Source organism: Gouania willdenowi, chromosome 17 (genome assembly GCF_900634775.1).
Source record: "Gouania willdenowi chromosome 17, fGouWil2.1, whole genome shotgun sequence".
NCBI classification, from domain to species: domain Eukaryota; kingdom Metazoa; phylum Chordata; class Actinopteri; order Blenniiformes; family Gobiesocidae; genus Gouania; species Gouania willdenowi.
In genome coordinates, this window is record NC_041060.1 from 29,881,041 (window position 1) to 30,169,398 (window position 288,358).

Below are 288,358 nucleotides of genomic sequence, written 5' to 3' on the forward strand. Positions count from 1 at the left end.
GTTTCGTATGTTGCTGATAGTGGTAAACGTAACAATGACAGAGCCTCTTAGAAGAGACCTTGGTAAATGCTATCAGTACAATGGTATCTGGCCTGCTTTGGGCAGTTTGACCAGAACTGACCAGGAGAGATTCTGCAATGGTAAATGGTAAATGGACTTGATTTTATATAGTGCTTTATCCCCACACTGAAGCAGTCTCAAAGCACTATACATATCAGCTCATTCACCCAATCACTCTCACATTCACACACCAGTGGGACAGGACTGCCATGCAAGGCGCTAGTCGACCACTGGGAGCAACTTAGGGTTCAGTGTCTTGCCCAAGGACACTTCGACACATAGTCAGGTACTGGGATTGAACCCGCAACCTCTCGATCAGAAGACGACCCACTACCACCTGAGCCAAGGTTGCAATCACATATCAATCCCTCTTTTGTTTAAAAAAAAAAAAAAACTATTATCTTTAACACAAATATATATGAATTACAGAATCACCAGGGAGACACCTAACACCCACACTTACTAACAATCATTTCAAGTATCTATAGTTCTACAATCCTTTACAGCCAATCACGTTCTCTCCAACACGTATGTCAGTAAAACTGTAGAAAACTGAAAAGACGAGGAAGACAAAACTACATCTGGACACTAAGCAAAGGGCTAAAAAGACTTCCTGTAATCGTGATTTGCCCAATCAAGTTAAATTAAACTAGCACTGTGAAACAGTACATTACATTACAGCAGCCCTTCTCAAATAGTGGGGGGCGAAGTGTGATGCCTTGGAGGAGGGCGCGAGTAACCCTGGGGAACATGCTTTTATTTTGCTATACTACAGTAAAGTGTAATTGCACATCCACTACTGTAGGGAGCAGTTGCGCTCTCGTGTGTGTGAGTATTAGAGACCGTAGAGCAGGGGTTCCCAAACTTTTCAGCCCGCAAACCCAATATATATTCTGTTTGCCCTCGAAACAAGGGTAACGCGTGCACTCCAGAGACATTGAACTCACCTCCCTGCGGGGTGACGGCCAGAGCGAGACTGGTTGACGTAAAAAAACAAAAACAAAACAAAAAACTTTTTATAATGATCCGCACATAATTAGTAATGCCTCGATGAAGCCTGTTCCTTTTGCGACGTCCGTGTGTGTGTGTGTGTCTGTGTGCGAGCATGTGACTGGTCATGTATCTGTGTGTGATTGCGTGAGAGTTGAAGAGAGACACACACACACAGGGAGGGAGCGAGAGAGAGAAAGGAGCAGCTCTGTGTGCGTGCAAGTACGTGCGTGTGTGCGTAATAAGTCCGTGTGAATGTCGTCCTTTTATGCCTCTGTCCATCTAAGTCTTTTAAGGCTCTTATTAAATAATTGTCGGCTCTAGTCCGCAGAAAAATATTGCACTAAAAAATGATCAGATCCGTGACTAAAAATCGTGATATGATCCGAACCATACCAAAACCTTGATAGATCAGTTCTAAGAACCTGTGGGACTTCAGCTTCCTGACTGATAAACAGTGGCTGGGTACCCATTCATCCATCCATTTTCAGGCAGTTCCTGTTTTTCTGACGGTGCTCACACTGGACTCTAGGCAGGGGTAAACCCTGGACAGGGCGCCAGTCCCTCGCAGGGTTACATGGACACAAACATTCACTCCTACTGGCCTTCTTGCATGCTAACCACTAAGCCACTGTGCGCCGGCTGGGCACCAAACCAAACAAAGTGGTTGTTAAAAAACACCACAGGAAGGCAGTGGTCATAGATGTGGCAACACCAGTTGAATGCAGCATTAGAGTATGTGTTGAAACAGCAGATGTGTAGACGTTATGTCGTCCTCATGGTAATCAGAGCACTCTGGGTGGTGACTCGCAAACTCGGAGAGTGGGTCCTACAGATTCGGACAGAACTAATCACACTCGATGATCCACAACTGAACTATTGTTGCTATAGAAAGATGCATTAAGCAACACTTTGTCATAAATCTTTAAGTGGAGTAACATCTACATTGGTTGCAGGATCAGGATTCTTTGCAAAGCATTGCTCAAAGCACCAAATGGCTTCCAATGTATTTCCTTTTTGTCATTTAAGCAATATGACACGAGAGGGAGTGCTGCTGTGCTGAAATATCAGCACTGGTGTGATTTGATCATAGAACATGGTGCTATGTTTAGCATTCAGCCATCAGAGCCCTTTGACTTTTCCAAGCCACATGAACGGACAAATCGGACAACAAGATTTGAAATGTTTTGTCAGGCAAGCTATTTGTCATAAAACTTTGAGGAGCACCAGAGGGGTATTCCAGAAAGGAGGTTCAACAAACTCTGTCTATCCATAAACTCTGAGTCAACATATCCTATAATGGGAAACTCTGGTATGAAGTGGGTCAATCAATTCTGAATATGTAAACCTTGGGTTAGTAACACGCCAAAAATTAACAATCAAACACACAAACAACCGTCTTACACCATCATAAACTCACACTACCGTGCAGGGAACAGCACTGTACAGTAGTCTTTTCCCCGCTTACGCCCGCCCTTTCCCCAGCCAATCAACACTCAGAACACATGTACACAAAGACACACATTGGCAGAGAAAGCTGCAGTAACCATGATGCCTTCTCGGCCATGGGAAATCTAAACATCAGTTAACCACTAAATATACACAAGTGGAACATAACCAGAACATAGAACCAAGTCCGTTACAGCATTGCAGACCAGACCGGGCGGCCCGGCAAAATCAGCAAATAAATATTCAGTGAATGTGAACGCTGAACAACAAAACTCAACACAACGCCATCAATATCCCATCCCACTACTAGCAGAAATCACTTTAGAAATGATACCACAACAATATAGAATTGTTTTTGTGTTTATTAAAAAATAATGTTAATGTAATAGAGATAAAAAAATAAATAAATAAAAAAAAGTTAAAAATGAAGCCCGAGCCCGGCTTCACATTCTTGGACTGAGCTCAAGCTCAGTCCAAGAATCTAAACTCTACTTTGCATCCCCAATGTTGTAAAGAAAACTACCATTTGCAAAAAAAAACTAAAGCAGCACAACATTTGTAACAATGTGAGCACATGTCTGTGGTGTGTGATGTTACAAATGTGTGGTCAGAGAAGAGTGTCAAGGTAAATTAAAATAATCCTTGAGAAGTGGTGTTCAGAGGGGTGGAGCCAGGTAGGAACCCAGGGTTGCTTAGACAAAACCTGCCAGCAAGCAGGTTCAGTTCACAGAGAATGTTACCATGGTGACATACTCATAGTACCTTGCTTTCAGGAATGGCATACTCATAGTTTCCCTCATTTGAGCCCAAACATATTCAGAGTCTGAACATAACCCGCTTTCTGGAATACCCCTCTGGTGAACACATTAATTTGCTGTATGGGGACGAAGCTGTTTTTGTTTTGAGAGGCTTTAAGCTCGGTGATGCAGATCAGCTCCAATACACTTAAGTTAGAAATGGCTTCCAGTCGTTCTTTGTTGAGAAAAAAAAATATTGTTTATGAACGTTTATGCTGACAAGACTGTTGATGTATTTGTCACTGCTGTGTTTGCATTGCAATAATGGGATATTGCATGATGTGCGAATCAGGGACAGGATAGTGGTTGGACTGGCTGACACACGACACTCTGAACGCAAGCAAATGAAAAAGATAACAAACCTGGGAGAAGTAGAGGGCTGCTGTGATTCTATGTCTGCAGCCATAACAGGGCTACTAAAGAAATTCACAAAGCAACAAAAATGTAGGCACAAAGACAATGCTCTACCATAGATAAATACAAAAATTAAGTTAAAAAAAGATCATTTAACATCTAAAAGTTTAAGAAATGAATAAGTACAAGAATGCCAAAAAGCAAAAGCCTCATCTTACAGTCAACTTATAGACAAAAGGGCAACAATAAATCCCAATGGAAACGAATGAAAAACCTGACGAATAAAACAAATAGATTACAAATAATTACAAAGGACAAAAAAAAAAACTCTCTATGCAGGGGGAAAATATAAATAACTGTTATGGCCAATGAATTTAACTCTATTTTCTTCAGTCAGTAATGGTAGTGTTGTGTTCAAGACCGCACTATCCGAGACCAAGACTTGCCCGAGACCAGAATGCACCGAGACCAAGACAAGACCAAGACTTTCGGGAGCCGAGACCGAGTCAAGACCAAGACCGAGACAAGCCGAGACCAAGACCAAAAACATTTTTTTTTCAATTTAAAAAAATATATAAATAAATAAAATTATGGCAAGGTTCAACAGTTAAATAACATTCTCTCTTTAATTTTAGTTTATTTTAAATACATTTGACGGACAAAAAAGGTGCCTGCAAAAAATTTACTAAAATATTAAAACTACTACTGCTACTGATAAATTCACAATTATTCTACATATTTGAAAACAAGATTTTTATGTCAGCTGAATGTACAGCAAGTGTTTAAAATTATTTCTGCCAAGAAATAAGGATTCTTGATTCTGATTTTTTCAGTTGTGCAGGTCAACAGGTCACAGATTTCACAAGATAATTTTTTAGTTTGAAAAAGCCTTTACACAGGCCATTTTTATTAATTCACTTAGTTGATATAGTTTAATTTGGTTGCTGTACTGTAACTAGGATATTCAATTAACCAAGATGGCGGTGGCCCGGACTGCAGCCAACATTATGTAATAAAGCCTTAAAAGACATGGATATAATGAAAAGAGTGGATGGAGAGATGCATAAACATGTAGACTTTCACACGGACTTATTAAACACACACGGACTTATTAAACACACACGGACCTCAGTAAACACGGTAAACGGAACAGGCTTCACCGCTCGGCTGGCACTAGGACCCAGAAGCAGACTAAGTGCGTCCCCTATCCAGCCTTCACAGGCTGTAATATCATCAGTTTATCATTTTACCAGTTGTTAGAGCTACTGTCTTTACCAGGGAGATAATATTTATTACTGGTGATTGTTTTCTGGAGTTTTACTGGGATTTTTACCGGTGATTAGTTCATATCTCCCTTGCGCTCCGCGGTCCAAACTGACACCGTAGTCACACACGTATGAGTGTGTGACACACGTCACTCAGTCACATTAAGGAAGGTTGTGGTCATTATACGGGGTGGATTAAATAATGAATAAAGGATTGTTTTATCCTGTCCTTCTCCGTGTTATTATCACATTATAAAAAAGTTTAAAAATAGCAAGAATTAGTGCTGGTCTCGAACGGTCTTGACGGAAAATCCCGAGTCCGGGCAGCCCGAGTCCGAGACAAGACCGAGTCAAAATGCTTCAGAGTCCGAGACAAGACCAAGACCTTTAAAATTTGGTCTCGAGACCAAGACCGGTCTTGACCACCACAACACTAAGTAATGGTATTAACTAGGGATGTAACAATTAATAGTAAGGCAGTTAAAAATCGATTCATTGGTATCACGATTTACATCGATGCTGTGAAAATTGAATCGCAGTACTTTTTTTAAAAAGCAGAGGGCGCTATCCAGAAGTATTGGCGGCGAGCGGAATCTGCTAATACTTTCTTTCTTTCTTCTACTCTTAAACATGTTCATAAATGATTCCTTACCCCTTTGGCACTGAATGAATATCTGTAATATTAAGTGAATATCTGTAAAAGTCACGTTTTTCTATTAGCTCTGTCTGCTAGCATAGCATCTCTTCTTCACTGCTATAATATCTGCATGCCAACAAACCTCTGGGTTACCAGCGCCCTCTGCTGGTCCAAACAAATATCTGACACAAATACAGTGCAATGACTGTTTTTTTTTTTTTAGTCCAATTGTTAAGGCACAAAATATATTTTCAGTTGCACTTTTAAAAAGAAAAAGAACTATTATGCAGTTTTGTATTCTTTACTATAGAACCAGAATTTAAATGAATAGGCTTCTTCTTCATTTGTATTATTCCTTTATTTATTTCATTCAAGATTTATTTTTTAGTTAAATTGCATTGTTTTGAATAGTTTATCAAGGGATTATTTTGACAATAAAAAATAAAAGGAAAATAGTACTGTATTTCCCCCCCCAAAAAAAGGAATATTTTTCAGTCATTTATGTACAGTCTAATTTTGTAAAATAAATCGTGAGAGAATCGTATCGTGAACCCAGTATTGTGAATCGAATAGTATCGGGAGTTGAATGAATCGTTACATAATTAACATAATCCAGGAAACAAAAACTAAGGAATAAATGGTAAATTGCTAAATTCCGACCTGTACTTTTCCATCAGGTTGGAAAAAGACAGTTATTGTACCAGTAGTGAAAGAAGGAAGTCAGGATTCTATGTGCAATTATCGCCCAATATCAGTTTTACCTCTAGTGTCTAAAGTTATTGAAAAAGTGGTTGCATCACAACTGACCTAACAACTAGAAGCCAGAAGCTCCTCCACCCTCAGCAGTATGGATTTAGATCAGGTTATTCCACTAAAATAGCAAATTGATGTTTTGTGGAAAAATGCCAAAAAGTCTTTAGATAAGTGCAATGTGGTATGGGCTACTTTCCTGAGCTAGTCAACCATAACCGACTTTTGTCTAAATTGCAACATTTTAATACCTCTTATGATATTTCTCTTCGCCCTTCTCTCTCTTTTCTGTTTCCAGTGTCTGTCAGAGTTGGCGGTTCCTGATCTGTGGTTCACGGCTCAACTAGTCTGGGATTCTCTGATGTTCTTTCTCACTATCCTGTTCTGTTCTCCTTTTTGTGTCCACTTTTATATTTTGATGAGCACCATGAGATTACTATTGTAGTTTGCACTAGATAAATAAAGTTTAATTGAAAAAAAAATGCATTAATGAAGCCACAAGCAGTAGACACATTTTTGAGGCTTTCATGTCTCCTCTGCGAACTGGAGGAATCGGACCACTGAAATATACTTTTGACTGTAAATTACTCACAATTTCCAACAAACAAGCTAAATTATTCTTCAACACCTCAGACTGCTCCTTCCTGACATCATTTATTCCAAAATGAATCACAACAGTCTACACATTTGGGAATTCTTCCTCCACAATGTGCAAAATGTTGTCGGGCGGTCTGATACCATGTCATCAGGTAAGCAAAGAACTTTCACACCTCTGTGGAAAATCTTCTGAGCATTTTTCATAGTTGCATCACCAATGATCAGCATATGAGGATCCCTCTTTGTCTTGTGTAGTTTCTGTTTTCCTGAAGCTCTCTCAGTCATTTTCATACTGTAAGGTTGTGTGTTCCCATTATAGCAGAAGTCTTGTTCATTCTCATTTACCAGTGAGGAAAATCTCATTTCCAGCTTTACATGAACCTGGGCTTGCAGTCCGATGCATCTTCTTTCTTTCACCGACAACCTGTAGTCGAAGTCTGTAGAGAAAAGTGAGTTGACATCAAAGCTGCTCTTTGTTGTTGAGACAGTGAAGACCAGCCACTACTGATGTGCACACACTGTGGTCTCCCTGTTAATCTTTCCGCAGATGGGATGTTCTCCTTGGTACAGATTCAAGAGTGTTGCAGGCCGGTCCCACACCAATTGGCCTCTCATCATGAACACAATCTTCCTTGGGTCCATTAGCTCCTTCTGAACCTAGTGGTAAATAGCTCACTTCATCCTTCTCACTGCTTCCAAACAGCTGCACAGTTGTTTCCAATCCACAATGTCCAGTTTCCTCTTTTGCTTCTAGTCTTTGCACTATTGTCTCCAGTTCAGTAAACCTCCGGAGAATGTTGCAATTTTTCATCTTGAAGCCATACAAATATCCTCAGTCAGCCAATCCGTTCCTCAAAAGTCAAAAATTCTCAGAGTTAGCCAGTTCGGGTCATGGCACCAATTTTGTAAGGTTTTCTCTCCCGTCTACTTTCTTCTTTTAATTGAACTACTCAGAGGACAAAAGTAGTATAATTTCAATGAGCATTTTTCATAAGCAAATTTTAGTAGACTAAGCCCACACGCAGGTGGTCAGAGGAAGGCGTCTGTGTTCCTCCATGTCTGTGTCTCTCTGCATCTCCATCCGTGTCTCTATACCTCTCTTTGTCTGCGTTTATACGTAGTTCTCTTCTGCTTCTCAACAAGGGTGGTTGCATTTTCTCTGCTCACTCTCCCCCACCCATATCTGTCCTTGCTGCTCCTTTGTTTTGTCTGGTCTTGTGAATATAATAGGAGCCTCTCTTTGCATCTCTATCCAAATCTGGAATAATGGAATTAATCAGTTGGTCTCTTGAACACATATTTTTGACAAAAAGAATGGGCAGTGGTGAACCTGCCTGTTCGAGCGGTACGTTTGCAATTGAATATGTGCTCGACCCTTGGAATAAGTGGAGAGTTGTGTGTCTGTCAATTCTTTCCGTGGAAGACGTAAAATACATCTACATGATTGGAATTATGGTAGCACACATGCTGCTGATTGGAGCTGGCAGCTATCTGACCTATCGCAAAGTCCGTATTACGTCAGCAGCTATTTTAGGAAGGCTGCCAGTCATTTCTGAAGGATGACGCAGGGCTTTCAACACTCAGATTCATGTGATGAATGATCTCAAAAGCAAGTAGGAGGCTGCTTTGGATTGATTGACCGAATTGATTCAATCTTGGGGAGGTTGAAGGCTCGGCTTACAAGTTAAAAGGCCACCTTATTGGATTCACTGCTGAGGGACCGGGAGTCAAGGCAATCGAAATTAGCCTGATTAGCTACCCTGAATCGAAAATTATTCGCTTGTCATCTTTGGCTCCCAAAGCCAGCCGTCAAGGTTGTCAAGGCTGTCTCATCTACCAGCAGGATAACTCCCCCCTCCTCCTCTCCCCCACCGCCACCTGGATCTTTGTTTCTGAACCAGATCTACTCAAGGTCGTCACATGTTATCTGACTGTATCAGAAATGAAGCAAAGGGAGTATATTTCAAAGCATTCGTTGGCCTTCCTGTCGACCCTTCCTCCCCGCAAGCTACAGGAGAGGCGGGTGAAGCGCCCACAAGAGGCTGCACACGCACATGCTCCATAGAGCACAGTTTGGGATCTGCCTTTTTTCTTCTTCTTGCCTCATTTTTTTCCCACTTCTCTATTATTATAAGGGACACTGTCTTAGTGGCAACCCGCAGTTCTCTCCGCTCCTGTCCCCCCATGTTATATGATTGTGATTGTGTGTTATATTTGATTGTCTCTTCATGTTTTCTTGAACGGATGTAACTGAAACTAACTTGCCCCCCGGGGATAAATAAAGTATTCTGAATCTGAATATATCTTCATGACTGGGCCTCCTTTGGTACCAAGAGGTGTCACAAACATGATCATATATCACATGCAGACCAACTGTGCTCAGCTCCCTTCGTGAACTTGGGGTCATGAAAACAGTGAACCGTTGTGTGTGTTTAAACCAAAGCAACAGAGTTTCAGGGACTATCAGACATACTTTAAAAGGTGGTACTTTAGGAGAGGTGTTGTAAATTAGCACATGTGCTAACACACTCAATACATCTGGGTTACTAATGTAATTGTGATGTCCATACCAAATAAAGGGACTCAAATAAAAAAATACAGAAATAATATTTTTACCACCACTCAATTTGTTTTGCCTGTTTGAGAAATACAATAGACTAATACATTTACTTTGTGATAAGGCTGCAATGATTAGTCGACATAATTGATAACGTCGACTACAAAAATGTGTCAATGCAGATTTTGACGTGTCATTTAATTTAGTAAACTAATTATAAAATCAAGCCCTCGGCCGCTTCCTGCTTTATTTCTGCTGCAGTACCTTACATTGACTGCAAGGGGCAGTGTTACGCCACCAACTTTGTGCAAGTAAACAGCAAAGAAGAATGACGAAAGGAAAAAAAACAGCTTAGTTTAGTTAACGTGACCTAAAGTTTTTAAAGCTTTAGAACTTTTCACCGAAAACAAACTGGTAAAACGCTTTCAGTGTGAACTCTGAAGTTCAGCTCTCAATCAATAAAGCAGACAGAGATACATGAACGGAGGGACAAAAATAATGCAAACATTTTCTCTAATAATTTGTCATTGGAAATAATTAAACGTTTTACAGAGAGTTTGTCACTGCTTTAGTGACATCACTGTAATGCTGATATTTCCTTAATCTTTCATTTCTAAACACATGCTAATGTGTTTGTTAGCCAACAGGCTGTGATTCAAATAGGTATTAGGTCAGTGTATACGTCTGTATGCATGTATAGCTCTGCACTCATCGGTGAGTTAATGACGTACCTGCTTTTAAATATTATTTTCTGATGACACTGTTTATTCGGAACAGTAAAGCTCTTTAATTTATGATTAACTCTGTGATTTGGATAACATTAATTAGACATTTCTTAACTTCTAAGGATTATTTCAAACAAGATGTTATTATTTTATTTTATGGACTTAATTTAAGTAGAAGGAACATGATTGGTTTAAACCTCATTACCTCCACAACCTGCAGGTTAGCTCAGCCTTTCAAAGTTACTTATTTACACTCTTTGTTTACTAGTGCTACTTTGTTTAAGACATACTTGACATACTTGTTTAAGACAACTATACTTGAATTTATTCATGATTTTGTTGACAGATGGAAGTATTTAAGCAGGTGCACTAAAATAGCAGTCTATAATATGTGCTTTAAAACAGAAAAATAATTGTGACTAGTCAACTAATCAAAAAAATAATCAATAGCTTAGTTGACTACAAAAATAATTGTTAGTTGCAGTTCTACTTTGTGACAACATTTTGTGCTTTAGTGCGTCTCCAATGTATATTTACCTATTGCATTTGGCTGCAGTAGCATTGAATATTTGGCTTCTGATTATGTGGCAGTAATTTGGCCTGTTTTCCCTGTGCCAACATATCCTGTAAAAACAAGGAAAGGAAAAAAAATTGTATATTTTAGTATTGATGAACCATTTCTTGCCATTGTTGCCAAGTAAATGTTTATGTAAGAACTACTTTTACATTTTCTGTTCCTGTGAATTTAATTGTAAAGTTGTTGGTGCAGACGTTGTACGTTACTTTTATTGAGACTACTTAAAGAGTAACTAAACCCCAAAACCACTTTTTTCTGCTGAATACAAATGTATTTGGGTGGGAAGTTGTGCTGTTGATTGATCCTGGTCCAACTCTTAACGTTTTAGTCAAAGTATTTCAATTTGGCATATTTTGTTGTAAAATGTCAGAGTGACTGCCCTTTCAGGGTTGAAACAATGCATTTTTGCTATTGGCTGAGAACAAGATCATGTGATGTGTTGGAACCATCTTGCACCACAAACAAGCACCGTTAGCCCTGCCCCTTTTAGAAAAACTAGCACCTGTTGGCTCTACAATCTGTGGTGAGTAGGTTGGATTGAGAGAACAGTGAATAGAGATGTATATTGAGTAATGAGGAGCTAGTAACATAGCATAGATTGTTCATTGGAGATTTTATAGTATAGACTTAACTGCTCCAGAAGCCCCACCCATAATCAAGAATATTTTTTGGGATTTCCCTCCTCGTGACAGCTCAGGAGAGGTTTAGTTACTCTTTAAGTTTTTTTTTAATAGCGTTAAATAAATAAAAGTTGTGTTAAATAGGCCACTGAGCATTACACTCTGCATGGAATTAACACAAAGTTGTCATATATGCTGTGTTGAATGACAATGGGAGACAAAGTGACATAAATATACAAAAAAACATGCACATACACGTACAGGTTAAAGGCTTCTAAATCCAAGGCATGCGTCAATTGCGTACATGGTGTAGAACTGTTTTCTGTAGGTCACAAAGGGCCTCTCTCTATCTTTTCATCCTCCGGATACCAGCTTTAGGTCACTGACAAAAAATGTGTTTTATGACGGCACAGCAACAAATATTGCATATCTTTAGTAGAGTACTTACTGCCAAGGCACTTACAATGTCTTGTGAGTTTCTTTGAAGGTGGTACACACCAGAACCAAGTTCAAGAATACTTTATCACCTCCCTGTTGTACCACTTCTTCAAGGATGTCAAAAAGCACTCCTGTTGGCAACTGTGAAATATAGGTGAGACAAGATTAATATCACGTCCCAGACAACATAGTGATACACTGGTACAAGCACAATACAATCTAGAAAGCATTTGTACATAAATGAACCCAAAAACAAACCGTTGTCATCATATACACTGGTGTTGCTGTGAGATTCAGCCTCCTTTATCCCTGATAGAAATGTTCATGTCCATATGAGTGAGAGACATCAGTATATGATCACAAATCGTAATACAGCTGTATCCACTGTTTGAACTGAAACAAAGTTACAAACAGAAAACAAAACAGTAAACAGTAAATTGAACCTTTAAAGCTGCAGTATCTAAGTTATTTTTGGCATCATTTGGTCAAAAATCCATAATCATCTTTGAGCATATTGTAATCCAAAATGTTCTGAGTAGCCAGTGAATCACTTCTCCTTCTCTTGGCTCTGTAAATGAGCTTTAGAAATCCAGGAGCGTGATGCTTTACTTCAGCCAACCAGAGATCTTTCTACCAACAGAATGATCCCATGAGCTGTTTTAGGCGTTACTGTTGACTGATTGAGCTGCTCATCAAAATCAATGCGCATTCACGATCTGAAAGTAGGAAAAGTGCAATGGTGGGCATTCCAGCAGAAGTATATACCGTGGCTTTTGGCACAGTGATTACACGGCAAAGCAAGAGGAAATAGGATGACCGAGGAGTAGAAGCAACAGAATAAAAGCACAAACATGTTCGGGAAGAATGGACTCTGCGGAGATCCCTCTGACTCGGTATGTGCGGTGGACTGCACGCGTGGTCTTCCTCACATACCGAGTCAGAGAGAGAGAGAGAGATAACATCCAAATCGCTTGTAAAACTAAAATAATCATTATCCAAGGTGAAGAGAACAGAAGCAATTAATTTGCAGTGTGGGAGTGACGTCTGTCTGTCTGCTCTGATCAGCTGGGCTCGGCTGCGGCTGATTGTGTGTGAGGAGCGGCTGTAGCTGTGAGCTTCTTACTGTCCTCAGAGCAACGAGTGATACGTGCTTTCATGTCTCTAAAACATCAGAAAATTTTGTTTCTTTCTCAATGGAGAAAACAGTCAGATTTGTATCTAGTTGCTTTTAAGAAAAAAGAGGAGTCACCAGATTTAGTGACAAAGTCACTGCAAATAGCTCTACAGACATGCACGTTCACAAGGAGGTTGGTGGATTCAAAACAGGGAGGTGATGGAGGAGCATCAGACTTAGAACATGTTATAAGATTTAATCTAGAAAAGGTTTTTTTAAGAAAAAAAAAACAAAAAAAAAAACAAAAAGAAATGCCTTATTGGTTGAAAGAAAACTATAACAATTATCCACAGTTTGGACTTAATTACTGTACACAAAGTTAATTCAGTCAATTCCTGTCTTTACTATGCCTGAAGTGTTATTGTTAAAGTAACAGAATGTTTGCTTAGTGACTTTCGTCACTGATGCCAGTTAATTATTCCAGACCATGGATTTGGTTTCTTTCAGGCAGAACCAAACACCTTGGTCTCATAAAGCTCCCTGAACAGCATTAAGTGTCTTTTCAGTGCAACCTGAGCCGGACCACAAGAGGATGGAGCAGATCACTGTATCCTATTGTCTGACAAACATCCACTCACTCACATGTTAAACACAAGGCATAACTAAGCTAAAAACAAAAGTTAGAAACCTACATTACAGTAGTCCCTCGCTCTGTGTTTCGCTGATTTTTTTTACAGTGCATTTTGTTTTTTTACAACGTATGAACGCGCATTGTGTTATGCGTCCTGATTGGCTAATGCTACCATTCACCCACCAGCGACACATCCAACTCGGTGAGTTCCACTGCCTGCTGAAGCGACAAGCTGCTCTCCTTTTTTTTACAGCCTTAAAACATCTATAATAAATGTAAAAAATAAAGCTGACTACTTCACGGACTTCGCCTATTGCGGGTTATTTTTTTAACGTAACCCCCGCGGTAAACGAGGGACTACTGTACTCGGTTTGTGTTTTCTCTACAAATAGAAACAAAAAACCTAAAATCAAAGCCTAAAAAGGTTGACTGAGTATAAAAATGAATTGGGTAAAATTTAGCAACAGCAGCTGGTAAATCAGGCAGTAAATGTGAAACTGTCAAGGCTGGTGCATCGAATGAAAGCCTTGTCTCATTATGTGGTGGGGGTGTAACAGTTAAAGAAGCTGGCTTGTTATCAGTGAGTCACCGGTTCAAATCCAACCTATGCCGTCACTGTGGGATGTTGAGCAAGTTGTACATCGCTTTAGATAAAAGCATCTACTAAATGAAATTTAATCTTGTAATAATGCCCTGCTGTCAGTGTGTTTTTACATCCAGCTTGCCATAGAACAGGCATGTCCAGCCCGGGAGCCAATTGCAGCCCATTTTCAAATTTCCACAGTAGCGGAACAAATGAGAGTCGGTCTGGGGGCGGTGCAAATGACCGGGCCCTTTAAACCTAAATAATAAATAACATCATTTTACAACATACACATGCCCGCAATAGCGGGGCTTACAAGCTTCGGAACCACGGAGAGCGACTATGTAATTTTGAAGTCCATCAAACGGACATGAAGTATAACAAAACAAGAGAACAACAAAAACATTCAGCTACAAAGTCACTAATAATAAAACAACACAAATTCAAAGCAGTTCAGCACCACGGATAGCGGCCACATCATTTTGACACCCACTTTGACCATTTCAACTCAGAGCCTGTATCAGTTGCTATAATGTTTAGTAAAACTGGCACAGCAGCCCACATGTTCACAAACACAATTTCAATATGAAGTACTATAGGCCTACTCACCACCATATGAAGCCTTGCGCTCCGCAAACTCATCCACGATGCTCTGTATGTCCATGTTTTTTGCTCTCTCATTCTCTATGGACATCATGGCAAGTCCACTCAGTCTCTCCTGTCCCACTGTGCTCCTCAACTGGTTTTTAACGATTTTTAACTTGGAGAATGAGCAGGGCAACCTATAGACCCATTTCAATGTGGACAAACATGAGACACGGGACTGACGTGCGCGCATACTCTGTGCAGCAACAATGTTGTTTACATATGTGATGCTGGAAAAATTGAAAAATGGCAATGCATGAACCGCTGTTAAGGCTTGAAAATAGTTCTAAGTATGTAGAAAGCTTTTCACCTGAGGACGCGGCCACTTATTTAAGGAAATTCACTTTAAATACAGGTGAACGATTGCAGGACCCATAGCAGCATTCCTGAAAACGAGTGGTTATCCAATGTGGGCTCCTGGCCCTATGTTCAATGGCCTGACATGTATACATATCTGATAGAAAAACCATATTGTGTTATGAACGGGCAGGTAGGCGGGCTGCTGCACTCCTGTTACCGAAGGTTTCCGTGTATTTTCGCGTATTCTGATCAGTTTCAACGGATGAGTTTCCATCTCTACATTAAGTCTCCTCCTCACTGTCCCATGTCTGCATATCAGTCCATTTACAGCTTTTTATGGTCACTTTTTACTGGATCCAGACTAAGATAGAGCGCCGTCCGCTCCCGTGAATCATCCTCAACAGCGATTAAGTTGACATGATCGCTTCTGATTAAATGGAACGTGATTATTTGGCAACTTTATGCTGTTTATTTCTATCAAAAAACAGCTGATTTTGACTTTATCCTTAATGTTTCAGCGCTCGCTCTCTCTCTTTCTCTCTCTCTGTGTGTGTGTGTGTGTGTGTGTGTGTCAGATATGTCAGCTGTCAGCCTCTGTTTAATAGCACGCAACCATAAGTCTCATCTATTCTTCTGAAAAGGATGCCCACCAGCTGGTATGTTGTAAAATGTAAGTCCTGGATTTATGGAACTCCTATTTGTGTAATCAACAACGCAACACGATGGCATCGTGTTGTTTCTAGAAGAAAATAAAAGTGTTTCAATAGCGTGCTGATGTTAATAAAATGCAGTTCTCTGGTTATTTTGAACCGAGCCAGGGCGCATGCACCTAATTTAGTATGCACACGTCACACGAAATGGGTCTATATAATCCCTGTACAAATCTGCATGATGGGTGATGTTAAACACACTGCGCCCATACTCTTTGCGTCTCTGAGCACAACTCATGAGGGCCCGCCTTCTCCAGCTCCCCTGAGCCGCGGTAGAGGCCCAGCTCTCTGAGTCCGACCTCCTATCCGGGCCCGGCCGGGGGCGTGCCACCCTCCCAGCCCCTCCTGTAGCTCCGCCCCTGACCCACAGCCTCTGTCATTAAATCAAGAATATGCGACCACCTGGCACTGTTGACCACAGCAAATAGTACAAAAAGCTATTTCATATTTCACCAGATGATGGCAGTTGACCTGTTGCCACACTCTCACCATGTGACCCCGTGGTGAACTTTTTAACTGTGTCACGCGGCCTGTGAAATCACTGGATTGGGGTGCTTGTGCAAAGTGTGATGCCCAGTGTCACAGTTGGCACCAACGGCTCCCTCTTGTCAACTTTTACCGCAAGCTGGATAAAGGCAGGTTCCAAGAGTTTCAAACGATAGCTATGAAAAGGCTGAGCTTGTTTGGCTCGAAATACTTCTCGGTTATGAACATTAACAAGAATCGCATCAGGACAAGGTGGCTCTGACCTGCTTGACATCTTACGCATAAAAACAACTGTTTTTGAGCCAGACCTAGCCAATATATTGTAGTGGAGATGTCAATATCACCTTCACATTAATGCAGGCAAGTTATTTGTTAAGTCTTTTAGTGGTGAGTTATAGAAGGACTCATATGGCCCTCAATGTTTTGTACTCCTGAATAAGTTATTTGTTAGTGTTATTTTCCTGTTCACATTTTGGATTTAGAAGTATACAGTGAGCCTTTCATAGTGAATAATATGTAATGTTGCACATGAATCTAAATATATTTAATATTCCAAACAGACTTTTTCTTCATTTTATGTGGTTTTCAAATATCAAGGCACAGACAAAGAAGTTGCTTAGATTTATTTGTATTCTGTGTGAATAAATGAGAAGTGTGCCATTTGCAATAAAGCTTGCATAGAATATTTATTTGCATTTGTTGTTAATGGTTCAAAGAAGTTCAGGGTGAATGGTTGGTCCCCATACATTTTCACCTCACCAAATCTGGTCCTCAAAAAGTTTGGACACCCCTGCCATATAGTATGTGTGCATGTGCACCCTCCTTCAGATTTTTCTTTCTTTTACAGATCCAAAAGTTTTATTCTGTTAACAAACAGGCACATGTATGTATATGTAAAAGACTAAAATGTGGGTTTAAATTTAACTAAATCCAGTCTTTGGTAAGTGACTATGCCTAAAAAAAAGGCAAATCTTGTTAAAATGAAAACTGTGCTTCACCATATATATCTGTATTATATCTGTATGTATGTATTAATGATTGGCATTGGCAGTAGAAGAGAATGCTGCACTGTCAGAGCCATCTGTGGTGGACCAACGCAAATGAAGGATTAGAGTTAATGCAGCATATTACAACCTCAGCACTAAGGTGCCTATAATCCACTTAGTCACTCTTGTTAATAGATTCCTTTCTCCTCATTAAAACTATGTGAAGGATATTATATAGTAGATTTTTCAAATGATAAAAAGCACTGATATAATTGTATCTTACAATTTGTTTAAATCAATTGTTTTGTGTAATAAATTTAATTTCAATAAACTGTTTAAAGGCTTTTCAAGACAAAGTCAAGAAAAAAAGTTGTATCCTCCCTGCATTTGTCAGATTTTTTTTAAACTCAACCCTTTGGTAGCCATTTCTAGTGATACAGTTAAAATGTTAATGTTGCCAACAGCCTGATAAGTCATATAGTTGGATTGTGTCCTAATTATTTGAGTAAAAAAAATGTTGCTATAACAAAAGAAAAAGTATAATAAAACTTTACTTCAATCAATCATTAAAAAAAAAAAAACATTTACAAACAAAGAAAAAACTAATATTTGTCACCTACAACATTTTTACCTTGATTGAAATTATTCTGATTGTTTTTTTTTATTATTATTTGATAGATTTTTTTTTTGTCATTGAAGTATTTGGGCTATGTTATGGGTTGGTCATTTGTTACTTCAATCAAAGAAATATTTTCAATAAAGAAAAACTGGGAGGGGTTTGAGTGCTGAATGATCCTTGGAGCTACAGTATGTTGGCAGAGGCTTAAGGCCCCCAGTGGGGGTCCCAGAAGACCTAAGAGAGATTGAAAGCCACCAATATTGACAAAACAGCAAAGGAAGTGCATGTTGCCCCCAGAATAACGCTACCGGGGTCCCACCATGGATTGGGGCAGACAAGACACAACTCTACAATATTACACAGACATTGGGGGCTGTGCCTCTAGACTGGCAGACCGAGGTGGTGGTCCCTCTTATCAAGACGGGTAAAGTTTATTCAGAAGTACTAGAGAGTAGAGTCAACTGGATAGTTGAACCTCATATTCATGGGGGAGCAATGTGGTTTTTGTCCTTGTCGTGGCTCTGTGGATCAGCTTTACACCCTCAGCAAGGTCCTTGAGGAAATATAGGATATTGCTCAACCAGTACACAAATGTTTTGTCGACTTGGAGAAGGTATTAAATTGCGTCCCTCAGGGATTCCTGTAGGGGGTTCTGCTGAAATTTAGGGTATCGGACCACCTGAGACGAGACATCCAGCATGGTGTCAGTGCTTGGTCTGTATTGCCAGCAAGGGTTGGACTCTGCTAGGGCTGCCACTTGTCACCAATTTTATTCATAACTTTTATGGATGAACTCTAGAATTTTAGGCACAGCCCGAGTTTCATGGGGGTCCGGTTTGATGATCTCAGGGTCGGGTTAATAATGTGGTACTGTTGGCTCTATTTGGCAACCGAGTGTGAACTGTCCGGGATAAGAATCTGCACCTACAAATCAAGGTCCATAGATAGGGTAAGAAGCTCAGTCATCTGGGAGGAGCTCAGCTACTCTGAGCTGCTGGTCCTCAAAATTAAAATGAGTTGGCTTGGGCACCTGATTAGGAAGCCTACCGGGTGAGGTGTTCAGGACACGTGTCACCAATAGGAGACCTCAAGGAAGACCCAGATTATGCTGGAGGGAATATGCCTCTTAGCTGGCCTGGGGGTTATCTAGGTCTGGGATTAATTGCTCAGATTGTTGAACCTGCAACCCAACAATGGATGAAGCAGTAATTGATGGATGGGTATATGGAAGAACAAACTAAACCTCAGTGTACATTTAAAAGGCATCTAATGTTGTCTTTGAAGCAATGCTGTCATTTGAAAGGTTTGTGTGTATCAAAGGCTGAATATTTACTACTTGTTCATTGTAAATGAGTGACTTGTCCACAGAGATTCATAACTCAAATCTCATTGATGTTGACACTCTTGCATGTTTGAAAGCAAATATTAAGTTAATACCTCCAGAAATTAAATTTAACACTTCTTTCTTTGATTAAATATATTTTCTTTATTTTGAGGCAATATTTGTTAGGTATGAATAATAAAGGCACAAATATAACCATAATATGGCCCAAATACAAAAGAAGAGATGACTTCAATCGAAAAAAACATTTTTTCAATCAAACGCAAAAAAAAGATGGTCCCCGCTCTTTCTGCTGACCTGGCTGCATCTTCGGGCCTGGGGCGGCGCTTGGGTTTGCAGTAGAGGTTCTTGCACATACATTAGTCATGGACACACTGGCACGCCTTGGGCTGTGGGATAAAACTCGTACTGGGCTTAACCTTAGACACGATGATCCCAAATACCAGTTTTAGGTATAACCACTCAATCCTTCCCTCTGTCCACAGCCAACATCATTATACCGAAGCTTCACACTTGTCACCAGACTGGCTTCATTACACAACACAATAAGCACAACTACAACTTCACATCTCACTCTCACTTTAAAATAATCAGCTCTTCCCCACCCTTTCCATTTCCTCCCTTGGGTCTCTCCTCCCTGTTCCCTTCCCCCTCACCTAGGTGTAACACTGCCCTCTCTTTGTTTACGCTTCCTTAGGGAGGGCTGGTGATGGGCACAATTATGCAATAAAATAAATTATTTTTTTAATTGCAATACCAAAATATGCATTGCTGTCTTAAAAAGATTGCACTTCTTGTAGTGTTGACCATTGACAGCGTGTGCAGAGCAAGAGAGAAAAAAGGACAAAAAAAGATGGTCAAATGCAGTTTTTTGGATGTAAAAAAAAATGTTTTTTTGTCCAAAATAGTTTTGGTTTGAAGCATAGATAGACTTAAATCTATCTTAACAATTAGTCTGCTAGCATAAGAAGCAATGGCATCTTGTCATTTAAACACGTTTAAATGACATTTAAACACAGAAATGATGTCAACCTATCTCAACCAGCATTCTGTTTAACACAGAGGTGAAATTAAGACAGTGGGGATCAGTCCACAGCAGGTAAAGCAGAGAATGCTAACACAGAGAGGCATGTTCTATATTGATACCTGGGTTGATGTCAGAAGTTGAATGTGTTGCCACCTTGTTCCTTGTGTCTGCTGCTTAGATGCTCTGGCATGTGTGGTTTCAGCAAGGAATGAATCATGCTTTTCCGGCTGAGCCAGTGAATATGCAGCTGCTTGATTCCCTTGCTCAACGTACGGTAGGGAGAGAGGAAGGGACGGCGTATGCGTGTGTTAATCTACAGGATGAACGCAGATCCAAGCATAAAAACTAATCTTGTCAGTGTCCTTTCTACATAGGACAGCTACAAGGACTGATAAACAAAGGCATGGTTAAATTCCAGTTAAGTGTACATGGCTACCAATTAGTAGAAAAATGAAATTTCTTGTAGATTTCTTTGATAATGTTTCGGCTCTCAAGAAATAGGCTTCTTCATTGATACAAATAATTTTTGAATAAGTCTTAAAGGGGGGTATCACATAGTATCATTCTATAGCATACTCAAATTACTATGCTCCCCAATTTTTTTTTGGAAAATGCAGAAAATATTAAAAAAAACTTAAAAGAAATTTCCCTCTGTAGCACGGTTCATAACGCTTCGATTTCTTCTCTGTCTCTTTAAGAAACTCCAAGCTTGTCTCCTCATGAAAAACAATGTTCTGCTTTGTCCATGCTTGAAATAGACAGTGATGACGTAACCGCCAATTGTTGACAAATACATTTGTCGGTGACTAATTCTGTTATCGATTTTTGTCGACAATGTCGACTAATCATTGCACCCTTAATTTTAAAAAAAATCTATAATGTTAAAAAATAAACTGAAATGTTTTGTGTACCTCCAAGCACGTATTCCAGTTTAAGAACCACTAGAATATACAAAAATCTCGACAAACATTTTTAACCAGGGGAATATACTGTATATATACTGTAAAGATGAATAAATAAGCACTGCTTTGGAACTTAGACGACAGAAGATTATGGCCCATCGCTTACTCTCAGCTTGCCCTCCTCTTGTGCATCTGGTGGTTATGGACCAAAGTCCGAAGACATCTAACCCCACGTATGTGAATGGAGGACAGGTCTGGAGAAATCTGCCATGCATTGTTCTTGCATCCTTCCTCTCAGTCTCTAACAATGTACACACTCCAAAAGCTAGATTCCTGCAGCTCTGATGGCCCCTTCTGTCAGATGTTGACTCTGGTGTTTAATCTGGGCATGATGATGTCTGACCAATAACATGGAGACGTGATTTCCCTTTGGAAGAATGACTGGGTTCTTTTCACCATCTTTTCACCTCAATCTATCAAAGACAGACAAGATTATCATGTAAAATTGGACAAAGTCTTTGACGACTGCTACTGAGAGGGATTGGCCTATCCCGCTTCAATGCTTCAAGTTCTTTTCCAAAGTTCACTTCTTGAACAGCCAGGATGATCTTTTTTGTCAGAGAGAGCTCATCTAACGTGCGAGGTGTGCGGCACATATGCCATCCCTTACATTTTCTTATGCTATTAGATGATTTATAGGACCTTGCTATGTGGATTAGGAGTGCTATATGGCCCACACAAGAGATGCAAAGCTTGGGAATCTATTGGAAGTGGTCTGTGCCGAGACCTTACCAGTGAACAAATCTCCATATCTTTTTCTGGGTCGACTAAGTCGAATGACTTCTGTGGTTCTGGCTCGATAGAGAGTTTGGACAAAATGGCAGGTCCTGTAAACCAGGTTGTCTCTGACAAATGTGAGGAAAGAACTAACCTTGATGCATGGTCTGCGCTTCACCAAGACAAATTCCTCGTGTGTATTCAATACATTACTTGGTCAATAAAGTTGATTCTGATTCTGATTCTGATTATCTGTTGTGTAGGAAGATGAGATGAGTTATTATTAATGGGTTATATAACTAAGAATATTAATTATGATTATTAATATTACTTCAAATTTGCGGGGTGCCACTCCTTTTAACAGGAGAAATATGTCTAAGTTTTTAGACTAAACTCATCAATGTGAAACCAGGGAAAAGTGAATTCTACCAGACATCTACACCATCATCACAGCTTTAATGAATCAGAAGAATCAAATATTATGTTTAACCTTTTATTCAAAAGTCAACAATTAACACAGTCAAAATATCAATTGAAATGGGATAATTAAATCATGATAAAATGCATTTCTAGGCTAATAAAAGTGAGGATTATACGTAATAAAGTGAAATCACTAATCTAGGAGGATGCTAATCTACTAAATATTGAATAAAAATGCAGGATACATATTCAATAATAAGATCATAAAATCAAAGAATAAAATAAAGAGAGCTCATAACAAAGAGAGGAGGACAGACAAGGGGGAGACGAACAAACATGAATGAGATGTACTGTGTGTGCAGCATGTTGTTAATGCGTGTAAGTTTGTAGTTATGGAAATATGTATGTGATCTATTGTGGATGAAGTTGCTGGTGAAAGTTCATTCTTGTACCTTGGAGGTGAGGTCAGGCTGGACCTGGAGGTGCTGTTGAAGCAATGTAGCAGGACGTGCCACCGTTGGTTCTGTTTCGGTTCCACAGAATTTAGCCCCTTCAGCCGATCCGGGCGGTTAGGCCTTCGCAGCTGGCTTCGATAATGGCTCTTGGCTAACCCCAAGGGTCGCGGGCCGGGCTTCCTTACGGCTGTTACGCACGTCACTGGGTGCGGAATTCGTCCGAACCAAGCAGCTGTTGATTACAAAATCTAACTGTTTCAACTAAAAATAAAAATGAAATGAAAGACTGGAAACATGAGGGAAGACGGGTGAGCATGAACGCCCGCGTCCAAAACTATAGTTTCTAGTCGCGCGTCTTTTTTTAAAGGACGTTTGGCGACGCCTTTTGGAGGAGGCGTCTGGGTGGATCCTTCTGTGATCATGTCGGTGATTGGTCAATGTTTCTGCTTTCAGCTTGTGGGTGTGTCTTGGGTGTGTGTAAGTGTAAGACAGCGACAGACAACAAGGGATGATTCTAAACATAGAAGAATGCCTAATAATTAATTCCACATATTTCAAAACATCTTTTCAACATCATATCCTGAAATATCATGTATTACGAAAGAGTTTGATACCAAACACGACTAGGAAATAGCCTCGAATCACTTTAGGAACTAATTAATGCATTTTACCTGTAATTACTCATAACATAAATGTCAAAAATCATGTTATGCCTCCTCTTAACTATACGGTCGCAGTAAATACCTCAAACTAACTTTTGTGATGTTTTTCTGGTAATTTTAAGCACTTTTAAATGATAAACACTTTAAAATAGCATTCTGTTGGTTATTGTCTTGCATGAAACGAGTGTGATTGAACAGCAATATTTGTAATTCCAATTTCTGGAGAAATCATTCCACAACAATGTTTTCATTTGTAATTTTTCAGTCAAACACATGTTCGTTGTTCTCATTTCTAACTTTTCAAACATAATACAATTTCTTTGTTCTCCTTTCTTCACTAGGAGACCTCTCAGTGAAGGTCTGGTAAGCGTCTTCCTGTGATATCTCACCACAGGGGGTCAAAGGGCATTGGGACCGTTCTTTGAACTTATAGCATCCCACAGTATCTGTTTGATAAGGGGGAGAAGAGGGATGTTCTTCTTTTGATCATAAATGTCGCAGGGAGGTAATATAGGGAAAAACTGTCCTTGGATTCTCTGGTCCTTTTGTTTGGCCGGAAGGGGAGTCGTAAAAGAAGGGTTCATACTACGTACTTCAAATAGCTGGTTCAGTCTTAGCGGCTCCGGTATTGAGTTCACAGACCACATAGTGGGGTTAGTCCTGCATCTCAGAGTTACGGGGGCAGTTGTGTTTACACAGTTCGTGATAACACAAAAACAGGCTCCTTGGTTAATTCTTGCTAGCAAAAGGGGGAAGATTTACGCTTGAGGTGCTTTTGTTCCCTACATAATCCCCCTGTTGATAAGGTTTCAATGCTTTGAAGCTCTTATCAAATAGTTCTTTTGAGGAACAAAAGAGGGAACAAACCTTCAAGTTGAGGAAAACGGGAAACAGGTAAAGGTGTGTTGAGGTCCTCACACGACCTGACGAAAGTTCAGGAGTGACAAAAGTCCAACGTCCTTGTTGGAAATTGGAGGTGTTTCCCCCTGTAGGGTAGGGAAATCACTCTCACCTTGACGTTGAGATGAGCAGCATTGCCAGGAAGTCAATACTGGAGGCAACGCTGGGAGGTTGAAGCTAGAGCCCCTGGTGGTTGAGGCTAGAGCCCCGGCGGTTGAAGACTGGAGCCCCTGGAGGTTGAAGACTGGAGCCCCTGGAGGTTGAAGACTGGAGCCCCGGAGGTTTGAGGCTGGAGCCCCGGAGGTTGAGGCCTGGAGCCCCTGGAGGTTTGAGGCTGGAGCCCCGGGAGGTTGGTGCCCATGGACCATGGAGGTAGGAGTTGGGCGGCCATGGAGTCGATTCTAAGGTGCCGCTTGGCAGTGGGCACCCGTAGACCAGGAGGCAGACTAGGTGTGTGTACTATATGTTGCTATGTGTCCCTCAACGATGCTCGGTGCGAACATGTAATTTGGGATCAGCAGGATGGGGTAACATAAAAGTGTACACATAACACATAGACAGCGTGGTATCGGTCAGTTACTCCTGGTGCATATCAGTAAGACAAAGACAAAGCATGCAGGGTATAAAAGAATCACATCTAAACACACAAAAGAAGTCCCTAAGGGATCTTAAACTAAATGAGAGCAAAAGAAGGGCTTTCTTTTGCTCTGGCTAAATTTGGCCTGTGCCTATATAATGAGACGCGTTGTGGTCTCGGTAGCAGGGTGTTAGATATGCTAATGTTTGGGGCCTGATCAATGGGATGGCTGATTGGAAGTTTACGGATCAACCAGCACGGTTAAGTCCTGACCCTCGGGTGTGTCCTCGGTGGGACCAGATAGCGTAGTGGATTCTAGTTCCTAGGTCTGAGTTTATGTCGTCCTTGAGGTGGTAGATGTTATTGAACGTGACGACTGGTAGGTTAATTAGGAATGCTATCTCTCGGTTCGTAGGGTTTATTCAGCTCGCGGTTGATGGCTTGTCTGTTGATTTTAGTGTTCTGTATAGCTTAATTTGGTTTTCGGTGGACCCATTTGAGCTTTGATTCGGTTTTTGTGCTCGGAATCCTTATTTGGTACACCACTGGAGACAGTTTATCGGTGACCAGGTAGGGTCCTGTCCATTTAGGAAGAAATTTTATTTATTTATTTATTTTTTCAGTTTGGTTGCATGATGATTGGTTTTGCCGGCGGGCGGAGCAACGCTATAATACCAGACGCGGTCTCCCACCTGTAGTTCCTCTTGTGAGGCTTTTTGGTCGCAGTAGGTTTTACGGCCCTTCGCGCTCTCTTTGAGGTGTTTTTGAGCAAACGCGAACGTAGCTCGGAGGTGGTTCTCAAGATCGGTCGTGTATTGGTGGGTGGTGTAAGCGGTAGCGGTGTTAGCTTGGTTTTGGTTTTGACTCCTCTGTGTCTGGCGTAGGGCATGTCATGGGCATGTGCCAATATCACCCCCCTTTGGTTCTGTGGGACAACGAACGCATGCGTTTGGGAGTCCGCAGAAACATGGACCAAGGTGCCCTTGACTATCTGTAATGAGCGACGGGCAGCGAACAGATGGCTGGATGTGGAGGCAAAGTCCGAGGAGACTTTTAACGTTATTGGGTCATTGTCGGTGAAAGCGGGTTTTACCGGTGCGATGACCTGCAAAGACGATGGGGCGTCGGTCTCGGCAGCCGCACGAGAGCGCGTAATAGCATTCACTGACAACGGGTGGGGCTCAGCGAGCTGGGTGGGGTCAAAGGACCAGGGTGTTCCTGATAGCGCCCTTTCTTTGGCGAGAGCATCGTTGATGTGTCGGTTCTGAAACGCAAGACCATCGGTAGTGAGGGGGTTGTTGGTTAACGCGCACAGGGCGGTACTTCTGGTCGTTAGAGTACGGTCTACGGTTTTAGTAGCCGGACGCATTTGGGCCGGAGACCGGCTGGGGGTCTCCTTTAGAGCCTGAGGGTGGTTCAGTTGGTAGCACTGAACTCCGTCGGGTGAGTCATGCTGCAGCGGCAGTGGCTGCCTGACTTGGGCCCAGATTTTCTGATTTTGAAAGTCGATCAGGGGCTCAAATCGGTTGAGCAGATCGATACCTATGAGAAGAGGAACCTGGTTGTGGTCTGAGATGTAAAACGGATGCACCAGGGTCAGGTGCCCTATGGTGACTTGTAGGAGAGCCTTCTTTGTGATAACAGTGGCGTTGTCGCCATAAGGTTCAATGTCAATGTGGCAGTCTTGGAGTATCAACCTTAGGTTGGTCTCCTTGGCTAGGCTGCGCAGCTCATTGAACAGTTGGGCGGACATGAGGGATATGTCTGCTCCTGTGTCAAGTAAGGCTTCATTGGTAAGCACACCTTCAAAAGTGGCTGATATATAAAACTTTCGGGCGATTCCTCTTTCGTAGAGGTCGCACAAGAATTGGTGAATTGGTGGTTCACCCTTAATGGACTGATGTCCATTGGCAAAACGGTGGTTTGGTGCATGTGTTTGCACCAGCAAGACAGCACTAGGCGAATCATCGTCATCTTTGCATTTTGATTGTTTTTGCTTTCTATTGATTTTGTCATCTATCATTTGTTCGAACATTTTCTTGATGGATGCCATTTCTTTAGTGATTTGGTTAGATAACCTAATTTCTAAACTTTCTATTTCATTAGATTCATCGTCTGATCTTGATCTGTTTGGCTGCTGGTCGTATGACCTTTGATTATTTTTGTGATACCAAGGTTTTGAGTGTTTGTTTCTGAGTGGAGGTGTTCGGCGGTCGTTGTCGTGTCTTCTCCACTGGTCAGAACGGTTGTAATCATACCACGGTGGTCGCGGTCGGCGATCTTGGTGGTATGAGTTAGAGTGGGAATTTTGGTGCCGAAAGTTTTGTTTTGGCGCATAATCTCGATAATCGGTGTTATCTTGGTATCGTTTTGGCTTTATTTTATGGTACGGTTGCTGGTTGTACCGCGGAGGGGTCTGTGGTGCTTGCGGTGGAGGCATTTGAGGACTGTCGGGTGTCCTTTTTGTGCCTTCCAATTGCAGCGAGTGAGAGTTATTCTTTATCGGGAACATTTCGCGAGGTGTGGATTTTGCTGAATTTTGTTTGTACAAGAGGAAGCCTCTGATTGCAAGATCGCGAAGTTTCTTACTGGACATGGTATAGGGATCTGCCGCGACGCCGAGATGGGTGCTCGTGCTGTGGTGAAGGTTTCTGAGGAACAGTTGTTTGAACTGCTCTTCTTCCTCCATACCTGGGTCGTTGCGATTACCAAAGTATGCCTGTAGCAAGGTGTGGTAATATTGTTGGGGTGATTCGTTTTTCCCCTGTTTAATGGTGTGGGCATAGTCGAAACCTGTTTGATGAAGTGCGTCAGAAAATTCATCCACCATGAGGCGGCACAGTGTTGTGTAATCATTTCTGATCTGAGGTAGTTGACGTTCAATGAAATCATTGACAAGCCTGCTCGAGGTTGCTTTGATTAGGTAGATTTTATCTTCAACATTAGCCATTGGATAACTTTTTAGATAAAAATCAATGTCTCTCAAAAATGCTCTAGCATTTTGGGGTTCGTCGAACTTTGGTTCGAATCTCGGAATGTTTCTGGCGATTTTATCCAGGTCGCGGTTGGACGGTCGATTGCTATTCGGGGGCCTGGCGGGCGTCGGTCCGCCGTCAATAGGAGGGTCCGCGGAGGCATCCCGGGGCCTCCTTAAGCGACGCGGACGTACCGGTGGGTCGGTGGTGCGCAGGACTTGTCGAGTTGCGTCTTCACCGTCGGAGTCAGGATCGCCATCAGCCTCCGACATTGACAATGATGAGAGAGCGTGCCCGAGCTCACGTCTTGCGTCTAGGAGCTCTCTCCTGGTGAGGTTCAATTGTCGTTGAACCTTAGCAGTAGCTACTTTACCGTCAGCTACTTGTTGTAATAAGTCATTAACCCTCTCTCGTTCTGCGTCTAATTCTCTAGAGAGCAGTTTAGTTTTGGCTTTTGAGGCTTTGATCGCCCCTTCTGCCTCAAGGAGGAGTTTCTTCCCATCATTTGACTCGTGTAGTTGTGCGTCTAATTCCCGGGTGGTGGTGTCGAAATCATGTTCGAGAACGCGTATTTTATCACCGAGTAGCACTTTGGATTTTTCTAATTCTTTATTCTCAGTGATTAATTGATTAACCTGATCTTCCGCTTCTTCTAGGTAAGTCACACGCATTTGGAGCAGTCCATTTTCTTCACGTGTTTCGTCATACTGGACTGTGAGGTTCGCGCAGCGGGCTTCGCGTTCCTCGATGGCTTCGAGTTGAGCGTCTCGTTCGCGCTCGAGGGTTTTAACCCGATCCTGTTCGTATTTTAACTGGGCGGAGAATGCTGATATTACAAAGCCGAGCTGTTTAACCAGCTCCTTATCTTTCAGCTTTTTTGAAACGGCTGCAGTGACGCAATCGGCCACAAGGTCTCCTAATTCTTGAGGGGGAGATTCTCGGATTTTGGCATCAATTGTGGATTTTCCGTCCCCTAAAATTTCTGTGAGGAGGAATTCTAAGTTCTCGGCTGGATGGTCTTCTGAGGAGACAGACATGTTGATTTGTTGTGGATCAAAATCGTACGAAGAACTCTAAAGAATTTCAAAATTTCAAATAATTTTTCAAACAAAGTTTAAAAATTACAATGGTAGTAAATTGTTTTATCTTATTTCGTTTGTTCTTAGCAATTCACTGTTTGGTAAATAAAAACTGAGTGGTAAACTTGAAAAAGTTTGGTGTGGTTTGTTTAATTTAAACAATTGTTCTTAGTCATTCAAGATTTGTTCTTAATGACTTAAGACTTTTATTTAAATTAACTTTACTTTAATTCAATTTCGTTGAATTAATCAACAGGTATTTTAATCAATTAAAAAAAATGTTTTATTGAAATTAAATTCAAATCTTATTGAATTTATTTTAATCAATAAATGTTTTCCTCAATTAATTTAAACTTTAGTTTAAATTAGCTTTACCTTGATTCAGTTTCCTTAGATTAATCAGGCGATTAATCAATTGGAAAAAGAAAAAGAGAAAGAAAAAAAAAATTTTTTTTTTTTTTTAAATTAAATTCAAATCCTAATGAATTTATTGTAATCAATAAATGTTATTTTTAATTGATTAAATTCTGTTTTAATTTATCAGTTTTATTTCAGTTGTAATTTTCTTTAGGTTGATTATTAAGAATGGTTTGTGTTTAAATTCGGTTGTGTTGAATTTAATTACCTTAATTAAAACTGGTTTAACTTTTATTAAACTTATTTTTAATTAATAAATCCTTCTTAAATTAGTTGCTTTCATTTAATTAACTTCCTATTCAATTTAATTGTTTTTAATCAAATTGATTTAATTTTAATCACACTGGATTAATCATTTAGTAAAATGTGTATTTTACTTTAATCATTACTTTATTTATTTAAACTGTTTTAGTTTAATTATTTTTTCCAAATTGGTTTAAATCTTGTTAAACCTTGATTTTAGTGCGTCACTTGTATTTAAATGAGTTACCTTAGTTTTAATAAGATTACCCTTTTAATGGCTTAACTTCCGTTTAGTTATGGGCCTTGTGTGTGCGTGTGTGTGTGTACTGAGAGATGACGAAATCAGATCGAGCACATTTAAAACCACACGATTTCAGCAAAGTGACGGTAAAGACAGCTGTATCGATGCACAGCTGTCAAGCAAAACGTGTCTAAAGACACGCTGTAACTTAAATGTGTTTAAAGTCTCACTGGGCACGATAGGTTAGCTTGATGCTAACCGCTTAGTAGCAGGCTGCTGCTGCTAGGCTGAGGCTCTCGTTAGCCTGTTATTCGCGAGCTCGCCACGAGGGGCAGTCGCGTCTCAAAAAGGGACAGGAAGGCCTGTCTTTGTGTGTGAGCAGGGGCTTGACACACTTGCTTCCGGTTTCTGGAGCTTACACACATGTGTTCCAACCACAATGAGCTAACATGAGCTAATACAACGATAGCTTGTCCGTTTTAAGGAACGGAAGATTCAGACGACTTACTCTTTGTTTGCGTCGGTAGATACCAGAGTTTCAGAGCTCTTCGGGGTAGCAAAGTCCTAGTTTGCACTGTCTGCGTATCTTTTCCTTTTATACGGGGTTTTCCCGGTTCTGGCAACTTACTGTTTACCTCTGACGTCATAGTCACTGACGGCGCAGTGATTAATTTTAACTTTTTCGGCCCGGCGGCCTTTCATAACATTAGCGCTTTAAAACATGAAGACACGGCGGTCTTATTTATTCAGTTTCTAAGCATTAGCGCGGCGGCTTTGCTTAGAATACAACATTGGTCGGGGCTCGGCGGCTTCCGAACCAATCTGGCAACACGAGTGTTCAGTTTTTAGACCGGCTTTTGATTCCAATGATTATTCATTAACGCTGTGTTTATGGCTTCAGCTAGTCCCATCTGGGGTGCCAGAAATTATGTAGGAAGATGAGATGAGTTATTATTAATGGGTTATATAACTAAGAATATTAATTATGATTATTAATATTACTTCAAATTTGCGGGGTGCCACTCCTTTTAACAGGAGAAATATGTCTAAGTTTTTAGACTAAACTCATCAATGTGAAACCAGGGAAAAGTGAATTCTACCAGACATCTACACCATCATCACAGCTTTAATGAATCAGAAGAATCAAATATTATGTTTAACCTTTTATTCAAAAGTCAACAATTAACACAGTCAAAATATCAATTGAAATGGGATAATTAAATCATGATAAAATGCATTTCTAGGCTAATAAAAGTGAGGATTATACGTAATAAAGTGAAATCACTAATCTAGGAGGATGCTAATCTACTAAATATTGAATAAAAATGCAGGATACATATTCAATAATAAGATCATAAAATCAAAGAATAAAATAAAGAGAGCTCATAACAAAGAGAGGAGGACGGACAAGGGGGAGACGAACAAACATGAATGAGATGTACTGTGTGTGCAGCATGTTGTTAATGCGTGTAAGTTTGTAGTTATGGAAATATGTATGTGATCTATTGTGGATGAAGTTGCTGGTGAAAGTTCATTCTTGTACCTTGGAGGTGAGGTCAGGCTGGACCTGGAGGTGCTGTTGAAGCAATGTAGCAGGACGTGCCACCGTTGGTTCTGTTTCGGTTCCACAGAATTTAGCCCCTTCAGCCGATCCGGGCGGTTAGGCCTTCGCAGCTGGCTTCGATAATGGCTCTTGGCTAACCCCAAGGGTCGCGGGCCGGGCTTCCTTACGGCTGTTACGCACGTCACTGGGTGCGGAATTCGTCCGAACCAAGCAGCTGTTGATTACAAAATCTAACTGTTTCAACTAAAAATAAAAATGAAATGAAAGACTGGAAACATGAGGGAAGACGGGTGAGCATGAACGCCCGCGTCCAAAACTATAGTTTCTAGTCGCGCGTCTTTTTTTAAAGGACGTTTGGCGACGCCTTTTGGAGGAGGCGTCTGGGTGGATCCTTCTGTGATCATGTCGGTGATTGGTCAATGTTTCTGCTTTCAGCTTGTGGGTGTGTCTTGGGTGTGTGTAAGTGTAAGACAGCGACAGACAACAAGGGATGATTCTAAACATAGAAGAATGCCTAATAATTAATTCCACATATTTCAAAACATCTTTTCAACATCATATCCTGAAATATCATGTATTACGAAAGAGTTTGATACCAAACACGACTAGGAAATAGCCTCGAATCACTTTAGGAACTAATTAATGCATTTTACCTGTAATTACTCATAACATAAATGTCAAAAATCATGTTATGCCTCCTCTTAACTATACGGTCGCAGTAAATACCTCAAACTAACTTTTGTGATGTTTTTCTGGTAATTTTAAGCACTTTTAAATGATAAACACTTTAAAATAGCATTCTGTTGGTTATTGTCTTGCATGAAACGAGTGTGATTGAACAGCAATATTTGTAATTCCAATTTCTGGAGAAATCATTCCACAACAATGTTTTCATTTGTAATTTTTCAGTCAAACACATGTTCGTTGTTCTCATTTCTAACTTTTCAAACATAATACAATTTCTTTGTTCTCCTTTCTTCACTAGGAGACCTCTCAGTGAAGGTCTGGTAAGCGTCTTCCTGTGATATCTCACCACAGGGGGTCAAAGGGCATTGGGACCGTTCTTTGAACTTATAGCATCCCACAGTATCTGTTTGATAAGGGGGAGAAGAGGGATGTTCTTCTTTTGATCATAAATGTCGCAGGGAGGTAATATAGGGAAAAACTGTCCTTGGATTCTCTGGTCCTTTTGTTTGGCCGGAAGGGGAGTCGTAAAAGAAGGGTTCATACTACGTACTTCAAATAGCTGGTTCAGTCTTAGCGGCTCCGGTATTGAGTTCACAGACCACATAGTGGGGTTAGTCCTGCATCTCAGAGTTACGGGGGCAGTTGTGTTTACACAGTTCGTGATAACACAAAAACAGGCTCCTTGGTTAATTCTTGCTAGCAAAAGGGGGAAGATTTACGCTTGAGGTGCTTTTGTTCCCTACAGTTGTAAACACATAGTGCCAATGTTCTGATCTTGTTCTCTGGAGAATGTGCTGCACCCTATTGTGAACATAATAATAAAAAAAAATGTTTAGATTTGTAGTTTGTGTAACCAAAAACCACTTTACTGTTTGTGTAGAACTTGATAGAATCCAGGATCAAGTCAATATAATCCTGAATGAATTCTGCCATCTCAACCACCAGAACTGCACCACACAGTTTGTCTTGGAATAGTTGGATCATTCTGAGGTGTGAGCTTTGCTTTTCCCCTAATAAACCCAGCTCAAACTTCTCCATCCTCTTGTATTACCCACAGATATGCTACAGCAACAATAGCTTTGGTAGAGGCGTTGGAGAATACACAGAGCTCGGATTTAGCCGCCTTAGCCAGAGAGACATCTGTGTATGATCTGGTATATGAAGATTCCTCAGTTCTTGTAGAAAGTTGCGCTAAGCTTCCCACTTGCAACACTTGTCCTCAGCTAGCTGTGCATCCCACTCAGACATTTCTGTTGTTAATTCCTGGAGAAGGGCCCTCCCTTGGATCAACGCCGGACAAAGCAAACCCAAGGAGTCAAACACACTATTCACAGTAGAAAGAACACCACAGCGTGTGAATGACTTGGTTTCAGCAGACACAGAAAAGGTGAAGGTGTCACTCGTTAACTCCCAAAGACGCCCACAGCTGAGTTGAGTGGGGGCTGGTTCTCCACCCAGGTCTACATTGGTGATAGCTGCTGCGCAGTCTCCAGGGTCAAATGATCCCAAAACTGCTGGGCTGTTTGAGACAAACTTGTGGAGCCTAAGATTAAACTCAGCCAGCGAGCTCTGTGTTCTGTGCAGCAAATCGATAGCTTCATCATCTGTTGGTACAGAATAGAGTCCATCAACATAGAAATTTCTCTCTACAAAGTTGACAGTATCTGGTCCATACTCTGGTGCGCCCTCTCTAATGGCTCTCCTCAGACAGTAGACTGCTACAGCGGGAGATAAGCTGTTGCCAAAAATGTGCACTTTTGTGTTCATTCTGTGGTCAATTACCTCCCTTGTTACATCATGGTCATTGTACCACAGGAACCTTAAATAATTCCTCTGATCTTCTTGGGCAAGGAAGCAATGCAACGTTTGCTGTATATCCACCAAAACAGTAACCTTTTCTGTGCGGCGCACAACAGCACTCCAAGAAGGGAGTTGTTGAGGTCTGGGCTAGTGAGAAGCACATCATTGAGAGAGATGCCTAAATATTGAGCACTTGAGTTGAACACCACTCTGATCTGTCCTGTTTTTTTCTAGATGAAGTACCAACCTTGTTCTTGGTGCTACTTCTGCGTGGTTTTTTCAAATATTTTTCCCATGGAATCAACATATTGTTTTTCCATGCAGGGCCTTGCTTTCAGACTTTGTTGCAGTGATGCAAAGCATTTTACTGAATGTTGGGTAGTTTTGTTTATATCTGTCTGAATGGGAGTGGTGCTACCCAACTTTGTGCTTTGTTTCTGTAAACCTCTTTGTCCAACTTTAAGAAGATTTCATCTTCAAGTGAAGGTGCCAGCTTCAGGGCTTGAGACTGCGACCAAATTGGTTGCATATGCAAGTATTTTTTCAGTGTGCGAATTCTGCCCCTAGCCAAAAACAACCACATATTCTGACTGAGGGGAATAAAACACATCTGCTGGTACCATATTTTCCATGAAATGAGCATTTCTATACCCTGCAATTTGTTTTTCGCCTCTAGGGGGTGCAGTTACCCGGGAGGGATGCACATATTTGGACCTGGGCGGAGCAGACCTTTCCACTGACACCTCGTTTGGCCCAATCCGAGCACTTTTGGAACCACTATTGACGCAGGAGCCACTTTCACATTGCTCTCTCCCATAGACACAGTACAAGGAGGCGGTGCCCTTCCCTCATGTGGATGTGGTTCCAGTGCCTCTAACTGACACGCCCCCAGCATCTAAGAGCAGAGAGAAGTGCTTGTTCTTCCATAATTTTGAGACCTAGTTTTATATACTTAGCAATTTTTTTCATCTTTCAAATTTGGCTCCATGGTCAATGACATGTTTCTGTGGTGTGACAAACTCATAACACAAATGTGTTTCTGCTTTACATGGACTTTAATGGATGGGGCTTTTGGTGTATTGGAGAGCATTTAGTCACATCATTGACATTTCTTTCTGGGTTGATTGTACTGGAACCAGTTGAGAAAACATATATCTTCTGGACTGTGATGGGGTTCCTTACATTCTTTATGAATTATCTTTCATGCTTTGGCAGTAACCCGCCAGCTGTTGGTAGAACAAAGCATGGGTCATTCCTCTTCTTAGCTTCATTACTCACAAACCTGGTAAAAAACTCAAAAGGTGGAAACTGTCCTCCATCTTCGACCTTGTACTGTGTACCAGCTGACATCCATTTTTCTTGAAGTCCGAAGGGCATTTTTGAAACGACTGGCTCAATTCCTCGGGAAGTATATAAATAAGATAGAGCTTGAAGTTAACCATCTTCTTTGGCACCCTGAATTTCCATTAACAGGTCTACTAACTCTCTTAGCTTTGTGTGCTCTTTAGCTGAAATCCTTAGAAAGTCATCAAGCCTGTTCAAAAGAGCGTTTTCAATTATTTCTGGCGCTTCATAACATTCTTGCCTTGTCCAAAATTGCACATGAACATATAAAGTACAGACAAAATTGCATTAAACAAATATTAGATGTCAGAAATAGAGTCAAAGACACGCTAAATATGTGTATGCCTCTCCACTCAATCTGAAGTTACAGATGTGGAGACAAATGTGGTCTTTTATCTAAAAGGCAATGGTGCCCTCTACTGGGGACAACTAAACTTTCAACATAGCCACTGCAAATCAAGGCATGAGAAAACTATGGGCCAAACGTTTAGGATGCCTGCTCTCTCTCTCATTTCAATTCACTTTCATTCCAAACAGCTTTTTTGGCATGACAAACATGTTTACATCGCCAAAGCAAATGCGACATATCAAGTTAAGCAATAAATAAATAAATAAATACTTTATGAAAAAAAAAATAAAAAATCTAGGTCAGTCAGACATCAACAATCTCCGGAAAAAAAACTGATTTGGAATGTAAGCATTATAATGTTCAATCACTCTGTTTTGAAAATTAAAGCTTTTGATTAATCTAATCTTTCTGTGTCAGAAAATTAATTCTAAATATCATATTACATAAATAATGTCCATGTATATATATACATGGACATTATTTATGTAATATATGTGTAATATATATATATATAGCGGCTAAGATAAGCGGGCACATGGATCAATACATGAGCACAGCTCAGAAGGGAATCGGCAAAGATACCAGAGGTGCCAAACACCAGCTCCTGGTAGACAGAACAGTCGCTCGAGACTGCAGAACCCGACATACTAACCTGAGCACTGCCTGGATTGATTACAAGAAGGCCTATGACTCAATACCACATACTTGGATCATTGAATGCCTGGAGCTATACAACATCAACAGGACTCTAAGAACCTTCATTGCAAACTCGATGAGGCTGTGGAAAACCACCCTTGAAGCCAATGGCATGCCACTTGCACAAGTCTCCATCAAATGTGGCATATTCCAAGGAGACGCCCTGTCCCCACTGCTGTTCTGCATAGGTCTGAACCCCCTCAGCCAAATAATCAACAAGACTGGCTATGGATACCGACTCAGGAACAGGACCATCATCAGTCACCTCCTCTACATGGATGACATCAAGCTGTACGCTAAGAATGAGCGAGACATCGACTCACTGATCCATACCACCCGGATATACAGTGCAGACATTGGGATGTCATTCGGACTAGAGAAGTGTGGTCGGATGGTGACTAAGAGAGGGAAGGTAGTCCACACAGAATGGGTCTCACTCCCAGAAGGAACAATAGCAGACATTGAGGACAGTTACAAGTACCTCGGAATCCCACAAGCAAATGGCAACCTCGAAGAGGTGACAAGGAAAGTGGCTATGGCCAAATACCTCCAACGAGTAAGACGGGTCGTAAGAAGCCAGCTCAATGGCAAGAACAAGACCCAGGCAATAAACAGCTACGCCCTGCCAGTAATCAGATACCCTGCAGGAATAATAAGCTGGCCAAAGGATTAGATACAGACCACAGATGTTAAGACGCGAAAGCTCCTAACCATGCACGGAGGGTTCCACCCCAAATCCAGCACCATGAGACTGTACGCTAGCCGGAAGGAAGGAGGACGAGGACTAGTGAGTGTGAGAACCACTATCCAGGATGAAACATCCAAGATCCATAAGTACATCAAGGACAAGGCTCCAACAGATGACGTGCTCAGTGAATGTCTCAGACAATGGGGAACAGAAGATGAGGTGCTGGAGGTTCCGTCATGGGAGGACAAGCCCCTACACGGGATGTACCACCGAAACATAACTGAAGTGGCGGATATCAAGAAATCCTACCAATGGCTAGACAGAGCCGGACTAAAGGACAGCACAGAGGCACTCATCATGGCTGCACAGGAGCAGGCCTTGAGCACCAGAGCAATAGAGGCCCAGATCTACCACACCATACAAGACCCCAGGTGTAGGCTGTGCAAAGAGGCCAATGAGACAATCCAGCACATAACTGCAGGGTGTAAGATGCTGGCAGGGAAAGCTTCTTACATGGAGCTCCATGACCAAGTGACTGGTATAGTGTACAGGAACATCTGTGCAGAGTATGGGCTGGAAACACCAAGGTCAAAGTGGGAAACACCTCCAAAGGTGGTAGAGAATGACCGAGCCAAGATCCTGTGGGACTTCCAGATACAGACGGACAGAATGGTAATGGCGAACCAACCAGACATTGTGGTGGTGGACAAAGAGCAGAGGAAAGCCGTTGTGGTCGACATAGCAATATCAAGCGACTTCAACATCAGGAAAAAGGAACACGAGAAACTAGAGAAATACCAGGGGCTCAGAGAAGAGCTGGAGAAAACCTGGAGGGTGAAGGCATCAGTGGTGCCCATGGTCATTGGGGCACTCAGGGCAATGACCCCCAGACTGGAGGAGTGGCTCCAGCAGATCCCAGGAAATACATCAGACATCTCGGTCCAGAAAAGTGCAGTTCTAGGAACAGCAAAGATACTGCGCAGAACCCTCAAGCTCCAAAAGAGACCGCCCGCGGAGGGTGAGGAAGAGATTTTTTTTTATTTATTTATATATATATATATATATATATATTTATGTACACAATCACACACAAGCCATATTACACACACAAGTACAAAGTAACCTCTATTTCTAAATTTGTCATTTTGAGATTAAAAGTGTTCATTGTCTTTCTGTGTAAATGAGAGGCTTTGCTTACATTGTTAATAGAAGTCTTTATGTCCTCTGATGTCTCCTCCTGCTTGTGGGACACTTCAGTGGGCTGCTGTGGATGCTGGTGCTCCTGTCCTCATCCGTTCTTCTTCTCCACCTCCATCAGTAGATGCTGGTGCTCCTGTCTGACATTCCTGTAAAGTAAGCTCTATTTTTACTCGTGATAGCATTTTTAGAATAAACGTGTTTATTGTCTTTCTGTTGAAATTAGAGGCTTTGCTTACAATGCTTTGATTGATAGAAGTGTTTCTTCATCTCTGGTGTCTGATGTCTCTTCCTGAGGTTGTTTGTGGGACACTTCAGTGGGCTAGTGCCCCTCCATCTTTCTTCTCCTCCTCCATCAGCTGGTTCTCTCCAGTCCAAACTTTTACAAGCATTAGTAAAACATCTATTATTTTCAGACATGTTCAGAGTCTCTGTGTAAACGAGAGGTTTTGCTTACATTATTTTAGGTATTAGAAATATTTCTTCTCCTCTTCCATCAGTGGATGCTGTTGCTCCTCCATCTTTCTTCTCCTCCTCCATGGGTGGATGCTGCCTCCATCTTTCTGGTCTTCCATCAGTGAATGCAGGCGTACATGTCTGACTTTTTACAAGCATTATTTTAAAGTAACATGACTTTTTACAATAAACATGTGTCCAGTGTCTTTCTGTGTAAATGAGATGCTTACATTTTTTGGATAATTGAAGTGATTCTATCTCCTCACAAATGGCTTCAAACTCACAGATAAATACAGATGTAGTCAGTGCTTTAGCAGAGTAACAAACTGCTGCAATTTAAGTTTTTGTATTAAATTAACCATCTTTAAATGTTTGTTTTTACTGAAATAATATGACATACAGTATAATATCTCTTTAAGTGTCCCATATAGGATTTTTTGTTTTGTTTAGTTTTGACTGTGTTTTTAAAAAATTGCAAAGTGAAATTTTGTAAAATCTTATGTCATTGTTAAATTGTAAAAACATGTTAAATGAGTTAAAGATTATTAGGTAATGGCTAGTAAAATAGGAACATGATGATTTCCTTTGAAATGTAATGAATATGAAACAATTGCATAATTTAAGAAGTGTTGGAATAATGTAAAAAAGATAAATGTTGAAACTTAGAAGTTTACCACCTTTTTAAGTTACTGTTAGTTTTCCTTCATTATCTTACCCTAAAATTAAAGTAAAATTGAAAATATACTATTTTAGAAGTGTATATCAAACTGGTAGCCCTTTGGATGATTCAGCAGCTTTGACATAGCTCGCAGTTTCCGAAAAGGTTGGCGACACCTGGTGTAAAGGAACATTTAGTTTACTTATTACAGCATTTTTACAATAAACATGTTTGTGTTTATGAGTAAATTAGAGGCTTTGCTTACATTTTTTTAACTTAATGGAAGTCTTTCTTCTCTTCTTCCATCAGTGGATGCTGGTGCTTCTCCACCTTTCTCCTCCTCCTCCATTAGTGAATGTAGGCGTTCCTGTACGAGACTTTACAGGCATTATTTTAAAGTCAATTTTTACAATAAACATGTGTTCAGAGTGTTTTTGTGTAAATGAGAGGCTTTGCTTTCATTGACAGAGGCCTTTCTTCATCTCCATCCTCTGCTGATGTATCCTCCTGTCCTCCATCTTTTCTTCCCTTGTTCATCTCATATGCTGGGAATAAATCGTTTATCTCTACAGCTTAACAACCTAACTTTACCTTATATACATATGTGTTTTATGAGAGTGTCAGGAGAACCACGCCGTGTGTGGCACGTCATAAAGAAAATAAAAATAAAATGTTTACAATCTAATAAGGTCCCGGTGCCAGATGCTGCAGATGCAAAGGCCAGCTATGACTCATCACCTAAAATAACTATTTACAAAAGGGTCAAGACGCTACAATCAGAATCAGAATTCCTTTATTAATCCCAGGAGGAAATTGCTTATGTTACAGCCACTTAAGAAAAATCACAAATAAAAGAATAAATGTTTAACAAAGACGAAAGAAAGAATAAACCTTAAATAAGTGTATAATTAAGTAAGACTCTTAAAATTATGGATCAGATACACACATTAAGATTATTATTAATAAAATAATAATAATAATAATAATATACAAATATGATAGATTTTTACTAAAATAATACAAAATGTTCAAATATGATTTTGATATTTACAACAATCAAGCTGTGAGGTTACAGTGATGAATTATACAGTTTGATCACCACAGGCGTTCTGTGGAGCACCGTGGTTGGATAAGCCTGGTGCTGAAGGTGCTTCTGTGACTGACCAATACATCATGGAGTGGGTGGGACTCATTGACCAAGATGGCCTTCACCTTGGACAGGCTCCTCCTCTCTTTTACCACTGTCAGAGAGTCATTTTTTACTCCCACAACATCACTGGCCTTGAGGATGAGTCTGTTGGCGTCTGCGACCCTCAGTCTGCTCCCCCAGCAAACAACAGCGTAGAAAATCGCACTCACCACCACAGACTCAAAAAACAACCTCAGCATTTTTCTGCAGATGTTGAAGGACTTCAGCCATCTCAGAAAATAGAGGCGGCTTTGGCCCTTCCTGTAGAGGGAGTCATTGTTCCTCCCACAGTCCAGGATGGACTACAAAGAAAGTAGGTTATATACACAAGCCTTGGTAAAAATAACTAAAGGCTGAGCTCCAGCACCAGCTGGATCCTCTCTGTACCTCTGACCAGACACACTGAGACCAGGTGTTGACTCTTGGGAAGATTCCTCGCTGATGTCTGCAAACCTACCTTCATCCTAAAATGGAGCTGGAGGCCGAGAAATCTGAATCCTCTGGGTTCCTCGTAGAAGTACAGATCCACACCTTCACCGCCAGGTCATTGTAGACAAAGAACTCAGATGTCAAAAGCAAACATGTCAATCTCAGCTGCCTCTAAATTCACTACAGAAAGTTCGGCTCAGTCTGAGTCGGTCCACACTGGATCTAAACCCAGGGGTCGTCCACACTGGGTCCGAACCCAGGGGGTCGCACAGCCCGGGACCAAACCCGGAGGCTCGGCCCAGGCTGGAAGCAATCTCCAAGGTGAGGCCCACTCATGGACTAAACTTGAAATAAAGAAAAATATTAATAAACAGGGATATTTCAAGATCAAGGTTTCTGCTCGGGGGCCGCCTGCCTGGCTGGTCTCACAGGTCCAGGGCTGTTTTATAGTTCACAGTAATAAGAAAAATAATTATTGGATGTTGTATTTCCTCAGACCTACACACTAATTTATTTTAATAACTAATTTCATAAAACGACAATCAAACAGAGGGGTATTTCCAGTGTGTGATCTAAAACATGCCAAGTTTAATTAATTGTTACAATGATTTTTGAAACTTTGGATTGTACATGTATAATTTAAAAGGGGATAAATATTTCTACAGTAAATAATCAATGTAGGAAATAAAGTACAAACAGATTAAACATCACATAAATCAAGAAATATTAAACCACAAACAATGCAAACAGCATCCATGGTAAATACAGTACATTTCACCCAGTCAGCAACAATTATTTATTTATTTTTTTCTTTTAAGTCTGAATGAACGTGGCTGCTAAAATAAACAAACCAAAAAAATCACAACAGGTAATTCAGGTGCTCATGAGAAGTGTATTGAAGTCAAAATATCAATTTTCTCTCGAAAAAAAATTGACTGAAATAATGTAGAATAAAGTACAAATTTCCATCAGAGAGAGTTAAATACTAAATAAACCTCTGAAAAACAGCCTCAGCAGCCCAAATGCTCACTTTAAGTGTTACATCAGAGTAAAATTATCACGGAAGCAAATGTTAAACACATGATAAATGACAACTCAGCATTTCTTGATTTTCGTTACGTTAAAACCATTTTCTGTAGGCCTTTAATATAAATATAAACATCAGACAGGCCTAGAATCATGACGATTATAAATCATAACACACGTTTGATGCTAAAATGATTAAAGTAGGCCTATCAGATGAATAATGAAAACATGTCTTACCTTGGGCCTTGCACGCGCGGCCATGGTCAACTCCTGGTTTAAAGTCTTTCTCTGGTCATGCTGGGCTGGTCTGGTAGAGGTCAAGTGGTGACTTTTCTCTGTGTTTTGTAAATGTTTCGCTGCTCAAAGTTGCTCACAGCTCTTCTCTCTCGTCTCGCTGCTCACAATGAACGCTGGAGGCTCGCAGGTGACTTTAAAAGTTGCATCCATCTCGTTGCCATGACTCCAACACCAGTTTACGGACACACTTACAAAACTTGTCAAGATGCACAGTCTATTTTCATTTTTTATTTGTGAGTATTAATGTGGGGTTTTAAGTGAGGTGATTATATGTCAAGTTTTACTTGCTCGTGACCACTTTCCACGTCTTGTCCGGTGCATAAAATTAATCTTGGTGTCTCCATCTTGGTGTCCCAAGAAGATATTTTAATGACCCGTGTGATGGAGTCCAATTAAGAATCCAATGTTCAGAGGGGCAGAGAGAAGAGAGTGCAAGTAGGACAAAAAGGACCAAATAACTCCTATTTTAATGAAAAATGTCAGCAGAAAGACCCTCTAGTACATGGCTTTAACTACACTTGGCTGTGGGCCATATTGTCAGAAGGCTGTTGTTTGTGGGCCTGGGTACAGTTCCTCTCAAAAACAACCATCACATTTTCAATATGTTTATTGAACTCTTTAAATTCTATAAACAGCACCGGTTGTATTTTTGCACAAGTAACATACAAGCTTCAAGTTTAATTAAGTAATAATCACAGCACCTGCTGGTTAAAAAGTGCAAGAAATAAATAAACTGAAAAACATGACCAATTCCTGGTTTCATTAAATATCAGTAACAGCACCTTCTGGCTATTTGTGCAAGAAATTGAAAGTACAACAACATAACTAACTTCAGGTTTAACTTAATAAAAAAAAAAAAGCATAGTCACAAAGGCATACACCTGTTGGATTTCTGTTTCTTTAATTTATTTAAAGAGGGCACAGTCACAAAAACACCCTGCTCACTTTCTGTGCAAGAAATAATAAAAAACAACAGTAACAGCACCAGTTTGCTTTTTGTAGGGAGATACTAAAACCCGGAAACATTTCAAATTCTGTTCCGTACTACATGCACAGGCTGCAATATCACCAAGTTTATCATTGTACCAGTTGTTAGAGCTACTATCTTTACCAGGCAGAACATATTTGTTCTTGGATATTGTTTTACAGAGTTTTATTGGCCTTTCTTTACCAGCGATTATTTCCTACTGCTCAGAAACGCATGGAAACCAGTTGTATTTTTTAATATATATTTATTTTCTAATTATTATTATTCAAAAGGGTACCTCATTCAGATGTAGCCTACGTATATGTTCATAACAGGAACTATGCACAATAATAAAATAATATGTATAAATGTGTAAATATGCAGTAACCAATCACCGGTAAATAAAACCCTATTAAACCCAGAAAAACAGCTGACCACCAGTGGAATAGCCCTGCTCTAGTACAATAAACCTCCATTGAGGTTCAGAGAGGGATTTGACATTGGAGAAGTATAGGCAGCTCGTCTTTACTTTGTGTACATTTTTTAATGTGTACTGTAAAGGATACAGTGTATAAAGTCTGTTAGTTTCCAGTGTTTGGGTGTGTGTGTGTGTGTGTGTGTGTGTGTTTGGGCTGTCTCCTGTTTAACAAGTGAGTATTATCCCTCTGATTAGACACAATTTAGTGTCATTCTAATACTGGATCATTGTCTATGTGATACCTTTTTCCTGTGGGTCAGCCAGTATGTTGGTTTTGGTTTTGCACCCTTGAACATCTTTATTTTATACTTTGTAGATTTTGAGTTTGTTAATTAAAGGGGTTTAAATTTGAACTCATGCATCCTCTCTACATCTGGGTACACTGTTTCCATAATAGGGTCTATTTCAGCATGTATGCACCTTTTTTTCCACTAGATGTCAACATTGACCTTCTCAAGCTGTCGTATACTGCTTTCTCGATGGTGCTGCAAATCATAATATTCTGTGCTTAATTTTGTGTGGAGATCCCTCTAATTGAAATACATCTAAAACAGTTTATAATAATTGATTGTGGCTGATTCATTGCAAATAATGTTTTTACATTTCTAAGGATATAGTATACTTGTGCGTTGCTGTTAAGTCACATGCAATACTTGTGTTTGTAACATTCTAATAAATTATTGTTGCTTTTTAAAGAATAGATTTCTTTATATATAATTAATTAGCATTAAGGTGACACAAAAATTGATTCTACTGCTGTGTGATTGGATTGGTGCCAATGGCTGAGTGGCTAGTGTTTTATATGCAGATGAAATGCTGAGTGTGTAGTCCCTCTTTGGTTTGGTTTCCTCACCCTGAGCATGGTTGGGTTTGATGGATGGAACAAGCTCTCTCCAGATGTGCAGTTGTTAGGCCTGTAATTACACCATCATGCCGGATAGTGGAGTTACATCTCCAGTTGCTTGTGTCCCACAGGAGACAAACATTGCTCACATTGTTGCTGGGGCTTGTGTGCACATCTGGGCCTCCGGTCAGGTGCTCTGAATAAGGGCAAAGCTGCAGGGAACAGGCTTCTGCTTCTCCCTCCATGCCCACAGCATGGTGGTTGGGGGGTTGGGCACACTTGTGACCAGTGGGATGCATGCACATTTCTCCTGGCACAGCAGAACCGCATTTATCAACAGAATGGCTAGCTTGAGTTAACTCTGTGATCTAAATATTACACACATTTCTTTATGGAGCATCTGCTCGATGTGGAGTATATATCTGGAGAAAGCACTGATATTGATTTTGTGGATGGATAAAAACATGGCTATACAACTATATTTTTTCCTAGGCCACATTTTTACACCACACGTTTTGGTATCAAATTGATAACAAGTAAATAAAGAGCCATTGTCTGATGTCATCCAAAACTAATACTTTTTATTCATTTGGTGGATCCATCATCCAATTACTCAATCTAAATACATTTTCATGATGTTTTATTTTCATGACTGTCTTTTGGATCATTCATTTGCTAAAATTCAGGGCAGACTTTGGGCCCTGAATTTATTATTATTTATTATTATACTTTTTTATAATATATTTTAGTTTTGTATCAATAAAACAGTAATACCTACTTTTTACAGACATTGTCAGTTGTGGATTTCTTTCTTCAGTACGCAAAAATCACAAAATTATCATGGGAGGGGATTTCTCTCCTATTGTCAGTTTCTGTACATCTGTCTTTTATGTCACATCATGTTCCTTAAATGAAATGTTATCCCTGTATTTCACTGGCTTTTTGGTCATTTAACAGCTCGCTGTCATTTCATTTTGGCTTGAAAATTAAACCACTTTCTCTCTGCCACCCTTTGCTCCAGATCGCCAGTGTGTGTGTGTGTGTGCTGGAGGGATGAACAAAGACTGATATTGCAAGTGAACAGCTCTTTTACGAATAGTATACAGGTCTATCACAGACATCCACCCTTCTTGCAGCTGTTGGAATATAACAAATAGAAGACATTACCTGTTCTTTCAAGTCACCTTCTGTCATGAAGTGTCTCCCCATGTCATAATACACACACACTAGGCACAAGGGATTGGTTGTTTTGACCAAGCATCACCTCCCCACCCCCCACTGCAGAGCGTCCATGCTCTAGAGACCCAGTGTAAATCATGCCAGGACTCAGTGCTGTAATGATGTGCTGTCACCACTAACGAACAGCTTTTAGAGGCAATTAAGGATTTTTTTTTTGCATTTAATTACACTTTTATGAACTTAAGTAGGTATAGTAACATCTGTGCACATTCCTATTGTTATTTTTAGGGACATGCTTCTCACACACATGCACAAACAGGTCCCGTGGACATGCATTAATGGGAAGATGTCAGAATTGGGCTTGGGGTTTGGTGCCTTGCTCAAGGGCATCTCAGCAGTGCTTGAGAGGTGCCCAAGCACACAACCACAAACAGAAGAACTTCCGTATTTTTAGTCCCTCTGGTTCCCAACCCAACTCCCTGCGGACTGAGCTACTGCCACCCAAATTTTTGCTTTCAACATGTCTTTTCCTTTGATTGTGCCAGGTTTTCAGAAGCACTCGACTCTTTAGCCCATAGACAGTAACATCAATATCAATGGCTGAAGAAAGGCATTGATTATACACATTTTCTGACCAACTGTAAAAAGCTCAAGCTCTGAAAAATGGTGAACATTCTGGCAAAATTTTGGAAATTCAGTCATAATATAGTAACTAAATTGTTAATCAATTATCACGGATAGATATTCCGCAAGCCCGACCAAGTAAGTTAAAGGGCTGGCCTGTCAGCTGCTAGTTGAATAGCCTTGAATTTAAAAATCAAAACAGTTGTACCAACAATATCTGGGCACCTGAAACAATGATTTAAAAAAAAAATGGGACTGTTAGAAGTAGAAATGAAAATGATTACAAGGACACGTGTTTGCATGTGTGCTAATTTGGTTCTGATTGTGTGTACAGTTACTGTAACCTCAAGCAATGTATCTAAGAGTGATGAAGCCAAATGGAGCACACCTGTGGCCTCTCAGTTTATAGAGTCCCATTAGAGAGGCGCATGGCTCTAGGAGTATACAGAAAGAACGGTTCTTAACAGTAAATTCTCTTTTAGATTCACTAGTACAGTGCTCGTCGGAAGTATGTATTCATGTGGGGGCTTAAGTATTTTTGTATCTTTCTCTTGTGTTTTTGTGCATTTTTTGTATAATTATGGTTTTTGTTGCCATTGTAGTGTGATTCAGGAGTCATTTTGTGTATTTTTTGTGTAAATATTTAGTTTTGTGCATTTTTTGTGGAAATATTTAGTTTTGTGTATTTTTTGTATAAATATTAAGTTTTGTGTATTTTGAGCCATTTTCATATTTTTGTTGTATTTTTCTGTAATGTATGTTTTTTGAAGTCATCATTATGTGTATTTTCAGTTGTCTTTTTGTGCATGTTAGTTATAATTTTTGTTTTTTGTTGCCATTGTAGTGTGATTCTGAAGTCATTTGGTGTATTTTTTGTATAAATATTGTTTATTTTTTTCTTTTATTTTACTCATTTAGTATATTTTTACTATAAATACTGTGTGTGTGTGTGTGTGTGTGTGTGTGTGTGTGTGTGTGTGTGTGTGTGTGTGTGTGTGTGTGTGTGTGTGTGTGTGTGTGTGTGTGTGTGTGTCTCTCCATCCATCTCCTCCGTGCGTTATCTCTCGCACGCGTCTTGCACATAATTCGTAGCACGTTGTTAAGAGAGACACAGAAGTACCACGAAAAATAAACGTTTTGCAACACTAAAGTCGCTACTCTCTCTAAACGGCTCTGTGTGAATTCAGTATTTCCATCCTGGTGTAGTGCACGCACGTGCATCAGCCGTGTGTGTGTGTGTGTGTGTGTGTGTGTGTGTTTACATTGTAGCTGCTAGCATCTTTCTTAACACATAAAATATTATAAGAAAGACTCACCCTTGCGCAGAACAAACAATAATCATAGTGGAGCTGTGTTGTGAACCCATCCGCTCAAAAAAACCTTACATTCCTCTGTCTGTAGAAGTCTTTGTTATGTCTTTTAAAATTATGTTTGTACTATTATAATTACTTCAGCCACTGCTTGTTATAGAAAAACTTAACATTGACGCTAAAGTATTTTGCAAATATATCTCGAGTCACTGTCAATCTTTACTTCAAAACTACAGTACGCCAGTTAAGTCAACTATCCATCAGCATGCATGGCTATGCTGTACACCCCCTAGACCAAAAAAGAAGGTTGGTCACACCAGTGCCACCACTGGATAAATTTGTGTAGAGCCCTGATAATAATAAATATGATGATATGGCTATAATAGTATTAGCGAAAATAGTATTAGTATAGTAATGGTTATAGTAATAATAATAGTAATAATAGCAATAACAAAGTAATATAATAAGAATATAGCAACAATAATATGATAAAAAACAGATAAAATAGCAATGCTAATAATACAATGATAATAAATATGATAATATAGCAATACTGGTAATACAATGAGAATACCAGTAACTATAATATAAAATATTAATAATGAAAAAGGAGTTTAAAAATATAATGGTCATTATAATAATGGCAATAACATTAATATAGTAGTAGTACAATAATAATAATAATAATAATAATAATAATAATAATAATAATAATAATGGCAATAACAAAATAAAAAATAGAATCCAGTAACTGTAATACAATAATAAAAACAATAATAAACAAATTAACAAAGTAATAGCAATAATAATAATAATACAATGACAATACCAATAATTATAAGATAAAATAATAATAAAAAAGAATAATATAAAAATAGCAATAACAACAATACAGTAGTAGTACAATTAGCTAGGGATATAATATTAATAGTGAAAGTAGTAATGGTAATAATAGTTATGGTTATAATAATAGTAATGGTTATAATCTTCTAACTAAAAAGCAAGGGACGTCTGTGTGGATGTGTGTGTGTGTGGAGCAAATATCTCCCCGACGCGGTGCGAGTTGGACCTGAAACTTGGTCAATGGGTTCCAAATACCCAGAGTGTGTGTATCTGTTATTTTGGAGTAATTTGGTCATTTCAAAATGTTTATTTTAATTTTATTTCACTTCTGGAAGGCCCCAAAATGAAACCTATTCATCTTTTGACCTCAGGGTGTGAGGGGGCGCTAGCGCACCATCTATATCTATTTCATTGCACAGCTCCTCACCCGAGCAAGAGTCACGTGTGCGGCCAGAGCCAATCGCTGCGCACACAGGCAAGCAGACACACTGTTTTTATCCGCGCTGTTTCACTAGAATCGGTTTTGAACTCAACCCGTTCAATACTCCATCTGGAAAACTGCGGATTCTCTGTGGTGCCGTGCATGGAAGCTAAGCTCTGACCACTCGGTTTGAAGATAAAAAATTATTTTTGTTTTTTAAAAAAGGCAGCCGAATTGTAGATAATACTTTAATTTACTAACTCACTCATGTAGTTTGGAGCTTTGTTTTGTTTTGCGCAGTTTTGTTACTTTTCTGATTGGCGCTACACTATGGAGTTTGGTTATCAGCGTCTCAAACATTTCACGGAACACACACACGGTATTTATTTATTTAAATATACTAAATGAGTAAAATAAAACAAAAAAAAAATGCACAAAAAGACAACTGAAAGACTAAAAAATACACATGACTCCAAAAAACATACATTACAGAAAAATACAACAAAATATGAAAATGGCTCAAAATACACAAAACTAAATATTTATACTAAAAATACATAAAACTAAATATTTACGCACAAAATGACTCCAGAATCACACTACAATGGCAACAAAACAATAATTATACAAAAAAATGCACAAAAACTCAACAGAAAGATACAAAAATACACGACTCCAAAAAACATACATTTCAAAAAAAATTTCAAATACAAAAAAACAGCAAACATTTATGCACAAAAAGACAACAGAAAGATACACAAATACACATGACTCCTAAAAACATAACAAAAATACAGCAAAAAAAATAAAAATAAAAGTGATGATGAAGTTATACACATGTCCCATAGAAATAAACCAGGAAAATTGCACCAGCAAATATACCCCTTATGCTCCCACATGAATGCATACTTCCGACTATCTAAAAAGCAAGGAACATCTGTGTGTGTGTTCGTGCATGTGTGTGTGTGTGTGGAGCGAATATCTCCCCGACGCAGTAAGAGTTCGACCTGAAACTTGGTTAACGGGTTCCAAATACCCTGAGTGTGTGTATCTGTTATTTTGGAGTAATTTGGTAATTTCAAAATGTTTATTTTAATTTTATTTCACTTCTGGACGGCCCCGAAATGAAACCTATTCAACTTTTGACCTCAGGGTGTGAGGGGGCGCCAGCGCACCATCTATATCTATTTCACTGCACAGCTCCTCACCCGAGCAAGAGTCACGTGTGCGGCCAGAGCCAATCGCTGCGTACACAGCCAAGCAGACACGGACTGTAAGCACACGTGCGATAGAGAAGAAGATAGTTTAGGCCGAGACACGGGAGCTCTCTGAATAGATCATTTGAAACCGTCAGCCACTGGTGAGTCTTTTGCAGACAACTTTCCCAAACCGTTCAATACTCCATCTGGAAAACTGCAGATTCTCTGTGGTGCCGTGCATGGAAGCTAAGCTCTGACCACTCGGTTCAAAGGTAAAAATTTTTTTTTTTGTTTTTTAAAAAAAGACAGCCAAATTGTACATAATACTTTAATTTACTTACTCACTCATGTAGTTTGGAGCTTTGTTTTTTTTTGCGCAGTTTTATTACTTTTCTGATTGGCGCTACAATGTCTATGGAGTTTGCTTATCAACGTCTCAAACATTTCACCGGAACACACACACACAAGGTATTTATTTATTTATAAAAAATATAAAAAATTCACAAAAAGACAACTGAAAGATAAAAAAAATACACAACTCCAAAAAATATACATTCCAGAAAAATACAAAAAATTATGAAAATGACTCAAATAAAAATATACTAAATGAGTAAAATAAAACAAAAAACTAAACAATATTTATACAAAAAGTACACAAAATGACTCCAGAATCACTCCTAAAACGGTTATACAAAAAATGCACAAAAAGACAAAGATAAAAAAAAATACACATAATGAACTTAAATTACAGAAAAATACACCAAACAAAAAAATATAAGTGAGTAAAAAAAAAACAACAACACATTTATCATGTTCATGTCTCATAGAATTAAACTAGGGAAATCACACACACTATTTTACTTTGCACCCACAAATAAACCCCTTTATAACACAGAGTACAGAGTATGTACACCTCTTTGTACATCCAACCTTCAAACACATACTCATTTGGCCATAATTGACAACTCTACTTAAGCTCCCACTATATCAATACATACTTACGACGGGCACTTTACTAGCAACCAAAAACAATTCTGCAAAAAATGCACAAAAAGACAACTGAAAGATAAAAAAAAAATACACATTACTCCAAAAAAACATACATTATAGAGAAATACAACAAAAATATGAAAATGACTCAAAATACACAAAACTAAATATTTATACAAAAAATTCACAAAATAACAATAAATGAACAAAATTACATAATGACTCCAGAATCACACTACAATGGCAACAAAAAACTATAATTAAACAAAAAATGCACAAAAACACAACAGAAAGATACGCAAATGCACATAATGACTCCAAAAAACATACATTACAGAAAGATACACCAAACAAAAAAATATAAAAGTGAGTAAAAAAAAAACAACAAACAAATTTATCATGTTCATGTCCCATAAAATTAAACCAGGGAAATCACACACGCTGTTTTATTTTGCACCCGCAAATAAACCCTTTATAACACTACAGAGTACAGAGTATGTACACCTCTTTGTACATCCAACCTTCAAACACACACTCATTTGGCCATAATTAACTCTACTTAAGCTCCCACATGAATGCATACTTCCGACGGGCACTGTACTAGTGGTTATAATAATAATAGCAATAAAATATGATGAGAATCCAGTCGATAGACGGATCGGTGCGGCGTCAGCAGTGATGCGGTCGCTGTATCGGACTGTTGTGGTGAAGAGGGAGCTGAGCCGGGGGGCAAAGCTCTCAATTTACCGATCGATCTACATTCCTACCCTCACCTATGGTCATGAGATTTGGGTAATGACCGAAAGGACAAGATCGCGGATACAGGCGGCCGAAATGAGTTTCCTTCGCAGGGTGGCTGGGCGCACCCTTCGAGATAGGGTGAGAAGCTCAGTCACTCGGGAGGAGCTCGGAGTAGAGTCGCTGCTCCTTCACGTCGAAAGGAGCCAGCTGAGGTGGCTCGGGCATCTGTTTCGGATGCCTCCTGGTCGCCTCCCTCAGGAGGTGTTTTAGGCATGTCCTATTGGGAAGAGGCCTCGTGGAAGGCCCAGGGCACCCTGGAGGGACTATGTCTCTGAGCTGGCCTGGTGCCGCCTCGTGGTCCCCCCAGAACAGCTGGAGGAGGTGTGCGTGGATCGGGAGGTCTGGGCATCTCTGCTGAGACTGCTGCCTCCACGACCCGGCCCCGGATAAAAGCGGAAGAAGATACAGTAGATGGATGGATGGAGAATCCAGTAACTACAATACAATAATAAATATTAAATAAGGTAATAGCAATGATAATATTAAATGATAATACCAGTAACTATAAGATAAAATATTAAGAATATAAAAATAGCAATAACAATAATACAGTAGTAGTACAATTCTAAAATAATAATAGCAATAACAAAATACTATAATGAGAATCCAGTAACTATAATACAATAATAAAAATAAACAATATAAAATAATGAGCAATAACATAATGAGAATACCAGTAACTATAAGATAAAACAATAATAAGAAAGACTAATATGTAGTCATCATTCATCTCTCCTTCTTTGGATGGAGCATCTAGATGTATTACCTCGAGCACCATGTGATAAGCTTTAGCTTAGCTTTTTAAACTGCTGACATTAGAACTATGTCAGCAGTTTTTCTGAGGATTCTCCCTGTGTGCTATAAATGACTTGACTACTCCAGCGTGTGATGCTCTGCTATGGAGTAAAAGCCTCACATGCTTTTGTTTTGCTTACTTGGTGAAAATATGAGCGTTTATAGTGTTCACGGATAAACATGCATGTTTACTTACCAGAATAGTACGTCAAGAAACAATAATCATAGTGGAGCCGTGTTGTGGACCCATCCGCTCACAAAAACATTACATTCCTCTGAATGTTTGTCAGCACAGCCACTGCCCACAGTCATGAGACGAAGGAGGAAGTGAAGTCCGTCCAAAATAAGATACACACACTTGGGGTATTTGGAAGCCGTCGACTAAGTTTCAGGTCAAACTCTTACCGCGTCGGGGAGATATTTGCTCCACACACACACACGCACGCACACAGACCTTTCTGTCTCCATCAAAATGGATACCGGAAGTCGACTCAACTGTGATCAAGATGGATGCCGGAAGTCGTCTCTCAACATATGGTGCGCTAGCGCCCCCTCACACTCTGCGGTCAAAAGTTGCCGGCCAGAAGTGAAATAAAATTAAAATAAACATTTGAAAATGACCAAATTACTCCAAAATAACAGATACACACACTCGGGGCATTTGGAACCTGTTGACCGAGTTTCAGGTCAAACTCGCACGGCGTCGGGGAGATATTTGCTCCACACACACACACACACACACACACACACACACACACACACACACACACACACACACACACACACACACACACACACACACACACACACACACACGTTTCCGTCAGTTATAGTATAGATTATAGTATAGATAATGTCAAGTTAATTTTATGTTTTCAAATTACCACAACTCCTACGTCAGTAAAATATGCCTTAAACTGAAATTATGTCCATTATTACACAAGGGCCGTAACATTATAATCCCTGTCAGGTGAAGTAGACGTGTTAGGTAGAAAAGAGTGAGTATTGTAGTGGTCCCCTTGTAGCCAAAGGTTCTCAACACATCATCACTTTGTAAAAACAAGCAGCAATTACATTCAAAATGTATCATTTTATTTCATAAAAAAATGATGCTGTTCAGGTGCCACAGTGTTTGTGTGTGTGTGCGTGTGTGTTCTATCGATCTGTCATTTATTTTTAGGCAAGACGCTTTATTCACATTGTCGAGTATAAGTGTGGTGTGTGCGTGAGTGTTGGTGCTGGTCAGAGCACTATGGCACAATGGTGCACTATGGTAGCCTTGCTTCTGTCAGTCTGCCCCAGGCCAGCTGTGGCTACAATAGTGACGTGCAGTTAGGGTAGTGCCTACCCAAGGGTGAATTGATATTTTCATTATTTGTTTAATTACAATATAGTTATAATTAATTTTTCAATTTCCGATTTCCTACAATACCTATAAGTTTGAAAGTGTCCGCATTTTGTACTTTTCATAGCCCAAATTACTCAACACAGCTATTTCCTGGTCCGGCAGACACGCTGCACAAGTCTCAATCCTGCGTTGAGTAAGGGCAGGAGGAGGCAGGAGGAGGCCACACCCTCTCCTAAAGGCACATTGCGGCTCTGCCTTTGGCCCTCATAGCCTGTGTTTATATGTTTGCGCATGCGTAATCAGTTCCTATATATGAAAAACGGTTACATAAAAAGGAAGATCACTACGCTGCCTTTGAACGTAACTGTGCCATGCTAAACGCTATACGTACGTTCACAGTGCTTTAGTGAATTGATAAAGCGTGGCTGTTGCTACGTTCCCTAGCCAGTGGGCGGGATTTCACTACAGGCAGGATGACAGCGCGAGAGATGATAAAGACATGTTCACAACTTTATTTTTCGAGGAAAAACAACAGCTTTTAAAATTGGGAGACCAACACCTGAGCTACCAGACCTTCAGCAAAGGATAGGTCAGAAATTGTTGGTACTTTTCACAGTGAATGGAACAAAAGGAAGGATTGGCTTTGTGGATGCTCCTCACTGAGGCTGTTCTGAGTCATTTTCTCTGTTTCCAACACAAAACAACAGATGCGTTGCCGTGTCATGAGATACATCTTTTTGGGAGAGTATGTAGGCTATATTAAATAATTTTGTAAGTTTCTTTAATTGTATTTTGCGATCTTGATTTTGTTAGATTAACATTTGCCAGCCAAAACATATACAATTTTCATTGGTATCAAAATAACAGGAAGTTTGACCTTGCAATGGTACTTTAAATCACAATTTCAACAGCTTTCACACTATTACAGGTTAGATTGTGGCATTCTCCCTCAATACTTATATTATCAATAATTTACAATAAATATATTTTTTGACCTGATTTTATTCATTTGGGGTTTTTGGCCCTTTATGTTACACCTCATTCTCACTGTTTTTAATTGAATGTAAGAGACACAGGGAAGAAAATCAGTAAAGATAGAGTTGTTTTCCACAGCCTGTGGTGTTAAACTGTCGTGGTGAACCTGTGCGTAATAGTAAACAGCTTAAGTTGCAGGTGGAGGTCAAACCACAACCACTTTCCAAATTGCTGCAATGTATCTTTCTCTCTCAGTTATTTTTCAGCTGAACTAAATGTAAATTACAGTTAATAATTCATGACCAACACACTCAAAAAGAAGAAGAGCTCTATTTTGCTTGGGTTTTCTGCCTCTTCCTCCTTCCGTTTCCTCTCCTGCTTATTCCTGCAGTATACTTCCTGACTAGAGATTAAATAATTCCATTGGAATCCTCTTAGGATGGGTTCTCAGCACTTGGCAATTAAACAATTACATTTAATCAGCATGGGGCGACGCTTCAAGTCACCCTCATTTCAGACGTTGATTAAAAGCAATTCTGCAGTGGTTATTGCTGCAGACTTTGGAAGCTGTTGTTAGCTGAGGTTTACTTTGTGTGGAGAATAAGGTGATAGGTAGTGTGACAAGTTCAGCTGTAGTCGAGAGGCTTATCAGCTGTCTGATGTGTGAGGATATGATAACAGAAATCATGGCAGGGTGTATATTGTCTCTATGATCAGGGACAATGGTCAGAGATAGTTATCGATTACTCAAATCAATTTGACAGTAAAGACGACAATGGAAATCAGTGAGCTGTGTGTGCATGTGTGTCAGCCAATCAGCAAATCCAGTATCTAAATCCAAAGCCAACTAACATGAAAGCCTTTTTTCTTGTTGTTTAATCTAATTTGATTTTGGTGGTGCAGTGGTTAGTACTTTGGCCCTACTGTAAGAAGGCCCTATGCTTTATTCCTAGGCCTAGTGTAGTTTGCATGTTCTCCCAACACAAGCATGGGTGTTATCTGAGCCTCCAATCCTAGTTTTTCTTACATTTAGACTGATGTGTACCCATCAGTCACTGTGAATCATTTCATAATGTTGGATTTGTTTTTTTTTAATTTTAATGACTGATGATGAAAAACCTTTGTCTAGATTTATATGATATTGTTTGTTCTTCTCTATATTGTTTCCATGCTGCATATTATATGTCAGAAATATCAATCAAGTTATGATTGTCATTAAGATTTAGATGTAACTTTAGTCGTAACTAAAGGTTCTTTCAGGACATTTGTTTCTGCACATTGTGTACTTTAACTGTTTCGTCATAACATGCAATCACATGCGATGTGTGATATAATGCAAGTGAGAACGATCTATGTGGCATCAGCATTAAGCCTCAGCTCAAAGAATGTGGTTGGTTACAGCAGATGATATGTTTATGTAAACCTTTAAATCATCAGCAACGTTTCCTTCCTTTTTCTTTATTGTTGGGAGGAGACAGATGCTTTGCACAGCATGGTTATTTGTTTTTATTAGAGATGGGCGACTGCAGAGATGAAGCTGTTGTTCCATCTCAGCTGCAGATTTGTAAGAATTGATGATTTTTTTTTTCATGATGAAGTCAAATATAGATAAAAAGCTTTCAGTAGGATGACAGACAGTGCAGCAGTCTTCCTCCTATTGCAGCATTATAGCACTGCTCTAGCAATAGTCTCTAATGATTTTCCCCCTTAACTTCTTCTTCTCTAAATCTCAGGGAGAAAAGCTACAAAAAGTTATAATTACTTGATATATACATTGAGAATAAAAGGAGTTTGTTTACATAACCAAGCTCATAAATATCTAACTGAGAAGACATTGTTCTTCAGCTCCTTTTAAGCTGATCTCACAGGGATGCCATTTTAATGACAAGATGGTTTAAAGAGATGCTGCTCTGTCTTGTTCCATATTTAATTAACTTTAGTTTTTCTGACGCGGGAGAAAGCCAAAAAAAACAGAATAAAGAATGTCTCATAGAAACAAACTCACGTGCACATCACATACAATAGCAGAGAGGCAATAACAACTAGACATAATACTAAAAGGGAACACGAGATGAACCCTTGTCATGCTTTTGTCAGTTGTTTACTGCACAAAAAATGCAGAGTGGGGAGTTGGTGCGAGAGGGAAAAAATACGTTTTTGAAAAAATGGGTTGGGGTCGGAATTATTCAAAGAAATAAAAAAAAGTAGTAGAAGCAAAAGTTATATATTTTTTTTCTTTAAAAAAAACCCCCCCTGAAAATATGACATCTTTAAAAGTGGATAATACACCAATAATTAATAAAACTAGTACAGTGCCCGTCGGAAGTATGCATTTATGTGGGAGCATAGGGGGTATATTTTCAGGTGCAAAATGAGGGTTCAATTTTCCTGGTTTAATTCTATGGGACATGTGCATGATAAATGTGTTTGGTGTATTTTTCTGTAATGTATGTTTTTTGGAGTCAATATGTGTATCTGTGTATCTTTCTGTTGTGCATTCTTTTGTATAAATGTGTTTGCTGTTTTTTTTTATTTAATTTTTATTTTTTTTGTAATGTATGTTTTCAGGAGTAATTTTTGTATCTTTCTGTTGTATTTTTGTGCATTTTTTATATAAGTATTGTTTTTATTGCCACCGTAGTGTGATTCTGGAGTCATTTTGTGTATTTTTTGTGGAAATATTTAATTTTGTGTATTTTTTGTATAATTATTTAGTTTTGAGAATTTTCAGCCATTTTCATATTTTTGTTGTATTTTTCTGTAATGTCTGTTTTTTTGAGTCATCGTTATGTATATTTTTTTATCTTTCAGTTGTGTTTTTGTATATTTGTTTTTGGTTGCCATTGTAGTGTGATTCTGGAGTCATTTTGTGTACTTTTTGTATAAATATTGTTTAGTTTTTTGTTTTATTTTACTCATTTAGTATATTTTTTATTGTAAACCAATACCGTGTGTGTGTGTGTGTTCCGGTGAAATGTTTGAGACGCTGATAACGAAACTTCATAGCTATTGTAGCGCCAATCAGAAAAGTAACAAAACGGCGCAAAACAAAACGTAAAGCTCCAAACTACATGAGTGAATAAGTAAATTAAAATATTATCTACAATTCGACTATGTTTTTTAAAAACAAAAATCATTGTTTACCTTCGAACCGAGTGGTCAGAGCTTAGCTTCCATGCACGGCACCACGGGTTGAGTTCAATGCCGACTCTCGTGAAACAGCACATTAGAGAGCAATTACACGGACAGTTATATGGTTTAAACAATGGGAAACTTGTTGCCAAAAGACTCACCAGTGACTGACAGTTTCAAACAATCTAGAGCCCCGTGTTTGAGACGCTAACGATAGCATGGCTCAGGAGGAAGTGAAGTCTGGTATAAGGGAGGAGGAAGTGGACTCCGTGACCCGCGACTTAAAGGTAGTTTAGGATCACAGAGATAATTTTAAATAACCATGAAATATTAACTGCGACACAGTGATGTCATGAACCCAGAACCGGAAGTTGCGCGCTCATTATAGAGAAGGCCATAATCTTAAAATGAACGTTTTGCTACACCAAATCAAAAGTTTCAGGTCGAACTCATACCACGTCGGGGAGATATTTGCTACACACACACACGCACACACACAGGCCTTTTTTGATTTTATTGATAGATGTTGAGCACTTACAGCAGAGGTACTCAAACACCAATCTTAAAGGTCTGCAAATATATATTTTTTTAAATGACTCAAAGATTCATTTATTATATTTGCTCATTTTTATATTAATCATTAGAATTAAATTAAAATGAATACTATTAATATTTTACTATATTCCTCAACAAAATGCAAATTACAGTATATATATGACCACAGTGAAACCCTTTTCTACTTTGGCCAACTGAACCCAAAACATTCTCATCTGCGACACAACAGCTTTGAGGGGTTTTATTAAGGACCTTATTGTCCTGAATTAGTATGACAGGTGACTCAGAGGTGGCAGCCATCTGCTTCGACTGGTTGGGGTTAGTGGCCAGAACAGAACAGGATAGAGAGATAGAACATCACAGTGTCCCAGACTAGTTGAGCCGTGAACCACAGATCAGGAGCTGCCAGCTGCAGCATCAAAACACCTCAAGCAGAAAAGATAGAGAAGGGCGGGGAGAAGGCACAGACTGCAGAAAATATAGAAGATACAGTATTAGCAGGTCTGCCTGCATGGAAACACTTGGTGCTAGACTATAAACGAGTGGAATGAAAATAAGTACGGGGTGGATATCATTGTAAATGTTGTGTAAGCAGTGTGATGGTTATACGACAAGGGTCAGAGGTGGGGGATTAGCTACAACTCGGTACGACTGTGTCTAGACAGAACCAATTGCAACCCATTAGAGGACTATGTGTAGGTGGTGGATTGTGTTTGAATGTAATGTTTGTGTTCTACTATATGTTGTGAGATGTTTGTCCATATGAGGCTACCGTAGCAGGTATGCGCGTGATGTAATGAGCAAGATGGCTACTGATTAAAATAGTTACAAAGAACCCATGTCTGGCTCGTCTCATGACATGGTGTCAGAAGTAAGGACTTCACGATAACCGGAGAAGTTATAGCTAAGTTTGGTCACCCAGATCTGTTTGATTTTGCCCGTCTGTCGGAGTGGTCATTGTGGAAGCAGAGGTTTTCCCGCTTTCGAGTGGCATCAAAGCTGGATAAAGAGAGCGGCGAGGTCCAGGTGAATTCACTCCTATATTCTATGGGGAGAGATGCAGAGCCTATCTACGAGTCGTTTGTGCTTCCTGTTGCTACGGAGGCTATTCCACACCCCAAATTTGAAGTGGTGGTTGAAAAGTTTGATGAACACTTTATACCCAAACAGAATCCATGGCCGCTCCTGCTTTCACAAGCAGATGCAACGGGCTGGAGAGTCCGTGGAGGCAATCGTGCAGAGCCTGTATGAGCTTGCGCAACACTGTAAGTTTGGTAACAGCAAGTACAAACAGATTCAAGACCGTATTGTGTTTGGAATACTGGACAAAGACGTGTCACAGAGACTGCAGCTTGAGGCGGATCTAATACTGGAGAGGGCAATCCAGCTGGCGCGTCAGAGCGAGCAAAGGCAGGCAACAGAGCGTGGAAAGAGTGAAAACTGTTGTGAAGGAGGTGAGACACATACAGTACGAGGGTAACAACGCGAGACGGAGCTATTATAAACCACAACAGACACAGGGACAAAAACACAGTGATGCTAAACTAAACTGCCAACGATGTAATACAATGCATGATAAAAAAGAAGAGCTGTTTAGCCCGCAATAAAAGATACAGGAAGTGCAACAAAATGGGACATTTTGAAAGCTTATGTAAAACCAGAATGCTGAAGGAAGTCAGGACTAGGGTGCAGTAGATTCTGAGGATTATTAATTTTTCATTGGATGGCTTTTTCTTGGAGCTGTAACTGAGTCAAAGGTAAATGTCATTGAAGATCCAGACTCAGACACTGATTGGGATGTTAAGCTAAGAGTGAATGGCCTGCAAGTTAATTTAAAAATTGACACTGGGGCGGACACAACTGTAAAGACAGAAAAGACATTCAGTGGGTTAAGGCATAGGCCCAGACTCATCCTTTCCAAGCCGACAGTATATAGCCCTGGAGGGAAGGTTTAATGTGTGGGATAATTCCTGGTAACTACTGTGTATAAGGGCAAAAATACAGGCACTGGAGTACAGTCATTAAAGGACAATATAAGAATAATCTACTGGGCAGGTCTGTGGCAAAGCGACTGGTTTTAAGGGTCAACGAAATCAGCAGAAGCCTGAAAGAAGACGTGTGCCATACAGTGTAAACACACCACGCAGAGTCCCATTTCCACTTCTCCCAAGAGTTGTAAAAGAGCTAAAGCGCATGCTCAGCCTGGGAAATTTAAAGGAGGTCACCAAACCGACAGACTGGTGTGCACCCATGGTTCCTTCACCAAAATGTAACAAAGAAGAGGTCAGAGTGTGAGTGGATTTAAAATGGCTGAACAAAGGAGTAAAGCCTGAGCACTACATTTTTACCCACACTGGATGATATAACGTCTAAACTGGCAGGAGCCAAGGTCTTCTCCACTTTAGACGCTTCCATTGGGTTCTGGCAGATCTCGTTGGACCCCAGCTGCCAAAATGTAACCACTTTCATAACTCCCATGGGTAGATTTACCATTTGGGTATACTTCAGTGCCCAAGATTTTCTAGTGGCTAATGAGAATGCTGCTCACAGGCCTAGAAGGGCTCGTGAAGGACGACATCCTTGTCTATGGGTTGGATGAGGAGGAACACGACCGTCACCTGGAAGGGGTGCTAAGCAAGATTAAAGCTTCAGGCCTAAAACTCAACAGAGCAAAGTGTCACTTCAGACAGACTGAACTACAGTTCTTCGGGCACATGATCAAAGCAGAAGGTGTGAAACCTAATGTTAGTAAAAGCTATCACCAAACTACCCAGCCCTACAAATGTGGAGCAGCTTTGCCAGGTGCTAGGACTGATAACTATGTGGGAAAATTCCTTCCTGGCCTGTTCACCATATTACACTCAATCACAAGAATTCTCAGAAAAGAGACTGCATGGTTTTGGGGTGAGGCTCAGGAGCAGGCATTCAGCAAAGTAAAAGCTGCATTGATGGCCTGCGCTGCCCTGCTGCAGGATCATGAAGGAGACCTGCGTGTCGCCGCCTTCTGTTCTCGCACTCTAACAGATGCAGAACAAATATATTCTCAGATCGAGAAGGAGTGTTTGGCTTGTGTGTGGGCCTGTGAGAGTTTTGCCCGCTACATTCAGGGAATGGGCAGGGTCTTATCTGTAAGGTGTCAGAGGCTGCTAATGCGCCTAATGCAGTTCAATGTCATCACTGAGCACGTCCCAGGTAAACAGCTGGTGGTGGTGGATGCACTGTCGAGGCACCCCGTGGATGGAGACTACAAGTCAGACACTGATGGTCAGGTGGAGACATATGTGAACACTATGGTGCGAGCAAACCGATTAAGTCACCCAAGCTTGAGGAAATCCACAGAGCCTTACAAGCCGATGCCAAACATAAAAAAGTAATCAATTTCATCAGGAAAACGTTACGGTATCAGATGGTGTAGTACTGTACCAAGACCAAATTGTAATTCCCACAGCACTCAGATATTATGCATTGAACCAGCTGCACGAAGGTCACCAGGGACTAACCAAGTGTCGAGAGCATGCCAAGCTAACAATATTGGGGCCCAGATCACCAAGAAAGTGAGGTTGTGATTTCTGTGCAGAGCAGAAACCTACACAGAGACGTGAACTGCTGGTGATGACTACCCAGTGGCCCTTGGCAAAGGATTGCAGTTGTTCTGTGTGAGCTGGAGGGTAAGCGTTTCCTCATTGTAGTGGACTATTTTTATTTTTGCACTACAAGCAGACAGGTTATTGGAAAGCTCAAAAACATGTTTGTGAGAAGGGGAATCCCAATAGAAATGGTCAGCGAGAAGGCAACACAGTTCACATCAGAGTTCCAGGACTTAAAACAGAAGTATGGTTTTGCTCACAGAGCAATGGTGCCACTGAAAGAGCTGTCCAAACAGCTAAACACATCCTCAAACAGCCTTACCCCTGCCTCCTTGATGTGTTATTGTTCTACACCATTTGCAGCGACTGATGTGAGCCTGGCTCAACTGATGACAGGACGACAAATCCGCGCTACTGTCCCAGCACTTGAAAAATCACCATTACCACAGCCAGCCAATCGAGATCTTGTCTACCAGAAGGATGCAGCGGCTAAGGAAGCTTACAGATTATTTTACAACTGCAGACATTCAGCTTCTCCTCTTCCTGAGTTGCAAAGGATGGAAGACACCTGCTACAGTCATCGGTAGGTCTAAGGAGCCAAGATCCTGCATGGTGGAAATGGACAACGATACAGCGATTTGTCGCAACAGGCAAAACTTTCAGGCTGTCCCAGAGATGAACAATCCAGTGGAGCAACAACAGTGGGCTGCTCCTTTCCCACCACAGCAGGACTGTGGTTCCCCAGCTGTGATGGTGGTGAGTCCACAGGAGCTGTCACAGAGCCAGCCATCATCAAATCCCGCATCAAGGTCTCCACTCCAGCCTACTACTCCCTGGAGATTGACCTCAAGGAGGCATGAGGTTAGACTACCTCTCAGATTTAAAGACGGATAGAAATGTTAACTTTAGAGTTCTCTATTAGATCTGTGTTAGTGTTCGTCAAGTAGGGACCACAGATGGAAAGAGGACTGATTTGTTTCTCCTTCTCTTCTAAAAGGCAAAATAATTTCTTCTCAGGACTGAGAGTAGTCTGCCCCGATGATGTCCAGTGTTCAGTTTTGGAGAGAAAAAAGTGTTGTTGGATAATATTATTGAACAAAAAAAAAAAAATGTAAGGAAAACCAAAAGTTATGTTTAATGCTGCAGATGTAATCTAATATTGTTTATCCATGCTAAAGTTTATTTACAGTGAAATAGTTATAAATGGTTTACTTACCAATGGTTTGGTAAGTATAATATATATAGCTTACTTGGTGTTTGCTTATTCCTCATAATGTTTGTTTTCTTCTTAAGATGTGAGATGTTTGTCCATATGAGGCTACCTATGCGTGTGATGTAATGAGCAATATGGCAGACTGTTAGCAGTGTGTTCTGTGTGCTACTGAATGAAACAGAGTAACAAAGAACCCGTGTCTGGCTCACTCACACTACATTCATACTAGGCAATTTGGGTGAAGTGTCTTGCCCAAGGACACAATGACAGATACCACTGGAGTGAATTCTCAGAGGTCTCCCATCCAACTGCTAACCAGGCCCAGACCTGCTAAAGGGATCGGGCAATGACAGGCTGGTATGGCCACGCTTGTACCCATTTGTACTCTCGCTGCAGCATTCAGGATTAACTGGATACTTTTTAGTGAGTTGCTGGGACATTTTGACAGTAAAAAGTTGCAATAATCTAGTCTAGATGTGAGCAATGTAAGGATTAATCTTTCAGCATCACTATGGGCCAAGATATTCCTAATTTTAGAGATATTACGGAGGTGAAAGAAGGCTGTCCTTGAGATTTGCTTAAGGTTAATTATTTAAAGGATACATTGTTATCAAATATAACTCCTAGGTTTTTTACTGTGGTACTGGGTGATAGAGTAAATCCATCCAGAGACAATATTTGCTGCGATAGTTTGTCTCAGAGGTGTTTTGGACCAAATAAAATCACTGTGGGTTTTATCCTGGTTAAGGAGAAAGTTACAGCTCATCCAGGATGTGAAGCCAAGACAAGCCTGAAGTTTTAATAACTGATGAGTTTTATCTGATTTCATTGACAAATAGAGCGGTGTGTCATTAGCATAGCAATGGAAATATTATGTTCTCTGATATATGTTACCTAGCGGAAGCATATACAGTATAATGTAAAAAGTATTGGTCCTAAAACTGAACTTTGTGGAACTCCATGATTCATTCTGACGTGTGCTGAGGAGAGATTATTAACATGAACAAAGTGGGTTATCTGATAAATACGATTTAAACCAACCTAGTGCTATTTATTTAATCCCAAGAGGGTTCAACAGAGCTGTGACTTTTGAGCCTGGCTACAGTGCTAAATAGAAACCTTGTTTTCCACTTTTAAAGTTGAATAATTCAGTTCAAGCGTCGCAAAGAGCTTTTTTATAAGCTTACAGTAAATATGTGGATTGTTATTTTTGTCACCTTCATTTATTTAGTACTACAAAACTTGCTATGAAATCAATCTGTTACAAAAGTTTATTTACTAAATTTGATGGCAGAAAGCTTCACTTTTGACAAAGTTCCATGTTCAAACAGATAAGCAGATGTTCCTCAAAAGAAGTAATTTTTGTTTCTAATTGTAAGATGTTTGCATACTCAGTGAATCATTTTATCACAATTAGAGCTGCTGAGCAGCACATCAATCTCAATGTTGATGTCCAAAAAACACCTACAACCTTCACATGGGCAACAAAGGTGTGCCATGAAGCCTCACCAAAAAGTTTGAGAATAGAAAATGTTAACTTTGCCTCCAAATTAAGAAATGTGTGGTCGACAAAGAAGTGGAAGCTCCCATTATAATAACCCAATGACACTAGCCATCATAACAGTGAGATTTATCTACACCTTGTATATGATGATATAATTAATATCCACTACAAAGTCTTTAACTTTCTTTTTTTAACTGGCACTGTTTATGTTAAATAGTTTGATGGTTGGAAGTCAAGGAAGGTAATAGATTTTTCTGCACTCTGGTCATTTAAAAGTCATACCTGTTAGAGTTGAAAACTCTAACAGGTATGAACAGCATAACTGTCCATAACAGTTGGGTTATCTTTATTTCCAACCACTGTGTATCTCATCCAGTAGGCTGGGGGTACATTTCACATGTTTTCCCCTGAAAACCACCACGTCACACTCAATTTCATATTTTGCCTAGTGTTTGATTTTTCATAACCCTTAAAGAGTAACTAAACCCCTGCTTTCAGCTGACCTGCCAATAGGTGGGAAATTCAAAAAATGCCTTGATTATGGACGTTCCTGCTGTAGCAGTAAGACACACCCACACAGTTGTGTGTAGAGACAGACAATGATGCGTCTGTACACACACATAGCGAGTTCATAAAGTGAGATATGTAACTACAACCACACACACACACAATCACAACATAACACTCACACAGCCTTACAGACACCACTGAGAGGCTAACAGACCTGCTCTCCCACGACCTTGCCCACATAGCGATGAGAAAGACACACACGTAGAGACAGACGGGAATATACACAGTAAAAAACATCACTGCTGTTTCACATGGAACACAGTGAACTTCCTCATTGCATGTCAATCAATGCTCACTGAGGGCTGCGATTGGAGGAAACCCTGCTACCTCCTCTCAGCTTTTATAGGAGGGGTGGGGCCAACTGTGAAAGTTGATGATGCAGGGGAATCTAAAGAATCTGTTTCAGCCAATAGCAAAATTCAGTTGTAATAGCCGGCGTTCAACCCTTAGTGACCAGTAACTCTGACATTTTACAACTACTTTAAATACACAAAATTAAAATACATTTACTAAAATTGAAGAGTGGGACTAGGATTAATAAACAGCACGACTAAATACCCAAATGCATATGTATACAGCAGAAAAAAGTGGGTTTGGGGTTTAGTTACTCGTTAAATACTGTTGCCAGGTGATCTTCACATGTGTAAATGTTTTTACATAATTTACAATATATTGCATTTATCTGAGTGTCATGGGTCCCTGGTTGGCTTCAGCTTCTTTAACATATTTGAAGGTGTTGGTGTTTCCCTACTCTAAAACCCGCTTTTCCTACAGGCATGTTTTTGGGCCAAACCTATGTTAAATCAACCATGTGAATAATTTGCTGTGGCAAGCCCGAAAGGGAACAGCAAAATGTAAATCTCAATAGTATAGAGGGCAAACATCAAAGACAAGGCTGAAGCTATTCATGGACCCTTAACTAGAATATGTAACACCGTCACTATTGACGGAGATTTTAACCCGATGCAATATATATTCAATAAAATGTACTGGTCCTTAAAATACAGTACTTTTTATAGGTATATTATATTGGGTCCCCTAATTTGTCAAGTGATGTCATATTTTTACATACATTATTGTTATTCTGGGGTTTAAACCAACTTTGACCAGAATGATACTCAAGTGTCAGCAAAAACAGCGCTGAGAAGCTGCGTGATGGGCCGAGAGGATCTGAGAGCACGTGACAGCGCCAGACTGGAGACTACTCTGACCTCCTGGATGAGGACCAATAGTGGGTTTCTGCAGTGACAGGGACGAAAGGACAACACAGGTGGAGAATTCCATTCAAGTAACAGCACTTTTAGTTATATTATTTTGTAGTCCACATAAATTAAGAAATGTAATGTATTCACTCAAATAATTGAATGTTTGGGCAGTTAATGGCTAGGAGCCAAGAGAGAACATGTACCCCATTGCACTAACACCTCCGATTCAACGGCTTCAAATTGAATTTTTACGCAACCTTCATAGTTACGGTGCAGCAGGTAAGGAAATAGCATGGAAATGAGATTTTGAGCAATTTATTTGAAATCTTAGTAAATCAGCCGCAATGTGTACTGCGTTATTAATTGTTCTCTCCTATCATTGTACTTTTACCATACCGCTTGGGGAGCTTCAGGGGAGTTTGATCCCACAAGGTTTATATTTCACTACCATGTGTTTAATAAATCTTTGAAAACAGCTCCCTGCACACACATACCACCCCTTCAATCTAGTCAGTTTGTTCATTGTAAGAGGTAGAGATGAGATGACTAGAGGGGGAGACTCACCTTTATTTGTGCAAGAGAAGACTGTGGTATCATTAGAAGTGGCTACAGAAAGAATAGAGGGAATCTGTTTGTCTATGCGTACTTTCAGCTTTGTGTTTGCTTTACAAATGTTGTATGACCAGGGCAGGGACTGGTTATTCTAAATTAGTAAAATGGCACTTGTAACACTATATAAAATAATTCATTTAAACATTTTGAACATACGTAAGAATGCCAATGTTAGCAGATAACAATTTTTAACTAATTTTTTTTTAAAATATATTCTGGAGAGTTGCCAACTGGCCGACACATCCATGTTGCTTGCAGAGTTGTGAAGAGAAACGGTGTCTTAGTGGATGCGAAGTGCTTGTGTGAGAGATTGGGTTACCTCAGATGCTCCCTGGGGATGTTCAGGCCAAATGGAGCTGGATCCCATGCTTGGGCACACATATTGAATGCCATAAGAGGTCTCTGAGGTCTTCTACAGCAAGGAAGAACCTGCAGCCTAACAATGTGGACTTTTCACCAGACTAGATTTTGAACCATAGAAAAACAGATCACAAGGACACTGAAACACAAGGGATGAGCCCTGAATGCATACCATTGTTTTTCCCTCACATGAGCAATTGCTGTATATTCCTTTAACATGCGGTACAGGTTGAATAAGCTTTCATAATTCTTTGATAAAGTCCTAACACAGTCTGTCACTTTTTCTCCAGAGGAGTGTGGGTGTATGACAGTCTAATAAAAAACAAAATGCCATTTCACACACAGCCTAGACAAGAACTACGCCATTTCAGCTACTCCCAAACATCTGGCCTGACTAGCCGAGCTCTCAGTAGCATCGAGTGCCACTTTCAGTGGAGGTAATGTTCAGCTTGACGACACCACAGAGGATCTGTTGGGCTGAGTTATCACTGAACAAGCCATCTATTCTGCTGCTTTCTGATGGAGGAATACTTGGGGGCTGTGTAATTATATTGCTGTAAATGAGCCCCTGAGATCCCCCCACCAAAGCGCCCACAAAGTCTCACACTTGAGCGAGTGTCAAAAACACGATTGTGTGTGTAAGAATGATTGCATGCGTGCGTGTGTGCATGTAGATCTAGAGGTGTGTTTGTGTGTGTGTGCATTTTGCTGCTTAGCCTGGCGTTAAAAGGCAGGCCGCAGTGGTTTTGATACGCCTCACAAGTGAATTTAATTAAATCATAAATATGAGCTGGAGGCCGCCACCCAATTTAATGTAATGGATGTTGTGGGCCAGTCCATTCCTGGCAAAGCAAAGTTCTGGACTCGTTCGAATGCCCTTGAAGCTTATTAAAAGTGCCTGGCACAGGGAGATGCTAGCAAAGTTGTTTAATGGATGCCCAGCTTGCATTTGGTATGTTAATGCTGGACTGCACCATCTTATATTTGGACAAAGGGGTGCATCTTCATTGTGTCAGAGGTCTGTTCCATTCTTCATGTGTTCTTCATTACTGTAATGCAAAAAAAGCTTATAAATGACAGACAGCATGTTACGCCTCAGCAGAAAAAATTAATAACAGAAGTTTTGCAACATAGAAGCTTTACAAAACACTGGGTATGGAAGTCATTGTTACTAATAAGATTTAATGTCGTCATCCGAAGGGGTCACATCCACTTGATTCTGGTATGAAGCAGATAAAAATGCATATATACATATCATATTTGCCATCATATTTGCCATACTATGAATCAATTGGATTAAAGTCAGAGGTACTGCACAGACACAGGGCCTATATTTCTAAATAGAGTTTGCATAGTCTCCCCAATTAAAGCTGCAGTATGTAAATTGTGAGACTTGTATGGAATCCACCATGCACCCCCTCCCCTTTCTGTTTTGAATTCATCCTCGTGAATGGTCACAACTATGGAGGACTTAGTGACTTTTTTCCTAATAGCGACTAGTGGCAAATCTAGCCCAGATAACATTTATCTGGGCCTTATTCGGCCCACACCTGATACATTCATCCAACCAACATAAGGTATGGAATTACAAAGGCTCTCCGCTCCCGTTTGCCAGAACTGGGCCACAACCAAGCCATCACAATGCCAGATGTCAGCCAAGAACAGACCAAATTAAAACTGTAAGCAGTGATGACCGGCCCGTCAAGGCACGAGGCGACAAATTCAACCTTCATTCCATACGGCATGAGGTCTGGTTGCGAAGTGGGGCATCTGTCTTGGGCGAGGGTCTGTGTGGTGCTGTATTTTTTTTTTTTACACTTTAAAGGAAGATTATTATGTTTCATAAAATGCCCTTATGCTGTAGAACAGGCATTTTAAAAGTATCGGGTGTGCCTCCCTGGGGGGTGCCAGAGTTCTTCAGGGGAGGAACCGTGTGCGTGAAAAGGGGAAAGTGTCTGTGAGAGCCTGTATCCAAGATGCTGTGTCTATGGTGTATGGTGAAAATAATTTTTAACTAGTGTTATGGAAAGCTTCGAGCATACACTATATGTCTGATGAAATAAATTCAAAATAGACCAAACCAAATTTTGTGAATTTTATTCCAGAGCTCTGGCATGGAAAATGGGTACAGATGAAAAGGTCTTGTGGGGGGAGAATGAAAAAGTGGCAACACACAGTAACAGCAAGTATTTGTTATAGGCTGGAAAAGACAAAATGATCAGAAAGGCTGCTATTGGCTAATCACACTGAAGAGGGGAATGGAATAAGTTTTTCCAGCTCAGGACACACTTTGTTATGAGATTATATGTGTGCTGACACTAAGAGGGAATCTTTGTGGGAACAAGACATGTTTTGTGAACTTGTCTGAGAGAGAGATATAACACTAGGGAAACGCACCTTTCTATTGTCTTTGACATGATGCTTACATTCAAATGGCATCAAACGTTTGTCTTAGGGTGATAGTTGCATGTGTGTACATGTTTTATTTGTGTGGATTACAGAATGTATTTACAGAATATAATGCAGTTTGTGGAACTTTGTTCAGGTAACCTGAGAAGCAGCACTCAGACAGCCAGTGTTGGGGGGGAGGGGTGAAAAATCACAGACACATTTTTTTGTAAGAAAAAGTAGCATAACAGCAGTACCACTAGGAATATTGTGACCACACTTTGCTATATTAGGGTCAAGTACTTATTTTACAACATTCTAAAACCTCATATCAATTGACCAAACCAATGAGGAGATACAATGCCTTTTAGCCATACTTGAAAAGACTGGAGTTGATGACACACTAAATCATTTAGTAAAATATTCATAGAAATGCAACAGTTGGTCCGACCTCAACTGTTTGAACGTTGTTGGTAAGGGGACAACCAGGGCCATAAGCATGGTGTGTTTCCTGCATAAAGCAGTGATGTGTTCTGTGTATTTGTTCGTGACCAATTTTAATATTTCATATCTGTAACAATAGTGACGGATGTCTTTGTAGACCATACGTTGCAGTGTATGAAATGTCAGCCCGAGAATGCTAATTAAAGAGAGGTAGGTTGCAGCCTTCTTAGACCTTCCTATGATTTGTTTTGATTTATTTAAATTTCACCATGCTCATAAGTTGGTGGCGCTTTGTCTATGTCAGTTATTTTATTGATATGAGTTACTTGTAGTAAAGTGATAATTTGTGAGAAATTTCAAGTCGATAAGACCATGTACAGAAAAGACATTGCCACGACCACATCGTGTGAGATGGAAATACCTACTGACTTTTCATCAGACCTTAAGTAATATGCACAAGTTTCAGGCCTCTATGATAACTTTGCCAAATATTTGCCAACTGTGGGCCATATCTGTTTTGTGATATTCAGGAAAAATTCAGCATTTACCACATGGGCCACTTAAGGCTCTGTTGTACGGCCAAAAATGCCAAAAGTGCCAGATCATTGCCTGATGTGGCCCACAACCGTATGCTATCTGGATGGGACTTAATCTTGTGTTCGAGAGTTTTCTGATATTTTAGAGACTCTGACATGAAAGCACGTCACTCTATAGTTACTGTCTTCACAGCAAGTGGTACCGTGAGCTCCTCCCCCCCTCAAAGCTCACTTGTAGCCGCAGTGATCTCAGCGACTGGTCTGTTATCACTCTCCCTCTAACACCAGTATGTGGCGGACATCCACTTTGAGTCCATGCAGACCTCTGTGGAGTCTGTTCCACCCGAATATGTTTAGGCCTTTAGACTGTTGCTTTAAAACGTCGGCCATCCTTTTTCCACTTGTGTAACCGCTGTGCCTAACGCGGCGATAGGGACTTCTCCTGCTGGAAGGTCTGCCATTGCAATTTACTACAAGATAGAACAAAAACGTGCTTCGACTTTTGTCGGGCAGCCAATAGTAACGCCCCAAAATACCTGATGGACCATTCTGCTTGTAAAGACTTCTCTGATTGGCTAAAAAGTAGCACTCCTGGATTCCTAAAGCTCAAATACAGAGCCAAGAGAAGGAGCAGCAGTCCTGTGTCCTCTCAGAACACTTTAATTTACAATATGCTCAAAGGTTAGGATGGATTTTTGACCAAATGAAGCAAAAACAAAAAAAACACATACTGCAGTTTTAACACAGAATAATCTGGATAACACTAAACATGATTTGCATAGCAGAACACAGGCACTTGTAAGTTAAATTATCTTATAAATGCTACTTAGGGGGCAAGTGGAAAACTACTTTCAACTAAGAGGCATGTTAAATACATGTTTTTCTCCTGACCCTGAAACCCACAAGCAACATGTTAACCAGGATTTGAGATGGTTGCTCGCTCATCAATTATTTGTTAAGGCTGAATGTCTTCCATGTTACATCAGTGTCCTTTAAGGGGTTCATACTGTCCGTGAGTCAGATCCAGATGGAACCAGCTATGGCTTAAGTGTCCAGTCGCCGAGTCCAGGAAGGAGCTTCAATGCTTCCTAGGTTTAACTGACATCCAGCATTATAGTTACATTGCTTCTCCTCTCTATGTGCTAACATCTCCTCAAACCAGGTTTTTACTTGACATATGTGGCCGATGCAGCATTTGAAATGCTCAAGACGACCTTCACGGCCGCCCCATCCTCACCCAACCTGACCCATGGTTGAGATAGATCCATCCAAAGTGGGAAGAGGAGCCATTCTGTCCCAGGGGTAACCCTCAAACAACAAGTTCCATCCCTGTACATCTCTATCCAGCAAGCTCTCAGCCACAGAGAGAAATTACGACGCAGGCAACCAAGAGCTGCTTGCTGTCAATGTGGCCCTTGAGGAGTAGCACCATTGGTGAGAGGGCACTATTCACCCCTTTCTAGTCTGGACTGACCACCATAACCTTAAATATGTACATTCAACAAAGAGACTAAACCCTAGACAAGCCAGGTGAGCACTATGTTTCTCTTTGTTCAATATCACTTGCATTAGTGGTAGTTGTGAATCTTCCAGTGAACCCACTAGTATCAAAGTAAAGTCAAAGCCAGCTTTATTGTCAATTCTACTAGACATACAAGACGTGGAGAATTGAAATGACTTTTCTCTTGGCCCACAACATTTACCAACATGAAAATGTAGAATATACTGTATAAACTATAAATACAGGTATTTAAAATATGCACAACAGTCTGCAGATAAAATAGATAACTATGGTATATTGCAGTAGTGCAGAAGTTTGAATAAAATGACATAGTGACAGGGGCAGAGCAGTCTGATGCTGCATAATGAGGCTGGTGTAAAAGAAAGAAGTTAATAAAAACAGGCTTTCCACACAAACAAACGTTAATCTGGCGTTAGTATGAGGGGAGTTTAAGAGAGATTTCAACTGTGGCTCAGATAGAAAAATGTGTCTAATCCTCACACTGCAATAATCATATCAAATCAACCTGTTAAATTGTTTATCAATTAAGGCATTTCAAATTAAAAGTGTGATTTATCATTTTCACAGATTTCAATGACATTTGCAAGCATTAGGCAAACTCCATGTTCCGTGATTTCTAGACAGTCCCAAAAAAAAATGACATCATGGCACAGTCCGTCTCTTTTGCTTTAGACCACCTTCATTGACAGACCTATGTGCTTTTAGTCTATTTACATGCGGTGAGCGGGTCAGGAGTCTGGACCAAAGAATACGCGCAGGAGAGAGGCGCGTAAAAAAGCGCTTAAGTCCAGACCGGAGAAAACAGCCCATAGTGATCGACTGGTTTTCTAAAATAGTTCACTTTATCCCTCCGCCAAGGAGATAGTGGAGTCCCTCCTTGATAATGTCAGATATTGTCTCTGACCGTGAACCCCAATTAATCTAGAGTTCAGTTTAAGACACCTAAACTGTCTGCGTTGCCACACAATTCCTCCGGCTGGCCCAGGAAGCCTTTGGCCTCGGCTGCAGCTCCGCTGGCACCACCCGCGCAGCACACCAACGCCAGGAAAAAGAAGAGAGCAGCCTGACGAGCTACATTGCTACAACGACTCGGTCCGAAGGCTACGGTTTTTGATGGAGATTCCGGCTGTTGCCTCTTCCATAGACTGCTACACCTTATTTTAATTTGTGAAACAATACAATATGCAGATATATCCTCTCATATGTTGTGTGCTTTCGCATATTGTATGGTGGTGGGCCGTTATGGCCAAAAATGCCAGGGCCATTTTTTTGTCCCAGTCAAACCCTGGTTGCTAATGCTATGGCGTCAGCTAAGCGGGTCAGTGACATCCATGCGCTGTCAGTGCACCCATCGTGCGCCCAGTTCTTCACGAGCGATATGAGGATGGTGCAGATGGTTTTGGGCTCGTGTTCTCTTTTTGACCTCACGGCCTTTTCTGCCTCACAGCGTGAGCAGCGGCCTCATTTGTTATGTCCAGTGCGTGTGATGCGCGCCTACATGAATATGACAGGGAGCTTCAGGAGGAGTGATCAGCTCTTTGTCTCCTGGGCTCCGCCCCATAAAGGGAAGCCTGTTACTAAGCAACTTCTGTCACACTGGGTGGTGGAGGCAATCACTTTGGCTTATACAAGTCAGGGTCTGCAGCCGCCTGTGGGCTTGCGTCCACATTCGACTCGAGGTTTAGCCACATCCTGGGCCTTGTTCAGTGGAGTGTCTGTTCAGGACATTTGTGCTGCTGCGAGCTGGTCCTCACCCCTCACTTTTGTCCAGTTTTACAGACTCGATGTTTTCGCTCCGTGCGTGGCACGGGCGATTCTCCTGTCCTGATTGGAACAGTGCTTGTCCTGTGGGCTGGTGTAATGCGAGATAAGCTTGTCTACAATACCGAAGCTACCATATCCTATAGTGAGACATCGAAACAAATGTTATGAAAGCGAACTATAGGTTATTTACATAACCCCGGTTCTCTGAGTAATATGAGTAAGATGTCTCACCAGACAACCCTTCTTGCTGGGCAAGTAAGAAGAGGTTTGCTTATTTGAATGGTGTATCATCTGCCCACTCTACTTATAGTCGGTGGGACTACCTGCGACAGATGAATACATTTCACCAGGCAGTCAGGATTGGCGTAATGAGATTGGGCTTCTGAGGAGGCGTACATCCCATAATGAGACATTTCACTCATATTACCCAGAGAACCGGGGTTATGACGGACAAGTGCATTTTTTGGGTATTTTGTGTTTTTTTCTTTATATTTTTCTTTCACTGTGGACCGTATGAACTTTTGAATTTTTACTTTCTGTATTTAAATTAATTATACAAGAGGGTAGAACTAGGAAAGTTTTTAAACTTTTTAATCTCATAAATGTTCAATTAAGTGTCACAATATTCAGTACCTTAAAATGTACCAACATTAGATCGTATTCTGGTGTGATTTGAGACTTAGCTCAATGTTGGGATGGTATGATTTTTCTGTTGTTAATTACCCGGAAATAGAAACATGAAAATTCATATGGAGAATTTATAAAGTGTTTGGTATTCTAAATGTACACCTTAATGATAACAGTTATTATTAAGGTGTACATTTAAGAAAAATGTGCCTGTATTTTTAAGTATCTGATCCTACATCATAATAAGAAGGGATGGTATAAGAGGGAAAAGCGCTATAATAATTGATATTTGTAGTAGTAATAAAATCAAATGAGTGGTTGTAGGCATTGTGTCACTTAACAAAAAATTAAAAATAAATCTTGTCCTATCATAGTTTTGTACAGTATTTGCACAAGTGTGTATAGATAAGGAATGTTTTAACAAATATTGTGCTGCCTGTGTATCATTGCTGATGAATCACTGGCAGAGACGGACAGATGTTGCTGCACAGGCTTCGCCCCATCCGACGGCAGCAGAAGATAACTTTTCCTTTGTCCCCTGGAGTGCTGGAGGCTCCCTAAATAGACCTCGCACAGGGGTGTTGTAGAATGGGACCCCACAGGGTGATGGGTAATGGAGTCATTAATAACACAGACCTCCCTTAAGATGCTCAAATGTTCGTTAGTGAAAGCCACAAGGGAGTGAGGGGAAATATACGATGCAAGATGATACAATAAGAAAAAGCAGTGTAAGCTTTGATGGTGATTGTGCTGATGCTGTCTTAGGTCCTGTCTGATGGGTTAATTGTTTTCTCTCACACACAAACCTACACACACACACACAAGCTTAACAGAGAAAGGGACAAAGAGACCATTTCCTCATACAGTTTTTAATATTTCCATCACATGTGCACAGAAAAAATGAGGCCTGCCAAATACAGAACTCCATATTTGTACAATACCTTTTCATAACATCAATTAACAGTCCCTTTGTTGCAGGGGAGGGTTTCCTGTAAACGGTATATGAATGATCCTTGATCAAAACATTAATGTTTCATACAAAAGTGCATCTCAGGTTCAAAGAATGAAAAACATTTACAGAGCAGAATGAGTTTGAGTTTTGCTGCAACAGGCGCTTCCAGCTCGAGCAAATTGGTGATGGGACAAAACTGAGAGGAATCACTCAGGCACCCAAAGTACGACCTTCCTCCCAAGAAGAACCCTAAATGTTATCAGTCGTTATGACACAGAATTCAAACAAATAAGTGAACAAAAAACAGGAGAAAACATAAAATACTTACAGTTATCTCCTGGATTCCACGAGCAGTAAACATTAAGAACAAATGTACAGATTGGATCTGTGGGGTAGAATATTTCCCCTAATGCTCTGAAAGCCACATTGAAGCTTCACACCTCTGTTCACCAGCCAACGAGAGGAAGTAGCCTGTTCTAAATCTGTCACTGCGTTTGCATATATAAGCATCTCGTCCTCTGTCCTGTTTTCTCCTCCTCTCTGCTGCAGTTTATTTTTTATCGCTCATTTATTTTTAAGCAGTTTGGAAGCCATAATATCACCCTATGCTGGTGAAAGGACCCTTTTGTCTTGCTCAGTAATGATTGACCATGTCAGAATACAGAGGGACTTACAGTTTTTTTTAGCGACACCCTGTTTCTCCTTTACACAACGGCTTTGAGTCCAAAACAACATAACATCCTTTTTTTTAAAACCTTTCAATTTTTTGAACAAACATTATTAACTGTACATTTGCAAATACTGTATAAGATTGCAATATAACTGTAGTTAAGCAACACAGGAATAAGTCTATGTACAAACAAGTTGGCTTTATCTTTAAATTTCAAATAGCGTTTAGTAAACTAAGTTGCCTTTTTATTTTTCTCCTTCATTTTTTCTTTAATTCTTTGCTTTCATTTATTTTTTTTACTGAATTGAAAATTCAATGCAAAACAGTCCGTCTGGAAATTGGCAGTCAAACATTCTGGCCGTTATGCGATCGTCGTTCTCGGCCATGATGCTGGGTTTCCCACGTTAGCTGCTGTGCTGAGTCAACGTGTGGTTCTGCAAGGACAAATGGAGAAAACAGGTCTGTTAGAATCACATGTTTCAGCTTCACCTCTTTCCTTTCAGATATTATTCATTGACATCATCATCAGATTGACAAGCAGTTGTGTCTTGATTAGTATGACCTTTTGAACATCATAATAACGCTTTTATTATCCATATCCAATTAATTCCCAGAAGAGTCAAATCAGCACAAGGATCAATGATGTTTGGCTTTGGGACTGAGTGGTTCAGTCCTAATCAAACACAAAGGCCACTGACAGATAACAACCTGTTAACTTCAACATTTTCCTGCAAGCTGTATCCATGGCGAGTAATCCATAACAAGACATGAAAATCATCCTTGGGAGTGCTGTTTATGGAGGGCCTGCATGCATAAAATGAGCTGTGAATATACACTCATTTAAAAAAAGTGTGTAAAATATATATTTTTTAAAACAATAATTTTAATTTGTTAATTTAACATTTAAATTAAAAAAAAATGTTTTTAATGTAATGCCTATTTTTTAATTAGGCATTTTAATTGAGCACTATACTGTATTTATCCTTTAGATATAAATCTACCATTAAGATTTAAATATAAAATATGTCAGCTGGAAAATTGTCACATCAGCACCCTATGCCATTACAAATAAGATTGACATAAATAATATAATGTAATTTCTACAGTTCCTACAAATGTCTCTGCGAATGGTCATTCATTGAGCTATCACAGCTAACAGTTCCTGACAGACAAGACAAACATTTATACATCTACAATATTTTACATATTTTTAAGTATAATGTGTTGATTATGTAGTAAGTTGCGCTACATAAATACACTGAATTAAATCCTGAATACTCTACGGTGCATAATGCATTATGGGATAACAAGCTGAAAACATTGCACTGTTGTATCCACCAACTGTGCGCAGGCTCAAAAGGACAGAGTGTGGTTAGTAGTAGTGGGGCAGCTGTGTCAGGTTCTTTAAAGGGAGTGTGGACCGGGGTGTGTAACTGGTGTCCCTGGTGGGCTGAATCCAGGTCATCATATAAAGTGACTGCTAATCCCTTTAATGTAAACTACATGCCCCAATTGCTGTATTCTGTTTAAAATGCGGCCTTGAACATTCTAAACTGGCACAGATGGACACACCTGTCACAGAAACATCATCACACATGTAGACACAAAGCCTATGCCCTGCATAGAAAGCCAAATCAAGTCATCAAAAATGAAATGAATTAGAATTATGCTACAAGAGGGAGACAAAAGATTTACTGCAGCTTCTGCAAGGTTTGCTAAAGCAGTCACCTTCAGTGCTGTTGGTGCAGGATCCCTCAGGCGGCTCCCACCACCCGCATTCATTCCTTCCCTCTTTACCCTTTCAGTTGCCTGCACATAAAGCATTTCAACACCTTGACAGCTTTCGTTTCAGCTGGGGCGATTACTTTTCGACAGGTGGGGTAATAAGCTGTTTGACAGGGAGCAGGATTGTGACCCCTGTACAGGTTAGCGTGGCTCCCGTCCCTTTAAAGAGTCGGCTGCGGACATCCTCCTCTCTCTTTCTCTCCTGCTGAAATAAAGCTCCTATAAGTGAGTCTGGGAGGAGACTCCCAACGGGATGCCCTCTCCCTTTTCTCACCTCACCTCCCCTCCCAATCGGTGAAGACATCCTTAGTGTTGCTGAGGAGGGACAGGAGCGTGGCAACCTTATTAATGAATGCGGCCCATTACCCGTCAGCCTGGCTCCTCTGTGACTCCCAGAAGCCCCTGCAGTACGTGACTTCAAATGGCAGGATATTGACACGGGTAGAGCAAAGTGCTAGAGCTATATATGTGTTACTAAGTGTGTGTGTGTTGAAACACTAAGAAAATTTGTGCTAAACTGAGTGTGCATGCCTTTGTGTTTGCATGACAGTGTGTGTATGTGTGTGTGTCTGTGTGTGCACCCCAAAGGAATGTAGCTCCTTGGATATAATGTAGGGCTCGTAACAGCTATTAGAGGGGAAAATAACCCCTCTGGGGAACCCCTCCCCCTGCATGTCCCAGCTCTGGCTGACACACACTGCATTCTACCTTTTCCTTAAACATGCCAGCAGTTTTTTTTCACTCTGGACTTTTTCAAGGACTGTTATATAGCTTCAGTCGCTATGGTAGCCATACAGACTGAAAAGAAACAATGGCAAAGTGGAAGGGAAAAAACAAGCTAAAAGAAAAGGAAATTGATACTGTTATCTCTGCAGATATTGAACTGTGCAAAGCTGTTGCAAATTGTACTTGTATTAGAGATGGAGGAAGGGAAATACACACCCTCCAATCTGCACCTCTGTCAAGTTTTTTCAAGCAAAGGAGCATTTAGTGCTTTAAATGAGTGAAACATACTGTAAGTAATTCTAATTTACCTTTTTAAGTCATTGAGAACAAGTTCTCATTTGCAATGACAACCTGGAAGCAGTTAGGGTCAAGAGACTTGCTCAATGTTCCACTGTGAAGTGTATTAGACAAATGGTCCTCTGGTTACATGCATACACCCTTAATCATTAGGTCTGGCCATGACCCGCATCAAGGACACCATCGATGACACTGTGGACCCACATAACTATGTTTACTGGAGAAACCAATCCACAGCATGCCATTTCCTTTGTATACCATGTCACATTCACACACCTGGGGAGTAAGCAATCTTATGTCCACCTACTCTTTGTGGACATCAGCATTCAAATTACAAATTCAATACCACAGTCCCACAGACACTGCTTCACACACTCTCCACACTCGGACTGAGCTCACCCCTATGCAATTTGGTCCTGGACTTTCCATCAAACAGACAACAGTCTGTAAGGATCTATTGGAGCTCCTCCTCCCCCATCATCCTCTGCACTGGCTCAACTCAGGGCTGTGTGCTGAGCTCCCTCCATGTCACCCTGCTTACATATGACTGCTTACCCCAACACCCGGGCCTTTATATTGGGAAGTTTGTGGATGACACCACTGTGAACGGATAAATCACTAACAACAATGAGTCTGAATACAGTAAGAAGGTAGAACACCTGGATGGTTGGTGCAAAAAGAACAACTATCAACACAAAAAAGATCAGGTCGTGGACTTTAGGAGGGGCAGCCAGGCACCCTTCACCCCCTGCACTACAGAGGTGAAAGTGGTTTCCAGGTTGAAGTACTTGGGTGTACACCTAAGTGACAACCTCCCCTAGAGCACAAACACTCCCATTCTGGTGACGAGGGCTTGCTGGTGCCTCTACATCCTGAGGCTTGGTGGTCTTGGGGGGAACAGTCCAGACCTCCTTCTACAAATGTGTGGTGGCGCGCATCCTGGGCTCCTGCATCACTCAGTTGCGTGGAAGCTGCTCTGTGGCAGAGAAGAAGTCTCTGCCAAGTGCCAAATGCTGCACAGAAGACTGTGGGAGGCAACCTAGCGACCACCATGGACATCTACTGTATTCCTATAGATGCAGAAAGAGGGACTCCTGAATTATGACGGATGCCATCCACCCTGCAAACAAAGTGTTTACCCCCCTTCCCTCAGGAATCTGACTGAGAAGCATAAAAACTGAACACCAGAATGAACAGCAAAATGTGTGATTTTCTATTTTTCTATATTATTTATATATTTATAGATAGCTTAACAGGAGACTTGGGTTCTGTAAGTGTTTTTATGAGCACAAATGACAAATTAAATCCTTGAATAAACTAAATAAACACCCATGACTATAGGTGGCAGTCAATAGCACAATAAAGCTAAAATGCATCTGTAAAGTTCCTTATACATCAACAGATTCCACACGGTTTTCTGCTCCTCACTACCAATAATCTGAGCATTTCAAACCTAAACTCTAAACTAACTCTTGTGTGAGGCCTTCACAGAAGAGTTACACAAAAAGAATGCGACTAATAGTCACACTAAAAATACTTACATTTGATTAGATATACTGCATCAAGCCTTTTAGCTTTAATTCCCCATTTTATTCAAAAGCATCCTATCCTCCTCATAACTCCACTGTTCCCCTCATCATCCACTTCCTTCCCTTCTATCCAACCCCTAATCTCTTCCCCGATCCTTCCAACCACCCACAGGCTACATAGGCCTGCTGCAAGGCCCAGTTACCAGCAGCGTTCAGGTAAACCGCAGCAGTCAATTCTCCACTAAATTAAATTTTGCACTGATCAATAATTTGCGCCTGTTCCTCCCTCTTGACGACCAGCTGCTCTGCTGGCTCTGAGCAAGCCTCATTCTCCCCTTTCTGCTCTTACACTATCCCAGTGCTATTACTAAACCACCACTTTCATCTGATTACATCACCCTGCTGCAACACCCTCAGGGGTGGTGGGAGAGGAGGGAGAATGCCCAGCAGGGGTTCTGTGTATGCATGCAAACAGGTGCAACACGTCAAGGAAATATAGCATCATTGCAGAAATTAAGAAGCCAAGAAGAAATAGGGAATGATCTGTGATGAGAGAGCAAGCAGGCTGGGAAGTTGATTTATGAACTAATCGTTCTTTGTGTCCCTCCCTATCGCTCTGACCCCTATCGAATCGACAGCACCGGTTTCCAGTGAGGCAATGGAAGTACACCGCTTACATCAGACTTTTAGAGAAAGACTAGAGAACGAACTGGCACTCCTCTCTTTCATCTGATCTTTCTGTATTAAAGAGGATCCTTAGATTGTCAAACATCACAGAGAGACCATGTATGTACTAATCACAAGGCTACCAATCTTTGATTAGTTGGATGTTAATACTAACTGAGCACATACTATGCACATTTCATCTGCTTCTCTAACTAGTGTTATCAAGCATGTACCATTAAATCTAGCTTTACTGAGTGATTGCAGAGGTGAGTGAACAATTACTTTAAAAGCTTAACTACATTTCATTGGCAAATTAAGCTGTTTAGACAAGTTTAGGCACCTGAGAAGTGAAGTCATAATTTCCTCCAAAATAGTTATCATTTAACTCACTCACTGCCATTGACGAGTTAATTCGTCATTTGAAATCCTAACGTTTCACCGCCATTGGTGTGTTTTCTCGTCAATTGGTTTTTCCGGCTGCTGTTGCTAGGAGACAATGTGACAAAGCTCTGCTGTGAATATCAAACTTGGACCATGATGTAGTGACCAACTAGTGACATGTAGGTGGCAGCAGCGTTTGGATGAGAGATTAGTGGTGATGAAAGTGGCGCTACAGGAGTTTATGGTGAAGTTTCCAGCAGCTCATAGCAGTGCACACTCAACCAGACTATGTCTGGACCTAACTGGACTATTGTGGACTATTGAGAGTGTCGTGATCATGAGGATAAAAAATTAAAAAAAAGTGCCAAATGGGTCAACTTAGCGCGTCCGGGTCAAAGAGGAAGTGGCGTGTGTGGTGGAGAATGACGAGGGAGAGACTTGGAGGAAGGCCAAAATACAGTAAAAAAAAAACATTCAACCCAGATAGCAAAATAATAATAATTTTGCTATCTATCTAAGCCCGGTTTCAGTGTTGTTTCTGCAAACCAATGTTGAGGTGTCCCTAAAGCAAAAAAAAAAAAAAAAAAAAAATGGCTTCAAATTTAGTTAATTGTCTTACCTTGTGAAGTCAATACTTCTAATGGGTGTACGTTTCTACATGATTTAAACAGAAGACCATATACTGTATTAAATACCCTAGTGCTGTGTGTAAAATTTGCTTCTGCCCTTTCAAAATAAAAGCCTCAGATATAGGCTATATATGTGCACCAGTGACATGCGGTGAGGTTCATGACTGGTGAGGCACCGATTCCTCTGCAGTTGGATGTACAAATGTATGAACCCAACAGAAGCGTTAATGTGCAGCATTTCTTTTTCAATGTCATTTCACATTTTTTTATTTATAAATTGGGAGCTGTATGCCGCCAGGAAACTATTATTTTGCTGCGTTGTTGTCTTCTTCTTTTTCCTAGAAAACCAGACTTTGCATGTGCCAACCAACAATCACCAAATTGTTCACAAATTTTCAGTCCTATGCCAGATTCCCTCAGCTGCAAAAAACGGTCAATAGTCCTAAAGGTGATCCTACGGAAAACCTCTAAAATTTTAAATCTTTAAAATTCACAACAAACCACACATGCCACAGATTTGCCTAGTGTGTCATAATGTTTGACTATAAACGGCAATTTTTTACTAAACATGTTTAATGTAATAAAAAATGTATATAACATTTTGGAATGTAGATTATGTTTGGAAAATATAATATAGAATTGTATCTATGGGCAATTTAGAGACTCCAATCAACCCAACAATCATGGTTTTGGATACGCAAGCACGGGGAGAACATGCAAACTCCACACAGCCCAGGGCTTGAACTCTTACTGTGAGGCGGACGTGCTAACCACTGCCCCACCGAGCACGGGTCATAATACAGACAAACCAAAATACAGACGGACGGATTGTTTTACGATAATGGCCCCTATTTATGGCTGAGTGTGGGATGGCAGTCACCCCAGTGGTATCTGTCATTGTGTCCTGGGGCAAGACACTTCACCTATGAAAACTATGGCAGCCTCGCTTCCATCAGTCTACCCCATGGCAGCTGTGGCTACAAAAGTATCTTACGCCCACTAAGTGTGGAGTGAAAGAATAATCCCATAATTCTATAAAGCGACTTTGAGTGTCCAAAAAAGCGCTATATAAAATTGATGTATTATTATTATTATTATTATTATTATTGATCAAAAACACTAAATAGACTAAATATGTCAGACACATTCATTAGATAAATTAGACAGACAGACTCAGGAACATCAGCATGTGTAGTACTGTAGTGTAATATAACATGTATATACTGTATATAAAAAAAACAGTTGCCTGCTCAGTCTATGTGTGTGACAAAGCGACATCACAGGTGAAGCGCAGCTCCCTCGCCATTCTCCCATGGAGTTAAACAGGCAATGCGTAAATTTGGTGATTTTGACAATAAAAATGATGATATCACACAGAAAACAAATGTATAGAAAAGTCAACAAATTCATTTGAACAGTGTCATTATGCCTCCCCTGACTGCACATTACTTATATACACTTGTAATCAACAGTCACTTGCTAACTGTTAGCCCTTTTTATCACATGCACAGATAAGGTGGCTAGTCTCGGGGTCAGCAAACTCCACTTTGGAAGAGTTACTGTATTTTCTAAAAAGCAGATGACACAAGTCGTCCCTGCTTGAACACTCGTGAAACAGAGCAAAGGTTGATCAATAAGGAAGAAATCGTCGAGACGCCATGTCTAAACAGGAAGTCAATGTTTCCAGTATCTTAGCTTACAGAGCAAATGGCCTCACTATTAATTATTTACTTAGTAATGAAAAATATAGTGCAAGATCAAACTGCAAAAAACAAGTTTTATCGAATTAAATTTACTCCTCTGAATCCATGCACCATTCGTTCTTGGTTATTCCGTTTTAAAAACAAATCAAAATAACAAATAAACAGCGTGGTTATTTTGTTTTACTGACTTAAAATCAAAACGCAAATACAGAAAAGTTAAAAGACCAGACAAGCAGTGTTTTTCTGTTTTAAAATAATTAAATCTTCTGTTTTGTGATATTTGGATATTCATGGGAAAACTATGGACGACAGTTTCATGTTTTACGCTCACTACACAGAAAGGACTGACAGACAGGGGTGGAAACTTTTACTTTCGGACAAAAAAAGGAGCAACGCTGGTGAATTGAAACATTATTAATACATAAATAAATCAAAACAAAAAATGGATGTTACAAAAAACACACACGATAAGTGATTAAAAGAAGAAGAGGTGGTGTAATGAATCTACTGTTGCTCCTCGTTTCTGGTGATCAACTACCATGTGTGTTGACGGCTGCCGTTAGTGGCTAGCGGTATTATAACGTGCAAAATAAATATTTTTACTGTCCTCAATAAAAGCTGTGTAATTGTTTTTGCAAAAGTGTCAAATGGTAGAAGTTCTAACATCTACTGTTCCTCACAGACGATAGTCAGTCACCAGTTTATTTGGATACTGTTTGGACCGTCCTGTTTGCTCTGACAGAATGTGACGTGCCTAAGCTCTCGCTCTAATTTCCCTGAAAATATCTCACAAACAAAACAAGATTTCACTATTATTATAATACTTTATTTTTAAAACAGAAAAACTCTGCTTTTCTGTTTTTTGTGGTTTCTGTATTTTTGTTTTGGTTTTAAGTCAGTAAAACAAAATAACCACTCCCTTTATTTGTTATTTTGATTTGGTTTTAAAACAGAATAACCAAAGAACAAAAGGGACACGCAGGGGCGTAGCACCACATTTTGGGTCCTGGGTACAATCCATCATGTTGGGCCCCTACTGTAAGTTATGTACAGGAAACTATACTAGTATTCTTGCATAATTATATATGCTTTCTTTTTTCTTCACATTAACCCAGAAGTTTCAAACCTTTTTTGGGTCGTGACCCCATTTTATCACAAATGCCCGGCGACCCCAGAGACCTTTTTTTCTTCTAGAATTTGTTTTGAATCATGTTTATTAAAGTGTGTTACAAATACAGAGTAGCCAGGATTACTAAGTAAGTAAGTGTGCCACCTTAGACATTTTTATACTGCATTTTATTTGAACTAGATTTATACATGAGAAAGTTCAAGTATAGAATACAGTTATTTGATATTTATTGTGTGGAACATGTATTTGAAAAATAATACTTAATGAAATTTAAAAAAACAAAAAACAATTTTAATCCTTAATCTGACTTTTTTTTTTTTTTTTACAATTACTAGACATTATACGCAGCCCCATTTTAATTCCAGGCGACACAACATGGGGTGCTGACCCCAAGGTTGAAAAAAACTGCAATAACCTAATGACTCCATATTCATTGCTTGTAGTTTATAAATCTGTTTTCCCATATTTTAGTTGTTTATTGAAAATTGTGTTTGTGACATATTTTTGCTACAAACTAGGGGCGGCTGGTAATTTTTAATTGATTTATTTTTTTGCGGGGAGTGGGGTATAACTAACACACACACAAAGAAAACGTGTACAAAGGTTAATAAAAGGTAAAGGTAGAATGATTAGAATTATTGGGGACATACTGGCCACCAACTTGGTGGCAGCAAAATTTAGTTAGTCAAAATACTATATATATATATATATATATATATATACATAAAATTGTATTTCCAATTAGGATTTGACATGCAAAAGGAATGTTCCAGCATTTAAATACCAACAGTCACATAGGAAAGCCATGCTGCTGTGTATCTCTCGCTCCATGTCAAATCCACAGCAGCAGCAAATGTGGGTCGTACCATTTGCACTGTTTTAAAAGGGGGTGGTAATAATGGTTTTAGTGGAAAATTGTGCTTAACAGCTTATTTTCACACAGGGCCCTTTTTATTCCAATATAAATACTCTAAAATGTTTAACATGCATTTTCGTACACACACACATATACATATATATATATATATAAAAACAGACTTCTGAGGGGCCCCCCCTGCCTTGGGCCCTGGGTACTCAGTACCCTTTATCCCCCCCAGTCCGACGCAACTGGGTACACAAATTCTTCTCCAGTAATTCCCAACCTTCCTTTTGTGCCATGTACCCCTAGGCATTTTTGTCAATTCTATCTATCTATCTATCTATCTATCTATCTATCTATCTATCTATCTATCTATCTATCTATCTATCTATCTATCTATTGACAGGCTGTCCATTAAATTACTTTAAAAGTAGTGGAAATAACACATTAACATTGATTATTCAAACACTATATAAAAAAGTAATTAGTTAGCAAAAGTGGTGATCTGAACATTTTGATATGTTCACTGCTACAATCGGACAGAAAAAAAAAAAAAAAAAAAAAACTAAATTAAAAGTTTTTATTTAAAAGTTCCAGCAAAATGAAAAATCTATTCCAAGAGTGTAAAAGTTATGAAATCGCTAATTGCATAGCAGGAATGTTGTAAAATTTCAAAACATGTTGATACCTTATTTGTTAGAATCAAACAAATGCTGAAGGAGTGAAAATGTATCAAAAATGTCTGGAAGAAGGTGATGATAAAAAGTAAAAATACAGGATTACAATAAAGAGAATACCATGGGCATTCTCATTAATGATACAAGGGTTGGCATTCTCCACAGTCATCACTTATTAGACCATTGGGAGGGTTGACCCTAAACACTGTTGTGCCAAAAACCAGCCTGGTCTCCTTGGTAACAGTGGAAGTAAGGTGCCAGGGGAGTTGTGGTCGTACAGACTCAGCAGCAGAATGGGGTACAGCTGGATTTGAAACATATTTTTGTTTCCTAATGAAAAAATAAATCCACAATGTCTGAGAATCTCTATTTAGACGTCTAACGACCCTAACCAAATACTTATTAGGGGTAACCAGAGATGACGGACCACCCTTTCTGTGGATAGGTGCTTTGTAGCTCCAAATGATAGCCATTACCCTGTCTAAGTAGACAAGTGAGTGGTAGTGGAAACACACGATGCAGTGATCCCGCTGTTTGACTGAGGTAGCAAAACAACTGCTCAACTGCTGTGTTATTATGGGGCCTCATTAAGTGAGGAGAGAGTGTTAGAAGGAGGAGAGGATAGAGGCAGACGAAGTGATGGAAAGACAAAAAAACACAAGAGAGCGATACAAACTGGATTCAGAGGTGATAGCAACACACAGATGCCTTTCCAGCCAAAATGACTATGACTAAAGAACCCAATTAAGGGCTTTCTTAGGGGAGTCATCTTCGGAGGGGGATGGGTCTTCCTGGGACACAAGCCCTGGGCTACATCCTCTAATTAGACAGAGCGAGGGGGGAGGATCTCTGCCTGTCACTGGAAGGGAGGTGGAGTCCATGGGGTTCCACATGTCAGTCCCAGAAACAAAACACAATTACTCTGAAAGTTAACTACTTCAGTTGGTGACAAAGTTTGAATAAAAAATACCAAAAGGCACCCACTGTCCAAACCTATCTATAGTATTATAATGTGGCTTCACACAACACTAAATGTAATCATCAACTTCAGGTTGGAAAATATGTTGGTTGACCTTATCGCAGTTAATACTACTATTTTAAGTGAAAGGCAATCTTATTACAGCTTTTCTCAGATCAGAATTGGAATTCTAAACTACTTGTTCAATCTTAAAGGGGCAGTATTCACTTTCTAATGGTTTTACTACAGTGATATACATCCCTTTAGCCTCATACAGAGGGTCAAAGTTGAAAAAGTTCCATTTCCTCTCTCACTTGTTATTTTGTAAAAAGTCAGCTCCAAACGGGCAAGTTGGATTTTTCTTGCCACGTGATGTCACTAAAACAAAAACTGCGGTTGAATATAGAAGATACATCATACTTTATTGTCATATATGTAAAGTTACATACACGAAATGTGTTCTCTGCATTCAACCCCTCCCAGAGGAGCAGTGGGCATCCACGGTGTAGCGTCCAGGGGGCAGTTGCAATGAGTGAAATTTTTAGTAACCGTTATATCGCCTTGTATCTCCTTTGAGATGATCTGACCCATTTGTGACCCAATGCGATGCAGCGGTTGGACAAAACAGTGGATTATCACCTTGAATGGACTATTCCTGTTATCAGTAGTGGTGAGGATGACAAGAAAGTGACTTAGCAGCTCTGGTGAGTGTTTGAAACAGATGAAATAGCTGATTGACTGCTGATGTGATAAACATACCGTGGAGCAGCTTTTGCAGACTCACAATCTCAATAACCACTTAAATAACCATGTTTTTAACTGTAATGTGCATTTTTTTGGCTGAAAACAATAACAAGAATGTGTGGATAGCAAAAAAAAATCGCTAGTGATCAGCTGTTGTGTGGAGTCAGCGTCTATAGACACGCCCACTCACGCATATGCATGAAGGCCCCAGAACAGCCTGTTTTTAGAAGCCTCATTAAACTGACCTTTCAGAGGGATAAAACTCTGGAAAACAGGCAAGTTTGGGAAAATAAACCTTAAATACTATGTTTTGAGGGTTCTTAGAACAAATGGAGATGAGTGAAAAATAGCATAATACTGGACCTTTAACACATCAAAAAAGCAGTTTCTCATTTATTGGAACAATTTGCAAATGCTTTTTTACATGCATGCAAATGATTGTAAACAATTGTCTGCTATTTCCTACATTATCAAATCCTTGTTGGTCGGTGGTGGGATAATGGTTAAGGAAGCTGGCTTGTAATCAAAAGGTCAAAGGTTTGAATCCAACCTGGCCCATCACTGTGGGATGTCGAGTGTCACACCCCACAATATTTAGGCATCAGTTCATCGTTTAGGTCTTTAAATGTAAAATGGTTGAACATGTTGTCATAGTATGTCAAGCATATTTCTATACATTTCCATTAGACTTGTTTTCTGAATCTGTCTTGACTTGGTAAATATCCTCTATTGTAGGGAAATGTGTGAAGCATTAGATAAACTAATGATCGGCTGGTATATTGTAGCACAACAGTGTTACAATGTCTGACAATGAAAGAACAAGGACATGAACAGGGTCATCAGTCATAGTGAGGAACAGGAGTTGAGAGGTAAAACAGAAGAGCTATATATACACAATATATAGAACATATGCACATTCCCAACTGTATAAGAGTTACACAGTAGAGCACATTCTTAATCATGGGTTTACAATGGGCTAAACTGGTCCAAGGATGCAGTCAGATGTTGGGAGAACAACTGTGTAGCACACTACAGCACTGCATGTACAGATTTCCCCACGGAGATTGTCCTTATTATGTTCACAATTCTATTTTTTTCGCTACGACATGGTTCGTTAACAAATTATAGTACAAACAGTAAAAGAGTAAATGTGAATCTAATCCAGTCTTGTACAATCAATGTTCCACATAAACTAAGAAGTACATTACAATTTACAACCAAACTTTAGCCATCCCTCCTGAGTACAATGTTATATTGACAACATGACTAAGCATTTAGACTGTTTTATCTGTACCCAATGACACAAGGACGTGTCATTCTGATGACACTGACATGTTCATTGACACAGATATTTACTTTTGAGAGATGAATGAAGGATTTTAAGCAAGAAACTGGCTTTTGCAGGTGATCCATGGTGTTTTGCTATTGTACAAAATGCACTTACTGTTCTGCAAATGTTGAGGATGATTCAATAAATGTACCAAAGAAAGAAAGAAAAGCTAAACACTTCACCACCATTATTATTATTATTATTATTATTATTATTATTATTATTATTATTATTATTATTATATATTGTTTTTTTTTTTGCTTTCTTGTCTTTGTATCTTTGGCTGCTTTAATGGGCGAATTTCTCCACTAAGGGATGAAATAAAGTATAATCTAATTATTATTATTATTATTATTGAATGCAATAAAGCCTTTAAACATTTTATTTTTTGTGTGTGGTAATCTGATGTACAGACCGTGATCTTAGAGTGTTTCTGAACATCATGCACTTTGACAACCATCAGTTAAATGTAGCACTCTGTGTTTTTATACACCTGGCAAAGAACTCTTTTTCCCAAGCTGCAATCTGTGTTCAACCTGCTTTTTGAAATACAATCTTAATTTAGTTTTATGGTTTGCAGTCAAGGTTTAAAAGTGAATTTGAAAATAATAATATCAAACATTGCTTAAAAAATCTTGAAATGATGCTGATCATCAACATTTAGTATTTATTTACCACATTACAGTTATGTTGTGTTGAGTATATGTGGGTGTGTAGAGGAATGCAACGCTCCAATGCAGTTATTTGGACCTCCGGTTAATTTTGTTGACTCGATAACCTGAGGGACGATTGAAGATCAAATCAATATAGAGTGTTAATCCTGCTTTAAATTTATTAAAAAGAGATAGAAATGTCATTTATCAAAGCTGATGGAAAGACAATAAGGAAAAGTAAAGGATGCATTTAAGGCAGAAATCCAATGATGGATTGAAGCGCAGCATATACGTGCACAGTCTCTTTGTTTGGATTTAACTTTCCCAAGTGGCGCAAACAGAGAAGAAGAGATGGTTTAAAAAAGAGAAGCAGCTCAAAGGCTTCTGGGAGTTTTTGTCATGTCTCCCTTCAGACAGTGTTTGCATGCTCATATCAGACCCTGAGAGAGATGAGGACAAAGACTAATACAATGTGTACACAAACAAACAAGATACAGAAAATCTTTCCATGATCTGTCTGTCTTGCTGTCTAATTGTGAAACATCACTATCCATCTAACGCTGTTCATGTCCTCATTTACAGTCCACAGCACTGAGTGTACAATATAATTATAAATGAGCTTAAATCTTAATGATGGCGCCTTTATTTTTCCTGTGATTTCGTATTCTTTCATTTTGTATTGCAAACTTTTTGAAAGAGTGACAGTATGCTGAACACCTGGGGTGATGAAGAAGAAAACAAGTTGTCACATGAAAGAAATTGTATATAAATATACAAGTTTCAAAGGAGTGAGAAGTTGTCACAATCTGGAGATCAAGATATTCAGAAGAAAACTGACATTTGAGTGCCACTTAGAAACAGACGCTCAGCACTTTGCTTTTTGTGCAACACATTTGGGACTCAGGGCGGTTAGGGTAATTTTTGGGGGCATGTTTAAAAATTCATAGAAATAAAGAAGGAAGGAAAATTTCAGGGGAATTGAGTCTATGAGCTTCATACCAAAGAATAACAGCCTCAACATGTCATGATGAGGAGGGAAGGGTGTGGGGGGATATTTTTAAGAGCATTGAAAAATCAACATTAGCCATTTTAGTGGCAATGCCACAGAGAACCCTGGCAAGCAACAAGAAAAATATGTTACTTTAGGGCCACAGTTTGGATGAGGGAAAAAGAACTCCACCTATATTTTAGTCACTAACATGATCTATAATGTGTAAGACCATTTGTAGATCACAGGGAACTAGTTTAGTGAACAATTTGCATTAGCTATTAACAACGTGTCTTTTAGCAAAGTTTTTGCTATCCTGCTGTGTATTGCAATGCACATGACACGAGTTTAGAACACTGACGCACGCACGCATGCATACACACACACACACACACAGAAAACTTTATTTTCATCCACCTGTTTCCACTTCCTCCTGCCTTCCTGTTTTCGACTCGGACAGATATTACAACAGTGTTTACACTGACCTGGTGACCGCGTAGCCAATAAATATGCTTAATTAAAACAGCAAAATTGGTCACAGCTTGGCAATAATGGCCATCACACAGGGAGAGGGGATCTAATTTGTGTGGGGAAGTAGAATGTGCTGCAGATGTGCTTAAGTCACATCCCGCTATCATTAAGGATGCAGGGCTCTTTGAAGGAATCCTTTTAAAAGACACTCCAATTAAGGTGCATGTCCTGCGGGCGTCAGAGGAGAGGGACCCTCCACTCCTCGGTCCATCAACTTAACGCAATCTCATGTCACTTCCAAAGGAATGATAATGAAACTGGCGGGTGGAGAAAATAAGGGCAACCCAGATTAAGAGGAGCAAGGGAATCAAGACAGAAAAAGTCATCTTTAGTGGAGGAGTTGGGATTGTTGAGGAGCAGAATTTGCAAATGCTGAATTTGTAAATTTCCCTACATATGGGCTGCACTATCAGATTTTACACCCATCAGTTAATGAATCAGCAAATGAATCCTAAACTGAACAGCATTGTGAACAGTTCAATATGCAGAAATCACAGTCAAAATTTACATTGGAAACATTGAAAGGCCTGATTAACCAAAATCCCAAATCAAGGCTACATTTGGTGTGCACACTAATAGGTTGCATGTCCCTGTGTTTCTATGTTGCACGTGATTTTTTCACACAGCATTTCCACTGGATGCATGACGTTCCGGAAAAGCTTCGCTGCAGAATGTCTCTGAGCTCCACCATCCGTCAATGGCACTGGCTGCGTTTGTGATGCGCGCTGTTGCGACTCTGCCGGACAGCGGGAATCGCAATAACTTACGAGATCTCGCGTGATATAGCAAGTTGTAGACCTACAAAACCATAGACACAGTTTATTCTGTACTTCGAGAGGAGCAGAAGGAAATCAATTTGGTCCTGCCCTGTAGATTTTTCACTACAGTTTTGATTATTGGTTATTAACTGCAATATTTTGCCCTGCGATGGACTGGCGTCCTGTTCTAACGCCCATTGAGAGCTGGAGATAGGCATCAGTAGACACCCGTGACACTGAAAACAGGAACAAGCGGGTCAGAAAATGGAACTGCAGTTTTATATTTATTTACACAACAGAAAATAATAGCGATGCACCAAAATTCTGGCCACCGAAAATGCACTTTTGGGCCATTTTCGGTATTCGAAACTTTTCTCACAGAGAAAACCCTGGAAACAGGCCAACTTGTCTGCGACTGTATTTCAACACATCTGAGCACTTAAGAGTTTTCTGAACAAAGTTGATGGGCACGTAAATATGTTTTATGTTTCTGTGTCACACCAACCCAGTTACACGTCACCCTCGGTCAACATGGACCACATGGCAGTCTCACGCGTCACTGCGTATCAGCAGCAGAATCTGGTTTCAGAGTCTGTCAGCGCACGTTTAACAGAGATGCTCTTTATTACATCACAATGTTACTGTACATATGTTATAAATATCATTTCTTAAAAGGGATTAAAGCTCACAATCAATGATGCACGTTGCAATGAAAGCACACCCATTGTGTCTTGAATGCTTTGACACTTCAATGCACTTTGTTTTAATGAGAGAACATATTTAATTTGACTCTTTCAGCAACCCAGTCAGTTATAGACCAGTACAATATTATTTAATGTATGAGTGGGGTCAAGTTAAACATTTATTTTTACTTTTTTTATTGTGCATTCTTTGAAAGTCAGTGCTAAATAAATATTTTCATATTTTGAACTGATTTATTATTTGAAGCATAAATATGAATTTATACAATTGCAATGTTTTAATTTAAGTGAGCTTAGTACACACTCAGAGCCATAAATGCAATGGAAATAATCATTTGCATAATCAGTGTTTCGGTTTTGGCCAAGAATTTTTATTTCGGTCCATCCCTAAAAAGAAACAGATCGCCTCAAACACAGGGGTCACTAAAGGTTTAGGGGGAATTAAAACGTGTGCAAACATCACTCCACGGACTAATAAAGGGTACAAACCCCAGGGAATCAGGATTGCATGTGTTCAGTGCGTCAGAATGCACCCTCAGTATTTCCCTCTGATGAATATGTAAAGTAGGCAGATCTCATAAGGGGAGCAAAAAAATGGGAGGGGGAAATGCAAATAAATGAATGCAGTGGACGCAATGCAATTCATCAAACCAGGAACTGTTTGCGGCGACTGTTTTCAGCGCCAAAAATAGTACGACCCAAAGGTAGGTGCAAATTCAGTGATCAGCTGCAGTGAATGTTGATACAATACACAGTGCAGATGAAAAAAATGCTCCAGTTAACATGTTTCGACCGTCAAACTCTTGTGTCGCGTTGAGTGTCAGGCTAGAACCATCTGATCAACTGCGTGATTTACGCAGCGATAGAACAATGTTCACATATGTGAGTGTGGTGACACAGCGCTGCTCAGGAGCTCAGACCTACTGGACGACGCTCAGTAAATAATCTTCAAATGGTGCTGATTGAATGATTGTCCGACTCTGTTGCTGTATTAACTCAGATCAACGACATCAACAGATCAATAGGACGGTTTCTGTCCAAATCTGCCTGTTTTCCATGGACTGATCAGAGCAAAGTTACAGGACCTGGCGGAGCACCCACATTCAATTGCGGGGAAAAAATATCATTAGGTTTTCAAGTTCATTAAACAACATGTTTATTGGTTATTTTGTTATCTACATTATTAAGTGTTTGTGCAGCAGAAAGAGAAGTACACCAGCCTCCAATTGAACTTCTTCAAATGTAATTTTGTGCTTCTGTGCACTCACCTCTCCACGTTGAACAAGCAAAATGTTCATTTAAATAGGGCGGTCTCAACCACGTCTATACGTGCAGGTATTAGTGCCGCAATGTTAGTGAATTCCCAACAGCAGGTAAGCAAACAGCGCCACCAAAGGATTTAGGGAAGCACCTGGTTTACCACCCTTTATTTCAGATCTTAGTGAATCAGCCCCAGAGTATCTTATTTTTAGAATAAACTAGGGGGTAAGCCCCACTGGTAATAACAGGTGCAAAGGTGGTGTAGACATTCCTGTTTTTGTAAGCTGGAGTGGTAACAGAGTCGCTGAGGTGTGACGGCATGTGCAATATTACATTTGGGAGGTGTTCATGGATGAAAAGATTTAAGATATTCTTGCAACCTTAAAATATTTCATTATTTAGATTTTATTTGTCAAAAATAGTCTTATTTTCAATAAGCCTGGTAGTTTTGAGAGGGCAATGCAAACAAAAGAGTGTCATGTAAGGAAAACTAAAGGAAACAGCCGATGACATCAAAAAAAGATGACAAAAAATAATTAGATATCATTTTTGCAATCTCCTCTAATTTATGCAAGCAGCTGTTGTGTGTAAAGCTGACAGTCAACAGGTAGCGTGCAGTGATGTTTGCTCACAATGTTATGCACTCAAACCGTAAATCAGGCCCATAGTGTGCACCGCACCCTGTACAAGATGTATCTACGAGTTTAACAGTAGACTAGTTGTTTACTGATTGATACATGATCATGACTTTTACCATTTTACAGCATTTTATTGTACAGAGTACACCTGTAGCTTCTGAATATGGAGTTCATTGGATACTGTTACCACAATGGTAATAATATTCTTTATTTTGGTAAATGATCCATGTTGGAACATCACCCTCACACCCTTTTGCAAAATAATCGTTCACTTTATAGATTATAAAGGGAAAAGCTACTTTTATTAAATTACCCACAACTAGGTCGATATAATACAAGGACCCTGTTCCTTGTATTGCACCATGAATAAGAACTAATCTGATTTTCACAGAGATGTTAAGTACACAAGAAAGGGTTAAAACTGTTACAAAGGTGATTTATTATGGTGCGCTGCGACGTGGCCTTCATCTGAGCCAAGGGTTTTACTTCAGGTTGGAGTCACAGGCAGCAGCACAGACTGCTGTGGACTGTGGGCTTAATTTAGTGTAAAGTAAAACTCTGTGAGTGGGCCAATTGGTGGGTAGCAGCACTTCATGAAAAATATAGCAAATAGTTGCTTCATATTTTAATGAAGGGACGCACAGGGAGAAGACTGCATGATGGTGAGGGTCATCCTCTAGTGAGCCTAGGGACTATGTGCCGAACAACTTTTTACTTTGTCTGTTTAGGAAAGTGAAAATAAAGAGGAATGGAGGGCAAAGCAAGGAGAACAGTAGAGATTATTCTCCACTGGAATCTGAATTCTGGTACACACAAGCACAGGATTCAGTCAATCTGGCCAGTCTGAGGGGTTGGACGGGTGGGGGTCCTGGGAGGGCTGATTAGACGGATGCTCTCCCATCATCTATCTCGACAAGCTGCCGAAAATTGGCTAGCCCCTCGCAGGGTAGAGTTCATGCAGGGGAAGCAGTGGGGGAGGATGTGAAGCAGTGCGCTGGATACCTGTCACAGCCTTTGGTCTGTTTCAGGATCTCAGCAGCGAATTAATAAAATATCTTCCCTGCTTCCCTTTACCTGCCGTGGCAGCTCTCCCTCTCCCCACTCCTTCTCCCAGTGTGCTGGGGCCCTTTGACCCCTCATACTACTGTGAGAGATGAGGAGCCCAGGCTGCTGGCAAGCAGGCCAGAGTGTCAGGGAGGAAACAGGGAGAAACTCCAAACTGAAAAGCTAGAGACAGGAGGGAGCCATGGCTGCTGGAAGACAACTCCACTTCAGATGGACTGACAAACGACTGCTTCGTGTCAGCCAGACATTTTGAATGGCGATGCATTGGAAAACACAACAAACAGCAAATAAAAACAAGGGACCTCCAACCAGCATAAAGTTAGACTAAAATCATATTCAACACATTTGAGTTCTAGAATCACAAAGCTTTAAAAAAAAACACTAAGTGGAGATTTGAACACAAGTACATACTAATTTGTAAACATGAACAATGATGCCCATTTCAAGCAGGTTCAACATAAAATACATTTAAAGGTAGGGTTGGTGATTTTCAAAAGCTAGCATGATTTTGAATGTATTCCTCCCCAACGGCTCCACCTTTACCCCCTCCCTCCTCCCCTCTGTGCTCCATGTCACTTACATGCTTGCGCACAGCTGCTGCAGAAGCGGACGTCAGCTCATCGCTTATATTGTGTAGAAACTTTGTTCTCTCATTTAGCAGTAAATAAACAATAAACTTTACCATTACATATGTTTAAAAAAAACGTGACCAAAAACTCTGTTTTAACCAGTGACGTGCCGTCAGGGTAGGCAAGGTAGGCAGTGCCTACCCAAGAGTGAATTCATATTTTGATTATTTGTTTTAATTATAATATAATTATAAATTTTTATTATTTAAGTTTGAAAGTATCTGCATTTTGTACATTTCATAGCCCAAATTACTAAACGGCTCTATTTCCTGGAACGGCTGCCGTCTCACTCAGCTGTAAGGCAGGAGGAGGCCACGCCCCCTCCCAAAAGCACGTTGCTGCTCTGCCTCTCTTCCCATAGCGTGTTTTTACGTGTTTGCACATGTGCAGTTAGGTCCCCAAGATGACATCCATTTACATACGAAGGCACTGTAGAGCGCTACCTTTGGACGTAACTGCGCTATGCTAAATGCTATACGTAAGTTCACAGTACATTAGTGAATTGATCCCATGTGACCGCTGCTGCTACGTTCTCTCTCGCTCTAGCCAGTGGGTGGGATAACACTACAGTCAGGATGACAGCACTTGAGACGATAGAAAAACTTTTTTTTCAGGAAAAATGACAGCTTTTAAAAGATGGGAGACACCTGAGTTACCAGAGCTTCAGCAAAGGTAAGGTCAGAAAATGTTTCATACTTTTCACAGTGAATGGTACAAAACGTAGGATTAGCATTGTGGATCCCACTGAGGCTGTTCTGAGTTGTTGTTGTCATTTTCTCTGTATTTCTGTGTTTCCAACACAAACAATGGATGTGCTGTCGTGTCATGAGATATATCTTGTTGGGAGAGTATGGAGGCTATATTAAATAATTGTTTATGTTTCTTTAATGGTGTTTTACGATGTTGATTTTGTTAGATGGCTAAATACTTGTTCATGTGGATCTTGTTGGGTTTTTCCTTTCTTATTATTAATTGGTGGTCTCGATTTGCAATGTGCCTACCCAACCCTAGTGGTCACGGCACATCACTGGTTTTAACTCTGTTAGCGGTGGCGCACTTTCAGTGTGAGCTTGTGCATGAGAGGGATCAAGAACGAGCAGTGAGACAAGGAGACATGACTGGTTAAAAAAAAAAAATGGTTCGTTTTTTTTCCATTAGTCAAAGTTATTACAGATTTACAGCTGCTACAGATGACAGATTTTCAGAGCACATAATATCTTAATTTCTGTCAGGACATAAAGAAAATTTCAACCAAAAACTGTACTGTATAAAAGTGTATTTGGAGAAAATCGTCAACCCCAGCTTTAAGGAACCTTAACACTTCAATTTGTATTAAATGGTAAATGGACTTGATTTATATAGCACCTTATCCCTACACTGAAGTAGTCCCAAAGCGCTTTACATATCAGCTCATTCACCCATTCACACACCAATGGGACAGAGCTGCCATGCAAGGCATTCGTCGACCACTAGGAGCAACTTAAAGTTCAGTGTCTTGCCCAAGGACACTTTGACACATAGACCAGTATAGACTGGGGTTCGAACCCCCAACCTCTCGATCAGAAGACGACCCCTCTACCAACTGTTCATCTTAACAGGAAAATTACTGAGAACATTAATGATGTGAACAGTCTATGTACATAGCTCAAAGCTGATCAAATGACAGGGTGCTGAGGCATATGCAAAGTAGTTTATTGAAGGTCCAAACATGTTTGAACCAGAAACTAAAATGGAATATCTGTATATCAGAAATAAAAAGCTTTCAAACACTCACAGATAAATCATAGAACCACAGTGAAAAAGTCACTCAGTGAGGCAAACAGCATGACTCATGGCAGAGGGTGCTTGCGAGTCCACAAATTCTTGCACTACCTACAATCTTCTTCATTCCTGATTATATATTGTTTACAATCCGCCTTCTCAAAATGAATTTTGTAGTAAAGGTAAGACCATGAACTTTTATTGGATTTTGGTTTGAAATAAGGATGCAACGGTACACAGTAAAATATTGAACTTTTCCGTCTGCTCTGCATGGACCACAGGTTTTTGGATTGGAGTGTATGTGTGTGCGTGCACTCATGCCTGTCAAGGCCAGTAAAGCTTTCCCTAAAACCTTTTTTTGTGGTCGAAGATGTGGGGTTTCGTCATAATGAAAATGCTCGACCCACCTTATGTTGTGCCCTGCCGTACCAGTTGAAGAGACGTTGTAATTCCAATTTCTGTGGCCCAAGAACCAAGGTACGGCCTATACCCTGGGTTACCTGTACAGTTGCACCCCTACTTTGAAATAGGCTCAATCTATCTTTTATCTATAAAAGCAAAAATGGTCTGTGTGTGTGTGTGTGTGTGTGTGTGTGTGGAGCAAATATCTCCCCGACACGGTATGAGTTTGACCTGAAACTTAGTCAACGGGTTCCAAATACCCCAAGTGTGTGTACCTGTTATTTTGGAGTAATTTGGTGTAGCAAAACGTTCAAAACGTTAATTTTAACATTACGGCCCTCTCTTTAATGAGTGTGGTATTGAGCGTGCTATTTCTGGTTTGGGTTAAAAAACAATTCAATATTAAAAATGTTTTTGTACAGCTAAAAGTTATTTAAGTTAATATTTCATGGTTATTTAAAATTATCCCCGTGATCCCAAACTTCCTTTAAGTCGCATGTCACGGAGTCCACATCACTGTGTCGCAGTTTGTTTGTCAACTTCCTCTTCCGTCTCCATCTCTGTGCCTGCCATGCTTTCGTCGCATCTTAAAAACGAGAGCTCTTTCAATAGATCATTTGAAACCGTCAGCCACTGGTGAGTCTTTTACCGACAAGTTTCCCATTGTTTAAACCATATAACTGTCCGTATAATTGCTCACTAACACGCTGTTTCACTAGAGCTGGTATTGAACTCAACCCATTCAATAATCCATCTGGAAAACTGCAGATTTTCTGTGGTGCCGAATTGTAGATAATACTTTAATTTACTTACTCACTCATGTAGTTTGGAGCTTTACATTTTGCTTTGCACAGCTTTGTTTGGCGCTACAATGTCTATGGAGTTTTGTTGTCAGCGTCTCAAACATTTCACGGGAACACAGTATTTATTTCTAATAAAAATATACCAAATGAGTAAAATAAAAAAAAATAAAAAACTAAACAATATTTATACAAAAAGTACACAAAATGATTCCAGAATCCCACTACAATGGCAACCAAAAACAATTATACAAAAACTGCACAAAAACACAACCGAAAGACAAAAAATACACATGATGAAAACTCCAAAAGATAGACATTACAGAAAAATACAACAAAAATATCAAAATGGCTCAAAATACACAAAACTAAATATTTATACAAAAAAATACACAAAACTAAATATTTACACAAAAAATAGACAAAATGACTCCAGAATCACACTGCAATTGCAACAAAAACAATAATTATACAAAACATGCACAAAAAACAACAGAAAGATACACAAATACACATAATGACATACATTACAGAAAAATACACAAAAAACAAAAAAATATAAAAGTGAGTAAAAAAACAGAATTAAACTGGAAAAACTGCACCCACATTTTGCACCGGCAAATATACCCGTTTATAACACTACAGAGTACAGAGTATGTACACCTCTCCTTATGCTCCCACATGAATGCATACTTCCGACGGGCACTTTACTAGTTGGAATTAATTATGAATTAAAATAAAACATGTTTGTGTAAATAATGCTGAATTGAGATATAAAACCAATATAATCCATTGTCAGCTGTCAATCCAATGATGAATAAAACACTATTTTGGGTTTATTTGTATGTGTAAATCTGAGTTTAAAAGAGTCAGTGCCTCATACGCACACGCACACACACACACACACTACTAGCACCACAAATACATGCTTTCCACAAAGATGAAGCTTTAGAGAGAATTCTGTTCAATTAAAGTGAGAAGTTTCAAACAGAGATGCAGATATGAGAATTGTACCATGAATGGAGAAATTTACTAACAAAACAGAACTGTGTGAAAACAGCAGTCCAATAAAATCATATAAAAGGGGTGTCTTTCATTCTTCCAGGTTCTCCAAGGACTGTAGAAAAATATTGCTAGAAAATGGATTATCTCTCTAACGCTGCAAGTTCATAAGTCCAACGACTAACTTTGTTGAAGGGCAGATATGGCCTCCCTGAGGACAGAGCTCATATTCAGCCACGAGGCGTCCTCTGTGATCAGGAGGGGAGATGCAGGCGCATTGAGTCGGCTGTGTTTTTGCCTCTGTACTGTGTGTAATTACCTTCTCAAAAACCAGCATTCCCCTAATCCTATAATTCCAGATATTTTAGTGCTTGGCTAGTCTAATAGGCAAATCATATCTGCACATCACAAATGAGTTTTGGAAATGGGCTAATATAATTCCTTCTGAGTCTCGCCTCCCTGTCGGGATGACGAGGATAGCTGGAGAGCGGCGAGCTGTGTTTCATGTTTGATAAGCTGTCATGTGTGATTAGCAGTTGCAGTGGTTTTCAGGCCCTTTCGGCTCACCTGCAACTCTGTTTGGAAGAAGAACTTCTGTGGGCACTGGGAGCAGTCGTAGATCTTGTCCTCCTGTCCGTGGGCAGAGAAGATGTGCTGCTGAAGCTTATTGGCCTGGACAAACACTGGACAGGACACAGAGGATAAAATACTAGTTTAATATGCACGTAAAGTTGATGTTCAGTACAAAATGAAGCTCTTTAAGTGTAAATATTGACAGAAAAGACACAATACTGAAATTGAACCTTTGAGTCAAATAAGATGTGTTTTATATGTGTTATCACTGAAGTAATGTATCAGTTTGGATATTCATAGAGGTTTAGTGTCTTTCAGGATTTCTGTTTGCAATAAAGAAAATAATTAACCACTGTTTCATGTCTCCATGTTAAAGCTGATTTATGATTAACCTCTTTTTTCTAATAATTTTGTGAGAGAAATCAGTGTAAAATAAATAGTTAAGCTCCAATAGTTTAAGTCACTCATTGATCAGTCAATTCTAATTCAAGCTTCATCCTCAGAGCTCAATAAACACGATCGTCTTTAACGTTATTAAAGAAATGTTACATTTTGAAATGCACAAATTTTAAGTATATGCATAACACGTAATTAAAAATAACGAGCTTAAACATTATGGCCAATGAGAGGAATGAATCAAATACTGCAGATGCTTTCTCATCATTTTTTCATTACAGTACGTATGTGGGTACAATGTGCATCTCCAAGTTTATGGGTTAGAAGCAGCAAAATCTGAAGCTTGTTCTGATTAAAAGGTAGTAAAATATGCACCAGTTTATAAAATATGCTGGACAAGCTAGTCCAAACCAATGAGGACACATCGTACAACTTCTCGGATTCAGAACATCTGCGGATGATGTCATGGAGCAGATACCACAGCATCAGAGGTGTGGAGTTGTTTTACAGCTAAAGTGGGAACGGCAGTATATGTACTACAAAAACAAACATGAAAAGCTTCACGCTGATGAAAAGACACAGATCAAAATGACTGAGTAGATAATTACGAGGACATTTACAGTTTTTTTTTTTCCCGATTGCTAACAAGCATTGGTCGAAACTGAGGTTGCAGGTTCAAAACTCTAAACACAATCTGCATTTCCATCAGACATCTCAGCTCAACAGTTACTCTCATTCCCAAAAGCATTTCTCACCATACACGTCTTCAAATGAAGCTCATTCAATCACAACACTAGCAAGTAGTCTCACTTTAGAAACACAAACTGAACTACAAAATACTAACAACAAAGAACAATACATAAAATTAAATCTTATCTTTCAAGTTTGAATGATTTTTGTCAGGAAAATCAGTGTTTTATTATAAAATATGATCTTTGCATTTAGATGGTTCTAAATTATTGTATATGCTGTGATATACTGCAACAAGACGATTGAAGCAATTTACATCAACAAAATATGTACTTTTGCACAAGTACTTCAGTACCTTACAAAAAAATATAAACATTACTCTAAACAGAAAAATTCAAAATCTCGGAATTCCAGGGGCAGAATACAAATTAAATCCACATCACAACTTACGTCTTCTCTGGCGAGGCATTTTTATAACTGTAATCAATACGTATTCTAAACTTCCAGCTGACGTAAAGCCATAATTACTTTATTTTGTAAAATCAGGTTCAGTACAGTAATTGTGGGATGCATGTATTGCCTATTGTTTTGCTGGAAAATTCTCATAATTGATACAACTGTTGAATGCTGCAAGTTTGGCTGCAGCCTTAAAGGGCCCATGTTAAGCTAAATCAACTTTTCTATGCTTGAAACATCATAAAAGTGCTATTAGGGCTTCATACACATGCCCAAAGTGGTTTTTTCATTGATTCCCTCAATCTTTAGTTAGAGGGTGATTTGCTCCTTTCTTGCTGCAGAGCGATTTGTCTTCGATGACAAGTTTGACGGGGCACTGAGCTGGAGAAGCCGCGCCTCCAGGAAGCTCTCTGCCGTGACTGACATGTAAACAGACACGCCCAGGAAGCGCTATGTATGTTTTCTCTACAGTCTATGTATGTACCGGTGAACGCCCTGCCCCCACGCTCTGTCTTGTGTTTATAAAACAGCATGAGCTCAGCTACAGAGTAGGTGGGAGGCCGTCCTTTGGCCCTACGTCACCGTGCAGGGAGGAGGAAGTCAGTGTCCTGTCTATAAACACGCCCACTCATGAATATGCATAAGTAGGCCACAAAACAGCCTGTTTGTGTAGAAAGTTACTTTTCAGAGGCTAACACTCTGGAAAACAGACGAGTTTGGGAAAATAAACCTCAAATATTATGTTTTTGGGGTTCTTAGAACAAGATGGATGAAAAAATAGCATGACATGAGACCTTTAAAGCAGCCTCTATAAGAGAGAGTCCATGATTTAGCACATGGTTAATCACAGCTCTTGGTCTTCCTCTTCTTCCTCCTCTCCTTCTCCTGGTCACTCTTCTGTCTCTACCCTCACCCACTGCTCTCAGCTGTGTTTAGAATTGCATCATTGTTTTATTTATTATAATTGTCAATATTATTTCAATGTGGCTGAAGCAGACATTCCTCTGTTTTGATTGTGTTTTGAACATTTGAACAAAATGTGCTGTAAAAGTCTAGTGTTTTGCAGGTGGTGAACTAGTGACTGAGGAAAGAGTTATGCAGTGAATGCATTTTGTGTGAAAGCAAGGAAAAGTGATTCACACTTTACTCCACACATACTTGTGTTTTGCAGGTTGTGTTTTGAACATGTGACTTCAGTTTGGACAAATGCCTGTTAGCAATCGGAAAAAAAAAAAAAAAAAAAAAAAAAAAAAACTGTAATAGGTATTTAAACAATCGGTTGTAAATAAATAAAAAAAAATGTGAAAAAAATCAATTTAGATGACAACAGAGTAGCTGGAGTGGTCACACTTCTGGCACTCGAGCTAGTGAATATATAATGTTTTGGGAATAATGATGCTCTTTATTTAGAGGCACTGTGGGGACAATAAGCCACAAAATAAACAACCACAAAAATTGGCATGGCTTCAAGTGCAAAACATGGCCTCCATTAGTCTACATCGCTAATTATATTGACAGTATAAATATTCATGACGTTGGTCTACTTATTCATGCTGCATTCGCTATCACATAAACACACAACTCATTGGCACCTAAAACATATATCAAACATTTGTGTTTTAATTAAGCTATGGTCCATGCTGAAAAACTAAGGGGGATGCAGTTGTGTGCATCTGGAGTGCCTGTGGGGTGTGTGTGTGTGTGTGCACGCACACTCTCCAAGGAGCACTTCAAACATGCCGTTTGTTATCTCGGACCCCTGTGCTTTAAGGACGGCTGTCTAATCTCAAAGGTCTGGATGCTCTGAAAAAAGTTAGCATGCGGAGGCTTCATTTGAATTTCTTATGGCTCGAAATAACTTTCCTTCTAATGCATGCACCAAGGGCCACCAGGAGAGGGAGGGGATTAAGACAAACACTCACATACACACGTGCACACACTCATTCACACAAAAGGTGAAGATTGTGTTATTTTGGGTGTCGTTGAGGCCACTTTGTGGCAAAGTTTTGCAACCGTCCTACTTTGCTCTCACTGGGAGTGCGTTATTAATTATTGAGTTGTGAATAGACTGAGACACATTCAGTGAATGTCACTCTCCTGACCTGGGAAATAAAAAGTTTAGACGCGCACACACACACATAGACTATTAATGTTCGGCAGACAGCTGTTTGTGCAACAAGACTGCATGTTAACCAGAAATTAACAAACTCCTCTCTAATGAACAAACAGCTTCACGGTTCAGTTCAATCTAATGAGACTGCAGATATGAAGATAAACATCAGTACTGCTGCCTTTACAGCCACTTACAAAGGTTAAGGCCTTGGCTGTCGCTCCAAATATCACGACAAATTTGCTTTTGTGCAAACAAGCATTGGGGGACAGAAAGTGCTGATAAACAATGGTCTGTGTTTTGTCTGTATATAGTGTACCATGGCAGGTTACAGCAGCTGCAGGAAGCCTTCATTATGTCTTTGGCTGAAGGAGGAAAAGTCAATACAGCAGAAATAAAAATGGATTCAAGACTTGGGGGGCCTTCAAATACTGTACAATAGGGCCAAACACAACAGAGATGTTGAGTTCGCTGTTTCATGCTGCTTACATGCCTTTTTGGTCCAGTTCCAGCTCTAGATGCATTCAATCAGTTCTGCATTAATTCATTTACAGCTTTTTCAATCTGCAAGTGGTTTCTGACAGTTGATTTAAATCCTTTGCAGTCTGAGTTCATTTGGATGCAAGGTGTGATTCATTGCTCGGTAACCATTACGACATATTTGCATATTTATACCAAGTGTATTTAGTTATTCTAAAACTATCATTTCTGCTGGTTGTGGCTTTTTTTCTTTCTTTTTGCTGTTGTAATATTTCAGTTTTAAAAATTTCTAATTTCAATTTTAAGCTTATTTTTTGTTGATTATTTTTAACATTTTGAACTCTATTGCCATGATAACATATTTGTTAACACACCTAATTATCTGTTTTAATAATGTTAATAACTGCTTCGAGAGTTTACAACAAAGATGTCAACAAAGGTTCTAGGAATTCATTAATTAGTGAGGATGCAGAAAGAATCCTTACTATTTTTTTTTATTTATTGTTAATGTCAAACTATTGATAGGTTAATGCTTAGCTAATGCTAGGTTCATGTTATTTCTTGGCTAATGCTAAGTTAGTGCTAATGCTAGGTTAATGCTAATGCTCTGTTAGTGTTAATGCTCGGGAAGTTCTACAGCTAGGTTAATTCTAATGCTAGAGTAATGCTAATGCTAGAGTAATGCTAATGCTAGGCTAATGCTAGTGCAGGGTTAATGCTATTGCTAGACTACTGTTAATGTTGGGTTAATGCTAGATTGATGCTACTATTAGGCTAATGCTATTGTTAATGATAAGTTAGTGTTAATGTTAGGCTAATGCTAATGTTAAATTAGTACTAAGGCTAGGTAATGCTGGATCACTTCCTCGTACCCAATGACAGCTGTAAACCGGCACCAGCAGACCCCTGTGACCCTGAAAAAGGTCACAGGGTCAAAAAAGGATGAATGGATCTTTGGAAGTCCCTCATGCATCGTACTGCGACACGGGTCAGCAGCTGCATCCTCACTTGTATTTTCTTCAGGAAATGCAAATGTTCTAGTTAACATTAATTAACACATTGTATTACAGTTTTTAAATTTCAATATTTTTAAAGACCTCAGTAAAATGTGAATGTACTCCTTTATCAATTACAATCTTGTAAATTGTGCAGTTTTTTGAATGCATGTTTATTTTTCAAATACTATGATGTATTTGAAACTATTTGAATACTTCACATGATTTAATAACTTTTTTGTTTCTCTTTTGTAGGTTTTCATGTTAATATTTTTTATTATGTAAAGCCCGAGAATGAAAAAAAAATAGTTTGCTTTAGAGTTTCGAAATCCACTATTTTATTTAATAAATTATTCAAACACAAACTAATTTAGATTATTTACCAAACATTTCCGTTTTTCAAAGCTTTTAAAACTCAATCTAGAATCTCTTATTGGTAAAATGTTTGGGTCAAAATTGTATTCAAGAAATTACAATTTTTGCAAATATTTTGAGTGCAGAACTTGGAACACATTTTTGTGTTAAATTAGCATGCAATGTAAAACAAATGCTAAAACGGGGAGGGAAGGGCCATTGTATGGGCATTTAGCAGCAAGAGTCCTACATAAAACATGCCATTACAAAGCTAATTTTGCTAAGGAGCAGAAGATTCTCCTCCTCCAGGGTTAAAATGAGGACAGAGAGAAAGAGAATTACTCCAAAACTACATCCAAGCAGGATCAGTTGCATGACATTGTGCCTCTCCCTGCTGAGGGTGACGAAGGGAGAAAAAATTAGAACGAGAAATAACTTTGAGGAGTTTGTTGGTCGTGGACCCAAGGCAGAGTGAACGCAAAGCCGGGCTGGGCATCAGGGGTGTCAGGGCTGAGGGTCCAAGGTCTCTTCGCTGAGGGGGATATTAGGCCCTCTGATTAGATCTCATGGGCAGCCCATGGCAGACATCTCCTTTACGACAGGGCCCAGCTCATCTTTATTTTGGCAGGGTGGTGCTCTCTGCAGGCTGCACTGCACCAATACTAGGCTGTTTGTTTAGAAAGGGAAAATAAAGCCTGTTCTTCAGATTTTAGTTTTATTTCCCCTTTTACATATATTTATTAGCCTATATGTGTTTGCTTCTCCCTAATTTTCTAGCTCACAATGCAGATGCTCTAGCAGCATAATGTGGTGATTCGGTCGAGAGCTACAGTATGCACAAAACTACACCTGCAGTGTTTTAGCCTAGGTACACAAAAAGCTGAAAAGTAAAAAAAACAAACATCATAATTCAGAACATCTTTCAGAAAAGTTTAAGAACAACTTAGGCTAAATTCATTTTATGTAGGCTACTGCTTAACCAATCCCTCTAAAAGTAAAATATTAAACAGGTGATAGCTTACTTTTATTGTCATATACAGTACGTACTCCATACACAAAATGTGTCCAGGACATTTTTTTTCTCTTTTTTTTTTTGCACATGCTTTTTTTGTTTGCACATTCTGTCAAAGGTCAACACAACATGAAGTGCAATTTTTTGGCGACAACAATATATGTTTTATTATTGCAATTAAATAAATAAATGCATTTTATTGCAAAATTGTGACCACTACTAGCCCACCGTAAGGAAGGGTAAGAAAAACTTTATTAGCGGTAGTATAGACCCCTTAACGGCTCACGTCACGAGTGACTGTAAATGCTAGTAATGTTACAGCTACGTTGTGTGTTTAGGTGCCAGAATAGGGGGAAAAATGTTAGTGGACGTAAATTAAAGTTTTATAGGATTCCAGCGGACACTCATGCTCAGAAAAAACAAAGACAATTGTGGTTTTGCCTCCAGGCTAAGCCCCGCCCAACAAAATACGTCACAATGTTTACAAACAATCAAAGAGTCTGTATAAAAAGAGAGGGCAGTGTTACACCAGGTGAGGGGAAAGGGAACAGGGAAGAGGGAGTCAGGATGGGATGATGGAAGGGGTGCGGAGGAGTCGACTATTCTAAGGTGGGAGTGTAATGTGATGTTATACAGTTGTGCATATTGTGTTGTGTAATCAGTTAAGCTAATCTGGTAACAAGTGTGGAGAAATTGAAGCGGGTGATGCAGTACCCAGTTTAAGTAGTAAGGAGTGAGTGCTTGTACCTAAAACTGGTATTTTGGGATTTGCTCTGTCCCATCAGTGCCACATTACTGAGCAGGAATTGAACTAGTTTGATTGAAACTGCACAAAAACACCCATCTGGAAGGAAACCATGTCTTCTTCTTTGATATATGCCTGTTTCGTTGTATGTTGGACCGAGCCGACTCTTGGGAAAATCAAATCTTGGTGGGCAAAAGAGGGTAGTGTGAATGTGCCCTTAGACAGTGACTTAAATCCACCTCGGCCCCACTCGCATAATATTGTGTTATTGTTTTTGTTTTGTTTTCCTAGTTCTTAAAAATAAAAAAAACACAACACTGAAGCGTGTGAATGCCATGGTAATTTCATGGATGAAAGAAGTACAGTTTTCATTAACGTTTTTCCACGTGACAAACAAGGACACGAGGAAAGCTTGTGACAGCTTCACGCACAGTGATGACGGCAGTGGATGTTACAAGAAGGCAATGAGATTAATGAAAGTTTAATGCTTGAGTCAACATTTTTGGTATCAAAAACAAGTGATTGAGAATATTTGAAATGAAACTATGGTAAAAGAAAAAAAAATATAGCCTGTATGGCTCTCTAACCCTAACAATTCAGCCAGTAAAGGAAATAGCACATTCAAAGTATCATGTGAGACTTTATTTGAGATTTTAATAAATCTGTAGTAAGTCTGCTCACTACATAAAAATGTGTTTTCAATTGTCTATAATAGTTTTTGTTGTGTCAGGGCAAATTTAGGGTTAACCTTGTTCTTATTATAAGTAAGCATACATTCAATGAATAAGATACACAAATGAATATGATTTATTAATTTCGCCATCACAGTTATAAGACCTTTAATTGATAACCAGTCTACAGTTTGAGAGAGTTAAGAACTTCCTGCTCTAAATCAGCTGAAAAACATCTGCCATTGTAGCTTATTTTAACTCCTGCCTTGATAACAATACAAATAGGGGGCTATGGACAATACATAGGCCATAGAGGGCAATATGATGACATGAGATGACAAACAGTAACACCAGATTATGGTGTTAAAAGCCAGTAAAAATGAAGCTAACCTTTGTTAAAGCAAGACAATTCAATGTTTTGTTTCTTTTTCACCATGATGTTGCTTTTGGCTTGAGAAGATGAGGAGAATATGTTAACTTCTAGTGTGTGTGTTGGTTGAATGCTTGCAACAACTAAGAAACTAACTAAGACAAAACTAAAAAAAAAAATAAAACAATAATAAACTAAGGTGGTTGTCAACATTTGTGTAAATTGAAAGTGTTTTGTAAGTCTTCAAATGTGTACTCCATGCTGGGACATAAGTGGGGGAAAAGGATGCACACACAGACGCACTCACATAACTTTCATCAGGCATACTTTCTTCTGTTTTGTTTGTCTTAAGCACATATTCCCAATCACAATTTCCACACCAGCCCTTGCTGCAGCTCCTACGGGTGTAGGCAGACACTTCTAGCTGCAGGCTCCCCCACTTCTGAAACCTGTCAAATCTGTCCTGGGAGAGTCAGCCTCCCTCTCATCATCCAGGGGCTTATGGACCTCTCTCCATTTACTCTCCCTCCCTGACGCAGCTCTCTTTTCCTCCTCCACTTCCCTCCTTTTATCTCGCACACAAACTTGCCAGTTGCAACCTTCCCAGCTTCCTCTAAGTTTTGTCTCCTTTTCTCCTCTAGTTTGTCTCTGTGCGTCTGCCGCCTACAACTTACTTTTCTTTCGGTCTGCTGTTTTGTGGAACGATTTGTCCTCTTGCCATTCCCTCCTGTGTGAATTGAGAATCATCAGGTATTTGAAAGACTGACAGTTGCTCTATCATGCCTCCCACAGTGTTTTGCTTCACATGAGAGCAAATCAACTAAAACATGGACGTTGAGAGGGTGTGGGTTATAATGAAAAACAAAGATTAACTTTGTTTTTCGAAAAACTTGATTAACCATCCTCAATGCAGTTTCAACAGAGTTCAAACTCAGTATGAATCCCATTAAATCAAGTGAATTCACAGCAACGTTTTTAAATCAGGCAGTATAAACATAATAAGACCTATAATAAAAAATAGTTTAGTCTAGTGTAGTTACTAAAATTAAACTTTTTGGTCAGACGTGATCAATTAACACGTAATGTTTGTCATTAAATTCACAACAAACTATTTTAATGTTTACTATAAAGGAAAAAGAAGGCTTGATTATATGGTTCAACAGTCCTTTAAAACTTAATTTGTTCATGTATTTGATCAATTTCAAAGCTTTTTTGATGCCCTGTTAGATTAACAGATTAAGATTTGACGCTAGTGCTAATTAATGCAAATGGAAGTTTTTAGGGTGTAAAAGGGAACTATGAGGAAGCCCTTTTTAACTCCGCCCCTCAATTAAAACTAAGGATGCACAATATTGGATTTTTGACAGATATCAGATCTTTTACAAGTTATTTATTACTTCATTATTACTGACATTTAATATTTTATGTTATTTCTACGAGTTTTCAAAAAGAATAGTCACCATTTGTACTTTTTAGAACAAAGGTTAGATTTTTGAAACAATCTTTTTATTTATTTTTTGTTGGGATGTGAGGGAGGGATTAAGTTTTACATTCCTGCACCTTCCATACTTCACCATTGTTCACATGACGTTTTAAAGGTGTTTTACTCATTTACCAAAGCAGTTTAGGACGATACAGGCAAACAGGAGGCCCGCTGCTGACTCCACCTGTCTTCATGTAAAGCCATTAAAAGGCTTTTAGGCTAGAGAAATGTTGTGGTTTCCTTAAAATACGGCAAAATACTTTATTATCTTGTGTTGAGGGCGCCTAAAGATAATCACACATAATTTGAACAAATATCACAAACCAGGAACATGATATTTAAATATATGTATTCATATATTGTATTCATGCATTGTTATAGGCATGTCCTTAAAAATCAGGCAAGGTGTAGAGATTTTGCAGCACAGACTACTTGGAGGACAGCACGATGCACCACACGCTGCTACAAGAAATTTGAAAATCGTTCCATGGAGCTGCATACACATTATGGTGTAACCAGTGCTTAATATGTAAATCATCAGGTCCCTTAGTCTTGTTCCAGCACTAAGAAAGAGACAAAAATGTCATGGAAAACATTTTTCAAAGTGCATTTTGCTAACTCAATGGGCCAATAATATCAAGTGAACACAAACAACCAATCAGAAGCAGGACAATCACCCGTTACAGGGCATCTCACTCTCTGAGTGACAGCTGTCAAACTCTGCCGTGTTTCAGCAACAAGGACAGCACAAAATCACAGCTAGTTTAGCCACAAAGGTCACTAAACTTTCAGAACAAAAAAACCCACAAGTACAAAATATTTACAAACTAAATAAAATGCGTGCTTACCTTTTGTTTGTCAAAATGCCCAAAAATAACCACCATGGAGAACTTTGTATCTTGGTAACTTTTTCACATATTTAAAAGCTGAGGCCTGCCTTTTCTTTCATAAGCCAAGAGTCTTCCTCATGTCTACTAAATAGGTGCAGGACAGGTGCTGCTAGTTGCTAAGCTAACTGCTGCTCTCCTCCACAATTTCCACAAAAACAACCTTTACCTCTAGCTCAGCTTCACTTATTGGCTTAAAACAGCTTTTTTTAGCCATTTTCTGACAGAAAAATCAGCGCAAAATCACCCTCGTAGTGTGGGGGTGTGGCTTGACTTTGCTCTCTCTTCTTCATCATCACATCACATCCGCGCTGTGTGTCTACATTCAATTTCGTGTTTACGATGAAATTTCCAGTAATTTCAACTCAAAAAAAGACATAGCTGCCCAATTATACCACTTCAAAATTTAATTAAACAACTAAAAGTGAAAAAGGGGTTGGAATTATTATTATTATTATTATTATTATTATTATTATTATCATTAATGAGGTGCTGGATCCAATCAAATAAGTGCTCTGGCAAGATAACGATTCATTTTAACAATGACTCGATTTGAATCATATATCATTGTTGCTGATTCGATTCAAGTCAATGCTCAGTATGTCTTCAATAAAACCACATATTTGATTTAGCTGACTGTTCTGCTTGTTTTTTGAACATAAAATAATACAATATTAATCTAAAAAATGAAGTGCAACCAAGGTTCAGGTAAGAAGTGGTTGCCCCTGCCACCTTTTGTTATAACTTGATGGTAAAGCTAACGCTAACAAGCTAATGCTACATGCTCTACTGCTGCTGCAGGGAACACTGCCAGTCTGTGTTAAAGCCAAAGTGTTTCCACACACTGGACCCCAAAGTTGGATTGATCAATTTCTCGTTTGCTGGCTTCTCCATCATGATGTTTTGTTGTCTGCGGGCGCATGGCAATGACGTCAAAGACAGCCGACGGACTCGGCAGTAAAGTTTTTATTACTAAAAGCGATTTTAAGACACATGCTGAAATCGAATGCGTTAATTTTTTTGTATTGATACAATCAATTGATCATCTTTTAGATGAATTAGTGTCTTCCGAAAGGCCAACTTGCCGAGCACAGATCGATGTAGTTGGATCGTAGGAATATTTACTGATTCATGGATCTAATGGAATAATTATTACACCAATAATAAACAGGTTTTTAAACATCAGTGTTTTACCACACAGAAGACTCATAAAAGTGTGTGGTGCAGTATGCATATGTAGCTCACCTGTTGTGTCCATGAAAAAAACTGATATGAAAAGCTGATGTTCACAGATTCACAACAACATTTCTAAAATAATTTCGCTAAGCTGAATACATACAGTTACAAGATTTCTATTTTACAATGCAGAACACACTCTTACATTTGACAGGCAGGTAGGCTTATTAACTCAATGAGTGCCATTCACATCTATAGACGTGAATTGTGTTTTTTGGCTGGGGTTGCTAGGAGACAGTGTGACAAAGCTCTCCGGTGAATATCTAACTGTACAATGATGTAGTGACCAACTGGTGACATGTAGGTGGCAGCAGCGCACCTTTGGATGAGAGATCACCCATTATGGAAAGAACTCAGAGGGAGAGGAAAATAGTTTTACAAGACAGAAAATGGCGCTACGAGAGTTAATGCTGAAGTTCCCAGCAGCGCACACTCGACCAGAGCATGTGTGGAAATTAAGTGGACTATTGAGAGGTTCGCGATGGTGAGATAAAACGATTTTAAAAACGGGGCAAGTGCTGACACTCGGCATGTCTGGGAGGAGGAGGAAGATGAATGTGTGGAGAATGATGGGGGGAGAGACTTGGAGGGTGACCAAAATACAGTAAGAAATCCATTCAACTCTGACATAGATAGCAAAATAATAATACTAATGTTGCCATCAAAAGCCCGGTCTCAGTGTTGTTTTTGTAGTTTTATAGAAGGAAACCAATGTTGAGGTGTCCCTAAAGCAAAAAACAAAAATGCTTCAAAGTCACTAATAGGTTTTTTCAGTAAAAGCTGTTTTTTTCTGAGCTTTTTGTCATAAACTGGCGATTTGTGCAAAACTTGTTCTCTATTCAACTGCTGATTACAGAAGAACAAAACAAGCTAGAAACAAAATTATTTTTTCTGATGAGTCTAATCTTTCAGATGTCAGATTGTCATATAGTACAAAATATTCTGTGGGTCTTTAAAAATTAGTCAAAATGCTCTAAAACGGCTGGCACTGAATGAGTTAAAGGTACTAGTACAGTGTCCTTCACAGGGCTCTACACTAACTTTTCAATGAAGACAATAGAGTGTATTAAATTCTATACAGTTAAAATTATATAGAATAATGTTTGATTTCATTTATATTTATATAGATCATGTAAATGGAAACTTCAAAACAGTTTAAAATAAATAAAATAAATTGACATCAATAAATAAAACAGTATCTTGCATTTTCAAATTACACATCTCAAGTTTACATGAACTCAATGTTATACAAAAAATATTTTTTTTTAGTTAATGTATTTGAAAGGCTACAAAAAGTAACTTGAATTTGATAACACATGATCATGTGGTCAACACATGCTAATTGCTCATTTCTTGCCACATATAAAACATGCATATTTAACTGTCACATTGGTGGTTAAATGAATCTGTTCCCGCACAATTAAAATCTCTTTTCTTCCACAATTGTGTTTTTGGTAGTTTAATTATTTTAGCAGAGATTTAAAACTTAAGGTTAGTCACAGGTGCAGGAAAGTTGATGGTCTGTAGATGTTGCAGGAGGTGAAGTAGGAAGCTGCTGAGTCATTGCACAACGTGATTTATTTTAAGTTAAATTGTTATATTTTGATTTGATTTGTCAGTAATCATTAAAAGCCTCTGTAAAAAATTGCTTTATTTCAATTTTTTTTTAAGCTATAGGAAGCCATTAAAAAAGAGTCAAAGGGCCACATTAGGCCCCAGAGCTGCAGGTTGCAGACCCCTGCCCTGAGAGAACCACAGCAGAACATCTGTTCTGGCATCATAGTCCATCAGTTCTGGCCTCTCCATGCTGATTCTGATGAGCGTACGCTCTATCGCTGAGCTCGGCACTTTCTTCATTTTTTACTGCTGCCCTCAATGTGATCGTGCACTCAGTGAAGGGATCGTTATGCCTGGCTCCATTCAAGGGCCGCACGCACTCCAAAGGAGCACATTGGTGTTAACGTATTTACCATTGCATTACTCCTCACCCGCAGCGCGGAGCGAGAGAGAGAGAGAGAGAGAGAGAGATGCACTCTGTGGGACGTGACAAAGCTCTCAGTCGCTCCGTCCAAAATACGGTCACCCATACAGATGCGACCAGATAAAATTTTCACTCGCACACATTGAAAATTTACTCGCATATGCGACCATTTTGGTTGCAGTCTCAAGCCCTGCTTCAGAAGTATGCATTCATATAGTGGGGGCTTAAAGGTGCAATTCGCAACTCTCAGATCCCTCTCTCCCCCTCCCCCCCCGCTGCTCTCTTGCCCTGCCTCCAAACTTTCCTAAGTCCCTCCCTCAGAGGAGCTAACAAGCTAACATTAGTCTGACAGCAACACACAGTAATATAACATGCTCTGTTTAAAGCATATTACTGCAACGCTTCTCTCTATGTGCACAAACCTCAGCAGCAGCAACAACTCAGTGTCACTTACAGCAGCCACATGGAGTTCTAGTGTAACAATTACAAATCAAACATAATGTATATCAAGCAGCAGAAATTACCTCTCAAGTAGAAAAGTCACCAAATCCATCTTCTACTCCTCCAGACCATACACTGTAAAAAAGACAGCACTCGAGCTCCGGGAAAGGGGCGGGGCCTGTGAGCAACAGCTGTCAGACAGCGACTCATCACGGGCGATTGAAGTGACTGTAGTCTCATGACTCGCCGTTCTTATCGGGTAAGTCAGTTTGTATAAGCGTTGCCGACATCAACTTGTAAACAGAGCTGTGCACGAGAAAAACTGGGCTTGTGCATGCTCTCTCACACTCGTTTAACAGGCGTTCCCTATTGGGAGCAGGTAGAGGGTTGCACATGTGCATTTTTTCAAAAAGTAGAGGGCGTTTTGTTTCTAAACTTCAGGAAAATCTTCCTCTGCATCTTTAAGTTTCAGCTTTACACACAAAAAATGCAGCAGCCTGTGCATAAGAGCTCACAGTGCAGCCTGCCTGCAGACATGAATGAGAGACCATAGAAAGAAGACAATGTAAATGAGTGATTAATGCTTGAGTCAACATTCCAAGCACCAACATGCTCCGGGCCCCTGGTTGCGCAGCCGAGCCACGCCAAGTCACAAAGTCTTGGCGCGTAAGGACTGTTGGTCCCCCACATCGACACCGCACGCTACACAAAGAAAACACACCACAGAGCTGCCCTCGCTAAAAGCTCAGCAGCACACGCATCCCGCACTACACGGTACAGAGAGCACAGAGTTGTGCGCAACTCAGGAGCCAATGTGCACACGGTGGCTCCGGCTGTGAATCCCATGCTGCCATGTATGTCTTTGTGAGTTGGTCGAATTAGCTTTTTTTGTGGAACACCCTCGGCTCCCTTTCCAACTTTTCCATCATTATGATCAGGCAGATCCAACTGAATGAGGTGGGCACAATCCTGAGGGCAAATGTACCCCACCTCTTTTCCAGGGAGAACACACCTTCTGTCCACTTCTTGAATAATTGCACAACTTGGCCTCCAGGTGATCCATGTGGGTTGTGCTGCTCAAAATGGGGGCCTCTATTTTGATTGTTACTATTGCCCTTGTTTCTGCCTTCATTTAGCAAAATAATGACCTTTACTAATTAATGACCTTATCAAGTTCAACTTGATAAAATCAATCTAACCCACTATTGCATAGTGTTACCCTCAGGCATCATTATAAGATCTCACATTGGCCTGCCAAACCAGACACGTCTCAGTCTAATGAAATTATATGTTAAAGGTGGTGTGACATTCATTTAGGGGCAGGGAAACCCCCTTTTCAGGATGCAGCACCATATTCAACAGAACGCTACTAGTAGGTAAATTAAATATCACTATTTTACATTTACAATGAAATTTAACTGTAAATTAAAAAAAAAATACTTGCATGATGTTGTAGTTATACTGCAAAACTCTTTTTTTTCTCTCCGATACACCTAAAGGCAACACTGTGCAGTTAGCCTACTGTTGTTTAGGCAATATAATGCATTAGCATGTGTGTGTGTGTGTGTGGGGGGGGGGGGGGGGGGGGGGGGTGTGTGTGGGGGGGGGGGGGGGGTTTGTGTATTTAAATGATCATAGTCAATGTTTTTTTTTTTTTTTGTTTTACTTTTGAATCTACTTTAACTTAGAGTATATAGAAGTAGGAACATTTTATGTAAGGAAGCAGCGAGAATGTTAGGGACAGTTCCTCAGACAGTGAGAATAGTGAATGTTCTGACAGTGACAGTGAAGGAGTGGATCAGCAGGAAAGGATTCCTCTTTTATTTGAGAGGCTTCAGGGATTTTAGGGACACTTAGGAGCTCAGGGGTCAGTTAGGGGTCAGGTGTGTGTGTGTGTGTGTGCATGTGCCTACTTCTTCTCCTTCTTTGGAGAAAACCAGCCTCATACCTGCAAGTCTCAGAAAGAGAAAGAGCAAGGAGATGAAGATGAACAGGAAGGTGAAGTGTTTCTCCTCCCACAACACCAACATCGATTCCTACCCGGAATGGGAGGTTGGCATGACATGTTTTATCCACGACCAATTCATACTGAAGATTTGGCACACCAAATCAAATCAAACTTGATTTATAGAGCGCTTTTCATATATACAATACAATTAAAAGTGCTTTACATCTTTAAAACCTTACATACAATAAAAAATACCCCACGCAAAAACAATCCACATGTAACCCCAACAGCATCACACAAACCCACACACACAAACACACAGAATTAAGATGAGGACAATGGCACATGAAACCTGGCTGGTAAAGAGGATCTTGGAGGGAGGACAGCATCACAAGGGTCATCTGCACCAGGAGCTGATCATAGTCCAGGGCCACAGGATGCCAACACAGGGCCCCCAGCGCTGCAGAGACAGAAGTCCTTCACCAGCACTGAGAACCCACGAGGCAGCACCACCACGGCCACGATCCATCACAGCTCCCAGTGCAGAGGGCTCCCCCTGAGGAAACACTGGGAGAAGATAACAGCAATAATCAAGAAGAATGAAACAATTAAAACAATAGAAGCACTAGTTTAAATAAATAAAAAAAGCTAAAAACTAAAAAGAATTTTAAAAAAAAGAAATAATTATTCCTTAAATAATTAGCTAAAAGCTAAATTAAACAAGTGAGTCTTGAGCTTATTCTTAAAAATATGAACGTTCTCTGCAGCCCTGAGGTGCTCCGTCCCTAGACAGGGCCGTAAAACTTGAACGACGCCTCACCGTGAGTGCGTGTCCTGACTTTGTGGATTATTAAAAGGCCACGCCGGAGAACCTCAGGGCCCGGGAAGGTTCATATGGTAAAAGCAGTTCTGAAATATAAGAAGGCCCAAGACCATTAAGACATTTAAAAACCAATAAGAGAACCTTGGAATCAATCCTGAAACACACAGGGAGCCAAGGCAGCAATTTTAAAATCAGGGTAATGTGTTCCCGCCCTCTAGTCTTAGTCAGGACACACCTGCTCCTGAATTTTGTAATAATTGCCAACTTGAAATACTCTTTTTGGGAAGACCAGAAAGCAGGGCATTACAATAGTCAATTCGACTAGAAATAAAAAAACATGCATTAGCGTCTCTGTGTTGCCCTGAGAGAATTGTAATCTGAAAGAATAGGGCGGACTCTGGCTATGATCTTCAAGTGATAAAAACCTAATTTTGTTATATTTTCTATATGAGGGATAAAAGTGAGCTAAATAAGTGAGTAAAATAACACCCAGGTTTTTAACTTGTGTCGAGGGAATCAAAGATGCAGTTTGAAGTTTAGGTAAAAGTTTTTCTCTCTGGGCCTCAGGACCAAGAACTAAAACTTCAGTTTTGTCTTGATTGAGCTGGAGAAAGTTGTCTGCCATCCATGATTTGATATCTAAAATACAGTTAAAAAGAGTATCCATTGGACTGGTGTCATCAGGAGACACAGAGATGTACAGCTGTGTATTGTCAACGTAAGTGTGGAAATCCACTTCGTGCCTCCTGATGACATCACCAAGAGGGAGCATACTGTATATAGATTAAATAAAACAGGGCCTAAAATTGATCCCTGAGGCACACCACATGTTATTTTATGGAACTTTGAGGAAAAAATATCCAACCTTATCATAAAAGTCCTGTCTGTGAGATAAGATAAAAAACCATTTGTGAAAAAGACCAGAGAGGCCCACCTGGTGTTTGAATCTATTTAAAAGAATGGTGTGGTTTACGGTGACAAAAGTGTCTAAAGTCCAGTGGAACCAACACTGTCAGTCTTTTTGAGTACAGGTTATACCTGATGTCATTTAAAATGTTCAGGAGGGCAGTCTCTGTGCTGTGGTTCACTCTAAAACCAGACTGGTACTTTTCAAAAATATTAAAATCAGTTAAGAAGTCGTTCAATTGAATAAAAACATGTTTTTGTAATATTTTGCTTAAAAATGATAAGTTGGATATTGATCGATAGTTGTTCAGATCATTAAAATCTAAATTGCTCTTCCTCAGAAGGGGCCTCACCACTGCTGCTTTAAAGGCCGAAGGGAAGGTTCCCATCTGAAGAGAGAAATTCACAATGTTTAAAAGTTTATCCCTGAAAGATCCAGAAAATGTTTAAAAAACGAAGATGGGATTGGATCTAAAAGACGTGGTGGCTTTGACTGTGAAGAAAACTTTATCAAGCATCTCAGCTTCAACCAGGACAAAACTGTCCAGTGTTTCCTCAAGTAAAGAAAGACACTCAGGACTGTTAAAAACTATGTTACAATTAAATAAAATATTGCTTTTAGTGTCGATCTTTGCTCTGAAGTGGTATGCAAACTGCTCTCATAGAGACACAGAGGGAGTGATCCGTAAACTGTTAAAATCAGGGTTCAGTAAAAGGTCAATAGTTGAAAATAAAACTTTGGGGTTTATAATGAGTGGTAATTATTGTTTGTAAATAATAAGTTTCTTGCAATTTTTTTTTTTTTTTACAGAATTTTTATGTTTTTAACTGATCACAAGTCATTTGATGGTTGATTGTTGTTTTGTTTCTTCTCCACCTTTTCTCTGCCACCCTGCATCTTCTTTTAAGTTTATTCAATTCATAATTTCTCCATGGGAGTGTAGGTTTTGTGTATGTTTTTATTTTCAGTGGAGCAACTGCATCAATGCTGGACTGAAGTTTACTGTTAAAATCATCCACAATAAAATCACAGGGGGAAGGTAAAACAGGCAGTGGATAATTGTTTTAAACCCTCTTAAAATGTGTAGCCACTTTAAATATGATGCAGTCAAGTCAACAACAGAGGACACACACGTGGACAGGCCATGGGTGATGACCCGGTCCAGAGTGTGTCTCCGGCGTGCTGAGTAAAATTCATAAAACAAAGAAAATATAAAAAGTCCCTCACAAAATAATCTAAAAGGTTATCTACATGTAGATTAAATTAACCACTTAAATGCATCCTATCATGTTTGTTATAAATAATTGATAAAAACTCTGAAAAGTCATCAATAAAAGCAGTACACGGTCTTGGGGGTCTATATACAGTGATGCGTAAAATTGAAGGACTGTTAAAAATAAAAGCGTGAAATTCGAAAGAAGAACAAGAATCAAATAAAACAGGTTTGGTGGCAAGGTTGTTGGTGGTACTGGATGCTGTGCCACCTCCCCTCTTTTCATCATGTAAGAGAAGTTCAAATTTGGTAGTGAGGCCTCAGCGAGAATAAATGGTGCCTCCGTACCAAGCCAGGTTTGTGGTCTACAATCAAATTATTTATAATAACAGATTTGTTTAAAAAGTACATACATTAAAAAGTGCCATTGTCAGTAAAACAGGTGTGTCGAAAGGAGAGGGAGGTGATTTTTAATTAAAGAGCGGAGTCCGAAGATCATTAAATTTAGCAGTGTTTTTATCTGGTTTTAGTTTGTATTGGACTCTGCTTGTGATTAAAACCAGGATGTTGAGAACCTGTGTTTGCACTTGTTTGTTAACAGTGAGAGGAAAAGACTGTAGTGCCAGGGAGGGCCTGTAGGTGGATGTAGAAAGTCTATTGGTGTGGTGTGAGGGCGCAGAGAAAGGGGTGTTTGTAAACAATAGTCAACGTACAGCAGAGTGGATAGCGTGCTGGATGTTAGCAGTCAGGACTGAACTACCCAATAAGTTTGGGTGAACTCCGTCCGGACAGAAAAATTCACAGCGATTCCAGAACAGATTAAAATTGTTGATGAACAGAAGGTCATTTTGAAACCAGGTGTTTGGGGCCAGCAGCCAACTGAAACGCTCGATGCCAAGGGGAAAACACTGGCAGTGGACTGCTAAACCAGACGGACAGTCCGCATTTTTGAGCAGGTCAAAGAGGACATTAATTTTTATTAATCTTTAATTTTAATGTCTGTTCAGATTGGCATTGTGCAGTCTCGTTAGTTCCCACATGGACAATAAGTCACTGAAGAAGGAAGGGAGTTCAACAGGCCTGGGAGAACATCCACTATGTCCAAGACTTTGGCTCCAGGGTAGCAGCGAGTAATGGCATTGGAAAAGCGAATATGCCGGGTTACGCTGTCTCCCACTATTAGAGTGGTGCAGGGAAACAGAGGTCGTGGTGGAGCAGCGGAGAGACCAGGCACCATCGATAGACAACTCAGGTGAGGTGAAACAGCATCGGCAGCAGTATTTGGAGAGGACACCGCTAGATTGGAGTGTGATAGAGCAGCAGAAAGCCAGAACATTGCATCATTGAGGAGCCTCAGGAGGGAGCAGACTTCGGCACCGTTGACAGATGATGGCGTTTTCAGCGGAGAGGCTGGGGGAGCCGGATCAACAAACACTTACCGGCAGCCAGTGACGGCCTTTGCAGGGTGAGAGGATGAGGTCAGGGAGAGGAGGACAATCATCCGTCGGGGTGGAATATGATTCTCTGCTCTATTTACAACAAGAGACAACCTCAGTCCAAGTAGTGCCGTGTTTTGGAGTGGAACAGGCAGGGCCAGTTGTAGGATCCCAAACCAGCATGTCTGGAAGGGAAGCTCCAGCCTCCGACAAGAGTTGGGATTCTTCATTTGTTCCACAGCTGGGCAGCTGGTTGAACAGTGCCGTCAAAGGTAGTGTTTTTGTATTATGCCATTTAGACAAAAATGTTGATCTATAGAATGTTTAGTGTTAAATAGGGTCTGATGGCCATACTGGCCATAGGAACCTTTAGTTCTTGCTCTTCTTGGGTATTAAGGGTCCGAAGGCCATGAATGCTCATAGGAACCTATTGTTTTTGCTTTTATTAGGGTCCGAAGGCCTGAAGGTCATAGGAACCTATTGTTTTTGTATTTATTTACTATTGTTAATCCTTTCCTTTTCCTTCACTCTGAGAGTTTAACTGGTTTTCCCTTTCATACTGGGTTTTTTCAACTGCCGCTATTTTGCGCGCCACAATAAAAAAAACTGCTATGACTCTCATATACAACATTCAAACAGCCTCATAGCTGGAGATGACTCTCCAGGCCTAAAAAAGTGAAAATAGCCCATCATGCTTTGCGTTCTCAGATGGCGCACGCCATAATAGAAAACCGCTATAACTCTCATATACAAGTTCAAACAGTCTCATATTTGATACACATGGGTTGCAGACACCGGCAATGCAGTAGATGGCTAAAGACTGGTGTCAGTAAAAGCAGAAATCTTCCCTCTCCTCCAGCACTAATTTAGGAGTTGTCCCCTGCATCCCCAACAGAGGGAGGCCTTTCAGTTGATCACAGCCCATCTTCACCACAACCAAAGACCTGCGCCCATCTGTCTGTCTGCACTGCCAATGCTGTCCTCAGGGTGCACTCAGACTCCGCCCCCTCCCCTCCTCACCTTCTCCCAGCAACTCTCTTTCTTATGCGCCATGATCGATATGGACGCAGAGGGAGAGGAGGGACCTGTCTGTCAAAGCCGGCGGTGGAAAATCAAGGCTCAGATGAAGGAGGCATGCTCTGTATATTAAATGGTTGGACCCCTGTGAGGGATGGAGGGAGGTAGAGAGGTGTGGGAGGGGGAAATATCAATAGGCTTCTCCTAAAAGAAAGATCGGTCCAAAACAATAATGAGAGATGTGGAAAGAGACTAAATGATTTGGACCTTGCAACCAAGGCAGTGAAGAGATAAATAGTGCACATATGTGAATGTATCATTATAAACAAAAAAAACAAAACAAAATACAGGCTTAGAACTTTTTTGCACAGTAGTTGAATTTAGGAGGCAGGAAGCACAAGTAGCGTAAATGAGCTGAGGATCGAAAAAAAAGTATAAAGAGCTGAGGAGGGAGAAAGAAAGAGTGAAGAGCTGAAGTTAACGACTTTGCAGATTTCATTATAGAGATAGTTAACCCTGTTGACACTGAAGGAGGGCGCTATTCTCTCAGGAGGAGTCTGGTCCTTCCACCTCCACGCACAGAGACAGATGAGATCATTACAGCTATCAGCACCACTGCCATCCACAATTAGCACATCTCCCTTTCTTTTCTCCTCACCCCCTCAGCTCTAACCGTCTCCCACCCCCCCGTCCACCCCACTGACTCCTCTCACCTCATGACACTTATTTGGCCTTGCTTTGGAAGCAATTTGACTAAATAAAAACCCACATGCAACAAGCAGCTTTCAGCTTTAGCTGGCTAGAGGCTCAAAAATCCTCACCTCATTTAGAGTAGATTCTTGGTAATGCTTTGCTAAATAATTTCTGGGAAAAATGATGTACAAAAGGGATTTTTGTAACGTAAGCTAACACCAACCTATCTATCTATAAAAGCAAGAAAGGTCTGTGTGCATGTGCGTTTGTGGAGCAAATATCTCCCCGACGCGATATCTGTTCGACTTGAAACTTTGTCAACGGCTTCCAAATCCAAGTGTGTGCATGCGTCATTATGGAGTCATTTGGTGATTTCAAAACATTTATTTTAATTTTATTTCGCCCGGACGGCACATTCATGTTCACCAAGAAGTGAAACCTATTCAGCTTTTGAGCTCAGTGTGAGGGGGCGCTAGCGCACCATCTACTGTATATCTATTTCACTGCACAGCTCGACTCCGTTGCGTGCCAGAGCCAATCATAATGGTGAGCTAGACTCACGTGTGCGGCCAAAGCCAATTGCTCGCTGAAGACCAGGAGTAGCACCAGACCTGTGGCTCTTTCACAAGTTTTGGGCTCCTGTGGATTTCTCTTTTTAGGAAACATATTTTTTGACTGTTCCTTATTTGGTGATTACAATTCATGTTTGTTTGACCGTTCGCTGTTTAGACCGGACAGACAGGACATGGAAGTTATTGGCGGGCAATGGCAGTGGCTATGTTGATAGCTAACGGCAAAAAATGCACATCTATAATAAAAATATACTAAATGAGTAAATTACAACAAAAAACTGAACAATATTAAACAAAAAGTACACAAAACGACAACAGAAAAGCATAAAAATATACAAAAAGGCTGCAAAAACACACAAAATGACTGCAAAAATAACATTATAGAAAAATACACAAAACAACAACAAAAATATGACAATGACTCAAAAAACACAAAACTAAATATTTATACAAAAAATACACAAATTGACAACAGAAATGCACAAAACTACACCAAAAAAATACACAAAATTACCCCAGAATCACACTACAATGGCAACAAAAACAATATTTATACAAAAAATGCACAAAAACACAACAGACGATACAAAAACACATAATGACTCCAAAAAACATACATTACACCAAACAAAAAAAATATAAAAATTAATGCAAAAAACAGCAAACACATTTATCATGCGCATGTCCCTTGAATTAAACCAGGGAAAACGCAGACGCTGTTTTACTTTGCATCCGTAAATAAACCCCTTTATAACAGTAGAGTACAAAGTATGTACACCTCTTTGTACATCCAACCTTCAAACATACTCATTTGGCCATAATTGACAACTCTACTTAAGCTCCACTATATGAATACATACTTCTGATGGGCACTGTACAAGTGAATATAAAGAAAAACATTACAAGTCAACAAGTCATATAGGTCCATTAAGTATGTAGCTTTGTATTCACATTTTTCATTAATACATACATCCAAAATTGTAAAAAAAAAAAAGACAGTACACTTTGGACATCCAGTATTCCTTGTATTAAAAAAAAAAAATGAACTGTCTGAAGTTTCTTTATTTTTAAAGATATTTTGTCTCATGTTTGATGAATTTTATAGTTTCATTTCTACACATTTTTGTTTCTAAATAATGTTGTGGCTACAAGGATATGCTAAGAAAAATAAAGCACATATCCTGGATTAGTTTGTGAAGCTAAACTAACAAATAATACTAGCAAGGCTAAGAGAAAACAACATCAAACACAGAGCTTTTACTTTGTGTACCTTTCAAAATTGATTGGTATATTAGAGATAAGTTGAAATATATAAACCCTTTATTCAATTCTGGGTTATAGTAAGAGTAAGAGTTAGGGTTAGGTGTTGGCATTTGATGAATAGAAAAGAGGAAAACTTTTTCCCCAATGGGAGTCTGATAATTCTTCGGATTTGTTTAAATCCTGGCCAGTCCATTGTTTTACTCTTTGGGTGGATTTAAAACCTACTTTGGCTATTTGTCAGCTTTTCTGCTATCTTTTCGTAGCAAGACATTATCAGTTGTATTTATCAGCACTTGTGAGGAAGCATGTGCTAGGGTGCTGTCATTCCATTGATAAGTAAAGAGACATTGTCAGAATTTCATGCTCTGGAATTCATTTGCAAATTCATAGGTGATTGTTTCAGAAAAAGAAATCAAATAAACCATTATTGTCAAACTGACCTTGGATGAAAAGCTATGGTCACTGTCAGGACATTTTAGGCAACTCTGAGCCAATGGGAAATGGATTTGATTTATATAGTGGTTTTATGACCAAGTAGTTCCAAAGCGCTTCACAATATCAGCTTAATCCACCACCAATGGATAAATGTGCCATACAAGGCTCTAGTTGACCATTGGGAGCAATATAAGGTGTTTTGCCTAACACCTTGACATGTATAGAATTGGGAACCCACAACCTCTTGATCAGAAGACAACCCCTCTTCCACCTGAGCCACAGTTGCTACTGTATGTAGCTTAAAGGCACACCGTGGACTTTTTAACCTAAAGAGTTGACCCATATGAGTTATATTAAATTATTACTCAGGCCAATATACAGCGCTTGACAATATCAATGCTGAGAGTGAGACGGACCATTTTTCACCAGGTCATGTGACCAGGAGAATGCCTAGAGAAGCTTCACTTTACAGCAGTCACGTGACCACAGGCTCGGCTATATATAGTTCCCACGTGATGTCACAACATACGGGCATTTCCCGACCCGGCGCCATTGCTGTGGGCAGCTGAAACGAGTGAGCCTTTGTTTACAGCCAAATGAACACAATATGGTAGTTTTGTGTTGTGTTAATTATTATGCACTAATCGCCACAATAGTTCAAATAAATGTGGATTCTTTAGTAAGGGAAGTCACCAAGTCAGATCCGTAACTTCGGGATTAAGATTGGCTCTCAGGGCTGGGACCCCGGCTGCCGCGCCGACCCTCGGCAAAGGGGGCTGACGACTGCGGTGAGGCCAGGGAGTAAGGGGGAGGCGGCACTGACGCGGGCCGCTCCTCCAGCCCATACTCCAGCCCATAGACTGTAGCTGCGGCGCCCAGTCCTGAGAGCCAATCCTTACACCAAAGTTACAGGTAAACTACTGTCTGCATACACAATCAAAAGACAAGGGAGGCTGGCCCGACTGACTGTTTGTTGATTTTTGTGACAGTGCTGCGGTGCTTGTGGCCACTAGGGGCGCTTGTGGGAAAGTTACCGGTCTAGTGCCCCAAGTAGCCAAAAGTTACACAGTGTGCCTTTAACTAATTGCTTACACCAGTCACCTGTTTGCGAGACAGCAGGTGGTAGCGTTTAAACTAGATTTCAAATAGCTGTCAAAAATTCAGTTATTGAGATAAAAAACAAAAAAAAAACTGCACGTAGACAGCATAGAGATATTGGTAATTTGTTTCTAACAATAATTTATTGGCTCCATAAGTAAAAAAGTGTGTAAAAACAGAGTATTGTGGGAGGATATTTTACAGTATTTTACTTCAAAAGAAGAAGTAGAAGAAGAAGAAGAATTTTTCATGAAAGTCTGTGTGTGAACGTCTGTCTGTGGGGCCAAAAGTCATAAATAAAACAAAATGATAAGAATTCAAATCTACCCACGGTCGGTCCCATGATCCACTGTGATGAGCCCTTGGTGCTCTGTGCACAGATGCACAGACATGCCCTGTAGCTAAACTCTTGTAGCTGCTACAGACGGTCACTTCACTGCTAGTCTAGAAATCGGAGACTTGAGAGAATCCTTAAACAACTGCTAAACCTGTGTGTAGGTTTAGCTGCTAAACCTGTGTGTAGGTTTAGCTGCTAAACCTGTGTGTAGGTTTAGCTGCTAAACCTGTGTGTAGGTATAGCTGCTAAACCTGTGTGTAGGTTTAGCTGCTGTATTGGTTTGTGCACAGTGTATTCCTACATTACGATGACTAAGTGAAGTGAGCATTCTGTGCATTTGTGTATGTGTGCGTGTGTGTGTGTGTGTGTGTGTGTGTGTGTGAGAGCACCACTCATTAGTTATAGCTGCTAGTTAAGCACACACACCGTGCTGCTGAGGGGGAAAGTGCGTCAGACTTCTTTTTGTTTCTATGTTTCTTTTGTCATGAGCAAAGTGCATGAGAGAGATGTATTATTTTAATGTCAGTAAAGCAATGTTTTTCCTGTTTCCAGAGCCAATGAGGGTCACTAAAACTATGCAATGTGTGTATAGTCACATAATGTTGGACTATTACAGTTTAAATACAACACAAATATTTACAAGAATTCAAATTGTGATTTTCTCAACCTCTCATTTGAAAAATCAGTACTTGTTAATGCATAAAAATGAAATATATAACTTTTATAACATTGCTGTATTCAAATTATTAGTCAAACTGAATAAAAACACAGAGGCATTTACAGTTTCTATACTTTTTTTAAACTTCATTATTAGAATTATGAATAATAAAGGGTATTCTGGATATACAGTACATGTCTTCAAAAGGTATGAAATGTTGCTCTGTGTTTGTGTGCACATGCAGTGCATGTTTGTTTTATGTGCAAACTGTAGTTTATTAATCGTATTTCATTCTCCAGAGACGCCTTGTGAAGAGAGAAGGTTGAAACAAAAACTTTTGTTCATTCTCCATGTGCAACTTTTCAACTTTGAGACCCTGCTGCTCCAGAGGTCTCTGCGTGGCCCTGATGCCATTGAAAGACCAACTATTTAAAAGAAAGGTACCGTACAGACCTGTAAAGCAGACAGGACACTTGAAGGTTCCTCCCATGCCTTCGAAGCTGTGCTCAATCAGGTGGCATTGAAGTTTTGCAGGTGAGTCAAAGGACTGACTACAGAGCTTGCATTCATGGTTCAATCCTTCCTCTGCGGAGACAAATAACAACACACAGACCCATAAATGAGTGCAAACAGCAGCTACATATTTTCTCTGTTTTTTTCCCAAGAGTTTATTAAATCTAGGCTTTCCCACATTATTTTAAGGAAGTACTTCTGTCTGTAAAATATGTGAGGCAGGAAACTATATAATAAGTGATTTGCTCCCATAATGCATTGGATGACCAGCTGGGGTCCTAATCGAGAATAGGACGCTTTGCACCCCAAACAGAAAGAGACTAATTTCTCTTGATCAACATACATATTTTTTTTCCTATGTTTTGTAATTATCATTTTTTTCAAATAAAAAAAGAGAAGGGTCATGTATTTTGTGGATTTTAGATTAGATTAAATTAAAGACAAAAAGATTTGGAAATAACTCAAAGCATCATAATCTCTCTAGCATGTAGGCCAATGGAACACCTCATTGCATCAGAAGGATAAGAGTCTTTCTGGTCTATAGTGAAAAGTTCCACTCCTTCATACCAACATCAGGATCTCTTTGAGATATTGAAAACATCTGTGAAACACTTATTTGCAGCACAACAATCTGCTGACTCAGACTTGGCCTAAAAAAGAAACCCCATAAAATGCTCTAAAAACCACAACACATGGCCAGACGGGTGCTCTATTAAGCTCTTGGCAGACCTGCAACTGCCAAAGGGGTGGAGGGGTTTGGGGTGGATTCCTTTGAGATTCATCTAAGGTTTATCCCAAGGTCTCTATAGCCCGGTGCTCAACACACAGGCTTTGGGCACTGGGGCAACACATTTCTCCTAACCAGCTGTGCACAGTTTGAGTACAGGAGGAAATAGGACGAGGGTTAATTGAAGGTGCTTTAGGCAAATCTGGCAAAACAAGTCAGTGGAAACCCATAACATGGTAACCTTGAGTTGTTGTGGTTCTAACCACAACAGTGTGATTAATTTTTTTTTTTTTTTTCTTGATTTGGGTCACAAAAAGAATGTAATCAATTTAGGACAGCACAAAACAAGAAGTAGAAAAGCTACTTTACTGTGCACTAATTCTAGATATAAAAGGGATAAACTATAGTTGTCTCCTGATTGAGAGGTTGTTTCTTCAGAAAATTTTTAATTACCAAAAATTGAGCCTAATGTGCATCAAAATGTTTGACTGTAAACGGTGATGTAAACATATACTTGCAAATTCTTGCTAAATGCACTGAACAATAACATTTTTTGCTCCCTTTTTTCATGAGCTGAACTCAAAGATCTAAAACATCAGTCTGGTGTGACCACCATTTGCCTCATGCAGTGCAACACATCTCCTTCACATAGAGTTGATCAGGTTGTTGATTGTGTCCTGTGGAATGTTGTGCGAAGTTGTTGGATATTGACAGAAACTGGAACACGCTGTCGTGTACGCCGATCCAGAGCATCCCAAACATGCTCAATGGGTGAAATGTTTGGTGAGTATGGTGGCCATTCAAGAACTGGGATGTTTTCAGTTTCCAGGAATTGTGTACAGATCCTTGATGAGATGCTGAATAGCACAACAATGGGCCTCAGGATCTCATCATGGTATCTCTTGTCCATAACATACGCCTGCTCATACTATTACCCACTCGATCCACAACGTTAACATCAGCAAACCTGCAAGACGCCATCGAATGTGAGCATTTGCCCACTCAAGTCGGTTAGGACGACGAACTGCTGTCAGGTGGAGACCCCGATGAGAATGATGAGCATGCAGATGAGCTTCCCTGAGATGGTTCCTGACAATTTGTGCAAAAATTCTTTGATTATGAAAACTGATTGTTGCAGCAGCTGTATGGGTGGCTGGTCTCAGATGATCATGCTGGATGTGGATGTCCTGGGCTGGTGTGGTTACACGTGGTCTGCCTTTGGAGACGGCTTATAGCAGAGAAATGAACATTCTATTCAATGGCAACAGCTCTGGTGGACATTCCTGCAGTCAGCATGCCAACTACACGCCCCCAAAGAACTTGCGATATTGTGCTGTGTGATTAAACTGAACATTTTTAGAGTGGCCTTTTATTGTGGCCAGCCTAAGGCACAGCTGTGCAATAATCATACTGTCTAATCAGCATCTTGAGATGCCACACCTGTGAGGTGGGATGGATTATCTCTGCAAAGTGCTCACTAACACAGATTTAGACACATTTGTGAACAATATTTGAAAAAAATGTTTTAGATCTTTGAGTTCAGCTCATGAAAAATGGGAGCAAAAACAATTTTTTGTCCAGTGTATACTTTAAATGTTTATTAGAAATTACATTTTGGAGTCTTTTCAGATGATTTTTGGAAATATTTATCTCAAAAATAATTTTTTTTTTAACAGCATTTTGAATTTCACTTTTTCTCTCACGGAGCTGAGAAATGATTGTTAAAAAAAATACCAAAATCTCCATTCCTTCTACCCGTTCTTTTCTTGTTTTTGTTTTAATAACTGCATTTTTGACAGCTGCTGAATCTACGTGTGACATTGACTAGTTCATCTACAGATCACATTTCCAATTGCCAGGTAACTCAGGTAATTACTGACTCAGTGAAACTGATTTATTGATTTATTGACTAATCATTGCAGGCTGTGGAATTCCTATAAGATGATATTGTAAAGCACTTTAGATCTACTTGGTCATAAAAGCTCTATATAAATCAACTACATTTATCAATTGCTCAGAATTGCCTAAGATTGCCTAGACCCGGCAATTGGTGTACAGCAACTATAATTACATTTGAAATCTAATTACACTATCCTGCAGTGCATAAGGTGAATCAACGGATGTATACAGCACTAAAACTTTTTAAACTCTAAATCATACAGAATAACAATTATCAAGTTTTCAGATGCCGTATTGTGGAAATACTAATCTGCAAACTTTCAAACCCAATCAAAGCAGCCTGTTTAAAAAACAATGCAATGATGTGCTCAGAAGCCACAGATTTGATGCTTGGTAGCCATGTGTAACTGAGTGTGGCAACAGACATCAGTAAGCAAGGGGTCAGGGTGTCACGGATGCATGCGTGCATCGTATGAAAGCATTCCCCTCCACTTTGATCACCATTCACTTTGTATTATCTGTATTGCAGTGCACGCTGAGGTCAAGCATGCGGCTCATAGGTCGGCCCCTTATGCCGTATGTGCAGCCCTTGTTTGACCCCTGGTGCACAATGCTGTCCCTTTGGAGACAAGATTTGCTTCATTATGCAGATAACTGCACACGGTTGACCGACCGTGAATGCGTGCATATGTGTTTATGTCTGTGAGCAGGTGCACCAGGGGAAACAGCAAAGATATAAATTCAAATGCAGATGGTTCACATTTAAAAGAACAGGGCTGGTGTATTCAATTTACAAATAAAATAATCCAACAGTAGTTGGCATATACATATGTTACATTATATTAATAGAGAAAAAAAAGCTTTAGAATGTGATTTTTTTTCAAAATACTATATACTGAGCAATGATCCTCACAAAGGGGAAGAATACACGTAGACATCTCACAAAAAAAAAATCACAAGTTATTATTTATTGCACTGTGTTGTTGCAGTTAGCAGCACTTCTGTGTCAAAGCAACAAGACCCTGAGTTTGACTATAAGAGTGAACCTGAGCTCTTTCTTTGTGCAAATGATTCTACTCCAGATGAGAAAAAGTAAAAAAGTCTGTTAAGAGTTGGGTGTACTTCTCATGTTTTAGCTGTCTTATTAGTGTGGATAAGCAAAAGGTGACAAGATGAGAATGAACTAACAACATTATTAATGTTTTGATTATTTAAATCAAGCAAAAATTAGTCTTAGAACTCATTAAGCTTTTACTTTAAATTTAAAGGGTACCTGTAGCGTATATATTTATATATAAAAACACATTAAAAGGATTTTTTACAACGATTTTATACCTTGGGGCATAAACTATGGGGAGACGTCATTTTGGTCAGGATATACGATTGCTGATTGGCATGGCTTGTTGCTTAAAATAAATGGTGCATTGTGGGAGGTAGAGGCGTAACAGGTCTGTTAACATTGTGGAAAGTGTAGTTTTTCTCTTCGCTCTCGCGCATGTGTACCACCTTTCTCCGTATCATCTTTCTCAGCAACTACCTGCTTCTTGTATGCCTCTCTGTACCCACTTAGCATGCTGAATTAGCCTGACTGACAGAACAGTTGTCACCAGCAGAAACGAGCCATGGCTGAGTAGTTAGGTGTTCGAATTGCAAAAATATGGCTCGCAACTGTGATGAAAGCTGCGTGAAAGTAAATCAGTTAATTGATAGGATGATATGTCACGACGTCAGAGGATCAACACGTAAGTTCTCTTAACAGTTAAACATAATTTAGCCACAAGCAAATAAGAGGGAACAATATGGTGACTATCCCCTGTAAGCAGAAATGTAGTTTTACATTTACAAGCTGCATTAAAGGACTTTCTATGCAGGAATTCTGATGGGACCGCGTCTGGTTTCAGACGTAACTTTGGCTTCGTGACCAAAAGCTTAGCCCGCAGATCCCACTCATGGCAGCTCGGCCTGAAGCGGTCCATGCATACCACCGATATTTGTCCAAACGAAAACATTTTAAATGTGTATCCCGTACCGATGTTATGGAGCCAATGTCTGGCTAACTCTGACTTAGTGTTGTTATTTGGCTTAAAGACGCAAAAGAAATGTTTCTGTGGGGTTTTTCTCTCGTTGTTGTAGCAACCATTGGATGATAATAGGTTAACGTGTTGCCTAGCAACAGCTAAAAGGAACCACCGACGTGCGTCATATCCTGACCAAAATGGCTGCTCCTCATAGTTTTTGCCCCAAGGTATGAAATCATTCAAAAAAGTCATTTAACATGTTTTGCTTTTTTATAAAAAGGTGCACATTTTTTCTTATATACATTTCCACTACAGGTATCCTTTAAGTATAATGGATCATATCAAATCTCTTAAAAAACTGTGGAGAAAACTGTAAAGTTATCAGTAAAAGAGGGAATTAACTAAACTGTAGTCTGATTATGTATGTTCATAGACTTAATAGGTACATTCACACTGTGGACCTTTTGCCAAATTCAAATGTCTGTTTTTTCCATTTTGTTTAGTTCACTTTTTAAATTGATTGTAACTGTAATCAGACCTTATGTCAGGATCTGTTTGGTTTTAGTTGCCTTTAGCCCTTGTGGCATCATGAGAGCTCAAACACTAATTGGAATTTTGACTTACAGCCATGTCTGGCGAAAGTGTGCTTTGCTTTACACAAACTGACCACAGTCACACAAATAATAGTAAGCTACACCTGTAGCCAGGGCTTCACCAGGAACATCTAAGGGATGAATGGCAGCTTATCACAGCTTACAACAACCACCAAACACTCACTCATTCAAAAAAAATGTGCGTCTTTATCCAAACTACAATAACAACAACAAATAACTACATACATCCAACCCATGCTTCTGGGTTGGATGTACAATATATATTATAATATATGTTTACACAGATATACAAAACAGATATAAAACATTAGAATACAACCACAGTTATCAATCTCAATTCAAATTTGAACTGAGACTCTAACTATCTATAAGTATTCCCTCTTAAAGGCAATACGTGCATCAATTCAACCTGCAATGACACAAACAAAAATGCTATTTAATTAGCAAACATACAAGACCAAAAAGCTTTGCTCTGTTATTGCCAGTAAAGAGACGAGAAACTAACTATTAGGTATTTGAGTTGAAACTGATTTATTAGTGCCTATTCCAGCTTGTTTTCTTGGGCTGCGTTTATACGAGGCACTATAATGGGGGTGTAATAAGGTTGGCAGTCAGTTTCTTAGGGAGAGCTGAGGGAGGAAGTGTACTCACTTGCTCCTATAGCTGCCTTTCTGGACTGAGGTCACTTCCGTTTGCTCTCCCAGCTCTACTTCTTTGCTGTCCAATCAGCACGCTGCTGCACGAGCCCCCTCCCTTCCAAATACGCACTAAGCAGACTCTGGATATAGTTACAGGGCCACATGGGACTGTCAGCTCTCTCTCTTTCCTCACCTCTTAGTTTATCCTCCTATTCCCTGCTTCTCCTGAGTCTCCTGTGCTGCACCACCCTGTCCCCCTGCACTCCTAAGAAAATCCTTTAGATGAGAATGGCTCCAGGGTCTGCTCCCTCTAAGCATCCCTGACACCAACAAAGTAAGCCCATCTGCATATCCACAGGGCCTCGCGTCTCTGTGGCTCTTGGTTTATGTATTTCACAGCCCCTTAAAACACAAATGTCTAATACTTCCACCATGTGTAGGACAGGAGAGGGAGAAGGAAGGAAAATGGCTCAATAAGAATGCTCTTTATTTCCTTTTGCCGTTTACTTTTTTTTTCAAAACCAGGCATAATGTTCATGTGCGGTTGAAGGTTGTTTGGGATGCTGGTCTGGCTCACATAGTTTAATAAAGTCATTATGTAACTACAACACATCTGCAGCATATTAAACCCTGTTTATAGTGTTCAGAGAGGAGGAGCAGTGAGAATGACTGTTTCTGTTTCCTCTTCACACAGCAAAAGAAGTAAAGTAACTAACGTGATTAGATGTCTACATTTCTAGTAATAGCCAGTAATTACGTACAACGCCCAGCAAAGCTCAATTTGGGCAAATTCATACCGGCTAATCCCAGAGCGTTTTAACCACTTTAGGATTTGTTTGCTCGGAAAGTCCGCTCCGTTTGGGAATGTGTGAATACATAAACTAGAGCGGGTCAGGCAAGTGTTTGTTTTCCATTGAATTGACACCTCTGACAAAGAGTTGACTGACAGCTGCAGTAAAAATGATCCAAATAAACTTGATAAAAGCTTATATGCAGACAGAAAGCAATGAACAGGGGCAGACGTGTGGAAGTTTGAATAAACTTACCAGAATAACCAGGTTTTAGCATGTTTAGGGCAGACGATGCAGCTAAGTTTTCCCTGAGCAAGCAGTCTCAAAACCCACACCCAAACAGCGCTACCACCCCCAGCCACCACTGGCTGTTACAACATTGCAGTGTACTCTGCAAGTGACTCTGATGGATTTATTTTGCAAGTTTAGAGAATACTTGACTATTGGTTCTGACATCCAGTATTAAGGAATGCAGACTTAAGATCAAATTAAATCTCACACCCTGAAGAGACAAAAAGCCTCAATCTTTTTGTTGAGGGACTTTACTATCCACGTTTCTTTCCCACCAGTTGGATGTTAATAAACAGACAAGATTTGGGGTTCACTGCTGTATGTACTACCCACTATGGGACTGTGGATTGGAGCAGAGCAGACAACTCAAGGCGTGTAAACAGTAGGTGGGTTTACTTCTCTACTCTCTCCACGGGAATTATCCATTAACAGATAATGGGGGGGGAATCAGAGTGATTAAGGCCCAGGGAATTATAGTTGCATACAAATTGACTCCACCTCTGTGTGCTGTGCTCTCTTGAGGGCCCATTAAAGAGAATGTGGAGGATGGGATTGGTAGGGATGGGTGGTAGCAAACAGGGACAGACTCCCCCTGGACCAAAACTGATTGGAGAATCGGCGCCTTGAGGAAAAACATTACTTAAGTCTGTTTACTACATCCTCAGTTGGAGCACATAATAAATCAAGTGCAGAACTTTAAAGACTAACTAAACCCCAAAATTACTTTCTTTTTCCATGAAATAAATGTACATGGCTATGAAGTAGTCAAATTATTAAAATTCTACATATTTTGTAGATGTAATGACTGTCCTATATGAGTTGAAACATGGCTATTACACTCACATTTTGCTAATGGCTGCGAATGGTGGTTTGTGAAGTTTTGGTGTCTTCTTACGTCAATGTTTGCCACGGCCCTCCTATTAAGACTACCACCTGTGGACTCTGCAACCTGTGGTTGGATTGAGGGATTGTGTACAGAGTGGTATTTGATTTTTGAGTTGGTATTTAGCATAGCATAAATTGTCCTTTGAAGATTTTGTAGAATAAGCTGGCCGTGTGTTAACTTCTCCAGGAGCCCCACAAATATCAAGGCATTTGTGGGATTTTCCCCCTAGTGACACGTCAGCCAAAACCTGGGGTTTAGTTATTCTTTAAGATTTAATAAAGTGCAAACCCTGAGGTTAATCAAACCAAAATATAGAGACATGTGAAAGAGAGATCTCTCTTTTGGAAGAGAAATTTGTTTAAATTCTGACAAAGTTATTATGGTTACTGATTCTGTGAAGCTGCTGACAGACAGTTGAATTTAAAGTAACCCACAGTTTGTTTAGAATAAGCTAGTTCTAGTTCCATGTATGTGGCATTTTGTCACCAACACATTTCCTCATGTGTACAGTTGTTATGTTCATGGTCATGGTGTCAGAGCTCCGCAGAGAATGATGTTGTCTTACATACGAAAGGTAGAGTTACCCAGGCTGGTCTTGACCATTCTGATATGCACTATTGATAAGGTAACATAAGGATGCCCTTTCACATTCTATAAAGCAAGCTGTTTTATTGGCCGCATTACAATAATTTAGCATATTTCTAAGAAAGATCCACATAAATGCTGCAGCCTAACATAGGCCACACTCTATTGGCTGATGAGGGTGCCTTTCAGACAACTCGGCCAATCAGAATGTACAGGAGGGCGGGCTGCTGTACTCAAGTTAGGTTTCACAGAAATTTCTGTGTTTCAACTTATAAGTTTCCTTTACTACATGAAGTCTCCTCCTCACTGCTCCACAGTCCATTTACAGCTTTTTATGGTCACTTTTTACTGAAACCAGACTGATACACCGCTTTGTCCGCTCTTCTTACCGTGAACTACAGCGGAGCGATCACAGCGAGTCGGACTCTGAGACAGAATACGAACGCAATCGCTTCTAAACAAATCCAACGTGGTGATTTGGTAACTTCATGCTGTTATGCTACTATTACAAACTACTACTGTACTGTAGACAAGATCAGAATAGGCTGGATACAGCCTGGATGCATGTTCCGATCTCCGCTCCGTCTGTCCTTCCTCCTTACGGAAGCGTCTCCATCAGCCTCAGAGTCCAGAGCACAAATCAGTCCTGAACAAACCGACCGCGATGATTTAACAACTTTATGCTGGTTGTTGCTATGACAAGGCAGTATGCATCATGACAAAATGACTGGTGCGACTGCGAGCAAGAACGATTTAATGTTAATAATTTCATTGTTCCAACTGGACTAATGTGACGGAGCTCAATATTGTGGCGGCACGAAACTTATAAAACTGGAAAAAATCCACAATTTAGCCGCGTCATTGTTTAAGCCGCAGGGTTCAAAGCATGAGAAAAAAGTAGCGGCTTCTAGTCCGGGAATTACAATACATTAGTATGACATTATAATGTTTTTTTTGTAGACAAACGTGAGTAAGTGCAGAAAAGTGAAGTGAAAAAGCTCAGCGAGGCCTGATCCCTGATCCCTACGTCATCAACTTCCAGAGGAGAAAAAAAGATTCATGCTGAGAATGTTGGTTGATGGTCAAACCTTCAGACAGCAGAAGCAAAGGATTGAAGGGGGACATGAATCTATGAGAGAATCGGCTCTGAGGCGCGGAAGCTCGTTGCTAATCAGAACAGTTCTGGGCTCTTGCTCAGATCAGCCGCTCTGTGCCAACGTTAAAACTCAAGGACAAACCTTGGGCACCAGTAAGGCCCACTGTGTAATTGTGTCTATACATGTTAAAAGCTTCTCTTCAATTTCTTCACTAAAAATGTAATTGTTGTATATCTATTCATAAATTACATAAAAAAACCAAAAAACAATTGCAGTTCTTTTTTTTTACAAAACCATTTTCATCTCATACTTCAATTCTGCGATTATTCAGATTTCTGATTGCTGATTTATTAATAATCCTTAATGACAAATATGTATTGTATTTATTAAGTGCAATGAATCTAAAGGTGTTTCTAATCATTTGTTTGACTGCTGTCAGCCAAAACCAAACAAGATATTTCTCTTTGGGCGCTGGTAGTTATAAAAAACAGAAGAAGACAGTTTTTTTTGAATTTTTTTAACACAATCTCTGAATGTTCCATAACAGTCCTGTGTACATATTTTGTTTCCATTTTTCCTGATTCCTTCTTCAAGGCAAATCATTTTAGGGCCTGAATAATCAAGTTCTAAATAAAAGAACATACAATGTCTGTGCAGGCTGATAGGTTGAATGCACTGTGTTCACCTGTTGCACTTGATTTTCATAAGAATGTCAAAGCAGTCGATAACAGGTGCAAAAGTGGTGAACTCTACCCTTTGAAAATGATGAATTTGCTCATGCAGGCTAGTGTGGCAGACAGGGCGGCTGAGGAGAGTGACCTCAAGCACAATATGAAATTTAGGATTTGTTAGTGAAAGAGGCAAACAGATATTCTAGAATTACAGAAAATGTTGCACCCTGAAGATAATTCACATAATTGTATGAATTCAGAGTTTATAGATGTTTTATACAGGAGGTCTCAAGAAAACATTTCTACAGCTAAAAATATCAGCAGACCCCTGCGACACTGAAAAGAAGCAAGCAGGTCAAAAGATGGATGGATAATTATTTCTGTGCTGATTTAGACTGAGGTTGGTGATTATGTCATGTGCATTCAGCTGTATCCAATCCAATCCTCTTTATTTACTGTATATAGATAAACATTTCCAAAACGCTGCACATGAGATCATAAAAACAATAAAACCAAAACGATGCAAATGAGCTCCACGACTAAAGGAGTATAAAACAATAAATGGAAACACATTTGAAAAAAATAAGTAAATGGAAATAAAACTGATTTAATAAATAAATAAATAAATAATATTTTTTTTAGCCATATGGTTGTGCGCACCATAAACTACTTTGTGAAATACCTCCAATTAGGTGGGAAAAAATAAAGTTGCCTGGACATTTTGTGAGGGCAACACAAACACATCTGAATATAGGCAGGGGAAATGCAATACAGTATTAGAGGCTGTCTGTTTTCTGTGTGTTAACATTGCGTGTAGTAATGTTCATGTTTTTTACAGGGGCATAACTTTGGTAAATCTGGCCCAAAGACTATTGTGCAACAATACCTAACAGAGGGCTGAGGAAAAACATTTTGACGTACAGAGTAAAGAAGAAACAACGTGAGAATGCAAACCAGACTCTCTTTCAGCTCTCAAAAGAGTGAGTGGCCTGAAAGTGAAAAATTAATTACAGGCACATGCCTGGCTTTTTGACAATCCTCACAGAGGCAATGTCAGGCTGAGGTATGAGGCACTGAGGGGTTTTGTGGCTCACACAAAGGAGCAGAGAAGGAGAGCACTGAAAAGCAGCCCCCTCAACTGCAGGGCTCACGACATGGAACACTGTACAATTAGCCAGCCAATGCGTTCTGCCGACTTATGATTATCAGAGCTCGCCTTAATTGACTCCCTTTGCAGGCTGCAGAGGGACCCCCACACCCCTTTCCCCTTGCTCGTTGCAGGCCGCCGAGCGCCACGCCAGGATCTCCAAAGTCATTTAGAAAAGCGCTCATATTTTTGACACAGAAAAGAGGGAACATTTGGTGGGAGAAAATTCATCATCAGGTGTCTAGAGGTTTTCCTTAATAGAAAAGCTGAGTCCCACTGAGCGCACTCCATGTAGCGGCCAGCCACGCATGCTCAGGACCAGCAAGCCGCCACTCACAGCGGGCCACAAGACATTAACATAATTTTATATAACCCAGGCACACGCGCTGGAAATTTAATACATCTCAGCAAATACAAGACAGCCGTTTTGCATAATTTTTTCTTTATTCTCCACTTTGCTTTCTGTCCTCGACATGTCTCTCTCCTGTCTCGTCTTCAGAAAACCTCCCTCCCTCTCTCTCTCTCTCCCCTGCTGCCACTCTCCTCATTGCACCCCCCACCCCCCCCATTTCACTTCTGCACAACCAGCCCTCTTTCCTCACCCCATGGTGCTGCTCTCACTAGGAGAGGGGAAGTTCATTACCTCAGCTAAATCAGAATTAGTCCCTTCATTTTGACGGGGCGAACTTCATTAGAAAGGCCCTTCCTCAATCCAGCAGGGAGAACTGATGAATCTACATGGGGGCAATAATTTGCTTCACACAGCATATTTAGCAATTTCTTCCATACTGTCTCCCTTGCTTTCCGCCATCTTTCTGTCTTCATGTACTTACAGTAACAATTTGGTTTTACCTACAACAACAAATGCTTGGAGAAGAGAAAACCGGCATATAATAACCTAATAGAAATAGAAATGGCATTATGTTGTTTGGTATGTTCCATCTCCCCTAACAGGCTTCAGCGCGTGGAACAGCCACAGCTAAATTTGGTTAAAACACATGTTGGCCTAACAAACTATTTCTATAGGTTCAGATAGAACCAAGGTTCCATAGGTGGGCAAATTGTCACAGGGGGTACGTGGATAAAAAATTTAAAACAGCATCACAACATTGGAAACTAGAATATAAATAGATCAGCAGTTAGGAGCCTACAGGCCTTTGTAAGACTGGCCTCTAGTGGTGAGCTAATGCATTACATGGCCAGTCGCCCTGCTCTAGACTGATTGATTTACACCCGTGAGTGACTGGTGCTCATTACACCTTGCGTAGCGAACCGTTGAAAAGTCACAGTGGTCACATGTTTTGACACAACACCGCCAGCCCCGGCACACGGGACATGCTATAGAAGCTAAGTAAACGCAGGAACACTGCTGCTTCGCCTACCGTGAGTCTACGGTAACTGTTAAGCCCCGAGGCTTCCTCAGAGGTGGGCGTTTAGACTTTGTTTGGGCTGTTTTTATAGTAGCTTCGGCTTCTTTCACCGAATCTGTGACCGCTGTGGCTTCTCGGCGGTAAAGAAGAAGAGTGGTACGTCAACTGCGTAAACCCCTTCGTAGCTATTCAGAAGCCATTTACTCCCCCTTAAACATGACACTCTGGTGGATGAAGTACATGCAGACTGGAGAAGAATTACAAACGTGTTAAAGGGGGAGTAAATGTAAAAGATTTTTTCGGGTCACATATTTTAGCACAACATCCGGAAACATTTTGTAAATTCTGCCCCGTACTGCATGCTCAGGCTGTAATATCACCAAGTTTATCATTGTACCGGTTGTTAGATCTACTATCTTTACCAGGGAGGAAATAATTATTCCTGGTTATTGTTTTACACAGTTTATTAATAATAATAATAATAATAATAATAATAATAATAATAATAATAAAAATAATAATAATAAGCATCACCCCTGGCCTGCATCAACCTCACCCTTTTTACAATTTCATGATGATAAATATTTTGCATAACTGTTATTAGTTTAAATTAATAAAAATATCTGGAGGTTCCTTTTTCTAAAAAGAGAGCATTGTTTAAAAAAAAAAAAAAAAAAACAGAAAAGTTATAATTCTGAATAAGTTATTTCCTTGTGTATTTACAGATAATTATTTTTATTACATATTATTCCTCAACAGGATAGGTAAAATTCAGGACACATTTCATTGTAGGGCCGGCTACGTTGGATGTGACATTATATTATCATGTTTTTGAGTGTGTGGGAGTAGGGGTACATGGCTTCAGGTTAAAGGTCTGAAAGGGTACGTGACTGTAAAAAGTTTGGGAACCACTGAGATTGCACTATTATTAACCTGAAGACAAAACTTGTCTTGTGTTTTTAAATGATGGGACAAGGTAGCGTAACTTTACCAATACCCCTTTGCTTCAGAAATGATTGAAAATGTCTTTTTCTTTTAAAATAAATACAGTACATTGGTGTTGGGCATGGCTGGTCTCCAGCTACTCTTTATACAGACACAATCAGCACACTTGGATTACAACTGTTAACTTTAACATGCTTTTTAAATCATAATTCATTTTGATACATGTTTCCATCAATGTGTAGACATTGCCCAGCAGGTTTTGCAGATTTTATGTGTCAAATTGAGTCAAACTAAGGCCTGCCAATCATCTTTGTTAACACTGAATAAATTGATGTTTTGAGTTTGAGCCTCCTCTTCTCAAAAGTGTCTTCTGGTATTTAAAAAACAATCTATAAGTAGAGCTTTAGCTCCACTAAGATGTTAAGAAACATTACATTGTGTAATAGCAGATACATTATCCCTCATTGATTATTTATTAAGATAAGCCATCATAAATATATCTGAAATCTAAATTTCCTGCAAATCTGCATAGTTTAACCAAAGGTTTTTGTCTATTCTTTTATTTTTTCACACATTTTTGGAAGGGGGGGTTGTTGTTGTTGTTGTTGCTTTAATTACAATATATAGGTTAATAAAGATTGACAGCCAATGACTGCAAAGGTATGGCATATGGCATCAGGAGTGGAACAGATGTTTAACTTGGCAGCGTCACTCTGCAGAAAACGAAAAGCCACATCCTGCAGATTCTAGAACGGTTTGATTTGCGTTTCTCCCATCTTACTCCACCTCTTTCACTACTTCCTTAACAATCCCAACAGCAACAACACTGCTTCCCTGTAGCCGCCCTCCCTCATCACCTCCACACAGGGGTTCTCTGACTGGTAATCTCATCCCTCGAATGTGAAATCTCCGACAGTGATGCCCTGTGCCTTTACCCCCTGCCTCTGTGGCTGATGGGTAAATTGGAATGGCGCACCCTGCTGGTGGACATCTCTGAACCGACAGTGGTACACTCATGCTGAGCCCGCCTCCCACTCTTTCCACCTTCAGTCTAATATAGTGGTCATGCACACTCTCCAAGCTGCAATATCCATGCACAGACAGTCACCCGTCCATGAGGGAACTAACAAACACAAAAGATTTCTCACAAGCTCCCAGAAGCTTCTCACAGAGTAAGATAAACACACACACAGATTTGATGCTACTGTTCTCTGCATAATGCGGTGCCCCTGATCTGCATAAAGATGGAATATATGATAAATATACAAATAGTGGGAACTGAGTCAATATATGCTCAAATTTGAATTTGCATCATCTAGAATGGCTCAGCTTGGGTCCTTTTATGAAACTGCACCTGGCTTCAGTTGCTATGGTTTCTATTATGCGTACAATGTAGGACAGTGCACCACAAAACAGATAAACAGTACAAACCGCAGAGCAAATGTGCTCACTGTTCGATCTCCTCTGCATATAATGAGAGCTGCCAATTTGGTGTTCTACGAATACCAAACTGTAAAACATTCTTGAATTAAATCAAAGCATAGGTCATTTATTTGAGTTCAGGTTTTTCATTGTGTTGGATTAGTTATACAAGTATTGTCCTCTATCCTTCTGACAGTTTTTTCCTCAAAAAATGCATGAACATTCTGATGAGTCCATCTTCAAATCGTTGTGTCATCCTCGACAAAGGGACCTGCAGAGGCTAAAGATCACTGTGGCAGAAGCCACAGAGGCCATCCTGTCAGATCAAGTGCTTTAGGGGGCCAGGGGTGAGAGGAGGCCAGAGGGAGAGAACCGGAGTCATGACACACATTTCATTACATTTAAACCAACTGTGGGTTACACTTCTTTCCAGCACCGTCTCAAACAAAGAGCTAAGTGTAGATTTAAGATCATTTGTATCATGGAAATTACAATTGCAAGCTGAACAAAGGCAGACAGGTTGACTATTTATTCTGGGGCTTATCAAAATGTTTTTGAAGTACTTATGATTCAGTTTAGTCTAGCAGTTTAGCATTTGTTGCAAACAGAAAGAACCTATCATAAGTCATATTTTACACATTTACTGCATTTGCCATTTTTCGTCTTATCTAATTGATTAGAATCAAAGCTTGTGTGTGTGTGTGTGTGTGTGTGTGTGTGTGTGTGTTTTAGAAAACACAGCGAGTAGTGTTTAGTGTTTCTTTTGTATAATTGCATCATTATTTCTTTACAAAAAAGTCAATCATTCAAGCTCACGACATTAAAGTAATTTATTATCGTTTAAATATTCTTCTACAATTGGTTCATGAGACAAAAAGTTGTGAGAAGACCTTAGCAACAGCTGGTGTTTAAAAAAGATGTATGCCCCCATTTCAGCAGGGCAGAACACACAGCACACCTAGAGGCCAAGTTATGTAATTATTCAAGGTCTGTGCAAAAGTTGTTTTCTCCCTGAAGCAGAGGCAGGTCACTACTGCACTCAGGATTGCACCCACTTCATTCACTCCATTACTGTTTATCGTTGTGGTTCAGTAAGATAAACCTGTCCTATAGGAGAGGCGGAAAGGGAGTCGGCAGTGGTCCTCAGTAAGAGCAAATCCAGCCATCTCACAAGGACAACCTCGGTGCCCTGAAGCGGTACTGGTCAGAAAACCATTTGGTACCAGGCTGTGCACCTTTCTTCATTAGAGTGTTTTCTGCTAAGCATGAAAAGATATATTAATGTTGATGAGATGTGAATCAACTGTGGAGTGGGTAAGACCGTCAACAAAGTGCAACACTGAAAGAGAATTTCAACAGTCAAATCAATAGCTTCAATATCCTATTTGTTGCCCTGGAAATCATGTTAAATATTTTACAGGGCATGCTGATCACAATATACTGTAAGCCTATGAAATCCTTTTTTTTAAATTTTTTTTTTTACCAGATTTATGGCTGCAGCTGTTGTGCGTAAAGCTGGCCTGCCAAACATAAAAGTGTGTACTACATAGTAATTTTTTTTTTTACTGTATGTATTAATTTAAATGAGGTAATTTAAGAAATAACTTTGTAAATCTGTGAACATCAGCGAAGAAGTGAGGCTTTGCTTGGAAACTACATGCCAACGCAGACAACTACTGATCCATGGGTGGAATTACTGTGCCTCGCACTACTACCAACCCTCAGTGTGCAGATGCTTAATAACCTATGTCTATGCAGGTGAAATCCAGCATTGTGTCTGTGATCTGTGCCTTACCCTGCATGCAATGTAAAATTATTTATTTAATGGAGCAAAGTCGGTTTTGTAATTGCGTACACTTAAAGGGAATGGTGAATCATGCTGACTATATTGTGCCGCGACCGCACCTGATTTTTTGGGAAGTGCCTGCAACAGCCCTCGGAGCAAAATGCTAATTTGAGAAAGCAGTCACTGAAAGCAAAGAGCAGCACAAAGCTGCACAAAAAGGTGCTATATATGTTATTTCATAGATAGATGTTAGCATTTTCCCCCCAACCTTTAATTTATTTTTGGTATCTTTTGCATTACAACATACTGTAACTATTCCCTGATTTTTTTTTTTACATGTCTGTGGCCATCTGGATGGCTTTGTTTAAATCCTTCACCTTGTACAGGATGCAAATGGCTGGGACATACTTTTTCCAGACATTCCAAAAGTGTTCTTTTTTGTCCAGAACTCTAAGGGACTTGTGGAGAGACTACTTGTCCATTAAGACTGTCAGAGGATGCTTTCAGAAATGAGAGGCCATATCTCAGGAGAGGTTTGCAGAGAGCATGCTTAGACAGAGTCGAGGTTAGAAGAGATTGATCTGCATAAATGCAGCATAATGGACAGTTTTGCGCAGGGACAAGCTAATCCACCACGCATACACAATAAAGCTTCTCCACAATACAGTTACAATATTGAAAATGTAATTTACAGTCTAACCTACTTTCGCTTTACAAAGAACGGTTTTTCTTTTTTTTTTTTTAACGTATTATTAAAGAGGCTATAGGTTTACAAAACACAAATATTATGGCCTCACCAGGGGGGAGCCCCCACTCATTAAGATCCTCCTGTGTTGTGAGTTTTGTTTGTTCTACCAGCGTCTTTCTCCTATTATGGTGACAAACCTCAGCTATTTTGTTGCCATCTCCCTTCAAGCTGTCATATCATTTGAAAGATCACAAAACTCTTCAAAAGCGCTTGTGATACATCTTCACATTCACCAGACGTGGTTTGATTCCCCCGTTGACTTTGCTGGATTAACTTGAGGAAGAAACGTCTCATTTTTCTTAACTGGTTGCTGCGTCTGACATCAGAGTGTGTGAGATTGGAGCGTGCTGGTATTGTCCAGGGGAGGGAACCCTCGCTCTAACCGTCAGCGCTTCACCAAGTGGGACGGAGATGATTAAAACACACCATGGCTGTGACTGACAGACTCCCCACTGCTTCCAGAAGATGACATGTCTCCAAGTCACAGAGAAAAGCAACTCCTCTAATTTTAACTCTGACTATAACGCCGACCCCCTCTGTCAAAACGTGCAAAAACAGCCATGCTGAGATTCTTAACCACAGTAAAAGTGATAACAACTAAACAGAGGAATAAGTTTAAAAACAACAATAGGGAGGGAGGAGACAAAAGAGCTGAGATGGCGCCATTTCCCCCTGGTGCACACAAACAGCAGGAACCTGTGAGCTTGTGACAACACCTTCAAACAATTGTGTTACTTTCACAGAAATATCTGATGCTGATGCTCCAATGTGATGCTTCTGTCCCTGTGCACATTCGACTTGCCAAGTTCTTGGTTACCAAAAGAAAGGAGGGAAGAAAAACCTCTCCTCACTGACTGCGTTTGACATTTGTCATGACAGGAATACAGTGAGGGGAGGGAAGAATAAGAGGTGGGTAAGGGGAAAATGGAGGAGTGGCAGAGAGGTGATCGATGTGTGAAATTGCACGGTTGAAAGAAACAGTTCAGCATTCCCCCTGTTTGTTGCGATTCCTCGTAATAAGGAGAATAGGGGGTGGGGTTTTCCTGATACTGTCACGTTGAGAATTTAGGGTCGTGTACTAAATGATTCACAAAAAACAGAATCCTTTACACCGGCGTCAGCATTTCAGCTGGGCGCCCTTGTGGGGGAATTTTTTCTGTGTGTTTTTATTGAAGTCTGCATTGAGCGTACCCAAAAGCTCTGACAGGGGGCCCCCGAGGGCGCTTGTCTTCACCTCCAAATCATAAGATGGAGAGACGAAGCTCCCTCTGTGCTCTAAATTATACCCCTCAACACCCCCTCATGCTCACAGACTTGCAACCCTGCACTCCCAACTCAAAAAAATAAAACAGACAGAAGAAAAGCCTTCAGTAATGTAGTCCCGGTGGAGGCCGCAGCCATTGCCCAGCACAGCTCCACCAGCTGACAAGCTCAATGCGGCAGGTCCGTTCCCTGAGGTCTGTCCAAGTTGGTGCTACAGCCTGACAGTTAGTACTTGTTCTCTGAGGATACATCACTAACAGTGCAGGCCCCTTCACTGACCCAAAAAAGCTCTGAAATGGTGCCCCGAATACTGTTAGCATGTAGGTTGTACTTTAGGTTATGTGCCCCCTTAAGTCTCCTTACCTATTGCGTACTTTCCTCATGAACACCAGACCCATCTGGGGTTGTTGGCACCTTCAGAGGAGGTTGCATAGGACGGGCAATAAGGGGCATTAGGGAAAGGTGTGAGTGTTTCAAGGGGGTTAATGTAATTGGAGTGGAGGGCACAGCTGCAAAAACACGAATATCAAAGAATTTCTGTCTGCTTGATAGAATTGGCTTAGTATGAATGGCCCCTCTCTTGCCCAATAAACGGGCTATTTTCCACATGTCTCAAGGATAATGACAAGCAATTTAGAGATAGGAGCACACTACACGAGCTGCAGATCCACACAATTCTTTAGAACTCACTGTCTCTTTCTGGCAATCTTTGCTAAAGACCTCATCTAAGTACTTCTGCCTGAACTGCTGAAAGCAGCCCCATCCGCTCTAAAATGCCCAAACAAAATAAACGAACCACTGCTGGAAAGGTCAGAGGGCAGCTTCTCTGGGTGTCTGGCCTCTGCCCGGCCCTCTGATTGGTGGAAAGGGCAGCAAGTAAAAAGAAATCTTTTCAAAGTGAAATCTCCAGCTGATGGCTTAGAGCTCCAAACCCCACAGTTTGTTTCTCTAGCTGCTGTTAGAAGTTTTTTTTTTTTTTTTTGAGCCATTTGGAAGGATTAGAAAAAAGTCTGGGAGGGAAGAAAAAAACTTTCCTGGGCAGATTGTGGTGTACTGTAGGGTCTGAGTGATGCCTCCAGGACCCCTCAAAGAGTGATAAACCTTTGACCTTGATAGCCCCCCATGGTGACCCTTGACATCTGGCTTTGTGCCACAGACACAGTGAGACAGGTGGAGGCAGAAGAAGGACCACATCCCACCACCTTGGCTGAAGTTCTCTGTATCCAAAGTGCAGCAGTTGTGCTGACGGCTGGACTCAGAAAACATTGAAAGTTTCTGGAACACAGGCTTAATCAGTACACCTCTACAGATGTAGTCCCTATACCACAGTATGATTCAGAAATAGATGGAATGCTAAAAAATGTTTTAAAGCTGGACAGAGATTCACTGTTTCTCTGTTGTCATTCCAACCCATTTTTGAATGATTTATTGAAAATACTACCAAAAGTGTCTAAAAGATTGATGTTATAAATCTTTTTCTAATGTAAACATTTTTTTTAAATAATTCAATCATTAAACAATGACAATGTTTAATATGAAGAAGAGTATAACTTTGAATGAAGCCAGAGAGTTGAACATTTCAAATTACAACATATTATTGAGACATTTTTTGTATTGTAATTATGGAGAGTGTTGTCCTTTCCAAACTGGGTTTTGTGGTGACTTTGCACACAAACCCATGTAACTCAATTTCTTACTTCAAGGTCGCGACATTCTTTCTGATGATACTTCCTCTCCCTAGGCCCTTTCCATATGTTTTTAGCCCAATGATTCAGTGCCTTTCTTTAAGAGCAATTCACCTGCCTTTGGCATCCCAGCGGCAGAGCTCTCTTGGGGAAACCAGGTGGAGCATAAAAAAAGTTCCACATATGGTGAAATCAAGCTGTTCCAAGGCTGCTGAGTGTCTGCTGTGGGGATAGAATCTCCTAAAAGGCCCAGCTGGTACTTGGAAAAGGGCTTCTGCATTACTACACCTCAGTGTCTGTTTGGGCTCCCCTTTGGAAAGTGTTGGCCAGCGCACATGACCAGCCATTTTAGATTTTCCCCTCTACCCAACCTCATCCTGTGCTCCCTCCCGTCATCCAACTCGTTCTGTATCCAATTGAACATTTGGTCCTCCACTGCTGGTTAATCAAATTCCTCCATCTGGCCCCCCTATCCCCATGGAACATAAAAGGTGCCGCCTGAGTCTGGGTCCAAGTGAATATTGGAAGGGAGGAGGGGAAAAGAAGACAGGGACTGCCTACCTAACTTACACAGCTCAGTCAACTAGATCAGGTACGGAGCACAAGGCCAGGCTTGATCATTTAGGGCAAACAGCAACAGCTTGGGACTAAGTATCAGAGCCCTGCTGTTCATATAGAGCTTTGGGACGGTAGTGGGTTCATATGACAGGAGGAGGACTTATGAGCTAATATCTCATCACACACTGAATATTAGAATACAGAATAAAACTGATACTGAGTAGTACTGCCTGCAACAGAAGGCAAACGCAGCCATGACCAATGCACTCTTCCTGTCAATAGAGGGCAGTCGCTTGGAAGAACTGATGAGGAACAAAGAAAAAAAGAGAACAAGTCGAATGACAATGTTTGTTGTCTCCTCACGCTTCTTCCTTCGGCTAAAACCTGCTAAGTAGCTAAGCAACGCCTAAGCCTTCACTTTGATCTAAAAGAGCCATCTTAAGATAACACACAAAGCCAGCAGTGATCTTTAAATCCCCCAGAGAGAGATTAAGCTCACTCCACAAATATGGCACTTCTTATTCCTTAGATTGGACCTTTAACAACTCTAAAACAAAGTCAAAGAAATTTCCAAATGCTGTTCATCTTATGGAATGCTATATTTTTTTTCCCAGGACGAGCAAAGGGGTCAAGCAATGCTGACTTTGAGTAACATCATTTGGTAAATGTCTATAATTTCAGCAAACAATACAATCAAATTCACAACTTACTCAAAAACCATTTTAACTTTTTAAGTTAATTTGCTGCATAAATGTTTTTTTCTTGTACTTTCATTATCAGTGAAACAAGTGATTATTGGCATTTGAGTGGAACTAAGCTCCAATAAGTGACTACATTCTGCAAACATTCTCAAAGGAAACATATTATTTGTTTCTAGTTTTTAACTAAATGAAACGTGGAACTGGGTGTCATAAAAACAGTCCAGACACTAAACAAACTGTATCTTGTATTAAAGCAGTGATACAACACTTTTAAACTAGTTGGTTGGCTTATGTGTCATTAGTGTAATAATGCTTACTTTGAATTGGTTGAATTTACAGGAGTGTATTATTTATAGAAGACAAGTAAATATGTTTTTTAAACACAGACAGCCAAACAATACAATCAGGCAGTAGTTTCTGATATAATTTTTGGCCATTGTTATAACCAGAGTGAATCCTTAAAAATAAAAAGTGTTTTATCTCAGGTATTAGCAAGTGATAGCTAGTACATTAACCAAAGCTTAAGTCATTTTTGTAATTATTTACATAAGTCAGATATGCCTGCAAGTGTTACTCCCCTGTCTTTTGATAACGGTGTATAAAGCTGACGGCGACAGTTCTTTTAATAAGAGCGATACTGGGCAAGGACGTAAGGCAGAGACATAAATTTTCAGCGTGTTATCTATTGTGATGATTTTTATTCATGTCCAACCATTCTTTTTCCCCTGCCAGGTGGCAAAACACGTGTCAATAATTAAAACTGCTTTTACATAACAGGATACAGGAACACAATGCAATTTGCTCCCCATATTTCATTGGGCCTTTATGAAAGCACACGAGAGTGCGTAATTAATCAAACCACTGGAATATGTGAACGGCAATTTCCACTTAATGGCACTTACAGGGATTGGGTCCCTTAAGCACCACGTTCTGTCTACAAAATGAGCAGGCTTTATTTTCATCTTCAGGGTTCTGACAATAAAACCCAGTGTGGATGTTAAATAACAACCGTTTGACAAAATGTAATCTTAAAGCAACATCAACCGGATCATTTGTTCTCGTCCTTCTGGACTTAGAGTAGCCTCTCTGTTATGGACAGCAGTAATAATAATATAAACATTTTGATACACTTTCTAGATATTTGTGAAAAAAATAGATGGGCTGCTCGATTATAGAAAAATTAATAATCACAATTTTTTTTAGTCATAATTGAAATCACGATTATTCAAACAACTAATTGTCACCCAAAAAGTTATTTATTTTTTTGTACAAAAAAACATAAAATACATTTTGTAAACATAAATAAAATCCTTCAAACACTAAAATCTAGTATGTTCGCCTTTTTTAATAATAGCTTTTTCTCTGTTATTTTTGTAATCGTTGGATGTGATAATCAAAATCGTAATCAAATTTTGATTAATTGAGCAGCCCTTTGAGTTCTTTAAATCACCTTATAGCATTACTTTAGAGCATGCTTTCTTATATTGCTACTGTCTTGCTTGTTTTAAATGTCTTTTGACAACACACTTAAATGTGATCAGAGGTTCATAATCAGGCCTTCAGCAGAAGTGCCAGATAACAGATTCATCTTCATAGTTCTAAGCACTGATGCATTGTTTGACTTCCAGGAATAGATTTGGGGAACCAGCAACAGAAAGAGAATGATTCACTGCTTTAAGTGGCTTTCTGTGCAAATATGGTTCTGATCTAAATGGCACCCATGTCCGTAAAAGTGCCCTCTACTCCTCTGCCTTTCTTTCTCTGCGTCCGCCTCTCCAAAGACTCCTCTAAGTACAGCATCTTGTTACAGTAATTCAGCCAGGGTAGAGACAGTGGGGAGAGGAAAGGAATCGATTTGTCTCTCATTTGGTTCTTTCTCTGCTTGCTTTAAGGCCTCTTAGGGGATTTCTGGACAATTGGACAGGACAACGTTATGGGAAATTGTGTCATTCTGTTTAAGGTCAGCATTACACTGAGGCTTTTTTTTAACTGTATATTTATTGGCACACAAACAAATAATTCAGCCGCCACCATTTGCAAGACAGCAGACTTTGAAATGTGCCCCCTCTGTTCATAACGGCAGCGCCATTCCAAGCAATATGATCCACTGTAGCGATACTCTCTGAGAACTGCTGCTGAGTACCAAACTTTTAGTGAGGGGCCATAGACCTAGAGTCTATAAAAAGACAACACTGCTAAATAATTGAGAGGAAATGCCTTTACTCTATGATTACCACTCCTGCATCATGTTCAAGATCAGTGTTTTCCAACCTTTTTTGTCCCGTGTATCTCCTTTGCAGTTTTGTAAACTCATATGTACCCCTTCTTTGTATCCTATGTACCTCCTCAATAATTGCATGTGGTGTCTCGTTTATGTATCAGTGAGCTCTCTTAAACTCTGTGAGTCTCAAACATTGGTTCTTCATAAGGATTAATAAACAAACTCAAAATAATGTTTTTTTTTTTTTAATATATATTTAAAAAAATATATATATAAATATATCTCAATGTAACTTTTCTGTGATTACTTCAATAGCAAAAAAATAAATAAAAAAAAAGCTCTTTGTAAAATATTGCTAATTATTCTCTCCTATTGTCAGAAATGGGATTCAATGGCATACATTAACCCTGTTTTGATAAATTACACGCAAATACAGTATTCTATTGAGCAATAGTACTATTAGACTGTGGTACATTTTCCCTTAAATAGCCTAAAACCCCTGGTTGATAATCAATGCACTAGATCATATTCTCAGAATGAATAAAATTACAACAGGAAACAGGTTGGTTGACATACTATAAAGAGTTCATTGTTTTTGTTGGGTCATCCGTACACCAGCGAAGGAAACATAACTGATGTTATTTAATCAAGCTCTCAAAGCATCACTTTTTTCCTAAAAACTTTTTGTTGCAATATAATATTCATGATTGATGTTAATTATTCAAAAAGTGCCGAATAAGTAATTTTCTCGTTCATTGTAGAATTTAGTGCTGAAAAAAAAAAAGAATAATGCATTATATTTTTTGTAGAATAATCCTAAGAATATTTAAAAAAAAAAAACCAAGTGGTTCACAAAGGCATGGGGCTTGATTTTAGGAAATGTAAAGGTGAAGTAGTTGTTTTTATTTTGATTTGATGCTCCCATTTAGTCAACACTTTTAATTCAAGTCTTCCTGCCTTAAGGTGGCATCATAGGACAGAGGTGATAAGCACCATCCACTGGTTTGAATCTTGTTTTCACCTGTTTGTATCTCCTCAACCTTTCTGCTGTCTAATCATTCACTCTGTGTTTCACGTCCACACCAGCCTGCTACATTATGTATATCAGTGAACAACTTTCTGGTTGGACCTCCTGTCATTTACATCTGACTAGGGCATTCCTCAAAAAAGCGTCTATTAAAAATACAGCAAAGATACCTGCAGATGCAGGCATGCCTGATTTTTAAAACAGAAAGTGATCCAGTGTGTCATTAGCAGAGCGGCAGCTGCAATACAAACAAGACAAATCTATCTATTGTTTATTAGCTCCTCAGGCTTTGTACCAAGAGGGCAGAATGGGAGAGGGAGGCATAATTACCAACCCATCCAGCCAGTGCTAAGACAGGCATCGGCAAACTCCACTCCAGTGCTGTATATAACATTACCATAAAACCACAAAGAGCAAACATTTGTTCAATTGCCTATATGATCTTATTGGAAAGATACTGACAGTCCCTTTCAACCTCAGTTTTTCCACAGTTTGTCTTTTCGTCTTGTGACTACACTTGCTACAGACAGGCTATTCCAAAAATAAAGCATCAGGGGACATGAGTGATAGCTGAATCATCCAGGATATTAGTATCACATTGTCTGGAGAGCTTTAAGGTTCAGTTTCAAACTACAACTAAGGCAAGAAAATAATCCTAATTAATAGTTACATACTGTATATTTAGATGATTTACCTGTCACTTAAAAGTTTGCATATGGTGTTAAACTCACAGGAAGTAGTTTAGTTTATGGTGGTTTATTTGCTGAAAATGTTGACTTCAGCTTTAGGCTGTGATAAACCCTTTATCAGATAATTCATCATCATAGGTAAATTCAATAAATGTCTCACCTATTGCCTTTTAGTATGTTCATAAACTATATAGCATGTAATCGATCTGAGCCAAGGTTATGGTGCCACTGAACAAAGTCCTTGATAAATAACTAGAATTTGCCTTTTCAAGTATTTTCCTAAAGGTGGGCTAAAAACACAATACAGTAAATCTTTGACATGTGATTACCAACAATAACAAAAAAAACATTATTTCAAAATGATCATTTTTTCCCAAAAGTCTTAATATGAATCTCAATAAAGAAGCAAGGAAGCTACTTATATGTGTCACGAAATAACACATTTTACATTGGAAGGCCATGAAAGGTAGGAAGAAAGAAAGAAAGAAAGAAAGAAAGAAAGAAAGAAAGAAAGAAAGAAAGAAATCAGTGAATTTCTGCGTCCTCCCGTGAGACGTTCCTTGATGCCAAGCATTCATCATCCAGCCTCTAATATCAGTTATTCTGTGGCTCCTCTGCTTACAGCAGAATTAATTTCTGCTTTAATTACTCTCATCGGCGGAATGCTGATGAAGGAGAGGGATGAGGCATTCTGGGACTCAGGCCTCATTCCACCGCTTTAATTTGAATGAATTCCACCCGGAGACGCTGGCAAACAACTGGCAGCCGAGCCCCGGGAGCCACTCTGGGACCATGCACAAGAACTGCAGCAACTACAGCGCTGTGTGTCAGTGTGTTGAGCTGCCTGTGTGTGAGGAAGAAACACAGAAGGCGGGTAGAGGAGGAAACAGATTGATAGATTATGTGATTGTCAGTATCAGCAGCATGTGTGTATATAACATAAATGCACCTGACATGTGAGGTAAACATATATGGCAAACAAAGAGGGTCGTTATTTACAAAGGTAACTAGTATATTGTCTCTGTACAGACATGAAATATGAACATGACTCACTACAGACTGCTACGTACCACAGGAGATAATGTGGGAACAAAAAATTTTCATACTTTATTAGATGAATTCAGATTTGGCACATCACACTCATAAATAATAATCCCCATGCTAATGTAGCACACATGATGTAGTTTGAGTTTTGTTAATATTTCTTAACCTATGTAACGTACCAAACATTTTGTTCATTCCAAATGTTTCCATTGAATAGTCCAGATGAAAATACGTCTTAGAGGTTTTCTACCGCAGGAGATGAATGACAATTATAGAAATTTTGTCATGGTGAACGGGACGTGATGTCAAACAACAAAACATAACTAATGTCTTCTTGTTTGACACTCTGTGCTCCTTCAGCAGAGGAGGCTTTGGGTGGGGGAGGTGACTTCTATTGACCCCAAAACCGTTAGACAAGTGGGCGGCGGCCATCCTGCACTGTCCATTTTGGCAGCGTCTATGCTTGCCTCCCCTGCAGGTAGTTCTGGGCATTATGAGCAGCTGGGTCACAAACACAGAGCACATTAATATCTTCTTAATGATAATAATCATTACGGTATAAACAGCCTCCCCAATGTGGCGAGGTTTGCAGAAAATGCAAGAGTAGCATCATTGTGAGGTAAAACAGGAAAAATACCTCTCTGATGAAATGACTCTTAATGGGCAGCGACTTCACTCCACCAGGATAATGCAGACGCTAATGTAATAATGTGATAATGAGATACAGGCACAACATCAGGGAGGCCAAAAACTCAATGAAACCAGCATGAATTAATAAGTCAACTATGTTCTTGAAGATAGCGTTGACGCGGATAAAGAACGCAATAATAGATACGTGCTTGCATGGCATCACAGATTCACATGTATGTTTTAATTAGAACAGACTACTTCAGCAATAAAATGTCCTCATGCCTCACGGCTCTTCATAGAATAAGCCAACTCCACCACCGCTTGTTCTCCCATACACACGCCTCATTTAATATAACTGTCAGTATCCACCTATCACAGGCCATTATCTGTCTCATCCACGTTCATTATTGAAGCTAATGATCTGTTGTCCTCTCTGCTCCCTATTAAAGCAGGGCTACATTAAAAGTCTCTTACTAACTTAATTAGTAATTATAAATGTTAAAAGATTAATCAGTGAGCGAGTGGCTTAAGGTTTACGTCTCAATGCGGCATCGGAACAAATGGTGAGACAAAGAGACCACATTGTGTTAAGAATGAAAGCATGAAGATTTTTACCTCAATAAATTTCACTTTAGAACTTTGAAAGGAGAAAAATATTGCTAAAAGGTAAATGCTCTGAGCTGCCATTCTTACACAGTAATCTATGAACAGAAGTGCAGTGAATTTAATGCTGTTACAGGAAGCAGCATTTAATATGCTAACTCCCGATGCATGCACTCCTCCCATTATCTCTTTCTAACAAGATGGAAATAGACCCCATTCATTAAATCCTGGGTGTGCACTAACTCCTGACTAAATCTGCATTTCTCTGACAACTTCTCATTGATAACGCTGTGCACGCCTGTAACCACATAAGCACAGATATCAACATTAAACCTTAATAACTAATAAAGCTTTTATCTAGGGGGTTTGTGTGAGATTTCCTTAATGCTTGTGTGTGTGTGTGCGCGCATGTGTGCGCACGTGTGTGTGTGCGCGCGTGTGTGTACTTGTGTACGTGTGTGCACTGATGCTTAAGCCGCGGGGGGTCAGGAGGAGTAGCTTCTTTTTTGCCGTGCTCGGCTGTTGGAGGTTGCAGATGTAAATTGCAGGCCTTTGTGAGATTTACTGGCAAGAAGAGCCACAATCAAGGGCTAATAAAACATATCAACCAACATTAAGTGGATTAAATCTAAAATTGATTGATTTGTTTTTGTCAACCTAATATAGAATACTACAAAAACAAAATTACAATTTTTAGAATAGTTCAGTAAAAGTAATTATCTCTTAGGGTCAAAGACTATGGAGGAGGCGTGAAGTAACAAAACCGTAACCATTGACCAGTTTGTGCCTGTTTGGCCAGTGACCCAAGGCACCTGAAGCCTTTAACAGAGCTTTGGAATTAAACAGTGTTTCCTCTTTGATGAGTGGCTATTTTAAGGTGCTTTTAGACACCAATCATTTCAGAAAAGTGAACAAAAAACCTCCACAAAAACAACAAGGCTGTGCCAACTAAGAGCTTAGCAAATTATGTAATTATGTTAACCTTTAACACATCAAATGATGAACCAAACTAATAAGACATAAAAGGTTGAAAAGAAAACAATGAGCTTTGAAGCAGAGGATATTTTAACCTCTGAAATCTCTAAGAATTCTGCTGCCATGAAGAAATATTAAACACATCTACCATTGGCAAGCAATTCGTAACTTTGGTCAAGTCTCTATCAAACGGTTTGCCATCTGGACCCAAAGCAGTAGAGGCCCAGCAGTGTGCTGACACTAAAAACAAACATGCATAAACAGACACAACAAGCTGCCAAATTTCTTGGAGATAACCGTATCTTCTCTATGCATGTGGGCCTCCCTGTATATATGCATTTTAGTGGTACCAACGCTCATCACTTTGGCTGCATCTGAGTCCTAACCTCAGCGTTGCTCACTGGGTTTCTCTCAGTGAGTGTATATGTGGCCTCTCCTTTGGCCGCCTGTGTCCATTTGCTCTGCGGGTATGGCAGGCCTAAGCTGACAGATGGCCACCCCTCTCCATTCCGCTCCAGAGTAACACAGTAACTGGTTTTTCCTCCGTCGTTGACCTTGCCACAGCCAGCCAGCAATTCAGGTTGGCACTCGGCCTGTCGAACAGGAGGGTAATGAAGTCCAGCGCTGCTCACATGATTATTAAGGCTTTGACGCTGGGGTGCCTTTTAGAGCCTTATTTCCCTCCCATCCTCTCCTTTAGCCAAAGTTTGATGGAGATAGTCATTCGTTACATGATGCTTTGGATACCTTAATGCATCATAAAAAGGACAAAAACTTTTTTTGCAGCAGTCCTTTGAATAGTGTGTACAGCAATGTAAAGTTCCTCAAATTGATTAGAAGCCCATTCAAGAAACATATAAGCTCTATTCTTTTCTTATGGAGAAATATGCACTTAATTAGAGAACTACACTAAGTAAGACCCACTTCACAACGTAAGAAAAGATCTGACACACCACGATTGGAGCCGACAGCCTCTAAAAGAACTGTAAGTTGGCGGTACCTTGGCAATTTGCTCTCTACGGGAGTCTCTTTTACCTCAAGCATCTCCAAGCGCGCCTGAAATGTGGGACTCACCAGAGCCAGACAGGGATTTGAGAGGTGTAGGTTGCAGCTGTGACCTTTACTAAGACAGTACTGTCTGTTTACACTTCTCCCATAAGCCAGCTCACAAGCTAGACTGCTAAGCAATGCCCTAAAATGAGGGGTGCACATGCACCTTCGGCCTTAGTGACATCTCTGGGACTAGGGGGAGGTGGAACGATGCAGAGGTTAATTTTGACCATTCAGTATTTATGGGCTTTACTTTAGAACAAGGGTTGGCATTAACACTGCAAAGGGGAGTATATCAATAAAACATTCCAGAGGTACCGGAGGGGCCCACCTTTATTCAGGTCACCCAACCCTACTTCCATTGGATAATTTTAAATGTACATCGCTTAGTCTTTTCCTGGTCTGTAGATTAGATCTAAACTGTTTTGATTTAAACTTTGAAAATTCTAAAAAAAAAAAAGAAAAAACATAATGGGAATGTAATCGCAAAATGAAAAGTGAAACAGATTGGAGCTGATCATTGATCTTATTGGAGCTGATTATGAAAATGTTTGAGGTCGTATGGATTGTTGACCTTGTCATGGTGAATGGCTTACAGTTCAAGATAAGGAATAACAGGAACATCTAGGATTACTAGTGAGTGAAGATTTTGAAGAGTGGCCAAATAGCAAAAGTACATTTATACAAGTGTTATTTAGAAGAATGAAATATAGGGGTGGGACTATACAATGAGTTCACAAGAACTACAAAAAAATTACAGTTGGAAAAATAATCTTTTTTCTTTATCTGAGAATTGTGCTACCATTCAGACCCTCAACGATACATTTAGTGACGTTTTTATATTGTAATATCTTGTCATACGATATTTTGTCCCACCTTTAGTAAAATAAAACAAAAAATATTCAGAACCAAACAAGATGATAGTCCCCAACATCCCCCACCACATTGGTTGTCATTATAACTGACAACCTTTTCCTAAATGTTCTAAATCTAAGAACTTAGATGTATACATAAGAACATATTATCACATCAGAATATAAAATTACTATTTTAAACGGTTTCTAAGAAAAGCTGTCCTCTTTGAAGATATCTCGAACAGAGTAAAGAAAAACGGAACATGGGCAATAACTCTGGAAAAAATAATTGCTTCTCATTTTCAAACTCCATCAAGGTATTGATACCCTGAAGCCACACATCAAATGTATCCTATCTTAAACAGTTTCTGAGAAAAGCTGTCCCCTTTAACTCAGACGCACGGATGCAAGGACGGACGGAGCTCAAACCTATATCCCCCTTCCACACTTTGTGGCGGGGGATAATAATCAAATATGAAGCACCACAAAGCTTAGGAACCTAGATCTATTGAACTATCAACATATCATTTTTAACGGTGAAAATGTATATGTTGAGATCAGAGTGAATGACTGTTGGGATGCAAAGATTGATTAATGGATACATGGATAGAATATTGAATGTAGGAAGGGATGGGAGGATGGAAGAAAAGTGAGCTCTCTGACAGTAAAGTCAGACATCCAGGATGTTCTATATTTTCTTTTTTGTGTAGATGACTCCTGTATATTCACACCAGGCTGCTGAGTCTGTTGGTCTATGCAGAGAATCACACACAGCCACACATAATGTGGACCTTTTTGGTCTGCACTCCGTGCGTAAAGAAAGAGAGAGTGAGTGATGCAGGAATTAAAGGGTGAGACACGCAATGACAGATAAAATGTGCATTTGTAGCTCTGATCCATGGTCCTATTGATCTCCAAGGGCTTCTGCGTGTAACTTTTGATTTGATTTTTATTACAAAAAACATGTTTAAGAGAAGTGTGATACTTGAAAAGCGTCTGTAAATGAAGCTTTTAGCTGAAGACATAATATAGTTGGAATGTTTACTTAAATAACGTTTTTGGCTTTAAAATTAGTTTGCATAAATATTAACTACGGACAAAAAGTGGATTGAAAAAAAAAATGGGACCGGAAAGATACTTAAAATGTAAAAATAGGATCAGAATCAATAACTGTTAATCAAGACATCCCTAATGTAAATATTTGAGAGCAATAAAAAACTGCATATCTTTTATCTATTCAAATTCATCCAAGTCTGTGGAATGTTTGAATCATCATCACATTTTAGCTCTGTCATTTTAGTATTTTGGATGCTTGTAAATACTGTAGTACATTTTTTATTAAAAAAAAAATAAAAAATGCTTATATACAAATTATTACTGTAACAAGATTGAGCTATACTAAATAAAAAAAATTGCAATTTTCTCATAGGTTTATGTCAGTGACTGATCTGTTGCTGGGATGAGTTTGACCCGATCACCATGGTGACATCACTCAACCCATTACAATGCAGTGAGGTACAGCGAGTGCTCAGAGAGCTCAGAGTTTGTACAAACAGGACTGTATGAACTCAGAGCATCAAATATTTTCTCGCATGTTGGCCCAGACTGTGAGGTGTGGGGAAATGTCAGGAAAATCAATATATAAGGACCACATCAGCCGAGCTTGACTGGCCGAGCAACAGAGCATCCCCATGGTGATGTCAATTACCTCTGCTTTACAACAAAAACACAGGAAAGAGCAAAACAGGCACTGCAATGCTGTAAAACTTTTAATGCACTCTCCTGGTTACATAGAAGGATTTGGTGAGAAACTACTTCTTTTTTTTTTTACATCCACAAAGACGAGTAACAGCTCTGAATGATATACGTATTGATAATTTTTTTATTTTTTCATTTTTTTTGCAGCTCGCTCTGATTTTTATTCTCCTCATGGACCCCACATTAGTCAGAGAGAGGTATAATGTAACGAGCAGTAAGGTGCGCATAATTGCATATTAGCAGCAACACACTTGGCTGCACGGGAGGTGACTGTGCTAACGAACAGAGAGGTGTTATTAATCACCAATTAATAAAAGCAGGAAGACATCACACTCGGTGTATGGCACGCATGGCTTCCTTTGTTTCCTATGGTTGGGCCAAACATTTTCTCTTATTTATTTCTTAAGATTGATCCTGTTCATATGCCGTGATGTTTATTGAGTTTTGACTCTGATCTCCACCCCCCAGGAGCCGATGAGGAGCGTTTGGTCATGTTCGTTAATAGATTACATGTGTATGAGCACAAGGAGTGAAGGAAAGGCATCAGATGTGCTTAATCAAAGAGAATAATAGAAACGGAAAACAATGAATGAAAAAACTAATTTGGTTTATGCATCAGAAAAAAGTACTTAAGACCTGTACACACATACTAATGTAAAACATTGTTCTATTAAACACATCTGTGCACACAAAGAGACATTGAAATGTGTTAAAAGCATGCCACCCTACGAGGTTGGTAAACTATTATATTCTTGGCCATTTGAATACATACAGAATAATAAATATGGATGTTTAAGACAGGAGCAAAAAAATCAAGTTCAATTGTACAATTATACTGTTTGAACAAAGATACCAATCCACTGTTACATGGAAACAATCATAGGATGAAATGAAAATGAGTTTATATATTATAATGGGATACATTGTTGTTTTTTTTACCGGTAACATCTGGTAACATCCTTCAACAATATATGCCAGAATGCAATTTAAAACATTTCACTGTAAACACCCAAATCAAGACAACATGGCATGTATAACACTACAGGTCTTTGTTTCTATTTTAGCTTTAGTGAAAATATGGTAAAAATCTTGTGTAAATTTCTTGTTTCATGCAAATGTGTCACAACTAATGAAAGGAAACTGCTAATTAAGCAAAATAAAGGCTGTGATGGTTGTGATTTATCTACAATTAATACCTTTCAATTGAGTATATGTATCACTTGTATCACCTTCATCAGAAGCTGACGTGTTTTTCCATTTGCTTGATAATCGCGACGCAGCAGTAGGAAAAAAACAATGGAATATTGTCTTTTTTTTTTCTGCGGTCAAAGAAGCTGCGGTGACAAACACACTCCTGAAGCAGCATTTGTCAGACTCACAATAACTATAGATGCTTAAGTAACCATGTGTTTGACTTCAGCTTTTAGTTTTTTGGCCCAAACCAATAACAAAAGTGTTTGAATTCCACACCCCCAAATCAGTTTTCAAAGGCAAAGTTTACAGTTTTAAACCTCCAATATGGTTATTTGAAGCATGGAGTTCTATCTTTATAACTTCTACTGGCATGTTTGACAAAAAACCTACAATCCCTGTGTTCTCAGAAAATGATGACCTGTTTCTGGCTTTTTCATGATGTGTCATATTTGTTAACTAATCACATGATCACAAATTAGTTAAAAACTTGCATAAAACTTAACTAAAAAAAAATAATTAATTATAATATCTCAATTGTATTAAAACATTAAAAGTATACCTGCATGCAAGCCAGATCACCTGATGCTGTAATTGTGCATCCTTCACCCTGGAGGCAATACTGGGGGGCCGTAACATAAACAAACACTCATCAAGTTTCTCCAAGGGCCTGAGACAGGAGGATACGTATCAAGGATCATTTGTGGCCTTCAGCAAGTGACCAAATAGCATTGAGCTTCAAATACTTTGATATTATGCCTCCTGTTGGCTCTGCCACTCACCGCCAACTTGTGGGTTTTGCCATGTCTGAGCTCAGTTGATTGTGCGATAGTGCACAGAGTAAGAGAGTGGATACTAGACAAGAGCTGAAGGCGTCTAGTTTGCTCTCCTCTCCAACTCTGCACCGGCCCGCGGTGCCTGCTTCACACAGAGCGGCCAGCTGTACAGCAAATGTGTCTTTCCCTCTCCACCCACAGACCTTTCCACCCCTCCGGTGCCCTCATCCTTGCCTGGACCGATTGGGCCACTGGCTCCTCTCTGTGAGAGAAGGCTCCTGCCTGAGTTGGCCTGGAGCTCGATGCTGTCACCAACCCAAAAATTCTGTAAAGGTGACCCCAAAAACACTTCTGTGGTACGCAGTGAGTTTAGTTAGTTTGTTTATGGTTATCCGTCAGTGTGCTATCACCTCGGCATTAATGACTTGGAATGGAAATATGTTAAAATGCGAATAAAAGAAGATTCACCAAAATCTACATTTCTCCATCGAAACTAATTTAAAAGCCAATGCTTCAAAACATATCAGAGCGCTGAAAATCCACAGAGGGACATTTGAAACAGAGCGATAAATGTGCTGAGCACACCCCCACATGAGGCTCCAAATGTCATAGTTTATACTGGGGTCAAAGTAAAGCAATGGGGTGGCATGATGGCATGCTGGTAAAACCAAACAGGCTTTTGTGTCCATGAAAGACCTTCAAAGGTCCTCCGAAAAAAAGGCAACTTTGAGAAAAGACATTTTGATACACTCCATGAGAAGCAAATGTAGTGATTCAGACATGCCCTGATAGAAAAATAAAGGATAGGCAATAACTGCAACAGCTGAAAGCTGTATAAATCTGTGTGTCTCTGGAGAAACAAATCAGACACCCTCTTTCTGTAAATGTGCCATGCCAAAAAACTCCAAACTAAAGAGTGGCCAGCTGTCTTCTGGCCTGCTATTAAATTGCTCCTTGGATGGTGGCGATATCATTTTTTTTCACCATAGGAGTATCACACCAGGTCCCCAAACAGAGCGACCAGCTGTACAGCAAATGTGTACTGATCCATCTGGGCCCTAGCAGGCTGCAGCCTCCATCTCAAGACATGTGGGGCCATTCATGGTCTTGGCTGGAGTAGGTTGGTATTGCACCCTGCTGCCCCCATGACCACCTCATTCCCTTTCATTTCCCTCCATTATCATAGTAAATGTTGAGTAGCTGAGCCCCAGAGCTGCCCTTTATGCCTGAATCGGGGCTGTTGTCATCTAAGCATAATTTCCATGCATCAAATTGTGCTGGCAGATACACAGAAAATCAGACACAAGCACTGCGGCCTGATGAGGCAGGCTAAGGCAAAGAACCTTACTGTGAATATGGACTGATCTTGGTGACATGAGCTTGGGTTTTGTTGTTCCATACACTTAGCACTATGATTATGTTGTGACACATCACTATATATAGAGTTATCAGTCTGAGCCGACACCACAGAGAGGGGCATGAATGAAAACAACACCCCTATGAATCCAGCGTCTGCTCCATTACCTACGCTAATAACGCTGACAGCTGAGTGGAGATGACCCAAGCCCCAAGTTTCCCCTCTCCAGGGCAGATGGCCATTAACAGGAGAAAGTGTCTTTTTTTGCATAGAAAATGTATTTAAAGCTTCATCAAATTTATATTTATTGTCTGTCTTTGGCCAGAACAAGCTATGAAGTAAATACAGCCAAACCCTAAGTGTTTCCTATTTGCTGCATTCATTTTTGAGGAGCTTGGAAAATTTTGCAAAAAAACGAAATGAAATACAAAATTATGAACATATTTTCCTCTTTTGTAATTTTAACACGAGTACAGAAATGAACGTGTTACTGTATTTCAAATTTTAAAGCACAGATATTTTTGTGGGTCAGCACATTACAGCTTAAATCATTATGCAGCTAATGAAAAAAAAGTAACAATCATAAAATTGCATATGTTTTATTCTAATGCTCCAGGGATGTTTTCAGAGACATCCTAATACCTTGCTTTTTTTCTTAGAAAATAAAATGCAAAAAATTAGCAAATTTCAAAACATGCACTGCTTTATACAACTAATAGCAATCATTCACTCCACTTTTTTGTTTGCTTGTTTGGCAACTTCATCTTTTAATGAACTGCGTGTTCTCGATTTTTTTTTTAGAGATCACACAACAAATGCATGGAACAGAAACCCCCTTTGAGAAGCCAGATGAAACCCGTGATCATGTTGAATACAAAGCAACAGCACATCAGACAAGTAAGAGATCAGACAATAACCCAATCACCTATCCTCCTGTTATCTTAAGCTACCTGAATTCCACTATTGTGGGGAAAGTGTGCGCTTCTGTGGCTGAAAGACATAAAATTACCAGTAGGGGGGTTTGTTTTCTACACTCCCTGTGTTTCGTGCCTGCCTTCGTGTGGGAAAGGACTAATTCAAGTGTGGTACTGTATTAGGCACCCCCAGTAGACTAGTGGGTGAGCAGATCGCAAAGATGAATACAAAATACACACACCCTCGTCTCGTCTCCTTCTATTGCAAATACGCCGCAGCATCAAAATAAAAAATCACAAGCCTCTGATTGTTTATGCACAAACAGTGGGTCCCTGATAGAATTGTCTACCAATCCTGATAAAATTGCCCACCACGTTTAAATTCACCTGCGCCGAGAAGCACGTCCCAAACAGAGAGGCAGTCTGGTTCCAGATCAATGAGTCTCTCCCCCACTGAAGACAACAGATAATGCAGTGTAATGAAAGAGCCGCCAAACAAGCTGAATAAATGAATGAATAAAAGAACGTGAGAGCGGAATTCAGACACCTACTTACTCCAGGCAAAGAAATCTGTTTTCCAATTGTCTGTTCCCTACAAATTATTCTACCAGAATACAAATAACATTCAAAAGGGAAGATGTTTATGAAAAAGTGGAGGTTGGCCATAATTCACCACTTCCAGTTTTTGAACAAGGTTGAAAAATGTTAGGAAGTACAATACGAAAGTCATATATTTGTTTTTTTTTTGTTTTCTGTACCTGTAAATTGATATTTACTTATTAAACATTTACATTTTTGTTATTGTTGCAAGGGTACAATTATTATATGAAAAATCAATAATCTAATTGATACATTGTAATAATACAAATATAGTCTGCTTACTGTAGTAGTGATTTGTTTTAAAGCCTCAAAAGAAAAGTGATTTTTATGTACAGATTTATTTATAGTGGAAAATAAATCTGGCCATAACCCCCCAATCAAGAGATGGATGTATGGATGGATGGATGAATGTATGGATGGATGAATGGAAAAATCTATATAATTTGGCATCATTATTTACAACTACTCCAGATTTCCTTAAGAGGGCTCTAAATGAGCTTCACAAGCATGCACGCATACAGTGTATGCTTTACATGCATGAATAAAGTTAAGTGTGCACAACACTGGGGATGCAGCTGATGGTAGAAGAATTAAATTTTTCCACCTATTTGGTGATGTGATCCCGATTCTTGATTTCCTGAATAAGAAAGGGTCAAATATTTGATTACACATATTATTTTAATCTAAAGAACATGTTTAATGAAAATGCATGTTAAAACTGCATCCAAAATGGATTTAATGCCGCAAAAAAATAAAAAAATAAATAGTCTGTGTAACTTAGTTGAATATTTGTGAATGATATGTAAATTTTGGTGTATTAGGTTATGCTGGGTTAATAATATATTCATTAATTCAATATTCGTACCAAAAAAAAAAATTAAATCCCTTTTAGAACTGTGACAAGAGTTGAAGATGAACCAAAGTGAATGTAAGAAAAACAATATCCTACCCAGCATGTGGTTGGCAACGTGTACCTGGATGTCCCACTCACTGTAGAAGACCATCTGACATTTGATGCACTGGTATGTTTTCTTCTGTAGAACAAAATATTCTGGTCAACATTAATAGAGTAATGCATTTTTTGGTACGCTTTTAAAATGAAGGAGGGTACCTCTTCACTTTGTGAGGGACTTGTCCTGGCCATGGGGGACACCTGTGGGGTTTTCAGTTGTCCACTGTTGCTGTCACCAGTTTGCTCCCGATGCACCATCTGCACATGATTTAGCAATTCTGCTTCGGACTCAAACTTAACGTTGCAGCTGGAACACCTTGTTTTGGCAGCAGAAGATGAAGACGTAGATGAGGATGAAGATGATGAAGACACTGCTTTGCCCTTTCCTTCTGCAGGACTCAGACACTCACTCTGAACCCAGGCAGCTGAGGTTACGGCTGGAGTGCTGGCACCGCCTTGCTGCTGTAACCTTCCTCCATTCACTGTTGGGCTAGAGCTTTTAGAACCAGCGGCTGTTACACAAGACGCGCAAAGTCCGTAAGGCAGTCCATTAATATCTAGCTTCACCAGGTCTTGCTTTGACCGGAAATCTTTCAGACATGATGCACACTTGAAAAATCTTTGGGTGTGGTGTTGCAGCTGGTTTTGTGAGATGGCATTACTGCGGCCCATTGGTTGGTTAGCAGACATAGTGCCTGTCTTTTGCATGTGGAATGTACCATGAATCTTAAGCTCAAGCGTGGATGTGACCGTCTGCATGCATACCACACAGCGGAAACCTGTCAGAGAGTTACGCAGATCAGGGTGCATTTGGCAATGCTCGAGAAAGTCCTCCTCACTCTGGAGCGGCATCTTACAAATCCGGCAGCTGCCTGTATCCAGGCTCTTGCTATGTGTTACCTTGTGTTCCGTCAGAGTAAGCAGGGAAGGGAAGCGTTCCCCACAGATGGGACACATGTAATGTTTGACAGGCCCAAGGTGGGTCTGCATATGCTCCCTAAGCCCAGCTTCGGAGAAGAAGGTCCGAGAACAGACATTGCACTTGTGATTACCCTTAATCATATCAGCTTTTCTTTTCATCATGGCTCTCTCACCTGGGCGTATGTTGTGATCTCTCAACTGATGGTTAGTAAGTAGTGATTCCATGGTATAAGAGGCCCCGCAAATATCACACCCATACATGGGCTCTGCTGTGTCTACCTCTTCTTCACTTCCATCATGGCTGTTATGGGATTCCACCAGAGACCCTCCAGCGGCCCCTGGACCATGGCTGTTGTTAAGGAGGCCTTGTAAGTCAGTGTCTTCCTTAGGTTGAACATCTCCACTGCTTAATGTAGAGCCATTGGCACCACAGTTTTGTGTCTTTCCCTCAAATACACAGTGCTTCTCTCTCAAATGCTTTTCCAAGAGGACAATAGCATGAAATGCTTTGCTGCAATACCGACAGTTGTACTTCTTGCTGTGGGTGGTTATGTGGCATTGTAGCTCCACCTCGGTGCCAAAGGACTCCCCACAGAAAATACAGCGATGGGCACGGCCTTGATTTTCCAGATGGCTGTGTTTGACGTGGAGCTGCAGATCAGTCTCATGCCTGAAGTCCCAGTTGCAGGAGGTGCAGCGATATACCTTCTTCTCATTACTATGCTTTACGGCAAGGTGAAGCTGGGTGGAAACCTTCGAGTCAAAAACTTCTTGGCACAAAGTGCAGCGAAAGAACACAAATGTGTGCATATCAAGAAGGTGCTTCTGCAAGTCGTCCACTGAGGTAAATTGCTTGTCGCAACTCTCGCATATGTAATACGTAGAAGTAATGGTAAAGTGAATGGTCACATGTTTCAGCAAAGACTCCTGGTTAGGAAACTCTTTGTTGCACTGCGGACAGGTTAGCTGGGGCTGCAAACCATCAAGATGAGTTTTTAGGTGAGTCTGGAATAGGTCCAAACTTGTGTACTTGGCCCCACATTGGTTGCAGATGAACTCACTTGTGCGTGATGCTGAGCTGCCTTGCTTCAACATGGTTGCTTGTTCCACAGTTATTGGTGAGGAGGGACTGAGTGTGTGCAGTGTCTTCTTCCCATTGTTGATGTAGTTTAGTGCTAGCGGAATGTTCTTATGGTTTTCTTTAATATGCTTGTTGAGCTTGAGGACACTGTTGAATATTGGGGAATTGGTACAATATGAACAAGAGTACACTTCTACGATGGGCTCCTTGGGTGTTACAGCCAAGGGAGAATCAAAGCGCAGGCTTCCCCCATCACAGTGACTCTGACGAACGTGTTCCTCTAAGGTGGCCTCAGTTAAAAACCCCATAAAGCATTGAGGACAGAAAAAGGCATTGCTTTCCTTAGCCACAGGGCTGGGAAAGCCATGGGAGCAGCGAATGTGTTCCTGAAGGGTGTTTAAGTCACCTAATACCTCTGGGCAAAAGTTACACTGAAGAAGGGCATCAGGTAAGTTTGCTAACAGAGTAGCATGTTCTTCTGAATTGTGGACTTGCTTAAGATGCTCATTTAGATTAAGTAAAGAGGGAAGGACCTCTAAACAAAACTGACACGTGTGAGCCTGCTCTGGTTTGTCCAGGTGTATGGTACGTAAATGGATTTGAAGCACAGCTAAACTAGAGAACAGCTGCTTGTTGCAATAGATGCAACTGTATGAGACTTTGGGTTGCTTGGCAGAACGTCCTCCAATATCTGATGTGTTCTGAGCAGCCCTCTTTCTTCTTCCCCTTGTCTTGGGCACAGGAGGTGCAGTCTCCACCATTGTCGAGCTGTCAACAGAAAGGTTTGAGTCGGGAGTTGTGCTTGAAACTGAAGTGTAGCCAACAGTCAGCAAGGATGGGCTGTTGCTATGGTTACTAGACTCGGGTAGCTGGTGGATGTCCATGTGAGCATAGAGGTCCTCAACAGACATAAAATGTTCAGAGCAGATAGAGCAGGTATGGCCTTTTCTGTCCCTGCTGTGGACCTGGTCAATGTGGCTCAGCAGGGTGCCCTCGTCACAGAAAGGTTCGTGGCAGTAAATACACTGCAGGGTGGCGCCAAGGCCTCCATCCTCAGATGGTGAGCACTCTGGGTGACATTCTGCAATGTGCCTCTGAAGCTCTTCTGGGACATCAAAGCCTTCTTCACAACGGCTGCATTTGCGTGTTTCCTTCAGCTTCCACTCCTCAGCTCTAGAGAGACTGGAGGCACCGCCATCTTTACCCTTCTCATGTACTTGCATGTGGCCATGGAGGGAGCTCGAGGAGAGGAAGCCTCGGCGGCACACAGGGCACTTGTGGGGTTTGTTAGTGGCGTGAGTTTTCATGTGGATTTTGAGGTGATCGCTGCGGGAGAACGCTGAATCACACTCACCACAATGGTACTTCTTATCACCGGTGTGCAGTTTTACATGTCGATCTCGACTGCGCTTGTGCTTGAACAGCCGGCTGCAGAAAGTACAGCTGAATGGGAGTTTGTCTCCGTGGCTCTGCTCGTGACGCTTGAGAAAGCTCAGTCGAGTAAAGGACTTGTCACAGAACTGGCACGGGTAGGGTAAACCGGGACCACCTTCCTCTTCACCAAAATCATAGTCATCACAATGTCCAGGAGAAGCCTGGTCCTTACTCGATGGAGATGATGCTGGCCAGGAACATGAGGGGTCATCCTCAAGGTCTGCACTGTCTAGAAAAAGAGAGAAAAATAAGATAACATAAGTTGCAGAGGTGTTTTGTAAAACTTTATTAGCAACTCATTTGTCTTATACTTGAACAGTCAGGGTGGGCTGCAGTTCTGTTACTTGATAAAATTACAAGATTGTGTTACATGAATTTCTATTTTTTTTTTGTAACATAGAGCTTTCTATTAACCATTAAGAACAATACCTCTCCTGGTGATAAAAAGGTAAATTTGAATATGTAATTTAAAGTCTAATTTGTAAGAGCATAAGTAGAAAATCTTTTACTACAATTAACCTTGTATGTGGCCATGTAATGACTTCATCAACTGTTCCTAAAAAACACAATCTCTCTGACATTTAAAGCCAACACAAGACAATAGGCGTACTCAAGGGATGTAATCTCTCTATGAGGTAAATTACAACATTGCAATTATTCCTGAACAATTAGGTGAATATAGTCTATAACATATTGGTCCTTGAAAAAACCTTGAGTGTGAGAGAGCAAACAGATCATAGAATAAAACAAAGTAAATAGTCAACAAATAGCCATTGGGGAGTATTATAAAATTGTCGTTTTCTTGAAAAGTGAGCTTTTCCAGAGCATCTGTGCTAGATTATAGAACGTGAAATTATTTACACATATGTGTATGTCCTAGACCAGTGGTTGTCAAATGTTGTTATCTTGAGTCCCCCTTTTCTATTATTTTTGAATCCAAGTACCCCCTTTGTACAACTACAATATTGTCCTCAGAATACCAGTAATAGTGATAACATTTTTAAATATCATTTTGTAAATGTGGAATTAAACAGTATTTAGCACAGTGGTTCCCAACTCTTATTGGATCGTTGATTTTGATATAAAACATTTCAGGTGGCCCCAAAGGCATTTTTTCTAGAATTAGTTTTTGGTCATGTTTGTTTTACTGTGTTACGAATACAGAGCATCCAGCATTAGTGACAAGTTGTGCCAGCTCTATATTTGTAGTGTATTTTATTTTAAATAGATTTATATTTGAGAAAGTGAACTTATAGAATACAGTTAACATTGTGTGTTGTTTTAAATTTGAAGAATTTTATTTTTAATAAGTTGTTATTTTTTATCAATTACTAGACATTTCAGGTGACCTCATTTCAATTCCAGACAACCCCACATGGGGCCATGATCCCAAGGTTGAAAAACACTGATTTAATTCCTCCAGAATAGATTTATTTCTTTAGTTTTTATCATTTCCGGTCATCTCCCACCGAGTGTGGGACCAAGACTGACCTTTGTATTTTTATTTCATGTTCTGATCAATCCATCATCATTATTATACTCATCATTTTTAACTAAAAATAAACATTATAAAACGCATTTTTTTCATGCTCACGTGTTAATTTTCAAGTACCCCCTGTAGTGCCATTGCGTACCCCTATGGGTACGTGCCCCCATTTGAGAAACACTGTCCTCGACTGTGAGGCAGCTGATACTGGAGAGATTAGTGTGTCATGCTCAAAGTAATAATAATTGGGGAAACTAAAAAGAATTTGTCCCACCTGAGGTGACCAGTCAATTGTTGATACAGGGATCCTTTCTTCTAATAAAGTCAATATTGCAGTTACTCTGGTTGACTGTACAATGAAAGGAATATAACACAAGGAAACGTCACCTTCCACAGGTTCAAAAGGTTACAAACCCTGTCTTCCCACAGCTGAATCCTAAGTGTACAAACTTCCTTACTTCAACTAAACAATGTAATCCTAATTATTTTTGAAAAAGATAAAGTGCTGTAACTTGGAATGGGAAAAACAAGAGGAAACAGAAACGATTTATGAGAGGATGGAGGAAAAGCATGTGCTCTTTCCAGAATCTAACCTGTATTCTTCTCCCTCTCCTCCTTCAGCTGACAACTCTGAGCTTATTTCACTCTTCCTTTTTCTGTTGTTTTTGCTGGAAGATCTGCTCTTTGTCAGGATATCATGCCCTCTCTGAGCACTTAGCCCCACCAGGGCCTATCTTCAGGAAACAGATGGGGTCGGAGGCCATTCCCTTGGCCCTCCAAACTGCTGTAAGCGGCACATTGAGAGCCCACCTCCAAACCATGGCCCAGCAGGAAACCTCCCACCCCTGGCAAGGCGCCCACTCTGCGGAGCCGACCTTGCCTGATTTACCAGCTATATCTCTCATACATGTCTCAATGTTTTTTCTCCTTCTCTGTGGTTTGGGAGAGGAATGGGTGACTCAGTGCTTTGCCCTCCTCCACAGAGGGGGCGGATCTCCCCTATCTAGTACTGCCTCAAGATTATAGGAGAAGAAGACAGAGCAAGAAGGATGACCCCAACCAATGCCTTACAGTCAAACATATTGGCTTGGAGACAATTGCATAAAACAAACAAATAAATGGGCCCGTGTACAAGGCTAAATGAAATCCTATACTGTCTTAAAAAGAATACATTTGCCTTGAGATAACGTCTCAAGGCAAAGATAGCTGTCCTGACAATATCACTCATTTTTTGATGTATGTTAAGATGGTATATATTATTCATTCAATGCATTATGGAAAATACTTTATTTCACAACTGTAGGGGACATATATAGATCACAAGCTCAGCTATGATGTAAATTATCTTGACAGTTTTATTGGTTTGTTTAGGTTAAAATATAACTGAAAAAGATCTACAGCAATAACTAGATTATATTTGATTCATGCTTTTCATACAAACCAAAACAACCCAATGTATCATATGTAAAATAAATCAAATATGCATTTTTCAATCTGATTATTATAATTGTGATATAGGGCATTTGAATAATGGCTGAATCACAGCAAGAAAAAAAAAAAAAAAAAAACATGCCTGTGCCAGAACGGTGAAATATTTGTTTTTCTAGACCACCCCCAGTAATTCCAGAGGCTCTACACAAGCTTTAAACTATATCTTGTTTACATTGCTTTAACTCCAAAATTAAAAAAAGACAATGTTTAGTGAGCTCGTGAAAATAATGATATGAGCTGAGCATCCAGGTAGCTAAATGTCATTATCCTGCCTGTTTAAGAAGAACAGCTACACAGGCATCATCAAATTTCTTCACCATTGCAATTAATAAATGTAATAAATGTGCCATCATGCAGCTCTGCAGAACACATGGAACATTCAATATACATCTAACTGTGCGCTTTTGACACCCAAAGTCTGAAATATATTTCTAATGTCAATGCAACTTGTGTTATGATCAGTATTGCCACGGTTACCTTGAAAGAGTAATCTGAGTACCGATTACTCCTTTAAAAGTAACTCAGTTACTTTACTGATTACTTGATTCTAAGGGTGCAATGATTAGTTGATGTCGTCAAATATCAACAACAGAAATAGTTACTGACAAATGTAATTGTTGGTTACGTCATCACTTTGTCTTTTTCACATTGTGGAGCTCAGAGCATCATTTTTCATAAAAAGTGAGTTATCTTACGTTCTACCTTTCTCTGCTTAGAGTTGCATGTGCGTTATGGTAAATAGCGGGAGAAGACAGGTATAGACGACAGCAAAATGGCTGCAGGCTCAGACTCCAAGTGAGGAAATGCTACAACACGGTGCCACAGGGATGATCCGTCTCATACAAAATAAATAACTCTTGGAAAAATACAAAACTACTATAACCATGACTCCAACAAGTGCTATAATAGATAATAGAAAGGTTAAGCAGCTGTTTGTCCAACAGTGAAACCGTGAATAGCTCGTTAAATCCATCAAGACCATTGTTTTGTTGTTATGTGCTGGTCATGTTATTATCTTCCACAAGTCACACAAAATGGCGTATCACAAACACATACTTATTAACAAAATAACACAAAATTAACAATGAAACACTAATTCTTTATTACTACATAATAAAAATATGTTCATTAGTCAAAATGTTTCACTTTGGGTATGTGTAGCATGTGTACATTAGTTGTACAATCATCATAGTATTTATCGGCAGCAGACGAAAGAAATACATTAATTAAACAAACGTGAACACATAGTATGGACATTAAAACAAGTGTGTCAACAACTGCAGATGACAGAGCAATTTTCCTCTGGAGAGGTCAAGAGGAAAGCAAAAGAGAAGCTTGTTTTCTTCCTCCTTCACCCAGACAAGAAATGCCCAGGCCTCAGCAGCAGCCTGAGTAAATAAAAGGATGGGACTTACTTCCCTGTCTCTGCGGCCGGGGGCCTGTGCACGCCAGCACTCTCTGTGCCGCTGCCAAAGGGGATGCTGGGGCCTGAAAAACTACACCCTGCAGCTGAAGGGCTGTCTTTGTTGGTCTGCCAAGGCCTTCCTGAGCATCCTCCAGCCAACCGCATGTCACGTCCTGGGAGGAAGACCTCCATCTTAAGGCCTGTCTCTCTCTGAGAGTTTACTCCCTACTACAACCAATCACCTTTTACAAACCATCTACTACCAATACTTTTCTATAGGTACTGCTAGATGACACAAAATGCAGTGTACAGCACCTTTCTACAGGATATGAAGTGCCCAAATCATATTTAAAGAAGATTAAAATTCAGCTTTTAGCTATGAAACACAAGGTACTTCAAAAAGCCTTCATAGGGGAGATTGTTCCTTCAAATGTGCACTGATTGTTTTTCCTTTACCAAATAGGTAAATTACTACACTACTCTCGGTTACTTCTAAACCCTAAACTTTTTCAAAACCGATTTAAAGCAGTGTGCACGATAAATAATTTGTGTGTGCTGGACTGGTCACCTGCCTGGGGTGTCTTACACCCCAGATTAATCTTCGGATTTTTTTCTGAAAGAAAGAGAGCTTTACTTAAATGACGGAAAAGAAAGCAAAGCATCATGTCAAAAGTAGGACCTTATCACAGGAAAAAAATGTATGTATAGATAATGTGTACCAAGGCTATTATACTAAAAGGAACAAAAGAACAAAAACTAAGTAAAACTGTATTGTGTTTTCAAAACTAACTGAAACAAACTTAAATTATCTCTGCAGGTTTACGGCAGCTGTACGGAAACTTATGGTCAATCTGCCCGCGCCAGCTCGCGTAATGGCTCGGACATAAATTGGGAGAAAGCGGCAGAATACTATTTGGGACTTCTTTGAATATGACTGTCGTGCAATGGACTGGTGCCCGGTCCAGGGTGTACCCCCACCTAGCACCCGTTGACAGGTGGACATAGGCACAAGCAGACCACCTCAATCTTGAAAAGGAGCAAGTGAGATGGAAAATAGATAGATGCCTTTGTCAATGGTAGAAGCAGATTATTTTTACAAAGCACACAACACTAACCTCAGAAGCAGTATCACACACACACGTGGACTGTTGTGTTTGATTTGTCGGTAGCTGTTCTTTTCTTTTCTACATATCCTGACGATTTTGACAACTGCACCTGATGAATTCCCTGAATTTATGAAAAAGAACTAAAACCAACATTAAAACTAATAAAAAAATAAGCAATTATTAAAAAAAAAAAATAATAATAATTAATAAACAATAAAAACTACAGACTCCCTGTGTCTGCCTGGAATTCCTGTGGGCTCTCAGTCCCCTGATAGAGGCTGTACGTTCCCTGTACGATCGGAGTCAGATCTTAAATGGTAAATGGACGTGATTTATATAGCGCTTTATCACCACACTGAAGCAGTCTCAAAGCACTTTACATATCAGCTCATTCACCCAATCACTCTCACATTCACACACCAGTGGGACAGGACTGCCATGCAAGGTGCTAGTCGACCACTGGGAGCAACTTAGGGTTCAGTGTCTTGCCCAAGGACACTTCGACACATAGTCAGGTACTGGGATCGAACCCCCAACCTCTCGATCAGAAGACGACCCTCTACCACCTGAGCCCCGATCTTGGTCTACATCGTCAGCAGTAAGTCAACTTGTTTCCAGTGAGGGTTGGACTCCGCCAGGGCTGCACTTTGTCACCAATTGTGTTGTAAATTTCTATGGCTAGAATTTCTAGGCGCAGCCAGGGCGTTGAGGGGGTCCGATTTGGTGGCCTCGGGATTGGGTCACTGCTAAGTAAAAGACTGTTAATTAAATAAGGATTAAAATCAAGTGCACACATTACTGTCGTAAAAAATAAAAAAAGATTAATAATAATAAAAATAATAATAATATAATATACAAATATAATACAGATATATACAGTGTTGGGTAAGTTACTCTAAACACTACTTTGAGTTACTTTTGGTCCAGAACAATAATTATATCACACTGATAGTGTTCGAATAACATCGGTCTAAGTTTTGTTTCAAATACTTCTCCTGTTTCAGGAGCAGAAAGCTCTTTTTTGTTCCCCATAAGTTATATTTAACTATAATGATCATCTCTTTTTCCTCAAATAATTGCAAACAGCAAGAAAACAAAGCAAATATGCACTTAAATTAAATATGCATGTAAATTGAGTTACTTTAATTGTTACTAGTAATATATTACCACTTTTCACTTTTGCCATGAGTTACAGTACTGAGTTAGTTCAAAAAGGAATATATAACTGTAATATATTACAAAAATAACTAGTTACTCCCAACACTGGATATTTACAACAATCAAAGCTGTGAGGTTACAGTGATGAATTATACAGTGTGATCACCACAGGCAGGAATGATTTCCTGTGGCGTTCTGTGGAGCACCGTGATTGGATCAGCCTGGTGCTGAAGGTGCTTCTGTGACTGACCAGTACATCATGGAGTGGGTGGGACTCATTGACCAAGATGGCCTTCACCTTGGACAGGCTCCTCCTCTCTGTCACCACTGTCAGAGAGTCATTTTTTACTCCCACAACATCACTGGCCTTGAGGATGAGTCTGTTGGCGTCTGCGACCCTCAACCTGCTCCCCCAGCAAACAACTTGGTCCTCCTCAGATCCATAATCAGCTCCTGAAAAAGCTGGAGTGGGATGGGATCTTGCCCCAAGTGGATAACCTAATTAGGATGCCCACAGGACGTCTCCCTGGTGAGATGTCCAGAGTGTGTCCCTCTGGAGGGAGACCCCGAGGAAGTCCCGCGGCACGCTGGAGAGACTATGTTTCTCGGCTGACCTTGGAACGGCTTGCAATCCACCCGGGAAGAGCTGGAAAAAGTGGCTGGGGAGAGGGAACTCTGGGCCTCCCTGCTAAGGATGCTGCCCCCGCGACTCGACTATGGATAAGTGGCAGAAGATGATGGGTGGATGGAAAAACTAGCAAATCTGCTCTAGAAACTGATAAAAAATAACTACATTTGAAAATAAAAAGTCTAAACAAAATAAGAAAAATAATTGATAGAACAATCCAAATCTGTTATAACCTTAATGCATAGACAAAATTATTCTTTTGCATAATGGAGCATTTTCCTAAATGCCGAATACAGCTCTGTCATTGCCCGATCCCGTTAGATCTCGGAAGCTAAGCAGGTCTGGGCCTGGTTAGTAGTTGGATGGGAGACCACTGAGAATTCCAGGTGCCACAGTGGGGTGGCAGTCGCTGCAGTGGTATCTGTCATTGTGTCCTTGGGCAAGGCACTTCACCTACATTGCCTAGTATGAACGTAGTGTGTGAGTGAGTGTTGGTGGTGGTCGGAGGAGCCGATGGCGCACTATGGCAGACTCGCTTCCGTCAGTCTGCCCCAGGGCAGCTGTGGCTACAACAGTAGTTTGCCACCACTAAGTGTGGAGTGAAAGAATAATGCCTAAATTCTGTAAAGCGTCTTTGAGTGTCTATGATAAAGCGCTATATAAAATTGAAGAAAGAAAAAAAAAAAAAGTAACTATGATTAAACAATATACTTTAAAAAAAACATTTTAAAACTACTACTGCTACTATTTTATATTGCGCGTTTCTTAAAAACTCAAAGATGCTTTACACGAGCAAAGATATACGAACACCTGAACCACGGTGCGACCGTGGCTCAGGTGGTAGTGGGTTGTCTTCTGATCGAGAGGTCGGGGGTTCGATCCCAGTACCTGACTATGTGTCGAAGTGTCCTTGGGCAAGACACTGAACCCTAATTTGCTCCCAGTGGTCGACTAGCACCTTGCATGGCAGTCCTGTCCCACTGGTGTGTGAATGTGAGAGTGATTGGGTGAATGAGCTGATATGTAAAGTGCTTTGAGACAGCTTCAGTGTGGTGATAAAGCGCTATATAAAATCAAGTCCATTTACCATTTTACCATTTCTGTATGATTAAAAAAAAAAAAAAAAAAAAAAACACAATCTGTGCTCCCTTTGTTTTAACCTGCTCGTAGATCCTCCAAAAACATTTAGAAAACATCCATCCATCCATTTTCATACCCGCTTATTCCCGTTTAACAGGGTCGCGGGGGTCTGCCGGTGCCAATATCCGGCTCTCATAGGGCGCTGGGCGGGGATACACCCTGGACAGGGCGCCAGTCCATCACAGCATTTAGAAAACATGGTTTGTAAATAGCTCTCTGCTGGTGTTTGTACCAGTCTGTCTGATGGGCTGGAAATGGTTCACAATTCCTTATCACTGCTCCACAGTGGACCAAGTACACCTCTTCCACTTCTGAAGCCAAACTCTTATCCAAATCCAGGTTTTTATCTTATCAGAAGAAAAGTACATTTAACACTTATATAGGGGAGCTAGACTTTGTTCAAAAGCCATTCTATTGAAGTAAAGCGTGGCTACGCTTCCAGCTGCCAAGAACCTTATCTTCCTTGTGTGTTGTTACACAGATCTGTACGTAGGGGTTGTCATAAAAGATGTGTTTGTGTGAGTGTATTTGTGGCACATTGGGGGATTTATTGAACAAAAAAAGCTGACAACTTGTCTGATGTAACACTCTGACCCCACTTCATATTCAGAGAGCTTTTTCTGCAGTAACTGGGAAAGTAGTGAGGATGTCCCCTGAGACTATACATGTGTCAACGCTGTACTTCATCCTCTGATGGCAAATAGCATCATGCACATCCTTGTTTGTGACACAATCATTTAGGCTCTAATAGAAACTGTGGCAAACAAAGAAATGTATACATAAGCCCAGACTGTTGGTCTTGACAGAGCTGAGGATGAGGATCAGCTGAGACAATGCCTCTTAAACAGAGGAACAAGCCACTAAAAACAAACTTTGCTCTTAAGTCAAGTTGCAGTTAGTGACTATGCAACTAAACACACAACTAATAAACAAACAATAATCATGGAAATAGAAAAAAACATTGACCATATCTGGCCACAATTACTTCCCACTCTTCATGTCCTCTAACAGTCATGCAATAGTTGGGGCCCACTTCAGAATTCCAACATCAATGTGACTAACAGTAACAAAAGTAGATTGTGTGTTCTTATAGTTCAAGTGAGGCTTGTGGCTAACAAGAGCCTAATGTAATATTAATTGTATAGGTGGAATCTAAAATTATGCAGCTATATTTTCCCTGCACAAGTAACAGGCATCCATACAACAGGGCCAAAAAGCATCATAAGTACAAACATTTTTCTTTTCTTTTCTTTTTTGTGAGAACTCATCACTTCAAGTTCATTAAAATACATTTCCAATGAAAATGATCACTCTTCATTTGATGCAATTGCAATAGTGATCAGACAAAACATCAACATAGTAAGTTTTTTTATTTTTATTTTGACAACCTCGTTTAATACTATTCAACTATTTTGGCCCTTTAATCAATCAAAACTAGCAACATTGATATCGGCACAGGTCACAGCAGGCTTTAAGAACTATTAACTTGATGAGATTTCAATCAATTTGAAACTAATTCACCCCTAAGATTTATTTATTATATTTCAGGTTGAAACAAAAAAAACTTGTTTTTTAGGAGGAGTTTTTGCCTTTTGTTTGACAAATACATTTTGTGATCCCCTAATTTCTCATTCTATATTTTGAATGCTCAGACTACAACAAGTATCAAAAAAAGAAACGATGTCTTTGTGTGAAGCCATTCTACGTCTTATACTGTCTGTGTATGTACTGGTAAGGTTGTCTCCACTCCGTCTGCCTCCTTTTTCTCTTCTTTTTTTTTAGCAAACACAATATGTTTTTACACATCACTGAGAAATGTCAGGTCCCACTCCCCCTGCAACAGATCAATCATATCCACTATGCTACCGAATGAGATGGAGGAGCTGAGCAGGATGGCTAGTGGATCAGTGGCACACCGAGGATGCTGCCTTCAATTGGACATGGTAGGAAGATTTGCTGAACACCATTCCATCAACACCGTAGTTGCGAGTTACTCTGGCTTAACATTGTGTACAAGCACAACATGCCACATCAATGCCACATCGGAATAAGATTTGAGCCATTGGGATATTTCTCCCCTCACGGGGGCCAACACAAAGAACTGGAACATCAAGCACTGTCCTGACACTGTGGTCCAGGCGTCCATTATCCCGACCCTCATGGCTCTGTCGCTCAACTGTTGGGGGAGCAGCAAACTGTCAACTACTTTGTCCACATTACCCACGTCCCCCAGCTTAGACAAGAGCATTTGGTCACTGTCCCAGAAATCACAGCGCCCCAGTGGCATCTCAGGAAAGTTAGACAAATGGATAACCAGAGGAGGAAAAGTAGGGCGGCCACTCATTCTTTACTGAGCTTTGTTTCACAACAACAACTAAAGAGTGTCTTCATTTATTGGAAATTCATCTGATTCATTGCAAAAATGTGAATCAATATTAACAATAAGAATCAATATTAATGTCTCTTATAATGAAGCAGGATGTTTGTGCAGCCTCCCTGTGCTTCCTGTGAAAATCAGTATCATGTAACAATCAATAATAATATGTCATTTGATGACTAAAAGCACATCTGAGATGATGTGTTTAAGACATTTTCAAATTCCTCAAAGGGCTACACTAAAATTTTGAGAGAAAAAAACTAAATATATTAAATACAATAAACATTTTCTAATACAGATAATAATAGCATTAACATCATTTGCAGTAAATGTCAAAAAGAATGATGTTAATGCTATGTAATAGTGAATTTAATACTCCTATAAATGTAGTTCTTTGAAACAATAAAATTGAAAAGCTTTTGTCAATCAATGTATAAGTGCTGCCTTATTTTGGAAGGTATAATGATACTGCAGACACGCCTTAAAGCTGATATCCGGAGTTTCTCAGAGAATGTCTCGATGCCCCGCCCTAAACTGCTCTACTTCCTCCCCTGCCTCTGCCAATCCACCAGAAGCCACGCCTCTGTTTGTGCACGCGCATCATAGAACATAACAAGGCCTCATTGGGTCGCATTGATATAGGTCTATGGGTCATAGTTATTCTTTTGGCAATAGACATTTCTCAGGTAAGAGCCAAAATCATATTTACCTGTTTACTGTTGTGACGCGCGGCTTTGTTTCCGTGCACAGTTACTCATTCACTTTGACTGACAGTCTCCGGTACAGGAAGTCGAAGCCTATTGGCTGGGCGATCACGGCACTATTTTCTATTTGTATAGGGGTCTATAGGACGAAGGCGGGACTTACATACATTGATGTACTGTATATGACTGACCACCAGCAGTGGACCATAATAAAAAACTAGTTAGGTATTTTTTTCACATTTCAAAAGAATGATACATAAACAGAGATTTCTCAGAAACTCTGGATATCAGCTTAAATAATACATGTGTTTTTTAATAAACGCTTTGAAAAAGTTTGTTCACCACTATCTGAAAGTACTGGGGTCCAAAGACAGAAAAAAAAGAAGCTTTTTGTTTAGAGCACAAACATAAATATCATTGGAGCAGTATGTGTGTGGTGTAGCGAGGAGGGGTTGTTGACCACTTTGGGTGGACACTTTAGCCCAAACCGGAAGGAGGCTATTACTCAGGTCCTGGCAGATACAGAGAGACTCAAGGGAGAAAGTGGGGGGTGACAATCTGTCCCCCAGCATGTCCCCTTTACTGCCTGCCTCACTGCACTGCCTCAGAAGGGTTCCAGCCCTGAAAGCACTGGACAGGACTGGGCTAGGATGGGTGATTCTTTAAAATGTGTTTGTGCATGTTTTGGCCCCTTAACACTGTGATAGACCCAACAATAGTTGGTTAGCTAGCCAGTCAGCCACTGAGAGAGAAGATGTCCAACTGTGCTGCTACTGCAATATTTAACAGCACAAGATACTTTTGCATTTTCTATTTTACATACAAAACACACAAAAATGTGATTAAGTAAAAATAATTGTTGTGCATACAAAAATATGGTGAGTTACTGTGTGGTAGCTTCATTAAAATTGGGTTGGCTCTGCAAGTGTCTGTAAATACTATCCATTACAATATAAAACTGAATTGGAATAGAGAAGATAATTCTTTTTAATCACACTACCTCCTAGTGACTCATTAAAATTGGGCCACACTTCAGGTATGAATTGTTTCACTTTTTCGAATATCTTTAAAAGGGCAGTTGGTTGTCCAAGAGATGATGACAACAACATGCACACAAAAATACAAAATACTCAATAACTAAAACAGCTTTATTTTAGTTAGGGGGAATCAGATGTTTAAATGCATTTTTAATATTCCCACCTGTGACAAAAAAGTACAGTAAGTGTTGTTACAATATTTAACAGCCATTGAAGAAAAGGACTGTAAGGTTGACAACAATTTGAGGATGAAGCTGTACAAAACAAGTCATTTGTATTCATTTGAAATATGAATTTGTATTTATTTTAAATAAGCTGCAGCCTCTGTGTGGGCTGCTGCAAGTGACAATGTGTTGTTGCTGCTGCTGAGGTGTGTGCACAGTGTGAGAGACAAGCGCTACAGTAATATGCTTTTAACAGTGCATGTTATATTACTGTAATGTTGCTGTCGGATTAACGTTAGCTTGTTAGCTCCTCTGAGGGAGGGACTTTGGAAAGTTTGGAGTCAGAGCAAGAGAGCAGCAGGGAGGGAGGGATCTGAGAGTTGTGGACTGCACCTTTAAAGAACATTCTCACTTTAGTTTTAGTTTCTTTAAATACATTTGACAGAGAAAAAATGTGGCAGCCCCAATGCAGACCTTGTAAAAATCTCAAGTCTTAAATTGGTTAAACTACCGTATTTTCCAGGCTATTGAACACACCACTGTATTAGCCACATTCCAATAATATTGGTAACATTCCAATAATTTATCAATTTTCCAAGAAAAATTCACGCAACGGCCACTCCATGACATAGGCCGCACCCTATTGGTTGATGAGGGTGCTCTTCAAACAACTATGCTAATCAGAACGGGCAGGTAGGCGGGCCGCTGTACTCCAGTTAACGGAGGTTTCCGTGTATCTCCACATTAAGTCACCTCCTCACTGCGCCGCATCTGCATATGAGTACATTTATAGACTTTTATGGTCAATTTTTACTGGAACCAGACGCACATAAAGCTCGGTCCGGTGCGCCATCTCCTCAGCAGCGATTGCGTTGAGTCCGAACTGTGAGTCAGAGCCCGGACACGGTCGCTTCTGGACAAACGTAACATTGTGATTTGGCAATTTTATGCTGTTTATTGTTTATCATAAACTGGCTGATTTTTACTTTATCCAGAGTGTTTCGCTCTTCCCACCGTGAATGCGTACAAGCCAGCACCGCTCACCGGTCCAAAAAACTTCCATTTATTACCAGTATTTGATTTTATTTAAACAATCAGCAATCTTATTTTATATATAAATAAAAACAAATATTCAACAGATGTATGACTTCTGATGTCACTCGGTCCCATGCAAATTCCCTCCACAATCTGGCGCCATTCTGCCATGTCGGACCATGTTGCCTTTGTCCTGTTATTAAAGCAGTGAGAGTTTTCACTTTCCCCACATTATGAGATGTTCAGTGGATGTTACAGTTCATTCATTCCGCTGTAGGGGTGACTGTCAGTAATATTCTGCCTCCCGACACCCGCTTTCACTGGACACACGTGATCGACTGAAAAATCCAAACAGAGCGCACCACCACATTGGCCGCACTCTTAACTTTAAAGGAGAAAAATGTCCTATATGCCACAAATAACAGTCAATTATTGGAAAAAATTCAGTCTTATATGTAATAAAAATCCTCTGATAAGTCCAGAATTATTTTAAATATCTGAAAGTGTTTAGAGGTATTTCTGACTAGATAAAGGATGGATGGTCCCAGTTTTTGCAGGTGTCTGACACATAAGGCAATCCAAAAGATTTCTAAGGAGGAAGAACAATCAGTGAGCCAATGGGAAATATTTTGATTCAAATTTCAACATTAATTAATCAGAAACTGTCATCACTTTTTGCCACCATACTTCCCACCTGCCACACTCCCTTCTTATTCCATTAATAATGTTGAAGAATAGCAGAATCAGTGCTGGTCTTGATCAGTCTTGATGGAAATCCCAAGTCCGGGAAGTCCAAGACCAAGACAAGACCGAGTAAAAATGCTTTTGTGTCAGAAACAAGACCAAGACCTTTAAAATGTGGTCTCAAGACCAAGACCTGTCTTCAGTACTACAACACAACTACACACTCCAGAGAGCACAGAGTTGGCACAGAGTGTGCCCAACTTAGGCACATGGTGCACACAACCAATACACATGGTGGCATGGTGCGCAGAGCCAGTGGCACGAGATGCACAATAAGCCACGGGGCACACAGCCTGCAGCCGTGTTTGTTTTTGGGAGATGGTTGAATGAGCTTTAACTGTATGGTGAACACACTGCGGGCCGGGTCCCTTACCCACTCCACACTCAGGTAGGTTTATCTCACTGAACCACGGTGCTCACTAATGATGAAGTGTGAAGTTTATTGAGGGAGGCGCAATCCTGAGCGTAATGGTACCCCGCCTATCTCCTCCGAGCAATCTGACCACACCTTGAATAATTTCACAACTCTGCCTCTAGTTGGGTCACTCTGTGCCTTTTAGTGCAGGGATCGTAGGTTCAAGTCTTGCTGGTGGCTACTCTGTCAAGCCCTGCGATACACTGAAGTCCTATCCAGGGAGATGTGCACTGCCTTACGCCCTATGTCTGCTGGGGTAGACTTCCCATGTCTTCCTGGTTTATATGTGTGTGAGGTGGTGTTCTGGGGCTCATGGCTGGAGAGCAAGGACTGTTTGCCCATGAGTGCTATAGTGTCTGTGATTGTAATGACACAGCTCAGCTGTGCACTCGTGCAGCGCTGACCGGCTTCCTGACTGGGCGTGTCTTAGCTGCTTCAGGAGTAACGCCCATAAACACTGCATTTTTTAAATTTCTCCCATAGTGGCAAGTCAGCAAAAAGCAGGAGTTTAGTTACTCTTTAAGGTATGGAAATATCGCCGGTATTTAGGCAAGCAAGTGATTTAGCATCTTAGTAACATTTCCATTATTTTTCTTTAATTTGGCTTTACCTTTTTATCAGAAAGGAAATTGGACCCACAGCTTAAAATGTGTTGTGTTTTATTGTACTGTCCTTAAAATGAACTCTTTCTTTGCTCTTTTCACATAGCTTTACTAAACGTATTCTTAATCTAAAACCAAATAAAATCCAAATGTTAATTTATTGTGAATGCTTTAAATAAATGTAGCAGTAAGGATCAGAAATAGTAGTAGCTTTACTAGAAAACACTGGCTGCACCTCTTGACCTGTGGTTCATTACAATAGATCCACAGTTGTTTTTTTTTTATATCTCCTCAATACCAGACTGGTTTGTCAGTGGTTAAACTACTGGGGAAAGCGCAGAAGGGTGAAGAAAACATCCATGGTGGAGAGCAGAGCAGGAGGGGAATGAAAACAAGCATCAACTCAACCACGACCATGTATTTTCATGCATCCCTGTCTTAAATGTCAAGATTTCTTAACCCTCAGTGGCTGCAGCACTGACACTTCTCCAAGCTTCAATAGAAACTGCATTTATTAATAATTAGCTTAACACAGAGGACAGCAAGAGAGCCAGCCAACTAAAATCATAACTTATTTTCATTCCCGAGAGAGTCAGATTTCAGGATGAGTTGTTTTTCACCCCATTCTTCTTCATTTTTTCTTTGTCTTCCTCATTTGTTGGCAAGAATCCCACAGGCGGCCCACGAATGAGCAACGCAGACGACGAACAAGCTCACGTCTCCCTCCCCTCCTTAATCACAGCTCTAATACCATCCAGATGAATAAACATCTTCATCCCTTCTCGGTTAAAGCCAGAAGGCTCCTACATACTCCAATCCAAGAAACGGGGAGAGGAAAAAGAGAGGAAAAGAACAGGGTCTTTGACGAAGGAGTGCAAGAAAAGATGACAGATGGAAGGGTGGATCAATGTAGAAAATCAACTGACAGCAAAGTAACAGCACCATAGCAAGATTTTCATTTCTTCTTCATCTGATCCATTTCGCCCTTGACAAAATTACTAATCCTTGTATTTTTTTTTTTTCATTTTTAAACATTTCTAATAGCAGGCTGTGTGTTTACTGATTTATGATTGCTACGACTTTTAATTTGTGAGCTGTAGTCTTGCTTGAAAAGTGTTTCAAAAGACTACACAAAATGGGGGAAGGAGGAGAGGAGAAAATTAGTTTGTCACTCTGGAGGGTGGACCAGACCCTAGACCAGCACTTTTCTGGCCCAGTAACAGTGCCTGAATACTCCTGACATGTGTGTACAGTATGTGAGTGCAAATAACGGCCAGAGAGTTTGCTTTGTTTCCCTTTCTTTTGTTTCCTCTAGTTGGCATCCAGGCATCTCATTGTCCCGTATTTAATAGTAAAAACCTGAGCACGCACACACACACACACACACACACACACACACACACACACACACACACACACACACACACACACACACACACACACACACACACACACACACACACACACACACAGGCATTGTACCTTTTCATTCATCTCTTAGCATTGATTCAATCCACTTCATCGATTCTGAATTTTTTGGCAAAGGGTTTTCGTGCAATGGTGGAAAACTTTCTCGGTCACTTTGTAAATATCAAGATTATTAAGGTTCAAGGTTGAGGTTCTCCCAAAAATAGTGCTTCCGTCCTGACGTACAGTACATATGCCTACCACTTACTGGCTTCTAAAGTATTTTCTCAGACACCACCTGGGCGGTTATTTGTGACCATCCCAGGAGACAAACTTTCCCAGGACAACATCATCAACCTCAAACAGAATCCAAATCAGGAAATTCCTTAACAAACAAATTGCTATTCATTATATTTAGTGATAAAACAGCTTTTCATTTATCCAATACATCATAGACAGACACAGTAAAAACAATAAAGCTTTTACTTACAGCTTTTTTCCGATAACAAGCACTGGTCGAAATGAAATGTTCAAAACTCTTAACACAGTCTGCATTTCCATCAGGCATCTCAGCTCAACAGTTACTCTCATCCCCAAAAGTGTTTCTCACCAACAAAACACTTCATACACGTCTCAAAAGAAGCTCATTCAACCACAAAACTAGCAAATAGTCTCAGTTTAAAAACACAGTGTCACTCTGAGCACACTGAACTACATAAAACTAACAGCAAACAGCATTACATAAAATACATCTTATCGTTCAAGTTTGAATGATTTGTCTCTGGTAAATCAGTATTTTATCATAAAACAAGATCTTTGCACTTTGATGGTTCTAAATAATTGCATATGTTGTAATATATTGTATCAAGACTGAATCAGGAATTCAGCTATTTACAGTAATCAAGAACATTTGTGCTTTTGCATAAGTACTTAAAGATGACTGTAAACAGAAGAAATCAGAACGTGGTCTCTGGTGACAGCTCTTGGTCTTCCTCTCCCTCTCCTGGTCGCTCTTCTCTCTCTACCAACCTCACCCGCTGCTCTTTGATCCATATTTGCAAAGGATAAAGAATCAGATCCACTTCTTAGTTTCTAAAGAAGCCAAACACAGATCAGAACCCGAATCGGTTTCCAGCTGACAACTACACACAGCTGTGTTTGGAATTGCATCATTGTTTTTGTTATTTTCATCGTCAATATTTTGATATAATTTTCAATAAATATCAATGTGGCTGCAGCAGACATTCCCCATGTTTTTCCCCCATTATTCTGTGTTGATTGTGTTTTTAACTTGTTTGAACATAATGTGCTGTAAAAGTGTAGTGTTTTGCAGGTGGTGAACTAGTGACTGAAAAAAGAGTTGATGAATTTTGGTGACTGTGGTCACTGAATGCATTTTGTGTGAAAGCAAAGAAAAGTGATTCACACTTTACTCCACACAGACTTCTGTTTTGCAGGTTGTGTTAAGAGTTTTGAACATGTGACTTCAGTTTGGACAAATTCCTGTTAGCAATAAGAAAAAAAAACTATTGAACAGTTAAAAGTCATTGACTCAACTAATTGCAAATCAAACAGTAACATCCAGACAAATCTTACATCTAAAGACGTATTATCAATACAATCAAATACATTTTTAGGTTAACATTACTCGAAGGTTTAAACTGATGTGGATTGATATGTGCATTAGATTATAATAATAATAATAATACAATAAACATATTATACTATTAAATAAGCATGCATATTTCTAAAATAAATTGAATGATGCTATCAATTTAAGTTAACATTGAACAAAAAACCTTTGCATGTGAAAGTCATACACCAGTCAAGTCCTCCTATCGGAAAAAAAAAAAACATCATTTACCAGAGGAGAGCTCCCTCATATGTTCATACATGAACATATGTGATTAATAGTATTTAATGTATTTTAAGTTACTTATAATTCCCCCATTACAAAAATATCTAAATGTTGGACTTTCATACAAATCTTTGAGAACATTTTTTTTTTTAAATTGATGATTAGTAATAGTTCATAAGACTGATAATAGCAGATACTGTATAATTAGAAACATTTCCTCTTGGTAAATATCAAGACCTCTGTGGTGATCTCATAACAAAATCTTCAGGCTTTTAATGAGTCTTCCTTCTAATATGTGATAATCCCATGTTTATCTGGCCTAATGTAATAAACTCATTTCAAGAACCAGGATTCAGGAGAGAAAATGTAATAGTCCCCCAATATCAGTTATCATCTACAGCGACATCCATATCAGGTAATTACTTTTCATAGAGCTGATGTGAATGGTTGGACGTAAGCCGTTGGTTGGTGTATGAGAGACGACATGACGGAAGCTATTTTAGAAATGTTAAACAATGAGATAGTAATAAAACCAGTGTCACTCATTGAGGGACTTTTCTGCCTATTTTAGATATCAAGAGAGCAAATGAGGGCCTTTAATTAAATTTGGCATGTAAATATTTTGTAGTTCATAGAAGAAAAAGTGGCAAGAAAAGATGAAAAAGATTGCCACCAGAGTTCTGAGAGCACAACGGAAACACAAAGGCCTCAGTTTTCTGATACAAAGAGCAAAAAAATAGGTGGAAAAAATGTGTCTCAAGCTTGGCATTAGGAACAGATAACAATAGGATAAACACTGGATGAAAAGCAGGTACATTTTGTGTCTAAACTCCTCAGGACTTTCTACATAATGTAGAGGTGTCCGCTCCAGCCCTGGAGGACAGCAGTGCTGCAAAATGCTGCTCCTAGGGATGTAACGATTCACTGAACTCCCCATACGATTTAATTCACGATACTGTATGAGACTATAGACAAATGATGACTGAAAAATAATCTTTTTTTTTTCTTCAAAATAAATAAAAACACTGTACTTGTAATTTCTTTCATTGTCAAAATAATCCCTTGATAAACTATGCAAAACAATGCAATTTAATTAAAAATAAATCCTGAATGAAATAAATAAAGAAATGGTATAAATGAAGAAGAAGCCTATTCATTTAAATTCTGGCTTTACAAACAATGCAGAACTGCAAAATAGTTTTTTTTTTTTTTTAAAAAGTGCAACTGAAAATGTATTTTGTGCCTTAACAATTGGACTTTAAAACAAATCCCATATCAAAGAAACAATATAAACAAACTATGGCTGTCATTCTCTCTCTCTGTTCCCCTCTAACGTTGTATTTCACATGTTCTTTCTTTCTCAGCTCTTTCATTTTGTCTTGGGGAAGCCAAAATGCTTCCACACTTGTGATTTAAAACACGGTGGTACATCCTAGTAGTGCCCTTTGCTGTAAAAAATAAAAATAAAATTAAAAGTATTGCGATTCAATTTCAGAGTATCGATGTGAACCGTGACACCATTGAATCGATTTTGAACTGCCTCACGATTAATCTTTACTTACTCCACGCTCCAACACACCTGTTTCCAGTCATTATCAAGCTTTCTGTAGTCTACATGATAATGAAATCAATAAAGATGGGAGCCTTGGAACTGGAGAACATGAAACCAAAGCACAACTATTGCCCTCGAGGAACTCAGTTTGACATTCATGTGATCACCTGTAAAGCCGTGTTGCCAGAGGTCACAGGACACCTAGAGATGAATATGGAGTATTTTGCTTGATGCCTCAGGACTAATCCCACAGAAAAAAATAGGCACATATCAGGGTTGGGGTCAATTACATTTGTCAGTTACAATTACATTTTCAATTACCCATGTTCAATTACAATTCAATTCCGATTACAGTGACCTGCATTTTTTAAATTACAAATAAATCACAATTATTTTCTGTCCTCAAAAAGTCAATTAATTACATACTCAGTTACTAAAGTTCAATTACAATAAATCACAATTACTGAGCCTGAAATAAATAACATAATAAAAGTTAACCTTCCACTTGTGTTAGCATTCTGTTAGCATCTCTTATGATAACAGGTCCTAAATCAGCTGTAAAATACACTAAAAACAAATATCTATCATCTAATTTCTCTCATATCTATTAGTTACCTTGTTAAGCTTCATAATCAATGAAAATATAGGTTTTAATATCTATGGTGTGGGTGTCTGAGCCTTTTTTGTCAGTATACACCTTGATTTCAATTCCTTAAAATGGTCAAATGTGGGGAATCTTGATATGAAACATATTTTAATAATTGTTAACTACATGTGTAGAAATGTACATAGAACTGTAACATAATTCCCCAGTTTTGCATTAAATTATAATTGGCAATTTTAATAGAATTTTCATGGCAATTACAATTACAAAGTGAATTATCTAAACTCACTTTCAATTTATCTACGATAAAGACAGGAACACAGATTTTTAAAATTACAATTACAATTACACAAATTAATATCAATTATGCAATTACAATGATAAATGACCCTAACCCTGATTATAATTGTACAGCTGATTATTGTGTAAAGCCTATAAAGAATGAAGATAAATTGTTCTCTTCAAGTTATCAGTATTTTTGCTTTTCATTTGTGAGTTGTTGAAACCCTGAGACTTGTTATTCTGTGAGATAAAGAATCAAAGAACACAGCAGGAGACTAAATACTGTATGGCACAGGGGTGGTGCACTGACTCCTGGGTAATTTGTAAAACATGAGCTTTGGCATCCAAATGCCCTGCTGAAGCTGGGGTCAGGTATTTTCGTCACAGGTGGGACCACATCTTGTGGAAGGATACTTAGTTGCAACATTTTTCAAACATGCCTAGATAGGCTATATATTTTTTGGAAGTTGTAGCTACAGTATATTAGTAGTAGCTTATCCAAAGCTAGAAATAGAATTACTATTGCAACAACCCATTATCAGGCAGGTAAAACATTTATTTGTTTCACAAATGAGAGGAAGAGCTGTCATCGAAGAATCAAAATGCAATGTTTGCCCGCTATGTCATTCACCGCTCTGACAACTTTTCTGACTAAAAACTAAAAAACTCTTACTGCATTTCTACTCCACAGGTTGTTTCTGTTCCATCAGCCATCAAAGTGCTGACAATGAACAGAACCTCAGTTGTTGGGCTTCAATAGCTTCTGTAGACATGAAATAAATATCACTACCATGGAATACATGCAATCCTCCATGCTTACACCCACACATGTCACGTTAATAGGAAGTCTTGATTAGAATTCGACAGACAAAGCATTTCTCTGTCTGCTCTGTTAGGCCTTAGATAACCTTTATCCTTTAGGGTTTAATTAATGTCAGCCAGTCTACTCTTGCTTTCAGAAGGAAAACGACTTATTCCTCTGCCTTCATGAAGCTCAAATCCCTCTGTTACACTGCTGAGGCCGGCTACCTTGTTTATCCCAACTCCACATACTGCACCCTATTAAGGCCAGCACTTGTTAAAGGGAAAAGGTTGAATTATTTACCAACAAGAGAGGGAGGGAGTATAAAGGGAGAGAAGCATCTTACACTTGGATACGATTCTTGTCTTGTTGTTGGTGGGTCCTTTCAAGATTATGAGCATAGCAAAGGTCAATATACTGTATAGATCTATTGGATACAGATGTTGATTGGCAAAGACATGGGATAGAAAACTTGAGTAAATGTCTACTAAAATGTTTTGATTTTAGTGTCTCAGCATGCTGAGTAAGACAGAGCAACATTTATTTTGGCACACAGTGGTACATTTGGATCACATGTAAATACATAATTGTGTGTTTTTTAAATATGTAAAGATGGTGCTTGCGCACACTCTTCACCCAAAGCAAAACATCTGCATTCTATCTGCATTCCAGCCTCTGTGCACAATACAACAAAACATACAGAAAACAAAAGGGAGCACAGAGGGGGGAGAGCACAGAGACAGACCAAACAATAAACTCAACCACAAGAGACACAGTTTGACTTTGTGTATGTGTGTGCACAAATCAAATGGGGAAGATGGAACGCAAGAGGAGGACGGGGGAGATGAAGACAAATGCAGAGAGAGGAAGAGACAGAAGGTGGTAGAGAAAACAAAAGACAGAGGGAGAAATCAAATTTGCAAGAACATAACAAAAAGCTGTATCTCCGACAAAAGAGAATCACACAGGGGTATTTGTCTAGCTGTCTGCACCAGCAGGATCCTCTGAAAGTTTATTAAACTAGAACCCTTCAAGAGGAGGCAGAGAGTAGTAAACTATACTACAGGGGAAGAACACAGGAGAGAGAAAGATGGAGAGAGAGAGAGAGAGAGAGAGGTTAAAGAAGAGAAGAAAAAAGCTAGCTTTCTGGCTCTGTCTCTCAGAAATTCTTTTATTTCAGCCATGCATTAAGTAACCTCCCCACTGAGTTCTGCTCCCCTTCCTGGTGTGGATAAAGCCATCCCTCGGGGGAGCCGCTGGTAATTTCCAGCTTCTCCTGAAACTCAGGTATTAGAAAAGACCGCTCAGGGACCTGCCACAATATACCTTCACAATTTCATATGCTCTAAAAAAAGAGAGAGCCCCTCCCTCCCAGTAAACCCCCTTGAGGGTCCCCCAGTTCAAATTTCTGAAGTGCAGACAACGGCTGTATGTGTGGGGGAGGAGTAGAGGGTGGTAGAGGTGGGGAGGCCCATGGGACCGAGCACCAGCAATAGAAAAGCCACTGCATCGAGAAGAGAAAAAAGCATTTCCTCTCTGGTCTGGCAGGAGTGCCTTTTTCCCCTGGCTCCCACCAGAGGCTTTTTACAAAACATGTGTTGCTGACATGTTGACAGATTGCTCAGTGAAGTGTTAGGCGCATGCACAAGGCTGGCCATTTAGGGGGACATGGCTTCCTACCCAACATCCTCTACCTGAGGCAGCATGCTTTATACATCATCCCCCAAAGAAAAAAGGGGAAACAATAAAAGGTAAGGGAGTTACTTCCTTTGTGAGGGTAGCAGATTATCACAGAGAGCAGAAAGATACTGCGTATACAGCTGCCTTAGCTGAACTTTGGTGATGGGAGGAGCAACTGAAATGAGAGGAAGGGAGGGCAGAAAAGAGAGAGAAATAAAGCAGAGAAGGTAAGAAAAAGGATGAATGCATATTATCCTTATCTGCAGCAGGTGAGCTTGTCAAGCCAAGAAATTACATACAAGACCCTCCCCTTGCCTTTCAGCAACCAATAAAAAGGAGGCGCTAGAGTGAAATTTGATCAAAGGCCAGCTAGCAGATCCAACTTCTGCTCCTATCAGGATATCAGCAGCACACGTCTTAATCACCCTGCGGCTCAAAAAGTGCTGCCGTGGCAACAGGATAGAAATGGGGATCATAATGTATTCATGGTGCTGGCGACCTGGGGGCTGTGGAGCACACTCTCTGGGGACTGCACTTTACCCAGAGCCAGACGTGTCTGGGCAAAATCACTCCACACAAGACCGCAGCAGAATACTGAGGAGCCATGACAGGATGGAAGGAGGGAGGAAAAAAGAAAGTGACAAAGAGCTGCTATGAGATATCAGACAATCGATAAAAAAAAAAACAAAAAAACAAACATGAAGGTGGTTGTAAATTATGGCTCTGGTGATCGAGATGACTACAAAAACAAGAGGAAGGGTTGCCTCGCTACTGTTCTCATGTCAACTTCAAAAGGACAAAAAAGTCTGAAGACTGGGGTTGAAAAAAGAAAGTAGCGGAAAGTGATTGGTGGGATAGTAGCTTGCTGGGATGAGTGGCTCTACCTTGAGAAGCCTAATACTGCTTGACTAGGTGGGAGGTTGGCGGGGAAATAGATTGCAGAGGAAATTGGTCGAGATCATCAGGGCCACAAAGATACATGGCCTTTTGACCACTGTCAAAATGGCTTAAATGGAAGGATGAGTGAATGAAAAAAGGGAGGGAGTACAGGACGTTTGATGCCTGAACACATTAATAGTAAAGTCCTTGCGAGTGTCCGTTACACCGCTACCCAACAAATCTCACCTTCTCCTGTGATGTTAACTGTGTATACCCTAACATCACCTTATTCCACTTTAAAATATTTCAGAATCAATGATTATATCATATGGTGCAAATCCATAATAGTTCATATCTTTATGATCAATAAATAAAACCTGCCATACATTCATGTTTTAACACATGATTTACGTTAAATATTTCACAAAGATTTGGTAAGATAATATGGAAACACAGCATTGGATGTTATCTAAGATTAGTGCGCTCATCAGTGTGCTCTACTTCAAGTTTGAGAATAAAGTCTTTATACATAAAGTTGCTGCAAAGGCAACATTGCCACACATTTCATCAACATTGTACAAATGGAGGATTAAAGTCAAACACTTGCAAATAATTACTTGAAAGGAAACCTCAGTTGAAGTAGGCGATTATCTGAGAAGGAAATAAAAGCTTGTGAGTTATAAACCGTTTCCTCTAAAATTGACGGGAATTTCAAACTTATTTTTTAAAAGACAATGGTATTTCTCCTTCATGTATGTTAGTAGTGTTGTATTTAAGACCTACTGAGGCCAGACTGAGACAAGTGCAAGACATTTGTTGATCGAGACCGAGACAAGACCAGGACGTTGTACTTTTTGTTTTTATTAATAACTAAAAACATATTAACATGACATTATCAAATTACTTCTTTTTTATGAATTGAACTTTGCTTTTTCACTGATTCTTTTCTCCAGCTTCTCCAAATCAGTCATGGACTGTGCAGTATCTGCCTCTCATCCTGTACAAAAAGCTTCAAATCAAAGCATAAGAAAAAAAAATGGTAAACCAAAAATCGAGAGGGGATTTTCAAAAATAACGGTTATCGTAATTATCAAAAATGTAAAACATAGTCATGTTACCTAACTGATGCGCAATTTTCTCACTTGAAAGAAAATACTCCACTTAAAAAAAAAATACGTTTCAAATACACCCCAAAATGTGTTATTTTTAATTTAATTTACAGTATACATTTTGTTAATTTAACAGATTTTACCATCCTATTGACACATTATCTAAATCTATATAAATATATCTGTTGTGATGGTTTTGATGAATGAGACAGAGTCAAGGTTTAGGGTTGCTGGTCAGATGAGGATACAGGATTTAATATGTCAAAGGGTTTGGGGTGAGTTTTGGGATTTGGACCTTTTAGTGTGTGTTTTTTATAAATCTGCCTGCAGTTTGGTGCTTTCCCTGCTATGTACAGTATGTTGCTGATAGTGGTAGTCAAATAATGGCTGAGCCTCCTCAGGCAGAGACCTTGGTGTGTGCCATCAGTGTGTGATGGTATCTGGCCTGCTTAAGGCAGCCTGACCAGAACCAACCAGGAGAGAGAGTTCTGAACTTTCTTATCAATATCTATCCACCTTTTATCATTGACAGATAAACAGATAGATTGTTGCTAAATGCCAACATGCAAAGAAACCCTGCCATACTCTTATTCACTTCTTCATAAATAAAATTAAACACTAATGGAGCAGATTTACTAAGATCTGAAATAAAGGGCACAAAAATCTCTTGTGCGCTTAATTACTTTGGTGGCACTATTTCCGTACCTGCTGCACCACCTACTAAGATCACAGCACAAATGGGTCTGTGTTTAAGTGTGGAGCAGGAGAAAGCGCAAAATGAAATTTGAAGCCATTAATTTAGAGATGAGTGCAATAAGCATCTGGTGGATGTTCTCTGCACTGAGCCAATAATTGCAAAAAACAGTCATTTATTTTTGTGAATACATTAAATGGTTACATTTATGTAGGGTACAAAATAAATAAAAGTGCTGTGACTTGAACTGACTTGAAAAGCTGATTGTGTTACTGTTGTGCTTTACCTTGACCCTGTCCTCATTTGTTTTATTTTTACAGCTGAAAATCATATCCATTCTGTAAGTTGTTCTCTGGGTTTCCCATGTCACTGAAGCAGATAAAAAAGTGGACTGTGTAAAGCAAACCTCGCCAAATCAAGGTGATTAAAAAAAAAAATCAGCTGTTCTTCACCCATTCAGCCCGACTATGGGAATATACCAATGTGAAAGCAACCTAAGACTCACAAAATAGTTTTGAGACGTCTTTTGGGACCAAGACTGAAAGACTGATCTTGCATACTCCGACACTATATCTCAGAATAAATTGAGATACTGTATGTTCGCACTAAAATGTCCTTTTCTGGACTCTGAATTATAGCCATAAAATAGGCTTACGATGGACTGTCAATTGATCTGGCCTTGAGCGAAATATGTTGAGACACACATGTTGACATGCTGACCAGAACAAGTGGGCACAGAAGATGGATGAACTGAGGAAATAGGCATTACAAACATCTTTTTTATCCATTTTAAAAATAACATTTATTTACTCTCATAATCTGAATACATTAATGTCTATTCTACTTTTCTCTTTGCCTAAGAGGCACGCACAGACACAAATAACACATAGCTTGACCTGCTTTTCATGAACAGGAGGTCAGTTAAAACAGGCACCATGCCAGGAAAACATCCTCAAGCCTTGTGCACTCACAACTGAGGGTACAGAGCAATGCTAGTAAACAGACTTAAAAATACTTTTAGGACTGCAAAGTTGTTCTTAAAATCGACATTTCTCTAACATGGCCATGGTATTTATTGAAGTTCTTGAAAAATAAGTATTTTACATTTGTACATGCACACATGCCCACAGTTTCTGGTAATTCTACCAGAATGAGACAGTTCACCTGCAGACTGCAGTGTGTCGCACTTGTTACCTTTCACACGTAGCACACCCTTAGGCATTCAACCTAGGGCCACAGACAACTCCCCTATCTGTTCTTCCTCCATCTCTTTAGCTGACAGTTTGTCCGGCTGCTAATATCCGTTGCAGACTCATGTTTGTAATGATTATAGAGAGTAATCATGGAAAGACAGAAAAAAGCAACAAGACTGATGAAGAAGGGTAATGAAGTGGAGGAGATTAAGGAGAAGAAGAAGAGAGGAAAAAAAGGACATGGGCTGCTCTTGTACAGTAATGACGATCCTGAGGCATGTCCGTCTGGGTATGCAATGCACACACCTAATGACTCCAGACCGGTCTGCGTCCCATAGGTCTCGTTTTATCCTGGATTACGAATGCGGAAAAACAATAGGGCTTTAAAATACTGTGCTACACATCTAAGAGTTCATATCAAACAAGGATAAATAACAAGGCTGTGTAAAGTACTGTAGAATCACTGCAGCAGTGTCAGACAGTATATTTACAGGTACTATGCAATCTTCTTCAAGTCTCTATGTTGTATGATTTATAAGGAAACTTTAGGCTGCTTCCCTTCTTTGTTGTTTTTATTGCAGACAACAACTATGGTATATTGCCTGAAGACTTCCAAGTAACTTTTTACCAATGGTGAGTTTGAAATGTTTTGGTTAGCTCAGCACATAGCTGTGCTAGCTGAGCAGTGTCAAAGAACAAAAGAGGTACATGTTTTTGAGTCAACTCAACAGTTCAAATTGTGTATTGGACAAAAAATATATAGAATATAATTATATCCTTCCATCCATCCTCTTAAGCTAATCCATTGCCAGGTCCCGGGGACAGCATCCCTAGCAGGGAGGCACAGACTTCCCTTTCCCTGGCCACTTCTTCCAGCTCCTCCGAGGGGATCACGAGGCCTTCCCAGGCCAGCCGTGAGACATAGTCCCTCCAGGATGTCTTGGGTCTTCCTTGAGGTCTCCTTCCAGAGGGACGTGCCCTGAACAACTCACTAGGAAGCCTAATACTGCTTCCTAATCAGTTGCCCAAGCCACCTCATCTGGCTCTTGTCAATGCGGAGGAGCAGCAGCTCTACTCTGAGCCCCTCCAGGATGACTGAGCTTCTCACCCTATCTCTAAGGGAGAGCCCAGCCACCCTGGGGAAGAAACTCAATTCGGACGCTTATACCCATGAGCTTGTTCTTTCGGTCATGACTCAAAGCTCATCACCATAGGTGAGGGTAGGAACGTAGATCAACCAGTAAATTGAGAGCTCCGCCTTTTGGCTGAGCTCCCTCTTCATCACAATGGATCGGTGCAGACTCCGCCTCACTGCAGTCGCCGCATCAATCCGCCTGTCAATCTCTCGCTCCATCTTTCCCTCACTTGTGAACAAGACACCAAGGTACTCGAGCTCTTTCACTTGGGGCACAAACTCATCCCCAACCCGGAGAAGGACTCGGATTTGGAGATGCTGATTTTCATCCCGTTAATTATATAATAATGATATATTATATATAAAATTATATAAAATATTTCCAGTAATCAGGCCTATAAGTTATCAGTTCTATTAGTAATGTTCTTTGAAACACTTACGGGATCACCTGTCTGTTACAGTCAGCTTCAATAACAGTAGACTCTACAAAACAGGTTTTAATGTTTATATTCTTCCTTTATATTACACCCATCTGGACTTAAATGCCGGTTGGTAAACTGCCTTAAACAATTAATATTAACAGGTTATTACTGTGTTTGCTTAACCCGAATGATGTGTTGTTGCAATAGTAATGCAGGAGAGTAATTGCAGATAATTGAATGCAGGTAAGTCATAAAATATTTTACAAAGTTGTAATGGCACCAAGTTTAGAGTCTAAATGACTGTATTTCTATTACTGTTGTGCTGCTGATTTGTATGCATCACTTATAGTATATTGTGTGTCAAAGTGAAGGTCAACTTTTCCCATACCTTAAATTGTGCATAATGTAAGTAGTCAACATGGATATTTAGTTTGGACTATAAGCTCTCTTTCCCCCGTCATGTTGCATGGCACTGCTGAACACACCTCAATCTACTTCTGCTGTGCAGATTAGTATTCATCTTGTGTCTTTATATTGATGGCCAGGCTCAGCTTGTTTGCATATTTACTGGCCTCTGAGCCTAGTCGCCTGAGGTGGGAAGCAAATTACATTTCTTCTTATCCTTCACGCGTACAACTCCCGCTCACTATGTTTTCAATATCTAGTTCTCCTTTTTTCCCAATTTTTCGGCAACCTTGTTTCTTTTAACATGCTGATCTGTCTTCTTACAGTTAGCATCTTCATCTTTTATCCTGGTTGCATCTCAATGTTGTTCTCATTTGGCTAAAATCATCACAATGTAATCTTGTTGGAGACAGCAATCAGTTTACTTTGGAATTAGGTATTCCGTTGGCAGGCCCAGAGAGAGGGATGGCTCATAGGGTTTAAAGGATGCAGACCAAAGCATGCTCTCCAGAATACAGTCTTGAGCCTGATTGGGTGGTAACAACCCACACAGGCACCATGTGAGAGTAATGAATGGCCAATGGGAGACCTGCATAATAATGCAATTGGATTAAAATCCAATCATAAGATGGTTTTTGTATGTTGACTTTGTTTGTGGGCAATGTTCTACAAACTAAGTCCATGATGGAAAGATGCTTCATGCTTTGACTTTGGGCACGTCATATCCTAATTACCTAGATTATCCTTTTGTTTACTATGACCTGATCTCTCAAGGCTGTCATTCTTGCAGGATTTAGTTGATCAAATTTTGGTGAACATGCACTGCATATACAATGAATAAGGGATACTCTCAGGTGTCCGAAAGCCTTTTAAACCTACCTGAACAAGTCTTTTCTATGCTGTTTAACTATATTTTTTCAGGTAATATGAGGTTTTGGTCATCAAAAGAAGGTAGTTTCCAGGTTCCACATGCCAGTTGATTCCCTATATACTGTAATTTATCATTTTCAGAATTTAAAATGCAGTAGAAAAAAAAAAAAAAAAAAAAAAACATTATTTTGATATACCCCCAAGAAAGCTCGATTGGAAATATTCATGTTTATTATCCAATAATAAAAGGGTATTTTCACCCTTCTCTAAGACTACAACTTCTAAATTACAGCATACATTATCAAATTGGGTAACACTTAAAGGGTTTTTAAAGTTGCTCATATGACATTATTTAATTTTTAAATTATACATGGGTAGTACCAATGACAGTGTTGCTGTTTAATGTAATGCACTGCTTCCTAACTAAATTAGTTGAACAACAAATATGAATTAAAGCTGCAAGCAGCGATGAACGGGCCCTCGCACGTATGTCGGGAAGTGGCGCACGTTGAGGTGTGTTGCATGTCGGGGTGTGGTAGAAATTTTAAAGTATTGAGAGGTAGTTGACCATTTTCAAGGATTATATCACAAACGTTCCTGCGATGTTCTGTGCAAATATAATGCCTATGATTTCCATTTATCAATAGGTGGCGCTATGACTATAGACGATGGTTGGGTTAAACCAAATCTCATTTTTTTGGCAAACAAATGAAAGCTGCTATAATTAATTAGCATCTACTTAGCTATACAATCTCTTAATATCTTCCATAAGTGTAGCACATCATCCAAGTGAACAGGCTACTAAGAGGAATATTTAAATATATAAAGATTCAACTTTATTGTCAACATTTTTTTATAACACACCCAAATAAACATGTATGTTTAAAATAAAAATATGAATGTGTAAAGTATTTTAACAGTGCGGTGTTGAATGCAAGACGTATCTCTATAAAAGCAAGGAATCAGTCTGTGTGTGATGATGATGTCATCACTGTGAGTGATGATGTCAGAATTTTGCAGAGACACCACATTCATCATGGGCAATGTAGGTAAAGTGCCTTGCCCAAGGACACAACAACAATGACTTGGCTTGAGCAAGATTCAAACCCCCAACCCTTTGGTTTTTGGACGTTATTGTACCAATTACAACAGCAGCCATTAATTCTGCAAACATTCAGTTTGAGAAGCTTTAATTTATTTCAATGGTAAACAATTCATTTCAATAGGAAATAATGTGTTACCACAAAACTAAAGTACCTTAAGGCACTATCAAAGTGAATGGTTTTATTTTCTGACTAAATTTAAACAGAAAGTGGCTAGAGCCTACTCAGGAATGTGTTTCCTCTTCTACATGTGTGCTGCCAAAGGTGCTATATAAGTTTCTCTTTAATGAGCATATTTTAATGTCTCGGTTAAATTGTGGAGACATATTCTTGCACCCCAACCCCTCATTTGTTGGCTGCTTCTAAGGAAATGCTCTCTGATCAAATTGATCAACTCCTTCAGTATGATTGATTAACAGGTTGGAGGTGGAATAAATTACATGATCTTTACATGCTCAGTGGTGCTAGACCCCTACATCCCCCTCTACAACATCTACTGCTCGTAGCAGTAAGTGGACATCTCTGTGCTACCTCACAAGGCTTTCTAGTTAAATTATTATATTTTGTACAAACACAGTGATCAAATCACAGTACAGTAGGTAGCCTGACGAAACCCCTCCTGTCCATAAAACTCAGTCTATGAACCAACTATTCACTATGAAAATGGCAATGAATATAAAGAAAGAAATGCGTTACTTAACATGATATTTGAGAATCCCTGTCCTTGTGGGTGCCTCAATTCTCCATATAGTGAAGCCAAGGAGTGGTCCCCCTATACTACTAAGCTCCATAGCAGCCCCCACCTAAGCACTAACCCCACTGGCCAACAAAAACAACCCCAGGGAGGGGTAGAGACGGGGAAACTCTGACTCAGTGATAGTGTGGAGCCCCAAAGCTTCTAAACCACAGTGACTGCGGCAGGATGCCAACACAGCTGGCCCTGTTTCTTCCTGTGGTCCCACTCCACAGAGCTCTGCCTGCTGGGAGACATAAACCTGTCGGACTGGTCACTCTTTCCACCGCCCGCCATCTCCCTTTTCTTTCCTCTCATTACAGGAGTGTTTGGCGAAAGCTTTATAAAAAAAACGCTCTGAGTGATTACTGTGCAGTACATTTCCACACAGACATAAGCAGAAACCCTGTGACCTTTTCACTGCGATGTAAAAGCCTGTTAAAGTTTGAGGCCCATTTCATCTCATTCTAGAAACAGGAAAAAAAAATGGAAAACCTTTCAGAGTATTGCTTTGTACATTAGAAATAAAAGTCCAGTTAACTGTTTACATTCAGCAGACAACTTTGTAGACAGAGCTCCTAACATCAGGTTCAGTTTACCACTCTCCGTCCTCGCACTTCTGCTGGCTACTTGTGCTTTAAAAGTATCTGTACATTAATATATTGTTTTGTGGAAAAATATGTACAAGAATCTTAACCAAACAATTCCATTCATAAATAGATATCAAAGTTTCAGTTATTTTATTGGGATTTTGCAACAATTTTGTGTTTACAAACATATATATATGTATACTTCTATATATATATATATATATATATATATATATATATATATACAGTATATATATATATATATATATATATATATATATATATATATATATATCAGGACTGGGACTTTAATGCAGAGAAGTTGTTGCAATGCTGCTTCGTGGGCATTAATTTTAGTTGATAATAACACAGGATGGAAAACAAAAGCCCAGTTGTGTGCAAATTGTGTAAGAAAGAGTTTGCGTATCACCGGAGCTTTGCAGCCCCCAAAACCACCTCAATGTTAAACATGTATCAGCGAGCACGTACACTCGGAGAGTGGCAGCTGCAACATTCTCCGAGCACGCAGCTCCGAGCAGGCAGTTTCCAATCTACACCCGACATGATGACAAGTTTCATAGTCAAAATGAAAGTTCATGACTGACAAACAAACAAACTCACTGAATAAATAATTGTAGTGGACCATCGACCACTCTCGGTGGTAAAGGAGTGGGGCTAGAGGAGGTGCTACAGATAGCATCTTCTGACCCAAGTTACCAACTTGTGAACTGCTATGTAGAACGACCACTTCAAACAAAATTCATCAGCTTCTAAGTCTGTAATTAATTTAAAAAAAAAAAAAATATATCTATATATATCAAGTCCTACAAGTAAAATATGTACAGTATATATAGACCAGCAATCCCAGAGAAAGGAGATCTATGCAGTGAATTTGGAAGCCTTGAAACCCACAAACGGAGCAAACAAAGACACATCTGGTAGCCCAGTGTTCCAACGTCCATTGGTATCCATCCCCCTCACCATGAGACATTGAGTACCAAGCCCCAGATACAAACAACGTTTGGGAAATAGCTGCTGCTCTGAGAGGGGAGAACAATAGAATCCTGGAAAACTACTGAAGCTGAGTTGTCAAATACCATCAGAAGATCTTCTAGCATCATGACAGGTACCATTACTGAGGCTGCCAAGCTGATCAACGGTACAGCAACAGTGATGCTACAGATGTTCAGAAAAAATATGAAAATGGTGCTTAAGAACCAGTACCCTCCATGGAAGAGATAGTTGGAAGACAAAATATAGGGTGCATGGAGAGAAGTGAAGAGGGGCAACATGGTCAATAAATGGCCACTAAGAAAGTACAAGTCCATTTCTGAAGCACTCAAAACTACCAAAGACTTGTGGCTCTGTCCATGCGACTGAATGATTAATGAGAAAATAATGAACAGAATGTTTGCCACACAACTAGGAAAGGTGTACTCTCAGTGGCAGGGGATTAACAGCAGATTAGTGCTACCACGCATTGAGATGGAAAACTATACTATACATATGTATCACAGAAGACAGATGCCTGATGGCTAAATGACCTAAGAGCTGACCACAGCAACTTCCCTGGACAAGAACCAGTAGCCATTTCAATGGTCCTGATTTGATCCAAACATACTAGTTATGGCACTCCATGAATGCCTAGAACCACAGACTAACCAGATGCTGACTCAACCAGAATGGCTGACTCGAGGCAGAAAAGTCACGATTATGCAGGATGCCCAGAAGGGAAATCTCCCAGCCATGAATCGGTCTATCCACAACATGGAGGCTCCAGTCAGGCACAATTTTGGCCAACATAAGGAACATGTTTCATTATATGAGCGAGGGACTGGAAGGAATTGGCAGTAACACCAGGAGAGCCAAACACCAAGCAGTGCTGGACAGAGCCCAAGATTGCAAGAGTAGAAAGACCAACCTGTGCACTGCCTGAATTGACTACAAGAAAGCTTAATGACGCATACTTGGATACTAGAATGTCCGGAATTGTACAAGACCAACTGAACACTAAGTCATTTTTATGAAGAACTCCATGCTAATACTGAAGACCACTCTAGAGGTGATCTCAAAGCCCATTGCCCAGGTCAACATCAAGTATGGCATATTCCAAGGAGATGCATTGTCACCACTGTGTAGGCCTCACTCCCCTCAGTCAATCATCAACAAGATTGGCGATGGATACCAATTCCAAAAAGGAGTAACAATCAATCAATCACTTGCTCTACATCAGTGGTTTCCAAACTGGGGAACATGCACCCCAGACATCATGACGGAGGAGGGGCGCAATGGGGGGCACTATAACAGCCTTGCTGATCTTTGAGCATGGAAATGAAAACATGAAAGCATGAAAACTCTTATCTAGTTTGTTACAAAAGTGAAAATAATTTGTCACAATGGGAGGGCCCTGAAAACTTTTTTTCTTAAAAGAACATTGTGAATCACTGCTCTACATGGATGACCTTAAGCTGTATGCAAGACATTGACTCGCTATCCACACCACCAGGATATACAGCAAAGACATTGGGAACTAATTCAGGTTAGACATATGTGGCCGGATGACATCCAAGAGAGGCAGAATGATCAGGACTGAGAGAGTTGACCTACCCGAGGGGAACATTGTAGACATCTAGTACAGCTACAAGTACCTTGGGATGTTAGGCTAATGTAAATAACAAGAAGGCCATAAGGAAGTAAACCACAACCAAGTACCTATAGTAAGTAAGGCAAGTCCTGAGAACATAGCTGAAGGGTCAGAACAATGTCCTAGCCATCAACTTGTATGCACTGCTGGCCATCAGATACTCAGCAGGGATCATAAGATGGCCAAAGAGGGAGATTGAGGCCACTAGTATAAAGACAAGTCAGCTCCTCACCATGCATGAAGAGTTCCACCTCAAGTAGAGCACCCTGATGCTATACATTAAGTGGAAAGAGGGAGGTAGCACTAGTGAGCATCAGAGCCACTAATCAAGATGAAACATTCACACTTCAGGAGTACATCAAGAAGATGGTTTCAAAGGATAAGTTGCTCAGTGGATGTCTCAGACAATCACCAGACAAGGACAAAGTGGTACAGGAGCAAGCTACAAGGAGGAACAAGCCCCTACATAGAGCACACCTACACCAGAAAGAAGAAGTGGCTGATTACATGAAGACCTACCAGTGGCTGAAAAAGGCTGGACTAATAGACAGCACAGAGGCACTAATGATGGCAGCACAAGAACAAGCACTGAACACAAGAGCCATAGAGGCCAGGGTCTACCACAGCAGATCATTAGATGAAAGATGTCGATAAAGATTTTTAAAGTTATGTTGCACTTTTTCTTTTAGTTTGTTATGTTTCTCAGTATGTGCTTCATCATTATTATGCTGAACAAACCCATATTTGCAAGAGAAAAAAAACAAAAAAAACATTTAAATTCTATCAACCCAGAGGAGTGTGAGCTAAACACAGAGTTAGGATCCACGGTTGCTCGCTTGCCCTTCTGTCAGCTGCCTTTCTGCTAAATATCTAAACCAACACAACACTCAAAACATGTTAACCAGTGCCATTGTACTTTGGGCAGCTCGGCCGAGCAGTAACAGAGATTTTTTTGTCTTGTGCTTTTTACTGTCTACGAGCTACAACACAACCTGTCTGACACTAATGATGTTGTAAATGAAATGCAGCTGCTCGGCAGGTGAATTTGGCTGGCAGGCCTGGTTCCTGTCCTTCTCAGAGATAAGCCCACTGCTGGCCTTATCAGTCTCTCACAGCCCCACCCAGCAGTACTGAGCACTGGACACAGCATTAGTCAACTCATCACTGGCTGATTACTACCTCTGAATGTCTCACAAAACATAACTGGACTCCGGCTCTCCCCTGCCTTTACTGACTCCTCCTATCCAACCAAATGTCCCCCCACATTCCACCTTTCCCTCCTCTTCTGCTTTCCTTTTGTAGTTTTAGCCATAAAGCTTCTTTACATTTAACTAGTAAACACAACTTTGAAACTTCATTGTTGATGGTCAGGTAAACCCTAAATGTACCTTTTATATTTAAGTATGCTTTAAGAGATTAATTAATTTCATTTTTGTTACAGTTTCTTAGAAAGGGTTTAAACCAATAGTGAGCTGGAGTCCGTTCATTCACCCAGCTTTAGCAGAGCAGTCAAAGTCACTGGTTTCAGAGGGAGGGAGAGGTTTCTTTTATTCAATTGTTTTCCACTTCCACAAGCGTGCGCCAAGGGGGAGGAAAGCACCGGCTTAACACGCTCTGCAATTCAACACGGCCAGACGCAGTCCTATTAAGATTTAATGTGCCATTCTTCTGCTTGTACCGCTAAAAAAAAGACATGCAGGCTGAGGAAAAGAGTGAACAAAGAGAAAGCAGAGCCCAGGCCAAGAGCAATGAGGAGACTGTAAGAGATACCGATACAATGGGTTCATAGGTCAATCATCTCCCCACAACTGGAAAGAGATATTAATATTAGTTTTTTAGCTGAGTGTGTAGTCGTGAGTGAAGACATAAGCTTATCTCTGTTTTGTACATATGTCAGTTCCTGGCTTTGGAGCTACCTACTTAAGAAAGAGGTCAACTGGATGCAGTCGTAGCATGTGTTTATCCTCTTGGGTGACGAATGGTGGTGTCTAAAATGCAAAGAACAAACAAGCAGGTGCGGCAAGCTGACGTGTGCATGTACCCTTGTTTGTGTGTGTGTGTGTGTGTGTTTAACCAGATGACTGATTGAACAATCAAACAGCACAGCAAAGGATAGCATATAAGCAAAGAGAGTTGCTGTCATTTATGCCTCAAACACACAGAAAGCACTTCTCTTCTTACTTTGATTGTTTTCCTGCAGAAAATGCAGCCCTCGTCTGACAAAGACCAATAAATACTTTATACAGTGCATAATGTGTGCAGTGTGAACAAGAGAAAGAGGGCGTCCTCACGAGGGCATATGCTTTGAATTACTAATCACATCTTGGTTATCATAGCTGGCACTGTTGTTAAAACAGGAAAAATGCAAAGTGAGTCAAAGATCTAATTTAATACCACCTTTTTTCTCTTTTTTTGACCTGTTTTCACTCTTGCACTGGAATACTTTCCAACACACACAGCAAAGACTCAAGTCAAAATCTGTCAGCCCACCCTAGCATGAGGTCTCTTTTCAGTGGCTTGCATTATGCCTGAAGTAGCTATTCTCTCCTGACCACCTCCCCTCCGTTAAAAGCACTGTAATCAGTGTGCTACCCTTTGTACTCGTATGTCGCAACACACCCAGGTGAAAACACAGCTAAATTTCTGATGAACGGCGATGGCGGTGGCTCAGAGTTGGGTTAATCAGGTCTTGCTCTTGTCACTCTCATCTTATAAGAGCTGCTTTTGAAGCAAATACAGTCTTTGCCGTTTGGCACGTTCTTGTTTGGCAGCCACAAAGCAGCTGTTGGATCAATACACAAAGTTCAGTGTAAAAAAGAGAGAAGAAACAGTGCAAGCAATAGGAGTTTGTTGGAAATGCAGTGACTGCCAGAAGCCTGTTCATAGTTGAGGGTATTACAGAATGTTTCCATGCTGCTGACCCAGACTTGATGTAAATTAATTCAAACACTTCAAACAAACATGACGTGGCAAGGAAGAAAAAGCGACAAACACATCAACTGGTTTAAGTAATTTGTTGGGTTTAAACAGAGACTTCATAATATAAATGTGTTTAAGCTGCTTCCATCACATTAGCATTCCACTGTACTGTGGGTGAATTGTAATGTTTTCACTGGATATTAGTATTTTATTGTATTTTTTCTCATAAATCCGAAATACATTTCACTGATGCTGAGTGCATTTTTGAGATGTCTACAGGGATGAAGAAAAGGGGGAAATCTACATAATATAAATCCATATATGGGCCAGTTATCTCCCTCTCCCTCTCACCCTCTCTGATTGATTCCTTTATCTGAGGGAAGCAGAAGACATGCTCTGTTTGCTCACACAGTGGCCGGCAGGAAAACAGAGAAAGACACTTATTAAAAAGGTCATCTCACAGAGGGTTAAAATAGCAGGGCACAGGTCTCTCTAGGGGAAAACAGTCAAGCCCCTCCTCTGGTGAAGGACACAAGAAAAGGTGTTGCTCAAGGGAACTAGATACGTAATGAAAGAATAGCCACCGGGCAGACTGCCCATGTGTGCACCAGGCTATTCAAATAGCGTCAGAGATGTGGGGTTGAAGAATTGACAGGGAAAGGCACTATTGAAACGCAATCTTCTGAAATAAAGCCTGTGCTCAAGATGTTATTTCTATTTACAATGCAGCCAGCTGGTAAACACAGGTGGAAATTAGAATACAAGTTAGGTATTTCTTTTCTCATCTGGTCCAAAAGTGCATTTTTTTGCTCACCAATCCAATCTATTGTTTGACGTCCCAATCAAGAGTAAAAGTCAAACAGCAGACATTGTTTCTCTTTCTTTAGGATCAGTAAAAATACAGCTTGATGCAGAGACAAAGCTTTTATGAGGTGTTTTTGGAATAGGCCTGTGGAATAGCTATGCCTCAAGCCTCCTGTCCCCTCCCCAGGGCAGCCTAAAGCCCTGTCGGCAGGATGCTGATCCCCACACGGAAACCCGATCTGCAGCCATCCTGGAGCCGGAGGAAGGGTGGGTGCGTGGGGGGGGGTGAATCAGGGGTAACTAACTGAGGAGCGCTTCTCTCATACTCTTTTTTCCCCCCACAGAGCTCCTCCACTGCTGCCACAGAGTTAAAGGGGTGCTCTGGGGGAACATTCTTCCAGTCTTGCCTCAACCAGCCTCCACTATTAACCCTCTGGAGAAGCATTCTTCCAGCCCTGCCTTAGCCTTTGCTGTGATCTCCTGGGGAGCATTCCTGAGGCCCTGCCCCAGTTCAAGACGGGGTCCCTGGGGACGCATTCCTGCAGCACTTTCTCTCCCTCACACTCGCTTCATCTCCCTCCTTTAGCTCTGGTCTTTGTCCGCAGTCCAGCATTAGTGCGATCAATAGCAACGATCGCATTGGGGACACGAGGCAATCCATACCCATGCGCTCCCTCAGCGCACTGCAGTGGTCACAGCTTAAGTGCATGGAAAGGTGTTATACCTCTGCTAGACGGGAGAGACAATGGCCACCATTGATTGCGGTGACATGTAGCATCTCTCTCTTTATTTGTGTCTATCGGGCGTGGTCGTCATCCAGTTTGAAATTGTTCTGAATTTATTTGATGTTATTAATGTTTACTCATAAAAAAAGCCCAGTAAACCACAAAATGTAGCAAATACATGCTAATACAGAGGGGGAAAAGAGTGCATCCAGTCAGGCTTCACAATCTGTTTACCAGAAATAAAACTGAAATGGTAAAAATGGGAAGTTTAGCAGGTGCTGCTGCCTGATTAGAAAGTGGCTCTAATAAAGGATCCATCTGTGAGAAGAGACTCGATGTAAGGCAGATTAATTGGTCATGGATGTCTACATAATGCCACAAAGGAAATCTTCCATATTCCAGAGAATACACAAACACACACTCACATTCATAGTACTTAGTATGCCATCTAGAAGTTTCTTTTCTCCTACTGTGTTTGAATACTAATAAGAGTGTTTCTACACAATCACAATACCCTATTGGCAATTAGACTCTTTTGTTTGGTTTCCACAGGGGCTCTTATCCAAAATGTGTTTTTTCTCATTATTCCATCATTGAGCAATTAAGTTATTTGTCCGTGAGATTGACATTCATAAAAGATTGGCTTGATTATATTTAAGATAATTCTAAGTCAGAAATAAATGGAAAGTGGGGGGGAGGGACCACTGGTGTACAAGTGTAACGATATCAAAAAAGTACAAAGAATCATTTTATTTCAAGGTTTGATCAAGTTTAACCAAACAGCTTCATTAATTTTTAGCCTGATGTAAATCAAGTTTTATTTGGTAAAGGGCCAACAGGAGGTCGAGTTACGTAAGTCTTTGTTGGTTGACAGTGATGCTGTAGAGAACAGTACATTGATTTTCGCACCTCCAGTCAACTGGGCGTTAGGGTAGAAATCAGCAGGTCAATAAGCGTTTCAGTGGATTTGTGTTTCTGCTTTGATTCAGGCAGAAAAAAATAAAAGACACATTAAAACACCAACATGCAGTATGAACCTGTGATGGTGTCACCGTGAATACTCTGTAATGCAGTAATGTTATCAGCAGATAACTTAGTGTTAAAAAAAATAATGCTAGTAAAATGAATGAACTTGTCTTTTAATGCGTAGTTGCATAAGATTGGCATGGCCTCTCATCACATGTATTTAACAAGAGTTCATGTAGTGGGCGACTGTATATAAATATTTCTTTAAATATCTTAAAGAAAAATTACAGTAATGAAATACAATTTATCAAGTAATGTACTTTAGTAGAATTTTCAAGTATAAGAAATGTACGTATTATTTTTAGGGATGCTTCTTACTTTTACTCTCGTAAGTACCTTTTCTAAACTCAGACTGACCTTTATTTCTGTAATAATGAACCTGACGAACAGCTCTTTATTCATTCTGGGCTGTGTTCTCCCATTTTTAACGTGCATGCAGTTATGCACATTTCTGTTAAGCGTATTCTCTCATCCAGACTCCTGACACGCCCAGTGCACGTAAGGCTGTGAATGAAGGCGGTCTGATGTGGTACATTGACAAGAAGACATTTGCAATTGTAAATGCCACTGAAATCTGTGAAAGATAAAGCACACTTTTACTTTGAAAAGGCCTTATATACTGTATTGAAGGAGTACGTAACAGGTTTATTTGATAAGATATCAGTCTCATCACTATACACTTTGTCTGTAATCTGTTTTTGTCTGACTGTATGACCTTAAACTCCTGCACATAGTCAAGCAGCAACTATGATGAGTGTGCAGCGCTGCAGGTTTTTGGGACATAATGCAATGTGGATTTGATGCCGTGGAGTTTCCTGCTTTATTACTGAGGAGATGGGAGATGTAGTTTACATCAAGTGAAACAGGCCCATTGGACTCCTATGTAATACACTGTTTTACATTTTAAATGTTCAATGCCTTATGGAGCATACTGTATGTGACCGAGCCTAACCTAAGGCCGAGCACGATTCCTTAATACGTGTCCGAACCAGGCCAAACCAGTCGAACTCGGTTCCGGTGTTCATCCTCTGCGCATTTCACCAACTTCTGGATACATGATAGTTTGTTTCAGTTGTGATGTACACTTGTAGCGTGATCAAACCATGGCTTTGCTTTCATTGGTATAGAAACAGTTAAACAACTATCTGACTATTGGACAATTTCTGACCAGTGTGGACAGAATTCTGAGCCGCATCAGTGCTTCAATGAACGAGCTGTTGGAGCTGAATGATGCACTTACCTCAGGGTGCACACTCCTGTTTACCTCCCCAACACGGCACTGAAGGGGGTGGATGGCACAGATAAAATATTATGTGTATAATAAAATGTAATACATTCAGCCATGTCCCATCTTCCACTGGTAAATTTGTAAATGGATATTAAGCATATTATAAATGCTGATGGAGAATCTGCTCGTGTGCTTGTGCTGCCCTCATCTCAACAAATGTTTCCTCATGTTTCCAACTGAAACAATCACATAACTAACTGAATAATAATCGTCATTAAACCATTTGTGTTGGTTTCAGAGAAGTAAAACATTACAGGTTCATAATATTGTCCATAAAATAGAAAGAAAGAAAGACAAGAAAATATTTAAAAAAAACTTGTCTGAATAAATTTCACAGCTTTCTGCGAGTCTCTTCTATAATATCATTGGTATCTGTGGTGTAAATTATAACTGCATCCAAACTGCAAGTGCAAAATAATGTTGTAACTTCAAAGGGCGGTGCACTTATTCTAGGTTCAAAAGCGCATATGAGGAAAAGCACTTAAGCAGATGGGAGAATGCTAGATTTGACTGGGAATGGACAGTGTGCATATCTGGGATGAAGGTGCACAGTGACAGACCTAAGTGGAAGCACGCAGGCAGAATCCACACCGTTGCGTAGCTTTTCTGATTTACACGCATGGGAGAATAGGGCCCTCTGTGAATAATGGTGATTTTGTTTGTTTTGATATAGTTTTATTAAACGCAAACCTTAATGTTAAGCTAGTTCATCAAACGCCACACAGTGTACTACAATACTATAAACATGTAACACATTGTATCAGTGCTTTCTAGTTTGCAATTATGATGAAAATGATATTCGAGATGTTTAATGAATATTTTAATCATTTTTAATGCAAATACTTCAGTATACTTTCATCTAAGTAATATTTTGACTGAGCAACCTTTACTTGTATTGGCGTACAGTTTGACAAAGAGTATCTGTACTTTCACTCAAGTAATGAGGTTGAGTTGTCCACCTCTGATAAACACACACACACACACACACACACACACACACACATTTTGTTGGTGAATACCAGAATGTTGATATTTCTGCTTGGGGTTTTGAATTCTCAGAACTGCTGTTGATATTTCAATTATTACATTACTGGAGATTGTTTTGAAAGATGTCTATCGTCAGTGATGGGAGAGGGAATTATACTTTAAAATGTGGGCATATGCCAAGCTTACCATTTGTTCAGAAATCACAAAAAATGATGTCACAAATTGTGGCAAAAAATATAAGGGAAAAAACAAATTCCTCTCCTTTTAATCAGCCCACTTGTGCCGACCTTTATGGTCATATGTTTTTATCATATACAGGGTCCCTGGGGTTAATGGATTCTATTCCAGCTGACTGGGGGTTCAAGGCAGCGTCCCTGGACAGGAGGCCTTCTATCTCTATGTGCAAACACATAGATGAACCAGCAATATCAAACACCCACTCTCACAAATACAGTGTTGTTTCATACATATCCTCTAAACTGAGTTGGTTTTTACTTACATGGTGCCTCAATCTACGCATACGCTCAACACACACTAATTACATTTTAGCTCATAAATTTGTGTCAGATGGTGTGTTTCACCATAGGCTATCAGGTTTAACAAAGGAGGACAGCACCTGAAATCCTTCAGTGGGTAAAGGAACAAGTTAATGGAGCAATGATCTGTTTCCTACTATAAATATGTAATATTGGTAAATTGATAGCATCAAGTATTACACCTGAAAGTGAAAGGACACAAAGTGTTACCTACATATAGGGTCACATACAGTACATGTCCTGTGCATTCTTTGTAGATAAAGATGCCTATCATCTATGGTTTGTGTTTGTGAAAATTAAAAAAAAAAAAGGATTTTATTTATTGGTATATTTACCAGGGACAGTGTACATTAATATCCAGATTAAAAAAATGTACCAGATTTAGCCAGAAGGCTATTTTTCATCTGTAGTCCCTGGACAAGTAATACGCAGTCCTCAAACACAAGACAGAGAAGAAGAAAATCATTTTTCCTCTTTATAGCAGTTGATCTACAAAGGGTAAAGCACTTTAAACTGGTAGCTACTGTGTGTCACAGGAAGGAAGATTTAGCGTTAGTGTCATATTTGCGTTGTTTCAGTGAGCAGCGAAGCTTTAAAATATGTAATGTTATCTTGGATCAACTTAAGATGACACCGTAATTGCTATTCCACAATGTAATGACTTAAAGATGAGAAAATTGTTGCAAAAAGAAGAAAAAAAAGATCATTCCGACATGTATCAAACTTATTAAAATTAGACCATGAAAATTACTTAAGTCAACTAGTAAGAGGTTTGTTGATCCACAAAATGAACTAAATAGTAAATTTAGACACACAAAACTATTAAATAGACAACAAATATGAAAATTAAACATATCTAGAAAAATGCTATAGTGTTTGGATACTGATAGGTTACCAAGGTAACCGGGGGCTCATTATAAAGAGGCCAGACAGTGTTTTATTTGGTTTGAACTAAAGACAAAAAAGAAATTTTAAATCAGCAATTGTGATGCTTTGTTTAGACCTTTCATGTTTTAAGCTAGAGGTCCTTGAATGACTATAGAAGGAGGGTGAGGCTGCTGTAGGCAAGGACTCAGCTTTATTTGTTTCAACTTGCTTGGATTTGTTTTTTATGTGGTTGCCAGGACTGTGACTTAAGGGTTGCTATAAAACCACCCAATAACTTTGATATTGATGAGGCAGTAGTGGGAATATGTGTAAATGTGCTACTGCTACTTATTGTGTGAACTAGTTTTACTTGCCAATGTCACATTATTTGGAGAAAAAATACAAATACATCATAAACAAAAGCCCACAGAAAGGCTAAATATCCTCTTTGCCAGGAATTGGCAATTAACTGGATCAGTGATCCTGATCATGGTACCATGATCATTCACACTTTAAGGCTTGTAAGACACTTCTATCCCAATTAATAAAGATACACTAGGTTCAAATGTATGGGCACCCATTAAAAAAACAAGAAAAAAAACAATGGCGATGAAATGTGCAATCCGGATTCCATTTGTTTGCAGTAATAACATAACTGAGCAAAATTTCATAAAGACCGGTCAATTATGAACCGAGATGAAATTTAAAAATGTTGCCAATGATAAAAGATAAAAATTTTGGAATTTTTTATTCTTATCTAGAATCAGTATATTGATATGGATCTCCTCAAAGATTGTATGGAATCTTGTAAGGTCGATCTTTGGGTAAAATGCAGTCTTTTAATCCTGCTGACAAACAAACACACAAACAAACAAACAAAAAATACTAATACTAAAAATAGGGTAGAAAAACCAATTTGGTTAAATCCAATTTTCAAAAAGAAGTACATCAAATAATAAAGGGTTATATTTAAAAATTAAATCAAAATTAAACAATGGGTGAAATCTCTGAATTAGAATTGGTTCCTGACCTATAGAACAGGGGTTCTAAACACATTTAAGAATCTCTATAAAGAACAAAGGCAATGTGTGTGTGCCTATGATAGCCTCTCTGTGTGTTAACCATGTGATGGACAAGGACAGGCAGTTTGATCCTCATTTACTACTAGAATATGGATGGGCAGCAGTTTTTATAACCCATAAACAATATTTTATGAGTCCAATCAGAGTCATGTCTGTAAATGTGTGGACAAATGAAACCCTAAACAAGCACTCCCACAGCTCATTCATAAGTAGGGGACTATCTGTAGTGTGTTATGTACTGTATGTGGGATACCTGGTAGTCTGGTGTACCCTTAGTGCAGCATACTAGGACACAGTGTGTCATGTTCTGTGGTGAAGGCACAGAGTGAGAGTAGGGGTAGGAGCAGAGCTGAGTGGTGGCTTGGTGGGCTGAGCGTTGTTTACCTGTCAGCTGGCATTGATTAATCTTATGTTCGGTGAGATCGCTCAGCGACTCGAACACCTGCCGGCAGCTGTCGCAGCTGTGCAGCGCAGCCTCCTCGTCCTCCTCCTCTCCTTCCTCTCCTTCTTCCGGGGAGAGCAGCCTCTTCCTCAGATGCCTGGTCTCACCATCCTCCGCAGCCCTCTCGAGGGCACACTCTGTATCTGTAGGGCCACAGGAAATGACAGCAGCACATGGTCAGGTTGGCGACCCACACAGATGAGGCCCCTTCAGCTTCCTCTGGGTGACAATAAAATGGATTTCTAGACTCTGGATTTAATAAAAACAATAATAAAAGCTGTAATAAAAATGCAGGTTCAATTTAAGCCTCTGTAACTCAACCACTCATGCCATAACTGAGGTGTTGGCCAGGTCAGGGTGAGAGATATACAGGCAGGGAAAGTGGCAGAAAGCTCAAACCCCTCCACACACACAGACACACACAGATTCCAGTTATTAGAAAAGGTTTTATGTTGTGTTTGCCCTGCTTCACCCAAGCAAAACTTCAGTATATGAAACCAGACAGATGGGAATATGTGTAGTTAATAAATCCTGGATTGCAGTTGTGGTTGGAATAAAAGAAAATATGAAATTCTGCCAGTGAATGTTTAAATGCGTTAGTCGGCATCTATCAAAGGGGACAGACCTTGCCGTATCACCCTAACATCAAGTCCAGAGCTGTGGAAATATAGAGGGACACACTCAAACTGAAATTGGTGTGTGTTGTGTGTTGTCATCACGATACACTTGTCTAAATTATTCAGCCTTGCTCGCAGGCAGCCGCAGGTCGCACACATCAATATTCTTCAACCCATCTGCAGTTTTGTCTCTTGTTGGCTTTGTGCTGCAGCAGTGCCAGGGGTGGCTGACTGACTACCCTCAACCAGGGCTTGGGAACTGTCTTAAATCACCACCTAATCTAAAGTTCTTGGAAAAACCTCTGAGCAGAAATGGCCTAAAGGCTGTTTGTTGCCACAGCCATTACACTTTACAATAACACTGATTAACAAGCTGTACTTAAAATCAAACAATCATGTAGCTCTGGTTCGGCTTCGCCATTCCACTGGCAGCCATTTTAAGCCCCACTCATGCAAGTGTTCCTGAGTTGGAAACTCATAAGGGTACATTTGGGAGAAAGCCAGCTCTATTTTTTCACCTTACACACAGTTACCACAGCCCCTGGACAGAGCGTGTAGATGTGTGCAGGTGTGGGCGGACACTCGCTCGGGCACACACACGCTCGGGCAGCCATTTTAAGATCCCTTCCATCTGCAGGGTGCATCTAAACTGAAGATTCCTTGAGGAAAAGCATTCCAAAGCTCATCAAGGCCACCCAGGATTTTTCCTTCCCCTAACTCACGCCAAGTATTGATGTAACATCACACCCTCCATTGTCCTTCCCTCTTGTCAACCGAGGCTCACGGAACATGCCCTCTAAAAATATCAGCACCGTGGTCCCCAGTGAGACCATGCAGAACAGAACAGAAGGTGTTTCAAGAAAATATAAATCCCAACCCAATCCTCACAGATGCAGGCCTCTGCTCTGGGGGAAAGACTTCTGAAGGAGGCCAAAATACAGACAATGTAGGCTTATGACTCATTTATACACACACACACGTCACAATATGTGTATAAATGTGAAGGCTTCTTCTCTGTCTTTAACAGGGTGCTTGTGGAGGTGGGTAACACTTTGATATTTATTCACAGAGGCCTTTGCAAATCAGTAAATTCTCAAATATTACGTCCTGTCAACAAACTGATGGCTACACTTCAATACCTAATATTATCATATATAATATTAATAATGATTCATTAAGAATAATTATTAATAATGATTACTAACAATGCAATTATATATATCTTAATCTCATTTTAATACAATTGAACTCATCGAGACCAATAAAATGCATTGAGACCAAAAAACTACATAGACATGTGGGACGATCATACATAGACATATACTCAGGGCTGGTTTGGTAGATTGTAAAGATCCACAGCAACATACAGTAAGCAATCTAAAACCAGTTTTAATGACAACATTCAAATCAAACAAATTCACAAAATAAATGTTTTGCATTTTATCTTTGTTTATGCAAACATTTTGACTAAATGGTGGTTTAACTTTAACACAAGACATAAATGACGGTTACCCACTTATTCTATCTATTGCAGACAAACGTAGAGGGTGTAGTACTGTAGATAGAATAGAAATATTGAGATCATTCTGAGTAAAAGGAAACAATTTAAATGTGTAACTCGCACTCTATTACATTGAACTACAGTAGGTTACCTACGTAACCTGTTTGCATAATTTGAAAGGGCTACGATTCGTCATGAATGCAACAGAGGTGGCTAAAATACATCCATCTTTTACTTCAGTAATAGTACAGATACTTGCAATAAAATGTAGTCAAATTCTCACTCAAGGTGCAATAAAATGTACTTAAGTAAAAGAAGTAAAAAGTTCATTTTAAACTGCAATAATCAAAAAAGGTTCAGGCAGAGATTTTTGCTGATACAGAGAGAGAGAAAAACTATATATCAAGTAACTTTCTAACTGACTTAAATATTACGACAAAGGTTGTTTTAAAAAATGTGAAATTCTCAATAAGACTTCCATAAACCTTAGTTACCTTCAGTTGGCTGTGACAATATATAACTCCCCAATATTGAAATTGGTTATCTACCAAATTATAATATCTTACCTTTTACATGTAATTCTAGTATTTTATGACTAATTTACTTTTGAACCACACGAACAGGCTATTCTGGGCAGATGACTATGAAAAATAACTTATCCACACAGTGGTTCGTCTGTAATAAATTAGTCATGAATCTTAAATAGTGGATATTACTGTTAGCTCAGTAATGTAGCATGTTTTAATAAAGCTATCCATACAAAGCAATCATTTAGCAATAGAAACACTTTAAATTGACTTATAAAGTGCTAAATTAACTTTTATTATGTCTATGACTAATGTCTGTCTTCTAAGTCTGTTGCCACTGCTTATTTATTCCTGCTAACTTTCCCTTGTGTGTTTAATTTTTTTTTTTCACATATAACCTATAACCTACTTTAGAACAGTAACAAAATACTTATTTAAATACTTGCCATCCTTAATATATTATTATATTAATATATTAACATATATAAGTATTTAACAACTGCAAGGCATTTGGAGAACTAGAATCTGCAATACAATATCTTACTTACTTGTATATAAGTACCGCCTTCGTCCTATAGACCCCATACAAATGGAAACGATCGCCGAGTGCGCCCAGCCAATAAGCTTTGATTTCATGTTTGCAGGTAAATATGATTTTGGCTCTTTCCTGACCCATAGACCTATATCAATGCGACCAGATGCGACCTTATGTTCCGCGATGCGCATGCAGAAAAGTAGAGGCGTGGCTTCTGGTAGGTTACAGAGGCAGGGGGAGGAAGTGGAGCTGTTAAGGGCGGGACATCAAGACTTTCAGCTTTAAAGGTCCTATATCATGCATTTGTTCTCAGAACCCCAAAAACATAGTATTTGAGGTTTATTTTTCCAAACTTGCCTGTTTTCCAGAGTTTTAGCCTCGGAGAAGTCACTTTCTGAGCAACTCTACACAAACAGGCTGATTTGTGTCTTACTTATGCATATTCATGAGTGGGAGTGTCTGTAGATGGGGACACTTACTTCTTCCTCCCCACACGGTGACATAGGGCCAGAGGACGGCCCGCCCTCGTCCCGCCCACTCCGTAACCGAGCTCATGCTGCTTTATGAACTAGGGACAGATCATGGGGGCGGGGCATTCACCGGTACATACATAGACTGTAGAAAATATATACATAGCACTGCGGGAAGGACGCTGAAATGCTCACCTCGTGGGCGTGTCTGTTTACATGTCAATGGCCACGGTTACATGATGTTTTTTAATTCGGAATTAGTTATTCCGAATGAAATCATTCAAAATTAAAATGTTCTGCTTCACGTTTTCATGGAAACAGTAATTCCCAAACTGAGGTTTACATGGAAAACCAGTTTATTCGGCTTTAGTTAATTCCGCTTTAGGTCTGGGGGTTGGGAAGGCTCTGATTGGACAAGGGGCGAACATGACACAACAAACCTTTTATTGTCAGTTGTAACACAGAAGACCACACATGACAACAGCTCGACAATAACACACTTTGGTCCACGGAGCGGAAAAGATAGGAACTATTAATCACCGGTAACTAAATCCCAGTAAAACTCCGTGAAACAATAACCAGGAATAAATAGTTGCTCCCTGGTAAAGATAGTAGCTCGCTTTGTGATTTTACTGCCTGTGCAGCAGTATGGGACGCATTTACTCCGTCTCCGGGTCATAGTATCACCCGTCCAATGAAGCCTGTTCCGTTTGCTGATCTCCTTGTGTGTGATAAGTCCATGTGTCCGTGTTAATGTCATCATGTTTATGTCTCCGTCCATCCCCTTTTTTCATTATATCCATGTCTTTTAAGACTCTTATAAAAAAGTGTTGGCTCTATTCTGGGCCACCATGTTGGATCATGTCGTCACCCAGCGCGTCATCGCCGCAAGTCGCACATATGCAGAACAACTGGAATTAACTTAAAGAGGAATTAAGTGTTTTTAACTGTTTACAAGAAAGAGGAATTATTTCATTCGGAATTAAAAACAGAATAAACCAGCCACCTAATTTGAAATTAAGTTTAATTCGGAATTAGCATTAGGAATTAAGTGTTTACAATGTCAGGTTAAAGAGGAATTAACTTTTATTCCGCTTTTAAAGAAACTGAGTTCCCATGTAAGTGTGGCCAATCACGGCAGAGAGCTTCCTGGAGGCGCGGCTTCTCCAGCTCAGTGCCGCGTCCAATTTGTCATCAAAGTGGGAACGCGTCATTAAATTGTAGTGAGGTGTTTGGGCTCGCAGTAAGAAAGGAGCAAATCACACTCTAACTAATGATTGAGGGAATCAATGAAAAAAACACTTTGTGCATGTGCATGAAGCCCAAATAGCACTTTATGATGTTTAAAGCACAAAAAAGTCTATTTAGCTTAACATGGACCCTTTAAACAACTGATTGTCCAATATGTAGGTTTAGCAGCTGTATTGGTTTGTGCACAGTGTATTCCTGCATTAAGATGACAGACAAAGTAGGTGAGCATTGCGTGTGTGTGTGTGTGTGTGCACCTCTCATTAGTTATAGCTGCTAGTTAAGCACACGCAGCGTGCTGCTGAGGGGGGAGCATGTCAGACTTCTTTTTGTTTTCATGTTTCTTTTGTCCCTGGCAAAGTATATGAGAGAGATGTATTATTTTACTGTCAGTGAGTTGCAGTGTTTTTCCTTTGTCTAAAGGCAATGACTTGTAGGCTGTTATTTTACTAAAACTATACAATGTACATACATGTTCACATAATTTATTATTACAGTATAAATACAACAATAATATTTATGGGAGTTTAAAGTGTGATTTTCTAAACCTCATTTAAACATATCAGTACTTGTTTGTAACATTTGTATACATAGGCCTACACACAAATTGAAGATATTATGCATAAATATAAAAGCTTAGATAGACAAAATTTGAATTTTTTACATCATGATTAGCACTACAAATAATTAAAAATTACATTCATGGCTATACTGTATGTCTTGAAAAGGTGTGAAATACTGCTGTGTGTTTTATGTGCATCAGACTGTAGTTTATCATATTTCATTCTCTGAGGTGGTTGAAACAAACACATTTGTAGATTCTCCATGAGTCCCTTTTTAACTTTGAGCCCCTGCCCCTTCAATGGTCTCTGCACAGCCCGGCTATGAAGACAGCCTCTCAAGGAAAAGTAAAAATGCACCTAATTGAAGCTACACAAATGCATCATTTGCAATCTCTTGAGGTGTGCAGACACTGCGCCTAAATGTCCCTTTTTTCTTCAAGTTGGGAAATATATACAGTACTTCAAATACAAACTGCAAACGAGATTTTCAAATTGTTTCCTTTGCTCTGAATTTCCATAAAAACCTGCACAATAATTCACAGCACGAGCAGTTTGTACTAATTCTCAAACACTTTTCCTTGGCTGTTTTCGGCTGCACCATGTGACCTCTGCAGTGCTGCTGTCAAGTTGAGGTTGTGCTAGAAGTACAAGCCACAACATGTTTAGAGGGGCAGTTTGGAAAGTCAGAGTGAGGGACAGATGTGTTTGGTGGGAGGGAAATTTGACACAGCAAGGTCACGTCCAACCGTGGGATTAAAGAGCTGCATCAATACTGAGGTTCCTAGGCCTCTGGGCTTCATACAGTAATCCATCAGATCAGGACATCCTCTTCCCTTCTGTCTCTACAGGCTGGACAGAAGATCGATAATGGCATGCCTGGAATAACTGACAATCACACGTGGAATATTGGGAGAAGACGGACCCCATATTAGAATTTTTAATCAGTACACTTGTTAATTTGGATAATCAGCTTGAAAATGGCAGCACAGAGGAGTAAATCTATATCATCTGCTAATCCATATTCTAATAAGGTTCTAAGGCCATCAGCTCTGTGACGATGAAATTCTCCATAGGGGGATATAATGATGATCTTGCTTGAAGATTTCAGCGGGTGGATTGCTCGTCTTTACAGCACAATAAGTATAATAAGTATCAGGATCTGGATAGTGATTGACGTCTAAGCCAAAGCACATCCATCATTCACAGACTTGTGATGTGTTATGATGACATTTATCCTGCCACAATCTTCATTTTGTATTGCACAGTCTTCCAGACCTCTCCCTCCCCAATATTTATATGAATGAATATTTCTGCTTTTAAATATTAATAACCCTTTAATTGATATCTCTTTTATGCTCCATTAGCCCCAACGGGGACCCTCAGTCCCTGGCAGGGAGGCTTATCCCCCCACTGGAGGCCCACACACTGAGACAGGTGGAGACGCTGACCACAGGGACAGAAAAGGAAGTGAACACAGAGTAAAAGAGTATAAATATAAGCCTTTGAAATCACAAGAAATGGATCACATATGCAAGCAAAACTTGTTTTTTCAAAAAATCAAATCAAAATCAAGCATTTGCAACAAAGAAAAGAGACAGCCAAGTTGAAACAACGAAAATTCTTAAAAGTGAGAATATCATATGAAACAAAGCAGAGAGTAGCAAAATAAAGAGCTACAGTGATATATTCTGCTGCGGTTTGTGCAGTAGTATTAAAACATCATTATCACGGTCTCCACTTCCATCCTCCATCATTTTCTACAGAGATCCAAGATCTTAAGATGTCCCCCCATCCCTTGCCCGCCCTCCAACCACCCACCCCAAGTTCAAATTAAGAATTCATTTTAACCAGCGAGCAGCTTCTGTCGACACGTGTCGGCGGGCCTGATCAAAGGTGAGTACGCTCCTTTATCAGAGTGAGGGAGGCTGTCAGAAATAGGAGGACATTAAGATTGAATAACCTTCACACGCTTGCCGGCACCTCATTATTTAAAAACTTTTTCGCGCACCCACCGTATATAGGTCACGCCACACTCTCATGGCACATGTGCCTCTGAGTGTAACCTCCTCTGTGTGAATGGGATTTGGAAATCTTTCAGCTTAAAGCGTCACATCCACCAATCCCCCCATCATTAAAGAGCAACTATACCCAATGGCAAAGTGAGGCAATGAGCATGACACTTGTAAGATTGTTAAAGATCCATACTAACAATTTGAATGGCAAAGGTTTTTGATGAATCAGATTTGTGGGCTCATACCAACAGCAAGTAAAATGTATTTGCTTTCTCTCATAAAGACTTATGTTAAAGCATATATACAAAAAAATGGTTGCATTTAAATCTGTAAATAGCCAAGCTTAAAGTGACATATTAAAGAGTATTAGAGTAGCACAGCAGGAAAAGCTATAAAAAAATTACAGGAGAAGCAAGAAAAATCAAGGTAGACAACACAGGAAGCATCACATAAAGGCAGTCACACGTATAATTACAGGTGTGCACTGTACCCTTAAAGTCTCAGCAACACGTCGGAAAAGGCAACAAAGAAAAAGCTCACAGAGAAGAATGGAAATCAAAGCAGCTGAATGAGAAACAACATTTGAACATACCAAATGCTTTTTCTCTGTCTTACTCACTCCCTCACAGGAAGTGATAATATTGAACGGAGCGCCTAGCTACACAATTAGTGAAGTGAAACATCAAAAGAAATGAATAATAGAGAATATGATTTTCTGAAGTGGTGGAGTAAAAGAGTCCTTTCCTCTTCCTGCTGTATCCAGCCCTGCAGTACATTGATCTGTGGGCAGCCTCAACCTCCAGCAGAGCCTGAGGCCTGCGACGCCAGAATGACTTCACAGCATCTCTGCCACCCAGACAGATCCTTCATATCTCTGCAACCTCCTCTGTTAGCCTCTGTTCACTCCACTTTGAGGAAAAATAGACACGCACGGCCAAAAGAAAAACAAAGTGAGAAGGATGGAAATAAGAAAGAGATGCACATATAAAAGAAGAAAAAAATGCACTGAGCATGTGGGTATAATTACAGACAGGCTGCACAGTGGTAAAGCCAAAGCTGCCGATCCTAAGCCTGCTCCAGACTCTCTGGGTAAAAAAGCGCACTGCCTCATTAAATCTCAGATATCACACTGTTCCTGCCTCTCTATACCATGCATAATACTGTCTATCTTTTGGAGGGCCTCTTTTGTTAGCATTTCTCCTTTGCCTCGGCTATATATCAAACATGAATGAGAAACAGGATGCAGGGCCTTGTGGAGCCAAAGAAGAGCACAACTGGGGGTCTACTTATGAGGCAAAGCGTGGCACCATGTCTGATTAAGCCCTTAGCTTGTCAGAGATTTAATGGTGATTGTAGCCCTGTCTGTCAAAAACGGAAAAGCATTCAGAATATGGTGTTTTCTGCTGCTTTAGTATGACCGAACAATGGCTTGTTTAGGCACAGGGTTAACTGATGTTATAATTCAGACCCGTCAAAACAGATGGTGTCCCCTCGTCACACCTTTAAAAACTTTACCACAGCTTGTATCACAATGACCATTTGCCTAGCTGCATCCTGGGGAGGGGGTTAAAATGTGTTCGACAAAGTCAAATGAGAAAAGTAGAGATTAATTTTAACGCCCTTCTGATTTCTCCACAGGCAGGCATCGATCATGAGGCGGCTGTCTCCCCACACTCTGGAGATGGTGTTGGTGCAGGAATAGAGGAGCAGGGAAAGGTTTGTGTGTCTGGGGGGGGGGGGGTTGTTGTATTCAGCACACTCATTAGCTCTGCTTTGGCTCTGGATGACAGGAGGTCTCCGAGGCAAATCTTCCTCTCATGCCCGCTCCTTCATCCCTGGAGCTGGGGCTATAGAGGGTTAAGGAGGCAGGTTTTTTCCCTGCCACCAACAAATTCCTAATGATATGTATTAATTAAAGGAACTCTAAAAAGCTTTCTCTCAGACATGACCCAAATTTCAGTAAAAATGTATTTGGTAACTGGAACAATAACAGAAACATTCTAGTCCATAGGAGAAATGTTGGCAAAGTCCTGGGTTTGAACCCTAGGGTAGACACTTGGGTCCTTTCTCTTTGGAGTTTGCATTTTCTCCCTGTGCTTGCATAGGTTTCCTCTGCGTACTCTGATCCAAAACCACGTATGACTATCTATACGTTTGCCCTGTGATGGAGTGATGCCCTGTCCATAGTGTATGGCCCACCTAGCACCCTTTGAGAGCTAAAATAAGGGAATGACTAATATTGAAGTATGGGTATAAAACTATTTAATGAGTTGTGGGGAAAAAAACTATGTTTGGGCACTTATTTTTAGTGTATGAAGTTTATCAAGACTAAAATCCGTAGGTGAGATTAACACCCCAAAAAAAGTGTGAATTTTTTAAAAAATGATCAGGGTTTTTCGTTTAAAGGAGCATAGGCAAGGATTTTGTGAAAAAATAAACAAAATAATTTTAAGTCTTTTAATGCTAATGGCCCACACACATTTCCCCCTATTTCAACAGATTGTGATACATTTTGAACTGCTGTTCTGGATGCAAATTTCCCAGTTCTGTAGACAAGACATCAAATGACGCTGATGGTGACGTCAAATGACACTAGTGCGCGTTATCAATGGGTTGGAAATAAACCGGAAGTTAAAAAGAATGAGAAGAAGACAGCTTGGAGACTGAAAGAAGACAAGCACAGTGGACTCAACTACTGTTTGGTTCCACAGAGGCATGTGCACAGTAAAGTGTCACATGGACAACGTGTAGATAAATAACTGTGTCAGAGTTGGAGTGCAGATCAGGCCGCATTTTTTCATCCGAGTCCGACCCAACAGTGAAAACTTCTTTCTTTTTTCATAGAAATGACATATTTACATTTGTTTTAGTGGTAAGAACGAATTTTATTAACAAACAACTGTTAATGTCAACATCAGATCAGCGCACGGGGAACAAGCAAAAGTGAAACACAAACAGGGGTGCAGTGCACGCAAGAGACCCATCGGATTTATTTACATAATCCATGTATCAAAGATAAGGATAATCCATGTTATTGGGCAGAAAAAGGAATTTTTCAACCTTTATAACTGTCTTCCTCTGTTCCATCCTCCCTGCCCCGCGAATCACTGCTCTCACTGTTACAGTTAAAGCTGCATTCTGCCGCAGCAGGAAACGAAGAACGCTGCGTGCAAATGACACTGGCCATGGTTACATGGGAGCTTTAATTCCTCTTTAAGGCAGAAAAAAAGGTTAATTCCTCTTTAACCTAACCCTGCAAACATTTAATTCCTAATGCTAATTGAATTCCAAATTAAACTTAAACCCAAATTAGGTTGCTGGTTTATTTTGATTTAATTCTCCTTTCTTCTTAACTGTTAACAACACTTAATTCCGCTTTAAGTTTATTCCGGTCGTTCTGCTCATGCGCGACTTGCAGCGATGACACGCTGGTGGTGACATAATTTAAGATGGAGTAGAACCAACACTATTTAATAAGAGCCTTAAAAGACATGGATATAATGAAAAGAGTGGATGGACAGAGGCATAAACATGGACTTATTACACAGACATCGGCAAACGGAACAGGCTTCATCGGACGAGTGAAACTAAGACCTGGAGACAAAGTAAATGCGGCCCCATACTGCTGCACAGGCTGTAATATCACCAAGTTTATTATTGTACCGGTTGTTAGAGGAACGATCTTTACCAGGGAGCAACTATTTATTCCTGGTTATTGTTTTATGGAGTTTTACTGGGATTTATTTACTATTATTTATTTATCTGTTTTCCGCTCTGTGGACCAAAGCGTACTTCAAAATATATAATAAGATTTATCAAAATAAAGGTGAAAACAATTCTTATGTGTGGTCTTCTGTGTTACAACCGACAATGAAAGGTTTGTTGTGTGTTATTCATGATAGACGTTATACCTCATGTTTGCCCCCTGTCCAATCAGAGCCTTCCCAACCCCCAGACCTAAAGCGGAATTGAATTAAACCGAAACCGGTTTTTCCATATGCGCGACCGTGGCTCAGGTGGTAGTGGGTCGTTTTCTGATCGAGAGGTTTGGTGTTCGATCCCAGTACCTGACTATGCGTCGAATCCCAGTGGTCGACTAGTGCCTTGCATGTCAGTCCTGTCCCACTGGTGTGTGAATGTGAGAGTGATTGGGTGAATGAGCTGATATGTAAAGTGCTTTGAGACTGCTTCAGTGTGGTGATAAAGCGCTATATAAAAATGCTCTATAAATAAGTCCATGTAAACCTTAATTTGGGAATTACTATTTCCATGTAAACCTGAAGCAGAACACTTTATTTCTGAATGATTTAATTTGAAATAACTCATTTCGAATTAAAAAAACATCATATTACCGTGGCCACTATGTGAACGAACCCGACCACCAGTTCTAAATATCTGTCCAAACTCAACCCGTCCAGTGTCGTCGGCTCCCTTTGGGCTTTGGTCGGGTGTCCATACTCTAGTTATAGTATCTAATCCGCTGTGCTCCAATGCTAAACAGTTGATGCGCGCCCCCGCGGCGGCTTGGGTGATGCAGTTACTCTAACCACTATGATGTCACTATGAAGTCTGATTTCTAGATCCTGCCCTATGCTCCTTTAAGGAAAAAACTCTTCCTGGTGCATCCAATTTTGGGTATTGTAAAATTTCCAAAGCCCCTGGTACCATGAGTGTTCTGTTTAAAAATGAAAAATCTTTGTATGTTGACTGGTAGAGATTTTTTAAATGCTTTAAATAAAATTAACAGAGTATAATATAAATAATAAAGAATAAAGAGATTATAAGTGTGTGATAAATATTCAGTCATGTATAATTATTATTGCTCGTTTTTGTAATAGGAATAATGGACGTATGGAACTTTGATAATTGTTTCCAGACACTTCAATACAATAGGTGAGATAGGGAAGTACTAAGGAACAATATAACATTTGAAGAGCATCATGGTCCAGAAAATGTTTAGCTTTGTTCATAAGTGAGAGGCTTTTTGAAATTTAGTTTTTTATGTCTGGTGTGGGCTTTCCATGTCAGTTTATTGTTAAATATTACTCCAAGGAATTTATTTTTATAATTACCAAATATCAATACGTTTGATTTATTTGTATTTGCAATTAATTTATTATGATCCATCCAATAATTTATTTTGTTAAGTTCTCCATTCACCGTACTTGTAAGTTCATTATAATTATTGCTACTATAGAATATATTTGTGTCTTCAGCAAACATCAAATCAGTATTTACAAACAATAACACCATCCCACATCAGGTTGATAAATGCTAATTGAATCTTTAAAAATTACATTAACTCTTCTGCTTTATATTATAGTCGACTATATCTGGAACAGATTTAGTCGACTTTTTCCCTCTCTTCTCTCAATTTTATTTTGTTTATGTATAAACAAGTAATTAAAATTAAAATTAAAAACAATGTCAAATATTTACATTGGTCAGATACAAATTTAGGATTCTTACATGGTTTTGTTTAATTATTTTATTTTAATCTTACTGTGGTAACTGTGGTAACAGTTTCACATTGACAAAACCAACATACATTTCTATTTTCTTATTTTAATTACCAACCAGATACTGAGGAAGAGGATCGCAAAATTAACCAGCATCTCCTGATAAGAAGCAAGAAAAATTAGACATACTATATGTAGAAATGCATGAACCGCTTGTATTTTGTACTAAGAAAACTGGGTAAATGCCAGATTAATGTGGCAGCCTAGAGTACTGAGGGCCCCACGTCTGCTGGGCAATACCATCCATATCAAGTTTTTAAAAAAACACACCTGAGACGTAACCTTTACTAGAGACAAATTAAATGAAAATATACAGTATGGTGCATCAGGAGCAGGCTTCACTCATAGGAGGCTTTCTGCTAGCCTGACCTGAATTACCGCTCTGTTCCTGGAGGGCCTTTGTGAATGGCGCACGTAGAGACAAGACACATTCATCTACGTAGCTGTATTCCATGCAGAAGGAAAAATGGCAATAACGCACATGAACACAAGGACAACTATATGCACATTTGCATACATGCAGAGGAAAGAACATAATCTACTGAATGACAAAAACACATGCAGCTCATACTCAAGCAATTTTCGCAAAAAAATCTTAATAACAGGGAAAAAAAACCTTCAAATCACTTTGTTCAAAACAAAGACTCAACAGACATATGATCCACTCCAGTCGAAAATAATAAAATATGAATTGGAGCATTACCGCTTGGAATGGCAGTCTGCCCGGGACTGTGCTGGTCCTCTGTCACATTGTCTTCTACTGCCAGAAAAAGAGGAAAAGAAGAAATAGAAGGAAAAAAAACAGTTAACAGTGGGGAAAAAAAAGTCAGATTTTCCACTTTTTTATTATTGACTTTTGAGATCTTCTGTACATAAACACCATGAGAATTCAACAGCTCTTGGACAACTCAACCTGTGGTTTGGGAACACACACACAAGGCTTTCATATGTATGAGGTTTGGCAACAAGGTAAACAGCAACTCATATGAATAACATATTGGACTGGGTAATGACTTGATGAATTATAAAGGCCTCCCAAGACATCCTCCCAACATCAACAGTGAGTTGAAAAGAAACCAAAATTTAAAAGAAACACCTTGATGATGATGACCAAGAGGGTTCCAGAAGAAACTAGGTAGGCATCAAATAGAAAGTACACTAGGATAATTGTATCATGTAAAACATACAGTGAAATATGTATTTGACCACCAAATGTGAAGTTCTAAGTTTCTTTTGCTCTTTACAGAGCGTGTGACACATCAGTGATGGCTTGGTCTGCTCATTAAGAGAATGGCAACTACACCACATTTGACTTTTTGACAACAGCACAGGCCTTGGAAAAACAGGGCTCACAGTGTTGAGTTAAAGGTATGAAGTTTTTAGATCCAAGCCTTTTTGGAAGTTGTGCGACTTCCTTCTGGCACGTCAAGTACAAGAAATGAAATGGATTTTAACAGCGGGAAGAGAACAAAAGAGTCTCCCACCTGTTCCATGTAAAATGAGGGTCTCACTGAGGACTTCTTACACCTCTGCCTTCCACCCCTGGCGTTGAAATGTTTTCTCCATTATGTCTTTTCTTTCTACCCTTTCATTTTCTTGGGCAAAGAGGAAAAGGGGAGTCTGACAGGACCTCCCAGTAGGGGACTGAGGTACTGACTGAAAGCAGAAACTGGCGCACTTTAAAAATTGCACAAAATATCCTGTACTTTGCATAATTAAGGCAGAATCCTACGGTGGCAGAAGCCTTTTCCTCAGGGGAGCTTGAGCCGAAGTCAAGCGGGGTGTCAAATCGCAGTAAAAAATGAAGAAGAAACCGCAGAGCTGTTTCTTCTTAAAGACGAAAAACAGCTCTGCCGTTATGTTTGCCGATGGGCTATGAGACCAGCCAAAACTGATCCCCTGAATGATTTTTTCCTACAAAACACCGAAATAAACTGCCTCTCGTCATTGATTCCTCCCTCATTAACACTCATAAATGATGGAAAAATATATGCAAAACAAACGGTCATGGGTCTTGCAATTAATTAGCAAAATCAATTAAAAGTGATCAAACAGATGAAGTTGAACACTACGGAGACACTTTTCTCAGAGCCACCGAGGACGACTGCATCAACCAACAGAGAAACCTTGTCCTGTTAAAGAAGGCCACAGTGACTGCAGCCCTGAGAGTTTAATGACTTTCTCCAGCACTGTTGAGCGCCGAGCATCTAGGATCATTTAAATGAGCTAGTGATGGGGGTCCCAATAAATCCCCCATGGTTTTACCAGAGATTGACGGTTTCAGTTTTGATTACCGTCCCTGTTGGTGAGAAGAGGGAGTTCAGGCAGAAAAAACGATTTCAAAATGCCATAAGTGCTAAAACAACATGGTGGGTTGTGACAATTTGTTTCCACTGTGAACTTATTAAAAGTTGTGTCTTTTAAAGTAAACAAGTTCCATCAGTGTGCACCTTTCTAATAGATAATTAAACAAGATTGGAACAATCGTGGAGGGTGAGTTCTTGTATGAGGTATAACGTAGAATTGACTGGACATTTATTAACAATCAAAAGCAAATTTAAATGGAGGGGCAGCTTTAATTAATACACATGACAGCTCCTGTTCATCTTAGGATGGCTTCAGTTCAACACATCTCTGTCCGCGCTTTAAAAGCATCACTGCTATCAGTTAATTAATGTTTGACAAGGTACAGTGTATCACTCAGCTGGTAACATGCTGTAATCATGCTGCTCAGTTTTGTTGATACAATACCAAACTCACATGGGACCGTTTGAGCACGGCTCCTTTGATTTCTTAAAATGCAGAGCAGCAAAAAAAACATAATCCCACAACAAGTGGCAAGAATAAAAGGCCACTAATTAACATGTACTACCCCCCCCCTCCACACACACACACACACACACACACACACACACACACACACACACACACACACACACACAGCGTAGACAAATGAAGTGTCCCCATCAGGAGTAATAATTCCCAGAACAGTACATTTACTTTTTAGGAAGGGTTGAAAGTTAGATAAAAATTGGGGAGCAGCAACACTGAATGAGAATCCAAATACACACTTTCACACATTAAAAATCCTGCTGAGTAAGGAAACAGCACCAAATAGGTCAATATAGTGTAATTTAGAAATCCAGACAATAGTGTGTGTGTGTGTGTGTGTGTGTGTGTGTGTGTGTGTGTGTGTGTGTGTGTGTGTGTGTGTGTGTGTGTGTGTGTGTGTGTGTGTGTGTGAGCTTGTCTCAGAAAAAGCCCTGTGTGTGTTCCTGGATATGTGTGACTCATCTGCTTGGTTACAGCCAGCCCGGCCGATACAGTGACGGACACAATGGCTGTGTAATCCGTCCTGACTGACCGGGAAGGAGACGCTCGCCACAGGGACTACAACTCAATTTAGCTCGGGTCGAAAGGTCAACCCTCCTCAATTAGGGCTGGGAGGGGAGAGAGGGGAGGGGGCGCACTCTACACATGAATAACTTTCCTGATGAGCATTATTTGAACTGGTGATTGGTGTCATAAATAATTTGAAACAGGAGTTGTGTAATTTGGATAATCCTTGTTGTAAAAGCAGATCATTATTGAAAAATGATAAATCCACTTTTAGCCTTACAATAGATAATCTGGTGCTGTAATTACAACAAATTCAACATCAATGCACACAAACGAGAGCGAAAGAAAGGAATTTGACGAATTTCGATGAAGCAGCCGTGCATCAGCCACAAAATCTAAGATGGGGAGAGAGACGTGCCATGGAGAAGGAGGAGATATCGGCCACCTCCCGCAACACCCAATCCAACACACTGCGCCGCATGTCAACAGCAGCGACAGCAGGGCTAATGGGATTTTTCCAAGGCTTGATCATAATTTCCTTAATGATAATAGTAACCATATTTTTGTGTCACATTAGAAAAGTGTTAATGGGTGTTATGCCACAGATCATTAATTGTGTGCAGGCTGGAGCGCAGCAGCTTCCTATAAAAGTGAGGATGACGCAAGCCTGACCCTGACGACATTGTCACAGGTATGCAAAAACACCTGGAACATTGTCCCGTGTTTAAAGAATTAGGAAGATACACACACACCGTAAATCTACACGTACAGTGTAGTCATGGTGCTAGAAAAAAAAGGAACATTTTTTGTTTATTTTTGTCATTATTTTGTTTTTTAGATCTAAAGTTTGACATTTTATGTTTTTTAAATTGCTTTAATTAAGATTAAAAATCTGCTTGTACTTGTTATTATCTAAAAATTGTACATGTCTCTACTTTTAAATTCATTACAACTACCAGAAATTCCCTAAATTAATTTTCTGTGTATGAATTGAAATCAATTTAAACAGGTATAAAATTTCTTAAAATGATATTAGAGAAACTGTCTCTCATTCACTCAACATATGCATTAAATATTCAAGGTGTGGGTGTCAAAACTCTGGTTTCATGATAATTACTATACTTAGAGGAGCTGGTATACAAAATGTATTCACACACCTAAATGACAGACGTGAAAACTTTGTTTCTCAAACTATTGACAAATCAGGACCAAAAATAATAAACACTCCAAACCCACGTCTGTTAACTAGACATTACAGTGAACTATAATACAGACAAAGTGGCAGTCAGATGTAGGATTTAGAGCGAGATCCTCCTTCCTTGTTGCTGCCCGCCTCTGACGGAGGCAATGTGCTGACCCAAAGCGTCTGCACATCAAAACAAAATTACAATGTGCCTAAAGTGGAGAAATGTCGGAGGCTGTGGATTGAGTAAATGTCAGTGGGCTGGGGTGAGGTGTTTGCATATAAGCGAATGATGTATGGTCTCGTCCTGTGCCATTTATTCCCCCAAGCAATAACGCAGCCGGATCTGTCTCTCAGACTTAATTGAAACGGGACTTGTAATGCTGTCCTTTTCCTCGATGGGATCAAAAACATAACCTCTGACTCCCACAAGCAGCCAATACTCAAGAAATGGGTGTGTGTTGGGGATGGTTCACCGGGGAGAAAGAAGTGCCAACTGTCACAGCATTATTTTCTCATCTGTTGGACAAGCACTCCAAAACTACACTCCCCACAGCAGTCACTGAAATGCTGCACATAAGTCCTGCTCACTTTGCCTGGTCCACTTCTGTTTAGCTTCTCTGCAACAGAACAAAGTGTTCCACCTCCGGGAAAAGTAAGGATCATCTACTTCCACCATTGACCCACAGACAATCCGAACAGATGAAACCTGAACTGTGAACTGTGGAAAATGTCAAAGACAGATCGAGGAAAAATTCACTCAATAAGGAATAAAATGCAGCAATACAAATCTAAAGAATCCTCTTTCGTTTCAGGAATCTCCCTAATCCAATGATCATTACCAGTGTAACATCATGTGAGGAAAGTGTGACTTTTCTAAGAATTACAAAAAAAAGTTATTAAGTACAATACATCTGTAGAAGTGACTCTCTATGTTTGAAAACGTAGGCAAATAACAATAGCCTCTGCCCATCATTCACTGGGTTCCTTCCTTACAACAACATGGTGTGTCTGCAATTCTGCTCTGCTCCAACAGCCAGGACAACAACAGAGAAGTCGGGACTTCTGGATTGATTGGAAATATTAGTGAATACCCATAAATCATATGTATAATTTATAGTTATTAAGTAATATATATATTTCTTAAAAAAATAAACGTGTTTTTTTTTTTTTAATCCTGCTATTTATTGCACACACACACACACACGCGCACACACACACACACACACGCACTTGTAGCATGTAGGCATGCTGGCACGAGACAATAACATTCAAGTGACATGTCTTTTGAGGGAGGACAGCGAATGTCAAGGCGGCTAACAAGAAAAGCAGTTCTCTGTGAGAGAATACATCTATGTATGGAGCTGTTTACTGGGAATAGAGCAGTGCAGGTCTGGAGGTTGATGGTCGGAGGATGTGCATCCACTCACATTTCCACCTTCCTCCTGGGTATTGATTTAAAATGGTGGCTTCTTCAATGTACCGCTGGAGACCTATGTAATGTGAACAAGGTGGAAGTCGGGTAAGAAGGGACGGGGGGCACAACCTTCATGGTGCAAATCTGGAATTGTGGACATTATTTGCTGGGAAGCCAATATAAAACACAAAGTGAAAATCTACCACCAAACACACACACACACACACACACACACAACAGTCCTCACTGCACAGACATGTAAAATATACTATAAAAAAGTTAGTCTTTTTCCGTGTCTATATATGTGTGTGAATCCCTCCCTCCTTCTATGCACCTCAGTAGATCACTATTACCAACTGTTAAAACAACACACAAAGTAACAAACACTTGGAAAAAATGTCTTTAAATCGTACACACGGACATGGTCCAGTAACAGGTAAAAACGTTTTCTTAAGTTTACTCTATGGCGTCACGTGACCGTGCACCCCCTTCCAGGCTACGGCTCTGCGCTCCGACCCGAAGTGTCTTTAACGCATCCAGATGTGCCTTTTAACCTGCGCAGATGCTGCTCCCTTCCATCAGACCACAGTATCGAACTATTCCCCCCCAGTTAGACCAGAAGCTGCTTCACGACTGATCGTAAGCCCAGTTAAACGCGGAGCTGCCGAAATGCGTTAAGAAATAGAAGAATGTACAGTTACATTTAATGAGTTCAATCCATCTGGAGCTCATATCTGGTGGTAAACACACACACTTACCTTTAAGGGATCTTGGTTTAGCTTGCTTGCGGCGCGACATCCTACAGAGAAAAAACGCTGAAGTTGCTCAGTTTGTGTCTGGCAAATTTAGTCTAAAGCTGTAAAGTGTCTGTAAATGTCCCTGACCAGAGCCGCGGCTGGCTGTTTACCATTACAGGACGCAAGTCAGCCGCTGGCCGCGCGTTCCGAACATGCCGTGACACTGTTGGTGATGATGGTATAAAATCCAATTAGCCTGATCGGTGCGCAGGGTGTCAGGAAAAGTGCGAGGTTGCCGAGATCCCGTCATGCGCGTCCATTCTCCGGGAAAACACACACGCGTGACGGCAATGTGCGCGTTTGGAAATCAAAGCGATATGTTTGCTTTTCGCTCGGCGTCTCAAACAGACACAGCAACACGGCTCCAGTGAGAATGCAAAAAAAAAAAAAAAAAAAAAAATCAACAAACCAAAAAAACAGGAGGAAAAATGATCATGACACTTTTCATTTCCTCTCCATCTAACAGTATCCAAACTATCGCAGTCTCTTCCTTTTCTGCCTCCACTCTGCTATTCTGGGATTAGGTTCGGAATCTGTTCTAAGTGAGCGTCTAAATTGCTCTTAAAAGAGGATGAAGAAGCGGAGAGAAGATGGAAGCTCCCTCCTCATCACAAACCTGCAAGGTCTTGGACTGCGCTGTCGCTCCGGTAGTCCACATAATAATGGAAAATGGAAGCAAGGCCCCCAAAGCCATCAGGATGGCTCCAGAGGGGGCCCCTACCCCGCAGGGACTCGCTCTGTACGTAATCACTGAGGAAATCATTGTCAGCCTGCCTGCACTCACACACAGACAGAGAGGCATGATTAAAATCCGAGGGTTCGCACTAAGATGCGGATGACTGGATCTACGAGTCCCCGGATCCGGAGTCAGACTCCAAACCCGGCGTCGCTCACCCTGGCGGCTTCTCTGCTGCTATCGGCCAGTACAGAGGACGAACTGGTCCCCCTTCTGGTAGAAAGGGCTCAGCAAGACATTTGTCTTTATCTCATGTGCAGGTGTGCGCAAATACATAACGCTTTTCAAAATACAATGAAATAATGTTCATACATTTCTAATAATTTGGTTCCAATAAAGCATTAAAATATATCTAAACTTGTATCTGAGTTTTGATACTCACATATATTCTTTCATGAGTTAATTTGTGTATGGATCTCTTTGATGCAACCCCAAAGACCAGCAGAACAGTGCTGATCTAAAGTCAGTCTGACTTTTTATTATCTATATAGAGTTGAACATGTACAATCCAACTTTACATTTTCTAAGAGCTTGTACAAAAACAAGACTATTATTTTTATTATTTTATTATTATTATTATTTTTGTAGATTTGATTTTTTGCCGTAGCCCATAACCTGCCTATAACTTGATTATGACTATAAGGACACATTATATATATATATATATATAACATAACAATGACTAAAATGTATTGACATTTTCATATAAAAATAAAGACTAGTCAAAATGTCTTAAATACAACTGTTTTTCGGAGCTAACTTCATCCAAACAATGGCTAATCTTTACAGTTTTTTTCTCAGTTGTTGACAAACAAACACTGGTACTTGAGACACAATGATCACAACATGAAACTCATGCACCAACCCCTGAAATACTTATGCAAAACTAAAAGCACAATTCCTGCTTTACACTTATTTCATTTTAATTCATCTTTATTTTTATAGCGCAAATTACAACAATAGTCATCTTGAAGCACTATCAAAATATAAAATTCCTAAGAAAAAACAAGCAGACTAAAGACACGGATTACTGGAACCATGTCCTGTGATCTTGATGAGACCAAGATAAATGTATCATAAATAATAAAGTATAATTGCGCTTTGAACCTGTTTCCATTGAACGTTGTTTTAGGCTGGAGCCTCGTAACTCCTGTGAAACCTCATCCCGCGAGACTTCGCTGCAGAGAGACAGACGTTCAGAACAACTTTATAACACTCCGTTTCTTTTGTTGTTTTCTGTCTAATGTGACACTAATAATTTTAAAATATAATGCTAAGAAACGTCCCAGTCTCCTCTTCTGTTTTCACATACCACATCATGTTTTCTCAGAAAGCAGTGGTCATGTGACCAGGTACCTCATGTTCTGTGACTTGTGTTTGCGGAAAAAGTGTTTCCATAGCGCTTTTGCGACACATTTCAGTATCGAAACTTTTGAAATACCTCCTCATGAAAGCGTCAACTGTTTTTTAGCGATATTTGAGTGATGTTTTGAAATTCAGGTGTTTACATTACCAGTTTTTATATTTTGCACATTTCCAAGGGTAATGGAAACCCAGCTTCAGATAGTGTCAAGGGTGCATGGCGGAATCAAGGTGAGAACTACAAAGACAAGTGTGTCCTGACTACAGTCAAGCACTTACCTGTCAAGTTTTAGATTTGAAAAAAATGGACATTTTCTGGCGCCTACTACGATTTTATTACATATTTCCTTATAATTTCTCATGCTCACTTATGTGGTTCTCTGGTTTTCTGACTTATTAGACACATTTGTTGCAGACTTTACATCCTTTAACACTTTTTGAAAGCGGTGTATATTTGCGGTGCTTGTAATTGGTGGATTTTTCCTGGTGACTTATGTCATTCCTCACCCCGTGGTAAATGCTAAAATCTCAGTTACTAATCTAACAATACATGTAACTGTGTCCCATCCTGCTGCTCTTTGGGAAGGTAAACTCTCTGTCCCAGATATTTACACAAGTTCTTAGTTTTTTCTTACATCTATCCATCTCTCTTCTGAGCTAATTCCGGGTTTGTTGCCGCTGTCGGCAATAATCTCGTGAGAACTGTCACCAACTCAGGCCATTTCAGGTGACAGTTCTCACGAGGCAAGTAACAGAGAGACAGAGGAAGGTTTTTATTTATTTATCTTTTAATTATTATTACATTAAAATACTGGATATGTACATGGAAATACGAATACGGGACAATGGCAGGAAAGAGGGGTAAAATACGGGAGTTTCCCGGCCAAAAGGGGATACTTGACAGGTATGGTCAAGCATGGAGGTGGGAGTGTCATGGTTTGCGGCTGCATGAGTGCAGATGGCACTGGGGAGCTACCATTTGTTGAGGGAACCATGAAAGCCAAAATGTCATGTGACATGCTGTAGCAGAGCATGATCATCATACTAAAGAAGTTGGGGGTAAAGGGGTGTGCTCACTATTGTTGAAAGGGGTTCACACATTAATGGCTGTGTTTTGAGTTATTTTATTTTAGGGGACAAAATAAGACTTCTAACCCTAAACCTAACCTAACCTAACCATAAGTTATGGGTACATTTCTCACTAGAAATATCATAAAAACAATTGTTGCCACGGGCCGACCCTTAGTGACACCAAAGGTACAGCAGTTTAACATATATGTTAACACATTAGGTGAACACCAGTTTAACATATATATTAACACATATGTTAAACAGCAATTTAACACATCCCGAACGTCGATATGTGACGAGTTTGGAGTGAGAATGTGTTGTTAAAATCACTACATAATTAAACTTAGATTTAAAATAATTCTGATGACTACAATAAGACTTAACATCAATTATTGTGCCATTTATAGCTGAAACTAAGTAACAAACACATACATTAAGATGTACATATGTGTTTTTGTAATGTTTCCATGCTTTGAGTATCTGATGTATCTTTTGAATGACAGAAAAAGTACAGTACGATGCAATTATTATGAATCCCACTGAGTTCTGAAGTCTTTTAAGAATGTTTCGCCTGCTTATTATAGAGATTCTTCACAGTACTCTGGTTAAATCCAAATTTAATTAATATTATTCTTTCATTTGTGAGTATCTTATTGTTGCCTTTGTTTTAACCCTTGTTTCACAACAGCCCTACATGTGCAATTCTTACAGTACAGATCAGCATCAACATGGATTTTACTAGACCTTTTAAATGGTGTGCTGTGGTATCTGTGACAAGATGTCAGCAGGTGTCAAGTTGTGTCTCAATGAATTAGACTCTAATGGGCGTCACATTGCAGACAGGCTTACATGGAACAAGATATTGGACATTTAAAGCCAAGTCAACACCTCAAACTGATTTTTTTTTTTTAAAACAACTGCACACACACACACACACACACACGCACGCACACACACGCACGCATGCACACACACACACACACAAACACGCGCACACACACACACACACAAACCCGCGCATACACACACACACACACACACACACACACACACACACACACGCACACACACGCACACACACGCACGCATGCACACACACACACACACACACAAACACGCACACACACACACACACACACACACACACACACACACACACACACATCAGAATCATTACAATCCTGATGTAAAAGGAACACAAGGCTTTAACAAGAAGGGGACCAATAGGGCAACTCTCAAACAGGAACTTGATGTGGAAGAAGGAAATTAAAAGCCTCCTCTGATAGCCTTTACAGAGGCTGGAACCAAGCTTCACTTAAAAAGTTAATTCTAACTATAAAAGTTAATAATGTAAGTGAATACAAAGACTGTGCTTATTCTATAGAGTTTTAAAGTTCATATGTGGTCAAACAATTTCTCCATCGTCTTAGTAAAGTTAAAGAAATCAAACGAACATTTTTAAAGCAAAAAAAAAACCTTTATAAGACTGGAAAGTCAGTAAATCACTTCACGAGCACCTTCTGCCTCTAATTTTCTAATAATCAGAATTAAAGATGTAATTTAGTCTTAATGAGCTATGAATGAACAGCATCTAAATCCTGTTTGTTCATTTTGTAATCATCTCAACACTCCTCACTTATCATCTATCTAACCCGATCTCCCACCCACCAGCTCCACTTTGCAAAAGATCTATGAAGCCAAGTATGACACAGATTGACATGATGCGCTTTGTTAAATTCAAAGCCCTCACAAACTACTGTAAAGTTGGTAAACACACCTGTATAAAACATCTATTTGTAGGAGCACAGAGTCTGTCAGGAGGTCCCAGCTGCCTTAAAAACTTCAATCCTAACAATGCTTCAATATCCCCCCTCTGTGCTGCCGCACAAGTTTACCACCATCACCCTTCTTGAATAATATCTGAAACAAAAACAAACATCACACTTCAGTCCTCCAGGGCTGTTTGTTACTTTCATTAGTGACAAAGCACGGCTTGACTCTAAGCTCGCATACGCAAGTCTCTAAGTTACAGTAGACTTATGTTTTGAGCTTGTTGTGTTTATTCCTTCCAGCAAAAGAAAGCGCCTGTGCACATTTGGTGCCCTCAATGCTACCAAACCTGCCTGACATGGCCTTTCCCATCTAGATTGGTCACCATTAACCAGAATCAATGCACCTAAAGCAGTGTGGGTGTATCGACTCATTCATTAGATCAATGAATAGATTTATATTTATATTCCTACAACGGGTTGAACGACTTCATCATTTTAAAGGTCGACTTTATGTGCATATTAGTCGAGTCGACGTCGACTCGCCGATGATGTCACTAACAGCCAAAACCGAGTGCCGGTGTTGTGCCAAAATCTGTGACCGCAGGTGGCGACAGTTTCAACCTCTGCTGCTTCTCGGTGGACATTTACTCCCCCTTAAACACGTTTGTAATTCTTCTCCAGTCTGCCTTTACTTCACCCACCGGAACGTCATGTTTAAGGGGGAGTAAATAGCTCCTTAGCTACGAAAAGGTTTATGCAGTTAATGTAGCACTCGGGTCAGACTTTGGCACAACACCGCCAGCCCTTGGGACAAGGGACATGCTATAGAAGCTAGAGTAAACCCAGGAACACTGCTGCTTTGCCTACCGTGAGTCTACGGTAACTGTTAAGTACAGAGGCTTCCTCACAGCCGGGCGGTTAGACTTTGTTTGGGCTGTTTTTACGGTAGCTTCGGCTTCCTTCACCAAAGTCGGTGTTGTGCCAAAATCTGTGACCCGAAAAAACCTGTGACCACTGCGGCTTCTCTGCGGTAGAGAAGAAGAGTGCTACGTCAACTGCATAAACCTCTTTGTAGCTTTTAAAGAGCTATTTACACCCCCTTATGACGCTCCGATGGGTAAAGTAAATGCAGACTGGGGAAGAATTACAAACGTGTTTAAGGCGGAGTAAATGTCCGCAGAGAAGCCACAGGGGTTGGAACTGTCACCACCTCCGGTAACACATTTTTTCGGGTCACAGATTTTGGCACATCAGCGGTCTTCCCCCGCTAACGGAGCCTCCGTCCTGCGCTGCTGATGTTTTCCAGATCTGGTCTCTACGCTGCTTTTGGACGTAAAGCGTTGTCATCTTGGGGAACTGACTGCGCATGCGCAAACACACAAAAACACACTATGGGGACGGAGGCAGAGAAGCCGTGTGCTTTTGGGAGGGGGCGTGGCCTCCTCCTGCCTTACAGCGGAGTGAGACGGTAGCCGTTCCAGGAAAAGCGCTGTTTAGTAATTTGGGCTATGAAACGCACAAAATCCGGACACGTATAGGTACTGTAGGCTATTGGAAATGGAAAAATAAATAATTCATAATTATATTATTATTAAAACAAATCATCAAAATATCAATTCACCCTTGGGTAGGCACTGCCTACCTTGCCTACCCTGACTGTCCGTCACTGGTGACTAGTCGACGTCACATGGACAGAGTAGCGAGACTACACTAAAGCCGACTAGTCAACTAATCGACTAGTCTGTTCAACCCCTAATTCTTACATATATCTGGTCCATCAATAGATATAAACCTGCTTTTGGTTTGTCATTTTTTGGCATCCATAGGTCATAGCAACCATGGGAAAATGTCAGTCGTAACAAATAAACTTCAGATTATTTACATAAACTGATTCCATAGCATGAAAGCTAAGGGTTGGTTTGTCCCTAGAAATGTTATCAAAACAATTCTAAAGCCACATCCTATCTTGAAATGAAGCAATTTGCCACTAAAATATACGAGATGTTTTTCATTGCATGCAGGGGATGAAGTCAACAGTCACATGACCTGACGTCAGCCCGTTGAAAGGACTGGGCGGAAGAAACTGTAAGCATCTTACATTCTAAGAGCCTCATACCTCAAATGCTTATAATATTGCTTGTGGACAAATGTTGCTATTATATGTTTTAGAATGGGTTGCATATTGATTTAAAATAGTTTTAAACAGTAGTCAATCAATACAACGGAATAACACAGTGGATTTAAGCACAGCAGACTTTATATGGATGTTTTTTTAAAAGCGCTTTTAATAATAAAGACCTAATTGTCGGCTGTCTGTGAGATGATTGCCACATGCCAGCAGAATAACAAAACAGCAGGACAGCGAACGAGAAACTGATCAATTCACCTTTGGGGTCCAGTGTGTGGAAACAATTTGGCTTTTACACAGACGGAGATATTCTTATGCAGTCGCTCACTGTGTCGACCGCCAGGCCCTTCTGACAGCGTTCACTGCAGCCGGAGCAGCACATGTAGCGCTATCTCGTTAGCATTAGCTCTGCAGAAAGCCTCAGGCTCACTGTCATGTTAAAACAAAAAGTAATATCAGGTTTAACCACTGCTTATTTAACCTGAACAGATCTTGGTTGCACTTCATTTTTTATATTAATATTGTATTATATCTATGTTGAAAGAAACAAGCAAAAAAGTCAAGCAAACCTAATATTTATTTTTATTGAAAATGTATTGAGTATTGAAAATGAGAGCAGAAAAGTTAACATCCTGAAGTATTGGTTGGACTTTATTCAAATAAAATGTGAATGAACTTGCCATTAAATGTTGTTTACTTGTTTGTTTATGTCCAAAATAAATTAATAGACGTTTCAGAAACAGGAATCTAGGAAACCTCACCTGCACTGTCCAGTATCCAGGTATTTATTTCACAGTTATACTGGTTGAATTATTATTTGGGCTAAAAAGTAACTGAATCGATTTCAAGTTTCGGCAAATTAAGCAATATTATCCAAGAATTGAATTAGCAACAACGCATCGTGATTAGAATCGAATCGTAAAAACGAATCGACACATATAAAGCAGAATCACAGATAAAATTTTGCAAAAACAAAAAATTATAATTACTGTACAATGTGAAAAAGTTAAACATCACAGCAACCAGGAAAACGCCATTAAGTGAAGTCGGAGATAACCAGTAAATTCCGACTAAAGGTGGGACAATATATTATGCGACAATGTATCGCAATATTGAAACATTAGAACTTCTGTCAATGGTTAGCAGAGTCGCACTTTTTACACTTTATATTGGAAAATTTGGTCCCATTTATGTTATTGTTATTTTACTTTTTATATTACTATTCTGTTTAAAGGGTCATACCTTAAGTAAGTATGTAAGTATGTCCAAAAGTAAGTTTTCTCATCTGCCGACTTTAACACAAAAACTGTTCTGAAATGACAACTCGTACTGCTTTGCTGTTTTAAGCCTCGTAGCTGTGCAGCAGATACTATACACTCAAACACGTTTCATGAACATGACAAAACCAGAATTCCAGCTGCTACTGTGGTCTGAATCTTTTAATTCCTTAATGTATTGACTGCTCTTAGAATGAAAGGACCATTTCACCCAGAATAACAAAACATGTTTCTGAACAGGATTACAGACCATCAACACTGGGAATGATGCACACCTCACACCACACCATGACCCCAGTAGTCTCTACTGGCTGCTCTCGTGAGACAGGTTCACCATGAATCAGCAGGTTCAACAAATAAAAGTAAAAGTTATTTTGTAGTTTAAAAGGAACAAAGAGTAACAGACAGCTGGAAGCCCCCTGTATCAAATGAGAACTATGCTCCTATATTGTGCGTAATAAAAACATTTTAAACAGGGATCAACCATTAATCTAAAAATGAAAAATATCTTCAAAAATTTGCAAAAATGCACTTGAGCATATCATAGGGATGCCAAACCAATAAATGATTATAAAACTTAAGCAAAAGGTAATGTATCATTGAAGTCCTGGAAGCAGTTAGAGGGTAAAGGAACTTCCTCATGGTCCCACAATGGATTCAAATTGGTGACCTTCCGGTTACAAACACGCTTCCTTAACCATTAGGCCACCACAACAGTCTGAGGCCCATTAAATAATGCATAGCTTTGATAATGCATTTTAGTGCAACATCATTTGGATGTGAAATAAAGGCTAAAACTTTGTAGAAACTCAGCTTTGAATGGTGATAACCCTGTGAATCTAAAATAGCACTTAAACGGTACCTGTAGTGGAAATCTATGTAACACAAAACTTGTTTGTTTAAAGACAAAAATATATGCACCTTTTTACAAAAAACACATTAAAAGGACTTTTTAGAATGACTTAGGGAAGGGTGATATTGACTAAAAAAAATCCCAATAATTTCTGGTATTATCACGATAACGATAAAAATCACAATGAATAAAAACTATAGATTAAAAAAAAAAATCATAACTTAGTGCAAAAAGGTTCCTTAAAAACACAAATAAATCTTAATACATCGACAGTAGAGCTGCTGACTCAAAGAGTTCATGAGGTGATAATGTATGGAATATATGTGTGCATGAGGATCACTCTATTAGTGTTATTGTATGTAATTCATTTATTCCTCACTTGAAATGAAATTATTTTCTAAAAAAAAAATAAAGCACATGAAAAGTACAAATAACTCCAATAGTGTTTTTACTGCTGATGAATCTTGTTTATTTCATATTTGATAATGAGTTCTATAAATGGTTGATAAATACAACTCTCTGATTTCCTATAATTAAACCAGATCAAGCTTGATGATTTAATCATTCGGTATATTTTGGTGTAATCACTTCTAAGAGTCTAAGAGGACCAGCGTTGAAAAATTCACAAGTTGGGATGGATGAATAGTGACATTATTATTTCTGCTAACATTTATTTCACACATGTGACATGTTTAGCTTTTATCCTTCCATACAAGTGTTAAATACAAGAGTTAAATCTTACCATCTTGCTTATATGGAGTGGTTAGCATTAGCTCTTAGCCCAGTCTGCATGTTGGTGGGTTAGCTTAGCATAGTTAGCTTTAGTTGAGTTTCCAGTTCATAATTGTTGCTACAGGTTCATCTCTGTCCCTGTGTTTGTGGAACTTTGGGTGGATCTGACGGAGGAACTTGAATCGGTTCCCTTTGTTGGATGATTATGTGGTCTTAAACAAGCAGAGGTCCATGATGTATCAGGAAGCCAAGACGAGCGCCTCACACACACAGACGGCAGCGTGTGAGGGGGCGGTGGCAGTGCACACCGTGGAGGCTCCGAGGCACACTGCAGCTGCAGTGCTTCAGAGGTGCACACTGTTTGTGTGCCTGACCCTTTCAAATGTAACTCCAACAAAGTGTTGATTTACTTCCCTATCACTTGGCTCATTGGAGACATATTTCATGTCTGCACCAGATCCTGATGACAATCACAATGCTGCACTCCTACTTAGAACTATTTGCCCGAACCCGGAGTCAGGCTTTTTGACACGGACTCTGGTTGGACTCGAATCGAACGCTGAGTGATGCATGAATATAATGTGTTTTGATAAGCGTGAGAAAGACGTACAAATGGACGCTGAGGAGGTGATTGGATGCTGTCATGCTGGTACATGAATAAATTATGTTATGTTGTGAAATGCATAAATGACTCTTTGCTCTCTTCCTTTTTCCCTTTGATGTCACAAGTGGCTGTTAAATAAAACTGAGTTATTAAAGAAACTTGGCTACATGTGCGCACTGGGCACGAATTTGAATAATGTCAGTCAGCAATGGGTCCAGACTTAAAGAGAGGTCGGCTCTATTAGGGTTCAGCCGTATTCTGTTGGCCTTGGGCTGGGGCTAATGTTGTAGATCCGATTAAAGGTTATTACTCGGGATATAACGATATCTGAATCCCACGGTTCGGTAACCTCACGGTACGATAATTATTGTGTTATTGATATTTGCAGCAATGCTAACAATAACGAGAATGATGACCAAAGAGAAATTGTCTGTTCACTATTTTGACTCTATTTATTGTCATACTTTAGATTTATAACATTAGAAACTTAATACTGTCTACTAACACATACATATTCTTTAGCTAAAGTGCAAAACATCTAATGGAGTCAGGAACACGCTTAAAGTTACACAGGTATATAAACAGTCTAGTAAAAATCAATAAAATAATAATAAAAAAATAAAAAAAACGGCAAAAGAAATCAAAGTCGTGGAAACTTCTTTATTCTGTGTTTAGCTTCATTTTAGGTTTTTCTAGAGAAAGATGAACAAGTCAAACCTTGAGATTAGGATTAATCTCTGAGCATTTAAAGTATCCTTTAACCTTTTAGGGCTGGCTTTATTTTTGTTAGCAGGCTTCACCTTACCTTCTACCTCAGACAGAAGCTGTCCTACGAATCTCTATTACAACACGCTAAGTAAAGCAAGTTCATTCCAGCCTGGCTACGTGCACGCTCTTGTGACAGAGGAGGAGATTACAGCGTCAAACCAATCACAATCACAATCACAGATAAACTGTGGAGAGCAAAATACGTCACAATTGATGAAGAATTCTTTAAAAATATGAAGAATTAAAATCTATAATGCAGACCAAAAACAACACTGTTGCTGCAGTAAAAGCAGCAAGTAATTAATACAGGAGTTGATGAGTGTTAATGCCTAAATTAGTGAGATTATAACTGAGAATAAACAGACACTCTGATCAGTTTCATTTTCATTTTTACCTTGTCTGTGTCTCTGATGCTGCATTGATACAGATCAACCTACACCATAAGATGGAAAATATTAATATTTTATATTATCTTACAGGACTGAGGCTCTCAGCATTACCCCAGAATACATGAATGAATCAATCAATTAATTTATTGGTCTGAAAGCGCCAAATGCACGCATGCTTTATCAGCTGACTTATTTTACTTCATCAGTACATCAGATAAAAATATGTATATTTCCTATAGGATGTCATCGGTAAATGAAAGGATTGCATCGATGTCCAAATATTCTCTCTCCTGTCAGCATCACATCAGGTTCACGCAGAGAAGTTTTCACACAATGATCCTCCTTTTATTGGACAGAGAGCTGATTGGTCAGGAGGCGGGACTTTAATATTTGCTCACATCCTAGCCAAAATAAAATCTGAGTGGTATTTCAGAAAGGAGGTTCAACAAACTCTGAGTCTATCCATAAACTCTGGGTCAACATATTCCACGATGGGAAACTCTGGGTATCTGATTCCACGAGGTGCCATGGTAACCACCGGGAAGAGAGTGATTTATTCATCCCGATGGGTGAAGTAAGCGTTTTTTAATAGGGGAATATGAGCCTTTTATAAAGGCGTTCACACAGAACGCAACTTCAGTGACTATAGTTGCTTAAATCTCGCTTTTTGGTCACTTCATCACTTCATTGCTCCCGTGACGTGACAACTAGGGAATCCATCCATCTTCATACCCGCTTATTCCCGTTTAACAGGGTCGCGGGGGTCTGCCGGTGCCAATCTCCAGCTCTCATAGGGCGCTGGGCGGGGGTACACCCTGGACAGGGCACCAGTCCATCACAGGGCAACTAGGGAATAATATGAATAATATGAATAGTGTCTGAGGAGCCAGGGCAGCTGCACTAAGAGGACAGCTGCATAGAGAGGGCTGATCACTTATTCTACAGCCGTACATTTACAGCACTTTTCATAAACAGCTCCACCTGCACTTACAGTTTAAATGATCAACTTACAGAGTTACTAATGGATGAGTTCATTCAAACTATAATTAGAATTTAAAAGGTGTATTCAATCAGTATTCCACTTTCATTTGGCCCAAGTAAGTTGGGGAAGTGTACACTGTACAGCCCTCCCGCTGCAGCGGCTATAAAGACAGTGACGTCCGCTTGATGTCGCGTCATTTATATTTATTTTTAATGTTAAAAAAGATGACTCATTTTAGATTCAAACCCCTAACTCCATGCTCCCTTACCTGCTGTGTTACCGTAACGTTCAAATTATGCAATCAACTCTACATTTGATAACTATAAATCCAGCCGTTATACTGTAAGAAATAATGTAAATGTGGAGCTTTAAATGTGTATTCATATAAAGTGACATCTCCCCCTTTACATTTGCCACAGGTTTGTATCCAGGGAACTTTACTTTCTGATTGCTCTGCATACAAAGCCTTTCGCTGCATTCCCAATGTTATAAAGAAAACTACCGTTTAGAAAAAAGGTAAAGCAACACACAACAATTGTAATGATGTGAGCATGTCTGTGGTGTGTGATGTTACTCATGAGTGTCAGAGAAGAGTGTCAAGGTGGGCGGAGCCAATTAGAAACCCAGGGTTTCTTAAACAAAACCTGCCAGCGAGCAGGTTCAGTTCATGGAGAATGTTACCATGGTGACTTACTCAGAGAAGAACATATCTCGCTTTCAGGAATAGAATACTCAGACTTTCCCTTACTGAGCCTGAACATACTCAGAATTTAAATATAACCCGCTTTCTGGAATACCCTTCTTGCATGCACACACACACAGCCATTTACAAGTGGGTACAACTTTGGCTTTATTTCAGCCAAAACTATTGCAACAACACATCGACAGTGGGGTAAAACTGTCTCACGACTGTTCTGAGGGACCATGGTTGTAAATGCTTCCTTTAGAGTTTTTTGACCAGACTGCATTGTTTGTTTAACACAATCCTTAAACTTTTCTGGATGGCAGGTTGTTAGGTGGCGTCTCATGTTTCTCGAATTTCCGGACAAGTAGCACACGGTGCACTAGCAATGTTTACATACTGTCCACCTTTTATCCTTTATGGTTTCTTGAGGCGGTGAAACCAAAATGTTTCCACACCTCTGACTTGTAGCTGCTGCATCATGCAAAGGTTCTACAAACTCCTCCGTTTCTATTTCCTTTAACCTCCGACCTCACACTGTCGCACCATGCCATTGGCTCAACTGCCTGTAACCCATGACAATGTCCCAAAGCTTTATGGGACTTGTATTTTACTCTGAAACGGTCCGCTACAACCAACACACAATTCATTTTTAAGCGCAACGGCTTATTATTTTATAACTTGACATAACCACGTCGATATCGAGGCACTTGTGATACTGTGGTATTGTGATACCGTCAATACCGTGACATTCCTGGTTATTACTCTTACTTGTGTTCAGCAGAAGTGTCTCTGCGCTTGTGCTTTTTTTGGTTCATTGCAAAACTACGTATATATATTGGCCTGGCACGTATACTGTGTTTTATTTTTGCCGCAGTCCCATGTAAACAGAGATAATTTTGAATATTGAATTTTGCTGTGTGAATGCGTAACGTTTTGGATACAAAGATGGAAACAGAAGCAAAACGTCGTCGTGTTCTCTTGTTGTTATAGCAACCATTGGCTTCACACCCCATTGTTTAGAACCTGACCCATGCGTCTGCATTACATCATACTGCAGCTCAGCCAATCATCATCTAGTCACAGCTAGGCAAGATGGCACTGAGCATAGTCCTCTGAGGGTCAGATTCTTAGTGGTCTTGTCTGCTCCACAGGTATTTTTGACAAACTTTACCTGGCTAAACCTAATTTACTAGACACCATCTTTTGATTGAGCTTGTAATTAAAATTCAATACAGGTACCTTCTAAAGGCACATTCTATTTCCACCTCAGTCAGTGTAGCAAAACTGAGCAGTTGTGTGTGGACTAATTTCACCACCTGAAGCTTTTAACTGGAGATCAAAGTGTTACAGCTGAACAGTGTGTGTGTGTGTGTGTGTGTGTGTGTGTGTGTGTGTGTGTGTGTGTGTGTGTGTGTGTGTGTGTGTGTGTGTGTGTGTGCTAAAGCATCAGATATTTCACTCTGCTGCTCAGCAGGGTGGCATGTCCCCCTAGGAGTATGTGGCCTTTGTGTATGAGATCCCTCAGCAGCTCCTCCTGACCAGTGGCTTGCCTTCATTCTCTGTCCATTATCCTCAGACCACACACTACCAAACCCCCCAAAAAATAAAAACAAGTCGTGAGCAAAGTTTATATCACAGAGAAGTTTTGATTACAGTAAAGTGACTCCTGTAGAAATAATAATCACTGAAGGCTATTTAGCTGGATACTCTCCCAAACTGTGAAAAAAAACGGCAGCTTAAAAGCACAGCTGGTCAATTACGCTCGTTAAAAAGGGGCAGATACACAGACATGCATGTGCAGCAACCACACACATAGACACTCTTGACTTGCCTCATTAAAACCCATCCAGCTAGCAGAACTGAGAGATGTGGATGTTTCCCACGAGGAGTGGAGCATGTTCATTTTAGAAAGACAGAACACTCAACTTTCTTTCTTTTACTTGCTTATAATTACAGAGATTGCTAGAATGCATGACCCTGAGAATAAGGCTGAGTCCTGGGAGAGTCCACTAGAGGCATCACCGTCTTCAGACTTGCATTCCGTTGTGCATCTCCCCAGTTGTATGCCACCCACACCAGGCATGAGTGAGGTCGAGTTAATGCCCCCAACACCAGAGGAGCCTTCCCCAGGGGCTTTACACTGCTCCAACAAGCCAAACTCCTGAGGCTGAGTCGAAAATAAGTCAGGAGAATGAGTGACTGAAAATGCTGCCCTCTCTATGTGCCGAGGCATTCGTTCAGAGGAAACTGATTAAAAAAAAGAGCAAAAACTACATGGAGAGCTAACAAACACAAGGCTTCAGTGTTGGCAAGAAAGGCACAAGTGCTGTCTTCCAATTTCACTGTTATCCAAATGTTGTGCAATTAAACACTGGAGCAAAAGCCCATTATACAGTATGCATGCAGTTCACATAAACACAGAGTCTGTGTCAACCAAGAAAAAATAGTGCATCTATTTACAAAACCATTGCAAAAAATGCTCTGAATTCCACAGTTTTGGTCAGACAAAGACAGGATTTGTGACAGCTTGTAAACCTAAAAGTTGTCCTTCGTATGGATAAAATGTGAGCAGTCACCATCAACAGTGACCTTCCAGTTGGATATCCAGAACTTCCATTTTCCCCAGCCAAGGAGCCCCACAGAGCAAATCCCAAACCAGGTCATTAGCACAGTGGTGACACCAGACAGCAGATCATGGGCCAGAGAGACAGAGAGGGAGAGTCCTGGCTTTGCAGCGGCTGCTGTGCAGTTTGACATTCAGGGCTGGCTGATCTATGGGGCTGGGGACACAATGCCCTTGGTCTGGGTCTTACTGAGAAGGTCCAGGCAGTTTTCAGACCTTCACTTACTCCATCATATAAATTGAAGTCACACGACAAGTATGTTAAAGCTCATACTTACAGGAGACCTCATCAATATTTTCTTGAGTATGTTAGCATGTTTGTAGCAGGAATATGCTAAAACACAGCACATCATTTGGTAGCTGGTTGTTTCTATTCATAACTTTCTACACAAGCAAAAGCTCTTCCTCCACCTATTGCTTTTATCAATATAGTTGCTTTACGTACTTTTCAGACTTAGTAGTGCCTATTCAACCCCTAGCACCTGTTTCATTTCTTACATACTCAGAATGACTCACTGTGAAATGAATTTGCAGCATTTATAAGCTGCATATCTGTTCAGGAAGGAAGCGGGCTTGTAATCAGAGGGTCACAAGTTCAAATCCAACCTGGGCCATTCCTGTGGGCTGTTGAGTAAGTACTTTAACCCTACCTGCTAGTATTGTACTTTGCTTTGTATAAAAGCATCTGCTAAATTAAATTGTAATCTTGTAATCACAATGGACCCTGTTCTCCTGTTTGCACTTAAACATTTTTTTTACGAACGTATCTCACGTATTCTCCAAATTGGACTCCTAACACACTCACTGCACGTAAATAGTGCCAGTGCACGTAAGGCTATGACTGAAGACAGTCTGAGGCGGACTTTACCATGACGTTATTTTTTTTCAGCTGTCTGGAAATCATGGGACATGGAGTTTTCCTCACAATGTATTGTCATTGAAATCCGTGAGAAAGATAAAGCACACTTTTAATTTGAAAATGTGTGCATTAGAGTGCCGATCGGTCTGAGCCCAGCCCCAACCCGACAGGCATTCAAGTCCAATCACTACACCGTTAAACCGTTTTTTTCCAGTAACATTAATTTACAGTTCTTTGTGTGGAAAGCCTGCTTTTATTGGGCAACTAAGAATTGTCGACATTTCCACATTGTCAAAATGTCAATAGATTAGCACATCAGTCTCATCACTCTGTCTGTATCTGTCTGAAAATGCAACAGACAACTGAGTGACTACAGTGTGAACTTGTCGAGCAGCGGCTGTGGAGCGTCTGCATGCACGGGAGATTTGAAATAAATAATGCGAGGTGGACTTTGAGAAGTGTCTGCTATGCTGTGGCGTGTCCTGTTTCATTACTGGAGATGTTGTTTACAACAAGTGAACCGGGCCTGTACTCCTACATAATAACCAGTTTTAAATGTAAAATGTCCAATGCCTTATGGTGCTGATATGAACAAGCCTGACCTGAAGCCGAGCATCGTTTCTAAATATGTGTCCAAACCTGGCCTTACCCGTCAGGCAAGATTGAATGATGTAGTGGAAAGAGAAAGAAAATGAAGGCAATTTAAATTATTGTCCATAAAATAAGCAAAGAAGAAACAAGAAAAAAAGAAACAACTTGGTGACAGGGGGCTTTCTGGGAGTCCATTTTGCAATATTATTAGTGCGTGTGGCGAGATTGTAACTAAATCCAAAGTGCAATATATTGCTTCACCATTCTGGGGCACTGCACTTATTTCAGGTTAAGAAGCGCATCAGAGGAAAGTGGTTAAGTGAGCATGAAAATAAACACGGTGATGTGTAAGGCCAGATTTGATTGGGACCGCCCACGTTTCAGGGCTGCTCCAATGGAAAATCTGCGCAGCTTTTTTAACTTATTTGCATGGGAGGAAGGGCACTAAACATGGATCATGGGCATGGCAAATTCTGTGTGCTGGGACAAGTTCCTTCACACAGACATATTCTCACTATTTCCCTTTTGTTTGAGGAAGAAGACGAAAATGTTCTGTTGCCAGAAACAGTATCTATAATTGGTAGAAGCATGACGAAGCTTGAAGCTAAAGGAGACCCAATAGACACATCCAAAGTGATTCAAACAACTCAATTCACCCAACAGCAGCTGGATTTTAATTGAGGGACAGTAAAGCAGGGACAGCTTGATAGAGCAACAGCACGATGTGTGGTAGAAAAGACACAGTCTGTTTACAGTGGATTTAAGGGCAGTTACCTAGCACGGTAGCATGTCTGGGCGGCACATGGCAAATGGGATGTAAAAAGTATATGTAGAATGTATAAATAATAGTGATGTGTCTGTGAAGGTCTGGAAATTAAGCTTGAAGACATTTAATCAGAGAGGTTCAGCTATAAACTGACCACGAGTCTGGGATTGTGGAGTTGATTAGACTGGATTAACCTATTGTGTGACTTATTAGAATACTGAAGTGCCACCAAAATTATCAGGTTGACCAACAGTGTGTATTATTCTTCATAGAGTAACAGGAGTGAAATGAAAGCTATAAGGGCATTAATAATAAATGATAAAAAAAAAAACAAGGTTAACCTAAATGTTTCTTTAAACGATAACACACCACTTTTTGATTTAAGTAATCACAAGTGAAATACTTTTCAGTGAGGTAACACCACTCACCATTTAGGCATTCTAGCAAAGCTTTCCTAAAACAAGTGGCTCTTAACCTTATTGGATGTACAGAACCCTGGAAACTAGTAAATTCACCAAACGTATATTTTATTGCAAGTGTCTATTTGTACGGTTGCCGTACGGACAACCCCCGGTGCTATTGGTACGGTTACCAAAGTACACGTACGTAGCGTCTTAGGGTTAGGGTTAGGTTTAGGTTATAACCCAATATCGCAACAATTTTTAGGTTTAGGGTTAGGTAAAGATTTATGGTTAGGTTTACAGCTAGGTTTAGTCTTAGTCACACGACCTAAACTGGCCAATGACTGACCTATCACGTGACGTAAACTGGCCAAATAGGGGTGCTACTTATTGATACGGCAACCGTACGGATAGCCACTGGCTATTTTATTTGGACACACACATAAGCCTGGGCTGATTTCTTTATTTTTTTCTCTTAACACTTTTAGTTTTCATTCTAATAAATTTATATTATATTATATTAAGATCTAAATGTAACATTGTTATCATAATTAATTATTTAATAGACTATTCTATCTTGGAAATGTGTGTCTTGATTCCTGTCGAACCCCTGGAGTTCAATCAAACCCAGGTTAGATGAATCCATTATGTCCTTATTCCTATAACTGTCTATTACATTCTTATATCAGCTTTACCAGGGCAGCGAGTAGCATCATTTGTGACTTTAAAGAACACACGCTCCAGTCGTTTTTGCGTCTGAGAAAGCAGATTCAATCCCATTTGCAGGAATCACATTCATCACACACACATGCACAACTGTCAAACGTTATGCATTGAAGGGATAATAAAAAAGTAATTATTTGATTTTCTTCAGACTAATAATTTTTATGAAGTTGACGATACTTTTTTCTTCTCAGACAAAGTCTGAGTTGGGGAGGTGTGAGCTTGGTATTATTATTATTGTCCTAATTTTGTTATAATTATCTAATATGCTTATCAGTGTAGTAAATTAATGTGCGTTTATTTTTTTTATTCACTTATGAAAGTATTTATTCATATTTATTTATGTATGTATTTGTTTATATATATAGTTCATAGTGTTACATCTTTAGGAAAAATCTAGTTAAATCAAAAATATTTATCTAGTGGGAGCCCGTCACACTAAACAAGCAAATAAATTATTACCAAGAGAGCCGAACACATTACCGTTCTGGTTCAAAACCCAGAGCTTTTCTCTGTGAACTTTGGATCTTTTCCCCATGTTATGATTTAGTATTTTATAGATATCTAGAAATAAAACAAATATATTGCATTTGACCTGCATTGAAAACAATATCTATATAATTCTCTATAAAACTAACTTTCTATTGGTTTCCTAACTAAAATTACTCTCATGCTTTGTAACTGGCATTAAAACAATGTATTTACACACAATGGGACAATTTCACAGAGTTATCAAAAACCATTCTGGAGGTTTTTATCTCCTTCTTCAATAGCTTTGACCTCCACAACCAATTGCCAGCAAAGGATGACCACTAGGACATGCCAGGAAAAGAGGCTCCCCTTGGAGGATTTACCATGAGCCAAAATGAGCATTTAAAAAAATCTCCTGGTGAAAAATGGATACTTTCCATTTGGCCGCAGCACACAGGATTAGAAGGAGAAAAAAGGAAAAGCCTTCAACAGTTTTGAGCTAAGTATGAGTAGTTTAATTATCTTGCTCAATACCAACCTGTCGTTAGGATGTCTTTACTTTGGGACAAGATCAAGCTGCACACCAGCTAATTATTAAACTGTGCCACAGGCTCTAATTTAGCTTTATATATATATATATATATATATATATATATATATATATATATATGAAAGACTTAATATATATATATGAAATTTCCTGAACGGCTTGCCATATATATATATATATATATATATATATATATATATATATATATATATATATATATATATATATATATATATATATATGTGCTCCATGAGCTATTACTATTGCCCGCCCGTCTAAAGTCAATAAAATGACAATCCAACAGGAGAGGTCCCCATTGCAGTATTAGATACAATGGCATAGCAAGTGGAAATAGGAAAACAGATATGGAGAAGTAACACCCTAAAGGCACAAACATACTTGGACAGAGTACACTATGGAGGTCTGCGAGGACTCAAAGCAGACCTCCGTAAATGCGTAGGGTCCGCCCTACGTGTTAGTGTCAGAGGGAGAGTGAGAACAGATGGGGTAAATCACATGTAAACCTAAGAGATGCATATTAAAGGTGGAGAGAACTGACGCAATTCATTTTGCCGTCTGGATGTGGTGGCTGTCACTCAACTCTGAGCGGCAGTTGGGATCAAAGCAGCCGCATTGTGTGAGCTTGTGGCAGGGGAGGAGCTCACGGTAGCAGCTGCTGCTCAGGGGAGTAACTAGAGAGTGATACGAGCTTATATGTCAGAATCTCTAAAACATCAGCAAACTCTCCAATATCACAAGATAAAGTTCCTACATTTGTCACTAGTCTCTATTAAGAAAAAAATCACCAAGAGCTCCACATTTGTGTGCATTCACGAGCATACCGGGGGACAATAGGTTTCGAAACAGTGACGAAAAGGGGAGTGTGACTGTTTCTATACAAGTTTCCCAATTCTACATACTACAGCTTTAAGTCCTTAGAAGAATATGCGTATTTGAGGCCAGATTTGACTTGGAACACCCACATTTCACAGCTGCTTCACCCAGAGCTGTCTATCTGGAATGACCGCATCAAGTGAGTGACTTACAGTAAGTGGAGAGGGAGAATACCAATCAGCCAGAATCCGCAAAGCTCTGCGGCTTTTCCGACATATGTGCATGGGAGAATAGAGCCCTTTGTGCATTCAGGGGCACTAAAGGCAGGCATACACTGGGCGAGTTTTGGCCCATTTTGAGCTGATTTTTGACTTGTGCGTCTGTTTTTGGGATTGGGCCGAGTCTCTGCTAAATCGTGTGTCGTGCATCGTGTAGTATACATGGGGTCACGAGAAGGGATTTACACCTCACGACCAGCTCCTGATCAGCAATCATAAGGTCGAAAAGAAATTAAACATGTTTGAAATTTAGTCGCTCCTCATGAGTGTATCGCACTGTTGAAGTAGAGCCACGGATGGCTTACCTTAAACTCTCACACTGCGCATGCGTAAACACTTTTGGACCACACTTGCCAACCTTGAGAGCTCAAAATTAGGGAGATTTTCAAAAGAGCGGGGGGGGTGGGGGTAGTTTGCTTTTGAAAGAGAAAATGAAATAATTCAATTCCACAGTGTTCTTTTATTTAAAAAACACATTTAAAGTAAAGAATAAATTCCACAGTACCAGTGCAAATGGTAAATGGTGGTAGTAGTAGAATAAATAAAATAAATAACATTAAATTGAACAAAAAAGGCATACATTGCATAAATTATCCATCAAAATAAATAAAAATAAAAATAATCAACAAAAGGAAAATTAAACATAGCCTATACAACAACGGCTATAACCATAACAAAGTCTTCCCTGCGCATGGTTGTATTTGAAGGTGCAATGCTTCGCAGCAAGTAACACAGCTCTTGAAGGAGCGTAGGTATGGGCAGGACCTTCAAAATTTAATTTGCAGGAAAGGAGTGCGTTAAGGGTTGAATTGTCCATCCTTGTTCTATTCTCTGTCACTATCTTTCGAACCATGCTGAACACCCTCTCTGATGATGCATTGCTGTGGGGCACGCACAAAAGTGCCTTCATCAAATGTACCAGAGTCTGGAATCTTCAATCTCTCCCGAGCATGGCCCAAAACCTGTCGATCCTTGCTTCCTGAGGAAGATCTGCGTTGCAGCAGCCTTGTGCTTCTCCGACCGTTGATGACTCGTGATGTCCGTTCGGCCACCGTGTTCAATCGAGAAGTTTGACCTACACACATTGCAGGCCGCATAACCCTTCCCTTTTGAGCTGTCCTGAATGAAGTTAAATTGTTTTTTCCAGTCATTTTGGAATTTGCTGCCATATTTCTTCTTCTTACATGCCGCCATGTCTCTTCTTCCTCTTCTTATGCGGTGTAATCGTTATTATTGTCCGGCCGTAAACGACTCTCAGTGAAGGATGGTCCGCCCGGCCAATGTCAGGGCGGAAATAGGGAGAAAATGGGGAGAATGGTGGCCCCGGGAGATTTTCGGGAGGTACAATGAAATTCGGGATTCTCCCGGGAAAATCGGGAGGGTTGGCAAGTATGCTTTGGACCTCTGTAAAATTGACGAACTGTACTGCCCACGTCTGTCCAGCCAGTTCCTGGTCCATCACATTGCCCTCTTTTCTTTTTTAAAGCTCTTTTTGCTCCGACGATTCAGAGTTCTTCTTCTTCTAATTTGAACATTACATTTCTGCAAACAAGACCCCGACGTGTATGGACACATAATGTGAGCAGTCAGATTGTGTCAGAGTGTCGGTCCGTATAATGTGAGAACATGAATCATGAGCTGCGCACATTCGGGCTCTGCAATTCTATTGCACAGTTTGAGCTGGAACTAAGTACAGCGATTGAAAAAATGCAGTGTATCCCCGCCTTAAAGGTTTAGTAAAACATGTGCAAATGTCACTTCACGCAATAATAAGGGTACAAACCCTAAGGAATCAGGACTGCGCGTGTTCAGCGCCTTCAGAATGTGCCCACAATCCATTTAACACATTTAACTCTGATGAATATGTAAAGTAAATGGTAAATGGACTTGATTTTATATAGCGCTTTATCACCACACTGAAGCAGTCTCAAAGCGCTTTACATATCAGCTCATTCACCCAATCACTCTCACATTCACACACCAATGGAACAGGACTGCTATGCAAGGCGCTAGTCGACCACTGGGAGCAACTTAGGGTTCAGTGTCTTGCCCAAGGACACTTCGACACATAGTCAGGTACTGGGATCGAACCCCCAACCTCTCGATCAGAAGACGACCTGACGACCTGAGCCACGGTCGCCCTAGTAGAGGAGGAAATGCAAATAAACGAATGCAGTGGGCTCCATGCAATTCATAAAATCTGGAGCTGTTTGCGGTGACTGTTTAGAGCGTTGAAAATAGTACGACACACAGGCAAGTGCAAACACACACACAGAGATCATGGATGCAGTAAATGTTGACACAAAACACAGCGGAGATGAAAAAAAGGCTCCAGTTAACTTTTCTAGTATAAGAAAATAATTCAAATAAAACATCAGGCAATATTAACAGCCACTGAAAGAAAATGCAGAGTAAACTGTGTGTGAGGGAGAGAAACAGCTGGAGTCCAGTGTGGCTCCGTGCACATCCGCTCTGTGGTGCTGAGAGTCGCTGCGCACGGAGCTCCAAGGATGTCGCTCCGGATGCTCCACTGAGCTCCTGTGTCTTCCTCTACATGTTTTGACTGTTTAACTCTTGTGTCGCGTTGATGGCAGGACAGAATCAGCTGAGCAGCTGTGCAATTTATGCAGCGATGACACAATGTTCACATCTCTCTCAAAAAACATTTTTGTTTGTTTATTTAGTTTTCTACATTATTGACTGTGCAGCAGACAGCAAAATCCACCTGCCTCCAATTTAACTTCTTCAAATGTCATTTTGTGCTTCTGTGCACTCACCTCTCCACGCTGAACGAGCAAAATGTTCATTTAAATAGGGTGGTCTCAACCACGTTTATACACGCAGCAATTAGTGCCACAATGTTATTGAATTCCCCACAGCAGGTGAGGAAACAGTGCCACCAAAGAATTTAGCGACGCACCTGGTTTACCACCCTTTATTTGAGATCTTAGTGAATCCACCACTAAGTGTAATGTACACCGAATAATAATGCATTAGCTGTAACGTGCATAAAAAGAAAGCAAGAGGATAAAATAGCAGAATGGAAATCACTACTATTCAACTTTATATATAGCGTCAAATAAAGTCATCTCAAGGCTCTATTCATAACCAATAAAATATAAAAAAATGAAAAAAAGTCCAACATTTCCACATGAGCAAACATTAGTGACAATGTAGAAGAAAAACAAAGGATCGAGGGGCGGATTCACTAAAGGTTTAGGGGTATTAAAATGTGTGCAAACGTCACTCCACACGCTAATAAGGGTACAAACCCCAGGGAATCTGGACTGTGCGTCTTCTGCACGTCACAATGCGCCCACAATCCATTGGGTGCATTTCTCTCTAATGAATATGTAAAGTAGGCGGATCTCACAAGGGGAGCTAAAAAATGGGAGGGGGAAATAATGCAAATAAATGAATGCAGTGGACGCAATGCAATTCATCAAACCAGGAACTGTTTACATTGAGTGTTTTATGCGCCAAAAATAGTACGACCCACATTCTGGTGCAAACTCACACACAAATCATTGTTGTACTAAATAAACAGCGGAGATGGAAAAAATGCTCTAGTCAACCTTTCTAGTATAAGAAAATATTTCAATTAAAACAATAGTCAATATTAACAGCCACTGAAGAAGAAAATGCAGAGTAATCTGTGTGTGAAAAGCTGGACACCCGAGGCGGCGCGTGTGGAGTCTAGTGTTGCTGCGGTGTAGAGAGGATGCTTTGCGCGGAGCTCCATGGATGTCGCTCCGGACTCGGACGCACCGCTCCAATGTGCTCCTGTGTCTTTCTCTCTATGTTTTGACCCTAACACTCTCTTGTCGCGTTGATGCCAGGCCAGAATCAGCTGAGCTGCTGCGCAATTTACGCAATGATGGAACATTGTTCACAAATGATATTGTGCGTGACAAGCTCTACTCAGGAGCTCAGACCTGCTGGATGATGCTCAGTAGATAATCTTCAAATGGTACTCTGTTGCTGCATTAACTCAGATCAACCACGTCTATACGTGCACCTACTAGTGGTGCAATGTTACTGAATTCCTCACAGCAGGTGAGAAAACAGTGACACCAAAGGATTTAGGGACGCACCTGGTTTACCTCCCTTTATTTCAGATCTTAGTGAATCTGCCCCAGAGGGTACGAGTAAAACAGTTTGTATTGTGAAAATGTACCAAGAACAAATGAGCCTCATGTCAGCTAAAAGAAAAAAGTGTGTGCAGAGGTAGAAGGGAAGAATCAATGATGGTACAAATAAAGGAAAAACAATCATAATGCATAAGCTTGTAATATATTTAGTTTTAATTGTTTTGCGCTGTTGTAGGCGTGTCCTAAAAAAGGCATGGTGTAGAGATTTTGCAGTGCAGTCCAGTTGGAGGACAGCACAGTGCACCATGCGCTACGATAACAAATTAGAAAAAAAAAATAGATTCTCAATAGAATGTCTTTTATATTGCAGGCACCAATGCGGGGCATCATTGCAAGAAAATGGAATCCGCAAACATCCCCGGTGCACATCGGCCGTGCGCAACGCCTGAATTACACATTGGTTAGGCTTCCTTTCATCCTCTTCCATTAGGCAGGTTTATCTTACAGTAAAACCATGGCCCTGATTAATGAGAAAGTTTGATCCAGTTGTATGAGGTGGGTGCAATCATAAGCATAAGCAACTCGCCTCCCCTTCAGTGAAAACATGTCCTCTGTCCACACCTTGAATACACAACTTGGACTCAAATTAGGGCCCTATATTTAAATGTATGGCCAAGTTGTTTCTAGATAAGATATAACCCTGTTAAAATACACAGTGAATTACATTTATTGTGTAAGAAGCAGAAAACTACTAACCAGAATGGGAGCTGTTGCTTGACTCTTTTCTATTTGAGAACCAACAAAAGCCTTATGAGGATGGGAGCTTGACTAAGAAATAGTTACAGTAAGTGGCCTGTTGTATCTGTGGCTTACATGGGGAACACAGTATAAGCCAGGGGTCACCAACCTTTTTGAAACCAAGAGCTACTTCTTGGGTACTGATTACTGCAAAGGGCTACCAGTTTGATACACACTTAAATAAATAAAGTGGGGGGGGGGGGGGGGGGGGGGTAGTTGCTTTTTAAAGAGAAAATGAAATAATTCAATTTCACAGTGTTCTTTTATTTGAAAAACACATATAAAGTAAAGAACAAATTCCACAGTACCAGTGCAAATGGTAAATGGTGGTAGTAGTAGAATAAATAAAATAAATAACATAAAATTAAACAAAAAAGGCATACATTGCATAAATTATCCATCAATCTATGCAATGTATGCTTGAAATAAAAATAATCAACAAAAGGAAAATTAAACATAGCCTATACAACAACGGCTATAACCATAACAGAAACACTTCCCTACACATGGTTGGATTTGATTTTCTCCCGATTTCCTCACTGACATTGTCCGGGCGGACCATCCTTCACTGAGCGTCGTTTCCGGCCGGACAATAATAACGATTACACCTCTTCTTATGCGGTGTAATCGTTATTATTATTACAACAATATTATTATTACAATAATATAATTACACCGCATAAGAAGAGGAAGAAGAGTCTTCTTCCTCTTCTTATGCGGTGTAATCGTTATTATTGGTGACCCCTGGTATAAGCTAATGCTGCATGAATTGTGCGCCCCGAGGCTCAGTGGTAGAGTGGGTCGTCCAATAACCGAAGGGTTGGCAGTTCAAATCCATCTTTCCCAGTCGTTGTTGTGTCCATAGGCAAGACAGTTTACCTTTATTGCCTTGTATGAATGGGCGTGAATTGTGTATGAATGTTGGTGGTGGTCAGAGGGGCTGTAGGCAGGAATTGGCAGCCATGCTGGTACAACCGCTGGTAAGACTGGTGTGAATGAATAATGCGCTTTGAGTCACTTTGAAAAAAGTGCTATAAAAATCCAAGCCATTATTATTATGAATAAAATCGGGTACTTACGCTGAACATAGCAGTCAGTCACACCTCTACAGGTTTTTAGAATGTTTTACATGCACATGTAATAACTAGAGCACAAATTAATGGCTCTCTGACTCTTATTTAGCCTAATGAGCTGTAAACCAAATTAAGAACAGCTATCTTCTCATCACCATGTCCAATTTACTTGAGGATTGTCCCTGGGAAACAGCTGTGTAAAACGACTGCTTTGTTACAGCGTGTGGATTAGAAGGGCTCCAAAGGATTAAGGTACACTTCACTCTCTGGCCATGCACACATTATTCTTCCCTCTACCTCCATCACCTCAACTCGCTCACCTTTACCACTCCTATTCGCTCATTCCCCGATGACCTCACAGATTTCTCTGACAATTGCAAGAATCTCTCTTTGGACTGTGGTGGCAGTAGTTGGGAGTTGGGACAGTGTTAATTAAAAGAAAAGGTTAACACACATGAAGACAGCAGGGTGTGCATAGAGAAGACTCCCTCACGAGAGCCGCCTGCTGTTTCCTCCCACAGACGCCTCCCCAAGGAGAGAGCTGGCATCATGGACGAGAGATGGTGATCGGGAATGTCTGGATGAAGGAGTGACCACTGATCTGGGCTGGCAGGATGGAGTTGGTTTGAACCTCATAGCTGCACATCAGCTGGTTAGTGTAAAGAGAGAGCTTCCACTCACCAGCCCAGTGCCTTCCTGCCTGAGCCTTGGTTTAGAGCTGATTAGTTCATCCCAGAGCAGGTCTCCCCTCCCTAAACACTGCCTACACACACTCACACACCTTTGTTAGACACTGGGACGTATGCCAGGCCTATTTAGAGGAGTCTGTCAGAGAGGGGGGAAGAAAGAAAAAGCCAGGATCAAGTGGAACAGAACAGTAAGAACACAAAGGTCCATCAGAGTGGGAAAATCAAAAGCTGTGGTGGACACAGAGGAATAGGTCAGAGGGCTGCATGGGACTACACCTGCTGATGGCTAATCTAGCCATCAGCATCCTCCACAGCTGTGGTCGATGACTGCACCATGTGTGATGTATTGTCTATAGGAGATAATTAAATAATGATAAATGATCTCCTTATGTTTCTCAAATATGTAACATTCTTCTGAAAAAAGAACATTCTTTTGGGAAAATAGTTGACCTACTTTAGTATTTAGTGAGTGTTAACAATGAGCTAGGTTTTTATCAATTTGTAATCATGAATACATCACTAAGACAATATTGTAAAAATGTATTCATGAAATTGTGTAAAATGTATTAATGGCATTGTGTAAAATGTATTCATGATCAGAAAGAGTCTATTATTCCAAAAATAATATGAAGTGTTTTCAAATATTGCTTTGATCTTTACATTTTGGGCATTCAAAGTTAAGACACAAACACAAAGAAGTTATATACATGTCACCTTCTGTCAGAGCATCTTTCAGGGTTATGGTTGTCAATTCAATTAATTCCAGTAAATACATGTGAGCTTTCAAGACAAACAAAAGGGAGTGAAACACTATTTCTTCCTTCACTTAAACAAGCAGAGATAATTAAGCATCTATCCTCAGAGAAGAAGCGTTCCCACTGGAAGGTTGTTTGGTTTAAGGATTTGCTCAGTGGTTTGACTCGCGAGGGACTTTCCATTTGAGTCTCAAGGTTTTACATATATAACAAGGCTTTAATTGCCAAGGTAACAGACCACCTGATTAAGCCTGATGAGGACTGTTAAAACTGTCTTTACTGAATGGTAGGAGTGAGCAGTGCAAGCTGCAGGAATGGTGTGATATTACATTTCAGCTGCTGTTGTCAGTGTTAGTCATGTTCAAAGAGGTTGTTTATAAGGGTGTGTAGGCAGAGAGACTCATTGTATGGTCATGCAATACTACAGACAAAGCTTGCCTCAAAAATTCTATTTACTGCACATCAACTTCAGAAATGCACAGCACTTACAGGAAATATCCCCAATTCTTATGAGAGGGTGGTGGAGGCGGCACTCAAGTCTCCAGTCCCATGCCACGTGCCCTCCTTATTGTAACGAATGCATGTCTCTCCTCAAACTATGACTGGTGAGTGCGTCGGGGAAGAGGGCTGTTCTTCTGAGGAGAAGGGAAGCGTCTGGTGGAGAAAAACTTGTGTTACATTCCCATCCCTCCTGTCAAAGGTCTGACACAACCCAACCAGGGACACAAAGCCTTTGGTGCTCTGAGTCTGGACACTGGCCTAGTTTCCCCCCTTCCCCACCACCTTGCTCTCTGCTACATCCCACCAACATAACAGCAGAAAGCATCCTCCTCTCATTGGTTCTTCACTCTAATGCTGCCCCTGATGAGGTGCCCTCCTCCAACAACTCCTCTCCAGCCCCTGCCCACTCGTTTTCTACTTTTCTTAACAACCAAGCAAAACCACATACTGTGCAGCAGATAGATTGTGTCACTATGAAAATGGATGTCCCACACAATGTTAAGAATTGTGATGTATATGTTTTTTGTGCAGTATAAGCTAAATAAAAAAAAGTGTGCATTGGAAAGTGGACTTGATGCATATGGTATTAATATACACACGGGAGAGAACTTGTTTATATAAGTATATTAAAGTGTGACTTAGGTATGTTTATAAACCTGTTTTTCATGGCACACTGAGGCTATACATTAGAACAGATGATTATCACATATACTGTAAAACAGATTGCAATCAAGGAATGTGAACCATCGGGAAGACTAAACAAAGAGCAAACATAGCAAAGTCTGGATTTTAGTAAATGTGAAAATCAGTTACAATAATGTTGTCTTCTTTATAATAAAATATAATAAATGTGTAAAGAAAACAGTGAATACATACAAAGGATTACATAAAATTGTACAGTCTTCTTTTTAAATACATGTGTCACAACCAACCTCACAGGTGGAACAAAATGGAGGGATCATGAATAACATGTGTTGTGCTTTCATTCAAATTAAAAAAAAAAAAAAAATACACACAATATGTGACACTTTAGTCTTTTTCACCTGTAAGTGACAGCATTTGTTTAGGGCAGTGGTTCCCAAACTTTTTGTGCCCAAGGTTCACCAAAGGACCAGTAAAAATTTGAAGGCAGACCTATTGTGCAAAATAGCCTTTATAACACGTGTTATCACTCATATCATGTACAATATCACCTGACCCACGGGTACAAGAATGCACTCCATTTTCCCTCTTGCTGTTTCTCTGTTTAAATGTTGTCCTACAGCCTTTGTCACAGTCTTATAATTCCCGCCTGTGCAAACACGGGAACAGCGAAATATTGTGTTCTCTCTCTCTCTCTCTCTCTCTCTCTCTCTCTCTCTCTCTCTCTCTCTCTCTCTCTCTCTCTCTTTTTTTTCAAAGAATTGTTTTTTTAAAATAATTGTTTTTAGGTATAGTTTGCCTCTGTATTATGAAATGAGTGCATAAAAAGTAGTAAATTAAAACATAATTATTTTTGTGTAGTTGTAGATTGCAATAATAATGTATGTGTCAAGTGTCTTCATAACGTCATGGCTTCCCACACTTGAAAAAATAAGGACTTGACCAGACTCAGGATTTCCTTCTTATTTTTTCCAGTGACAAGAAAGGTGAAAAACGTTTGAACACAAAACACAATACAAATAAGTTCATGAATTATACAATGATGAGAATACATTTTAACTGTCCAGTCCCTGTGAGCTAACCGGTAGCCCTTTTGGTTTCAGTCCTTTTTCTATGCGTATTGTGCAGTGCACGTGTTTGGTGTTCTCAGCTCTGTTGCGCACAGCCAGAGGCTGGCGCGTTGCTTTTCCCCTCCGTTTATAGGGTGACTTTCTCATTAGTGCAATTGCACTCACCTGTTGAGGTGCGCCACTGAGAATCATTGGAGCGGCACATGCACCCAGTATTATGTGATCGGAGCACTCAGGAAGATTGCCGAGACAGTATGGTTGTCACAAATTCCACGGCACACCTGGACTTGCCTCACGACACCGGTGTGCTGCGACACACCGTTTGGGAACCACTGGTTCAGGGGGAGGTCTGGGTTAGGACACACTCAGGAGTCCATCTAACTGAGCTTTACATGCTATTCTAAGAAGTACAACCAGCGACTCCTAAAAAGTATTTTTGCCATGGATGGCAAGATTGACACACACGAGCGAAGCAGCAGCAACGCTTGACTCATCAAGAGAACCAGATTCAGGAGATTGTGCAATCCATCTCGCAGCTGTCAGTACGCAGTGAGATGTTCTCGCCGAGATGGCTCTACTAAATACCTCTCAATAACTTGGTTTCTTAATCTGAATTTCTCCTCCTGAGAGATTACAGATCATTCCTGACATAGTCTGAGCTACACAGTCTGTATTTCGAACTACAGTCTGCTGTCTTTTCGTCTGAATGCACTAAGATTGCCTTTATCATCTCCCATCTCCCAGAGAAGGCACTTGTCTGAGCTACAACTAAATGGAATCTGTGATCGGAGATCTGTTTTTTGTTTTTAGCCTTCACGCAAGTACAGCTGGGCAGAGAAGCAGAGAAGCAGCCAGATCCATATTCAAGATCAAGCAGGGTCGCAGGAGTGTTTTGGACTACACTATTGAATTCCGAACACAAGCTGATGACAGTGGTTGGAACTCTGGTGCTTTGTTGGACGCTTTTTAGAGAGGCTTTCCGAAAGATTCAAAGATGGTGTCATTGCTGTTGACCTACCTTGTAACTTGGACTCTTTGATCGACAAGCATCTCGAGAAAAGGCAGGTGGAGCAAAGCAAGAGTGCACAGTTCCCAATCCGGTCTCAAGGAGGGATGTGTACACATCACCCCAGAGCTGGAGGAGACTGAGTGTGCTGTCTGTGCCTGTGGCACCTCCTCACGATGAACTCCTGCAGCTTTGGTTTCATGCTCTCCTATGAGGAGCATCAGCAGAGGTTGAGAGAGGGCCTCTGTATCTACTGCGTTGAACAAGGACACCTATTGGCCAGCTGCCACCACAAAAGAAGGGGTCCAGCACCAGAAACAATGATGAGTCCCAAACTAACACACATGAGCCTCATCAGAGCTATGGACCATTCGTTGTGCTTAATAGGGTTAAGCATTGTATGGCTATTCTCATGGACTCTGGGGCTGACACTAACCTGATTGACTCTCTCCTTGCTAATAAACGCAACCTCACCAACTCAGTCACCACCTAAAAGTCTGCACTGTCAGTGTCAGGATTATGGGAAGAATGGCAGCACTGGTTGGAGGGGGCCTCTCAATTTCTCGACTGGACCAACCACGTAACCTTGAGTACCTTCAGTCTGCAAAGAGACTCAATGCTGTTCAATTTAAGAATAACAAGCTAGACATTTTGTCATGTTCTGAACCCAAATCTGAATCTGAACCCATCTAGCAGCCCACCTGCTTTGTGGCTAACTTCACCTGGGACAACAAGAAGAGGGTCAATGATGCCCTGCAAGGTACCGACACTCCTGGTAATTGCCCTGCGGGCTGTCTATACGTTGTTACCAAGCTCCATTCCCAAGTAATCCACTGGGGGCACCCCTCCCATTTTCCCTGCCACCCGGGGGTGAGAGGCACGCTAAACATCCTGAATCATTCCTTCCTGGCTTTTGCTGCATTATAATTTTTCATATTTTTTTAGACAATTGTCTGTTCCTTCATGGTACGTAAGTTGCTCTGCTGGGCATCTCCATGTTTTTGATTGACCACACCCTGAAAACTCCGCCCCTTTTATGTAAGCATACATGCATCAAGGTTGGAAACACCTGGCTCAAGTTAAACATGTTGATAACCACCTTCGTAGCACAGCTGCTCTGTGATTTTGAATGTTTGGTTAGGTCAAGCGGGACAGATATTTGGGATGTTTTTATTCAGCTTCGTAGTATAGGCATTGACAAAAATATTCCAAATGTATTAGAATTCAAAATAAAATAAAAATTTAAAGAAGAAAAGTAATTTCATTGGAATTAAAATTGCATAGCAGAATAATATTAAGTTAGTTATCTACATATTTGTTGTCTATTCTACATAAAAGTGTGATTTACATGCTTCATAAGTTATTTTTTGTTGCCTGAGATAAAATTTACATTTATTTCAAAATGAAAATGAGCTTTCAGTGCTTTTATTATATGACTTTATGTCAACTATTGGTTGTTTTATAGGAGAGTATTACATCCCATCTCACAGCTTTTACTGTGTGACAATATACAGCTATTGCTGTTTACAAATGGCTCACATTATCAACTTTAAAGAAAAAATTCAAAGCACCTCTGTCTGGTTAACATGTTGCATGTGTCACTTTGTGAAATTCTCCCTGTCATGAAGCCTCCACTCCTGCTTGTGTGGCTATGGAAATGTTTCATGTCACGGCAGCTCTCTCTGGCAGGTGTAAATGGTGCAAGTTTCTGTCTTGTTCAACACCCGTGCTATTTTGATGTGTTGGCAATTCCTTTGCCAGACCAATAACTCCCTCACACCAACACTACTCTTTAATGCTGCCTGCTTTATTCTCATTCTTGGGGGGATCCTCCTGAGATACATAGTGTGCCTCTTAATTTCCCCAGGGATGCATGCAGGAAAGATACACTAGTGATTTTCCAGGGATGAAACACAGGCAAAACATTAGACCCCAATATATCATGACATCTTCTGCTGCTGGGTCAAATAACCAGTTAGGAAGGTGCCATAACTTGTCACTGGTCTGTTTTGTTAAACTGTTCATCTTAGTTTCCCTCTCGTTGTGATTCCTTCTTTTGTTATTCTGGACTGAAATTATTCTGAAATGCGCTGTATTGAGCAGCATGCAAACAGTCAGTGCAGCAGAGTGAGGGAAAGCTCCCAGGGGGCGCCGTGGCCCAGAGGGTTTGGTTTGTACACCCGTCATACAATTCTGAAGGGGTGACGTGCATCACTGCTCCACTGAGGGAGAGCCTCTGCCATGTTTACTGTCATGTTCCCAGGTATGCTACGTGACTTCAAAAACATCAAACACATCTACAGGAATACTGATATTGGGAATGCCATGGGGAGCAACACAAAAAGGTGCAGACACACACTCCAAAAACACACTATTCTACCAAGAAAAAGCGAATTAGACTTATAAATTGCTATACTTTATCAATAATACAGTTGTAGATTAAGGAAAAACTACTGAATTTCTGAGAGGGCAGCCCACTCAAAATACTGTTTTTGGCAATATGCCATTTTGCCTGACACTGGTTACCATAGAAACAATGCCAACATCCATGATGTGAAAGGGGTGATAAAGCCAGAGTGGAGTCTTTGTTCTTTGTGTAAGGTCTGAGTTAAAGCAAGAAAGATCAAATCATATGCAGACATTTTATGTTTTTACAGCAAAATCAATAAAATATTGCAATCCTTTGTATCCATGAGAACCAAAGGGTTACCTGCTTGCATTTTGATGTAATTAAATTGTGGGATTTGGTCAGAGACTGACTGATTTCTTCTAAAGTTGGAACTGTTGTCGGGTCAACCGAGGTGTGATGGATGCTTGTGTTGACCATTTCCTCTTAGCTAGAAAGTTTTATTCCATGGACTCTCAGATCAATCTATGGGGCGGATTCACAACAGGTTTCCGGGTATTAAAACGTGCGCAAAACGTCACTCTACGTGCTAATAAGGGGTACAAACCCAAATGCACCCACAATCGATTTAGCGCGTTTCCCTCAAACGAATATGTAATGTAGCGGATGAAATTAGGGGGAAATGGAAATATATTAATGCAGTGGACGCAATGCAATTCATCAAAGCTGGTGACTGTTTCTGCGCTGGAAAATAGGCAAGTGCAAACTCACAGCTTTACACACAGAGATGTGTGAATGTTGACACAATACACAGTGGAGATGGAAAAAAGGCTACAGTTACCTTTAAGAAAATAATTTAAACAATAGTCAGTATTAACAGCCACTGAAAGAAAATGCAGAGTGTGTGAGGGAGAGAAACGGGCGACCCGTGTGGAGCCCATGTGTCACGCTGCGGTGCAAACACCGGACTTTATGGATGTTGCTCCAGATGCACATGGGTTGTGTCTATCCATGTTTTGACTGTTAAACTCTGTGTCGCATTGATAGCAAGAGCGTCAGGTCGGAATCAGCTGACCAGCTGCGTAATTTACACACGGATGGAACAGGTTCAGAACTGAGAGTATGACACAGCACTGCTTAGGACAGCTCACAGACCTGCTGGATGATGGTCAGTAGGTCAACTTCAAATGGTGCAGACTAGGCATGTGAATCTCCATCACTGACAATGATTTGATATGCATCTCTATACACTATCGGCAATACGATACATTAGCGATACATTGAATCCCCTGGTGTTACGATGCAATACGATTCACCCCTTTTCCCGATTCAATGCGATTTGATTACGATTCAATACTACACAATGCGATACAATGCGTTTTTGTGCAATACAATGCAATTCAACATGATGCAAATATATTATTCCAAAAATGTAAATAGAAAACTAGGAACAAATTTTATATACACTATTAGATTAATTGATAATCAAAACATGCCTTTAACATTTGAAATAATAATGATATTATTAATTGTCAAATAGTTACTAAAATATTGCAACCTTGTTACAAATCATGCTCTGTGAGGGCCACTTATATTTTTGTTTTTTTTCTAATTGTATCACTGAAATTTAATCACCTGTTCCTTATCCCATTTATCAAATTTCCTGAAAATTTCATCCAAATCCATTCTTAACATTTCAAGCCATCTTGCTAGTAGACAGAAAGACTGACTGACTGACAGACAGATAAACACTCTGCGTTGGTGGAGGTAATAAGAAGCTGCAATTCAGTATAGTACTAAAAGCAGAGGATTTATTGATTTACTTATAAGAAGCAAATTTAACAAAAAAAAAGTGCACAATTTGCTCCATTAGTACTATGAATAATAATAATAATAATAATAATAATAATAATAATAATAATAATAATAATAATAATAATAATAATCAATTTCATATAGCGCTTTTTTGGACACTCAAAGACGCTTTACAGAATCAAGGGATTATTCTTTCACTCCACACTTAGTGGTGGTAAGCTACTACTGTAGTCACAGCTGTCCTTGGGCAAACTGACAGAAGCGAGGCTGCCATAATGCGCCATCGGTCCTTCCGATCACCAACACTCACTCACACACTACATTCATACTAGGCAAGTGATGTGAAGTGTCTTGCCCAAGGACACAATGACAGATACTGTCCCCACGATGCATCACTTTATGCAACTTATTTTTGGCCTCTTAAAAATCACAAGAAAACAGGCCTTTTCACAAGTAGCATTGGGATTTGGAATCAGATTTAACATAAGGAACAGGAATGGGTTCCTCACATTTGGAACCTGTTTTCTCACAGTGTCACAACTTACACAGTTAACAGTTAGACAACATCACTCTCAATGAGTGACTTAAAGTGACACTTTCAATAGTCCGATGTCCTTATTCCTGTCTGCCACAGATACTATTATGAACTCTTCCACAGGTATTAGGCTAATACAGTAGTGAGGGGTAGAAAAAAATGTACATTTAAAATACTAACAAATAATAATAACCTTACACAATTAGGTATTTCATAACTGCTTGTGCAAAGAAAGAGTCACCGCTGCTGTAAACAGACCCTTACTGAGTCATGTTTAATGTCCATAAGACAAACAAAAAATAAAATAAAATAAAATGAAATAAAACACACTTTTAAAAACACATCTGGCATTAGTAATGGCTTTATCACAGGTAGAGGGAACTGTCAGAGTACTGCCTTGGACAAAGTTATTAGAGGTACTTTTCTCACCAGTTTTGCTGGAACTCTGATTCCAATCTGCCTGGGGGGCTGATTTGAAGTTTTTGGGTGCGTTTTAAAACTTACTATAGCTGCTGCTGCTGCTCTCGCTGACCTCCGTGTTGTTGTAACTTTGTAGCCGTACCAACGTGCTTCCTGGCTTTTCAGTCCGTGTTCAAAACAAAACGCGAAGCATTGATGTGCATTTAATGTGCCTCGGAAACACAGGATAGAATGAAATACAACATAGAAAAACTGCCCCCCGACCCTGAAAACAGGAACAAGTGGGTCAGAAAATGGATTGATGGATGGATGGATGGATGGATGGATGAAAAAATTGATGCAACCATGGATTTTACCAATACAGGCACGCAGTAACCGATGCATCTCAAATTCACCCGTAAATTGTACCGATGCACACTGAATGAATCGGTACACGTGCATCGCACACGTTTGTATCTAGATACTGATTCATATCGATTCATCTCCACACGCGTAGTGCAGACTGATTTTTATGTTGCTGCAATAACAATCAATATCAACAGATTATTGGTCTGTCCAAAGCTGCCACTGTTTCCCATGGACTGATAAGAGCAAAGTTACAGGAACTGTAACAGCAGCCACATGAAATTAGGGAAAAAACTGTTTCAAAGTTTGTTTTAAAGTTTATTAAACAACACTTTTGTTTGTTTTTTGTTTTGTATTCTACATTATTGAATGTTTGTGCAACAGACAGGGAAGTACACCGGCCTCCAATTTAACTTCAACAAATTCTTCTTTGCACTCACTGTTGTGGCGGTTTTGAATTAAATGAGACGGAGTCAAGTTGAAGGGTTACAGGTCAAATGCGTTATTTGGTCAAAGGGTTTCTGTGGCGGGCCGGTCTGGGATTCAAAGTTTCTGTGTGTGTGTCCAATGAATCTGTAGTTGTTTTGTGCTCACAGGGTTTTTGTATGCTACTGATAGCGCTAAGCATAACAATGACAGAGTCTCTGAGAAGAGACCATGGCAAATGTTATCAGTCTGATAGCATCTGACCAGGAGAGATTCTGTAATCACATATCACTCACCTCTCCATGTTGAACAAGCAAAATGTTCATTTAAATAGGGTGGTCTCAACCACGTCTATGCACACACCTATTTGTGCTGCAATGTTAGTGAATTCCCCACAGCAGGTAGAGAAACAGCACCACCAAAGGATTTAGGGATGCACCTGGTTTACAACACTTTATTTCAGATCTTGGTGACTCCACCCCAAAGTGTATTAATAACCTAATCGTCCAGAGTCTAGGTCTGTCATACACCAAGGGTTTTGGTTCAAGATGCCAGTGTCTTTTCAGCACACTGATCTAGGTTGATACCAGTTTAAGTAGAACTCTATGTTTATACACCACTGGTTGTTGTTTTTCTGTCCTGCTCCTCACTTCAACTACCACCAATGTTTTATTAAAGTAACAGATGAAGCTCAACTAAGCCACTACAATCAATATAATGAATGCATGCATGTGTTGTTTTTTATTGGTTTTTGTGTTTTGGGTGGGGGGTGGGGGGGGTTAGTCACGTGCCATTGCACACGTGTTTAAATTATGAAGACCACTCCTGGCTGGTAGTAGTTCCCTCTTGAGCTGCTGTGTTTGGTGTTAAAGGTGCCTTGGCTGTTTGCTGTTGCTCCGGGTGGTGGGAGAAGGAGCCTCATGTCCCTGCCTGGCTCAGAGGGAGGATGGACTGGATTAGACGGCTGACAGCTGGGCCACATCTCTGGAGGCGTGGGGAAAGAGGCTCCCTGTCTGCCTGCCTATGCAGCAAGTGTCAATTTGAACATGAAGAAAGGATGGGGCAAACCAAAGTGTATGTAAGTGAGCAAAGTGGGGCCACTGCTCGTCCTGGGTGGATTGACTTCAGCTGTTCATAAGCTGAGCACATTGTTCAGCATAAGGAGACTCACTGTTTATTTAGTGGGCTTTGACTTGGAGGGCACAAATGTGTGCACACTCGTAGAGACACACTGACATGAGAAGAAGTGCTTGTCCGGGTATGAGCTCTTGACCTCTCTGGGATGGGCTGCATGATAACAGGAAGGCATAATAAGCTCCCTTTCAAACCTTAAATTTGCTCATTAAATCTTATTGCAATATTTGCTTCACAAACCCAAAGCCTTTCAATAATGTACAGAAAGGCATGGAAAGCAACTTGACTTGGGTGGTATCCTGTACCATTAAAGCTGGGGTATGTAAGTTTTTTTTAGTTTCATTTGGTCAAAAATAAGACCCAATTCATCTGCAGTGTGGGCGGAGTGTGTCTGCTCTGATCAGCTGAGATTGGCTGCTTGTGTTTGAGGAGCAGCTGTGACTCTGACCATCTTACTGTCCTCACAGCAGCGAGTGATACGTGCTTTCATTTCTCTAAAACATCAGAAAACTTTCCAATAGCACAAGATAAAGTTCCTACATTTGTTACTAGTCTCTATGGAGAAAACTGTCACAAAGAGTTCCACAGGGGAGGGGGGAGCGTGGAGCGCCTCATGATTCTACATACCCCAGCTTTAAGTGCAAAAGAAGATCAAACTCCTTCCAAATCAAACACACTTTGATCTAGATTTTAGTTTTTGTTTTTTGAAGGATATGTAATCTTTTCTGACTTCTCTGAGGAATAGTGATTTTTCATTTTTGATGGGGCCATTTTAATCACTCTCTCCAAATTACAATACATTTTCCGATCGCAAAATTGCTCAACAACTGTATAACAACTTTGCTTCACAGCACAGTGTTAAGATGGAGTATATTCCAGCGTCATACAAGAGCTTTCTGTAATAGCTTTTCTCCATTCCTGGGAGACTGCTTTGTGTATTTCCTTCACTGAGACTTGGTCATTGCTGGGTTGTGGGCCGGAGTCGACTGTATTAGTCGGTGATGTTCTAACGTGACTTATTTTTATAAATGAGAGTGGGGTGGGAATGCGAGTGGGGGTGGAGGCCAGAATGCAAATGTGGATCCTCATTAAACACCAGCGCCCCATTATCTGTTGCTGCTTGGTTTGTTTCCCTGCAATAACGAGGTTCGTTCAAGTCTGCAAACTAATGACGATGTAATGATCAGAGCGTTTATGATGGAGTCATCAGAAGGCATGACATTCGCATGTTTGATGTATGAGGAGGATCTTAGCAGCCCATGCACTCAGGTGGAGCCCTCTCATTATCACAAAAGGGAATTTATAACATTGACCTTTAGTGAAATCAATCACATCTATTCTGTGCTGCAAGTTATGCATGTTTCTTTTGTTTCTGTTGACTGCATAAAAAACATGTGTTCTCAGTAGAAACCTAAAAAAAAAAAAAAAACTTCCTCTAATCTTATTTACAGAGCAAGTACTGACATTTTGTTGCTCTATGGAGATATAATGTCCTTCTGAGTGCTTTGGAATAATTACAAATTAAGACCTTGGTTATAAATAAAGTAAACACCCTGTGATTTAAGGCATTGCAGGGAAGTAACATACACCCCAATGACTCCACCAGCCAAGAGAGGAACGCGTCACTCAAGCGTATTTCTGACAAGTGCACTTTTAAAACTCTATCTCAATCTCTCAATTCAAAACAACTTTATTGGCACTTTTAGATTGCCAAAGAAAGTGTGACATTGAACGATGTACACACAGAAAACATTGAAGAAGCATCGTCTCACGCATTATATATTACATGTGAGTTACATTCTTTTTGTACTTCTAAACTGTCCGTGACTTTTGGCACAATCTTGCCCCCAATTTTTACTGGATGTGTAACTGCTGCGTATCCACTGCCCATACGTTTCCATCCTAGTCAGTGTGTCAGTTTCCACTACATGCATTCTTGGTGCATCATGGCTGCGTGACGACTCCGATAGACTGGCACTCTCCACAACAGATATGCAGACTTTATATTTTTGCCGGATGCCGGAGCAACGTCTCATAAATTCTGCAAAGATAAGCAGGAAGTAGTGCGCGGACAGAATAAAACATCTGGGTCATTTTTAAATAAAATACTCTGTGGTGAATGCGTATCGTATTTCCATTCAATTTTCCAACACGCTTGCTCCTTTCCAGGGTCGCGGGGGTCTGCTGGTGCCTATGTACAGCTTTCTTTGAGCGCTAGGCAGTGGTAGACTCTGGACAGGACGGCAGTGGATCGTAATTCACATATAAATTATTATAAGATCTCCTGAGTCCTCGCCAAAATAGATATGCATCAGGAACGGAGGCGGTGGGTAATGATGGAGCAGTAACGCAGCGGAGACGTTATGGAGCAGTTATGCATCCAGTGGAAATCTGATGTCAAATGACTTTTGGCACTAATTTTCTGCCTTGCAGATCAACACACTAAAGTCCTGTTTTGCACTTGAAAGATATATATATATATATATATATATATATATATATATATATATATATATATATATATATATATATATATATATATATATATATATATATATTTATTGTACCCTAAAGATGTTTTTTGTAATTGAAGATATGTTTTTTTGTTTTATAAAATGTGCTGTATTTTTTTTGTTTCAAATAAGCAAAACAAATGCATTAGTTTGTGATGATGTTTTGTATTTGCAAACTGAGTTTGTTTGCGAATGGTTGTGCATATTTTTTTACTCCAAACCAGCAAAACTTAAAAAACACAAACACACATTCTGTAAAGTCACTCTGGGTAGTCATCTAATAAGTCATATATATATATATATATATATATATATATATATACTTGTAAATTCTGTTTTTGTTTTATATATCAGCTAAATGTGAAATATTCATGTGATGCACAATATCCTCACAAAAGGCATTGAAATCAAAATTGATTAGAATATGACCTTAGTTAAAGGGTAATCAACAAAAGTATATTGATATTTACTTTGTGTGTGCATGTGCGCGCAGTGTTTCATAATCTTTAAGTATATAGAACATCCCTAAACAACATTTCTTTATTTTTCCACAGTTCTTCACAGCCATGATTATTAAAAGTATTTGTTTTGCTTTTAATCAAACGAACGAACCACAAAAGTCTCCATATTTTCAGCTCTCCAAACTTTCTTATGAAGTCAGGATGCTAGTCTTCTGGGACTTGCACCAGCCCATTTCAATGTGACGATGTTTATCTTCATGGCTTTCATGAGATGGAGGATATTAACCCCATAACTAGCATACATCTTATAGTTGATCTGAGCATCATTAGTCCACATTAATAACCCATGGAAGTGCAAATGAACTTTTTATCATCCTAATTACATGGCATCTGAGCTTTCACTATCTAAAGACGACTCTTTAGAGATGAGGAGGGAGACTTGGATGTACTTGTGCACAACATCTTACCACACACGCACATCATAACTGAAAAGGATGCCATTGCCCATTAGAGAGATGGATTGACAGGCATGCAGAATAAATCTTTGTGCCATTGAGTCAGAAATATAAATAGAGCACCTTGGATAGATTTGTCTCTGCTGTTGATGAAGTTACCATTGGGGGTAGAGCTCTACCTTTTTAGTAATGAGGACAAGTGCAAAAAGTTTGGTCTCCTAATGAGAAATGATGTTTTGGAGGTGCCATACAAAAATGTTTCTTCACTTTAAAAGCTGTGATCCTGCACTAAAGGGATTTGATTGTGAAAGAATCAGCTCCACCTAGTGGCTTTAATGTACACCATACGCTCCTGGAGGATTTACACAAATCTGTGGACATTTTTAGACTCAAGTTTGTGTAATCAAAACGTCCTGATCATATAATTAAGCTTCATTAATGGTGGAATCATTATAATTGCATCAATAAATGATGCTAAAATCTGGTAAGCAGTAGGGGCTAGCAACACACTACAACCCATTTTATCATCAAAGTGAGTGCTGTGCTAATTATACTGGTAGCACCCAGCCAGAGCTCTCCAGAGACTGATAACTGAGCATTGCCCTGGGTTACAGTGATTGCACTCTCTCTCTCTCTTTGCCATCTTATTGGAAAGGTTCATATTCACGCTGCAGCACGATGCATGTGATAAACACCAGCATTTATTTGTTCTCTTTCTAGCTGGAGTTTGAGAGCTGGCATCCCATTAGAGCTCTATTGCTAATCAATGGGAGGCGTTATAGGTTGTATAAATCACACTCTGACACCTGCGCTATGGGTCGTTAACAGAGAAGTCACCAGGGACAGATAGACAGAACAAACATGCAGACACACCAGACAGAAATGTCTGCGGCTTGGGCTCAGGCATTGATAGAAGAGCTGATCATCTCCAAAGGTTCTGCCTCGTACTGGGAGGTCGCTCCGCTGAAACAACTACACCTTCCCCATTTAGACAAGCAAGTATTGGTTTAGTGTTTCGACAAAGATGTACTCGGCTTCTCACTGCTTTCTAATAATTCTGTGTAATTATAGGCTCAAATGATTATTCGCAATTTGTGGTTACCAAACAGGAACGCAGACCTCTGGAGGTGTTTTTCAAATATTAGGAGGGAAGATGAGAGCAGTTCCTGTGAAAATGTGTTAATTGAGGATGTAGTTTTTCTGCAGGAAAATGCACACGCAGGCTTTTGTAACCTGAACGTGGTAACAGAGGGAGACCATCTGAACACTCACAGGCCCTTTGATGTCTTCAGAATACAGGCATAATGCATGTGTAATTAATAAGTCATTTGCATATGATGAACTAGGGCACTTAGTCAATGTTCTCGGGATACAAATACCTGAGGAAAACAACAACAGAGAACATTAAAAATAGGGAGTAAATGCAAAAAAAGAAAAAGACAAATCTATGGCCCGCTTTGGATTAGAAATACATTAGTAGCTAATGATGTCCTAATTGGCAATATTTTAGCAGGTGTTTGTACTTAACCAATGATAATGCCCTCCTGGAGCGAGCTCATCAGGGTTATTCTCAGGTGAATCCCTGCAGTCCTGTGTGATTAGGATGCGACAAGATGGACTCTTGATCCAAAACATGGATGTAATGAGGTTACTGAATGAGGCCAAAACAACAACAAAGAAACAACAGCATCACTGGGAGAAACAACTACACCCAGATAAAAGCATATATTCAATAGAACACTGAGAACAAAACTAAACTTGCTAAACTTAACAGCAGCAGTCACAACGTGAAGAGTTTAGCATCGCTGCCCACCGAAGTAAAGGGTTGTGGGTTCAAACCTGGATCTTTCTGAATAAAGCTGGCTTTTTTTTATGAATGTGTTATATCTGAGTATGAAAAAGGTTTTCTCCTACAATCTATAAACACGAATTCTTTAGTAATAGAATTAAAATGAACCACTGTGCTGTATGATTGACGAACGACCTGCCTAGTGTGCACACTGAGTCAGCTGGGTTAGTTACCAGCAGGCATGGACTGGCCATCTGGCATACGGGGCGATGCCCGGTGGGCTGTTGACCCAAAGAAGGCCGTTCCGGGTAACCTAAAAAAAATTGTATTATTATTATTTTGACATGACCCATCGGATGGGATATGAATCCGAACGAACAGTACACGGATTGATATCTGGGGTGGTGCAAGTTTCTTCATTTTCTAAATTCCCTCCAATTGGGTAGCATTGGCTAGCAGTGTGTTGCCAGCGGCAACCGGCGATAATTAAAGTGTAATTAAAGTGACAAAAAAATTTGTTACAAGTGGCAAAACCCCTTAACCTGGTCCCAAAGCGGCAAAAATGTTTCAAGAAAAGAGTAAAACATGACTAAAATGGGCCAAAATAGTCACGAGTGTTAAAAAAAAAAAAGGATATATAATATGATATGTAATAGTAAAATGTAGCTTAAATGAGAGAAATGTGGAAAACAAAAGTGAAAAAAGGCAAAAAATGTGGAACAAAAAGAAGCAGAATGTAGGGAGAAAAGGACACTATTTATTTATTGGAAAGGAAAGGTTATTTAATTTATTGGATGAAAAATGGCAACAAAAAAGGTGAAAGAAAGGACAAAAAATGGATACAAGTATAAAGTAAAAATAGGGGGAAAGTATATTTATTGGTCACAAAAACTGTCTGAACTATCTGATGATAGCTCGTGGAATTAACAATAAAAAAAATTTGTAATGATGATAATAAACAATAAATAATAATAATAATAATAATAATAATAATAATAATAATAATAATAATAATAATAATAATAATAACATTTAAACAGAAAACATAGAGTAAGAAAACAGTTACAATTAATACAATGCATTATTATTAAAGATTATTAGAGACACACCTTCCCATAATAATATTTGAGTTTCATGGCATTGGATATGAAGAAAAAGCTGCCGCTAATGTAGCACAAGTGACTGCAATAAGTCTGTGAGAACAACTAACCTGTGCCATGTTACAGGAGCATATATCCTGTAAGCTTGTGTAAGTTAGTTTCACATATTCACAAAACTGCTGAATTTGTCATTTTTTTTCTTTTTGCACTACAAAGAAACCTAAAACACATTATTGATGCTTTAAAATGTTTTGTTTGTCCTTAAATTATTATTTTATCATCTATCTCAAACCTGTGATTTTCTTTATTTGTAAAATCAAAATACTGCTGTTCACCAAACAGGTCTGTAGTGTAACCTGCTGAACAAGTTTACTTTAATTTTAAAATGTGAAAATAACAAGTTTGTATTGTTTCATGGAATATTCAAGGTGTATGATCACTAGTAGAACAAATCAGCGCCGTGCCGGGGGCGGGGCAAATAACTCAAATAATAAAGCTCATGATGACATCATTTTACAAAATACACATGCCCGCAACAGCGAGGCTTACAAGTTCCAGCACCACGGAGAGCAGCTATGTAGTCCATCAAATGGACATGAAGTATAGCAAAACAAGAGAAGAACAAAAACATTAGGCGCCATGGTCACTAATAATAAAACACAAATTCAAAGCAGTTCAGCACCACGGATAGTGGCCAGTTTATTTTGACACCCATTTTAACCATTTCAACTCAGAGCCTGTATCAGTAGCTATAAAGTTTAGTAAAACTGGCACAGCGGCCCACATGTTCACAGACATTATTTCAATATGAAGTACTACAATAGGCCTTCTCACCACTATTTGAACAACGAGCCTTGTGCTCAGCCAACTAGTCCACGATGCTCTGTATGTCCATTTTCTTTGGTCTATCATTCTCTATGGACATCATGGCAAGTCCACTCAGTCTCACCTGTCCCACTGTGCTCCTCAACTGGTTTTTAATGATTTTTAACTTAGAGAATGAGCAGGGCAACCTATAGACGCGCATACTGCAGAAAATATCTGATAGAAAAACCCAGTGTATATACGAAATAAAACCTAAAAGCATTAAGTCTCTAGATAATTATAATGAACGGGCAGGTAGGTGGGCTGCTGTACTCCTGTTACCGAAGGTTTCCGTGTATTTCAACGTATTCTGATCAGTTTCAATGGATACGTTTCCATCTCTACATTAAGTCTCCTCCTAACTGCCTCACGTCTGCATATCAGTCCAGTTACAGCTTTTTATGGTCACTTTTTACTGTATCCAGACTGAGGTATAGCGCTCCGTCCACTCCCATGCACCATCGCCTCAGCAACCGATTGCGTTGACATGATCGCTTCTGTTATTTTGCATCGAGCCTGCGCACGCATGCACCTATTTTAGTATGCATATGTCACATGAAGTGGGTTTATATAACCCCTGTATAACTGCATGATGGGTGACGTTAAATAGACTATGCTCTGGGCGCATCTGGGCACAAGTCATGGGAGGGCCCGCCTTCTCCAGCTCCCCTGAGCCGTGGTAGAGGGCCGGCTCCCTTAAGTCCTACCTTCAATCCAGGCCCGTTAGGGCCCGGACTGGAGGCATGCCACCCTCCCAGCCCCCCGAAGCCCCGCCCCTGTGTATGATGTCAGTTATTAAAAAAATTGTGATAGGCCAAAATTGGAAACGGCAGGTTGGGCTTTTTAAAAATCGGTGATTGGCCAGAAAATTTGGTGCACCCTTAGTTTAAAATATCCAATCATGCACCCATTCTCAGTCACATTCACACACCAATGGGACAGCGCTGACATTTAAAAGAGCTTAGTGCAGAATCAAGAAATAAGACTCCGTGACATGACAGCCGATAGGTTTACTATCGCGGGAGCATGTGCAAACTCTTCATAATAATGCTGTGACACCGTTATTTACATGTGACCATTTACTGCAAGACTTCCGTGCATGCTTCCGCAGTGCATGTCTTCTTTCAGTCTCCAAGCCGCTTTCAGTGTCATTTGACGTCACATTTGCTGGACTGAGCGGGAAAACCGGACCATGGATTGCAGTACATAATGCAGCACACAGCCTGTTAAAGGCAATAGGGAGATATGTGTGTGGGCTCATTCTTTTTGGTTTTGAACGCTTCATCACCTATTAGCATTTAAAAGATTTAAAATGAATGTTTATCTTTTCACAAATCCGCCCCTATGCCCCTTTATGGTGCTAGTTAACAAGGTTCAGTGTCTTGCAACTTAATGTTCAGCATCTTGCCCAAGGACTCTTTGACAGGTCTAGGACTGGGATCAAACCTCCAACCTTTCAGAAGACGACTCCTCTACCACTTGAGCTGCGGTCGCCCAATGAGTGAGCAGGAGAAATAATGACTTTAATGGGGGTCGAGTCTGGAAAAAAATTGAAGCAATTATTCATAAGAAAAGTGTTTGTCACGGAGTCAATGCCAGCTCTAATTGCAACAGCTTGATGTTACTAAAATAATGGCGGTCACCATGTCTTTTGGATTACTAGGTTTTTTCTCTTCCTGGCTGCTGAACAAGGGCTTTTAAAAAAAAGTTACCCTATTTTTATTGTATATGATCTTTTGATAGGGTTTGCAAAATAACATTACTATGTACCCTTTCAAATGTTAAACACACTTTGCTGCATTTCAATCAGGCACTGCAGTAAAGACTTCAATAGTGAATCCTGACAAAGCAACACAAATAAAATAACAACAAAGAGACAGAAATGATCAATTCCATATCTCCTGGGACAAGATACAGATTTAAATGTTTTCATTAGAAATGCACCATTTAAAAAAGATGTATTCCTCTTTTTGGGCTAAGATATGGGAGGTGATCAAAGAGACTGAACTCACTCACCTAATCAAACTGCAAATGGAATCTGAAGCTTGATTAAATATTGAGCTTTGGAGTTTCACATCTCTTTTTTCATCAGCAGGCTTGCAGGCATTTGGCAGCAGTGGAAGCTTCAAACTCCCATAAATCCTAAAGGTAGGGGCAGCTACAGGAAAAGTGCTGAGTCTGCAGGACCAACCACACCGTGTGAATTGAACGGCAATGAGATAAACTGAGTGGCACATTCATATCCTACAGCTTAGAAGCCAACAGTGACTGAAAGCCTTCACTAAAGTGATGTGTTTTTCTCTTTTTTTCATGTAAACAAACATCCATCCATCAATTTTCTGACCCGTTTGCTCCTTTTTTCAGGGTCGCAGGGCGTAAGCAAACACAAACATTTGTATGTTAATGCGAGAATATAAAGAAGCTTCTTGAGCCTGAAGATGCCAAAATTTTAACAAAAATAATCACATTTAACTTTTTAACTTAATGCTAAGACTGGAAAGTGTTTTAGAGGTTTTAGTGATAAATGAAAAACCGTGTAAAGCAAATTCAGCCATTTTCATTCATTAGCATAAACCCGACCCTGCTGCTGAAGGACACCAAACTTCTGCGGCTTCCAGCAGGCACAATTTGGCTCCTAGCCAAAAATAAACCACATATTTGGACTTGGGGGCATAAAACGTGTTTGCTAGTGCCACATTTTCCATGAAATTAGCACCTTTTTTACACCGCAATTGTGCAGAGCAGACCTCTGCGCTGACACCTCATTTGGCCCGATCCGAGCACTTTTGGAAAACCAATGAGAGAAGCACTATTGACGCTGGAGCCGCTTTCACATTGCTCTCTCCCACAGACACAGTACACGGAGGTGGTGCCCTTCCCGCACGTGGGCGTGGTTCCAAAGAGAAGTGCTTGTTTGATAAACATTTGATAATATTTACAGTGCTCTTTTTGTACCTGAAAAACTTGATCCAATACTAATTCAGACATAAAACAAATAATTATTCTGTAAAAAAGAACATGTTAACCAAAAGTACAGCTGCACTTATCAACTGTGGTAGTTAACTATTTTTGTGCAGAAAAAATAGCATGTTTGCCACTTTGCCTTGTCAGGAAGGATCTAAGATCATTCTGGACTTCACTGATATTTATCAGCTAAAGCTGACACCATTGGCAATGTGTCCCTTTTCATCCACCACCAGAGGGTGGCGCTGTCTTTTGTTGGGATGGCAGGAAGGCTTCTATATAGTTGGACTTCTTGATCCACTCTTTGGACTATTTAGCGCCCTATAAAATTCATGTAAACGAAATCGCGGACGGAATCACAGCATCGACATATGAAAATGGAATTCACTGTTGAACGTGGAAATGGACAAACACTGTCTGAACTGCCAAAAAACTACGCAAATCATCACTGAATCCTAAATCCTAGTGATGGTCAGATGAAGCCTCACGAGGCATCATAACACTTTAGCCAATAGGTTCAAGTAATGGTTCATTTCTTAATGCTTCATATGCTCATACAACCACCTACTGGCCACATGTATAATTACAGGCAGCTCAATCCCACAATGTTTGATTCATTAAAAAAATAGTTATGGCTCCTGGAAATGGCTATGAATTAGAAACAATGTCTAAATAACATACTGTATTTCTCTACATAAATATCACGTGTAAATGAAATTAATTTAGAATTTTTTGCAGTGTATACATTTTGCCAAAAGTGGCTGTCAGCGGATTTGAACTTTGCACCTCCAGAGCTTCAGCCCTGTTCTCTGAACACTAGACCAACCTTTATCTAAACATGCTGGTCACTTTAGTCATTTCAAAGCACATTTCAAGTCACTGAATATGCATGCGTAACTTGGACAATGATGGAGAGATTTTATTCAGAAACAACTGAATGAGACGTACAATGAGATACATTAAAATCATCTGCATATACAGTACACTCTCCTCATTCTCAAAAATACTGAGACGCTCTCTCTCTTTCTCCCTTTAAACTATATCTGAACCATCAAAACATTATCAAGACTACAATAACCAAATATATAAACTCTATCCAGACTCTGAACTAACTGCATCTCCTTATCAAACACTGACATCATGAACAGAGCCTGAGGGTTAATGATGCTGTCAAACCACCAGACAAACTTTGAACCGCTTCCCAAAGCAGTCACATGGTACAGCCGGGCAGCGAGGCCTCGCTCGTTATCACTTTGGCTTCTCCCCCGAAATGACGCAAGTCTCGATGTGCGCTTCGTGAAACGCTCACTCTATTACTCGACACACGTTTCTTGCCTTGGCACATTTCAGATCATCACTACTAAATACGGATTGGTTCAAACAACACGCAGCTACGTCATCATGCATCTGCAATGTAAGAGGAACGATAAGCAGAATTGACAGGCAACCAAAAAAACGATTCCTGGGAACCAGTTCTCAGAAAGAATCGGTTTTTGATTCCCATCCCTATCAATGGCAGGTGTTTCTGTGGTGTGACAAACTCAAAACACTTTAAAGGTTTTCAGGGAACTGCAGTGTTATTAAAGTTACTAGGGATTTGACACAATCATGATGAATACAGATTTAAAAAAGCTAAATTCAGCAAAAACTATTTTCCTTAAAGGGGCAGTATTATGAAAAAATGATTTTATAGTGGTTTTGCTTATACATTCCTTTAGCCTCTTTCAGAGGGCCAAAGTTGAAAAATGCGATGCAAGGTTGGACAAAACAGTGGACTATCACCTTGAATGGACTATTCCAGTAATAAGTAGTGGAGAGGATGAAACGAAAGCGATGTAGCGGCTTCGGTGAGTGTTTGAATCACCGGAACCAGCTGATTGACTCCGTTGCTGCTGCTGCCACACACGCACACAATGAAACAAAGTTTGTCAAACTCACACTCACATTAGCCACTTAAAGAGCCATGTGTTTTACTGTAATGTGCAGCTTTTTGGCTGAAAACAAAAAGAAGAGTGTGTTGATAGCAAAAGAAAATCGCTAGTGATCAGCTGTGGAGTCAGCATCTATAGACACGCCTCATCATGAATATGCATAAGTAGGCCCCAAAACAGCCTGTTTTCAGAACTGCTCAGAAAGTGACCTTTCAGAGAACTAAAACTCTGGAAAACAGGAAAGTTTGGGAAAATAAACCTCAAATACTATGTTGTTGGGGTTCTAACAACAAATGGAGATGGGTG

At 39.9% G+C, this 288,358-nt stretch overlaps 1 protein-coding gene across 7 annotated transcripts; it reads right to left on the bottom strand.

Annotated features, from left to right (window-relative positions):
• Window positions 1-75,933: 75,933 nt before the first annotated feature.
• On the bottom strand, window positions 75,934-237,744 carry LOC114479033 (zinc finger protein 521-like). 7 transcript variants are annotated; one of them, XM_028472450.1, is made up of 10 exons: window positions 237,490-237,741; window positions 236,835-236,875; window positions 230,841-230,894; window positions 217,088-217,288; window positions 167,739-171,244; window positions 167,577-167,661; window positions 167,232-167,264; window positions 129,037-129,168; window positions 101,871-101,986; window positions 75,934-77,136 (listed from the first exon to the last, which is right to left on the bottom strand). In XM_028472450.1, exons 2-10 carry the CDS (start codon window positions 236,872-236,874, stop codon window positions 77,107-77,109), a joined length of 4,197 nt encoding a protein of 1,398 aa, XP_028328251.1. In that variant the 5' UTR covers window position 236,875; window positions 237,490-237,741; the 3' UTR covers window positions 75,934-77,106. The 7 variants fall into 7 exon arrangements, with proteins under 7 accessions (XP_028328251.1, XP_028328250.1, XP_028328256.1 ...); XM_028472449.1 differs by having other exon boundaries at window positions 230,841-230,897; XM_028472455.1 differs by lacking the exon at window positions 236,835-236,875 and having other exon boundaries at window positions 237,490-237,678.
• Window positions 237,745-288,358: the final 50,614 nt, after the last annotated feature.

What these genes read in the sequence shown, in the direction of transcription:
- LOC114479033 (XM_028472449.1), bottom strand. Translation starts at nt 236,874, where the DNA reads ATGTCGCGCCGCAAGCAAGCTAAACCAAGATCCCTTAAAG. An exon ending in TAATCAATGCCAGCTGACAG is followed by an intron (nt 171,245 to 217,087) that starts GTAAACAACGCT and finishes CTCTTTTTCTAG; the next exon opens with ACAGTGCAGACCTTGAGGAT. An exon ending in GGGATCACATCACCAAATAG is followed by an intron (nt 129,169 to 167,231) that starts GTGGAAAAATTT and finishes TTGTCTCCGCAG; the next exon opens with AGGAAGGATTGAACCATGAA.